At 41.2% G+C, this 218976-nt stretch overlaps 5 protein-coding genes and 1 long non-coding RNA gene across 32 annotated transcripts in view; 3 read left to right on the top strand and 3 right to left on the bottom strand.

Annotated features, from left to right (window-relative positions):
• The window catches only part of LOC122463048, a 15706-nt gene extending 15425 nt beyond the window's left edge, over positions 1 to 281 (bottom strand). Inside the window, exon 1 of the long non-coding RNA XR_006286024.1 lies at positions 1 to 281. This exon is cut by the window's left edge and continues 195 nt beyond it. This is a non-coding gene — a long non-coding RNA (uncharacterized LOC122463048).
• A 15723-nt stretch (positions 282 to 16004) lies between these two features.
• Positions 16005 to 46265, top strand: CHFR (checkpoint with forkhead and ring finger domains). 7 transcript variants are annotated; one of them, XM_043529762.1, is made up of 19 exons: positions 16005 to 16261; positions 16850 to 16994; positions 18849 to 18948; positions 26716 to 26825; positions 28793 to 28852; positions 29026 to 29238; positions 30608 to 30781; positions 31522 to 31678; positions 32887 to 33041; positions 33591 to 33753; positions 34676 to 34818; positions 35864 to 35983; positions 36469 to 36552; positions 37234 to 37304; positions 39127 to 39214; positions 39405 to 39512; positions 40786 to 40858; positions 41023 to 41078; positions 43552 to 46265. In XM_043529762.1, the coding sequence occupies exons 2-19, from the start codon at positions 16862 to 16864 to the stop codon at positions 43617 to 43619; spliced, it is 2076 nt and encodes a 691-aa protein (XP_043385697.1). In that variant the 5' UTR covers positions 16005 to 16261; positions 16850 to 16861; the 3' UTR covers positions 43620 to 46265. The 7 variants fall into 7 exon arrangements, with proteins under 7 accessions (XP_043385697.1, XP_037734440.1, XP_043385695.1 ...); XM_043529760.1 differs by having other exon boundaries at positions 16065 to 16261; positions 30560 to 30781; XM_043529763.1 differs by lacking the exon at positions 16005 to 16261 and adding an exon at positions 16263 to 16332.
• LOC102948031 lies at positions 45678 to 112638 on the bottom strand. 8 transcript variants are annotated; one of them, XM_043529754.1, is made up of 12 exons: positions 112399 to 112638; positions 111829 to 111964; positions 111171 to 111285; positions 110311 to 110562; positions 103048 to 103090; positions 100487 to 101583; positions 70903 to 71903; positions 60631 to 60682; positions 60431 to 60533; positions 58958 to 59121; positions 55088 to 55333; positions 45678 to 54378 (listed from the first exon to the last, which is right to left on the bottom strand). In XM_043529754.1, the coding sequence occupies exons 6-12, from the start codon at positions 100568 to 100570 to the stop codon at positions 53641 to 53643; spliced, it is 2388 nt and encodes a 795-aa protein (XP_043385689.1). In that variant the 5' UTR covers positions 100571 to 101583; positions 103048 to 103090; positions 110311 to 110562; positions 111171 to 111285; positions 111829 to 111964; positions 112399 to 112638; the 3' UTR covers positions 45678 to 53640. The 8 variants fall into 8 exon arrangements, with proteins under 8 accessions (XP_043385689.1, XP_043385690.1, XP_043385691.1 ...); XM_043529755.1 differs by lacking the exon at positions 110311 to 110562; XM_043529756.1 differs by lacking the exon at positions 100487 to 101583 and having other exon boundaries at positions 110311 to 111285.
• On the top strand, positions 112584 to 151239 carry GOLGA3 (golgin A3). Of its 5 annotated transcripts, none has more exons than XM_043529753.1 (25): positions 112716 to 112956; positions 115654 to 115736; positions 115851 to 116172; positions 119934 to 120089; positions 121340 to 121452; positions 123398 to 124092; positions 126496 to 126607; positions 127357 to 127663; positions 128451 to 128653; positions 129012 to 129149; positions 130424 to 130585; positions 131566 to 131934; positions 133460 to 133537; positions 134211 to 134474; positions 135216 to 135310; positions 136341 to 136557; positions 138324 to 138467; positions 139651 to 139848; positions 141122 to 141238; positions 141411 to 141550; positions 142878 to 143010; positions 143248 to 143370; positions 144238 to 144402; positions 145519 to 145682; positions 146705 to 151239. In XM_043529753.1, the coding sequence occupies exons 3-25, from the start codon at positions 116040 to 116042 to the stop codon at positions 146910 to 146912; spliced, it is 4434 nt and encodes a 1477-aa protein (XP_043385688.1). In that variant the 5' UTR covers positions 112716 to 112956; positions 115654 to 115736; positions 115851 to 116039; the 3' UTR covers positions 146913 to 151239. The 5 variants fall into 5 exon arrangements, with proteins under 5 accessions (XP_037734980.1, XP_037734978.1, XP_043385688.1 ...); XM_037879051.2 differs by having other exon boundaries at positions 112898 to 112956; positions 119934 to 120212; XM_037879052.2 differs by lacking the exon at positions 115654 to 115736 and having other exon boundaries at positions 112584 to 112956.
• A 4068-nt stretch (positions 151240 to 155307) lies between these two features.
• ANKLE2 (ankyrin repeat and LEM domain containing 2) lies at positions 155308 to 205537 on the top strand. Of its 7 annotated transcripts, XM_043529945.1 has the most exons (15): positions 155361 to 155779; positions 158630 to 159118; positions 163522 to 163716; positions 166389 to 166582; positions 171152 to 171340; positions 171667 to 171789; positions 172359 to 172425; positions 173094 to 173275; positions 176315 to 176421; positions 177541 to 177734; positions 179965 to 180748; positions 181851 to 181982; positions 199721 to 199780; positions 205128 to 205161; positions 205204 to 205537. In XM_043529945.1, exons 1-15 carry the CDS (start codon positions 155560 to 155562, stop codon positions 205225 to 205227), a joined length of 2994 nt encoding a protein of 997 aa, XP_043385880.1. In that variant the 5' UTR covers positions 155361 to 155559; the 3' UTR covers positions 205228 to 205537. The 7 variants fall into 7 exon arrangements, with proteins under 7 accessions (XP_037734689.1, XP_043385880.1, XP_043385882.1 ...); XM_043529947.1 differs by lacking the exon at positions 199721 to 199780; XM_037878761.2 differs by lacking the exons at positions 199721 to 199780; positions 205128 to 205161; positions 205204 to 205537 and adding an exon at positions 185168 to 188561 and having other exon boundaries at positions 155308 to 155459.
• PGAM5 (PGAM family member 5, mitochondrial serine/threonine protein phosphatase) lies at positions 189620 to 210181 on the bottom strand. Of its 4 annotated transcripts, none has more exons than XM_043529951.1 (7): positions 209880 to 210181; positions 200055 to 200144; positions 196156 to 196334; positions 194389 to 194514; positions 192854 to 192942; positions 192124 to 192257; positions 189620 to 190095 (listed from the first exon to the last, which is right to left on the bottom strand). In XM_043529951.1, exons 1-7 carry the CDS (start codon positions 210137 to 210139, stop codon positions 189945 to 189947), a joined length of 1029 nt encoding a protein of 342 aa, XP_043385886.1. In that variant the 5' UTR covers positions 210140 to 210181; the 3' UTR covers positions 189620 to 189944. The 4 variants fall into 4 exon arrangements, with proteins under 4 accessions (XP_043385886.1, XP_043385887.1, XP_043385888.1 ...); XM_043529952.1 differs by having other exon boundaries at positions 192124 to 192254; positions 209880 to 210179; XM_043529953.1 differs by lacking the exon at positions 200055 to 200144 and having other exon boundaries at positions 209880 to 210177.
• Between the last annotated feature and the right edge of the window lie 8795 nt (positions 210182 to 218976).

Below are 218976 nucleotides of genomic sequence, written 5' to 3'. Positions count from 1 at the left end.
TATTTTTCTCACACCATTCACGCTCTCTACCCCTACACACTTATGCAATTGTTCAGACTTTCTTTCCAATGTTTCCCCTAGGGTACGTACCTCCATTCCCTTGACCCATCCCCCATACATGCCCACTCAACCTCATTTGTTCCCTCCAGATATGCACTCAAAGGTGACCACTATGGAAAAGGAAGATTTCTTTTTTCCCTTTCTGGATTTTCAAAGGTTCTCAATACCTGATTCAGAGAAAATACTTGAATCCATATCTCCTATTCCATTTCCTTTTCTGAAGAAGAATTGATTTGGTCTCCACTCTGGGTACACTGAAATTGCATTCAGCTGGCTCTGCTTGATCTAGCTGCAGCCTCGGCAGAACCAGCTTAGTCCAATCAGCTATTTACCAGGGACTCAGTTGGTGGTAGGAAGCTGCTGCAGGGAGGGATGTGATATTGGGCAGTGTCTGCTCAGAAAGTAGAGAGAAAATGAAAACATGAATGTATATATATGCTAGGCTGGACCTTGATGTAAGCAGAGGAGAAAACTGCCTCAGGGAAAGGGTTTTTTATGCTTTTGCCACCCTAGGTTGTAGCATAGCTTGCCTGTAAAGGAGGATTCTCTTTATGGTTTCAGGGAGATGAAGGATTGCTGCATGAAAAGTACAGGAGAATGGCTTACACCATCTATAGTGTTTTGTTCCTGGCACAAAATTCTGTGTTTGTAGGGCCCTTGGCATGATTATTACTGAGATATGGGACAAAATGTGCTTTATGCTGCTGATATACAGGTCATGATGTTAGGTGCTAAATGAATGAGGGATGCGCAGTTCCCTAAAGTTTTGTTGGTGTTTCCTGAACTACTGTGTAAGTTGCTGTGAAACTGAGTTAGAATTTGTGCCTATCCAGCCCCTCTCTGAGAGCAATGTGGGCTGGGAAATGCAGTCCAGTTTAGCAGCCATTTTGATCGGTTCTGTGATGATGCATGAAGAGGAGGCATCTTGGGCTGTAGAACTAGTTTAGTCTAGCTGCTAGTACTCATGTTTGAAGCAGGAAGAAGTGCTAAATAACTGTGTGGATTGGAAAGCCTGCATCCCCCACTTAAAACCATGGTCTATATTATTAATCTACTCTGTATACTTTACAGAAATAAAGTCTGAACTTTTCCAACCAAGCGCACTTGCTGTCACCAGCTTTGCCAAGTAATGCTTGAGTAAGGTTATACAAAAGCCATTTTGCTTAAATGGGGAGAGAAGCCACTTATGTTTGTCCTGGTAGGAAGTATAAGTAACCTCAGCTGTACTAAAATAACAGAATATACATATACTTCATTTAAAAAAAACTGTTAAAGGGACATTAATGTTGCAAAGTCAGGGGTTCAGGTGAGGAACATCCGGAATTAAGGTTGCCCAGGCAACTTTGATTCAGCCCCCTTGTGTGCATACATTATGATAGTCTATCACATACTGTTTTTTTCCATGCCAGGGGCCTGTTATATGCTAATGCCCTAGCTCCCCCCTGAGCCTTGCATTTGAGTTGATGAGCACATATGTTCCAAATGAGCACCGAATGTGATGGGTCAGAAAGAGAGAGACAGACACATACATTAGGTCCTGTATGGTTTTGTAGGTAGTAATGGGCAGCCAGCACAGAGCACAGGTGTAATAAATTTTCCTGGCCTACTTAGGAAACAGGGAGATACATTCTGTATTTGCTGAGCAGGTTTCTAAATGCTAGTAGTTGGTCGCTTATAGCAAAGTGACAGGTTTCAGAGTAGCAGCCGTGTTAGTCTGTATTCGCAAAAAGAAAAGGAGTACTTGTGGCACCTTAGAGACTAACCAATTTATTTGAGCATAAGCTTTCGTGAGCTAAAGCTCACTTCATCGGATGCATTCAGTGGAAAATATTTAGCTCACAAAAGCTTATGCTCAAATAAATTGGCTAGTCTCCAAGGTGCCACAAGTACTCCTTTTCTTATAGCAAAGTGAATCTCAATGGATCTCTCTGTGTATCCTACTTTTACCATTTCTCTAGGTGTGAAAGAATATTCCTGTCATAAGTCCCTGCTAAATTGGAACATTGGCATATTCTACACTGACCGTCAGAGTTCCTGCTCTTCACATGCAGGCCTAAAATTTACCTGGCACCCTTGATCATTTTAAGAGCAGTTACTGTCAAGTATGAGGTTGTCTTTCCCCCCCACCCCAGCTGTGTCACTGACCATAACTGTAAACAAAGAAGGGTCGCTTAACATGATCTTGCCCTGTCTCATGTGACTTAAGAAAAGTAGATACAGTGATCTAAAGTACAAGAGGGAATGAGAATGTGAAAATCCAGATTAAGTTCTGGAGAAAAGATACTCTGCCTTTAAGTGAAAGTGACTTTTTATGTCTGTCTTTCTGCAGATACTATATTAGAGAGGCTGACATAAGATATCCCCAGAGGCCCAAATCCAATTTTAAATCAAACATAAAAGACTATCTTGTGAAGGCCAAGAATGAATTGGTTCTGCCAAAAGAAAAATTAGCACAGACACACAAGTTTATTTCCGGCCAATCTCTTAAAATAACTGCCTTTTTGTTTAATCATCCTGATCTGATTTTTAAGCTTAGTAAGGATTCAGAGCCTGAAATGACCAGTCTGTTCCAGGACCACATCTATCTGTAAACCTGTTGCACACAGTGACTCCTAGCCAGGATTACTTTAGTTAGCATTGAGATGGGTCATTCCTTGACCCCTTTAATTTGTATTCGCTGAGAATACTTTAACCATAGGCGCTGACTTCTGCTCCTGCCGGCGCGTGCTCAACCCCTCTCTTCCCCTGGCCCCACCCCGACTCCACCCCTGCCCCACCCCCATTCCAACCCCTTCCCCAAAGTCCCCGCCCCAAATCTGCCCCCTCCCTGCCCCTATTCTGACTCCTTCCCCAAATCCCCACCCCGGCCCCGCCTCTTTCCCACCTCCTCCCCTGAGTGCACCACGTCCCCGCTCCTCCCCCCTCCCTCGCTCCCAGCACACCGTGAAACAGCTCTTTGGTGGCATGAAATGCTGGGAGGTAGGCAGAGGAGCGGGGATGCGGCACGCTGAGGGGAGGAGGCAGAGGAGGAGGTGAGGCGGGACGGGGCAGGGAGGGAGGGGAGCTTGGCTGCTGGTAGGTCCAGAGCATCCACTAATTTTTCCCCTTGGGTCTCCAGTCCTGGAGCACCCACGGAGTCAGCACTTATGGCTTTAACCCTAATCCAAATACAAAAATGTATAGGCTAAACAATGATGTGTCTCCTGCGTTTCCTTCCATTCTCATCTTTCAGAAACTGCAGCAGTTTTGCTTCTTGGGTATCATGTTACTTCAACACACAAGGAGTTCTCACGCTATAGCTATTGACCACTGGAGAAAGGTCAAGGTTAAGTCTATTATTACACCTCAGCACATACTGCCATAATGGATGATAATGCCATGAGATGACCAACAAAGCTGTCTGTTAAACATATTGATATAATATCATAATCTTCAATGCTTCATACTTCTGGCCTCATCACATTTCAGATTACCTACATTCAACAGACATGTACAAGTAACACATGAAGATGTTGAGTTAGCCTCAGGCGCTTTACTATTACCTAAGCTGCTTTGGTAGCTATTAGTACCAAATTTGGAATTTGGTAGAATTCCAGCAAATTCATTGGCAGGATAAATCTCTGTAAGCTATTTAAAGTGATATAGTGATACATTTTCTGTGGCTTTATAATAATCTTACTCCAAGTCAGCGTCACCAATATCACCAATATATTTCCCGCAGACAAAGGCCAGTTTAAAAACCTCATTCCCTGATTCCTCCTATCTAAATCCTTTTTATTTTCTTAAAGATCCTCTGCTTCCTTTTTAGAGCCATGTAGATGCCCCATCTACTCCCTCCCTGTGTCACTTTACACTCCCACAACCCTGTGCTGTCACCATAATTCTTCTGGGCAAGGAAGAGTGATTGGGACTCCTTTAAAGCTCATCAACAGCTCTCTTTAATGTCAGAGGAAGTGTTGGTGAGAAATGTAGAGCAATCCTTCCCCCCACTATCAGCTGAGTTCCATGGCACTTCTAGCCCTAGTTGTTATTTATGCGAGTGACATTGGTAAGACTATGCTTCACAGATGCAGGACAACACTGAGAGTCACATACTCACCATAACTATGTAGCGTTTCTGACAGATTTCCTTGTGGTAAACACCATACAGAACCCAAATAAATAGGGCACTCAAGCTGTATCACAGCTTCTCCTCCTTCCACTGTCTCAGGAGCTCCCACTAACCTAATATTTTTAAACCATGAGACTGTCCTCAAAGTCAGTGCTTTGATTCCCCACCTCACCCTGTGATGCACTGTACCTCAAAATAGCATTCCAAATCCCCCATATTCACTACTGTTATATGATTCACATGTTTTGTACAAAGTATGCCTTGGAAAATTATAATCTGTTGAGCATCATTGTTCTGTCAAAATGTATGTATCATAATTGTACATGAAGCTGAGATTTTCTTTTATGTTTGTTACTGAAACATGTTGTGTGTCGTGAGTCTGGGAAACGCCCACAGAGCTCTTCAGTAGCAACAAAGGAGTGGCCAACATCCAGCCATCAAAAAAGCAAAGAGAATGTTAGGAATCATTAAGAAAGAGAGAGGTTATAAGACAGAAAATATCATATTGCCTCTATATAAATCCATGGTATGCCCACATCTTGAATGCTGCCTGCAGATGTGGTTGCCCCATCTCAAAAAAGATATATTGGAATTGGAAAAGGTTCAGAAAAGAGAAACAAAAATTATGAGGGGTATGGAATGGCTGCCATATGAGGAGAGATTAATAAGACTGGGACTTTTCAGCTTGGAAAAGAGATGACTAAGGGGAGATATGATTGAGGTCTATAAAATCATGACTGGTGTGGAGAAAGTAAATAAGGAAGTGTTTACTCTTTCTCGTAACACAAGAACTAGGGATCACCAAATGAAATTAATAGGCAGCAGGTTTAAAACAAACAAATGTAAGTATTTTTTCACACAATGCACAGTCAACCTGTGGAACTCCTTGCCAGAGGATGTTGTGAAGGCCAAGACTATAACAAGGTTCAAAAAAGAACTAGATAAGTTCATGGAGGATAGGTCCATCAATGACTATTAGCCAGGATGGTGTCTCTCGCCTCTGTTTGCCAGAAGCTGGGAATGGGCAATAGGGGATGGATCACTTGATGATTACCTGTTCTGTTCATTCCCTCTGGGGCACCTGGCATTGGCCACTGTCGGAAGACAGGATACTGGGCTAGATGAACTGTGGTCTGACCCAGTATGGCCGTTCTTATGGTGGTATTCCACTCCATTACCCACTCAGGCCCCTAGATCGGCGTCCATGACAATAATTTGTTAGATCACTATAGATTAACTCAAACACTAATGGAAGACGAACATCTTCATTGTATTTCCACTAGGCCAGCTGCTCCAGCCCATGCGTGCTCATGGATCTATACCTGCAACTTGGAAAAAGGCACTGCTTTTATTTAGTAGCACTAAATCAGTCCATCTTGCCCTGTTTCTCTAGCAGTCTCTTCTTCTTCTTCAATGCTTAGCCGTACAGTTGGCCGTAACGATCATTCACCATTTGGTCCGTTCCTGTGCGGCCATACGGGCTTGACAGCCCGGGAGTCCAACATCGGAAAGATTTGATGTATCCGTGTGATAGGGGGTCTGCCTCTGGGCCGCCTTCACCCCTCAGTTGGTAGAATTTTATCTCAGATGTTACAAGCCACCCGGAAAATGGTATTTGCTGGAACATCTTGTGGCATTCTCGCGATATGTCCGAAAAGCATAAGATGACATCTGTGGACAATGGCCCCAGTAGTATGTAGACTGGAGTGACCATAAACATCTGCATTACAAATGAAGTAATTCCACTTTATGCCCAGTATACGGCGTTGGCATTTTGTGTGGAAAGCCTCCAGCTTTGCCCAGTCTGAGCAGCGTGGTTCCATGTTTCACACAGTACGGACAGGATACAGTTAAAATAGATCCTGAATAGGTCTTTTCTTCCAGCCTTCTTACTCTGCCTCCAGTAAAAGGGAAACTCCCTCCTCTTTATGAAAGGCACACTACATTTTAATCACTCTATTAATAGCACAACACATTACAAAGTCTTGTAACACTTGCCACTGGCATCTGTGCTGGGATTGGTTCCTGAATGAAAAGACAGCTTCCCTTCTCACTCCTATGTGGGGGAAACAAAATCCTGGGAAGAAAAATTTAAGATCACTATCAGCTACGTTTGCCACCTCTGAGGTATAAAAAACTAGGACATCCGGAATGATCCTGAGACCACAAAACTGGACATCTGGCATCATGTATTGAGCACACTTCCAGATTTCCTGACTGCTACCTCAAAAAAGGGACAATACTGGGAAACCCTGGACAGGTGGAAACCCTATTCTCATCATTTGTACCACTGGAAGAGCTGTATAGGACCCCCATGTAGTGCATTGGCACAGCTCCTAAATTGGCCAGAGGGGTTACGGTTAGTGTTGCAAGGCTTCAATTGGTACGATCATATGCTTCTGCCTTTACAGTACTTCCAATTCTTGCCAGTCCAGACAGCAAGAGACAAGAGGCAATATTCTCAGCTGGCGAAAATTGGCGTGACTTCACTGACTTCAATGGAATTCCACCAATTCACATAAAATGAGCATCCTGTAGTGCAATTGTTAGATTGTGGCCATATCTCCTAAGTTACGGTGCAGGGTACTCTGACTCCACCTGGTCCAAGATTTTCTTAATTAAACCTCTGCAGGTCTCTCTTAATTCTGACAGTCTCTTCAGTTACCTTCACAGTTCACATTATGTTATGGTGAAGGTTAAGATTTTATCACCAGTATTTTTAGTAAACTCACGGACAAATTGTGGGTAGAAAACAAAAAATTAACAGAAGCCCATGATCTGTCTGACTTTTACTAAAAATATCCTGAGTGGGGGGGCTAACAGTTAGAGTACCCTGCCGCTCTTGCCCCGGGGGCTGCTCCGGCCCCAGCCACTGCTCCTGCAGTGGGGACTAACCAGCCGCCGCTCTGGGGGCTGACTGCTGGCCACTGCTCTATTCCCTCTGCTGCTCCTGAGGATAGGGGTGACAGCTGCTCCAGCTCTGCTGCTGCAAGAGGCTGAAGCTGAAGAAGTCATGGAGGTCCATTAAAGTCATGGAATCCATGATCTCTGTGACCTCAATGGCAGAATCAGATCCTTTGTTATGGTCTAATTATGTTGGTTTTCAGTGCTAATCTCTCTGAGTGAGATGAGCACTGTCGTTTGAACGTGAGAAAGATGAGATAAGTATATGTTGTTGTTTTTTTACTATAGGAGTCTGCTAGACGTTTTCCACTTAAATAATTTTCCAGCAGAGAGATATTACTTTCAAGTGCAAGAAGATAACTAACTACTCTTTCAGGAGTACTTTTAAATGGTGATGGATAAAGAATCCAGGCTGTTTGGACTGAGAAATTATGTTAATTTGTGTGCAGATAAAAGTAAGATATGAGCAATGTAATATATTATATATTTTCCCCAACAATCTTCTTAAATCTTTCTCCTGCTCCTTAATCTGCAAGCCGCTATAAACTGCATTTTATCATTTTTTAAATGGCTTGCCTTACTGAGCAGAAAGAGTTGCGAGATTTGGAGAAAAACATCATTCATTCATTGTTTGAAGCAGTATCTTATTCTAGTCAATAGGGCTCTTTTCCCTGGGGTAGATGAATCCCTTCACTGCACTGAAGTGACTTGTATAACCAGCATGCTTACTTTGGGCTGCATGTACTGTCAGTCCACACACACCTCTTAGACCTATGGGAAAATGTGGTATTATTGGCCGCCCTGAGTTTCTCTAGAAGAGCTATGAATCCAATGTATTTTTTCGTTTGTTTGTTTTTGCATTTAAACTGTTACCATTATTCATAAGCAAGAGTGAATTTAGGAGCCTATTTAGCCAATTTCACTACAATTTCAGCCTCTTCCCACAAACAAAGTCCTTTTCTCCGAAAATCCAGGATGAACTCTTGTCTTCTACACTGCCATCCTTAAGCTACTTTCCAAGTGAGGCAACACAACCTAACTTAACCCAGCAGGGGAAGTATCTAAAATTAGCAGTGGTACAAATTGGCACTCCTTTTGCAGCCTCAAAAGAGGAAAAGGACTGAATGGGCTGTAAATTATCCTCTGAATTCTAGTATCAATCCCTTTAACTCAGATTTGAGGGACGCGTTGGTGAGGAAGTAGGTTGACAGTATAATATGGACAGTGGCCATGCCTGTTATGTGGATAAATACGGAATTTTACACTCCAGTGCTATCAATTTGGCACCTTTCATAAGAACTATATTCAAAAACATTTAAAGAAAAGCAATTCCCTTCCCCCCCCCCCCCCGCAAGTGCTAACAGTTCTTAAACCAAATGATAAATCTCACAATTCTCAATGGAGGTGAAGGTTTGTAGAAATATTAATGTAATCTTTCTATGTGTCTTCAAATAATAAATGCTAGTTTTCCTCCTCCAGACAAAAGATATAAATCTAAGAATGTGACTAGAGAAGTTCTGGGGAATTTATGTAATGTCATTTCATATAAGGAAAATATGGTAAATCACATGTAAATCAAAAGAAGTATCTTTAAAGAGAGCTGGTGAAACTCAAATTTGTCCCAAGATGTAAGGATCAATCCACAACCCTTGTTCACATGATTAAAATTTACTTTGTGAGGAAGACAGCTAATGTGAGTTAGGAATGGCCTCTGGGGGGAAAACAAACAAACAAACCTAAGACCAATAGAAGTGTTTTCATTATTACTTTGTAGTCCCAATGGAAACTTTTTTTTTTTTAGACAAGCATTCTCACACAGTGTTTGCAACCCAAAGACTGCAGCATTGAGATCTTGAAAGTGACTCTAAAGAAAAGCAAAACTGACTTCACTTATTTTCATTTCCAAGTAGAAAGAAACATAAATAAAGGGCATAAACAATGAAAAAATTATAAACATTTTTTAAAAATCCAGTTTGAATATAACACAATAAAGTTGGTGATAGTAACTTCAGGAAGGAACTAATGTTTTTTTAAAAATGTTTTTAAAATTGGTAGCATCCCTCTAAGAAATTTTATTTATTTAGCGTGTGCACAGTCGTCTAGCCAAGCGATGGCATCTACAGTGGCGTGATGCAGTTCTTCTAGGCCACCGCTGAACCTAGTCAGCAGGCATTCATCAACAATGTGTGCCATCGTCTGTATTGCGCCACAGCTGCACAAAGGGCTGTCACGAAAGTCCCAGTGATACTGGTTAGCTGCACAGAGACCTTGCCTGGTCCAGAACCTGTTCAACACGGACCATTGACGACAGGGTAGGTCAAAACCAGGCAGGCAAATCGAGGGGTCGGCGACGGGGGACTGGTTGGGGATTATAACAGATACCCATTCCTCTCGCCAGAGGGTTTCCTCCCTAACATCCTGGCATGGCGGATGAGACCATAATGGGCAACGTGACGGCAAACGTGCAGCTGGTGGTTTTAAAAGGTCATTATGCAGCAGCAGGCTTGAAATGCCTGATTACACTTATAAAGGTTTGTCAAGTGGGTACTGCACACTTCAGTGATGTGTACAATCACTCTGACCTGTGAAGTGTGAGCAGTAATTGAATTATCTTTGGCTTATATATGATTGATATTTGGGCATAGACCTGTGTCTTGTCAGGTTTTAAAAATATATACATAAACTCTTATTTCTGTATTATGGTTACGAAATTGACTTTTAAGATTACATCATCCCCCAAACCCATAGAAAAGAATTACGGGAGGGGAAAATGTGCTGAAACATGGCAAGGCAGAAGTAGTTTGCCGCAACACGGAGAAGATAGGGGGATGGAAGAGTTTGGAGGTCGCACGGAGGGACTATGGGCAAATTCTGTGTGCGGCATGGCAGTTGCTCCACATTGTTGCCTCCCCTTTTTGCCCCAACAGCACAGTTCCTTCCCCAGACATGCCAACTCTCATGAATTTATCGCGAGAGATGCAATTTCTAAGTAAAATTAAGCCTCACTCATGATCTCAGGATAGAACTCTCAAAAGCCTCCAGGTGCTACTGCAATATAAATAATAAATATCTGATAATGTGCATTCGGGTGTGAGCTACTGCCTTCAAAGTCCTTTCCAGTTTGTCTGAGCTGTGTATTGATCAATAGCAAAAAGAGAAGGGGAAGAGAAAAGCAAAGAACTAATCTTCAGCTTCCTTGACTTCAGAATTTTATATGCACATGCAACCAACAAAAGATTTAGAGATTGAAATTCAATAATATCTTCACTTCCTGCCACAGGAAAGAGCAAGAGAGTGACACAAATTCCTCAAGAGTGAATAGTTCAATGGATGCGCTCTAGAAGGAGTTCTATCCATTCCACCATGACCAGAAGATGATGGCTAGATATGGGGAGTGTTATAGATATGGGGAGGGATAAGCAAGATATTTGGGGTTCCATAAGGAACTCCTCATGGTGTGTGTGAGTGTGTGGAAGTAGAGTCAACATACATGAAAAGCAATAATGGTAGTGTACTGTTCAAATGCACGTAGTGCTGAATCAGTACATCTCTAATTATTATTTATCTATCTGGCTAGGCAGTATAGCATTTAAAACCTAATTTGTTGTATAATTTAATTTGAATTGAATCTCCCATAAACACGTGACTCACTAAGCTAGCTGTACATTTCACTTGCCATCTTTCTGCATAGGTGCTGTAGGAACTGAACCAACCACTTGCTCTGTGCTATCACCATGGTGCAGTAATTCCTTGGTGTGATAGTAGGGGATCTCCCTGCAGGAACATTTGGAAAATGTGTTTTCTCAAAGTCACAATACAAAGAAACAAGTTTCTCCCTCTACTAATGCTATTGTTTACAAAAAGATTTGGGTATAGTGCTTCCCTCAGGTAGTTAACATGTACCGCATATGCTGGCATTTTCTTCTGTTACTCCAAGATAACAAGTGTTAAAGGCATCAGCCCACAGTAAGGACTAAGTCCAAAGTAAGCCTGAAGTTTATAAGCAAATTCTGTCTGAGTGATGCAAGCTGACTTTCATGACTCAAGGCTCAGAAATACTAAGGCTACATGGTAAATGTGTGTCAATAAAGACATTGTACTCTAAATGCTGATTATGGTCTTGGTCCTGAAAACCCTTATTTATGCACCTGAATAACTTTGCCCATGTGTGTAGTCCCTCTGAAATTCTCTTTCATCCTTATAGCCAGCGGGAGGGGGAAGGTGCCAGTGAGAATTTTGCGTGCGTGTGGTGTATTAGGGCTCAATCCTTCAATGCGTTGTGCCAGGAGTGATGCTGCTGTGGATACTATGTACACTTTGATAGAGGCTGAGCACCTCACAGGTTCAGGCCCTCAAACATGATAGACTGAAAGCCCTCCTTTCACACCCAAAAGTCCCAGGAGCTTTCTAAGAACCCAAGTCTGTAAACACGTGAGCAAGGGTGCTCAGATGGGAGGGAGGTTTCCAAAACTGAGTCCTGTACAACGACTTCAAAAGAGCCCAGTATGTGCCTGACCAGGAATACAGTCTGGCTTGTAAATCTGGGGCCCAGTCCTGCAATGTTTATTCACCTGAGGATCCCTGTTGAAATCAAAGTATGACTCTTGTGGGTACAGCTATCTAGCTGTCTTAGCGTTGCCAACTTTCATGAGTCTCACAATAATTGCTCTTAAAGTGCCAACTTGTGTGAATTGTGTGAATACTAGATCCAGTTGGAAGAATTCTGACTAAACATGTTTGCCAGTTTATCAAAACAGAAACCTTCTGCGGGGATTGTTCTATTTTGATGAAGTTCTGACAGAACCCAGGCAAGATTCAAAACCTGTGCGGTCATCAGGGCCGGATTAAGGTTATGAGGGGCCCAAGGCTAATGGGAGGGAAGGGACTAAGTATGAATTACATATTGCAAAAAAATTATGAAGTCATCAAACATTTATCTACATACATACTTACATATTTATTTATGTAAAATTAACAAGTTTATTCTGTTCTCACTACACTCAATTCTTTAAACAGATACTTCTGAGTAAGAGGTAGCAGGAGGGATGCGACGCTGTCCTTCTCTTAGGCCTCCTTCCTCCGAGGTATGTGCTCATCTGTATGAGGATGAACACTGCAACATTCCCCATCCTGCTCACCTCTTTCCACCTGGTGCTTCTACCATCGGCTCTCCATATGGCACAGTGCAAAGCCAAGCCCTGCAGGTGTTTCCCCCAAGCTATGGATGCTACACCACATACCCTATCTCACTCTGACTGCAGTCTGGGAGGCAGCCAGCTTTTATTATAAAAAGAAAAGGAGGACTTGTGGCACCTTAGAGACTAACAAATTTATTTGAGCATAAGCTTTCGTGAGCTACAGCTCCGATGAAGTGAGCTGTAGCTCATGAAAGCTTATGCTCAAATAAATTTGTTAGTTTCTAAGGTGCCATAAGTCCTCCTTTTCTTTTTGCGGATACAGACTACCACGGCTGCTACTCTGAAACCAGCTATTATTATGTAAAAGAAAACCACTCAGGTGTAAAATCCACTGAAGTAGAGGAAGTAGTAGTGGGAAAATTACATTGGAGGGCCTTGTATTTTAGGCTGTCTTGCTCTGAAAGCTGCCTCCCAGTGTTGCACTGTCTGAGGATAATGAATTACTGTTTTCACATTGAACCAACATATTATTTGTAGGATGATACCCAGTTTGTGTAGTTAATCTCCAGTGATTCACCACATGAGGCCATTCTGTCACCAAGTTCTTCCACAATTAGAATCATAAAATAGAATGGAAGGGACTTTGAGAGGTCATCTAGTCTGGTCCCCTGCACTCATGGCAGGACCAAGTATTATCTATTCTAGAATGTGTAATAAGCAGCTCTGACATGAAGTTTTTAAAGCATGAGTTCTGCGTGCACCAGCTGCCTATGGTTTGCATTTGTTTGTTTTAAGCTTTCTGTAAGAAAGAGGTAACAGCTAGAAGTGACACAGATCTTTAGATGGTTCCCCAGACATAATATTTAGCACTTCTGTACTATGTTAGCTCTTCAAAATCACTGTACAAATATTAAACAAACTTAATCTAAAGGCTTTCAGCTTTTGAATGGCTAGCACTTGACAAAACAGAGCTATTCCCTGTTGTGTTCTCTGCCCCCTGAACAAAAAGACTTCATTGAAAATCAGCATCTTAAAAGAACCATTAAGGATTCAAAAGAACAGTCCAACCAAGGCTGCTGTAGTGACATCCGTGTTACATCAGATCTAGTGTTTGTTTAAGGCTGGTGTAGAATGAAGGGAGAGCTTTCTGTTTTGTTTGCATGTGTAAATCAAGCAGACCTTGCTTTTTTTTTTTCTTCTTAAAGTGCTCGGAGTTTAGGGAAGGAAAGTGAATGAGCTTCTGCTATAGCAGGTGTGAAAAAGCAGAAGGGACCAAAATCTATTCTTGTGCAAAAATCTGTTCTCCCTGAAGTCAATAAGACTACACAGGTGTAACTCTCAGCAGGAGTTGGCCTGTGTTCTCATTCCCTTCTCAAATCACACACATTCCATGTTTACCCAACATTTTCCACTTGGGAAAGAAGTTAGTTTGAGTTGCGGCAGAAAAATGAGGACTAACTGCAGGTTTATTTAGCTTTACGTTTTTGGAATGAAACTCAAAAGAAATTAAATGTGAGGTGCTTTTATGATGGATTGAACTGCTAGAGAACCAGCAAACAGACAGAACCTCCATTTAGCTTATTCAGCCAGTCTTTCTATCATAACCTGCTAAGAAGTGGATTTAAAATCCTTGAGGGAGAGGGGAGGGAGAAACATACACTGTGTGCTGAGCTTCCTCCACTGCTTTTGCAACCCCTTAAAAGTACAAAGATGTGTTGACCTGTGGAACTAGGCTGGGCATAAGGAAAGAACTTGGTTGCCTGTGCATCCCAGTACAGAAAAATTCATCACAGAAAAAAATTGGATTTCTTTGATTTTTAGAACAGTTCAATATAGTGCATCATAAATCTGAAGCCCCTCTATGGAAGGTACTGTAAAAGATAAAATACTGGTATCCAGAATGGAATGTTTTGTTTTGTTTTCCCTACAAATGTGTGAGAATTCATTACTTATACATGAAAGGGGCAAGAGTTCTGACTGGAGCTGGATAGAATGTGTGCAGGTTCTGTGCAAGCTTCCCCCTCTACCGCTCTGGTACTGCCTCTTCCTCCCTCCCTACCATCCCGTTGCCCTGCCCCGGCACTCACCAGTTGTCCAGAAACAGGACCTAGCACACATAGAAGATGATGGTGACGGGCACTAGGTCCCAGGAGGCAGCGTCCTGGAGCTGCCTGCCAGCCTCAGCCCAGGAGAGGGACAGAGGGAGCTTCTTCCCTCCCTGACAGCTAAGCAGAGCTCCAGAGAAATCAGGGGTGGAGGGTACTGGGGGCGGGGACACAATGCCCGCTCAAACTACAGCCACAGCTGGCACAGGTTCCCATGGTAACCAGATTTTTAGTGTCCGGTCACCAGTGTTAACCGGATACGTGGCAGCGTGTTCCTGCAGCGCGGGGAGACACAGACAGGAGGGAGCGGAAGCAGCTGGCTGCCAGCTGGGCTCCTTCCAAGCCACAGGGGCCTGCTTGCCTTTCCTGCTGGCAGGAGCGCTCCGGCAGGGCTGCGTAAACAAGCTCACTCCCCCTCACCCAGCCCCAGCCATGCCCCCTGCCTGACCAGCAGGGCCTAAAAATAGGAGGGCCTAAGGCTAGAGCCTTATTAGCCTATGGGTTAATCCGGCCCTGGTGGTCACCCATCTCACTTGTCAGGGAGGCTGCCCCCAACCAGGAACCACAGGGTTTCCGGGGTCCTCTATAGCAGCCTGCCAGGTGGGCTGCCCCGGAGTCATGGCTCCATTCCCTTTCATGAGGAATGTTGAAATTCTTTGTTTTTCATCCAAATCTGAATGAAACCAAACTTCAAAATATCAAAATCCTCCCTGAAATACAACTACCCAGGTCTAGTAGTACATGAGATACTCAGCTTTCTTTTCTTTTTTAAAAAGCAAGTTCCCACCCTCATTAGGGTTGCCAGTTTTGGTTGGATGTATTCTGAAGGTTTCATCACGTAACATAATCTTTAATTAAAGATTAATCTTTAATTTCTGGAGACTGCAGGACAATCCTGGAGGGTTGGAAATCCTCTCCCTCCCCCTCTCCCACACGTTTGCAGGTAAAACCATGAAAAGATGACCCAAATGCACCCTAAAGGCTCATACCAAAAGGCACACAAAGAACCCCAAATGTATTATTATATTTAAAAAATATTTTAAAGCCGGGGGGGAATTTGGGTTACTTCCAGCCCTCCAGAATTTTCCTTAAGTCTCCAGGAATTAAAGATCAATCTTTAATTATAGATTATGTCATGTGGTGAAACCTCCAGGAATACGTCCAACCAAAATTGGCAACTGTAGCAGGGAGGAAGGAGAAATACATGCTTTTCTAACATTTGGAGCTTTCTAAGTCCCACCCCATGCTTGTATTTAAGAGTCTCTAATTAAGTGTCTCTCAAGTATTTAAAACTGGAAAGACTGGGCACGAAATCAATATTTAGTTTTTCCCTTTCAGTGCAGAATTATATCTGGAGCAATTCACTGGGAAGACCATGGTACTGGTTCATTCTGTGTCAGCTAAACTCTGTGGATTTTGTTATAATCAAATTAACTATAGCTTAATTACTCGATATTTAACAGAAATGAAGGTATCACAGAGGTCAATGTCTGTTATTATAAACATTATTACTCTTTGAGGGTAATTGTTATAGGACATTCATTTTGCCCATGACAAAGATGGCCGCCAGCGGGCTCTGTGATGAATATATTACCACAAAAGGGAACAGTGCCCACATCCAAAATGTCCGACGCACCCTCGCCACTGGTGCCCACCTCCAAGATGGCCGCCGCCGTCCTTCCTCCGCCTCAATAGTCGGTTGGCTTCCCCAATCCAAGATGGCTGCCTAGCGCGGAGGAAAGCGGCGCTCTAGCGCGGCCAGCTCTGTGATGGGAGCGGAAGCCTTTTCTTCCCTTGCCTCCCCGCCCTCTGGGTTCTCTATGGTGACCCTGCTCTGGTCTCCAATAGGAGGCGTGGGGGAGCTCGGGGCCCCGCCCAGAGTCTGATCAGCTGATGGCTGGCAATGTCTGTTGACAGCAGCAGCCTCCGCGGCAGGACTGGGTGTAAGAGGCTGGCGGTGGGGGAGGGGATCGCTGTGAACCCCCTCAAGTCCCCTGGGGCTGGGGGCACGGCGGTGAGCGGGAGGGACGTTGGGGGAGGGAGGACGGGGCCCTGCCAGCAGCCCCAGCCCGGCTCCTGTGTGTCTCACCCTCAGGGCTGTGAGAGGCCTTGGAGGGCCAGGCTCCGAGGGGGGCCCCGCTTGCCCTAGAGAGGAAGGGAGCGGGGAGTAGAGTGGAGGGACTTCAGCCCACATACCAGAGCAATGCAGGAGAGCTGGGGCTGGTGTGTGGGCAGGTGTCTGAGGGGCTGCTGCTGCGGGGGAGCGGGGTCTGGAAATAAAGAGATGAGAGGGGAAGTGATGGCTTGGGACAGCGAACAGACAAGAAGGGGAAGAAGGATAGGCGGGGAGAGAAGGCTGGGGAAAGAGAGAGAGAATCATAGCTGTGAAAGCTGCGAGAGGAAGAACAGATGGGAAGGGAAGTAGGAGGGGTATGTTTGTGAGAACTGGGGAGAGAAACCCTACTGTTTCCAAATGAAACTTTTCCTCTGTGTGTCTTGTGATTTATTTATTTATTTATTTATTTGATCAGATGTGAATCCAAATGGAGCATTCTGAAGGAGGAGACCAAAACCAGCAGCAGCAGCCTTGGGGGAAGCTGATCCGGTTAGGTGCTGATGAAGCAGAGCCCCATGTCTTACTGCTGAAAAGAGAATGGACAATTGGGCGGAAGAAAGGTAAGATGGCGTGTGATTTGCTAGAGGTTGGACTAGGTGATCATAGTGGTCCCTGCTGGCCTTAAAAATATATGAAGATGGACTCTGAGACATGACAGGTATGTTGGTATCTGGTGTGAGGATAAGGTGGAGGTAGGTTAGAAGAGGCCCACCTCAATGCTTGCCACAAAATCCCTTGTTCCCTATTCTGTCATTTCCATGAGAGAAAAGTTGTGCTCTCTCCCTGTCTTTGGCTTTCTTTTTTAACGGGGTTCTTGGTGATATCACAAACACCCAATCCCGTGAATTTGTCTTGTTGATTTCCCTGATTGTTTCTGTGCAAATAAAAAAGCACTACATTTCAAACCAAGTTTTGTCATGTCATACCCATTTTGTCACTACTCTCTCCTTTAGCTCTTGTGATTTAAAAAAAAAAAAAAAAAAGTGGGGTGGGGCGTGGAGGGTCTGCACTGCTACATTTTCACACTTCAACACACACCTACAATCCAAAAAAGCCTTAATTCTTCTGGCTGCATGATGGTTGCTAACATTAAAATCATTTCTGTGAGAGCTGATTTGAAATGCAAGTGTTTCTGGGTTTAAAAGTGATGACTATTTGACTTAATTTTAAGGCAATTCCATGTTTAAGGCAAATTATCCACTTAACCTTGCACTGTGCCAACTGGCACTAACTTTAGTTGCCTGTCCATCAACTCAGTGCATATCATGTTGTAGCACCCAGCATCAATGAAAGTATATTGTAGTTTATAGACTCTATATGGTCAGTCAAAATGGAATTCATGGAACATATTATAGGGAAAATCTAAATATCTTTTGTCTGTTAAATTCAGTACCATACATTTGTTGCCCTTTTTGATGACTGTATTGCTAAATATGGCTAATAACCAACAAGATGTCCACACTAGGAAATCTTCTAATTGAATTTCCGTGGGCTTACATGGCAGATAAAGATTGACTTTTGCCTGCTGAATTGCTCTCATAATCATTTCACAGTTAGATTACTAAAGTGTTCAGTTAGAAAAATACATAACCAAAATTTGCTATCTACTCCTCAGCAAAATATTGTTGGCACCATTATCCTATTAGAAAAATATGTGGGATTCTGAAAAAATTCATTTAGTCCATGCTGTTCCTCTCTTCTTCCTGGCCCTTACACTATATTCCAAGAGCCACAAAGAGTAGATGGGGTACACCGGTGTGAAAGTGCTATACTACTTCTGAGTGAAACTACGGCATTCTAATCGCTTTCAGCAAGAATCACAAGGTCATGAAGTTGTGCGACACAAGTTGTACTCAGAAGCTGTTAATTGTCCCATGGACATCAGGTGTGGAAAAACAGTGGTAAACTATTATCAGGGGGTGTGGTGGGTGACTTATTTATTTCTAGATCTACTACACCCAGATGTCTCTCTGCCCTGTCTAGGGAGGATTGAATGTGCTGGGAAGTAATCCAGGGCCAGACTATGAATGGGAGAATATGAATCATGTTCCTTAGTTATGGCCTCTCTTACAAGGGAAGTGTTGTTGCAAGATGGAACGGTGTCTTATCTGTGGAGCCTTGAATATGGCTGGGAAGGAGGGATTAAGGTAGTGTCAAAATGGTGAAGGTTCCCATCACCCCTCAAATCATTACTAACCTTCCCCTTAATACTCCTGGCTAATGGCAGTGAACTGCGCTGGATTTTAAATTTTCTTTGTCTTTAATAATTTAAAGATGGTGCTAACACATATAAGAAAATCTTATTTTTAAAAAGAGTTTTAAGTGGACTGATCAGTCTCTGTGATGGGATCTGCCTATGTAAATACTCATGGGATATTTATAAACATATTGATCATAAACATTTTCTTTTTAAGGTTGTGACTTGTCCTTTCCTGGCAACAAACTGGTGTCTGGAGATCACTGTAAGATTACAGTGGATGAAGAATCTGGACAAGTATCATTGGAAGATACCAGGTTAGCCCTGCTTTAAACTTTTATTACTGGTTGCTAGAGTAAAATTCTGTTTAGTGCTCATGAAAGGAGCTAGCTGTACATATCAGAGAGTAGTTGGTAAGTCTCTTATTTTTAGGTGTTAGTTTTTTCCAGCAATCCCTAAAACTCCTCCGCCCCCCCCCCCCCCCAATGGAATGCCTAGCTTACTGGATGAAAAACAAACTGATGGTGGGGAGGGCCTGGTAGTTTTGTATACTGTGTGTCTTATTATGTGATTGCAATTATAGCATTGTGAAAAAAATTATCAGTGACTTTAGGAGTTTTTAAAAACTGTTCATGGTGAATTAGTATATGGCATACTCATTCCTTATATTATCTCTCTTCCCTACCTCCATCGCCAGCTTCTCGGGGGGGAAATACATTTGTACTGACAACCTCAAAAACGTGCAATGGATATGAATAGAGATTCGTATTTGTTATTCCTTTTGGTGTTTAAAATATCTCTGAAGGTAGCTAGTATTTCATAGGAACTTTGGGGCTTGAAGGGTTGTCTGGATTTTGGCTTTATTTATAGTTTGAGCTCCCTTTTGGATCTATGGTAATGAGCACCGTATAAATACTTATGCCTATTGTATTATATTTTGAAATTATTTTGTCACCTCAAGCACTTCAGGTGGAGAGGAGAGAGAGAGTGGGGCCTAATAGGTAACATTATAAATCATTAAACTTAATTAAATAATTGAAATTGCTCAATACAACATTGTAGCTGTTGATGTTGCCATTAGTCATTTGTTATCAGAAGTTTTTTTTTTTTTTTTTTTTTTAGTTCTTTCCTCTAATCAGTATTTCAGGGAGTTATTATTTAGTGATATAATGCTTACATGAATCTTTCCACAATTAGGGCCTTTATGTGCTTAATTTAGGGCTTGTCTACACTTACATTTTATAGAGGTCTAACTTGCTGGCTCTGGGGTGTGAAAAATCATCCCCCTGAGCGCAGCAAGTCTGAGCGCTTTAAAGCACTAGAGTAGGCTGGCTCCGAGCGCTGGGAGCCGCTCGTCCCCTCGTGGAGGTGGATTACCAGGAGCCTCACAGCGCTTGCGTGTGACCACACTTGCACTTCAAAGCGCTGATGCGGGAGTGTTCCCACGACAGTGCTTTCAAGTTTCCAGTGTAGCCATGCCCTTAGCTCACCATGAGTAGTTAATAGAACTACACCATAGTGCATAAAGTTCAGCACATAAGTTTTTGCGGGATCAGGGCCAACAAACTTGCTCTTCTGGGAGAGATTATTTCCTGCTGGGTTACAAGAATGCTGGTGAGAGCTTATGCAGTGTTGTTCTAGCCATGTCGGTCTCAGGATATTAGAGACGCAAAATGGATGGGGCAGTATCTTTAACTGGACCAACTTCTGTTGGTGAGAAAGACAAGTTTTGAGATACACAGAGCTCTTCAGATTTGGGAAAGGTACTCTCAGCATCACAGTTAAATGCAAGGTGGAACAGATTGTTTAGCATAAATAATTAGCACATACTGTAAGGGACTGTTCAAGGTAGAATGGCCCATTGACACCTCTATAGTCATAGAACAAAAAGAGGGGGTTAGTGCTTTACAGCTTGTTGTAATGAGCCATAAATCCAGTTTCTCTGTTCAGTCCATGATTTTTAGTGTCTAGCAGAGTCATACATTTAAGCTCCCAGGCTTGTCTTTTGAAAGTGTTGTTGTGCAGGTTTCCTTTGAGGAGGAGGACTGATAGGTCAGATAGAGAGTGATCGCTTTGTGAAAAGTGTTCACCCACAGGTGATAGGATGTTTTTGACTTGTTTCATTTTCTAATCACTACTGTAGAATGAAGTGATTTACTGGTTTCACCCACATAGTTATTGGGACATTGTTCAAGTTAGCTGGGATGTATAATTTTTCTTGCCTGTTGCAGGATGTATGGGGTCTAGTCAACAGTTTCCTTTGGCAAAATTTAACTAAGGCCTTGTCTACACTGCCGCTTTACAGTGCTGAAACTTTCTCGCTCAGGGGTGTGCCCCTGAGCGCTGCAAGTTTCAGCACTGTGAAGTGGCAGTGTAGACAGTGCACCAGCACTGGGAGCCACATTCCCACCTCTGGTAGCTACTCCCCTCGTGGGGGTGGTTTTTTTTTTACAGCTACAGTTTTTTGCCGCTACTACACAGCCATGTTAAAGCGCTGCCATGCTAGTGAAGACATGCCCTTACTTATCCACTCCCTCCTCATTCTCTTGATCAGAGTTGGTAGATATGATGTTGCAAGTGGGATTCTTTCCGGGGCCAGAAACTTACTTCTGACATTGACTTAGGCCACGTATTTTTTTCTTTTTATAAGGCAGGAAATACTTTTATCTTTGCGTGTAGGGAAAAGTCTTGAACTAGCAGAAGCTGCAGAGTAGAGAGCACGAAGTATCATGAGCAACTGTAATCTGTCTGCCTAATAAAGGGCTTAGGGACTTCATCCAGCAGTTCAGCTGTCCCACACTTGACAAGGTTGAAAACACAAAGAATAGACCCTGACAGTTCCGAATGAATGAATGAACAGACCTGACCGTGTGGGAGCTACAGTCAAATTTAATAACGGGGGAATGGAATTCTCAAATAGGAATTTGAAGTGGGTCACCCCACCCCAACCACATTTATCTTTGCCTTCTAAGGCTATGTCTACACTATGGACCTTATAACTGCACCATTGGAAGGTCTCCTGTGTAGCTGCTCTATGCGGACAGGCGAGAGCTCTCCCACCGGCATAATTAAGTCACCCCCAAGAAGTGGTGGTAGCTGTGTCAGCAGGGGAGTGTCTCCCACTGACACAGTGCTGCCCACAGAGGTGCTTTGTAGGTGAAACTTATGTTGTTCAAGGGGTCGTTTTTTCACACCCCTGACTGACAAAAGTTTTGCTGACAAAAGTGCTAATGTAGACAAAGCCTAAGTCTTCTCTTCCTACCCTTCTTCTGCCATAATATATTCCCTCTGACCCCTCAACTCACGTGTCAGATCCCACACACACACACACAGCTTGTTCTCCAGACACTCATGGAGTAGGAGAGCTCAGGTCGCTAGCTAACAAAAAGGGGCAGCCAGTAGAAGAGAGTAGCTAACTACTGAGCTAAATAAGACTTTGCTGTCAACGTTGCAAGAGTGTAGTTTGTGGAAGGGTGGAGCTAGATGCACTGTTAGCCCCACTGAAAGGCTACAACCCAAAGTAATGCCTCTCTTCCACAACTGAGAACATGGCATGTTATATTTTCACATACCTGACAAAAAGGAAGAAGGCCTTTTATATATTCTGTCTGTGCATGGGTGAGAGTTGACTTAAAGCACTGTAACCACACATGGAATAGGAAGACAGTCCTGACTGCCTTACTACTTGCAGAAGATTAAGCTTCTCCTCTCTCAGAATTTGTCTGAGACCTCTGATATTCAAGGCCTGCTGTCAATATCAGCTGAGCTATACAGAGTCAAACTGGCCGTAAGAAGTTGTATATCTAAGCTTTTTCCACCCAGAAAGTGCCTTGGCTAGTCTACACTGGCAATACTAAAGTGCTGCCACGGCAGTGCTTCAGCATGGCTTGTGTGGTCGTGGCACAGCGCTGGAAGAGAGCTCTCTCAGCGCTCTAAAAAACCCACCTCCACAAGGGGCGTGGCTCCCAGCGCTGGTGCACTGTCTACACTAGCGCTTTACAGCACTGAAACTTGCAGCGTTCGGCAGGGGGGAAGGGTTCACACCCCTGAGCGAGAAAGTTGCAGCACTGTAAATTGCTGGTGTAGACAAGCCCTTAGCATTTACTAGAAGAAACAATACTGTATTAGATTACTTAATCAGTTTCATTCACGGAACAGTTGGCTTGTCCCAGGGAAAAGTAATTAATTCTTTCTTAAAAACAAAAATTCAAATGCAACTCATGAGATTGAGGTAGACTTTTGAAGGGCCTTTCCCTGTCCTCCATTGGGCAGTTTTTGTGTGTGTGCCTGCATTAAATAAGCAAACTACACTCTTAACTTTTGGATTGGCCCTTCCAGAGCCAAGAGGCACGTTGACAGAATCGTATGGGATAAGCTGCACCGCTATACCCTACCCAAATGGGAATTGGGTCAGGATACAGAGATTTATATTTCTAGTCTTAAGAAAAGTGTTGTGGGATCTTTTATGACCTGGATTTATGTTTCATCTGATAGCTGAGTTTCCTTCTCCTCTCACTCCAAAACAATACAGCTGGTTGGCATTGGCTTAGTACTGAATCACAAGGAATGTCTGTTGGACTTGGGACACATTAGACTTTCTTCTTCACTTGCAGTGCAACGATTTGTAGTGCCTGATAAATACATAAATTTAGCCATTTTTTATGTTTGTATGTAAAAAATCCATTTTGTGATAGCCAGACACTCCACAAAGTGTTAGACTTCTCTGGTTAGAGCCCTGAAACTGGATATGATGCACAAAATAATGTGACAATTTCCTGTATTATTGGCTAAGATCTAATTTTAAACACATTCAGTTTTCTTTAGTGTTTAGCAAAAACTTGGGTGCTTATCTTTGAGTGATGTGATTTCCCTCCCCACCCCCCTTTCTATTAAACAAGTGAATCTCTGGGCAGCTGGAGGAGGAGAAACTTTGACCAAAGATTGCTCATCTGCTGCCCTGCTGATTTCCTCATTTGGCTTTGTTAAGGATGATGATATGGGTCGTGGTTCCCCAAATGACTGGTGTAGTCAGAGCTTTGTTCAAGTCAATGGGAGTCTGCAGGAGCACAGAGATTCACCTGCATGGAAATGTGTGTGGGATTCAAGCTTTGGTGTTGATTTGGCAGCAGTTTTGGCATGTTTTTTCCTCCCAGTAGCAAACTTCACTGTCTGATATCCAAGAGTGCACATCTTTCTAATAAGCATTTAGCTAAAACACCTTAAAGTCCCTTATGCCCATTTTGGGATTTGGCAGAACTGCTTAATAATTATGTTAATGGTACTTATAAAACCCTTTGTATTGAAATTTTTTAAAGTTCATATATTTGCCCTCATTATGGCAATAAATCTTGGGGCCAGAAACCATCTGAAGATCACTAAGAGATATTCTTTATTTTATCAGATTGAGCTGTTTTTTTTCCCTCCACCTGATATTTATGTACACTTCAAAACAAGACTTGAGACTTTGTGCCTGTGGTTTTTGCATCATCGTGTACATAGACCACTGCTTAAACACTCAGATATGACTCTTATTTCATTAGAGTAGTGGTTGTGTCTTTCTGTTGAAACCTGTCCAGATGGGTAATGTTGCAAGCAGAGTTGTTCCCTTTGATACTTTGCATGAGTAGCCAGTCTGATATAACTGTAATCCAAATTAGTGCAATTGTTTCATTGTATAAAATAATCCCTGAAAATTATTCTGCATTACTTAAAGGAGACTTATAAAGGTTTCTTTAAAAATTGGTCATTTTCCCCCCCCTTTTTTGTTGTTGCTGTTTTACTATTATGAAGAAGGCCCAAATGATTTGGGTTTTTTGTATTTGTTTGTTTTTCTGGAGTTTTGCTGGCAGACCTCCAGCAGGTCTCAGTGGTCACTGTGAGCAATAATACTTGATTGAAGGAGATTGAAGAAGTTTTAGTCAGTTCTTTTAATCTTTAACAATGGTTTCCTTGATTCAAAATATTTCTTTGTCATTTAACATAGGTAAATAATAACAAATCAAAAATGTTCTTTTTCACAGTTTGACTAAAATTCCCTTCCCCTCCTAATTGCTCAACTTTCATTCTCTTGACTTTGGTGATGCACTTTGCTGTTTCTCCGGTCATCATAGAGTCTTCCAGCCTCAGCAGGAGCTGTATTTCTAATGTAAAAAGACAAGGAGAAAATATTTATTTAAATTTTCTACTCTCTTTTTTTAAAAAAAAATTTTTAATGAAGGAGCAAAGAAGGAAATAAGTCAAACGTTTTTCCTCCCCTCTGCAGGGGACCTTCAAAACAGCATTTCTTGCAGTTTGCGCTGTGTTGGTTGACTTATCCATGTACAATATAAAAGTACGTCTGATGAGGGGGAAGCAATATATTTCTTGACTGAGAAATCACTTAGTGCCACCTCAAAAGTGATTTCTCCTAGCAGTGCTTCTGACTTCCTATCGTTAATCTTTCTGGATATTTAACAATCTCTTTACTTTCTCTTCTTGTGTAAATAGCTGACTGAAGGCCTTTCTTCTGAGCTGTTTTTGTTTAAAAGGATAAATAATGAGAAGAGAAGGATGGGATTTGTTTCTAGATAATTTTCCACCATGAAATAGAAACTAACTATGGTACGTTCGGGAAAATCTGGGCTGTGGTCTGGGTGAGTAACTAAGTTCATCCACAAGATGGCAGTAAAAATTTACAGTACCGAGGGTTGGCATAGACAACAACAAAAAAGCCCCAATGTTCTGTGGGCATCTTTATACATATAGTATTAGTTGCTGAGTTCTTGGATGGCAGAAATCTGAACTCCTTTAGTTCTATGAGGCTTTTAAAAAATGCCAATATTGCAACAGACCTGAAATTACTAATTTCAGTGTAATTTGACTTGATTTTAAAACACTTATAGCAACTGTATGAAGTGGTACATCCCAAAAAGAATGAGTGAAGATAGACATAATTAGATATTTAATCAGTAGCTGGTGGTACTGTGCACTGATGTGTTTCCAAATTTAAGTCTTCAGATAATTTTTTTTGAAGGGTGTTTCCACTTCAAAATGATTCCATCTAGCTTGGCTTTTAACTCCATTTAAGTGCATGTACATGTTCTTTCCCCCTATTAACTTTCTTAGGGTTGCCAGGTGTCCAGTTTCCACCAGAACACCCGGTCAAAAAGGGACCTTCCCCTGCCTGGTGAAAATGAGTGAGTGAGGGTGGGGGAGAGCGAGCGACGGAGGGAGGGGGGATGGAGTGAGCGGAGTAGGGCCTCAGATAAGGGGCAGGGCAAGGGTGTTTGGTTTTGTGCGACTGGAAAGTTGGCAACCCAAAATAGTTGAGGTAAACATCATTGGAAAAATAGATACTTCCTTCTTTTCTTCTTTCTGTCAGTAATCCACAGGTGGTAGCTCAAGAGTGTGATGTTGAAAACTTATAGACCTTAAAAAATAAAATAAAAAATAATTCCAGCAATTCATTTTCTAACTCAAATAAGAATAAAATAACTGACTAGAGTCACTAATAACCAGAATCATTTCCAATCTTCAACCTTTGGCATTTTAAACGTTCAACATCTGAGAGGAGGAGGAGGAAGGAAAGAAAGGCCAGCATGCGGTCCCTGGTTGTACAGAAAATGGGTTCTTCCACCCCATAAACAGTTTAAAAGAGAGTCCTTTCTATCAATGTTAATCCCAACACTACAATTTAGCACTTTCAGATAGGTGGCTGAGATGTTCTACTACTTCTGTCCCTTTCTGTCTTCCGTTTATCTTAGCTGTAACTCATTCCGTAGGGAGCAATTCTCTAATTATTTTGAGCCATTCTCCAAATGTAAGGGATCGTTGTCTCTGTCTGTCTATTAGCCACATGTTTCCTTCCCAGGAGCCGCAAACTAGTAATGAAGTCCTCAGCAACTCTGCAGAACAGCCCCACAGGGCAGATTTTTCCCGTTCAGTTATCTGGCTTCTCTTAATCTTGGCTACATTTTTTTTTTTTTTTTTTTTTGAGTACCAGCAATTTTCTCTAATATCTCTCCCCCCACCTTCTTCCTATCCCAGTCAACCCCCATGATAATTATGAAAGCATTTGAGCTAAATAACTGTCTTTCTCTTTGCAGCACTAATGGAACAGTAATTAATAAACTGAAAGTGGTTAAGAAGCAGACATGCCCTTTGCAGACTGGGGATGTGATCTACGTTGTTTACAGGAAGAATGAGCCAGAAAACAGTAAGAGGATATCTTTTTTTTTTTAATGGCATTGGCTAGTCATAAGGGATACAAGGGAATATCAGATGGTGAGAATAGAGCTACTCAGTGAATGATAGAGCAAGTAACTTTTTAATATTAAAACCACATTTTTTCATGATGTTGGGGGCCTTCTCTAGTTATCAGCATCATCATCTTCTATTATTTGTATTATGGTAGAGCCTATAGCCCGCGTTTGAAATTGCGACCTCATTTTGCTAGATACTCTATAAACACATAGTAGAAAATAGCCCGTGCCCTACAAAACTTAGTCTAATTAGACAAGATAGATGAAGGCTTGGAGGAGAAATTGAGGCATAGAGAGGTGGAGAGACAAGCCAAAGGTCATGCAGTATGTCATTGGCAAAGCCAGAAATAGAATCTGGGTCTCCTGGATCCAACCCAGTGCCATGAAATTGGTTATAAAGTATTTAGCATTTGTTACTTTAGTAGAAAACGTTCAGTTTTCAGAGGCTTCCTTTATAATAGATGAAAGGTATAGGTATTTTAAATACTAAATTCTAGCTACTGTGTCCAAAACAGGAATGTAAATCCCTGAAATGAAATTTTATAGTGGGCAGATTGGGAGTGTAACAAGTTATTACACTGTCATATGCTCAGGAATTATTATGAAGTGATAGCTGCTACTGTGATGGGTGTGGTATTAAAACCCCAGATAAAACTTAAGCCCCAGATGAATTTGGTGCCTTAGACTTGTCTAAAGTGTAAGAAAGTATAGATGTCTTAGAATTTATGTTTGCAACTATGCCACGACAGGAAAATTTATAAGCTGTTTGTCCACAGTTTATTTTAGATGCATATAACTGTTGGAACCTGAATTCCCTTTTGTAACCTCACCATCAGTTTTTAGACTCTGGATTTATCAATTTGTGATGTCGGTTTTACAGGAAAGCAGTGACACATGCGCACACACTCTAAATCTATATCTCTATATCCACTATTTCTTTTGTTGATCCTCTTTTGGGGATTTCACTGTAGTAGTCAATACTAGTTGAGGAATTCATTTACCCCGTTGTTCCAAGATAGATTCAAATGTTCTGAGGTATTAATTTTCTTTTAGTTAAAATGTATTTGAACAGGGCTGCTTAGTGCCTTAGTACCTATCATTCAGTTAAAGTTCTGAGTCCTGATTTTTTTCATCCCCTGTGCCTTGAAGGACTGAGAGTGAGCTTAGCTTTGGCATGTATAGTTGTCTTATTTAAGCAATTCTGAAGCAGACTAAAAAGAATCCTGCATAGTTCCTTTGCTAGTAAGATTGATCACAGTGCAGATTTAGAGGGTGTTGGAAGGACCTAAATGGTTGAGGATAAAAAGCAAGGGGACACAATGATGATCTCTGGGGTTCTGTTAGGAAGCTGGAGGGTTCCCATAGGCTGGAGAAGAAAAGAATTTGCTCTGATTTGCTTTGTAAGTAGGTTTTGGGTTAGTCGGTGAATAGCATTTGGGTAGTGGCATAAAATGTTATATGGAATTTGATTGTTAACTTTAAACTTTTTACAATAAAATCTAAGGAAAATTATATAAAAAATTGAACTTACGAATAGTTAGAGCTCACCTCTCAGCCTTCTGGAGAGAACATCCAGTACAGTTGTATTAGTAAGAGTAGTCACAGCTTATCTTGACACACAGCAGAATTTATAGTTAGGAAGTGTTTAAGCCTCAATTTCTATGGTTGGCACAAGCTAAATTTCAGACAAAGCCATTCAGCTTGGTCTGAGAAGAATAGATCTAACTGTTCTGTTCCTAATTACCTCCTAAGTAGCAGCATTAACATTGGCTATAACAGCAATCTCTTGTTGGCCCTCTCCATTTTAGGAAACATATGAGAAGCAGCCACCTGTGGGTAGGAGTTGGTGAGAGTAAGAGGGAGAGAAATAAAAACACTTTTAAAATTATAATAAAATTTCTGCCATTTTCTCTCCTTTCAGATGTTGCTTATCTCTATGAATCCTTCAATGCAAAACAAGATGTAACTCAAGAACCAGTAGGTAAGTAAAACTATTAGTTCAAGACTAAAAGGGAGATGAGTGGTTGTGACTAATTGTAGCCGTTTTAAGAGAGCTTGATTCCTTCAAATCTTGTTAATTGACTCTGTTGAAGCCATGACCTTTTGAGGTTGCCTATCAGAGAGATGTTCTTTCCACTTCCTTTCCTGTTACAGAAGCTAATGTAGAAAATACGTGCCATCTGACCAAAGATACCTCACATATAGGAAGAAGTGATGATGGAACCCAAATTACCTCATCACTGCCAGCCACTCAATCTTGCTATGAGGAACCACAGCCATCTACTTCTACATCTAACCTCTTTAATGCTTCTTCTACCTCTCTTATCGAGCGGGCATCTGCTGAGCAGGATAATCCTTCAACATCTGGTAAGGTGTTGTGTGCAGTGTTTGTAAGGTTGGCGCCTCAGAAATTATGACTCTTCTGTTGAATCCTAAGAAACTAATCTCTTCCTGTAGAGGATAGAATGATAATGATCAAAATCCCTGCAAAAGTTCAAGTCAAAGCACCTGATCGGTAGTTAATTTAATAACTTGTTCCATAAGAAAATCATAGGCTTAGTCCTAGTGGCTCGAAGAGGCAATTGAGAATTGTGTGAATTCAAGGACACAGAAGATGCATTTCAATCATTAAGTGTTTTAATTTTGCAGCACTCACCATCTTGGAACTTAGGTGCAGCTGTTGGGGATTTTTGCCCTCATCAAGCTGGAGTGTAAACTTACTGAAACTATACAGATCACATCACAAAGCTAACTACAACTGAATATTTGCACGCATGCATTCGCTCACTGAGGAACCATTCTAATCCTCACTGTTGCTGCTGCCATTCACCAGTCCACTTTTTCCCATTCAGAGATTTTTAAGGTTAGAAGCGACCACATTGATCATTTAATCTGACAAATAGAACAAAAGACAATTATTTAGAAGATGTTCCCAGAAGTGATCCCCAGTTCATCTACCCACCTGCCACCCAGTTTAACCAAGTGAAAATCCACTCTCATGCTGTCTTTCCAATTTACCAAATTACATGATCACTGCAGGCTGCCTCCTGACCTTCAGTTTATCCTCAATCTTCTGTGCACCTATACTGCAGTCTGTCTCATGACCTCACTCCATCCCCAAATTGCTAAACGCTTCAAATACTGCAGCATCCGATCGCAAGTCTGGCTCTGCCTGCTCATATTGGCTCCTTCCAAAGTATTGCTCAAAATGTGCCTTAGCCTTGATATACTCTGCGTATTATTTGTGCTCCCCACAGATTCTTCAACCACTTCTGTGGTAGGCTGCATATGTAGAAAGAGGTGTGGGGGCTGAGGGTGTGTGTGTGTGTGCATGTGAGAGAGAGAGAATAAAATCACTCCAAGATTGAATTTTTATTACTAAGTACTGGCCTGGAGCATATTTTTATGAATGAATTATAAGCACTTCTATTTAGATGCGGAGCATTTACAGATTCTGTACCAGTTTCTTTAGATCCTCCAAATAATCCGGTATATTGCGAAAACTAGGACAGATGATATACATATAATCGTGCAAACGATGCCGGCACATTTTTTGTTTGACATAGCCTTTTCTCATTGAGATGATGATTGAATTGGGATGGGCATGTGTCATGGAAAATATCATAGTGTTTCTCCAGTGTTCCCTCTTTGTACATATCTGTTAATAATCTGTGCTTTCATTTTACAGGATCACAGTCCTCTATTTTCATTCCTGTGCCTGCTTTCCCCACTCTAGAACCTAGGTGTCCTGGAGCATCACATGAAGAACAAGGACAGCTGTATGCAAATAGTGAAACTTCCACTATCACTTCAAGTATCATTGATAAAGAGAGAAATGAAAGTTCTACATCAGAGCCTCAAAGGGAAGAGGAGGAGGACTTGGAGCCTGCAAAGAAGAAAATAAAAGGAGGCTAGTATATTACCGTATTATGTGACCTACGATGTAGCCTTCTATTTTAATCTTTTGTTAAAATGATTTGAAAGAAGACTGACACTCTGCAGTGTAATCAGAAGCTTCCAGTTACGTACATGGCTGGTTTGTTAATTTTTCACAGAATTCCGTTTGGGTTAAGTGAAGCACAGGGATCTGAAATGGCTTACCAGGGCTCTGTAGGCAGTTCAGTGGTTCAGTCTAGATTAGAATCCAAGACTCTAACTATATCTTATGAAAGTTTAAGACTATTATTATTTTTTTTCTCTGCTGAAGTGAAATGAGTCCAAAATGCACTCCTATAACCTAGAAGAGCTTTAAAGGATATGTTTAAATGGTGTGTATATAAAACCTTATTCAGAACACTATGGTTTTTAAAAACACATGCCCTCAGGCTTCTATTACATCAGGGCAAATATGTTTACTTTGAACAAAGTATGATTTAAAGGGATCAAATATTGTTGATTTTAGACCTGCTCCAGGCCTCCTGCTATTCTGTTGCTGGCTCAGTGAAAGTAATGGCTGTGACTGTAATACTGTGCAGAGATCAGTCTGCAAAGCAAGGACATCAGCTTTGTGACAACACTAGTGATGGAAGCAGATATGAATCATAATGCTTAGCTTTTTGGCTTAATTGAGTAACATTAAATAGGAAGGCTCTGACACCCATGGTCCAATTTCATGTATTGTTAAAACACTGAGACATGTCTTCTCTGCAGATGAGAATGCTAGTCCATCTCTTCAGATGACAGCTCCAAGTCAATGTATAATTAAAGCTGGATTTGAAGGCGCAAAAACAACAAATGTAAAACCAGACAAAATGGAAGAAACACTCACTTGCATTATCTGCCAGGAATTGCTGCATGACTGTGTCAGGTACCTATAGTTTAAAAAGAACCTTCTGTAATTAAATGGGACTAAATACAGAGAACACAATAACTACTGTTTGGGGTCGTGGGGGTTTGTTTGTCTTTTGTAAAATACTAGTTTCTCTTGAGAGTTGGTAAGATTTTCTATTTTTATGCAGTGTATATACCAGGGTTTCAACATGTACGCTTCCCCCACCATACAGTATTGAACAACTAGCTAGCTGCTTTAGACTGGGACTTTCAAAGAAGCTTAAATGGTAGAGTGTTCACCATCCTAAAAAGCTTTGGGCAGAGACCACAGTCAGAGGCATGATACAGGATTTAATGGACCGTTGAGTCAATCTGGTATAGCAAATCTCATGATGAATTCTAGTTCACTTGGCCAGTGGCCGGTTAAACAAGGCTTTAACTCTTCTTTAATCAACATTACCATTTTCTGATGGGAAAACTCTACTATCCAGCTTTCTCCCACTAGACTGAAGTGAAGTGGAGTTTATCAGGTATCTTAGCCAGAAAAGCAGATCAGATTGAACATGAGATGCCAGTTGAAGTGTATGATTTTAATGGATTTTTTCCCATCTCGATATGGGAAAGGTGAGCATCTTTGCATCAAGCATGTATTTGGAAAAGGCTCAAAATTATAGGGGACTTGTTTTAAAAGTAATTGAACAATTATTAAAGTTAATTTAAAAAATGAAGAAGTGTCCTTCAGTAATCAAAGGTGCTAGATTAATAGCACAGCAGTCTGGGAAGCGTGGATGAAGAGAGCCGAGTGATTCCAGCTCCAGTCTATATTAAATCCTTGGTCTCTGACAAGACTTACAATAATACGACGCTAATTGTGAATGTGGGTTATTTTATATTGTAGACAAGCTTTCTACAATCTACTAAATCCTGAGATTATCCACTAATTTCCAATAGACTGCTAAACATCTGTCAGCTGATTGGTAACAGAAATGTGGTCACCAATTCAAATCTCCTGTGTAGTACTGGCCCCTTGTGAAACAGATCTTCACTGTAGAAAAACTAGTGGAAAAACAGACTTCCATACAAATCGTTATGTAAAGTTCTTTATGGTATTTCTTGATTATCTAAACAGATATCAAAGGACCATGCTTTTAAAATACTTTTGTATTTAAAGCTTATGTAAAAGGCCTGTTTTGAATCTTGGGATTTCTCATTGTCCCTGTGATGTAAACATGTTTGTGTTTCCAGCTTACAGCCCTGCATGCACACCTTCTGTGCTGCCTGTTACTCAGGGTGGATGGAACGGTCTTCTCTCTGTCCAACTTGCCGTTGTCCAGTTGAACGTATCTGTAAGAACCATATACTGAATAACTTGGTTGAAGCCTATTTAATCCAGCATCCAGGCAAGTTGGAAGTGTATTTAATATACTTACGTATACAGCATGTTTCAGATATTAAGTGTGAAATAGGTATATAAACAGAGAAAAAGATCTTTATCCATAAAACCTTCTTTGCCTATCTTACTATTTTGCCTGTTGCTCTCATGTTGCCATAAGAGAAAAAGAAAGCAGTTTATTACAGGAACCTTTTTATAATACTAGACCTAAAGGCACTTAACAAACGTTAAGGGTGCTGTGAACTTTAAGCACCCACTCCTGCAAATTTCATCCTAACTGACTTACCCAAGGTCATACACTGCCATTGGCAGAGCTGGAACTAGAATTATGAATTACGGGCTTCAGTCTTACGCTTGTGAGTTTATAAAATGTCAGATACACGAACATTCTAGGTTGTATTACATAGCTACAACTACTGTAGTCACATGTTCATAAATACTGTGTACATTGTTTAAAAACTTGCAAGGTGATGGAGATGATTTTGCCCTGGAGTAGTCGATTTGATGATTTACAGCTATTTTTTTCTTCAGGTTCATATTTGTGTTTCTTTTGCAGATAAGTGTCGTAATGAAGAGGATGTACGTAGTATGGATGCTAGAAACAAAATCACTCAAGACATGCTGCAGCCTAAGGTGCGAAGGTCATTTTCCGATGAAGAAGGAAGTTCTGAGGATCTGCTGGAACTGTCGGATGTAGATAGTGAATCCTCAGATATCAGGTATGTGCATTGGCTTAGCTTTGATTGGGTCTGAGCGCTGGCAGTCTCAAACCGGCTAGAGCACTGTGTTAGCTGCAGCCATTTGCAAAACTGGGGTTTAATCTTTATTGCATCCCACATTTTGAAGCCCTGGCAGTATGTTTTCATGAACATTGTCAGGGTTCAGTTTTGATTTATTTTTGTTTTCAAGTTTGTTTTGGAACCTCTATAATAATCTCAAAAATGATAAAGTGCTTATTTATAGAGGCAGCAGGGAGCTGATCCAGGTCTTGGCACAAGCTAAAGCAGCCCAAGATCACCAGAGTAGAGCTCCAGCCATGCTACCTTCTGCCCCTGGCATTCCCTCTCCACCAGAGGTCCAGTAGTGGGTGATGTTGAGCAGCGAGTGCTTTACTGAAGGATTCCCAGATACAAGGAGGATTCCCAGCTGGTTGGCTAAGCCAAGTTTCTGGTGCCAAAGGGGATGGAGTGGAACAGAATGGTGGATCTGGCCCTAAATCACCACATACTGTTGTAACTTTTTGTCCTCCTTTTCCTCCTTCCTACGCCTTCTTGGATTGGAAGCCAAGGCAAGCATTGTGTCATTTGTAGGTCTTGGAAAGCATCCAGCACACTTGTGGGCTCAGTGTAAATTACAACAATCTAGGGCTACTTGTACTCACTTCTGGAACTAAAAAACTTTAAATGCTTCTGAAATAATTGTGGCCTTTTTATTTTACCCTTTCTAATTTGAAAGGAACTAGGAGTGCAATACTTAGCTTCGCTGCTCTATGTTGCTGAACGTGTAAGCATCCCTATCCAGATTTTATCTACTGGGTTTAGGCTAACACTTTATAAAAACAGAAACAAATAGCTAGTTGAATCCACTCTGGAAACTATAGATGTATAAAATCCAGTAACCTGATTGTGTCTGTCCTTTCAGTCAGCCTTATATAGTGTGCAGACAGTGCCCAGGATATCGGCGACACTCCATTCAGCCACTTCCTTGCCCAGGCCAAGAGGGGGAAGCAGGAGGATTGCAAGCACTGGGAGATGCACCATCGACTTCTGCCGACTTTCCTACAAGTCAGTGTGATGAAAAGCTTGTTGTTAACGTGGTACTGGGACACTAAGAAATACATGTCACTTATGAGGAAAGGACACTTTCTTGGGGAGTTGTGAAAGTTGGCATCTTTCTTAGAGTCTTGAGACATGAAGATGATTTTCCTAGGTTACTGGGGGATAAGTCAAGCCTTTCCTGTTTATTTAACAAATACTATGTGCTCTGTCTTTTAAATAGCTATCCGTTATAGCTGAGTGGAACATTTTCTGTCACCCTTGTGGGAGTATAGAATAATCTGTGTCTTTGTGAATTTCAGCAAAGGGCAAACCACTACTACAAAAGCAGATTTACAACACTCCATATTGGAGTTATCAGTGCTGTGGGTTCAAAAGCTTACAGGATTTGTAGCGCATACAGGGTGAGTGTAGATGACTCTAGTCAGAGTAATAAGTAATCCACTAACTACTAGGGTTTATCTGGATTTCCCAGGGAGGGGAATAAATTGTAGAACATCAACTGATTAGGGTCATCTGAAATTGTTCTCCATTCTTCATGGGTTGACCGTCTTGATTTTGCTGCTGGTGGATAAAATTGAAGGTTTCATCAAAAGCAAAGTGGTATCAAAAGGTCATCAAGCTTTTTCTCCTGTTGTTTCAAAGCTGATTGAAAAAATCATTCATTGGTTTTGATTTGTCAACTGTAGAGTCTGCATGTATATGTGTAATGAGAGAGGTATGTAGTCAAATGTACAAGCAGAAAACTAAAGAGAACTTACAGCTGTGTTGCCCAAAATACACTGTTTAGGAGCAATTGGTTCTTTTACTACTTAAGCTATTTCCCTGTATTGAATAAAAGTTTTTTGTCGTTTAATAGTGTAAAAGGGTATATTGTTTAGAAGACTTAATGCCAATTTCCCTATTTTTCCATATAGCCTTCTAAAAACTTTAGTGATATTGCTTAAGTGTCAAGTTTCTCAGCTCTTCGGATGCTGATGTGTGTGTCTAACACTCATTGGTACTGTGGTCCCATATTATATAATTCTTTGGGGTTTTATTTATTTCAATCTAGCTGTCCAGGAGTATGTCTGTCCTTCTCAAGGAAGTCATGTAATATGCACGTGCTGTTTTCAACCAATGCCAGACCGAAGAGCAGAGCATGAACAGAATCCCAATATTGCCCCTCAGCAATGTGAGTAAACTTTATTGTCCTAAAAACAAATTTAATTCTTATTGTTAATCCTAGGTCTTGAAAGACATTCTGACTATTCAGATCATGTGCTGTTACAGTAAGAAAGGGTCTTCCTGCTTCTGTGGGGTTTAATTAAGCGGGGGGGAGGGGAGGTTGTTTTCTCCTATATCTGTACTATAAGCACAATTAATGCAAATGGTTTTGAAATATATTAGCATTTTTCAACTACAGTGTGGATGGAAAGACTTATATCTTCGTTGTCATAGTGATGCAGCAAAATGCATTAGCTGACTGATTTTTTTTTTTCTTTTTGTATTGTAACATTTCTCATATAGCCACCATTTATGTCATGTTAGTTGTACAGCGGAGCAGTGTTTTGTGTAAAACCCTGTGAGCTTTGGGTTATTGTGCTGCTTTGTAGGACCAATATACCTGGACAGTGGTGATTGCCTTGGGTTGATCGTAGCTTTTCTTTGTGTTCACAGGCACAGTTTGTCTACAGCCGTTCTGTCATTTGTATTGGGGCTGCACTCGGATGGCATGTTTTGGCTGCTTGGCACCATTCTGTGGTATGGCAGGAGAATCACTGTATCAGCTATAGCCACTTTGCATACAATGGTGTCTCGGTTACTTGGATTTTACCAAGCTTAATTTTTTAATGTCAGTCTAACGTTGTAGTTCAGATTAGGTTTTAGCTCAATCACAGTCATGGCACAGAAAAAGAGAGGGGATCTACGTTATGTTCCACATACATGTAACTCTTTAAATGTATAATCCTTAGCTTTGACATGCTTTAACGCTTTGACATCATATCAGATCAAGCTAGCAAATTACTTTTGTGACTATAAATAGCACCTTGGGTATTAAAGAGAATTTTGCAACATTTCAGACTAAGGAGAAAAACATACAAATCTGTATAAGAACAGTGAGAGCCAGATCTTAAAATGTTAGAGAAGACCCTTACCCACTTCAAAAACGTTTAGACTATACCGTTAAAATGTGTCACAATTAATGGGTTATTGTATTGTTAATAGATGCTGAGCAACAGTGGCTCCTGTGGACTGTAATGAGTAGTGGGGTGCTTAGTACCTAATCTTGGATCAGTTCCTAAAGTTGGGATGTTACATGATATGCTTCAATATGTGTTTGCATAAACTCATATACTGTGTTCATAAACATCCATCTTTGTTAGAGAAGAAAAACTTATTTAGAAATTGCAAAACAAAGATAATTTCTCCTCTTCTTAACAGAAATAAATCTTGGGGACAAGTGTTTAGATGGAATCCTAAACAACAACCATTATGAGTCGGATATTCTAAAGGTATGTTTAAAAATCACTATATGTTGGATATGAGCATGAGAACATGTAACATTGAGATTGTGACATACCAGGTGTTTAAAGCAAGAAATCCAGAAGGAGATACTCTTCTCCTTTATCCATCCCATTGTGTGTAGGTCCGGCAGCAATTGAGTGATGTTTGTTCATTCACTGTCTGGAGATGCAGGTAGTGTCTAGGCACAACTAACATTCTTTAACTGAAATTCCATGAGTTATGTTTTGTTTTACATTTAATCACTCAATCCTCACCCCCAAACTCAACATCACTTTAACACCATTTGCCTAATCCATTAACTCTTACTCAGACAAATATTATTTTCAAAGACAAAGTGAATTTAGAAGACTGAATAAAGACATCAGGAATGTGTTCAGCCTTTCATGTTGGTACATCTCTTTGAGAAGAGTGCAGGAGAAGACACAATGGACAGTAACTGCTCTGAGCTGTTAATGAGTCAGGTTTCTGCTGTATATAATAATACCTTACTCTGATGTCGTGTGATAGTATTCCCATTTTACAGATGGGGAAACTAAGATGAAGTGGCTTTCCCAAAGTCACCCAGCAGGCCAATGGCATGAAATAACATATACGCTTAGATTGTGTATAAATACATAGTGTTCACGCAGTGGAGTGTAATTAATATCTAGTGTGTGTTTATGTATACATACCTGTACACACACAGACACACATAGGAATTGTATATTGTAGTCTGTCAAGCCTAAAGTGCACTCCATTCCTGGATGATGAATTGTAATGGATTTTGGCTCAGGGTGTCACTGTGTTATCTGCTCTGCACCAGCACTAAACTTATGTTACTAAACATCCTTTCTGCAAGAGGGGTGGGGGTGGGGAGAAGGGTGTTCACTAGCAATGTTGCATGTGGTGATCTTTACAATAGGGCTGTGTCCTGGCTGGTAGTTTTAGGTGTGCCACCAGTGGGTCTCTGAAAGGCAAACTGAATAGTCCTTCAGCTTTCAGCAGAGGTGACCAAGTATAAAACTTACCTCACTGAGCAAATGGCCAGCCGGAAGTATTGTATTTATTTCTGGGTCATCTTTTGGCCATTTCAGTTTCAGTGCCAGAGGAAGTGTAGAGATTTGAACTAGAATTCCCTCCAAGCTATCCTGAGCCCTCCAAGAAATCACGTTAAAATTAAATGACTGAAAGACACATTCTGGAATTCAGCTGCATCTAGCAAACAGGTGTTACAGCTTTATACATATCAATGATGACTTGCTAAGAAAACCAGTTCCTAAGGTCTATTAAGAGGTGTAATGTCCAAAAGATTAATAATGGGAAAAAATCTACAAAGAAAATTAGGCGTATTACAATTTTTTCCTCCACTTGAGTTAATTTTAACTTAAAGTATATGCCAAATATTATGTACCTGACCATGATCCATGTTGTCTTTAGCTAAGGACACTGGGTAAAATCCTGGCCCCATTGAAATCAATGAAAGTTTTGCTTTTGAGTCTAATGAACCAGGACCTCACCTTGCTCAACTAGGCTTCAATCCTGTGAAGTCTTACACACACACTTACCTGCAGTGGGACTACTTGAATGCTTAAAGCTAAATACCTGTGTTAGTCTTTGTGGGAGAAGGGTCACGGTGAACATAGAGTACTGACTTTAAGTATCGGTGATCTGACAATGGTAATATTGGTAGTCAGGTTAAAGAAATATCAATAATTTGGATTAAAATATAGAATGAAATGCATTTTGAAAACCTATTTAGACTTACATTTTTGTTACATTGATATCTCTTAGCCAGTTCTAAATATACATTTTTTAAATTCCTTATTGCAGGATTACCTGGCATCCAGGGGTTTTACATGGAAAAACATGTTAAATGAAAGTCTCTTAGCTCTTCAAAGAGAAGTTTTTATGCTGTCAGGTAAGTCTCTTCATTCTTATGTTTATTTTGAGTGGCATGCATTTCAATAAGTAATAGTGGATTGCGCTAAACACATCCTGCTTTCCTAAGATGTCTATGTACATGCTCAGAGTGGTCACTGCATTTTTTTGAGACATTAGATTAAATGAGATTTAAATTAATGCTGTGTACAAACTGGCTTGTTCTCCAGATTACAGAATTACTGGGAACACAGTGCTTTGTTATTGTTGTGGCCTCCGCAGCTTCCGAGAGCTCGCCTACCAGTATAGGCAGAATATTCCTGCTGCTGAATTGCCAGGTGAGGAATGGGGAAAAATTAATTTGGTCCCATGACTGTGAAGGCCTGTGAACGCCGAGTCAAACCTCTTTCAGTTAAATGGATCCTCCCATGCAGGTCCTTACACCTAGGTGTAGTCCCGTTGCGGGCAGTTGGTGGTTCCCTTTGCAGGAGTGAGGTCTTGGGTTGGTTGCCTTACTCATGAGTTGTTGTAAAGTTTGTGTGTTACCAGTTCAAAGAGCGGCTAGTGCCAAAATCTTCATAGGGGATTCTTTGCCTCCAATATGGCTTGTTGTTGTTTTTTTTAAATTTTAAATTTTTGAGGACAAAAGTGCATACTAAAACACTTCAGAAGTAAAGCATAATATATAAGAACAACTAGCTGTTGACTATAATTTAGCTATCATAAATTCTTTGCACATTTAAATGCAAATCAGGTGCTGATATTTTTTGAATGATATCAATTATATTGGCTGATGTCATTTATTGGTTACAAGAATTCATCCCAATATGCATTGTAAAACTGTTGAGCAGTATAGAGCTTCGTTATAAGATAGTAGGGGCAATTGTATCTCCTTCAATTCCAATGTGTCCACAGCCCGTTGGGGGCAGATGAGCCCTTCTGTTAATCTACTTTTAACTCAGTTATGCGCTGCAACTCTTTTTTTTCCAAACAGTCCTTGTTGTTAGCAACAGCTTCTCCACTCAATTACCTGCTAAGCATGCTGCTGCGAGTTTCAGCACAGCATGGGGCAGACAGGCCAGCCTAGTGTGTGTAATTTTTATAAGTAACATTTTATATGCCTAGGGAGGCACGTTTGACTGCTCAGCTTTACATTCATTATAGCTGTGGCAAAACTACAGAAGCAAAAATAATCGCTACATATTTTTCTCATGTTCTGTTTTGAAGTATATCTAAACTGTAACTGGTGCATGATGTCTTATGTACTTAAGGCCCGATCCTGTTTCCACTGAAGTCAGTGGCAAAACTCCAAGTGGCTTCAAAGGTGCAGGATCAAGTCATTATGCAGAGGGCTGGTCCATGTTTGCCCCCCAGTACATGATGGGTTTTTCTGTGCTTCAATATGTATTTTGTAAAAATGACAGGAAACTGGTATAACTTAAAGCAGTTTCTTGCAAAAGGAGGTCTTTTCTGTCCCCAGCAACACCTAAGCAAAGCCATTTACAGCAGTGGATCCTAATGTATTTCAGCTACATTGATTTTTGTCATCTGCTACATCTTTATTCATTACTTTATGCAATAAATGTGATATTATGGTGGTTTATTTTATAGTGACTGTCACATCACGTCCTGATTGCTACTGGGGGCGCAATTGCCGGACTCAGGTTAAAGCACACCATGCTATGTGAGTTGGTTTTTTGGGGGTTTTTTAAAGCTTGAACTTAAAACTATCAAAAATTCAGACTTAATGGAGTAGTTCTCAAGTAGTGGGTCCTGTCTAGAACTCTGAGAAACTATTTTTTGCAGCACAAACCAAAACTGCATGATTTTGTCTGGTTTCTGTTCCAGAATTGAAATTTATGCCAGGTTCAAGGACTGTGGAACATCTGTTGGTCCAGTTTCAAGTGAGCCTGCTCTGATTTATGGTTCCGGGTAGAAACCACATGATATGTAGAGATTTTGTACAAACCTGAAACTCGAAGTTAGAGCCCCATCCATGTAGAAACAAAGGAAACGGGTCACACAAGCACCTGTGAACTGAAATAGCCAAGTTTGGCACAGTTTTGATCCTGACTTCCCAAGCCCAGACATCACTTCCCACGGAATCAGACTTTCTAAGTTCTTTGTGCCTGGGTTCTCCTCAGATGCACTGCATAAACCCTGTTCTGGTCCCTATTTTCAAGTGCCATGGGATTCCAAGGATACTGGGATGCATCTGAGGACAAGATTACTCTTGTTGAAAGTGGTTATCTGACAGCTCCCTGTTGGAAACAGGTTGAGAACCTGTAGCCTTAGGAGTCTGACGTGGCCTGCCATTCCTTGTCGCCAGAGTGGCTCCAAGAGTTTCATTCCCTGGACTAGTTCAACTTGGGCTCCTGGTGAAAATGAAGAATTAAGCTCGAAGAGAGGAGGGGGATCCTTCACTTTTCAAGTGTGTAACAATTCTAGGGAATATAGACTCCAAATCCACGTGTGAAAGACAGACCTTATGCAAGTCACCCACTGGCAGCTGCATAAGACTGCATGTCTGATATCTTTAAAAAGGGTTTGATTCCTTTAAACACTAGTCAGCTGGGTGAGAATTTCTTGATCATATCTTCTTTTGTTAGAAAAAGAGACTCCAGTCAGTTAGTTAGCGGAGGACAGTCTCAGGCCTCTCAAGAGACATGGTCATGCAAAAGAACTAACTAGAAGTGAGAAATGCCTATCTGTAGAATCAAAAAGATCTTTTTTCCCCACAAAGGGCCGGATTCAGACTTAGCATAAACCTGTGTAGCTCCACTATATTCAGAGGAGTTGCTCTCATGCCAAGCCTAAATTTGGCCAAAAGTTAAAGGACTTAACAGCGTGCTTAGCTCAGAATTGATTGATTCCATTAAGCAGGGTAAGAGGAGGCAGAAATACCGTTCCTCACTTGACCAATAATGATCCATGTTCTCAGCTCCTAAAAAGGAGCTGTCACTTTCCCTCTACTGAGAGATGGCTTTAATGAGCGGAAGGTCCTGCTCTATCTATCTAATTCTCTGAGAAGACTATGCAGTTATCATAATTTTCCTTTAATTCAGACTATTGTGGTCTGAAAATCATCCATCTGTGCAGCTTATACAGCCAGATCATTAGACATTAAAAATGTTCATCCACCAATCTCTTCCAAGGGTGAAGTTTGTGGAGTATATTCTGCAAAATCTAATTTTCTTTCTCTTTCTCATAGATTTAGTTTAGGTGCTTTGATATATTTCTGCAAGAGTTATCTGTAGTACTGGGCTGCATTATTGTTGCTAGGGGGCATTTTGTTGTTTGATGCACTTGGGAGCTGATTCACTGTCCAAACAACTGCCAAACTTTCCTATTCAGATTGCAGTTGGGTTTTTTGTATCCCTCTGGAATAGGAATTGAAGGAAGCTTTAGTAATGATTCAGTGCTCTTTCTTCAAGCATTAGCTGTACAACTTTGGACAAGCTTCTTCTAGTTCCAGAAACCCATGAAACAAAACAGTCCTGACACACCACTGTTGCATCATCCATCGCCTTCTGCATGAGGCAGAGCTGTTCTGCTAACTGGTGTAGGTTTGAGACCAGATTCTTATTAAATAAGAGGGCTGAGAGCCTCAGGCCTACTACTCCATCTCCTGCAAACATCTACATGCTCAACTCTCAACTTGTGCCTTAAATACATGTTGGGGCACTGAACCCATTAGGGAGAACCCAAGAACAGACAAGTGCTTGACAGTAAGAAAGTAGTACATTTATAGAATCCTGTATTACCTGTCTAATCCAGGATGATCAGTATGCCACTTCCATGGAACCCAAATCACTTGGGAGGATGCATCCTTCTTCCCTAAAGTGAGAGAGTTTTCCACTCTCCTTTATTTCCAGAAATAGATTCCAAACTCATCTTGGATCTCAGAAATCAAAGAATGTTTATGTTGAAATTTATTTATTAGCCAGATTAACATGTCCTGAAGGTTGTCTAACAACTTCAGTTCCCAGTGACTCTCATAATGCTGACTGCTGAAAATTACCAGTGTCTGTCAGGTCAAGATTAATTCTGCTTATGTGTCCTGTCTTAATTGACTCCTGGATTTAAAGTATGCAGTGGTAGAGAGGAATGCAGTTAACAGGTTTTCAGTGTGCGTAATGTAATTAACAGTTGTTGGGTAGAAAAAATACTGAGAATTCTATTATGAAAAACTTCATGGAGGATAGGCTTCAGCCTAAAATAACAGGCCGCAATGTCTTCAGGTTCTGATAGCATTAACATGTATATGTGCTGCTTTAAACTTTTGTTTGACTTTAAAATATCCTAAAGCAGGTTTGACTCTTTCATGGTGTTGTATTTCTGAGAGCAATTTTAAACTTTTTTTTGTTTTTGTTTCAGGAAATTCAATCACATTTGTGAACAAACACGTTTCAAGAACTGAACTTTCTGAAATTGAAGCTGTCTGAATATTTGTAGTCTGTAGAAAGGGGATGAAAGCCTGAAATACTGATCATATAGGAAATGTTATCAGGAGATTTTCATTATTCCCTCACAGCAGGGAGTCAATAACTTTTTCATCAGGTACTCTGGTGTGACGTTTTTAATTTGTAGAGTTTAACAGTTATATATGAGTAAGTGAGAACCTCTTGAAAGAAAATCTGACAAGCATTGCATTCCATCCTCATTATTACAGTGTTACTATTTCACTATACTCAAATCAAGTAATAGCAGCCATACATTGGAGGACCTAAGAATAATCAGTGAGGAGTGTATTTGCACTAAATGTGTCTGAAAATAAGAGAAACCTTTATTAAAATGGAAATGCTCTGTACCAGTAACTTAATATCAAAGGAGGAAACTCAACACATGTTCAGACTTGTCCACTTCTGTCTTGTCACTAGCATTGCAGTTGGGATGGAAATCTATTAAAGTTCACGTTCACAAAACAAGAAGGTGATCTGGTATATGTTCATCAGAATGGTTTTTTTTGTTAATTTTTCCCCCTGTTCGTTAAACAAACAACAGCTTCAGCTTACAGCCTCAAATCAGAACAGTGCTTTGCAGGAATGCTATACAGGAAAGCATTTTTTTTTGTTTTAGTTTAGTAGTATTGATGTTTTTTTACCATTAGAATTAAATATCACAAACATTTTCACAAATATTTACAAATCGGACTCAAATTTGTGATAGTAATTGCTTATGAACAAGCGTCTGCTTTTAATAACTGTTTAGCAATTTTCTATCAAACTAAACCATTATTGACATAGAGCAGACAGTAAGACAAGTTGGTGCAATTTTTTTAATGTATTTTTTGGTGTGATATTGTACGTTAGCTAGGCATGTGTAGTTTTATCTTGCAGCTGTGCTCTAGCATGTGCACATTGGTAAAAGCGTAGAAAGGCTGCCACTTCAACAGAATATAAAATGTTCCTATGAAAAGGTCCACTGCAGATGAACTTTAGCAATATGGAGAAATTCTTTTGATGTGGGGAAGATTTTAAGGGGGACGCTGGTATCTCTAACATGTTGAGTATGTAGACTTAATTTTTCACTCCTCTATTTTTTCCTTAATTATGTTCAGAACATTTCCTGAGATCATAAAAATGTGATGTAGCCATAAATATTTCCTAGTCGTCTGGCAACTAATGTTCATGTGCTTGATTTGGACCAGCTTTTCATAAGTATCATACCCAGGAGAGCAAAATAGAATGGGAAGAAAGCGTACAAAGTTACCTCTGTATATATCGTGTTTTAGGTATGCCTTATTTTGCAAGCAAGGTTTACACTCTATGCTATGTGTTATCGTGCAGCACGGGGTGGTGTAGCACATTGTATCTGTTAGTTAATTAAAAAAATACAATACTGCACATGTTAATATAAATGCTAATTAAAAATAATGGATTTCTGTTCATATTTTTATTTTAAAAGTAGCTGCAGCAGTGATGGATCTGTTGGTAATATCCATAATGCTGTTAAAAGTACACTTGGGTGTGGACTTCTCTTCCTAATCTCTGGGCATTTCCTCCTGTGACTAGGGTTGAAATCAGATCTGGAATAATACTTGAAACTTGTTAACAAAACTTTGTTTCTACCTTTTACTATTACTAACAACGTTCTATTGCATCTGTATTCATATTTTATGTTTAGAAAGTTGATTTTTTTAATGGTTATTATATCTTCTCAGGACAGCCATTCCCAGCTGTTTGGTCTCAATTTCAACTCTGGCTGTGCATGTAAGCAAATTGCATGTATTTGTGGAAAGAGAGCCTTTGCACATTACATGTAGAAATGTGCTTTGCATTCTCACTCACTACTTTCCATGCCCCACATTGGCTTTTAGCATAGACTTGTCACTATGCTAATGTTCAAGTCCCTAATGTGCTGAATTTTTTGTGGATTAAGAATAACATCTACCACCCTATGTACAACTTCTCTTGCACCTGCACAAGCTGTTGGGACGTATTATGTGACATCTTAAAAATCTGCAACAATCTCAAATACTTGACATCCAAACTACCTGTATAGTAGAGGTTCCTTATATACCTTTTATGTACCCCTCTCTTCCCCCCCTCCAATAGAGAATAAATATGGCTTTCTATGCATAGGGGGTTGAAGTAGTGCAATGGAATGAGAAGTTTTTTGTGATTATATTGTACTTGGAAGAGCTGAGAGATTAACTTGCAAATGGGGAGGGTGAATAAATCCTGATCTTTATATGCTCTTAAGTAACTAAGAGCATCTGTCATGGGTATTACATACTCTTTAGTCCTTTTAAAATGTATGGTTGCCAGGTGATATTTAGATAATGTGATAACTGTATAAACTATACTTGGTGTAATTGTTTAAATACTGTAAAGGTGCACCATATTTTTAACCTATCTAAAGCACACCCCCACCCTCTTCATAAGAGACATTTGGGAGCTGAGCATAGAACCTTGTAGAATAGATGTTGTGAAAACAAGGGTGATTATGATAGGGTTTAATGTAGTGGTGAATAAGATACAGTCTCCCTCTATGAGAAGGTTCTTTTATAAAGAAGGTGGAGTGCAGTTCTTCCAATTCTTTTTGTGATTTCCTGGACTAAAAAGTTATTAAAAAAATTACCCATTTAAGCTGTCTGTGTCCATTTCATCTGTGCTGTTTAATCTCTCCTCACCACAAACTGTGCATAGATGATGTTGTACACATCACCTTCTAATGCGCAGTCATATTGCTCATCACTTGAAAGTTACTGAGTTTTTACAACAAGATACCAGACTGGAACTCATGATAACTGAGTATAAGGTATTACCTGGAGGGAGTCCTTGTCTGTGGCATGTGAGAGATCTGGCTTAGCCTCCCTTATATACCTGTCAAGATAAATTTGCAAAGGATCTCCAATCTCTCTGCAGGATTTATAACAAATGAGCTGTACTTCAAGCCAGCTCCATTGTACTTGGAAGTAACCACACAGACATAACTTTTGTTTTAAATAAGAAAAATTCAATACAAGGGACAGGAGCAAAGAGTTTTTCTTCCTTTTGTAGAACTGGATTTTCTTCTAACTTCATGCAAGAGTATCTAGATACTGTGATCACTGTCATTCTAAAACTGCTGACAGTACTAGAATAAGATTTAACAGCAGGCTATAGAAAATGTCTTTTTAACACTGCAATATTCAATCTAGATAGTCTAGTTTATATGTACACATGAAAAGATTCTGAATGGCTACTACAGATGGAGAACTTAAGGCTGCTGTAGGAAGTTGCATACTTGGAAAAACTTTTATTCACACCAGACTTCATTTGACTATTTGGTGAAAATAGTAAAGCCAGCCAAACTTGTTATAGTTTCAAGTTTTTATGAGTTAGGATCTTAGCATTTCTGAATTCTTAACAGTTCTCACACTAAGATGGAAATTGAAATCCTTTAATATTGTAGCTAATCCTTACTGCTGTTTTTTAAGCCAGCTGTCATTTGTTCTTCAAACTAAATTGAAAAAACATTAAAACCCACACTTTAAGCAATATAAAGTGAAAGTATAATCTTGCTCTGTGACCTGTAAGAACAAGAGACCTGTTGTCATTCAGACCTGTAACTGCTTTGGATGTTCTACCAGCATTGGCAGGTTTAAGTACTCTGTACTCTATTTTAGCATAGACTGTCTTGTCTCTAACTCAATTCAAAAGGAAGCAGTCAATCTTTGGTCTTGCCAGGGTTAAGTCCTGTCACTTGAACAGCTGTAGGATCATGCAAGCAGCTGTGCTTTACCCTGCGTATCCATTGTGGAGGGAGTACCTTATGAAGTGGTGTGAAAGAAAAGAGCAACATTTAATGTAGGTTTTACGGTGTTCACATCTGTCTACGAAGCACTTACAGTCATTGTTACTCTTGATCATCCTCACTGTGGGTTGGACTTCAGTCAGTGAGTGGGTAGTTTCCATTTCAGTTCTGAGCCATCTAGGCCTCAGTAATTTACACCTAAGGTGAGATCCTGCTCCCCTTAAAGTCAATGAGGTTGGTCTTTGGCTATGAATAATAAATAGTGAGGTGGCTATACTAGTAAAAAAACACACTCTGTTAGGGCAGTAGTTTTTAACTTTTAAATGGGGGCTTTAGTTTAGATGGCTTAAACTAGTGCTTTTGGATTTTTTTTTCCTTTTTGAAGTGGGAATTGGGGGAGTTCGCTCTGTGAGAAGAGGATCACCACCAAACTGCAATCAAGCCTTTTATTTATGCGTCCTGACAAAACTTTTCTGGAAAGATGTCTTATTTCATGCTGTCTGTCCTGTTGGGGAAAAAAATGCAGCACAGGGACTGTTTGTTTATTCCCCTGCTTTCAGTATCATTGCATTTTAGCAGTTCAAAGAGAATGTGCCTGGGTGATTTTCCCGCCTTTTCCCCCTGAGTTATTTTCCCACCTTTTTTGCCTGACAGCCTTTCTGTATCAAGTTTGGGAACAGAGACCCCAATTACAATGTCTGGGACCAGCTTCTGAAGAAAACTAATTACGTTATTTCCTTTGGCAATGCCTAATGTGCAAAGATTGTTTCTAAATCTATATTTCAGATCATTTTGCTTTTTTTTATTGTTGGCTGTTCTTTCAATGAGGTAATTTCATCCCTAAGCTCATTAGTTGCTATAGCATTTTTTGTAATTCATTTTCTAAGAGTGCCATATGAGATTTAACATCATACATTTCCAGAAAGGCCATGAATGTTTTTTTGAAATTGCCAGTTAGCTATTCCTTTCAATGCTGATGTTACAACTGCTTGGATGGCTTAAGTGACTCCATTAGCTTGGGTCTTGTCACCTTTCTTTCCCCTTTAATTGTTTACATTTTATCCAGATGATACATTCTGTCTTTTTGACAAACTGTGTGTTTATTAGAATTTATTAGAGTATTTCAAATGTTTTGATAAGTGAGATCAGGCCAGACAACTATCTTGCTGCAAGCTGTTTTTCTACCTCAGGGCGGGGAAAAGCAAATATAAGCAACAAAATTAACATTGATTGACTGGATTTTATAAAATGACTGAAAGGAAAGTAGATTTCTGCTCACAAACTGACTGCATCTTCCTGCCGAAGCAGCTCCCCGTATTAAATATTTGACGTACTAACTGTAGTAGATATAAATATTAAATGCTTGTTTAAAACACAAATCTAAATCTTCAAGTTTAGTACAACGGTAACTGCATATTTGACCCTGCTAGGTGTTTAATTCCCTTAAACTTCTTGCCATTTTAGCTACCTATGAGTAGTTGATTGCTTCTGAAGAAAACTAGTGCCCTGCAACCTGGTTCTGCTGTATGGTGGTAGGGTCACTTCAAAGCTGCTACCTTGCTCTTACTACCAATGAGCAAAACCGGGCCCATGCCTTCTTTTGAAATCCTGTTACTATCAATTAGCTAACGTTGTGGGTGAGGGGGAAAGGTGGAAGGAATAGCTCAATCAGAGTATGAGCTACCATCTTATTGTGTTTCTGATACGTACGCTATAGCTATAACACAGCCCAAAGATATTTCTAATCAAATATAAAGTGGAATATAGAGAGGCTTTCATTTCAAGTTTTACACACTACACCAGAATCCCCAAGTTATGAACATCAGTGTTATGAACTGACCAGTCAACAACACACCTCATTAGGAACTGGAAGTACACAATCAGACAGCAGCAGAGACCCCCCCCCCCCAAAAAAAAAAAAAAAAAAAAAAGGAAATACAGTACTGTGTTAAATGAAAACTAAAAAAAAAAAAAAGGGGGGGGGGTGAATTGACAAGGTAAGGAAAGTTTCGGTGCTTGTTTCATTAAAATTAAGGTGGTTAAAAGCAGCATTTTTCTTCTGCATAGTAAAGTTTCAGAGCTGTATTAAGTCAATGTTCGGCTGTAAACTTTTGAAAGCACAACCATGATGTTTTGTTCAGAGTTACGAACATTTCAGAGTTATGAACAACCTCCATTCCTGCGGTGTTCGTAAGGGAGGTTCTACTGTACTTTTCTAGGTTTTCGATTCATAATCTGATGCTTTTTTCCACGTAATTGTTAAATTACTTCCCTCTTCCTGTTAGCAGTTTTTAATCTACTGTACCTAAGAAGAGTTCTATATAAATAAGAACATTAATTAGCACTGCAAACTGATTAACTTGTTTTAAAAGTAAAATGGGTGACGGGACAGGTTTAAATACCCACGATAGTTGAGTGCATTTTTGAACTCTGGCCTTTTTTTTTAAATATAGGACTTTAATGCACTTTTAAAAAAATTTCTTACAAAAGCATTACTAATTTTCTCTTTTTTCTGTCTTGCCTAGCTGCGCTGTATGCTGTTAGTTTGCCCAGCTGAGTGAGAGTTTGGATGCTTCTGGTGGTTTGTGTCTGGTCTGATATGCTTTCAGATACCGTGCTGATGGGTGTAGCATAAGAATATGAATAGAGCAGGCAGCTTTGCAAAGCAGACATGTATGCTTTTGGAATAGGCTAGCTGTAGCTATGTCAGAGGTAATCTACCATAATGGTCTGGAAGCCAGTTTTTGGGGCAGGCACACTTGTTTTAGCCCGCCTCTGCCACTTCCTTGTCCTTACTGTGCCTCAGTTTCCTCATTTACAAAGTGGAGTAACATCTATCTAAGTGAGGTGTCGAAGATTAATTTTTTTTAGAGTTGGTAAGAGGAAGGGCCAAGTTATGTATATCGTACTCAAACTCTTCAGTGTGTGTACCATGGAGACTTTTTTTCTTTTACTAATCCTAGTTCATGAGTACAGTGGAGGGAACACTATACAACTTTCCTCCACCAGCAGCCTTCATACTTTTCTAGTTAAGTGCTACCTACCCCTGTGATATTCAAACAGGTTTTTCAACAGAAACGTGGGATTATTGCCTGGGGGAAATCCTACTGTCCAATAACAGTGGGTTGGTTTTTAGTAGGAAAGCAAAGATGCAGCCATTCTTTTGAAACCAAGTTTAATATAAGAATCTGCATATTGTGGAATTTTCCTATTCTAGCTTTTTTTCTATATCTTACTTTTAATAGGGTGTCTGGCACTTCCAAAGTTTGCAGCAGCAGCTACAGCTTGTCTGAAAATAAGTACATATTCAAACTTGTATCACAATCTTCAAGAAAGGGAAAGTGCAGTGTGTGTATATACTATCCATGCTGGAGACCTGCCCTGCATCCCACCCAAGGCTGTTTCCCAGGTGGTTAGTGGCTGTGTAGGTATTATGGAGGTAGCACATGCTGTGAATGAACATGAGGGGTATATTTTATACAGCAAGATGCAAGTGTGACACTTTCCCTCCTTCGCTAGCTGTGGTGAAAGGCTTCAGAGAAGGCAGACAGTCTACGCTTTGGCTACGAGGATAACTAGGACAGGAAGTCAATGTGGAGAATATGGGCAATAACCTCATCTTAAGTAATGTAACTGGATAAACAAGATGTAAGAATATAAATCCTCTTGCTTCAGGGCATTAACTCAGGGGGTGTGGGGAAAAGCTTCTGTGATGAACACATTATGCAAGAATGATTCATCATATTTCTTGCTGATTTCTCTACAGGCTCTGGTCCTGTTGGAGACAAGGTACTAGCATAGATGTTCATGGATTCCAAGGCCAGAAGGGACCATTGTGATTATCTAGTCTGACTTCCTGTATCACATAGGCCATAGAACTTCCCCAAAATAATTCCTAGATCATTATTTTTAGTAAAAACATCCAGTCTTCCTTTAAAAATTGCCAGAGATGGAAAATCCACCATGACTCTTGATAAATTGTTGCAATGGTTAATCACCCTCACTGTACAAATTATGCTGTATTTCCAGTCTGAATTTATTTAGGTCCCACTTCTAGCCATATTCCCTCTGTCTGAGGCAGTATAGTAGTTACCAATTACTCGGTGGAGCACAAGTCATTCAATTCAGTCTTACAACACAAAAAGCAAGCAATAGTGCCAAGGCAATTTATTCAACTAAAGAAATTCATACATTAATAAACGCTCATTGGAAAAAAAAAACACCCTTCATTCTCCCTCTCCCCACCCAAGCAATTACCGAAGGTAACTGGTCACTTGAGCGTTTTCCAAAAGTAATTTTTTTAATACTTTGATATTTATTTTGCAAGTTGAAGTCTAAAAACAACAAAGCATAATGACTCTGCATTACAATGCAAGTGTTACATGTGAAACTCAATATGTAGGGACAGAGTTAATTAAAATATATAGAGCACTGCAGATTTCTCTAAATATATTAGCTCTTCCCTTTAGTTCTTGTAACATTAATAAAAAAACAAAGCTGAAGCCAGAATTTTGTACTTTAAAATTCAGCTTGATGCAGGCTGGCAGTAATAAGAATTAACAGAAATCTGTGTGTGTAGTTCTGTTTTTCAAAAAATAAGTTACTATGGGATACTCTGTCTCCCTCCTCAACCACTACCAGATGCAATGCTTCTATTTCTACACATAAAACATGCTAGGCAAAACTAAGACCATGTGTTGTGCATCTCAGACATTAATAGGTGGTGGATGGAAGCTGGGATAGCAGATGAAATCTTAAATAAATCAGGGCCAAACTGGGGTTAAATATTTCAAGAGGCAGGCTTAGATGTCTGGGCATAGAAATATTAAGATCACTCATTTAACTCCTGGTGTAGTGGACACAGGGTAGATTGCATGAAGATTTTTCCCACCTTGGGCATCTGTTCATCACATATTTGGAGCCCTTTATCCATTTTTAGAACAGCTTAAACCAGCTACAGTCACATAGCTCCATGTGACACAATCCTTTCAATTAGGAAAGTGAAATGCTTTTAGTTGCGGGTTAAGTATGCATACATTTCTTGCTAAGACAGGAAAATATCAGTGGGAGGCAATTAAAATACAGATTGGGTTATTAAAGGCAATGGAATTACCAGACTTCCCTTTGGTTCAGTTTTCCATTTCATGCGCTGGATTTGTAATCAGGGTGACATAGCTACTAAGGAGTTCATTTCAAAAGCAGGCTATGAAGTCTGCCCCACCTAGTTTGCTTGTTGTTTTGTTTTAAGGCTTGCCTGCTAAAGGAAATAATTCTGCAGTCAGTAGCTGGTTGATACAGTATTAAAACAATAGCAGTTGCAAGCATCAGGATGCTGAAGACTTTATTGCTAGTGAATAGTATTTTTTGTATATGCCCTCCTATTGCCATGAGGGGTGCTCCCTTAATTGTTCAGACCTAGACAGTGCTAACCAAGAGTGTAGAAAGTTTGACAGGGTTAATATTGGAAATTAGTATTAATTATTTTGATAGCATCAGACTGAGTGCGCTCTCATATTGTGCCTTAACACTCTAAAGTATTAGACTAAGGTCTACTCGTGCCCTTTAATGCTAAGGAAACAGAAGATACTGATATGAACAAGACTTTGTACTAAAGTGGAGAGGTTACCAACTACTTAAAACATTTTACAGGGTTTTTTTTTAATACATAAACATGCAAGTCCAAATTCTACTCTTGGATAGCTGGAGGCAACTTCAGCTGACATCAGTAGGGATTATGCAAATGTACCTGAGAGCAGAATTTGGTTCATAACATGTAGCAAAGAACAAAGTGACACCACAGTGACCCTGAGGACTGGTCTACATTCCACACCATGTGCCGTAAAGTAATCAATCATTTGTTTTCCTGTAGCGTACCAGAACACAGTTACTCAGTATTAGACACCTTTGTAGGGGAGTCACTTTATCAGTCTCTTCCCTAAGCCACAATTAAAATTCTCTGTGGAAGAATGGAACAGAAAACGAGACCATGTCGTGCACATTATTAGGCCCAACTGAGCATGGGAAAAGATAACTTTGTTTTGCGCTTTGCTAGGTTACCTTTTCCCATAACTCCAATCTGCTGATGGGAAGGAAAAAAAGTTGCGTCTGTCCGCGCTTGCTACCCTCCATAGGCAAAGCAGCTTCTTCTCCAGCAGAAGAGTGAACAGCTCGGGTCCTTATTGCATCTGTTCTCACAGACAGATTCCTTCAGTCACTCTGGAAGCCTCATTGAACCGATGTTTGACAGAGGGTTTGAGCAGTTAAGGAATCAAAATTCTGTGGTGACTCAATTGTATTGGTGTCTGCACTAGGCAAGCTGCACTGGCCCCTGGAAGAGCTATAGGTCTTCATGTGATTGCTATATAAATTGGGAGACTTTTCCCAAATGGGGAGATCCAATGTGAAATTGGCAGGCCTGGCAGAGCTGTCTCCCTGAACAGTCAAGACCACTGGTTGTTTATCGGGCACAGCCTTCACTGAAGCATATACAACATTTTGCTCAGACAGCGTATCTCTACACTGACTAAAGTGCTCTGCAAGGACCAGAGGCTGCTGGTCATCCCCTTCTTCAGAAATAACAAAAGCTGGTTTGGATTTGTCCATTTCTATTGAGAGCTCCTTGGTTTTCGAACAGTTGATTAAGTTGCTTTTGAGGCCAGTGGGACCATGGCTTTGGTTATCAAGTGGAGGTGTCACCCCCATGTGTCTTGGGGGATCCAAGAGCCTCACCTCTTTGCAATCAGGGGAGCTGGTTAAAAACCCGAAATAAGGGTTCCCAAACCTGGATTTCTTCAAGCTAGAGGAGCTCAGTTTCCCCTGCCTTTGCGCAGATTGGGTTAGCGGGTACGATGTGGTGCTGGTGGACGAGTCAGAATAAACAATATCTGAGATTCCCTCTATCTCAGTGGCTGAAATTACTTTTCTGGTTGTTACACTCTGGTTTCTTGTGGATGAAGAAAGACCCTACCAAAATAATAATAAAGTTAATAAACATACTTCGAAATGCAGCAGTCTAGAAAACCTTTAACCTTAGGGAATTAAGAGTTGAAATTCCATGGTGCACTTGTCATGACCAAGAGGCTACATGCTTCCTTCCCTTTCCGAAAAGCAGTACTTTGTGCATGGGAGGATACGGAAGCATCATGTTAACTTTATAACAAGCACTCTTGGTTTGACATCTGCAGAGTCAATCAGAGAGACAGCTAGTCGTCATGGGTCTATGGATTCTTTGCAGTACAATACTAATATATCAATTAAAAGAAACTTGAGTCATTCTGCATAATTTTTATGGATATATCTTAAGATGATCCATTCTGAAGAAATAATTTGTAAGTTTAACGGAAAATAATCCTTTATCTAGAGGCTTAGCCCCAGGAGTTGCAGCTTCTCAGTGCTGCAGGACCAAGCCCCAGATGAAGTATATTATGGTAATGTGAACTAACAGTCTCCATCTCTCTTGCATGCGTGCACACATGCATTAAAGGCCTTGGACCTTTTCACCTGACATGCTCAACACATGCACAAGGGAAAGGCAGAAGAGCGGGAAGAGGAGTTCACATCAAAAAGTAGGTGAGTCTTTATATTGCACAAAGTGCCCCTTTGGAAGTTGTCTTTAATGTTGTTAGGAGCACAATGTCTGAATCCCACACCTTCCCTCCTTGTGGATACTTACGCTGCTGTCTACCAGTTTAGTGAAGGGGCTGTTAGTGGTCCAGCTATACCATTTTTTCTGTAAGTGAGGTAACGGAGTGAGTAAGTCATGAAATGTGCGGGCACTCCATGTCCGTTGCCTTGGATGATGGTTCTCTGCCTGCGTGTTCCCTTTATCCACAGTACCTGCTCCTGGAGCCACATGATCAGAAGTCAGCCAGTCTGATACACAAGCTGGACTTGTAACACTTCTCTTTAGGTTTTTGTCCTGAAAAACAGAGAAATCTTTCAACATCTTCAGCCAAAGGTCTCAAAAGTACTTTACATGCAAAGGCCCCAATGGCACTTAGAAACACTGAGCTATCTGTGAAAGTGACTCTGGCTCTTTAAACACATCTTTTCTTGGGACAAGATAGGTCAGTGGGGCAACTTGTACAGCACCTGCCTAAAGCATGCCAGAACAGAAAGCATTAAACCCACCAGGTTCACCATTGCCTTGCCCTGCCCACATAAGAACATTTTTACCTTGATTAGCCAGTTTCAAAATATCTCCCACTCCGCTAGAAAACCCTTTGATGGCAGAGAGACTCCCACAGTCCTCTCAAGCAAATGCATTAGGGCTTGTTTACATTTCTCCATGGGGATATTTACCAAACAGTCACCTTCTCAGAATTCTCCTTAGAACTTTTAAGGACTGATTATTTCTATAACAATTAAATTTGATTATTTAAACCCAATCCAGTGTGGAGACTAATTTTGTTGATTTTTTTTAAGCTTGATTTGGTAGTTGCATTGCTTTATTTTCATTTTAATATAAGTAATATCAGCTTAGCTTTGGCACTGTGTTTTACTGATGTCATTCTTAAGAGTTTTAATAAGATTTATTTAAAAAAAAATATGGAGTTGAATTTCTTTCAATAAGCAGTGTGAGTCCAGAACCTTTGAGGACCTGGTGGATATCAACCAGTCAACCTAAAGGCCTGACCAGCTGCCCTCAGTCAGTCTTTGGTTCTCACAGGTCTCTTGATCTAAAACCATGAACCTTAATGACCTGAGCTAACAGTCTTAAATTTTTTAGACAAAGGCTTCTGTAGTCTTCCCCAGAGTTTGGCGCTGGTCTCTGAGATATCCCCACCCTGACACATTTTAGGAAGGTAGCAAGCCAGTCCCTGGTATCAAAAAGGTTGAGAAACACTGGTCTAGCCAATAGAGGGGGACAGATCCACATTGTAAGAGCTACTCAGTTTATACGCAGAATTAAACAGATAAGATCAATAGAGAGTACAATGCATGAGAAGGGGAAAGATGGTGGAGTGAAGGCAATAAACACAGGGCTAAAAGTGATTATATAAATAAAGCAGTCACATGGTTTCCATTCCCTATAGCAGTTGTCCTATATTTTCCCTTGGAACACATGTACAGGATTCATTTCTTCCACTCTTGCCAGTTCTCTCCCTCAGGGCCTGCAGAGTAGTTCCTCTACCCTCCACATGTACTGAGACGCTGCAGAGAAGTTTGTTTACTTACCCAGCACATTGCCTGGATGTACCCTTGACTCCCAACAGCAGATTAGCTTCTGGGGGGGGCAGGGGGATGTTTAAACCCAGCCTGTGATCTCCCCCCCCCCCCCCCCCCCAGCAAAACTCAGGCTCACACTTGGTGGGAGGCTTGGGAGCCGCTGGCCAACTACTATTTCTCAGTAAAAGGATTTAGATAATCTTTGTGTAAAGCTTCTTATGATTCACTTTGTCTAGACAAGCATTTCGGTTGAGGTGAGTGAGTTTGGAATCCTTGTCTACTGTAAAGGCTCAAGCCTTCACACCTCCATAAACATTAGGATAATATCAGAGTAAGAGCCAAAAAAGCAGCTGCATGCTGGTGGATAACAACATGCACCATTTGCCTAGGCTGTCCTACAGAAGCTAGCACATACAAACCATATTATAGAGGGGAAGATAGAGTAGGAGCCCACCTATTCAGAGCTATATAAATGAGGATTAGAGGACATTTTTCAGGACCGCCTTCTTTCTGCAGATGCAATTTGTGCCCCCAACAATGTGCATCGGGTACAGTTCAATCGTGAGTGCAAACCTGAGTAGCTGCACTTCTACCTTGTAGAATGAGGGTGCGAATCAGCTTGTTTGAAGTGCCGCTGTTTAGATGTGGGCCTGCTGCAAGCCATTTTGTAGGTACATTTTGCTTCCAAAACAGGGAGGATAGGTCTCAACCATGCTGAAAATCTAGCATTTAGAAGGATTTCTTAGCCTCTTCCTATCCAGGCCTACCACTGTTATCAGGCAACAAGTATGGATCCATAAACCCCTAATCCAGATTCTTTAGCTACCTAGCTAAGAACATGCTGTGGGAAGCACTACTGAGCAGTAACATAAGATCGCTCCTTCTAAGCCTTTTGTCCAAGATCAAGTGTACTCTGGTTTCTCTTCAGATCAAAAAAATCTTTCATCTTTTACTTTCACATTTTAAGTATCTTCTAGCAGGTGGGGGCTGGAGAGGAGAGGAAATAATAGCCTGATTTTGAAAGGCGAGCATCCACCGCTCAATGATTTCTATGGCATTTGTGAATGCTCAGTGTTTTTTTTAAATGGGAGGAAAGAGAATATGGATTTTCCATCTATCCACAACAAACTGAGGTTTCATCTCATCAGCACCCGATAGAGTTCTCACCAATAGAGTCATACTTGCCGAGAAAGCACAAATCTTGCCAATTTCCACTCTATCTTTCTATCCACCTCTGTGAAATTGTGCCACAGATGATGATGTAGGTGGAAAGGAGATGTTAGAGAATGTAAGACTTTTAAAACTATGCACAACTTTTAAAAAATTTGACTTCTACCTATACAAACTATTTCTTCTCTTTTACACCTTAAATATTTTAAGATTTAATGCAGCTCCGGAATGGTAGATTAGAGCGGTGTTTCTCAACGACTGCTCTGTGGACCCTGAGATCTTCCCTGAGATCTTCCTGACACAGTTTAGGGAAGCAGGAAGCTGGTCCCTGATATTAAAAAGGTTAAGAAACACTGGATTAGAGCATTAAAACATTTTTAATGGGTTTTAGCGAATAAATCCCTGCCGACGATACAGAAGGCTAATTTAAGAAAAATAGCAGTGGCCCGTAGTCATGTAAGTTTTCACTTTTCTACAGGCTGGCTGTTTTTCATTAATGGCTGTAATTCTGTAGAGATCCATGTACATTATTAATACTCTAGGAAAATCCTAATCGATACTGTGTCCTAGCGGACTACACTGGCCTCCAGCCAAGGCCAGGGATGCAGGTACCCCATACTTTGTACTCAGGGATAAAGTCACATGAGCTACATGACGGACTGGTGTGCTTCTGCACTATGTCATGCTTCTACACTTACATATCAAGTGTTGACCCCAGAACGATTTCAGAAACATATATTCATCACCACCCTGGGTGCTCAAGGGAAATGCAAGCAAAAGGATTTTTGAACCCTATGTGTTTCCAGAGAAACATCAGTAAGAGCTGCAAGGGAGTATGCTAAAATAACACACACACACCCCCCAAAAAAGTAGGGAAGCCATGTTACAGTATTTAAATTTTAAAAATAAAATGAAAAAATAAACGTTTGTAAAGAGCCCTGACACATAAAGCACCCAATTTATTGGCAAACATTTATTAAGCTTCCCAACCTAGGAGCTACGGTAACACAAATCAGCCACAACAACAACAGTGCTGCAAGTTAGGTAAATAATATTACTGACGGATTGAGGAACTGTGAGGTTATATGACTTGCCCACAGCAAGTTAGTGGCAGAGCCAGGACTGGAACCTTGGAGTTTTGACTCTCAGTTCCTTCCTCCAACCACTAGAAATCTTTTCCTGTGGTACTCCCACGTGTGTCTACCTGTATTCTGTATGTGGTAAAACTCAACCCGCTGGCACCAGGGCCGGTTGAAATAATAAATACTTCATCGCTCCCCGTTTCAGTGGTCACGGCTGACACAGGAGAGGGCATGTCTGGGTCAGTAGGCTGAGAAGAGTGTTCTGCGCTGCCTCCAGAGGAAGTGACTAAGGCAAGGAAAGACATAGAAAGATTTTTTAAGTGACTGTCTCCTTTTGTTTAGGCTGGGCAAATAGCCCACCTTCCTCTTCCCAGTCTAACCCAGCCTAAAAAATCAGCCCTTGGCTTCCACCCAGATCTGAAAAAAATTCAATCATTCAACCACTTGCCTTGTCCTAATCGGCTGAAATTTGGCTAGGAAACCAGAAGGACTTAAAACCAAAGCCCTTTAGAGATCCTCTCAGTGACCTTTCCCAACAAAGGGAGATTGGAAACTGTTAGCAAGATTGTCAGCACAGAGTTGGGATTTTGAGCTGGGATCTCACAAGAACTTCTGTGACACACAGGTGGCTTTGTGCCAGCTGGCAAAGGGTTTACTGGTCTGTAACAGCAGCTCCTAACAGGCCTGACAAACTCAGCTCAGCATAAGTAGTTAACACATATTTCAAGGTCCCATTTCAAGGGACCGTTAGTGGGCTATTTCATGTTGCATGGTCCCTTGAAATATGTGTTAACTACTTATGCTAAACAATCTATCCCACTTTGTATTTACCTGTGACGCTTGGAGTAGGTTTCCCAGACCTGAAGAAGAGCTCTTGTAAGCTTGAAAGCTTGTCTCTCTCACCAACAGAAGTTGGTCCCATAAACAATATTATCTCAGCCACTTTGTCTCTCTGGAGGGAAACATTGATGGACAATCTCCACCAACATTAGACCCAGTACTTCTGTATTGGCTTTTACCAGCCATGAAGGACCTATGAGTTATAGTCAAAGCATCCCAGAACCCACTACTGTCACTCACTGGGGTTCTGTAGATGGCTCGCTCTGGATCAGAGCAATTTTATCCACAACGTTAACATGAAAAAACTTTGGAACTGTGACTGCTCCAGGGAATCTGAGTGTTCCAAACCCAGTACTTAGACAGCCATGCTCTCCACATGACACAAAGGGGAGGGTGGTGGGGGAAAAAACCACAACTCTTGAAGATTTCACAGGTGTTTTTAAGCCAGTAATATGAGAGAATGAACCAAGGCCACGTTTGCCCTGCTAACCAAGTGTATGCATTGTGCCATGGATATGACAGTTTCTGTTGACAGAGTTCAGAAATAACACTTCTGAGTATTCCTTGCCAGGGAATTACTCTACCAGCAAGAGGGAGGGCAAAAGGGGGTAATTCCACACCAAACGCTTTCTAATATGTGACAGCTCACACTGCATCTCCACACACACAGCTGAAGAGGAAGATTCAGAGAGAGAGACTGACTTGACTTAATGGGCAAGGAGCTATGGGTTGAAACAACATACTCTCCAGCTTACCTGCTTGGTCCCGGCTGACAGTGTGATTGTTGTTTTCATTCTCTCGAGTTGGCACCACAAGTTGGAGCTCATTGATATCTATGGCGGAGTTCTGGATCCCATTCTACAACTCAGAACACGCCCCAGTAAACATCTACAGACAGACAGCGTAACAGCTAATGTGCAAGAGAAACAAAATCACCAAAAGAATTAGCACTAACCTCCTGGTCACTGTGTGCATTGGAAGGGTTCCTTTTGAGGCACATTTTCTGCCTGAGGAAAAGACAGCAACAATCCCATGAATTAGCTAAGGGTCCATAGGAGAAAAGTTCTCATCCATGTTCATTTTAATAGGAGAAAACACAACAGAACAATTATGCACTAGCACATCTATCCATGGCACTTTACAACTTTCTTTGTATCAATGACTGTGTGCTAAGAAGCAATTGTTATCCCCATCTTATCAGGGAGTCCGCTAAGGCAGAAGACTTACTTTTTTAAGAATCTGCAAGGTATCTGCAGCAGAAACAGGAGTTTATTCCAGATATCCCAGGTCTCAACACCTATCTTCCCTAGAAGGGTGGAACTTTGATTTCTCTAAGTAGAGCATACTGCAAAATATGTAGTCCCCCCTGGGTCTCAAACTCTGATACAGTTCATTGGCTTCACCATACCAGACATTTTATTATATAGAACAAAGCATTCTGAGATATTCTCAGCCAAGAAGAGGCAAATGTTATTTATTTTTATGAAAATTGTATTAAGAAAAACAACAGCAGCTCATTCCCAAGTAAGAGAACTTGTCAAAGACTGAAGGAAACCAAAAGAAGATTCCTTAACAAGCTCTTATCCAAGATTTCTTCTTCTAAAACTGACATTATAGAACAGCCAGCATCACTACAGTTGTGGTGAACTAGAACTTGAAGATGCCTCTGAAAGAATCAAAACACTCCCCACTGCTCAGAACTCCCCAGGTACTAACAGAGATCAAAGTGCTCTGACCTAAGATAATTATTTAGGTGTATAACAGCACGGCACTAGGCACTTTACAGACATGTAAGAACACTAAGGTCCTGCCCTGAAGGCTACAATCTAAAAGCAGACATACAGCATTTCCCCCCACATATAGTTTATTACATTTAATAAAGATTTTCAGTCATTCATTAGCTAATGTTTCCTTTTGGGGATGCTGCAGTGGGACAAGGGTTTACCGGCAATTTGGAAGAGATAAGGGTCTTGGAGCAAGAAAGGTCGGAGACATTGGCATTGCTGACCTGGTCAGTAAAATAGTTCCAGGTACATGTAACTACATGCAAGGAGGACCTGAAGGAGTAGTTAGAAGCATGGCTTAAGTAGTGCTCAAAGGACAAGTGAAAAATACAAGAACAAGGTTGTGCTGTACCTCCAAGTCAGGGTCATGGAGTTTAATTTACAGAAGACATCTTGAAACAAGGGTGCAAACAACTGAAATTAAACATCCTTATAAAAGGAGAAGAACATTTAACTCTTTTCTACAGTTTCTAAGTTTGATGCCAGAGAAGACAGTCTGATTCTCATCAGAATCATCTCAGGCCTACAGGGCTACTAGAGGCCTCCTTCCATGCTATCTGCTCTGTTCAAGTCTCTGCTTGTCTATCCACTGTCCCAGAACCCCTGGAGTACCACTAGTACCGTTCCCACCGAGACTAAAGGGGAAGCAGTGTGTGTCCAGAAAGTTGGCAGCCAAGGATGCAATCCAGAAGAGCCCCCCCCCACCACCACCAAGATACCCACTTCATACCATTATATCACATGTCACATGCCACGTATCTTACTTCGGTTTCTCAGATGAACTCATGGAAGGCGGGGGACATTCTTCCCCAACACCTCACCTTTAAAACGTCCTACAAGGGGAAAAAAAGTGCTCGGACTGGTATGGGTGTCCGTTGTCACGGCAGCATCACATGTTCCCATGTGGCTGTACAGTCCGATCTGTGAGGACCAGATCAAAGTGCTATCACAGGAATATGCAGGTTTCCACTGAAGATTTCACATGAAGCTTGGCTCTTTTTTCAATCAATCAATCAATCAATCAATCAATCAATTTTTCATGGCTGTCTTCTTCAGAGTGTTTATTGACACTTGCTTTCTATTAGATCTGTCCCTGGCTATGTCTTCAAAGTTATCAGTATTTATGCTGCATGAGGTGAAATTCTGCTTAAAGATATCTGAAGTGTTTTCATTGACATCCTCCTGCCTCCTCCATTCTTTCAGAGTTTCAATTCATCACAGAAAACTTTTTTGGGAATCTATCATAACCCATTCTGATAATATGACCTGTTCATCTAGGCTGAGCTTTCATGATCATTGCCTCAATGCTGGTCGTTTTTGCTCTTTTCAAGTACGTTAATTATTGAGACTTTGTCTCACCAGTGGACCTTCAGGATCGAGCCGAGATAGCACATGTGAAAATTTTTCAAGTTTTTTAATATGTCTGTGGTAAACAGTCCATGTTTCACACCCATTTTAAATAGGCTGCTGTCACCGCTGCGTTATATATCATCAGTTTTGTTGACTGTTTGAGGGTGCGTTGGTTGAGTAGCCTATTGAAAAAGGTGTTTCAAAAGCCTGTTTGCCTTTCATATTTATCTGATATTTATTGATCCAGAGAACTGTCACTTTGTATTGTCAAGGTTTATAAATTGGTTGACAATCTTTAGTTCTATACCATCGATGGTGATGTTTGGCTCGGTAGTAATTGTTGATGGAGCTGGGTAGAAGAGGACTTTAGTTTTTTCAAGGCTCATGGTAAGTCTAAACTATTTAGTTGCCACTGAGAACCTGCCAAAGATAAGCTATAGGTCACTTTCACTATGACTAAGTAGAGCACAGTCATCCTCAGAAAGGACTTCACATAGGAGTTCTTCAAGAACTTCGGTCTTTGCAGTAAGCCTTTAGAGACTAAAGAGTTTTCCCATCAGTTCTGTACATTATGTAGATGCCCTTTTGAAGCTTGTCCATTGTATAATTCAGAACAGCTACACAGAAGAGAACAAAAGGGGACAGTGCCAGCACACAGTCTTGTTTCACCCCATTAGATATGGGAAATGGTTTAGAATGGCACCATCTGAGATTACTTGACCAGTCATTTCTTCATGGAATTGATGTATGATATTAATAAATTTGATGGGGCAGCCAAACTTTTCTAAAATTTTCCAGAGGCCACTTCTGCTCACAGTGTCAAATCCTTTTTTTAGATCAATGAAGATAGCATGCAGATCCGTGTTTTGTTCCATAATTTTTTTCTGAATCTGTCTCACAATGAAAATCACATCTGTGTTGCTCTGACCTGATCTAAATCCACATTGGGTCTCTGGTAGAAACTTCTCCAACACTGTTTTGACTACCCAATTGAGCAAAATATGAGCCAGGACTCATAGCTAGGAAATACTCTGGTAGTTACCACTGTCACAGTTGTTGCATTTATTTTGATTTTTTATTTATGACTGCATCTTTACAATCCTGTGGAATTTCCTTGGCTTCCCAGTTATCCTTATTGATTTCACATAGATAGTTGACAGTTTGGGGGCCTGCAAGTTTAAAGATTTCAGCTGGTATATTCTCTTTGCCAGGTGATTTACCTGACTTAATTTGTCTGATAGCTTATTGCACTTCCTCAGTGGTAGGTAGTTGTGCAATTTCTTCACCTATGGAGTGATGGCTCAGTTCCTTTAGCACTTGTAGCTTGATAATAGAGGGATGGTTGAGTAGCTAGGTAAAGTGCTACACCCATCTTTCAGAGATACCTCTTTTGTCCTTGATTAAGGTAAGATCCATTTGAACTTGTTAGTGGAGCTGTTCCCGGTTTTGATTATTCAAATTTGATTGTTAGTATCAGCATAACACAGTACTTCTTCTGCCTTCTTTTCCAATCATTTATCGTGTAGGACACAAAACCATCCTTAAGCCATCTCTTTCAAATACTTGAATTTATCTTCCTTTGATGTTGATTCTTTGTCATTTTGCCAAGACAGAAACCCAGCATTCTTTTCCTTGAGGATCTTTTTGATTTCATTGTCATTTTCATCAAACCAATCCTGGGGCCAACTTTCATTTGTACCTAGAGTTTCTTCTGGGGCTTGAAGAATGGCTAATTTGAATATATTCCGTATGTCTAGTGCAATCTTGCGTGATGATGTAATGCTATCCATTTTTTCCTCTAAGTTTTCCCTCAGCTTTTCTTGGAGAAATGCCTTTGCTGTGTTCTCCGCTTTGCTATGTTTCATTTTGGTGTAATCTATTCAGCATTATTTCACTGAGGGGCAACAGCATGTAAATTAAAAATGGCTCTGATCATCCTGTGGTCAGTCCAACTGTTTGCCCCTTGCATGGCTCTGGTGATCTTAATGTCCTTTTGCTGTATAGTAACACAGTCAATCAGGTGCCAGTGCTTTCATCTTGCATGCATCAAAGAAGTTTTGTATTTGTTAGCATATCTGAAGGTTGGGTTGGTGACAACGAGCTCATGAGTAGCACACTTGCAGAGTAGGAGGAGACCATTGTTCATTTTTCTGACTCCATTGGTCTTTATTACATCACTCCAAGGTTCACTATCTTTTCCAACTCTGGCATTAAAGCCTCCCAGAAGAATGAACTTGTCTTCACTAGGTATAGATTGGAATATCTCTCTCTAGACACGCTGGAGACTGGGGTGAAGGAAGAGTGTGAAGAAACATTCACCTTCAAAATTCAAAACTTGGGACACCCTTCTATAACCATGAACTTGGGCCAGTGTGATGGGGTGTTTACTCCACACCATGTGATGAAAGGGTTAATGTGTGACAGAGAGGCCAATCAACCCACGGGTCATTCCTGGAGGGTGGGGTGGATGAGGCCCAATTAAAGATGAGTACCAGCTGGATAAGGAGATGGGTGATTTGTATAAAGAAAGGAAGCCTGGAGCACACAGGGACTTTAGGGAGACAGAGAGTGAGAGCTCTACAGTCCCTTTCTAGCTGCTGGCAAGCAAAGGAAGCACCTAGAGAGAAGCAGATGTACTGTAAACCTAGGGAAGAGATGAGAGAAAGGGTCTGAAGGAAGGCCAAGGTAGGAAGAAGTCCAGGAAGACAGTGAGAAGTCTAAGAGAGCAGATTTTACCTGCTGATCACAGGATCCCTGGACTAGAACTTAGAGTAGGGGGAAAGCCTGGGTTTCCCTACTGACCACTGAGAAAGGTAATGTGGAAACCCCCTGACACAAGGGGAGACAGACTGTAGAATTTGGAGCCAGGCCACCAGGGAAAAAGCCCTGAGTGGTGTTGGTCTGCACTAGAGTGGCAGACAACCTTACAGAACCTGGGGAAGGGGTGATGACCCTGCTGAGGCATGAGCTCAGATAAGGGTGGAGAATTTAGTTTATTGGACTCTTTATTTACCCTAGACAGGGTAGGACTAAACGTTACCTGGGTGGAGGGCCAAGTCATGAGAAAAGGCAGACGACTGTCGGACCACTGCAACTATTGGCAGGAGTCACTCAACAGGAGAGAGATGCTGCGCCAAACCCAGCCCCAAGGAGATGCTCTAGCAGTGAGTCCACCCCTTTACAACCATGAACAACCCAGTCTGGTTAGGGTTATCAGGATTACATTACTTGGAGTGTTTTTGACTAAACTAAACCCACAGATCCTTATACCCCCCTTGGGCCTGGGTATCCAGTGAGATTACGACTCCCATGATGCGTTGCAGCAGCTCAGTATACAGGGAGACCATGGTGTATCATGGGAGATTTAGTCTGGCCAGGCAGTCCCATCCACAGAGGAGAACGGGCGCCTCATGCCCCCATACTTCAACTCATGTGAGGCACCACAATGACCTTTCTGAATCAAAGTTTTTAGCTGAAAAATTGGGGAGGGTTGTTGTTTTTTCTGAAAAATTGAAATTTTCTGTAGAAACTTTTGAAAAAGGCAAATTTTTTCCAGCCCAGCGAGACTTTGCTGAAGTAGCAACAGCTCCATTTAAATGGAAAGAACCAATGTGTAGAGCTATGGGCTAAACAAAGATGGAGGGCATTGAGGCATGCAGGCAAGGAGGGAGGGGCTTCTTGGATTCTGTATAGTAGGCAGCGCAGAGCTGCAGCAATTAGCAGATAACCATTCTGGTTTTAGCACACTTTCAGAGGTCAGTCAGATTCCCCAGAAATGTATTACAGCAGTAAGAATTGCCACCTGGCAACCAGTTGGTCAGTCCTGCTCTATATCCTGCCCAGTCACTATTATTTGGGTCTTGTGTTGGATGAAACATTGCTTCATCATTTCTGCCCACCACGTGGAAATACAGGGAGGATATTAACTTTTAAATTAATGTATATGGGGTGTGTGTGTTTGGAAATAAGAGGCTTCCCTTCACGTGAAATGGTTGTAAACTGAGGGGTTGTCATAAGAATCCGTTCCTTGGCAGGGTGCACAGATGTGAAATGTCTCCTCCCCCATGAGTTGCAACCATCGAGCAAAAGTCTGATGGCACTGGGCATGATTAAAATTAAATAAGGTGAACATGTCTCTTGTTCTTGGGGCTTGGGAAAGAAAATAAAACCCCCTGCTACTCAAGCCAGGCCTCATGGCCAAAAGTAATTAGAATTATTGGCCATCTAACAACTGATGCTTTCATTCCCTCCCCAAACACTAAACAAAAGCAACAGTGTAGCAGAAACTTGGAGTCTCCCCAGAAAGCTTCACTCTGGCTCAACGGAATAAACCTGGGCAGGCATTGCTGATGACTCCATTTATTAGATGGTGCTGGGTGCCAAGCCTGTCCTGTGCCGTTTCTATCACTGGCGAGGCAGAGCCTGCTACTTCTAGCAGAGCAACAGTGGCAACTTAAAAAAAAAAAAAAAAAGGGGTGGGGTGGTGGAAGCATAACACAGCTAAGCTTCAACTTGCTCAGATACCAGAGGAGCAGGTGGAGTGGAGAGAAAGGGAGGTGGCAGACAAGTTTAGTAAACTGTCTGAAGGTTATTATTAGTATCTTCTGTTGAGGTTTCCTCTGCAACAGCACATTCCAGTCAGAGCAAGTGTTATTCCTCAGAGAACTGGACCTGTTGCTGAATGTACTGCCTCATTCGAGAATCTTCCTTCCTCCTAGAGTACTCTCTGACTAACGGGATGTTCTCAGGGGACAGGATATGCCATCATGGGCTCCACTGGACAATCCTGCCGTTTCAGCAAGTACCCCCTTTGTCCTTAATTTTGAACTTCTTATGCTCTATGTAATGTATAGGTGCTGGAACAAGGGGTTCTGGCTTGTAGTGGTCTTCATCATATGCAGGGTTTACAGTTGAGTTCAGTGGCTCTCAGCACCCCCACTATACAAATTGTTCCAGCACCCTTGATGTGATGCTGTGGCCAGCTTCATTATAGAAGATAGGCCTGAACTGAAATCCCAGATCAAAGCCCTATAATCTGTACTTCAAAGCAGGCACTTCTCCCTGTAATGGGCCCAGGTAGGACTCTGAATTTCAAACCTGCCTTTGTAATGGATCCAGATCTGACCTTTCCCCAGACTTTACAGTGTGGGCAATCTCCTTCCTTATTCTACCATCCTCGATCTGGAGCCAGTTCCCCTCTCATAGATTTGACTAATTAACGTTACCTGCAAGGAGGACAAGAGGGGGCTAATGCATCTCTGAATTCAAATCCTTATTTAGGCCACACAAAATTAGAAGTGAGTTTGGTGGGCTCATTCTGAGGCAAATTTTTGATGTGCTTAATGGATATCACACAATTTTACTCCTAGTCTGCATAAACCAACACAGTTGAGTAGCGTTGGCAAGCTCTTATCAAAAGAGGTCCCAGACTAATAGCCTGGAGGTGCATAAACAGAACAGCAAGAAAAAAACCTAACATAGCATCTGCCAATACTATATAAACTGGCTTACTCAGCACAGTGGGGCCCTCACTTTCGCAAGCATCATGTTTCACTCATGCATACAAGTTTGGCACGAAATCAACATATGCCCAAAATAACCTATCCCTGGAAAGACAGGGAGGCTTGCACATGAAAGCGGGATAGGAAATGGCCTTTAAAAAAAAACAAACCCACAATACAAACATGCAGCCTACTGAAAGCAGGTAATTTTTCCTGAAACCACACCAATGCTAAGATCCAGGAGTCAAGCTACCAGGGACAATCATTTCCTGCAACCCTAGTTCATGTGTTAACACCCAACTAGTTCCCCATTTTAAAAACATCCTGGTTGTAAAAGCCAATTAAAACAAATCCTGCCTCTTATCAGCAAAACAATATCTGTAGCAACTGAACCTTTTAAAAGTAAGGTTGCATTTCAAAATGGGCTCGGTGCTTTTAAGTGGGCTAAAGCCAAATTCATGGTTTGCAACACCCCCATTTGTGTTGGGTATCACTTTGTGCCATGAGAAGTTCCACTGAAATTCCTGGGAGTATTTGAGAAGTAACATCCTACTCAACATGAGAGAGTATTAGAATCTGGACCAATATGAGCAGGATTAGGCCATAACTGCTACTATAGTAGAGGAAGCATTTACAAAAAAAAATTGGCAAGACCTTAAAAATAAAAAATATTTAGAATCTAGCACATAACTGGTTTTTACATAGATTGCCACATCAGTCAGTGCTCAGGATGGACTTGGGCTTCGGCTTCAGCTCTGGATGCTAGGGCTCAGGCTTCAGCTTCCACCCCAGTAAGTCTAATGCCACCCCATTAAAACGCAGTCACAACCCACTTTGGGGTCCCAACCCACAGTTTGAGAAATGCTGATATAGAGTTATACAAGAGAATCCCTATTTTACTCATTAATTGGAGATTGAGGAGTTTATAAAAATCATAGTTCATAAAACAACATCTCAAAATTATAGTAGGTTCAGAGCCTAAGTTGCAGTATGCTGCCCTTTTTTGCATTTTTTCTTACCCTTCAAACCACTGCAAAGCAATTATCAATGCACTGGAAGCATCAGAATGTGAAGACAAATCGACTTGCTCGTCATCAATATTACCTTTGTTGTGGCTTTTCCCACCCCCCAATCAGGGGAAAATGATTTGTATAAGGTCATTTATAAAATTGGTGTTCGTAAAGTTGAGGTTCTATTGTAGTTTCTTGTACTTGTTACAGTCCTTGCTGTCCCATCCAGAGAGTAGTCATGCAAATAGAACTCTGAAATTTACTGAGGTTCATTCTGACTTTGGTGCCCCTTAAGATAGTCACCATTCCTAAACACTCAGCTGCTCAGGGTGCAACATTAATCTAAACATAAAAAAGAGATAATGGAACAGGGAAATTAAAAACATCCACTGATAAAGATGTCCTAGGTATGCTTTAGTTCTCAGCCAGCTCTAGAATTTAGAACTGTTGGTTAAAGCAGGGAACTGGAAGCTGGAAATCCTGAATTTATCCCCAGTGTGGCTACTGACTCACCTAGGCAAGTTGTTTAGGGACAGATTGTGACTACTCATCTTTGAGTAGTTCCTTATGTTACAAATAGTTTCGGTGCCAATGGACTTACCCTTGGTGTAAAGTCTTAATCAAGATGACTAAGTGACACAATCTGGTTCTTAATGTCTGTTCCCCAATTTCGCTACCTGTAAAATGTGTATATTGAGACCTACTTGCCTCATAGGAAGTGTTAGAATTAAATGTTTGAATAGCATTTTCAGACTCTTGGATGCAAAGTGACAGAGGAGGGGAAAATGATTTAATATAAGTAACGGCATCTTAATTCCAAGAAGTAACTTTATCATGATTAGTGCCTCTGTAAAGCATTAGTGATGGTTATCACTAAAATATAGAAACACTAAGCAAGAAACAGATAAACAATAGGCATGCTGAGGGTACTTGGATTGGACATTCTTGGGGGAAGGGACTGGCATTTTGTTGTGTGTCTGTACAGGTGCCTAGCACAATGGAGTCCTGGTCCCTGACTGGGGCTCAAAAGGAGGCATTACCGCTGTACAGATGAATACTCAAGAAAGCCTCCATCCCCCTGGCTTTTCTTTGAGAAAAAGATAATGGAAAGCATGTGAAGAGGGAACAAACGGACAAAACTGCAGGTTAAAATGGCAGTTGGTATTGGGCTCATATGAGCAAGTATCAGCAAGACCAAGTGGGAAGTTTAGGTTAAATTTCTGATTCTGGTCTTTTCCTGCCCAATATTGATAAACTCACATGCTATCTGCTCAGGTATCAAAACAGACACTGCAAGACAGCTGCCAAAAGAATCCAAAGCCAAGACCATCAGTTTTTTGAGATATACCATACTACCAAATAGTAATAGTAAATTATATGTAGTATTAACAAATACATCAGAGTGGAATTTAGCCAGATTTTATTCTGGTAGACAATTTATCTAATCAGGTTTGGTTCTGAATTAAATAAAGTAACAAAAAAACCCCACCCCTCACTGTCCTTTTCACCATTTCACCATTCCTTTTCAGTTATTTCATGGCAGGCTCAGTTTCAGGAGCTTAGATCATTAAAAATATCTTACCTGCAAGTTATGCAGAGGGTAGACAGAAGAACAAGTGCAAAGAAGACAATTCCAGTTATTATTGCCAGCATCATTGTGTTTTCCTTTCCATCCTGCTTCATCACATCCATGACCTTAGGTTCTGTGATGTTCCTGTATTCAAAGAGCATCGCAAAGCCCCGCCCACGATCTGTGGTAGTGATCAGCTCCATAATAACCTCCACCATCTCCAGAAATGAACTGAAAACCATGGTCTTGTTTAAAGGCAAGTTTGTCCCACAGAAGCGAGAGGAAAATGTGATGAGGTCAGAAACATACAAGACATCATGGGGACACACATCCGCTGAAGACTGCTGGGTGGTGGAGCTTTCTCTTGGTAAGGCTGTTGTGGAGAGAGTCTGACTCTCTCCAATGACCTCATCTGTCCTTCTAGCAGTGAGGTGGGCAAGCAGGACTTTCCCTTTCAAATCTCTGTTCATCTCTAGGCCACTGATGTTTTGCCGCAGCATAGTGGTATTGCCAGCCACATTGAATGGCAGTCCATCTGACCGAGCCTTAGCTATTTCTTTGGGTTCTTCCATCAGTCTGAACTGTTTTTCTTCAGATGTTTGTTTGTATTCTTCTTTTTTGGAGGTAGTTACTGGGAATCCATCGTAGCGGTTAGCAAGACCCTTTAACTGAGCTCCTGGGCTGCTATGTTTCTGGGTTGCCTTTGACATCCCAGCCAGAACAGAGGATTTTGTTGCAGCGAGAGTGATGGGAAGATCAGAGTTTTCTTCAGTAGGAAACATCTCCTTATTTTTTCCTTTAGAAGAAGAAAAAAAGCCATCCCAAGGGTCTGGAGTTTCATTTGAGCTCTCAAATACATCAAAGTCAAGAATTTCCAGGATAAGATGGGTTCTAACAGGAATGAAAAACTGCCAAACACAGTGTGTCCCTGGGTAGTAGTTATTTGGAAAACCTGGTGATAAAATAAGACCTCTTTCCATGGATTCCAATACTGCACCACAGGAATAATATACCTGGGGGGAAAACAGACAGACAAATAAAAAGCAAATTAAAATTAAAAATCACCTTTTTAAAAATGGATGTATGTTAGTGCTGTAAACTAAGGAGATAGTACTCAGAGGTCTAGGTCTGTTACATCTACTATTTTAAAAGTATCCATCTTCAGTTGATTGGCATAGAACATTCCTTAGGAAATGAAAATTCATAAAGCTTTTAAAAAGCCAATCTTCTACATTCGCCATTTGGAGCATTAATATTTAACACATATGATCACTTTTTGGAAGTGTATGTTGCAGGCCCAGTCTCCCTTTCTTTAAGAGACACAAGTCTCAGATGGCAAAAGCTTTCATAGCATCAGAGTTTGCGACTGAGAGAAGGTGAAGAGACTTCTCTCTCACAGAACTTTCCTGCAAGATTCCTCCATAGACACGGGGAAAATAAATCTCACCTCTGCCTTGGGCAATATTCTTTAAAGGAAGAAAGTCCATAAATAATTAGGTCACCAGCCCCTGTCTAGGAGCCATGTGTTCACCGGTGTTAGTTGGATTTTTTTAAATTTAAAATGATTAGTCATCTTGGTCTGTTATCTGTTAAAACACAAAAGGAGCTTGGCAGAACAACAGACAAGTCTGTATATAGCCATGAGGTCAAAACAGTTCAGATTTTTATTCTCTTTTTCCCTCCCTTGGTTCATTGAAATTTAAAAAGAATTGCTTTGAAACTCAAAAATTATTAAATGTCCTCAAACAGTGGCCAGATTTGCTCTCATTTGCAGATTTCTAGGACATGAATAAGTGATTTTCTGCAGATGCTTTCCATTTTTTTGGCACAGGGGAGTAGGGGTGGCAGGTGGCATGAGATTAGATAGAGACTGTTTTATGCTGGAATTAAAATACTGCATGGCCAGATTTAAATATCAGTCAAAATCTGTTATTATCCTAGGTCTAATGAAATAAGCAACAGGCCATTTTTGTGTTTTAGGGGCATGAGTTAGGTTAAAGCATCAAGTCCCAAGTAATTAGTTTATCTATGGAAATTAAATTATTCACAATTCCATGTTATCAGGAGACTATAATTCACTGTCAAACACTGTGTTTCATACTCAAATGGTAAAGAAACTACAATTCCTGCATACACATGCAGGCCTTGTCTTCACTTGGGGGGGTGCATTCTTAACTTAAGTTAGCTAACTTGAGGTAAAATCCTACTGAAGACAGGGCAGTTCACATGCAGGTTAACAGGTAGAGTTAGAAACTATGGGAGAGCCTAGTAGAGTTAAAGCCTATGCTCTGATAGTCTCTTAATAAGTGGTGTGCAACCTGTGGCCCGCGGGCTGCATGCGGCCCACCAGGGTAATCTGATTGTGGGCCACGAGACATTTTGCTGATGTTGACCGTCCACAGGCACGGCCCCCCACAGCTCACAGTGGATGTGGTTCACCATTCCCGGCCAATGGGAACTGTGGGAAGTGGCGGCCAGCATGTCAAAATGTCTTGCGGCCCGTAATCAGATTACCCTGATGGGCTGCAGGTTGCCCACCACTGCTCTAATTTGACCTGCTAACCTGTTTGAGAGCTACAAACTGCCTTGTCTTCATGATGAGTTTAACTCAAATTAGCTAATTCAAATTAAGAACACACCTTTTTCCCTAGTGATGACAAGGCAACAGAGTGTATAGTATGATTTCCTTGGTTGGGGAATGGAAGAGGGCTTCTATGTTCTACATTAGAAGGCCTGGTCTTCTGTTTGAACTTTTATTACTGTAAAATTATTTACATGGGAAAGGTCATGTGTTGATTTGGGAAAAAAATTAATTCTTCTTACATCCCAATCACTGGATTGTTCTACAAGTGTCACCTGAGTTGGACATTCTTTAGTAGAGCCCCGACATGAATTTATCTTTTATTTAAATTTATATGAAACTTGTATGAAAATTGCTAGAGGCAAATAGAGTTTATCTTGGATGTGATGGGGCTTAAGTCTATTCGAGCTCACAGTGACTGGAAGTTGCTGTGTGTCTATGTGAAGTGAGCTAATGGTCTCCGTCCAGGTTCTGCTGAATAACTTGGTCATCACTAGAACCGCCACTACCAGATGACCTGGTTCACAGGTGTCTTCTGATCCCAAAAACGTGGCAGCGGGAGCCTTACACACTGTTACTTATGCTATAACAGTTCAACAGATCCAGGACTTTCAGTCCAATACAGTCCATCCAACACTTTTGACAAGTTCATCCTTTTTTCTGTCCTTAGTTTTGGCTTGCAGGTGCCATTCTGGGTGGATTATGTATCTCCTTAGTAAAAACCCCCATCAGTAAAATCTCAGATTCAAAAGCAGATGTCCAAATAGATTTCTTTTGATTCCCAGAACCACCAGATGATTGCCAGTTGGCTCCAATATCTAGCTGGAAGACTGCTGAATGCCAGCAGGTAAAATGCTTCTCTCAGAGAGAGCAAGGGTAGGTGAATTGTATACTGAAAATTGCAAAATTAGGCTAGAACAGTCACCTCAATGGTGCAATCATTTATTTATTACAGCTTGGGAGTTTGGATTCAAAACTTTATCCCAGAAGAAGGACAACCAGAGAAAGAATATACAAGACAGAGCTGAGGAAAAAAAGATTCCTGAAGAAGAAACAGGACTGATGAATTTATAATCCACAACTGAATGATTGACAAACCATTCAGTGAATTTGAGTCATCTGTTACAGAGGCTGAATATCATCTTTTAAGATGTTCACCACACTTACCAATTTATAGAGTCATAGACTTGCAGAAACATGCATTTAGGCAGATAATTTGTTTGACACATTTTATTTTTAATCTTTCCAAATTATAGGAATTTTTTTAAAGTGGTAAAATATGCCAGCATCACCCAGATAAATCATGGGGAAGGCTAATCTTTTGCATCTCATAAGATTTTAACAGCTGGTCAGAGATTGGGCAGGCGGCTCTCACATCAGTCTTCTGAGTTCTCATGAAGAATCTTATACAGAAGGAGTGCTATTGCAACGAAGAGCCATCAAAAGATACCTTAACACAATGAGAATGGAAAGGTCGCAATTGGGAGTGCTTATCCCCACCAGTACATGGAACTGAATGACCTACTCAGACAGATGAAGGTTCCAAGGGATGAGGTGAGGAGAAGAGGAAGGGCATCAGGGGTCAGTGAATGGTTTTATGGTTTCTAGGCTACAGTTACTGGAGATCCTGTAAATAGAGAGAGAATTGAAAGGAGGACAGGGAAAAGGAGAATGGGAAGATACCTCATACCTTAATAGAGGTGTAGAGCACCACTGATCACAATCACAAAGGAGGCTACCAGAGTGTCATGAGTTGTTCACTGCTTGTAAATGCTCCCAGTCTGGCTAGGACTCTCATGGTTTTTAAAACTCCATTGAATGGCCAATTCCCAGTTCACAGTGGTCAGGTATTACCCTGCTTACCTCCCAAACTCAGACAGCTATCCCACACAGGTGATGAAAGTATAAATGTGGGCTGGAGAGGCCAATTAACCCACCTGGGTGCACCTGGAGGGTCTGCCAGGCCTAATTAATGATGAAACCTAGCTGGGCAGGAGCTTTGTGGTGCTATAAGCAGAGGAAGCTTAGTGAAGAAGGGGCCTGCAGGGAGAAACTCTGCAGCCACTTTCCTGGTAGTAGCAAGTGAAGAGCCATGTAGGGAACAAAGAAGTCCCCTGAAGGGTGAAGAAAAACCCCAAGAAAAGGCTTGGTAGGAAGGTAGCAGCAAGGAGTCTGGTGGAGTGAACCCGATGCTCTTTCCTGGAGTCCCTGGACTAGAACTCAATGTAGAGGGCAGGCCTCAGTTCTCCTACCTGCCACCCAGAGAAGGCAGTGTGAAACCCCTGACATAAGGGGGTAAAGACTTTTGACAGCCCTGAAGGAGTGTACGGAACACTGGGCCTATAACTGAGGGCAGCAGACCAGATGGAGGGATCTGATGTTTCTGTTGGGCTTTCTGTTCCTAGAATCATAGAATATCAGAGTTGGAAGGGACCTCAGGAGGTCATCTAGTCCAACCACCTGCTCAAAGCAGGACCGATCCCCAATTAAATCATCCCAGACAGGGCTTTGTCAAGCCTGACCTTAAAAACTTCTAAGGAAGGAGATTCCACCACCTCCCTAGGTAACGCATTCCAGTGCTTCACCACCCTCCTAGTGAAAAAGTTTTCCTAATATCCAACCTAAATCTCCCCCACTGCAACTTGAGACCATTACTCCTTGTTCTGTCATCTGCTACCACTGAGAACAGTCTAGAGCCATCCTCTTTGGAACCCCCTTTCAGATAGTTGAAAGCAGCTATCAAATCCCCCCTCATTCTTCTCTTCCACAGACTAAACATCCCCAGTTCCCTCAGCCTCTCCTCATAAGTCATGTGTTCCACAGTCCCCTAATCATTCTTGTTGCCCTCCGCTGGACTCTCTCCAATTTTTCCACATCCTTCTTATAGTATGGGGCCCAAAACTGGACACAGTACTCCATATGAGGCCTCACCAGTGTCGAATAGAGGGGAACGATCACGTCCCTCGATCTGCTGGCAATGCCCCTACTTATACATCCCAAAATGCCATTGGCCTTCTTGGCAACAAGGGCACACTGTTGACTCATATCCAACTTCTCGTCCGCTGTAACCCCTAGGTCCTTTTCTGCATGACTTGCCCTTGGTGAATCCATGCTGACTGTTCCTGATCACTTTCCTCTCCTCTAAGTGCTTCAGAATTGATTCCTTGAGGACCTGCTCCATGATTTTTCCAGGGACTGAGGTGAGGCTGACTGGCCTGTAGTTTCCAGGATCCTCCTTCTTCCCTTTTTTAAAGATGGGCACTACATTAGCCTTTTTCCAGTCGTCTGGGACTTCCCCCCCGATCGCCATGAGTTTTCAAAGATAATGGCCAATGGCTCTGCAATCACATCTGCCAACTCCTTTAGCACTCTCGGATGCAACACATCCGGCCTCATGGACTTGTGCGCGTCCAGCTTTTCTAAATAGTCCCGAACCACTTCTTTCTCCACAGACGGCTGGTCACCTCCTCCCCATGCTGTGCTGCCCAGTGCAGTAGTCTGGGAGCTGACCTTGTTCGTGAAGACAGAGGCAAAAAAAGCATTGAATACATTAGCTTTTTCCACATCCTCTGTCACTAGGTTGCCTCCCTCATTCAGTAAGGGGCCCACACTTTCCTTGACTTTCTTCTTGTTGCTAACATACCTGAAGAAACCCTTCTTGTTACTCTTAACATCTCTTGCTAGCTGCAACTCCAGGTGTGATTTGGCCTTCCTGATTTCACTCCTGCAGGCCTGAGCAATATTTTTATACTCATCCCTGGTCATTTGTCCAATCTTCCACTTCTTGTAAGCTTCTTTTTTGTATTTAAGATCAGCAAGGATTTCACTGTTAAGCCAAGCTGGTCACCTGCCATATTTACTATTCTTTCTACACATCGGGATGGTTTGTCCCTGTAACCTCAATAAGGATTCTTTAAAATACAGCCAGCTCTCCTGGGCTCCTTTCCCCCTCATGTTATTCTCCCAGGGGATCTTGCCCATCAGTTCCCTGAGGGAGTCAAAGTCTGCTTTTCTGAAGTCCAGGGTCCGTATTCTACTGCTTTCCTTTCTTCCTTGTGTCAGGATCCTGAACTTGACCATCTCATGGTCACTGCCTCCCAGGTTCCCATCCACTTTTGCTTCCCCTACTAATTCTTCCTGGTTTGTGAGTAGCAGGTCAAGAAGAGCTCTGCCCGTAGTTGGTTCCTCCAGTACTTGCACCAGGAAATTGTCCCCTACATTTTCCAAAAACTTCCTGGATTGTCTGTGCACCGCTGTATTGCTCTCCCAGCAGATATCAGGGTGATTGAAGTCTCCCATGAGAACCAGGGCGTGCAATCTAGTAACTTCTGTGAGTTGCCGGAAGAAAGCCTCGTCCACCTCATCCCCCTGGTCCAATGGTCTATAGTAGACTCCTACCACGACATCACCCTTGTTGCTCACACTTTTAAACTTAATCCAGAGACTCTCAGGTTTTTCTGCAGTTTCATACTTGAGCTCTGAGCAGTCATACTGCTCTCTTACATACAGTGCAACTCCCCCACCTTTTCTGCCCTGCCTGTCCTTCCTGAACAGCTTATATCCATCCATGACAGTACTCCAGTCATGTGAGTTATCCCACCAAGTCTCTCTTATTCCAATCACATCATAATTCCTTGACTTTGCCAGGACTTCCAGTTCTCCCTGCTTGTTTCCTAGGCTTCGTGCATTTGTGTATAGGCACTTGAGATAACCCGCTGATCGCCCCTCTTTCTCAGTATGAGGAAGGAGCCCTCCCCTCTCACGCACTCCTGCTCGTGCTTCCTCCCGGTATCCCACTTCCCCACTTACCTCAGGGCTTTGGTCTCCTTCCCCCAGTGAACCTAGTTTAAAGCCCTCCTCACTAGGTTAGTCAGCCTGCTTGCGAAGATGCTCTTCCCTCTCTTCGTTAGGTGGAGCCCGTCTTTGCCTAGCACTCCTCCTTCTTGGAACACCATTCCTTGGTCAAAGAATCCAAAGCCTTCTCTCCAACACCACCTGCGTAGCGATTCGTTGACTTCACGATTCGACGGTCTCTACCCAGGCCTTTTCCTTCCACAGGGAGGATGGACGAGAACACCACTTGCGCCTCAAACTCCTTTATCCTTCTTCTCAGAGCCACGTAGTCTGCAGTGATCCGCTCAAGGTCATTCTTGGCAGTATCATTGGTGCCCACGTGGAGAAGCAGGAAGGGATAGCGATCCGAGGGCTTGATGAGTCTCGGCAGTCTCTCCGTCACATCGCGAATCTTAGCTCCTGGCAAGCAGCAGACTTCTCGGTTTTCCCGGTCGGGCGGCAGATAGATGACTCAGTCCTCCTGAGGAGAGAGTCCCCGACCACCACCACCCGGCTCCTTCTCTTGGGAGCAGTGGTCGTGGAACCCCCAACCCTAGGACAGTGCATCTCATGCCTTCCAGTCGGCGGAGTCTCCTTCTGCTCCCTTCCCTCAGACGTATCATCTGGTCTACTCTCCGCATTAGTACCTGTGGAGAGAACATGAAAACGGTTACTTACCTGTATCTGCGTTGCTGGTACATGGACGTTCCCCTTTTTTCTTCTGGAGGTCACATGATGCCAAATTTCTTCACCATCCTCCTGTCCCCGACGTGCAGCCTGCTCTGAATCTTCAGAACCTTGTGCCCGTAGAAGCATATCCTGACATCTGTCCAGGAAATCTTCAGTTTCTCTTATGCAACGCAGGGTCGATACCTGTTGCTCCAGACCTTGAACCTTCTCTTCCAATATGGAGACCTCTGGAAGGTGTGGCATTGAACATGTCCCGGGCAAAGGGCTGAGTCATGAGAAAAGAGACATAGCGTTGCAGGACTGGAACGGCTGTTGGTAGAGTGCTAGAAAAGGAGAACCTACTAGGCCATACCCAGCTGTGAGGAGGCAATCCAGGGGTGAGTGTGGTCTTCTACAAATGGTAGTATCAGGACTCAAAAAGGAGTTTTGATCCATGTTTCTTGGGTAGAAGTATGGTGGTTGCGATGGCAGTGTCCTAAGACTCCATGACGATGTATTTCCCTATTTCACTTTATAGAGACCCCTTGGAAGCAGAAATCTCTTCCCTTACTTAAAAAAACAAAACAAAAAAAATCCACCTTTCTCTATCATACATGTACAAAGTCTTATTCTGGGTTGCTCAAGAGTGGCTGACTGACTTTTGGCCCAAGAGGAATGAGGAGGTTGAGGCCTTTGTTTTTGAGTTGTAGACACAGGTGTAAGGATTCAGATGGACTCCACAACTGGATACAGTTTTGTGTAATATAAGATAGACCAAATCTAACACCCTGCTGTCTTGAATAAGCCACTCTAATAACACTGTCTGGACTAGAGGAATCCTCCCAATTGGCTGTCGTGCATTCTGAAGATGTAGGATTGCTCCACGCTGTTAATGCTATCACAGAACAAGAGCCTAATACAAGGTATACTGGTCATACCTCAGTGCTTAAGTGGCATTGGAAAAGGAGATAAAATGTTAAAGAAACAGAGAACTAAATTAATGTACAATAGCTGCCCGTCTGCCAAACTGCCACAAATTTCAGAGACATGGGGGGGGGGGGGTTCCCATTGCAGGAGAAAAATGAGAGATACAGAGTGTGGGTGTCTTCTCCATGTAATTTGATTTAGTTACACCAGTCCTGGAACAGAGGTGGTCACAAATGACAAGCAATCTCTTTCAGAAATGTGAGTCTGAATATCAGTGTCAGATTCCCAGGGTGCAACTCTGCCACAAGAATGGCCTCTACTTAAAGGGACTTAGGTAGAGAGCAAACTCAGCTATTTTTCCACAACTCCCACAAACAGTCAATGTTTCTTCAAAGACTGAAAGCTGTGTTCATGCTAATAAATAACTCGTAAAACTATGTGCAGCAGTGCCACCTAGTGACTCCCACCAGAACAGTGTTTTCAGGGGTGCCGCAAGTAACTGAATGGGCTAACTAGACACCACCACTGCTCTCCACTTGAATGACAGCTGCAAATGTCATCTACCTACACTTGCATCACACCAGCAAGAAAACTACTGTCAGTCAGTGAAGCATATTATAGTAGAATTTCTGCCCCTTAAGATCAATTTGTATAACACTCAGGCTTTGATAGTTCTAGTAAAATAAGTTACTAGAGAGAGAGATGCATGCATCAGAAATGTACACAAGCCAAATTTCCATTTTGCCGAGACAGAATGAATTCCGCTAGGCATTTTTCATGCGGAAGCCAGGTCATTCTAATTATTAATATTGTCTCTAACTGACACACCCACAAGCCGTAACTTTTTTACCTGCACTCAAATGGCTCTTCAACGCTGCTGTGAAATTTTTTCCTAACTTTGGAATTTATTTTTTTTACCCCAAAACCAAGTCACTTCCAATCCAGTTCCTAAAATCAAAATTGCACCAGTGATCAGTGAGAATAAGAAACAAAAATTTCATGCAGCAGTGGGAAATGGCTTTTGGAAAGTAAGATTTGACTAAGCTGAATGATCTCTAGAAGAATTAAATTACTATAAACAAAACTCTACTGCGATTTCTATAACTACACCACTCATAGGCCAAATCCTGCAGTTCTCATTCAGGCAGAGGCCCAGAATGAGCAGTTGACATCAATATCGTTGTGTATAGTAACTATGGTTCTGACAGAACTGTCCAGAAGCCCTTTCTGGGCCAGTATACTGCAGCAGACAGTATGAACACTTTCCATTTTCACAAGTTCTGAATGATCACGAAGCAGACAAGTGTCAGAGTGAAGCAAAGGACCACGTGGTTTGTGCCTGGTCACTCATCCCTAACTCGTGAAGACAAAGTGTAGTTCATATGCTCTGTAGCAGATAGTTCAATCTGAGGTTATTAAAGCCTACATTTCCAGGCGCCTGGGACTCTAGCTGAACCACACTCCCGTTGATATTAATGGAAATCACGTAACTAAAACCCTTTGAAGGGGCCTGGGATTAGTGCCATCACCAACCTCACATTCTCTCCTTCCATGAGACGTCCACGGGACCATGCAAACCTGCAAGAAATACTTGCAAAAATCTGCAAATGGGCCAGCGGCCTCCACTTAGCTAAAGAGAATGGACCCTTTAAGATGTCCTCAGCAGGCACTGGGTGACAACCTTTGGCTGACAAGCACGGTCATCCAAAAGGAGGCAGGGTGAAGGAGTTTGGGAACATGAGAGCTCTGCCCGCCCACAAGAGAGAGAGCTTCTGGCATGAGGTAGTGCAGTGGACACAGGGAATAGCAAGAGGCCGCAGTAGCATGTAACTAGTAAGAGAGAGGGATGTGCAAATAAGCGCATTTGTTGAAGGTGTAAGTTCCAAAGGGAAATCCAGCTGACGAGGGGGAGACATAAAAGAAGGTAAGCTATTAGCTCATTTCTAGCAAGAACCATGTTTGAGCACAATTCAAAAGAAAGGTGCCAACATGTTTTCCTTATCTACGTTAGACACAGGGAACTGCAGTCTGCAGCAGTCTAGCTGCACAGTCGTCCCAGCATTGCAGGCAGTATCCAAAAAAATTTATTTTAAAGGGGGGGCAGGGAGGAAGAGACAAGAGAGTCCCCTCATCCTGTCATCTTGAGGTTTGTGTAACTCCTCACATTCAGAATCTCAGATTCACCAGCTTGGGACCAATCCAATATAGTTTGTTTTCTTTTATATTTACTCACCCAGGAAATATCAGCTCCCTTGGAAAAGCACCAAGAATCAGAATGAAATTCCCCATAGAGAAAACAGGACACACAATCTACTACAGTTTTAAACAAACACACATGGGGGAATCCAAGCTGTTGATAATGATAATCTAGTCTTTGCCCTGCAACCAAAAACCTGGAAGTCCCAAAAAACTACTTTTTCCTCTCGGCCATACAAGTGCTACCATGTACATTCTAGCTTTATAGCAAAGGTCTCACCTTTCTGTTTGTTCCCAGTTCCAGACTGAGCAACCAGACTGAAATGTCACGCTCGGTTCTGGCCCTGAACAGGCTAACTAAATGAAACCCTTTCTCAAACCTCCACCCATCTAAATTCCATATTGGGGGGTGGAGGGGAGGATATAACGTTAACACTGAACACTCCCTCTAACTTTTCATAATGGTGTGTTATTATCTCCCCTTCAAGGCAATGATTTTCATTGCTTTGCTTTGAACAGCGTACAAAGAAGACTTAACATGAAGGGCAGGAAGGGGCAAAGGTAAAATACACATGCACAGACTGAGGGTACACAATATTCTTAAGGCCCAACTCAGAAATTCACCTATTACCTTGTGCTGTCCTATCCTTTTCTGGAGGAGGCATCACTTCTTTGAAATTTTGGTAATTTTTCCACAGTGAGGGCAGGGAATATTGCATGGTGGGGGGGGGGTGTTTGTTTGTTTTTAAAAGTGCCTCTTCCAGGAACAGCAGCCTGATCCTATCTCAATACGCTACCATTTGAGAGATCTATAGAAGCCTTTCTCATACTGCAGCTAGCTCAAGAAGTGCCATAGGAGGGTGCAATTAGGATCTACTGCTGTCAAAAAAACCTATCTTGGGGGCCAAGGTTTTCATGCTTGGATGCCTAACTTTAGGGACCTGACTTGAGGTATGGGCACCTCCAGCTCCCATAGAAGTCACTAGAAGCTTCAGATGCTCAGCAAACTGTCTTAAACAACCCCCCCCCCCACCCCAATTTTCTTCAAATGTCCAATTTTAAAATCACAAGTTTGAAAGTGTTCGCAGGACATAAGACTACCTCACCAGCTCTCTCTCCTTTCATTCTCCCTCAGGGACCTCTTTACAAACCTCAGTTCTACCAGTAAATTCTGGGATGACTCAAACTGTGCAGAACAAGGTGCAGTGTCTTGATTAGAGATCTCTGGAACTCACCGAGCTGTTAGAGCAAAACCAACCAACTGGAATAAAATGAGGTGTGGCCTGAACCTTCAGACAACACTGGAAACACACACAGAACTTGGACATTTACAAAAAAAAAATTTTTTTCTTCGTTGTTTGTAGAGGTCTTTCTTGCTGACCTGGCATTAGCAGCAACACTCCCAAAAGTATAGTGTGATTTCCAGCTGAAACCCAATGTCCTTTTCTCATAGGGATTTCTAGGCTGAAGAAGTCTGAGCTTTAGGATGCTTCTCAGAATAGAATCTTCCAAGGGTCGCCCATTGACTAAGAGCTCTATACGACATTCATTTCACTAACTGACTGATCCAGAGACCATGGAGATCAGTGGGAGCCTTTCGAACTAGGGCATGAAGTCAATGGAAGGATTCATATCTAGTGCTTTGCCAAAAAAAAAAAAAGAAAAATTTAAAAAGCGTGTGTATTTGTTTTCAGCAGTTTCAGCTCATCATTCACATGTCTATTTTTCACATATCTCCATTCTAATCTCTGAAGCTGTTTTGATGTTGGTGACTCAGTTCTTTGAGACATTGCATGACGAGCTGAAGACTGCAGTGGAACTTTCATTGTCGGCTCTTGACGCTGTCTCCCCCAAATCCCAGACTGTGTCAGCATTAGCAGAAGATCCTACCGTATTACATAATAGGATGACAACTTTTGCACTCCCCTTCCAGGGCAGGGTTAGGCATTAAGTGAAAGAGTACAGTGCTAAAACTATTTAGTGGGAGGAAAGCATCTTACAGTTTTACAGATGGAAATACAGGGCACATAAGGCCCCAGATTGTGCCACACCGAGACCAAAACACAAAGTCTCTAGCATGTCTTGCCTTATCCTCCCACCAGCTTGGTCTTCTATGTCTGTCTTTAAACCCCAATCTAGTGGCCTGTATCTACACCAAGAAGTTAGTGTAGAAAGACAGCTGGAGAGTCTCAGAACATGTCTATACTAGAAAATTAGGTTGGCATAACTACGTTGCTTAGAGGTGTGAAAAATCCACACTCTTGCATGACATAGTTAAGCCAACCTAAGTACCTGCGTATACCGTGCTAGGTCGATGGAAGGATTCTTTCTCAGTGTTGCTAGGAGAATTGAGGGTAGCTGGACTATGCAAGTGAAGATCTATTCAGCAGCACTTGTCATAGAGGAAGTAGAGAGCTTTTTCCCCTCTGGAGCATCGAGCTATAGGCCTTACATTTATTATTTTTAAAAAGGTGACTGCTCACAGGTCTAGGGCATTTGATGTTAGATGTATTACAGGCAAAGGTAATACAGACTTGGATCCTAAAAAAGTAGTGAACCATGTTGTTATCGCTGTGTATGACACTACAGTGCCCTCAGTGCTTTACAGATAGGCAAGAAGATAGCAAGGGCCCTGTCCCTAACAGCTTATAATATCACATTGCATTCAAACTCTGTGTCACATGTGGGAGGTGTCAGACAGTCCACTTCTGAGACAGGGAAGTGTTAAATGTAGAAACCTTTATAGGTTGCATAAGACAGTGGTTCTCAACCAAGGGTTCGGGGCCTCCTGGGGGGCCACAAGCAGGTTTCAGGGGAGTCCACTAAGCAGGGCCAGTGTTACACTGAAGCCCGGGGCAGAAAGCCAAAGTGCCACTGTGCAAGGCTCAAGCCTGGGGCCCTGAGCCCTGCCACTTGGGTCTGAAGCCAAAGCCTGAGCAACTTAGTTTTGTGGGGCACCCTGTGGTGTGGGGCCCAGGCAGTTATCCTGCTTGCTACCCTCTAAGGCTGGCCCTGGCTTTTGTATGCAGAAAGACGGTTGGTGTGGCACTGGTGGGCTGTGGAGTTTTTATAGCATGGGGGAGGGGGGGGGGGGGGGGGCTCAGAAAGAAAAAGGTTGCGACTCCCTGGGATAAGAGACAGATTAATAGACATGTACATGCCTATCCACAGATATTTGTCAGGATATGCAAATATCTGGCTATAAATAAAGAATGAATTGCTACTCTGGTAGAGGCAGGGAAAGAGGTCTCATTTCTGTTCAGATTCTCAGCTAGGATTCAGCTGCACTGGCCTTCGAAAAATTCTTGTCAGTTACAAACCACAGCACTCCACACTTTATTTGATCAGGGACATACACACTATTCGTCTTCCTGCTACACGAGTAAATTCACCCACACTGGTTCTTACAGGATTCTATCTTGGGTTTCTGAAGCAGGGCACTACAGACTTTAGTCCTGTCTACAGATTGCAGTTAAAGCCATTTCCAGCTCCCAGTCAGCTGCGTCTCTTGTGGACATGTGTTCTCAGCAATTGGTAACATTTTCTAGAGTATATACAACCCTTTGGGATTTGAGGAAAAATCAAGATTGCATTTTTGAACAGATGCTTTTGTTATTTCGGTAGGGAACAGCCGGTCCACTACATGAAAGTGATTATGGGATGTGACATTTCCACTCTGCAAATCCCATTTCTAGGAAAGAGTCCAAGCCTCTTCATAATCCTTTCTGGCACACACCTGACAGCTTTACAGGACCCTGTTTTTTTGTGTAGCATCAAACTTTCTACTATATTTTCTCCAGTTTACAGGAGAATGAAAAATGCAGGTAGGACTCCTAAGTAAGGGAAGACTATAAAAGCCTGTTGCTGCCAAAGTCAAGGAGGGCAATAAGATTATTAGAGTAAAGGGAGGGAGGGACTAAAGTCTAGTGGGTAGAGCAAAGAACTAGATGTCTGTACTCCTGGGGTCTAGTCTAAAACCTGCTACTAATTTGCTGTGTAAGTTTACGCAGGCACTTAACCTCTCTGTGCCTCAATCCTTCCATCTGTAAAATAGGGATACTATTTACTCACCTCACAGGGAGACTGTGAAGCTGAATTCATAATTCTGGAGGGCTTTGGAGACACTTACATTTCACTGCATAAGCCTTCATGTACTGTCTCTCAGCCAGGGGAGACATCCACAAACAAAGGCCCTTCTGATACCAGGCTGCATTTTGGACTCTTTGTTTCACAACATACAATAATAAACCTTCTTGCTGGAAGGTTGTAACATGACACTACTTTATTGCCTAGAATGCAAAATACACAAAAACCCCAAAACAGGAGTTCAGTTCTCTGCTGGGAGCCCAGGGAGGAAGGACTGTGTCTCTGGAGGGCTGAGAGAACGGCCAGCATGGTGGACAGAGCAGTGCTGCTAGCAGGGACTGGGGGAGCGAGAGACAGCTCCTGGATGGCTGCTGGGGTTTGCAGGTGGTGGCTCTGAGGCAAGGGCAAAGAGGATGCTGGGGCCACGAGGAAGTGGCGAGACAATTTGCTGCAGTAGCCACTAAGGGAAATGGCTGAACAGCAGCCTGCAGGTTCCCCGGAATGGGGAAGCACAGTGTGTGGCATGGCCGGAGGGCTGTGTAACTGAAGAGGAGGTTATGGTCCTTGGAAAGACGTGGGTCCTAGAGCAGGAGTGAATGCAGCAAGGCATGACCTGAAGAGGGTGCACTAACACACAAAGTGAATTCCCAAGACAGCCAGCAGGAGGCACCAGAGTGGTGAGTGAGCCCGGTTACAGCAGGTCTGCACAACTGGCTGTAGATGTGGAAGCAGTCACATGTTCTACATCAGCCAGCTGGACTGTTAGGCAGGCCACCCCCAAGTGTGCATCAATCAAAGCAGCCGCAGAAGAGGCAGGATAAGGTCAGCAGTCTCAGTACAGAGGCCCTTGGTGTCCCCCCCACCACCTGGCCAGCTTCACGGATGCAGACTAACATATTGTGATACCTGGTCTCAAGCAGATTGCATAATTGTACCATGAAGTCACTGTCCCTCCTCTCCCCCATATTCTATTTTCCCAGACGGGGGGCCTGCAGTGGGAGGAAGAAATTACACAATAAACACGGGCACTCTGACTACCATCAGGCAGAACAACAAGGCTCTCCAGCTTCTACAGAGAACAACAGAACTGGTTCTCATTTATCTGTAAGCATTTTCCAGATTACAAACAAATGCTTGTTCCCAAACGCACAAACAGAGGCTATTGGCGAACAGTTACCCACTGAACACTACAGCTGTCCATGATATAATCAGCAGCTCTTTAGCAGCAACATAATCAGCATCTGTACAACATTTCAAGTCACAATATGTATTTGTGTACAGTGCAAGTACAGATACACCAAACCAAAATCCCAGAACTGAACATCTATGTTATTTGGAGAAGCTCAGGTGAGGAACCAAAACTTCAGAATCTCTAGCATAATTTAGAGGAGGGCCTTGACTGTAAATTACTATATAAACATGATCTTTGGGCAAAATTTTCAGGAATAGTCACAGATTTTGGCTGCCAAATTTGAGATACCTTGGGCCTGACTTTTAGAGAGGATGAGCACCTGTAGGTATTATTTATTTTAGTAGGACATGTAGATTCTCATTGCTTTGAATATAAGACCCAAGGTATCACAATGGCGTCCCAAAAATGGAGGCACCCTGAATCTTTCATAAAAGCAACCTGAGCAGTAATAGCAAAAAATGCAACAATATTTTACTTCTTCGCGGTTGTCATATATAGAGAGACCTTTTCATATGCATCTAACAAAACTTCTATTCTTCACCAAGACAGCTCAACAATATAGTAGCTTTCACTTTACTATACAGCCTTTACCCTCTAGCTAAGAGAAAGAGCAGAAAGGAGAAGACCCAGCAGATAAAGGGAGATTAACTGACCTAATTTTACTGCTATAACTCCACATGAACACTCCTGTTCCAGCATAAGAATGCCTTTTCCGGGTTTAGCTTAAACCCCTTCCAAAAATGACAAAAGCTAAACCCGGAAAAGGCATTCTTATTCCAGAATAAGAGGGTCCTCACAAGGAGTTATAGCAGTATAATTATACCATTATAGTTATGCTGGCAGATTTCCCTGTGTAGACAAATCTGAAGCACCCTGGAGGGGGGAACAGTAGACCTATTGGTGAGACCATGCCTGGAATACTGGTCAGTTCTGGAACCCTTTGTTATAGGGGAGAAGCTGACAAATTGGAAATAGTTCTGAGAAGAGCAACAAAAATCGAGATGGATGGGAGATTAAAAAAGAGCTAAATATGTATAGTTTCCCTAAGCAAAAGGACTAGAGGATGGGGAAACATTCTACCTTTTTTTTCCCCTTTGTTTCATAGAATATCAGGGTTGGAAAGGACCTCAGGAGATCATCTAGTCCAACCCCCTGCCTCAAAGCAGGACCAATCCCCAATTTTTGCCCCGAGTCCTAAATGGCCCCCTCAAGGATTGAACTCACAACCCTGGCTTTAGCAGGCCAATGCTCAAACCACTGAGCCATCCCTCCCCCCTGACAGGCACTAACGTTTTCCCTCTGTGTTTGGAAAGAGCCTAGCTCATTATGGGCACTACTGCAATCTATATAAATACCTGGTGGTACAACAGGTAGTAATTGGATGAAGTTAAGAGACAAAGTTTAGCCTGGCTATTTGCAGAATATTCCTGCAGTGAGAACTGTTAGGTTGTTGAATAGTCTCCCAAGGGAAATGTGGAAGCCCCAGTACTGGAAACATTTATAAACTAGAGAAAATGCTAGTACAAGTGTACAATATAGATAAGAGTTCTGCACTGGCAGAGAAGTGGACTAGATCTGTGGTTCTCAACTTTTCCCACCATACTGCAACCCCATGTTACAATTTGAAGATTCAGAATCCACTCCTCTCCCTAAATCTATCCAGGAAGAAAAAGGATGTTGAAAACCCTTGGTTCAGTGGGTCTTTACCACCTCTGGATTAACGTATTACATTAGAAGCAGAATTTCCAAATCCATTCTTAGAGGGTGGGGGGGGACAGGACTTTTAACTAGCAAACAAGATCTAAAAGCAGAAATCTGTCTCTCATTAATAGCTCACGCAAACTAGTGTTACCCTATGGTATAAACTTCCAGGGTCATACAATAAGTTCAATGCAGATGCAAGTAGTCTTTGCTCATTGTTTTTTCCTCTCATCTTTACACAAACATTTGACAGCTATAAAGAAGCATACAATATACGTAAGATAACAGACACCATGGGGTGGTGGAGTTCATGTAGTTCACAAAAACAACGGGGCCTTCTCAGACTTTTTCTAAGTCCCAAAATTCATGGCTGATCCTTGGGAAAACAAGTTCTTGTGTGACTGTAAATGCAATAGATTCAAACCCTATTAGGTCTGTGAATTGCTGAAGTGTGTATTGCTTTCTTTAGAGAGGTTCTGTGGTTTGGACGCAAAATGCCATATCAAATAAGATCCTACCTCCATACAAAGCTGCCATCCTGTTTTTCCCCGCTTATTGAAGCAAATGCAATGCAAAGTGCCCTCATGCAAAAAAAAAATAAAAAATTAATGCCTTAGAAAGAGAAACTTTGTGTAATGAAGAGTTCAAGATACCACGATCATTTGCTTCAGGGCTTTAATAGGTCAATATAGGTCCTTTTTCTACTAGACTGAGCTCCAATTAACAAAACTTGCACAACACACCATAGAGAAATGTAATAGTAAACGATATGGTTGGTGGAAATTGGTGGGGGTGGAGAAGAAACTCTCAGAAGGTCAGTCTGGTTTTCATTTTCTAGAAATTGAACAGGCCAAAGCAGCTCAAATTAAAAAGTAAGGGAACATGGTCAGAATGTGTTTGAACCTCTCAGCAACAAAGAAAAATGTACACCAACCAAAACCTATAGAGTTTCAGTAAAATAATATTGTTTGAAGTCCAGTATAGGTCAATAGGACAAGCTTTGTATGTCCATGAAGATACATTTGGATAGGGTGTTTTTGTTTGTTTGATTGATTGATTTTAAAAAGTAGTCTTTTGTTATGAAAGTCTTTTGTTGAAAGAAAATTCAAATGACTAATCCCCATACAGCTTTATTGTCCAAAATTTAAAATAAAAAAAAATTGTCAAAGCAGAAACAGACTACCTGGGTAAGTCTCTTTCAAGCCTTTACTACATAGAGTTAGCGGGTGTTTTGATGACTATTTCATGGCCAAAAAAGGTTTTGAGCTTTAAAAAAAAATCCACAACTATACACACACATAAAAGTGCCTTGCAAATCAACAAAGGCTGGTTTGAGCTTGGATTTCTTTTTCAACCACATGAAGCAATTGTTCCTCATCACGGCACTTTGGATGCTTCACATGTTGGGTGTTTATGTTGTAAAACCATATGGAGAAGAAAACATTCCACATGTGAAAGCTCATCTGCAAACATTCCCTCTCGCCACTTGCACCACAGAATCATTACTGTGCCTCCTCAGATACTCTTCTTGTCACTCAAGGAAACAAGTTCAAGGTAAGGAATTAGGGATTAGGGGGCCCTTACATGAGAGGACATTTATGATGATCCTTTAATCCTTAAAAACACAATTTTGGAAAATAATGTTTTGTTTACAACTACATTTTAAAATTCACTAGGTATCCAAAAATCTGTTATAGTTCAGATGTTGGGTGTATAAATGGCAGCTCTTTCCCCCACTTCACTGTGCCCAGGCTAATCTCTTCTTGTGTGTGCTGTAAAGGGAAATTTACAAGACTCCTGCTCTGCCAGGACTTCAGAGAGCAGGATGCTTGTAAATTTCACTTTACAGCCTACACAAAAGGACAGACTATTGGGGGGGAGGGGGGGTTGTGAGAGAGGTGGAAAATGGGGAAGCCTTAGGGGCACTGCAGCCAGAGAAAAAACTGAGCATTGAATTTGTTATTATAGGGTCCCAACCAGAGAGCAGTTTATTTTTCCTAATAAATCTGCTCCGCAGACGCCCTTTCTTCTCTCCCTTTCAAGTTATCAGGAAACTTGGAATAAGTTACTGTTACTTTTAGAAACAAGTCAAAATGTTCAGCCTACCAGGCTTGACATGGTCAAGGCCAGCCTTAAAAACAAACAGCTACATGGGGCCCTGAAACTCAAACAGGCAGGTCTTAACTCCGTTTGAAAACACAACTCCCAGTCAGTCAGACACCCCCCTCCCCACCACACATACACACAGACCTATGCTGTTGGCAGCAGACCAGAGGACAAGCAACTCATGGCTTGATCCTCAGTTCCAGCAGCTTGAGGTCCCACATATTATGCAAACCCTGAAAATTATCCCTTTAAAAGGGCCTGAACCTATCACTCTGGGCTGAAGAATGTTCGGTAACTGAGGCAGCTCAGAGCCCTGCTAAGTAGAACATGTACTGGCAATTAATCCAGGAGGGCTCCTGCCCATCAGGTAAATTGAAGATAAGTAAGGGACTGGTGATCAGTCCACTTTAGAAAGACTCCCTTAACTCTGCAATAGCTCTGAATGGAGACCTGTGTTCCCGTTTGGTCTGATGTTGCAATCTGGCAGCTAATAAAAAAGAATGAGAAGAAAATTGGATGAAAATGCAGATAGAGTAACAGGTTATAGCTAATTCATCAATTGCTTGCATCTAATTAACTTGCCTTTGTTTGGATCTTTGATTCCCACCCACGCCTTATACTTAAGAAGTACTGGTGATCCACATGCTCCCCAGAACTATGGGTTTCTCTTAGTTTAATTAAATATTTGTAAAGCTCTTTGAAATCCTAAAATAAAGGTGCTGTAAAAGCAAAGTATTAATGACCATTCTGCCATTAAAGGTCTCCATCTAATACTGAGTACAGATGCAGGCCTGAGTGCCCCACTTCTCCAGTGTCCAACTACTACCTACAGTCAGCAGCACCTACAGCCTGATCCCAACTCACTGAAATCCAGGAGAAGACTGTAATTGACTTCAGTGGGCTTTGGATCAGGCTCCTAGAGAGAAAAGAAGCACACAAAGGGAACGTGGCTTTTTCTTCTCACACTACTTCTTCTTCTTCTTCTTCTTAACATATGCGCAATGTGCCTCAGGTGCCACATGACCAGGATTCATCACCAAATTTGGACCGCTGGTTAGATCATTAGCTTCCCCGGCTTGGGCCGGGTACTGACAGGGAGTTCAACGTGAATGTTGATCCATGCACACCCCCCACCCCCCGCACACACACACCACTTGGATCACTTCTCACTATGTTTCATAGGGAATGGAATGAGTAGGGATGCACCTTATTGCAGAATGGAATACTGGACAATTTACTACTACAAGCTGTAACAGGGATTAAGGTGTTCTCAAATGGAGTCTAAGTGATTTCAAGCAATGAAGGTACTAGTAAATAATTTGCCAGGATAACTTTTGTATAACTAGTCTACACATAACTCAAGATGCTATAGACCCACCAGTAATATTCAAGGACTTGTCCAAGCAGAAAATAATTTTGTTCTGTTAGCACCTTTCATACTCGAGGCACATCCTAACCCCTTCCTCCCATCTAATTAAGACTCAAGTGCTAATTATAGGTAGCAATATCAGTAAATTTGACATTTAATGTTTAGTGTGCATTGTCCTAAGGGGCCAATGCAGAGCCATGTACTACTGCAGTATTTTAGCTTTGAAAAAAAAATCCTACAGGGCTTTAAAAATTCACAAATTAAACCATAGTAGCAGAGCAATCATGTAGGCAAATGAGGTATGCTCAACACGGAAAAGGACATAGGAGGGGGGATCTGATAACAGTCTTCAGATATGTTGGATATTATAAAAAGGATGGTGATCAACTAGTCTTCATGGCCACTGAAAGTAGAACAAGAAGTAATTGACTTAATCTGTAGCAAGGGAGATTTAGATTAGATATTAGAAAGTTTTTCCTAACTATAAGGATAATTAAGTACCAGAATAGGTCACCAACGGAGGTTGTGGAATCCCGGTCACTGGAGACTTTTCAGAATAGGTTTGCTAAACACCTTTCAGGGATGGTTGAGGTACTTCGTCCTGCCTCAGCATGGGAGGGGTGGGATGGACTCGAGGATTTCTCGAGATCCCCACTGGCCTTACATTCTGTGATTCTAGGAGGTGCTATGCTTGTTCCATTTAGGCCAGTGTTTGGTATCCACCTTCTGGTAGTATTTGGCACCCAATATTTTAAAGGCAAAACAAAAACCTTAATGCCCTCATGTCTGACATATGAAAGAAGAAAAAACCCTCACAAACTACTATTATTTCTTGGTTACCACAGGAAAGGTGAAAGTGTCCCCTTCTCTTTTTGAATAGTGCTATGGGATCATTTGCTTCATGCAAATGGACAACTACCAGAGAGTCAGAAGGGACTTTCGGTACAGTTTTCATCCCAAGGACAGTTTGTATCTCCAGTGGTGCAGGACCCCATTCACTTCTATAATGTAAGTGATTCCATATAATTTCATGATTCCTCCACCGCTCCCTTAGCCTCTTGATCTACGTCAGGATCTTGGTGGGGAAAAAAAAATCATGGTCCAACTCTAAAGAGAGTCCCATGTGATATGCAAGACTTGAAGCCAACCTTGTAAAGCTTTCCAATTTTCAGCCTCTTCAATGCTTAAGTAATTAGAGTCATCAGGACTAAAACTTCTTTGGATCACATTGCTGATCAGTGTGATGTTAAAGAGAAGGAACTAGACTCAAAATATTCTCTCACACATAGAATTGCCTGGAACTAAGCATACAAACTCCAGGATCTTATTTCTCCAGAACCTCCACATGAACTTTATCCTCTAAGAGAAAATCTCTCTACATTATTCTAATTGAAATACCAGTCAGACCAGTGGCAAGATGCAGACTAACATGCATGAAAAATAAGAGTTCAATGACCTAAATCAATTATGGTTTAAGGGCACTGATTTGGACTCAGTAGGAAATATTTTAGACAGGAAAAAAGAACTAAATGGGATCATTCATTGAACTGACCTGGAAATGAAGCAGAAATGTTGTAAATAAGAAGTTCGTTGCAAACCAGTTTTATATATCAGTTGGAGTGGGTTAAAAAAAGCAGAGATTTATTATATAACAAATGAAATAACGCTCCAGATTTGCGGTGTACTGAAGTGAGCAGTAAAGTAAAAATTCCACTGCCACTACAAAACAAGTGTTACAAATTCCATTGCTGAAGATGGACCGTATAGAAAAATTGACTTCCAAATATAAACAAGTCGTTTATAGGGACTCTGAAACCATGCATTTTGATTAATCAAGACAACCCATGTTCTTTGTGTATATGCAAAAATAAGTGATTTAATTTACAAGGATCTGAGAGGAAAATTTAAAAAGCAACTGCAGGAGATCAGAATTAAATACTGTAGCTAGAATATTTTATTAAACTAATTATATGTACACACTAAGATTGGGGTAATCAAGTTTTGGGCTTCAGGATGTTAGGGAATTCCCCCTGTGGATTTGGGAAGCATTCACCACTCACCCCACATATAGCAGGACAATACTCTAGACTTTTATGTTAGCTACCAAGATAGGCTGGGTATCCCAACACTCCATGCAGCAAATACGAGCCAGTGCAATGGTAGCAGATATGAGTGTATTGTAAACAAAAAGGAAAGCTACTGCAGTAAAAATATTACCTGTTTTATTTAAACTTTATAATATTCTATTCCTACTGCATAGTTGCACAGATAATGGAGAGATTAATGTCCCTTAAGCTCATTGCTAGTGAAATCTTTAGCTTCTTTGAAGATGTCTTGTCTCAGCTGGCAACCAGTCTTTTATGTATTTGTAAAGTTCTGTGTACTCACGCAGTTACCAATAAAGTAATGATTATATGAAACTGAAAAGCCAGTTAAAGTGTCACTAAAATAACTCAGCATACACCTAGAGAGACAAGGTGGGTGAGGTAATATCTTTTATTGGACCAACTTCTGTCAGTGAGAGAGCTTACAGACCTCTTCACAGGTCTGGGAAATGTACTCAGTGTCACAGCTAAATACAAGGTGGAACAGCATACACCTGGCTGTCTGGCTGAAAACCAGATTAGTAGTAGTAGCCCTATTCTTTATCACTTCCACTATCTAATTGTTAGCTGTTATTTTAGCAAGAGGGATTCTTTTGAGTACAGGACACATCTGGAGATACCTGAATGAGCTACCTATTTTACCTACTGCAATGGTTGAATTGCAATAGACTTTAACTATTGTGCATTCTTTTAAGTGTCTAAGGTTTTATATACTCTACTGTCTAAGGTGAATATTTTGCTGCTCCAGTTGCATAATTTACTAATTCAGATGCATGCTTGGTTGATCTGGCAGGATGCTGTCGTTCAGTAGTTGAGATTCCGGATACATTGCCAACTGTCCAGCACGCTTTGTTGATCAGCTGCAGACTTTAATAGCTGAAATTTCATACACTTTACTAATCAGGCCACATTCTTTTCTAATTGAGGTGCATATTTTTGTAGTTTAACTTTTTAATACTTGACTGGTCTTGGGAAGCATTCTGCTCCCACTGAAGACTATGGCAAAATTCCCACTGGTTTCAATGGGGTGGGATCAAGTCCCTAACTAGAGAATCTGGGATAGCAGAAGACCCCTTTCACTTTTTTTTTTTAAATTAAACACCCTTTTTCAATGCAGCAAGTGGATAGCAGTATATCATAGGAGGGTTTATGTTTGGATAAATATAGATCTTCTCTTTTAGGATTTTATTAATGGAACTGTAGTTCACACAGAATAGGAATTTTGACTGCCTGGCTATTTGTTTGACTTCAAAGTTATATTTTCTCCAGGATAAACAATCCATTGATCTTCAGATCTTGTTCCACTTGCTGTAGACAAACAGGAACAACAATCTCCATCACGTCTTCAGTATCTCCTTCATTTGATTTTTAGCTTTTTTTTTTTTCTTGTTAATGTAGTGCTTGGTTCACATTCCTGGAGACAGAATTCTATTTATCCACAAACCAGATACAGGCTTCAAACAATCCAAGTTTCTCCACGTGGACTTGCCAGTGTGCCTCAACTCTGACCTGGACAGACCACCTCCAAGGGTGAAAGAGCAGTTCAGTCTCTCTGGCCCACACGATCTTTGATCTCTGTATCGAAACCAACATGGGGACCCCAGTCAGTGTCAATTTTGGTCATAATTTTTAATGACGTGAACTAGATGCCACCTAATAACAATTCATTTATTGCAGGACATAATACAGTTTCCAGACAGCAAGAGTTTTTGTCTCTGCTAACTTGAATTGGATTTGAGCCATCAGCCTAGAGGAAAACTACAAATCCAACTCTTTAAGAATCCGAATCCAACCAAAAAGGATAAAAAACAATGACACTTCCAGGCTGAGGACCATAACACAATCCTTGATAATACCAAGCAATTTCCGCTGTCTCACATACACACATGGTGCAAGACAGTTTTCAAAGACCTGTGCTGAGATTCCATTACAGGATGCCGGCTGAGGTTAGTGAGACTTGAATAGATGCATAGATATCATTCTGAAGAAAGAAAAGGAGTACTTGTGGCACCTTAGAGACTAACCAATTTATTTGAGCATAAGAAGATTATCCTGTACTGTCATGCAAACTTACAGACCATATGCAATCAAAAAGGGTAAGTTGACGTCACAAGATGTAAAGTCTGTACGGGAAGCTGCAACTGGATTCAGTGTGCTACCATTAAAAAGGCATCTTTAAAAATCAGTACATAGCTAGATTAAACACCTTAAAGGAAATCAAACTGCGAGATTTCAAAGTGTGTGAACAATGAAAGTTGATCAGCAAAGCTGTTTTGCATCTACCAAAATATACAGCTTGTGCAAACATTCTTCCATGCCCCACCCACATGCAGAAGCCTGTAACTCAGCTAATACTAATTCCATCTAACTATATGGAAGAAATTATAATGCCAAACTAGTTCAGAAGTATGTAAAAAAATCAGGCAACTAGTGAATTATGCAGCTCAATAAGAGAAGCATGCAGTTGGACCAGAGAAGTGTGCATCCACATTAACAAAACAGATAATAAGCTATGTATCTTATTTAGTAAATGATGCAATTCCATATAAAGAGAATTCAATTATTTTTTACAGAAAGATAACTACCATACATTAATTATCTTGCTATAAAATCCTATTAGAGAGTGTAGAGACAAAGCATCTGTGCTTTTTACAACAAGGTAGTTAGGTGAGTCAGTGCTGTACCCTCCCACCCATGGTAAACCAGGCAAGGTCAATCCTGTGGTCAAATTACAGTGCCTTATCTCTATTGGGATTTTACAGCAGGATAGCTAACATGTGTGAGTTATCCTAAATTTAAAAAGCAGAATTTTTTAAAGTAGTGAAGACAGAGCTTTACATGCCACTTTTCTTATAACAAGGTGGTTGGGACAGAGAACAAAGATTCCATACCTCCCAGTTATCTTAGAGCCATTAACACTTGTTCCAAAAGGATCTAATCCAGCTTCTACTGAAGTCAATGGCAAAAGTCTTGTTGACTTCAGTGAGACCAGGATTACCTATTATTTCATCAAAATGGTTAGTGACCATTTCTTGTTCAAGTGACTGTGCATTGCACAAGGATATGTACATATTCAAGCTCCCTCAAGGAACCATAAAGCTGATGCTTTTCTGTCCCGACCTATTTAATATGTCCCATCTTATACCTGTGTCCCTTTACGGGAGGCACCACACATGGCCATTTACATTGTTTAAACCCTGTTTGTATTCTGGATTACATGCACACAATTAGGGAAGTAATAATAGATAGCAAAGCAAGTGATTATACCAGGCTACCCACATGTCTCAAGTGCTTTATAAATCACTTTATAAATCAAAGGGTAGGTTAATTCTACTGATTAGGTTCTGTTAGTTCTATTGTAAACTTTATTTCATGTTATTGCTTTTATGTTCGGGGCAAATTTTTTTGTGTGCAATCCAGAGTCTGAATTAGCCAAATTATTTTTTCTGGCCCATTTTATACACAATATATTATCATAAACTGGGTTTCAGAGTAACAGCCGTGTTAGTCTGTATTCGCAAAAAGAAAAGGAGTACTTGTGGCACCTTAGAGACTAACCAATTTATTTGAGCATAAGCTTTCGTGAGCTACAGCTCACTTCATCGGATGCATACTGTGGAAACTGCAGAAGACATTATATTCAGAGACCATGAAACAATACCTCCTCCCACCCCACTCTCCTGCTGGTAATAGCTTATCTAAAGTGATCACTCTCCTTACAATGTGTATGATAATCAAGTTGGGCCATTTCCAGCACAAATCCAGGATTTGGCCCAACTTGATTATCATACACATTGTAAGGAGAGTGATCACTTTAGATAAGCTATTACCAGCAGGAGAGTGGGGTGGGAGGAGGTATTGTTTCATGGTCTCTGTGTATATAACGTCTTCTGCAGTTTCCACAGTATGCATCCGATGAAGTGAGCTGTAGCTCACGAAAGCTTATGCTCAACTAAATTGGTTAGTCTCTAAGGTGCCACAAGTACTCCTTTTCTTTTTATCATAAACTAGTAATCCTTCTCTTCAAGTCATCTCCAAAGTATAGATAAGGAGCAACTGTATGCAATATCTGAATCCTCAGCCTTAAGGCTTGTGTACCTGGGAGATTTTTCTAGTTATACTATTATTCTAGTTATAATGAAACTACTATAATTTCTGCATGTGGACACACTTATTCCAAAATACAAATGGCTTTTTGCAGTTCACCTTAAACCCTTCCAAAATGACAAACTAAACCGGAAAGAGGCACTCTTATTTTAGAATAACTCCTCATGTGGAATTATACATGTGTAACTACAGCAGTTTAAATTCATACCCTACCTTATGCAAACAAACCCTTACTGTTTCCTGCACACTGCTCAGCCTGCTAAGGCACAAATATGGCTTAGAAATACAAAAATGAGTACAAGATACGTTACAATAAGGGATTACATTTCCTTCGTATACATTGTGCTCTCTACAATCTCAAATTTCATCACTTGGCATTTCTGAGGTCAATAATTCAGACATGAAAGCAAGATATTACAAGCTAGATGTGGGCCAAATTTGGATATAAAACAATGAACTGCTGAGAAAGATAGTATTCACAGCAGAGAATACGCAGTTTGAAAAGCAAGCCACATAATATGTAAAATCTTTGGGACAAGGGCTTTTGCTTTTTATTTTTCTGTACAGCACCACACATGTTTTGGGCACTACGTAACACAAGCGAGCAGAGACATCGAAATATTTTAAAAATTAACCAGAAAAAGAGGTCCAGTAGTGTAGTACAGTGGTTGAAACAAGCCTTTGGGCTCAATGCTGAGCCCTGCTATGACCCCTTTGTCCTGCACTGGCAAGCCCTGCTTGGCAGATTGGCTCCTACCGTAGTTTCGAGGTGATCTAGCCCCCTGCTGCTCTCAGCTTCAGAAAGCCACATCTGACTCTCCCGTGTGGTACCCCCACCTCAGCAGCATGAGCTCCTGGAGTCAGAACACCAGCGTTCTAGCTCTGGCTCTGTCACACTCGTGTGACCAGGGATAATGTACAGCCTCTCTACCTCAGGTCCCCCATCTGTACAATGGGGATAACACCACCTGATGCCATTCCAAAGGATTAGGGTGAGTAGTGCAGCTCTTGGGAAAATATGCAGCAGTATTTTATATATAGTCTGATCAGTAGCTTGAGAGCTTGTAGGCGGCATGACTTTTGTCTCCCAGGCCCTCTCAAGACACAGCCAAGAGCCAGGAGCTCTCGGTCAGTTTCACAACTAATTAATTGGCTCCAGCAGTTCACTGTCATCTTACCAGTCCCTCCCACTGAGCACTAATCGGGCTTTCCAGCGACTGCACTGGCTGCAAGGCGTGAAAAGCCTGTTAGATCTGAGACGTGGTCAAGCACTTGCAACTTAATTAAAAAAAAAAAAGTCAACGTGTCCCGGCGGAACTTTTCGCACATCTCAGCGCAGTTTAGTACAGAGGCGAGGCAGGGAGATGCGGGGGAGGGGGAAGAGGCTGGTGTTATTAGATGAGAAAGGGAATAGGTTAAATATCGCCCGGGGGTGACAAAGCCTTGACAAAGCGGCAGCAGCTCTCTCTCCCTCTCGCACATGGGCACCATTTGCACATCAAAGCATTTCCCTCCCCGCCAGAGCCATCACCAAGCCCTTCACAAACAACACCAGCCAGACGTGCCCGGGCACCTTCCCCTTCCAGCCAAACCAGCCCCTGCTCCAACCCCAGCCCCGCTCCCTCCCCAGCGACGGTAGAGCCGCGGGTCTACCCCGCAACGCCTGGGGGAGCGGGGAGCAGGGCAGACTCCAGGGCAGAGGGGGGAGGACCAGCCCCGTTTACCTTGCCGTTGGCAGCCCGTAAGCAGAACGCCACTGCTGTCAGGAAGAGCCACCCCGAGCTGGACAGGGCGAAAGTTTTGTCCATGGTGGCTGGATCCTGATGCTCTGTTCGCTCTTGCTGCGTGCTGTGCGTTGGCTGCAGGGAGCGGAGGCTGGAGCAGCTGTTCCTAATACCTACCCCCCCCCTCCAGCCTGGACCTCCCCCCTTTTCCTCTCTGCCTCTGTCCCACTCCTAAACGCCCTCCCTCCTCCTGCGCTGTATTTCTCCCCCTCCTCTAGGGAGTCACCTGTATGGGGCAAGAGAGAGAGGTCTTGCATTTTCCTCCCCACACATTGCCCTGTGCCCCCCAAAGGAGCAGGATGGAAACGAAGCGGGATTTCAGCCTGGGAGAAACCGAGCGTGATTTTGTTCAGCTCTGGGAGAGACTCACAGGGGGCTACTAGGGTTGAAAGCAGGGAGGAGGGTGTCGTGTGTGAGAGAGAGAAAGAAAGGGAAAGAGCTGCACAGATGTTCCCCTGTCCCCCCACTTCTTGGTACACACGCGGTTCTTTGGGGGTAATTTAACTGATTGACAGTTCGGGGGTGGGGGAGCTAGGGTAATCAGATAGCAAGAGTGAAAATTGCAGACAGGGTAGGGGGGAATAGGCGCCTATATAAGAGAAAGCCCCTACAATCGGGACTGTCCCTATAAAATCAGGATATCTGGTCACCCTAGGGAGAGCTCTAACAAATTCTGGCTTTGTCAACAGAACACACTTAAGAGTAGCTACAGCCACCCCAGCCAAACCAAATCCTGGTGCAGTGAGTGCCCGTTAGGGGTGGGGGTGCCTATGGATCCTGGGGCTTGGCAGGGAAAGGTATTTTTCTGGTAGATCATTGTTGCTGTTGGGCAGAGACTCCCCTGGCCCAACAAGTGCTGCCCAATTTCTTTATATGGGAATAATCTACTAACAAGGTGGTTGTGTAGATCTGAGATTGCTGATGCTCTGCTCTTTCCCCACTCTCTGAAGTGGAATAAGATAGCAAGCTCTTTGAGGAATAGGAGAATCAAGCAAGCACTGACTTTTCCATCACACACCACCACACCCCTATGTTTTCTGAAAAAAAAAAAGAGAATGTAAAATAGTCTTCCACCAAACACATAGCAGCAGTAGTAACATTGCAGTAGGATCAAGGGATCCTGATGATAGACCAGAATCCCATTTTGCTAGGTGCTACACAAAATAAAAAGTCAGTCCCTGCCTCTAGGAACTTACAATCTAGTATAAAACAAGAGGCAACAGGCAGATACAACAGAACAGATATGTGGAGCACAAGGAAACAATAAGACAAAACTGCATGAAAAGCAGTGTTACCACACACCAGCTGCATAACCATTGTCAAATTTGTTGTAGGCATCACAGCAGAGGAGAGTTTTAAAACACATAGTGGTTTTATGTAATTATTTTCTGTTTTCCACTGTATAGTCTCCCTGCTCCCATAATGCAGCCAGGGTACAGAAGAGCCACTAATCTAGCTAGCACAAGTAGCAGTAGCAGTGTAGACGTGGTGGCGTAGACATGGACTTCAGCACTGGCTAGCAACCAGAGTACATACCTAAGGTTCCTGGCAGGCTTGTACTCTGGTTGCTTGGCCATGCTGAAGCCCATGCCCTCTACACTGCTATTATTACCTGTGATATCTAGATTAAAGTTAGCATATGTAAACCTAACCATGCTATAATCACACCTTCATTTACAGTGTAGACATCCCCCTAGAGCCAAAGATTCTGCACCCCCACAGGGGAGAGTTCTAAAGGATTCTGACAGCTAGAGTTAATGGTAATTATCTCTAGAAAGAGTTAAAACAAATTTCCTTAGAAATTAAACTCTTTGGTGAAGGAGTAAGGTTCCTTAGAAGAATTTGTAGGTTGTTGGTGGTGGTGGTGGGGTTTTTTTGTTTTTGTTTTTGTTTTTTGGTATTGTTGAATTTCCTTCTTATAAGAAACATCATGTGGAGGCTTCAGAGACCCAGGCACTAAATAGCTGGTTTCTGGGGAAAAGTTTCCACCCCTAGGAACATTATTCCATAATTGTCCAATAGGAGGTTTCTTGAACTTTCACCTGAAAGCTCGAGTATTGGTCAATATTGGAGACAGGACATTGGATTAAATGGATCATTGGTCTCATCTGGTATGGCAATTCCTATGTTGCTGGAAGAACAAGAATAAATATGTTCCTCAGGCTACAGTGGACTCAATGGAGCAATGAACAGACAATAAAATTAATAGGGCTCTGCATGAGTGCAAGGGTCTATGCACATGGTAGGACTGGAACCAAAGAAAATTCATTTATCTTTACCATGAAAGTAAAATGTATTAATATAAAATGTACCCCCATGACATTATATTTCTTTCTCTGCATAGACACCCAAATCCTTGACTGTGTAAATAAAAAAGGTAATTTCTTAAAAATATTTTTTATAGTGAGAACATCCTTTTAGCGGGACTTGAATTAGGCACAGGACTGGTGTCAGTAGATACGGGTTCTAATGTTAGCTCTGACTCTGACTTGCTGTGTTACCTGGGACAAGTTACTTAACATCTCTGTGCTTCCGATGTGCCATCTGTAAAAAATAAATAATAGTACTTAGCACTGACATGTTCCTGAGAGCTGTACAGACACCACCTAATTAACCTTCATAGAATCACAGAATATCAGGGTTGGAAGGGACCTCAGGAGGTCATCTAGTCCAACCCCCTGCTCAAAGCAGGACCAATCCCCAACTAAATAATCCCAGACAGGGCTTTGTCAAGCCTGACCTTAAAAACCTCAAAGGAGGGAGATTCCACCACCTCCCTAGGTAATGCATTCCAGGGCTTCACCACCCTCCTAGTGAAAATTTTTTTCCTAATATCCAACCTAAACCTCCCCCACTGCAACTTGAGACCATTACTCCTCGTTCTGTCATCTGCTACCACTGAGAACAGTCTAAATACATCCTCTTTGGAACCCCCTTTCAGGTAGTTGAAAGCAGCTATCAAATCCCCCCTCATTCTTCTCTTCCAGCTAAACAATCCCAGTTCCCTCAGCCTCTCCTCATAAGTCATGTGTTCCAGTCCCCTAATCATTTTTGTTGCCTTCTGCTGGAAGCTTTCCAATTTTTCCACATCCTTCTTGTAGTGTGGGGCCCAAAACTGGACACAGTACTCCACTACTACACTACTACTCTCTGAGATGTAGATATATTATTCCCCCACCCTATTTTGCAGATGAGGGGAATTTGGGAAGAACAATAACATGAGCTGCCCAAGGCCATGGAGAATGTCAGTGGCAGAGCCATAATTATGAATCAGAACTCTGACTGTTTAATCTGTGCTCATTCTTCTACTAGATTGTGTTGCCTCCCTGAGGAGGAGTGGGGATTTGCATTTGTTGGTACCCAGATATCCTGGTGATGGGCACATTAAAAACATCTTGATAGATAAATTGGTTTGCCTGCCTGCCTTAAGATTGGCAATTGCAAGACTTCTATGTACAGAGAATTATTATTTCACTATTTTATTTTTAGAAAGATTCTGTGAAACTGATATTTTGGTTCCTGAGCTAAGATGTTGTCAGTCATTTGTTCCAGATCCATGTTGGTTTATGTTTGAATTTTAGATCTTCCTCCTTCTGTGTAATGTTCCCATGAGTTACCTGTCAGTTACAATGTATGGTATTACTATATAGGATCTATTCTTGATAAATACACTTCCTGTCAATTGGCAGTCTTGCAGCATATTTTTACAACAGAGCTCTCCTGCTCAAAGCATAGTCTGTTGTTTATAGCATAGGATTGAGATGCATTGCTTTTCTAACACTCACAGTTAAGTCTCAGATATCAACATAAATAATGTTAAGCTTTCAAAAATCCCTCAAACAAGGAATATATTATTTTCCACATGAGGCTTAGTGTGACAGAAGTAAATAAAGAGATTCTATCTGGTGCTTGCTTATGCTTAGGTGCAGTTGCTGAGTATGTAAGTCAAGGGCTAGCAAAAAGGGGTATAAAGGGAGAACATGCCCAAGTCTAGCTCTTTTTTAAGGATCTTACTTCCTTGTTAGTTGGATTCCTTTCCCAGGGTTATCTGAGTGCAGGCACCCATAATCCTTTCAAGGCAAATAGGCTGCCATGTGGACTGTGCTGTAGTTTCAGACAGTAGACCTCAAACATATACCACACACACAAACGTGTTGCTTTCTCATTTCTTGCTTAAGCTGTATTCAGACCCAGCTACCCCATCCATTCCCTTCAGTATTTTTTTGCTCTTCCCACCATCCCTCTGCAGCACTTTGTATTGTAACTTCCTAATTACTAAATACTCAGAATTACAAATCTGAAGTTACACAAATCTGTTTTTAAGTAGTTTCACCTATGACTGGTGAATCTCTGAAGATTTTCTTTTTATGTTCAAGTTTATAAACTCCCCCTCCACAACTGAGTCAATTTTTTTTTCTAGCCAAAGAGAACCCTTGGCATGCCCAATGTCCACATTTCAACACCTTCCTTAGCACTCTTACTGTAAGTTATCCCATGTGAGTAAAGTCAGTCGGCCTCCAGATGTGCAGTGGGACCCCAGAGTGCCTTCCATGCAGAATAGTTTATAAGATTAAGTCCTACCATTCTTCTCCTATCTACTGTAGCCCACTGAACCTAGTAACAAAAGAACTCTGCTGTCTGCACTGGCTCCCCATTAACTACTGAGTCTTAATGGAGGCTTCCATGTTCATTGTGAAACCCCTTCACAGGACTGGCCTGAATTACTTAAGGAACCACCTTTCCTAGGAGGATCATGAGCTCCCATGGCAGCGATGTTTGCCTGGAACAATAGCACTGTCAGCCGCATGACACACACACGTGGCCAAACATTCTCAACAAGTGGCCCACAACTGTGAAATTCACCTTTAAAAGAGATTCGAATGATCCTGAAAAGTAGACTAGTACTCACAGAACTAAATGTAAAAACTCTTTATTGTGAGAAGGCTAGGCCAAATAATGGTTTTAAAAAACGATTCCTATGGCCTGGGGAATGGAGAAAGAACTTTGCGAGTATACGTCTTTAGATATGTGAGCACTCATAAGAACAGCCATAATGACTGATGATTGATCATTGATGATGATTGATTGATGATGAAGTTAATGAATTGGTTTTTATTTTCCACATTTAGTACAAAATAAATGTTTCCCCCTTACTGAGATGTGATGGGGAACTGGATGCCTGAGGCTGAATACAATGTGCCAGGCTGGTTAGTTACTTAACCATTTGTGCTTTGTGTGTGGTCAGGGCAGGGTTTTTTTTAAAATAAATAATGAGGGGAAAGGTTCTTGGAGACTGAATAGAACCAAATAAGAGGAATGTGTAAGGGGAAAATAAATCTAATAAGCTCAGGGGACTGAAGCATGCACATAGTGTTGTTGGTGGTTAGAGAACAAGATCTCTGTTAAGGAAATAATTAGGAAAACAAATCCACTTCTGTAACTGGACAATACACACAATGTCTATTGGCCTGTACACAGAGAGAGAGCCACCTACTGGCTCTGAGATGTATGTAGTTTTTCCATTGCATTTGATTTAGCTTTTTTGACGAGGAGATGGGCAGAAAATGAAATATTTATGATTTTCTGCCATGTGAGAATCATGACTCCTGCCAAATACAAACTGTTTATCATCCAGGGCCTATCACTTGCAAGATCTCACATTCCCTTCTTTACTACTGCAATTTTGAGCATACATACAAAACAAAGTTTTGGTGCAAATATCTTCAAACAGATTGTATCTTAAAATGCTTTACATGGTTTAAAAAATATATTTACAGATCTAGACTGCAATCCTGCAAAGACTAACATGTGTGAATAGTCCTACTGAGCTGAATGGGACTGCTCATCTCCCTAGTTCTTTGCAGGGTCAGTCCCTTAAATAATGGGGGAGGCGGGAGCAAATAGTAGTAAGTAAAGAAGAAAGGTTTTCAACTGAGATTCTGCAGTGAGTTACAACCCACCCGACCCCTCAACATTTAAGTCAATAAACGTCACATAAAAGTTATCAGTTTACTCTGCACAAAGAAGAGATATTTATTCACTAGTTTTTGCTGATACAGACTAACACGGCTACCACTCTGAAACTTATTCACTTTGGATGCACTTTACTAGTTCTATTCAGTTAAACATGAGGGTTTTTTTAAGGCTAGAAGGTTTCTTTCCAAAATAAATTAATATAAGGTGCCACAAGTACTCCTCGTTGTTTAAGCTTTACAAAGTAAACCATATTAACACTTGGAATAGGTTCTGGGAAGAGACTGCCCTCCACTGGCATTCTGGTGATATTTCTATGGTTCAGAAGACTATTGTAAAGCTATAGTGCATGTCCTACAAAGGGCCATACATCATAGAATCATAGAATATCAAGGTTGGAAGGGACCTCAAGAGTATGTTATGGATTCAGAGTTTCCTCCATATGTTGTTCCAAATTTTGGTACTGTAATTTATTTTGCTGCAGAGGGTAAGACCACTGAATGGCAGCTGGAGAAACAATTTCCTTGGAAACAATTTCCTACCCTTATATCTTACAATAGAAATACTTCAAAGTTCTGTGAATAGGTCAATACTTTTTACTAAGGATAGATATTATTTGGAGTGTCCTGCTCCGCTAGCTTTATATGCACATTCCTCATTTTTGTAATCTGTAGCCTCTCTAAATGGGTTACTGTCCCACATCCCTATTATGTTCAAAGGATTAACCTAGGAATAATTTCATATATTACTATTGTAAATTTACAGGAATTTGACCTGTGCACTATGTTTTGTCCAATAACTGGGTTTAAATTTTATTTGCCCCATATTAATGATTGAGACACATCATTAATGAAATAAGTAGTTAGACTGTACTAACATTTTAACTTGCTAAGGTATTTCAAGAATTTTCTTCCTCTCCTGTTCCTGGTGAGTTGTATTTGTATATATATTATATTGTTACCTCATGTCTCATAAAGTATTTTTCTATAAAAGGCAGCCCCAAACACTTACATACAAATTTATGCGGGATTGGGAAACTATAGCTTCCCTCCCCACTACAAAGTTGACCAGAAATTCCCTTTAAAGTGATTTATTGTGATTCTATGGACCAAGGATCACTACCATATCAGAGGGCAGAAAAACAGAACTAGAGTGCCTGAATTTGTTTTAGAAGATATGAAGAAGAAACCTTCAGACCAATACCTGCTCAAAGAACAAAAATGATCCACAAATATGCTGCAAATCAAATGGTTATGTAAAAGGATAATCTGACTTTTAACAAATGCATCTAATCTGCAACAATCTCTAGCACCATATAGATACATGTAATCTGAAGGTAGGTGTGATGCTTCCCAAGGGTACCCAGGGCTCTGAGGCATCGCGCTACCACTGCCCTTTGCATGAGGAAGCCTTGGTTGTGCCTGTTGGGGGTCAGCTCCCCAACTCCACCACCACAGGCAACATAAGCTCTTCCCTGTTGGTCTCACAGGCCCACTACACACGTTAGCTATAGGCACACTCCAACCCTCAAGCCCATCAAGTGTCTCACTGGAGTGTCCCACTCCTGTTCCACTGGACACTTGCAGTATTTACAGATTTGCTGCTGTCAAAGAAACATTACACCCCTGCTTACCAGCTCCCCCTCAGATCACTGCTCCACTTAACACACAGCACTTAGATATGTTTATAGTGAAATCAAGTATAAGTTTATTGAACAAAGCACAGAGTTTCAAGTAATAGCAAGTAGAAGTATTGGAAACAAATTATTACATATAAAACAAAATTATAACATGCATCCTACAGCCTAGACTTCATTAGCATGATACTTTCATGCCTTGCAGAATATCCAAAATCCTTGCAGTGTGTAACAGCCAGGCTGTCTGAGTGTCTCCTTTCATAAGACAAACACCCTTTTAGCTTGCCTCCTTAGTGAAGGACCTAGTGTGTTCCTTTGCCCCCCATGATATACAACTTCCATTATTTGTCTTCTTCATAAACAGAACACCACCCTGCTGTTTTGTTTCTTCCTGGAGATTTTCTTTCTGGCAGATTTTGCAATCTCTTGAATGGCACCTGGCGCTGTCTGCAGATAGGTCTCCATTGTGAGGCAGACAATGCACAATACACACTTGACCAGACAGAGATATAAGTCTCTGTTACCTCCTCCCTGAAAAGAACATATCCGAGGTATGTCACCTCCTGGTGATCTGCATTAATTCCAAGACCGTAGGAACGTAATTTTTAGTAGAGACACATCACTCCCTAAATATTGTTTTTACATACATTTCACAATAATTATGATGACCAGTGGGCTACGGTCTCTCAGTAGAGCCTTCACATGCCACCCTTTGGTGGCCTATTATGCATATATCTGACCCAGGGGATCCCTGTAAAACCCTATGAACCCCCTGTGCTCTCTGCAGTTGGCACTAACAGCTTCCTGAGTCACAGTAGGAATCTAGGCCTTTGATTCCCATTGTTCATTCACTTGGTCACAGATATATATACAAAGGGTCCCACTGACTTTCCAAAGTCTTACCTAACACATTGAGCATTGAGGGTGCCCAGCATCCTCCAGGCCACTCTTGGCACCTTGCAGTATGAGGCTCAGACTCTGAGTTGTCAGATTAAAGAATATATTTGCGATTCTGAACAGACAGAACGAACCACTGGGATAGTTAACTACCTGATAAGAGTGCTCTGAAGATTAATCCATTTGTGATTAAAATACTGTGAATGTTACATATACAAAACAATTGGATCCTGGGGAGTGCTGGAGGAAGATGCAGCTGTGTACCATTGGTATTTTAATGAGGGAGCAGGTGTTTCTCCCATTATTGGGGCTCCTAAGAGGAGCTATTTCAAGTACCCAAAAACCACTGCATTACTTGTATGGTAGCATCATACCAATTACCTGGTAACTGCCTAAATATTATAAGAGTGAGCTATTGCACGCAGTCTATGTTCTTTAGTTGTGCAACTCCTGCAGAATCTCAGTTTTCCACCTGTCATCCTCATAGGCTCTGCAGCATCACTGTCTATCTGAGGACAGCTGAATGCAATCCTTAGAGTAGCCTGTCAATATCACATTAAACTTTGCCCATTCAGGTTTATTTGAAAATTATTTGAAATGCTCCCTCTTTCAGGAACTAAATAGCTCGTCTCTAGAAGATGCCAGCCCCTGTCAGCACTGGGAGCTCAGGCCTTGAATTTGATGTCACAGAGAGCCACTCTGCAGTAGCACGGAGAGATGAACAAAGTGGCCCAACAGGTCTTTTCCACTTCTGATTTTGAGGAATTGCTGCACTTTGACTCCTGTTTTGTACTAGCCCTGGACTTCCCCTAGCTTTTTAAACAGCTAACTGGTCAAAGTGTGTTGGTACAACCTATATTACTAATCTTTTTCCATACGAAAAATTCTCTTCCTGTTTTAATAGACTGTTAAGTTCATTGCAGCTACATGCTACTGTGTTCTGTTTAATTGTGACAATATGTGTTGTCTCCAAGCAAATGGCTATTTTTGTGGCCGGGGTTCTCAGTGCCACATGACAGACCAAAACGTAAAATCTGAACTAGTCAGAGCATTACTCAAGCAATTAACCGTCTCAGAGAAGATGGCTCAAAGCCAATAGGCAGACACTGGCAAATACTGAAACTGGAATGCTACCTTAGTGATTACCTCAAGGTCTTAATTTTTGTTACTTTGAGTTCTCTGGAGGAAGGCAACAATTCTTTTTACATTCTTACAAAAATAGTTAAATCAAAGAACTAGATGTTTGAGTTTTTCTCACCATAGGTTCCTTGACATCTTTTGTGGACAGACATCCATCAGAGATCACTCCCAAAGAATTTGAAACAAATTTCCACACATTCAGGTTCTCAAAGACTCTTCTCAAATTCATCGAGAATTTATTTGTTAATCCAGGGTCAAGTTTGCGGAGCATTTCCTTATTCAAGCATGTAAGCACTACTTTAATGGTTTACAAAGTGTTTGTTAAATGTTTGCACACAGACAGGCTGCAGTTCCTACTTGGTGGACACACCTAACAAAAGGAATTAGATTACAGGGTTTATAAACATCTGGGCCAGAGCATTGAGAATTGTAGTTCTGCATATTTTATATAAAATTGGCCCATCATGTGTTTACTAGAGATCTACAGAATAAAGTCATCTACTGGTAAGAAAGCAGAAGACCAATTAATCTGAAATGGAACAATTTCTATATACAGTGTATTAGGTCTTTTCCATTTTACCATACATCTACTCTAGAAAAAGTTACGAGAATTGGAAGAAGCTGCTATTCCTTGGACTAAGTTTATTTAGGTACTTTTATGGTCCCCTATCAATACAGTATTGTATTTGTGACCTTGTTCACAATAGAGGATATCCCTGAATCCCTTTCCTGAACTAGTCTGAAGACAACTACTCTTCCCTCCTTCACATCCTTCCTCAGGACCCAGTTTACTGTGTTGCTTAGAAGAGACCATCCAGCCACTGTAGCTAGGTGTGTGTCAGTCAGTAATACCTCATTTAGGATTTTTTTTTTTAATGATTTGGAACCCAGAAGTGTGCAATTTCTTAACTATCCAACCATATGATCGTCTTTTTCTACTCTCATCCTCCCTTCCCTTCTTTCCTTTGTTAAACTCACTTTTTGTATCTTGTTCATATCAGACAGTAAGTTCTTCAGGACGGGGATTGTCCATTATTACGCATGTATATAGCTCCCAGCCTAATGTGGACCCAAGTGGAAACTGTAGGCACTGCTGCAATACAAAAACAGGAAGGATGAATGCAATTTTATATGTAATTTGAAGTCAACAGATCTCTTTTTACTAGAAGTAATGGGATGAAATTAAGAAAGAAAATGTAGGCCAACTACCCAGGAAGGCTTTGTGACAGAGATTGACATTAGGCTGAGGAACAACTTCTTAGAAATGTAATGGAAGCCCCAGTGCCTGACATCAGAGGGGTAGCCGTGTTAGTCTGGATCTGTAAAAGTGGCAAAGAGTCCTGTGTCACTTTATAGACTAACGGACAAGACTCTGGAAAGTGTACTATGGAGAACAATCCTGCATTAACAGGGAGACGTGCTTGATAAGAGGGTAGATTTTTTCACCATCAGTCTTCCATGATAATCAGTGTCAGCAGTTGATAACCCTGATAACAGGGTTCAAAAAAGAACCAGATAAATTCATGGAGGATAGGTCCATCAATGGCTATTAGCCAGGATGGGCATGGATGATGTCCCTAGCCTGTTTGTCAGAAGCTGGGTATGGGTGACAGGGGATGGATCACTTGATGATTACCTGTTCTGTTCATTCCTTCTGAAGCACCTGGCATTGGCCACAGTCAGAAGACAGGATACTGAGATAGATGGACCTTTGGTCTGACCCAGGATGGCCGTTCTTATTCTCTTATGTAAGCCAGCATTCAAAAGAAATCCTACATAAACAAAGAAAATGACTGCAATGAGGGCTAGAGCCCAAATCTACCTTGTCTAGGGGTGATTGATTGGCAGGCAGAGTGAAAGGTGATGTGTGCCCTAGGAGGTTGCCCAAATTCATGTAAATTAGTTGCCACCCTTAGGCATTTGCGGATGAGGCTGTGCTATTACACACACACTTACAAAGGCAGGGATAAGGAGGACTTGTGGCACCTTAGAGACTAACAAATTTATTTGAGCATAAGCTTTCGTGAGCTCCAGCTCCAGCTCACTTCATGGGATGCAGGGATATGACTGCCCGGCTTGTATGACTTCTAATCCAGAGGATTTCCACTACTATGACCACTGAAGTGGTGGGGAGAGACTAAGGGATGGAGGGAGCAAGTACATCCCCCTCGTTTTACATGTCCTGTGCAAGGGGCTTTCCACTCACATGACTCGGGGGAAGCCCTGATTCCCGGCATGAGAGAATAAACTCGCGTCACCATTAACCACAGAGAGCCTACGGCCCCATGATAACGCTGCACGGGAGGAGCAGGCGGGAAAAGACGGAGCTGTCGCAGCGCGAGGCCCTCCATCGTGATATATCGTGACACAGGCAGGGAGGGCGGGGTAATACCAAACCAGCCCGGTGCCAGCGGCACCAAGGCAAACAACAAGGTGGGGACCGCCCTCCCACTTCCGATCCCGGAAGGTCGCCGGCAAAGCCCGTCCCCGCAGCTGGGAAACAGCGGCCCCCTCAGCCGTTCCGCCCGGCCCCGCTGACCCCCGCTGCCCGAGCCGCGGACGCCCCCAGTCGGGGGAAGGAGGGTCGGGGTGTGCGAGGGAGACAGACCCGGCGGCGATCGGCGCCACTCCGGGCCCCCGCGGCCTGCCCTCCCGGCGGGGAAGGAGAAACGCGCTGCACCGCTCCCCCTCCCCCGGCTGAGGCGGTGGCGGCGCCACGTCTCGGGCTGGCAGCTGGAGGACGGAGCCCGTCGGGAGCTGTCAGGTCTGTGGGGAGGGGACGGGGCCTGCTGAGGGTCCCGTGAGCGGAGCGCTGGGCCCCGAGTCCCCACAGGGAAGGGCTGGGGGGCAAGAGCTGGCGGAAGGGCCGGGGGTCCTGGGTGGGCCGGCGCCGGGGAGTCTGGCTTGGGCTGGGCTGGGGCTCTGGGCTGGACGGGCCGGGTCTGGGCTGTGGCCTGGACGGGGCGGGGGGGGGGGGGGTCTGAGCTCTGGCTTGGGCTGGGCTGGGTGGGGGGTTTGTGGGCTGGGCAGGCCGGGATCTCGCTCAGCGTCCTTGGGGCTGCAGGCCAGCACTTTGTGTGTCCCAGGTAGGCGAATTAAACCCCTTGCCGTTGGTGCGGGGCGAATCAGTCCTCGTGGACACCTGCCTGCCTGCCCTGTGTGGAGGTTAAACCTTTTTCCCCGCACCAGCGCCAAGGCCAAGTGGTGGGTGGCTCGGTGGTGCTGAGCGTCTCTAGTTTCTTTGGGGTTGTGGTGGATGCAAGGTGCAATGTCAGTGCGGAATATTATTGTGCCATCTCTCTTTTCCTAACATCCAGCCTCCTGTCTGGGAGTCAGATAGAAGACTTCTGTCATCCTAGGTGTCCCTAGCTTATGCTTCTTGTAGCTTGTTTTTCTCTGCCTCCGATAACCATAGGCATAAGTTTTAAGTTTCTCAGGGTGTCCGGCTGTGTTGTGCTTTTACTAAAATGGGCTCTTTTGGAGTTTTGGGTTTAGTGAACGCCTGCGCTCTTAGTGTTGGCTATACACTCCCCTCCAACCCTGCTCCTTTCTGTGTAAGGTGTCTGATGGGAGCCTGTAATGGATATGTTATAAAGAGATAATTTATAATGGACTTTAATAGCAATTAGAAGTCAAAATGTGATGACTTTATATGATTAGGAACAAGGAAGAGCCTTAGGAAGGGGGAGTACTGTATAGACACAGCCCTTTGTACAAACTTTGTTGTTATATTTTGCTACGTTTTAAAAGTCTCTCTGTGCAGCGTGAATGTTTATGTAGAGGGCAGACACGGGTATTTGTTATTGCTAGGAATGTGTGACAAATCATCTAAAGTAGTCAGACTGGATTGTGTAAGGTGTAACTATGGTGATCATAAACACTCTTTACCCTATTGCTACAGTCAGGATCCCCTTATGACTTGTTCTATGTACAGTATCTGTTGTGATGTCAGCACTGGTAGCAGCTATTACTCAAGTTTAAGTTAGAGTTATATGTAACTTTAAAAAGTCAGAGGTTATTTGTAATGTATGCATATTTCTCTTTTGTGGAGGGAAATTCCATCCTAAAATGCCTACCCCAGTCCAGACACCTGTTGTGAAAATAGGCGTGGATTAGCTGCTGGCTCTGTAGGGTCATTGCCTCTTTGTTATCCATGTGATATAGACAAGGCTCTTTGGTATTGGGATAGCACTAAGTCCAGTCCTGTGCATGTTAAATTTCTATTGATTTCAGTGAGAGTTTTACCTTCATGACTGCAGGATCTGGTCTTAAATGTGGTTGTATTTTTCCCTTTACACCATTGCTCTTATCACCAAGAGATCAAGTGGTGTGGCACCTCAGATGTACTCTCTGGAGATGGAGAGGGAATAGAAGGTTAAATTGCTCAAATTATTTGATTGTGTGTGGAAGTGTAATTTACACTTTTGACAGTTTTTACACTGTTAGCTAAAATTCTGCTCTTTAGTCAAATGCTTTTTAGTGTCTTGTTTTTTGTAATCTTCTACACTTTATATTTAATTAGCCTATTGGTAATTTAAATGAATGCAATATTATCTTTATAATTTAACAAATTATCAGTTTATGTCTTGACCCATATTTAAACATTTGGCTGTTTGACATATCGTTGGCAGAATGCAGTGTTTTTTGTTAGGAAATCCTCTGTAGCCTTGCCCTAAGAGAAGGCCAGCCTTGGCTGGCAGCTAACTTTCATTTTGACTGTCAACACAAGCTGTAATTAGTAGGTCATGTTCCTGCAAAGTTATATGTGTTGTTTGCTGTGCAGGAACCTGAGCTACAACTGAATAAACAATAGTGTCATGATTTAAATAAAAAGTTAAATTCAAGCCACTATTTGCATTCATACAGGTAAAATAACAGACTTCAACTGGAATAACTCCCCAGAATGAAAAATACAGCACAGGAGTCCAGATTATTAATGAGTAGGGTGACCATATGTCCCATTTTGGCTGGGATGGTTCCCTTTTTAAGCCTTGTCCCGGACATCCTGACTTTTTTGGCAAAACTGGGCAGGTTTGCTCTTGCCAACTGATCATCATGCCCAGTTTTGCCAAAAAATGGTGCACGACCACCAAAGGGTGTGTGCAGAGGAACGTTCATGGGGCTTGAGCAAGCAGTCAGCCCTGGGTGGAGGGGCCTGGGCCAGCCCTGCATTGGATGGGGGCGGGAGGCGGGTTTGAGAGAGCCCCAGTGCGATGACCCATTTTCCTTTGGGGAAATATGGTCAGGAATGAGTGACCACTGTTGGAGTAGGACAATTGCATACTTCTAGTTTATTGGAGCTGATACCAGGTTTAAAATATATATTTACATTAAAAAGGACTTTAGGATAATGATCTTAAATCAATTGTCTGGGTGCAGAACCAATTTCTGTAGGCTTGCACAGGTCTTTGTACTGTAAAAGTTGAAAAATATGTTATTAAATAATGTATTCATTGTCCAGGAAAGTGGATTATTGTCTGCACTATCATTTCATACCTGATCTGTACATTGAAGTAAATGGATTGAGTGGGTGAAGAGCAATTTGTAAGTGCTACTTACTGTCTATCTGGTATCTTCAAAGTTGTGAATATGTTTTTTAAATAAATGTATTTGTTTCCAGTGAATGTAGCATCTTGGTAACTGCTTTTTTTACTCCAGGATATTTTATGACCTCCTGGAATTTCTGAGTTGCCTACTGTAAACCAACGAAAGAAAAGCCCACTATTGTGCCCCTGTATGACATCTCGAATAGCACTGCTGCTGATGGAGACAGTCCGGACTTGGTAGTTCACTTGGAGGCAAATTATTCAGAAGAATTAATTTCCTTGGATCTGGGTCATTCTTACCATGGACTCGTCATCTGTTCAGCAAGATGCCCTGTTGGAGAACAGAGCTAGCAATGGGGCTTCTCACAGTTCAGAAGAACGGCTGAATTATAAGGCCAAATCAGATATGCCAACCGAAGGAGCTGAAATTAACAGTAAGTTGTTTCATAAGAATTGAATCTCTTTCTGATTATAAGGCCTCTCTTTCACTCATGATTTTTTCATACAAGACATTGACCATTATTTTGTTGGAATCAGTAGTGTATTTTGCTGTATAATACTACAGAATGTCTTGTGAATACTACAACCCATCTGTCTTAGAAATTCAGAAGAATTCCAACTTTTTAATTTAAAAACTGCTTCTAAATTTTGTTTTTAAAGCCATTAATTAAAACCAATTAATTATGATAGGGACTGCTCAATCTGTGTTATATTTCTCTTCTGCTGACATTAAAAGTGGTAGGATCCTTAAGAGCTTGTCTACACCTGGAGTTATTATGGAATAGCTATTCCGGCATAACTCCATGTGTGAATACTCTCTTATTCTAGAAAAAGAGTGCTTTTTTCCGGTTTTAGCATAATCCACAAACTGTTCCACTTTACGAAATAATGAAGTAGAAAACTTTGCACTTGTTCACAAGAAGTTTAATAATGTGCTTACCTAAATAGGCCTCCTTAGCATAAAGATTTATTGTTGAACATAAGAACGGCCATACTGGGTCAGACCAATGGTCCATCTAGCCTAGTATCCCGTCTTCTGACAATGGCCAGTGCCAGGGCCTTCAGAGGGAATGAACAGAACAGGCAAACATCGAGTGATCCGTCTCCTGTTGTCCACTGCCAGCTTCTGGCAATCAATGGCTAGGAACACCCAGAGCATGGGGTTGCATTCCTGATCATCTTTGCTAACAGTCATTAGTGAACCTAATATGCATATGTGGAACTGATTTAGTGTTGGTTGGAAATGGTTGAGTAATTAATGTATGTTACAGTTTCCACCTATACAGTTCTGGTTGTTTTTGTTTTTTGTTTTTGTTTTTTTGGTCATACAGCTACAACAAGGGAAGCCCAGAGCCTTTATTTGCATTTGTCAGACAGCCTTGTATCTGATTGCCAGGGTATAATCATAAGATGAATCATTCATCTTGCATGAAGTTAAAATTTAACTGTTTCCTGTCCTTATCTCTGTCAAGCATCTTCCTAACAATCATAGCTTGTAAGTAGCATGCTTTTCTCTTGTTTTTAATCTATTTAATTATACTTTCCGGTGCTTTCAGCAGATTGCAGACATATATCAAAATTACTGTCACCTTAAGAACATTAGCAATAGCATATAGTGTCCTGTGTATTCTGTGGCTATAGAATTTGTCATAAAATCGTTCCCATGCTGAGAATTGTGCTCCAGAATCTTTTTTTTTTAATGTATTTTTAACACTTTTTTTTTTTATGGTTGAGGATAACCTTTAAATCATGAAACAGATGTAAACTGATGCAGTGTTGTCTGCAGATTGAGAAAGACAGGCTGAAACAGTCGCTCAAAGATTTGAACTGCCCAGTCATTTCTGAGGCGTTGTGGCTGAAGCCTATAAATGACATTAGAAATAGCCAGCTAACATGCCAAATTGCCTCCCATGTCCCAACATAGCTTTCAAAATGGCTCTTTCCTCTTGACAACTTCTGATGCAGTTATGCATTCCCAATAGAAAAATCTGAGACATATCAAAAACTGAAACAGCACCAGTATAATTTTTTTAATATAAAAACCAATAACATGGGCTGCTGTAGTGTTTTTGTGGTGTTTATTTTAATATTTAGTTCAATGCAAACCTCCATTGATTATATTTAAATGAAAATGTCTGAAGAATTTCAAAGTATGATGTTGTGAAGGCCAAGACTATAAAAGGGTTCAAAAAAGAACTAGATAAATTTCTGGAGGATAGGTCCATCAATGGCTGTTAGCCATGATAGGCGGGGATGGTGTCCCTAGCCTGTTTGCCAGAAGCTGGGAATGGGCGACAGGGGATGGATCACTTGATGATTACTTGTTCTGTTCATTCCCTCTGGGGCACCTGGCATTGGTCACTATCAGAAGACAGGATACTGAGCTAGATGGACCTTTGGTCTGACCCAGTATGGCTGTTCTTATGTAAGTATGTTGCATCAGAATATTGGCAGGTCAGCACTAGACATTTTTGTTCAGGTGTGGTGGGGGTTTTTTTGTGGGGGGTGTTGTTACATTTCTATACTGGGGAAAAAAATATGTAGATAATTATATCAGCAAAAAATGCTTTTGCAAGTACAGTTTGATTTGTTTGAGGAACTGCTATCAGCTATTTTGGCAAAAAGCACTCTTTTGTAGGTATGTATCTACACTGGGGTTGCTAGTATAACTATACTGGAAAACCTTTTCTAGGACAGACTAGGCCCTAGAGATTCCAGGGATGTTGTCATGGAATTTGGTTCTATCTTACCACAAACTGCATGGGCCCATGACCTTAGTTAACACGAAACGCAGTGAAGCCCTTTGCAACAAGATATCTTCTTGGTAAGCAGTGGTTCGTTATAATTGGAAATACAAGTATCACGCTGCAGTAAATCTCAAACAAATCGGCAATTCTCTATAAATGGAGTTTCACTATATCCTAATTTACTCCAAGTGGATTATAGTGTGTGCTTCATTTTTTTAGTTAATCTTTGTATCTTGAATCAGTATATTCATTTGTTTACTGTCTTTTCATTTTAAAACTCTTCTAAAGTGTAATTTGACCATACTAAATGAGAAGACCAGTTTTTATGTATCAAAACAAAAGCAGTGCCCTACTTGAATCCCCCCCGCCCCCCCCCCAATGTATCTTATTTAACTTCAGAGAGGTGCTTTAAAGGTTACCACATCTGAGTATTATTATTGTTCCTGATTTTTGTGTAACTTCCCTTCTTCCTTATCTGGTGCTTGAAATGATCCTATTTTATGCCAAAAGTATTTCATAGCTAAGCAGTAACTTTCGTATCCAAGTGGAAAAAGAACCACTTTCTTTAATCGTTGTGATCTATTTGCTTATATCTAGTTTCTGTACATTATCAATAACAGCCCTCCTTTCTGAAAAGATGAGTGTGTGTCAGAAGTAAGCAGCAGAAAAAATTCTATTTTAGCACAAGTTTTTTTCAGCTCTGTTTGTTCACATAAACGTTTTTGAATAAACTTTACCAGCCGGGTGGCTATTTCAGCTTCCTTTTGGATAGATTTTTTTTTCTCGAGTGATCTAGAAACATGTATCTTAAAATTAATCATGAAGTTCTGCCACAACCATGTCTTAAATGTACATCTTTGCTCCATCAAGCAGAGAAGCAAGATGGAGGTCTTTAAAATATAAATTTGTATATTATATATATAAGTGTTATGCTTGAATTGAGGATGTATTTTTTTCCTCATGTAAAATGCATATAGACACCGCCAAACAGGGATGAGGTCCAGATTTAGGTTAGTTCTTTTTGCGTTATATATGAAATCTAATAAAAATTAATTGGGGGACTTCTGTTTTGTATTTTCTTGCTTCATTATTTTGGTTCATGTTATCTATTGTGCTGTATACATATGATGCATCTGAGAACTGGGATGATACTTGCCTAACAAGGTTGTTGGGAAGGGGCTTAGTTAATGCTTTTGATGCCCTTTGAGATCCTCTGATGTAGGGCATAATAGGAGTGCAAAGTATATTTGCTTGTTCTGAATGGAGAAATAAACTTCCTCCATCTAATTTTTCTTTGAAGTAGAAATCATAGCAATTTGTAGACATTCTTACAGTCCAAAAACCAATCCTATTAATTTGTTGGATGTGGTTTTGGAAGCGTGTGCAGGGTTGAATGGGAGGACTTATAGCTGCCAGTGTGAATTAATGCAATGTAACTTTCTTTTCAGCAACCAGTATTAATGCCAACAAAGTGCCAAATGAAGGAGAAAGTCTGGAGATAAACAGCAAACGGGACACTTACCAGAATGGACCAGAGGCACTCTATCCTGACCTCCCTTTGTCTTTTGAATCAACCAGCAGTCCACATGGTCAAGACTCTCCAGGTGTGGCTGGTTTCCATGACAACCTAAGGAAGTCTCAGGGAACTAGTGCTGAGGGAGTAGTTCTTAGAAAAGAAGCTTTGCAGTCACTCAAACTAAGTCTTCCCATGCAAGAAACTGAATTGTGTAAGCATCTGTTTACTGTAGAGCCCCTGCTTCTCTTGCTGCCTGAAGCTTTTTTTCTCTGAGCGTGTCTGCAGAATCACTTAAGCTTGGACTAAAATTCATTTTTGCAATAAACCACTCTCTGCTCCCAGTAAAGCATGTGCCTTAACATTTAACAAGTTTGGTTGTTCTATTGACCTGCACATTATAGTGGATAGGAAGCTAAATTGCCCTAGTCTGTCCCACTTCGGGAGTAATGGAATGACACTGAGAAAATGACAATTTTAGGTTAAATAATAGCAGAAGTTTCTTACAGTGGGATGTCTTAGGCCTTGTCTACACTACAAGGGAAATTCGATCTAAGCTACACAATTTGAGTTACATGAATAGTGTAACTCAAATCGACGTAGCTTAGCTCTACTTACCGCAGGATCCACGCTACGTGATATGGACAGGAGATGCTCTCCTGTCGACTTCCCCTACTGTTCTCGATCTGGTGGAGTACAGGAGTCGATGGGAGAGTGATCTGCAGTCGATTTAGTAGGTCTTCACTAGAGCTGCTAAATCGACCACCGATGCATCGGCCGCCGCTCAATGATCCCCCCGGTAAGTGTAGACAAGCCCATAGACTAGAATAGTCTCTCAAGGGAAGTAAGAGGAACTGCATCACATATTTAATACTAAACTGGACAAAATTCAAGAAGATGTACTGTAGGGAACAATCTTACGCTAGCCTCTGAGGGATGGGACTAGAAACTGAATAGATTTTTGCCTATTTCTGTCATTCTGTCAGAATTCGGGTTCTAAAGCAGGTGGGATTTAGATGGTAAAAGTATTCTTGCTCTTACTGTGGAAGGTTTTGTCTCGGATCACTTGAAAGAATTGTGGCATTTGTAAATATAAAATGATTTAATTGAGCACTGTAATCTCAGTGCTTACACAAGGACACTTAGGAAGATGGGGGAGTATTCCTGAGCTGCATGCTAAAGGGCTGTCCTTGAGAATGATGCATGCTCTGCTTAAGCATGAATGTTGTGTACATGTTGCTGATGGGAGAAGGGGTTGATGTAGGGATATTTTCCACCCTTTTTGTGTTGTTTGCCTTTTGAAGTTTTCTGTGTGACTTTAGAGGTAACTTTTGTACATAGGTTCATCTGCATCTTCGCTCCCATTGGAGAAAGAGGAACAAATCAGACTTCAGGCAAGAAGGCGACTGGAAGAGCAGCTCAAACAGTACAGAGTAAAAAGGCACCAAGAAAGAGTAAGCACCTTGTAGCAGATCCTCTGTTTCTAGGTGATCTCTGTGTAGGTGGAAAGCTAGGAAAATGAACCCATACCTGCCCTAAACTGTCTGTTTCTTGGCTGTACACATTCAATAACGTCTAGCCAGGAAAATGTATTTTTCTAATTCTCTTCTGTATGTGCCAAATTTTGCCTTCAGTTGCATCATGGTAATCCATGAAGGCTGCAGGGTACCACTAGTGTAATTGAAGGAAGAATTTGGTCCTATATATTTTTCCTGAGGTTGGAATGATTATTTGTTTTATATATTATGGTATCCTATTTACCGTAGTCCACAACTTTGAGTGTCTTCCCTCACTTGCTAGGAATTTCACAAAGAAATTGCTCCTTCTAGGTTTTTTGATGATAAATTGGAAAATTTAGCGTGAAGAACAATAATATACGGTTGGATTAGTAGAAATGTTAAAAAAAACAACAAATTTTACAATCCCTTGTTAAGAAAAGCATAGATCTGAGTAAACTGCCACTGCTCTCTTCAAAAGTGTACAATGCGAGATTTCCATTTAGGCACCATCTGCAATAACTGTACACTTTTCATTGTACCACTATATATACTTACTTTATTATTTGTTTATAGTGCAGTAGAGCCCATAGCCCCCACTGAGGACTAGGGCTCCGTTCTGCTAGATACTGTTAGTAAATTTTACTCCGTACTAACAGACAGGAAGACATGGCTCCTACTCAAAGAGCTTACAATCTCAAATACAAAAATAGATGAAGCCTGGGGGAAAGGTGCACAATATCCAAGCAAAGGCCATGATTCCATGATGACAGGTGCAGTCTAAATCTGAACATAATTTACCATGTAAGTAGTCCCATTAAACTCAAATGAGACTCCTAACATGCATAAAGTTACTAATAGTTGTGTTTGCAGGACTGGGGGCAGCAAGATCAAGAGAATGATTGGCATGTTTTATTTCCTTGATTTACAAAAAAGAGTGTAGGGGTATAGTGTGGGGGGAATGGGAGGAGCAGGTGGGAGAAGGAGGTAATCCAGGAGACAGAGAAGTGGAGAAGGAAGAAGATGGATGGAGAGGAGTACGCAGGGAAGATTAAACCCTTTGGAGATAAATCCTGAGTAAAGGATTCTATAGTTCATATTTGGGTAATACTAAATTGACCTTGTGCTCATAATACTTTTGGTTATTTCTAAACTGAGTCTCTTTGCTCTTATGCATTTATCTCATAATGTGACATTTTAAACTAGTATTTTTGAGCATTTAATTGTATATTTATGTAATCAATATAATTGCATTTGATTTATCTAGTGTCAACATAGAATTGCATGCTGTAATTAGAATGTGCAAATCTGATATATTATTGTGTGTGTGTATATATATATTATTGTAAAGAGATAGTATTTTAAAGTTTAAAGCTTTGCAGTTTCACTTTTTAGGAGATACTAAATATAATTAATCCCCATTAATTGACTTTCCATAATATTGTTTTTAAATGCGCGCACACATCTAAATCATAGATGTTCTGAAAAGTATCTGAAAAATCCATATTCTTTTCTTTGTCTTCTCATAATACAAAAAAAAAAAAATTGAAAAAATTTGGAAAGTTTTAAATATAATTATTTAGAGGCTGAAGCCTTTATAAAGTTGTTAAAGTACTCTTTTTGCAATATCTTCTGATTAGTTTTCACAGTTTACCTAGATTACCTTCATTGTGTCTGGATTGAGACTCAATCAGTTAGCTCTCCTCCATATCCAAATCTCAGCCAGGACTGGGTTAACTAGCTATTAAGAGAAGCTTGTTCGTGAAGTGCTACATAAGTCCAAGTGCTGTTATAAAAGAAAAATGAACCTTTTACAGCTTTCTAAATACAATGATAAGAAAAAATTGATGCGAGTTTAAGTGTAGTCTTCTAGAATTTATTGTTCGCTTCTGATTTCTTTTAGTCCAGCTACACTACAACCAAAAACCGGCCCTCTAGTACACTAGATCCGGAGCTGATGTTAAATCCAGAAATCTTGCCAAGGGCCAGCACTGTAGCTATGACAAAAGAGTACTCCTTTTTGCGGACCAGTGTCCCAAGGGGGCCAAAACTGGGCAGCCTGGGACTTCCAGCCCCTTCAAAAGAGAGAAGAAGCTCCAAATCTTCCAAGTCAAGTAAGATCCGGTCCTTGGCTGATTACAGAACTGAAAATTCAGATCCTGGAAATGCTACTAGGAATTTTGTGACTGCCGATGCATCTGGTGGGTCTCTAAAGGAGAATAGAAGTGGTCTGACTTCTGTAGTATCTGAGATCTGTCTCCGCTCTGAAACAGATGACCGACTGGAGAATTCCTCCATAGCAGGAGACAGTGTTTCAGAGATTGACGGAAGCGATTTAGGAATAAGGCTGGATGGAAATGAGAGTGACAGCTCTACCTACAGCAGTGTGTCAGGAAGGGGGACGTATAGCATTTTATTCAATGCAGAAGGCAAGCAGGGCATTTCATGTACAGTAAATGGCCAGGAGATCCCTCCAGATGGAGTGGGGCAATTTCCTTCCATCAGGGAAGTATTGCAGGCTGCAGCAGCAGAGCATCATGCCCAGGAGCAGGAAGTGAATGGGGAAGTGCGGAGTCGGAGAGACAGTATTTCTAGCAGGTAAGACATTACGTTGCACAATACACACATTGCACTTCTTTGGCATATGTAACCTGATGCTTTAATTCCCAGCTACAACATTTTGGGTATAACTAAAGTTCAGTTCAGTATGATCAGATGTGTGATAACTAATGAGTCCTAATAGAAACCACTGCGCTGAATACATTTTTATTATAGATATTTTTAGTTTATAGGAACTGTCCCTGATCAAGTGATTAAAACAAGGGCACTGTAGACATGTGTATGCTTTGTCATCACGATTCTTAAAATATAGTAGAATTTGATTGTGGTGTCCACTGCTTGTATTATCCACTCAGCCCTATACATCAAAAATGGCTTTCCAAAACTCATTTCCAATTTGTGCTGGTGTGTTTACCTATCCTGTGCACTAATCACTGGCCGTTTGGTTTACAATATCTGATTGATTGAAGGGATTTCTTTGTTTTCATAGAGAGGTAATAATTTTGCACCTTTCTGAGGACCACTTGGCTGAGACTAATAGTGTTACAGTTTGTGGGAGTGCCAATTAGAGCCAAATATAACCAGACTGGGAAATTTGGTTTTTCACAATAGTGATCATTCAGATAGAGTTGTCAAAATGGGTGTAGGTGCATGGCGAGGAGAGGGATTATTCAGGCATTACCCGCTGAACAGTGAATGAGCAGAATATTTAAGGTATGCATTTTTAATGGCCTAGGGAACAAATTTACCTAAACTGTAATATTTCAGATATTTGTAACTTCCTGTCATGATTCCAGTCAGGTTTTTAAAAGTTCCTTACTTTCTTTTAAACTTGTAGAAAGGGACCCTTTTGGTATACCCATATGTAACTTAAAAATACAGTAATACCGTATAAGTTTACCCACTACCAGTGACTACGGTTATGTCTACACTAGCATTTTTGGGGGTAAAACTTTTGTCAGTCAGGGGTGTGAAAAAACACCCCTGACTGACAAAAGTTACACTGACAGAAATGCTGGTGTCGACAGCTCCATCATCAGCATAGAGTGGCTACACGGGGAACACTTGCAGCAGTTCAGCTGTGCTGCTGTAAATTCTCTAGTGTAGACATAGCCTTTAGGCAATTTAAACTCAGATTGTCTTCCCCCTAACAATTCCTTCCTCTACTCTTTTCGGGTGCCTAGCGCTTTGCTCTGTGCCCTGAAGGTAGTTAGATTTGGGCTTATTTTGGCCAGGAGGTGGTGGTTGGTGGGAGCAAATTTTAAAACAGTAGCGCCTTCATAGAGAATGCCCTGTTAGCAGCCCCCCTCTTTCCATCTAAAGCTTTCTTTGGTCTCAGACTAGTTATGTATTACGTGCCACAGAATTTCATTGGACTGCACTGATTTTTTAAAAAAATGAAATGATATATGATACTGTCTTAAGAAACACTAATGTGTTCTCTTTGGTCTGTTTATAGAGTAGTTATCTGTGCAGAGAAGTGTGTGGTTCTTTTGTTTATTTGTTTGCTTTCAGTCCTCTGTATTTGCAAGATGCCAGGATACTTGCCCTAGATACTCATATCCTCTTCAGACCTTTAGAAGGGGTTTAACTGTTAGATCCTCAGAAGTTTGTGTCTCTGACATCCTAACTATGGCTTAATATCTGTCCCTTGCAGGAGATAAAGGTTAGACTAGCAAGCAGAAAACTACTCAAACTCACAATACTATTGTTGTCTAAAGATGCAGTTACCAAAACAACTTGTACAAATTTAGAAAATACAATTATTTGTCTTATCTTTGGAAGAATTACAAACCTCTCAAAATTCTTAGAGCAAAATCAGTTGTCCTTAGATAATCACAATCTATGCCTAATCCTGACAGAAGAGAAAGCAGAAGTTCTTGCTCATTTTCTCTGAACTTCATGGATTTGCTGAGTAAACTATACTGGGGAAGGGGAATAGGGTATACTCCATGCTGAATAGCTTTTTTTTTTTTTTTTTTTTTTTTTTTGCTTTAGCTGTGACAACTATCCATTTATTTTCATGTTAAAATAGTTTTGTGTGGTTGGTGCATGTGAAAGGTGCTTGATCACAAGACACTTTTCCCTTGAGATGTCTGTAAATCTCTTGGTAAAGGGATGTTTAGTTTCTGAGGATAATAAAGTCAGCCCATTAACTTTCTTTTCTGGAGAACAAACATTCGTTCCATGATATGTTCAGTTTTGGGGAATTCAGATAGCTCCCAATCCAGTGTTTTGTCTGTCAGATGGCAAGTGAAATTTGTTTTGTTTTTTGTGGTGAGTCTTTCACAAAGCTAAAAAGACTGCCCAAAACTGTAGCTCATTTAGAACTGAGTTATTTAGTGGAGTTTGAACATCTTGTAATTTCAGCTTCACCTCTTTATAAATGGGTGATTTATAAAAAATCCTAACTCTTTAAATGCCTGTGGTTTCTTTCTCCAGTGTGTCTGTGGAAAGCTCTGTCACAGGAACTCATGATGAAATGTTGCAAGTCCTAAAAGAGAAGATGAGACTTGAAGGACAGCTCGAAGCACTGTCATTAGAAGCTAATCAGGTAGAAAATTAATCTGAATTTCTGTATTTAATCAACTACAGTCATACACTAATTCAAATTTTAAAGTAGCTCCCACATTGTGTTTGCAGAGAGGTGGTTTTCATAAATGTTACATAGGATAGATAAAAAGGCTGTTTATTTAAAATAAAGCTTTTAAAATCTGAAATAATAATAATAATAAAAAAAAACCATACTGAAGTGGTCCACAAAAGAGAGAATTGAGAAAAAGGAGTGTAAAGAAGTAGTAGTAAACGTTGAGCCAGTGGTGGGCTCAACATATAAAGTGGGTGGCAGTTTCAGACTTCTTTCTCATTCCATTTCTCTTTTAAAAAAAAAAAAAAAAAAAAAAAGTTAAGGACAAGTGAGTGTGAAACAGTAGGGGACATCAGAGCAGAGGAATGATCACTTGCAAGCATAAGATGGGTATTTAAAGCAAGACTGAGACTGTCAGTGTCTAGCAAGCTATCTTAAGTACCAAATACCTGTGTCCGTCTTTTTTTTAAGGATGCTGTCTATTTTGTTTGCACTTTTGTCTACATTTTTCCTGCATATTTGAGACATTTATTAAATACAGTGTGATTTTTTTTTTCTTATTTTACATAGAAATGTTATCCAGCAGAGCAAAATATATTTTTGGAGCGGCTGACTCTTTTAGACAGAATATTGATATCTCTACCTCTCTTGCTAATGCACTATACTTATTTATTAGTTTCTCCTAAAATTATTTTGTATTGTTTGGACTTGTTCAGGCACTTAAAGAGAAGACTGAGCTGCAAGCCCAAATTGCAGCTTTGAACATGAGGCTTCAGGATCAGATGGAGCACAGTCAGAGCAGCCAACAGAAGCAGGATTCGTTGAGCTCAGAAGTGGCTACCTTAAAGCAATCTTGCTGGGATCTGGAACGAGCTATGGCTGACCTGCAGAACACCTTGGAAGCCAAGAATGCTAGCTTGGCTTCCTCAAATAATGACCTGCAACTGGCAGAGGAACAGTACCAAAGACTCATGGGAAAAGTTGAAGATATGCAAAAAAATGTTCTCAGCAGGGATAACACAGGTGAGCTAATGTAAACTTGAATCTTGAAAATGTATCTTTTTTTTCTGTTCCACAAGCAGTTTCATTAAATCTTACTTCTTGTGTGCACTATCAATTACTGATGTAACTACCTTGCAAACAAGAAAGTGATTAATTTGTTGTGTATCATGACGCTGCCTACAGGGTCTTACTAGATAGCGTTTCCATCTTAAGACAAGGAAGAAACTGATTTCCAGTTAGGCATGTTCGGCATTAAAATCGAGGGAATAGGGAGAAGTTATTAACTTGTATCTCATTGATATCAGATCCTTAGAGATTTGCATGATTATTTATTTTATTATTACTATTTCTTGTTTTGCGTTACAGGAGTTCCCAGAATGTGCTAGGCACTGACCAGATGCAAAGGAAGGCACAGTCAGAGTCTGCAGTCTAAAAACTGTTTGACAATTCATTAACAAGTTTTTTTTCAAAAAGAGAAATATATTTTGGTTAGCATCAAGTATCCTTTCCATTTCCCAGACCTATGCATATTCCCAAATGTTTTACTTATTTCCACCCTTCTTTATGCTTCTAAGGAACTTCGAACATGCAAAGAAGTGACCTCAAAAGCTGTTTTCTCCTAATGACCCTAATTCTGTGGGTCCTGAAATTTCTTCTGGTTTGTGGGAATGGATGTTCTTTGTTATTTAGGCACACTTCCAATAAAAAGATGACTGTGGACATATGTTTAAAGTTCATTGCTACACTTAAAACCATCAAAAATTGGACATTGGAATAGCATAGTTTAAATTTTTTTTGCCTTTTTTAGTACACGGTCTGCGACAGCAAATGGCTTCCTTACAGAACCAGCTTCAGCAGGTGCAGTTAGAACGGACCACGTTGACCAATAAGCTAAAAGCGTCTCAAGCAGAGATCGCTTCGCTGCAAAATGTGCGGCAGTGGTACCAGCAGCAATTGGCAGTGGCACAGGAGGCACGTGTTAGACTACAGAGCGAGATGGCCAATATACAGGTAAGTGTGTGAACTTTCCACACCCTCACTGCTTGCTTTCTGACCTGAGCTTTAGCCAGTGGATAAATTCTTTTCAGACTTTTAAGGAGGGCCCAGGCTCGTTTCTGTATTTATGTAAGGTGCATGATTAGCTCTGTCCCTTTTACCTGTCATCCTTAGGTGTTACTTCCTGTCTAACACTGAGGCATAAACTTAACCAATGCACTTTCTGAACAGCTTATTAAGCTTTCTCATGGATGTAGATCTGTAAAGCCATTAGGTGACAGCTAAGGCCCAGGTAGACTGAGTCCTCTTCTCTGGAGCATTTTCATTGTCCATCCATGTTTTGAGTATTTGTATTGACTTTTCCTTCCTGCAGGCTGGGCAAATGACCCAAGCAGGTGTGTTGGAGCATCTCAAACTAGAGAACGTGTCATTGTCCCATCAGCTAACAGAGACCCAGCACAGATCCATCAAAGAAAAGGAACGTATTGCAACACAGCTGCAAAATATTGAGGTAAGGTTGTAGGTGGCCTGTCTGAATTGTGTTCTGTTGTTCAAGTTTTATATTCCAGTTTAGTGATCACCATATTTTCAGATTCAGGAAGAAGGTATGTACACTGGTAGAAATGACTTCACTATGAGTACGTTCAATTGGTGTATATCTTACATGATCAAAGAGCCTTTTCAAATTTACATCCCCAGAAGGCAAGTGTTGCTTCTCCAAATTTTAAAACCACATGAAGAATCTTGCTAGTTAAAAAGGAAACTGTCAGCCTCTGTAGGTCACAAACTTACCTACCATAAAGAGACCCTGTTGACAGGCCTAAATGTAGCCCCCTTTGATTAAAGTAAAATGGAGCATTACAGACTGGGACCTGGAGTCTGAGGCCATAATTTTACAGTTGAGATTAGCCCAGCCATGAGATACATTGGAAAACTTAATGAGCCACACTTTGGCCACCCTGTTGTAAACAATATACATGCGAGGGATGTGGCTCTGGATTATTTGCAGCAGATAAATTCTACTGAGACTTGAATCCTCATTCTTGCACTCTGATATTACTAAATATTGGGAAACCCAGTTAATATTGTGGCTGATCTAAAACACCTTACTCATTTTAGTGTTGGTTAATAGGTCAAGAATTTCATCCAAAAAAAAGGCTGGTGGCAAAGATTTGTATTTGTTATTGCAGATTAATAATTATTGTTATTTTAAATAGAGGGGTGGGGAACTTAACCGAAATTGGTCATATCCTTAAAGGGCTCTCTGTGAAAATCTCTCATGCCCCAGGCTTATCCTTCCTGTCCTCTAGCAGAAAAGATTAATAAAATTTTCAAAAATTCCTAGGTAATTTACACTCCTAAATCCTGTTTTCAGAAATGACTTCGGAACCTAACTCCGAATCTCATTGAGATTCAATGGGACTTAAATCACTGAAGTTCTTTTGAAAATTTTACGCTGGGACTGCAGAAATGTTTGGTCTTCCCTTCTGTAGTAGCTTATCAATTTTTAAAAAAATTAAAAGCACTTAGCCAGAATTCAGTCTCTTATGAATGAGCAAGATGCACACTAGTCATTTCAATGGGTGTGTCCTAGAAGCCCAGTAATCTTCAAATACTGAGTGGATAACTTCACTGAGGGCCAGGAGTGTAATACAAAGAACTGAATAATGTTTTCCTATTTTGTTCTCCAATATTTTTTCTGACTTTTTTTTTTAATCCATTTCATCTGATATTTTTACCATTTTCCTAATTCCTTTGTAAATACTTCCTGTTTTTTCTGTGCAGGCTGACATGTTAGATCAAGAAGCTGCATTTGTACAGATCCAGGAGGCTAAAACCTTGGTGGAAGAGGACCTGCAGAGAAGGCTGGAGGAGTTTGAGGATGAGCGAGAAGAACTGCAGAAAATGGCTGATTCTGCAGCAGCACTGGAACAAGAACTGGAACAGGTAGACTTGATTACTGGATAGTGTCCCAAGGACTTCCTGGAGAACACTCAAGCTGAAAGACTAATACATGGATTTTCAGTTAAAATGTTTAAAGTGCTGAAAGATTACTCTAAAAATGGCATGTAAAGATAAGCATGTTGTGTGTGTCATTGAATTGCAGCTCAAACTTGCTCAGTTACTTGTAAAAAGAGTCCACTTCTACCCACCAGTCCTTCAAATTCTACCTGGGATCAGAAAGTTAAACCATTATATTTCTTTCTTGTGCATCCTTAACAATAATAAAGATTTGGCAATTCGGAGCAGAGTTAGCGATTCTTTTGATGTGTGAACTAGAATAGAATCGAGCTTCCTCTCTCGGTGATTGTAGTTCTGCAGTGCCAAAAGAATGAAATAATACTAAAAGTTAGATGTGCTAGTGAATTCTGCAGATAATGATTCTGCATATACACAGGGAGTGCATCTCTGTTGTTAGAAGTTGTCCTTTTAGATAGTTATTTTCCTGAGTGCAGCATCACTTTACACCAGTGTTTCGTAAAGGATTTCATTTGATGATGATGTGCAGGGGAATGGAATGAGGGTCCGGTGCGTGATAGAGCTCAATGTTATGACCAAAAAGGATGTCTAAGGGTAATGGTATTTTAAGCAGAAGCCAATGTGTTTATATGCACACTGGACACTTAATTTAAAATAGAAATTAAAAAGGTCATAAAGTAAAACATGTAGTCTTCTAGGATTGTCAGCCTGATCAATGTATGCTTTGTAGTTGCACAGAATGGCCTCAATATAATCAACACTGTGAATAGAGAGAATCAATGAAACATAAGATTGCCTTCAGCTCTCTTTACAGTTATTTTCTATTAGTCCCTCAGAGATACTAGGTTATTTTTTTTTAAAAGAACATTCCTAAATAAAAGTGGATTTTGTAGTTTAAAATTCATCTGAGATGGATTAAATCTTTTAAAAACTATTTGTTTCTTCAGGTGAAATTGACTCTGCATCAGCGAGATCTGCATCTTGAATCTTTACAGCAGGAGCATCTAACGCTCATGAAGCAGCTCACCATAACCCAAGAAACATTGCACACCAAAGAACAGTCCCTAAATGACCTACAGACTCAATATGATGAGCTGGTGGCCAGGTTAGAGGAATTCCAAGGTGATATTATTTCCAAGGATGACACGATCCAATATTTGCAGAATGAAAAGATTGTCCTAGAGGTAGCTCTGCAGGCAGCAAAAGCGAGCAAAGAAGAACTCGACGAAGGAGCAAAATGCTTAGGTGAAAGTACTGAGGCGGCATCAGAAATCTTGGCGCAATTGAGACAAGAAATAGCTATAAAGTCAAGCCAGGTAACGAATTTCTAAAATTATTCTGTTGCAAGTAACAGATGTAAGTGTTGACACAGGCTTGTGATAGAGCCAAATATATGACTGGAGCATTGCAGACCAAATGGTGTTTAGTATCACGTGCACATGAACTTTAAGATCTAGAGAATGAAAATAAATCTAGCTGTTTTATGACTGTTCCCCAATAGTGAATATTGCTCATTTATTCTGTTTATATCAGTGGAATGTTCCTCATTATTATTTTATATCTGTGTCTGTGCTTCTGGATTCATAAAGTTTGTGATGTGCAACTGAATTATTCTTGCATCTTCAGGATTTAATAAACAATATTTGTTCTTTGCCAAGAAACACAGATTCATGTCTGATATCAATTTTCAAAATTAATAGATTTATATTATAGCTTTTTGTATAAAGTACACTTTTTGGAAATAGTACTTTTAGTGCACTGTGTTCATGAGGCAATCTCAGCAAAGAAAATGTTCTTATGCATACAGTAAGGTTAGATTCTCTGTGGGCACTCCTTTTGGAAGAATGAATAGCTGCTTCCTAACTTAAAGCATACCAGATCTCATTTTTGTCCATTACTATATGCTGACAGTGGTTCCCAGACTTTTTTTTCATGTACCAGTTTACCAGATAGGTTTGCTGTCTACTAATGTTCTGTTGTGTGCGTTCTAATCCACAATGGAGCTTCAACTAAACAAAACTCGATTCTCACAAGTAAGTTTGGACCTACAGTTTGTGTAGAGCATCCCAAACTTGAGAGCAAGGTAGAGCATCTACTTTTCTACTGGAGGCTTGCACTGGGACATGTTCAGCAAAGAACTAGATAAGTTCATGGAGGATAGGTCCATCAATGGCTATTAGCCAGCATGGACAGGGATGGTGTCCCTAGCCTCTGTTTGCCAGAAGCTGGGAATGGACAGCAGGGGATGAATCACTTGATGATTACCTGTTCAGTTCATTCCCTCTGAAGCACCTGGCACTGGGCACTTTCGGAAGACAGGATACTGGGCTAGATGGACCTTTGGTCTGACCCAGTATGGCCGTTCTTATGGGACCCAGCAAAGATTTCACATTGAAGGTAGGGAGGAGGATTCTAGAGTATTGGTCACAGAAGTCCAAAGTACCTCTGCTGGTACATGCAGTATGAAAACATTTTTGTAGCTCTATAAATTATGAAGCACCTGCTATCTATTTTGATTTAACTTGAGCATGTAAACTTGAATCTGTGTCATCTAGATACACTATATAGAGCCTGATGTATCCTAAAACATGCATGCCCAGATAATGGGAGATGCTGCATCCTTGATGGTGGCTTGGGAAGATTAACATTCTGAATCTGTCTCAACTATTTAGGTATAAAACAATTTAAAATTATTTGCATTACGATAGTGTCTGATGCTACAGTCAGGATCAGGGCCCTGGTTTGTCTAAGCACTATGCATATACATAACAAAAAGACAGTTCCTTCCCCAGAGAATTTATAATCCAAGTAAGGCAACATGTCTGCATTTTTCTCTAATAGGTGGAAAATCTGCAACAAGAAAGTGCCAGCCTGAAGAAACAGACCCAAAAAGTAAAGGAGCAGTACCTACAACAAAAGGTGGGTATACATAGCCATTTCAATATTGTATTAAAAACGAGCAAAGATTGTGTGTTGCAGGGAAGGCATGTACTAATAGGTAAATGGCATCTTACTTCCTAATAACAGTGGTATTATTTAACTTGCAGGCCATTATAGCAAATAGAAGGAATGTTGTGACACAATTTATTATATTATATATATATGTGAGGTATATTTCTGTAGGTTATACATTGATTTTTTTTTTTTAAACTGTAATTGACATAGAAGCAGACACTTAGGCCAAATCATGTTCCCATTAAAGTCTGGGAAGTTTTCCACATGGACTTCATTTGGCCTACAATATGTTAAGATTTCTTTAGTTAATTTGTACTAGGTGACGACTTTTCCAACAATATGCATTTTTATTCAAAAAAATTGGGTAACTTTTCAAGTATCTTAAATTTAATGCAACTGTATGAAATTCTGTTGGCATGGGGAATTTTAATTTAAAAGAAATAATTTGTTTTCCTCCAAATCTTGTTTGGAATGATATAGAATATGATTCTAATTTTAAACTAAAGATGTACCAGGACTTCAGATGTCCCCTATAGTGGCACCGTTGAGTGGTACCATTTGCTTGCCTATTAGTCCAACAACTGTTTTAGAAATTGTGCCCTGGTGGATATCTCTCTGATTCTGATATGTGCACTAGGTAATGGTGGAAGCTTATCGAAGAGATGCAAGTTCAAAGGACCAGCTGATTAGTGAACTGAAATCTACAAAGAAGAGGCTGGACTCAGAAGTGAAAGAATTAAAACGGGAGCTACTGAAAATTCATGGCGAAAAGCAATCCATTGATGTTGAACGTTCAAGACTTCAGAAGGAAGTATCCCAGGTTCACCAGCAGATGGTGGAGTTAGAAAGCCACCTCCAGTCAGTGCAAAAAGAACGGGATGACATGGAGATACAGCTACAGGTGAGGAGGAAATCTAGTGCAGTTATCTCAAGGATAACACACATTTGAGCTGCAGCTAATCCTATTAATTATTGAGGTGTTGCAGGTAGCAGTAATCTTTTAAACTAAGGTTATCAAATACGTATTGAAGGCAGTTGTATGTTACTTACTTTTGATGGTTAAATGAATGATGATGTATTGCTATGTATTGGTACTATATAAACCCATATTGAAGTCAGTGGAGTTATACTGATTTTATACCAGTAATAGAGTGAAGAATTAGGCTGCAGGTGTGGTATAGGAGTGCTGTGGAGGCAACATTCTTAGCTCCCAAAGTTGTCAAGAAGTGCAAGTGTCTTATTTTGCTCAACAACAATCCTTCACCTTAAGGACTTGTATTAGCATATGCCAAGGGGACTACTGCCCAGTCTGTAGATGTCAGGATGGTGACTCGAATTAAAATAGAATTAAAAAGGGATGGGGACGGAGACTGTTTTGTACATGGAAGGAAACATCCTTCCCCTCTCACCCCCAATCCTTGTATACAGAAAAGGAAATAGTTTTGAAAATTACCACATTACTTTGTTGTTGATTCATTAAACTAAACCTTACCATAAACTGGTTGCCAAATATATACAAAAGTAGTCCTGTTTTTACCATTCTGATACACTCTGTGTGTGTATATATAGCAAACTGGAATGAGGATTTCTTTTGTGCTTACCGTATTTTCTCCTTCCTCCCTCATCTTTTTTCCCCCTCAAGTCTTTGCAGATTGATAAAGAACAAATGACATCTCTTGCTGAGACGAATGAGGTACTAAAACTACAGGTAGAACAAATGCAAGAGGAAGCCAAAAAGTAAGTCAGCTTTTTACATAGCCAGAATAACAGTAGCACTCGCTATTCTTATTGTGCTTTTTGTCTTCAGTGTGCTGTACAAAAATTACTGTTTAGTTTTTTTCTCTACCCTGTAGGACAGCTGTATTTCCATTTTACAGCTGGATAAACTACTTAACTTCTGTGCCTCAGTGTAGCCTGGGCACAGAAGTTGTTGGTAGGACAGGAACTCATGAGTTTCAGGTTCACAGACCACTCCTCTGACCATTCCTCTTTATAATCCAAGCTTTGTGGAGTATGGCATGAGGCCAAAGGCACCTGAAATTGTACCAATAGCAAACTATTGCTCACCAAAAGTGGCTTTTTGCGATTGGTATATATCAAAACAGTTACTACACAGATGGCAACATTAATAAATCTTATTTTTTAACAATGCCACCTTTCATAAACACTAAATTGAACACCACAAATATTAAGTGTTACTGTGGCTGTAGATGTGATGGGAATGGGATGGAAGAAGACATGTAAATGGATGTTGGGAAGGAGAAGGGGAGCAGTAATATAGGCTCCACCACTGTAAAAGTACAGTGCAGACCTACACAAAAGTGAGTTTGACATACAAAGGGAGGCTGTCATGCTAGAAGGTAAACTCAGGAGTAGTTTTCCATTTCATTTATACGCGTCTCCAGCAATGCTGCCCAAGTCATGCACTCTCTTGTTGCTGATGCACAAGAACTGTGACGTCGACAAGGACTAACTATCAAATCAGAAAATGGCTTTCTGCAATTAATATACTAATTTTATAGAGAAAACAACTTGGTATTGTCCCCTTAATATTTGAAAAACATGGTTTATGTGCTAAGCAAAAGCTTTAGTGGTTCTTTTATCAGTATATTTGATTTTGTGTAACTTTGGGAATAAATAGCTTCTTTGGGAATCAGTGTCCTGTTATGGTTGTTTGCTATGACCTCTCAATAGAGTTTTGTAAATCTAAAAGTTTAATTGTTCAGTACAGTTTTCAGGCCGTTCTCTTTGTGCTTTCTCATTCTAGGGCCATCACCGAACAGAAACAAAAAATGAAGCGTCTGGGGTCAGATCTGACCAGTGCACAGAAAGAGATGAAGGCAAAACACAAAGCCTATGAGAATGCAGTTGGCATTCTTAGCCGCCGGCTGCAGGAAGCCCTCACTGCAAAGGAATCTTCTGAAGTGGAACTGAGCAAACTAAAAGCACAAATTGCTGATGGAGGAAATAACCAAGCTTCCCATGTAGGATGATGTCCTGTAACTTTGTTAGTAGAGAGATAGGATTATCTTGCATTACTACTAAATACTTAAAGACATGGCCTTACCTATAGGTTCATTTATCATATAGAGAAAAATTTTGGTAATGAGATGATCATCTTTGGGCAGGATTGTATTTTACAGGGTTTTACCTTCTACTGAAAAGACTGCAAGTTTTTCTGTGTATCTGTATTACTTTATACTAACAACAAAGCTTCGTTCCCGTAGCCAGCTGTGAAATCTCCTTTCAGGACTTAAAAAGTTAATAACTATGGTGCCTTTCAAACTAAAATAAACTAGAAGCTTGCCCTTTAACATGCACTTAAATCTGCAGTAAAGATTCTATATGCTACGTATCAGTCACCGGGGAATTCACTTAATGTGTGCCTTGATTTATTATTTTAAAGAAAACCACTTCTGCAGTAAAGACAGGTTTCAGAGTAACAGCCGTGTTAGTCTGTATTCGTAAAAAGAAAAGGAGTACTTGTGGCACCTTAGAGACTAACCAGTTTATTTGAGCATGAGCTTTCGTGAGCTACAGCTCACTTCATCGGATGCATATGCATCGGATCATATGCATCCGATGAAGTGAGCTGTAGCTCACGAAAGCTCATGCTCAAATAAACTGGTTAGTCTCTAAGGTGCCACAAGTACTCCTTTTCTTTCTGCAGTAAAGTATTACTTAAATATTGTGAAGATACTGCCAGTTTCCAGACCTATAGACCATGTACCAGTGTCTCAAACTGTGAGAGAATTTCCTTATCAAAAATACGGAAAATGTTTTGGCAATCTCCAAATATATGAGTAAAATAAATAGCCAACCCCCAGTTATAGCTTCACTTCAGAAGGAGTGTCAGCCTTAGCCCTGAATTCCTGTTAATGTTCCTGTTTAAGCACAGGTTTTCAGTATTTTCTTTTTATACTGAAATATAATGAAGCCTTTTTTACTTATTAACTAATAGTTTCTCCTTTGCCTGCACCACTCTGTCCTCCTTCAAATCCCTCCTTAAATCCAACTATTTCCACATAGCTTTCAGATGCTAAAGCTCTTTTTTTGATGTTGTGTGAAGAATTCTGTTCTCTTATTGTATATATTATGTCTGTTGGTGAAAGAATGCAAGCTTCTCAGGGCAGAGATGTGACTTTTTTATATGATTTCATACGCTGAATATTTTTGGTAAAAAAGTGACGCATCAAAGAGTGAGGGTCGGCTTATAAACAGGTCTACACCAAAATTTGATGATTTTTAAACTCTATGAAATCATTGAATTGAGTATCTAATACATGGTCGTTTTGTTTACCTGGAGCGTCTGCAGACATGGAGCCCCTCAATTCCCTGTGGCCGCGGTTCGCCGTTCCCAGCCAGCGGCTTACCCTAAGGGGCCGGGAGCCAAAGTTTTCCGACCCCTGAAATATAGGGTTGGTTTATGAAAGGGTCATACAGTTTTTACTATTTTTCCTATCCATCTTGGGGGATCGGCTTATAAACGAACGGGCTAATGAACGAGTATATATGGTATATTGCATCTATGATGCAATATAAATATATTCATTAAAAGAGTAATTTCCTTTTTAGCAAAATAATGTGTTAAATGTAGTAAGTTGTTTTTTCTGACCCGAAATATTGTCCAGTAAACATAATAAGCACTTTAAATGTATACCTATTGGAGGAATAGACTTGTTTAAAAAGAACAATTGCTTCTGCAAAACAAGTGTTTTACTAACTAGGCTTCTGATGTCTTTGTCTTTAGGAAAGGATTCACGCTCTGGAGACAGAGCTGCAGGCTGTTAGCCACAGTAAGATGATGTTGGAGAAAGAGCTGCATGAAGTAATTTCACTCACCAGCCAGGAGCTTGAGGAGTACCGGGAAAAAGTGATAGAACTTGAGGATGAGGTAATTGCCTGCGCTTTCCTTGCAGACAGGGAGGTTCAGTGTACAACCCAGGGGGCAAAAGACGATTTGGGACTGAACTGTTCAAATCAAATGGAAGTATGTTATAATCTTACAAAGGGAAGATTGTGTCTGCCACAGCTAATTTTGCTGCAAGCTGCCAACTCCTCATGGCTTTATTGGGCCCTTATCATTAATGCTATTATTTAGTCACGGATATTTTTAGTAAAAGTCATGGGCAGGTCACAGACAATAAACAAAAATTCACGGCCCATGACCTGTCCTTGACTTTTATATTATAAATACCCCTAACTAAATCTTGGGTGGGGAGAGGGGTGCTGCTGGGGGGGCACCCCAGAGGCCATTGCTGGGGGAGCACCCGGGGAGGGTGGGGGGAGCGCTGCTGATGGGGGTTGGGGCCAGCGGCAGCAGCTGCTCCGGCCGCCCCAGAGACCACTGCTCAGGCAGTTCACAGGGCCAGCCACACTGGCCGCTGCTCAGGCGTTCCTGGGGCCAGCTGCCCGACCAGCAGCCAGTGCAGCTGGCCCCAGGGCCACTCCAGCCGCAATCGGTGTGGCTGATTGCAGGGCTGCCCCCAGCGACTGGCTGCAGAGCCACTCCAGCAGCGGCTGGTGTGGCTGTCCCCAGGGCCACCTGAGCAACTAGCCGCGGAGCCAGCTGCTTGGGCAGCCCTAGGGTCAGCCACGCTGGCTGCTACGGAGGTCGCGGAACCGCCACCTCCATGACAAACATGGACCCCCTACTTATAATACAGGAAAAAAAGCATTGGGGTGAAAGAAAAGAAGCTCCTACATAAAAGAGACCAACTAAGCCTGGTCAAGAGATGCTGAGTACCCAGGACTCCCATTAATTCACTGTTGAAACTCTAAGGTGGCACTAGAAATATGCAGGATTGACTTCTCTACCATCAGTAGCACATCCCTTCTTTTCATCTCCTATGGACAGTACTTATGCCCTCTACTTCTAGCCAGCATTTTAATCTCACAAAGAAAATCAGAATAAGAACCTGGTTGAACTAAATTTTAGAAGCATCCATTGTGAAAGTTGGAGAATTTTTCTAACATCATATGCACAAAGCAATCATCATGTTTGATGAGTCTACCTCACAACTTCTTATGACAATAATATTGTGATTTTATTTATTTATTTACTTTTTTGGTTGCAGCTTCAGGAATCTAGAGGTTTCAGGAGGAAGATAAAACGTTTAGAAGAAATAAACAAGAAGTTGGCCCTCGAACTGGAACATGAACGAGGGAAGCTCACTGGTCTTGGTCAGTCTAACACTGCTTTGCGGGAGCACAACAACATCCTAGAAACAGCACTAGCAAAGAGAGAGGCAGACCTGGTACAGCTGAATCTCCAGGTATTCAGAGCATTTGACATTTTGATGTGACATTTTTAGAAGAGAAGGCTAATATTCTTCTGATTGCAGAAGGTACAGGGACTTGATTATGTCTGTAGATTTTAATTCAAAACACGTGTTTAAAGAAATGATGTGCTTTCTCCAGGTCCAGGTCTCATGTAGCTTACATTAGAATAATAATATAGGTATGGGACACATGTCATAAAAAAAATTTCCGCTGGGTTAAATTATGAACTTTCTCAATGAAAACATTAACAAAAATTTCCAAGAGTGAAAGTGACAAATTTAATACAGCTCTTGTTAACATGTATCTTGTATCACATAAAGATCTGATATCACTGTTGATGCTCTTACTTATTTTAATATTTATGTCAATATAGCACCTTCCCCCCCCATCTCCAATCTACATTCACCATTACTGAAATATAGCCATTTGAGGGGTGAGATGGCAGTGTGCAGTGAGAGTGAATAGCAGTAATGGGAGGGGAAGTTTTTGCCAAGGATTCTCAGGCAAACTCTTGCTCTTTCACAGGTGCCATGGGATCTTTAAAATGTGCAGAAAAGCAGAAAAGACCCACAAGCCTAATAAATTTCATGTTACCTTCCTTTGGAAGGTTTTATGGCATTTTTTGTTTCTGAAAAGCAGGTCCTGTTTGCACCCTACTGTATTGAATTCTGAAAGTTAAATAACTCTGCATTTGTAATTCACCACCACCTCCAACGGGGGAGTTGGGGCAGAGGGAGAGAGGAAGATAGTCTTCCTCCATCTCTGTTGGAACTTTGAGAATTCTCATGTTTTCCTCATTTCCCCAGTGCCCTTGAGACTCTATCATGACAACAGTTCTTCCACCCGAGGGAGTCCACTTAAAAGCATCATTAGACTCTCAAGGCCATGCAAGTTGTGCAAGGAGTGGCACTGATCACCTCACTAGATAAGGCATGTTTTTACAGTGCACCCAGCTCAACGTGCAGGTAGGGGGATGAAGTTGACCCAAGGTGTGTGAATGAATGATTAAAATTATACCTAAAACCAGGGATGGTATTTTATTCAAAGCCAGCCTTTTATAAACCCTAAACCTTCATTTTCTAAAAAACAGTTGACACTTCATGTCTGACACAAAACTACATGCAAATGAACAACAGCTCTCTGGTCAGACTAGGCACTACTGCCTTTTTTCCCCCTTCTTCCCCCACCCCTGTGCCCCAGAACTTCTGCACATTGTGCACAGACCCTGTGTTGTGCCATTGAACCTCTGGTTTTGTGATACCATAGGTTCAAGCAGTCCTAAAGCGTAAAGAGGAGGAGGATCAGCAAATGAAACAACTTATTCAAGCCTTACAGACTGCCTTAGAAAGAGAAAAGTCAAAAGTTAATAACCTGAAAGAGCAGGTAAGGGCTCAGATTCTGCTTTTTTACTTCATAAGTGATTTAAATACAAAATATTGAATAAGTAGTAAATTCTGTTTTATGTGTGCGTGTCTCACCCATGTATCATCTCTACCTTTTAATAATCCTATAATACTGGTCAGATGAAGAAAAGCTGTCTATTTTGCATCTGTAGGTTGCGGCAGCCAAAGTAGATGCGGCACATAACCGTCGTCATTATAGAGCTGCTGTTCTTGAGCTGAGTGAAATTAAGAAAGAGCTCCAAGCCAAAGAACTGCTTGTCCAAGCCCTTCAGGCTGAAGCAGACAAACTACAGTAAGTATACAATAACATATCCTAAACACTAAGTTTCTTAGAACAAGGTGAATAAAATGGTTGCAATCTATTAAGAAATCTAAGAACAACTTATGTATTTGAATTTTTGGTTTTGGTCCTCAGGTCTGTGTGGAATTAGTCCTGTCTGAGTCTTATCACTTGCCACAAGTGTGCACTGCTTGCAAAAACACTTCTATTTTCTGTCTCATGATTCTTGTACTGTATCTGGGATACACTTTCTTCAGACCATCTCACCTGCACTTCTTACAGTTTTGATACTGAATGATAGATGAACCCTGCCTCATATACTTGATGAGGTTAACACTCTTCTCAATATCTTGACTCTGTTGCACTTCCCTTTTCCATATCCCTGAGACCTTAATTGCAGGATGACCTCGATAAGCAAATAAAGCTTCAGCTGACTATCTACTTTTATGGTATATACCAATTTGTTTTGTTATGTGGAAATTTGAACTGGCTGCCTGCTGCTGAACGTACTGGTTATTCCATCATGTTCCAGTGTCTTCAGAATGCAGGATGTGAAAATTTGAAGTACAAGACCTCAGTGAAGCTGCTTACAGGATTTTGAGCTTTTTGGAATGATGCTTTTTTTTTTTTTTAAATGTCAAATAATTTCCTTAAGGCTTTGTCTAAACAAACGTTGTACTTCTTTAACTATACCAGTATGGTTCCATCCACTGTGGATGGAATAGTTTATTCCAATATGAGAAGGGTAATAAGCTATGCCAGTATAAGCACTTTTATACAGGTATAACTGTGACCACATTAAGAATTGTACCCGTATAACTATTTTGGTAAGAAATCACACCCCAGCTGAAATAGGTATACCAGTACAAAAACTGTGGGTAGACCAGGCCTTATTCCTTCCTCCCTCCACCATAGAATTAACTTGTCATCTCACAGCCTCAGTCCTGCAGATAACACTGACATCAATGCCAGAATGGATCAGTATGGGAACTGCTTCTTTTAAAATATCCTACTAACAGCTTTTCCTTCATATGAAATATTATCAGCCATCAAGACATATGTCAAGAAGTATGTAGCTATATATCAATATATCTATCTTACTGAAATTCTGTCTTTTGGCTAAAATCCAGGGGTGAGCATATAGACAAAACTTGTCAAAGAAATAGTTCACCAGACTTTGCTGCTAATTTTATAAATCCTAGACTATTTTGTGCCTCAAGCTGATGATCTATATCACGTACTGTTAAATATTTCATCTTATTAGCCATATCTGTTATATTATAAAGAGATAAAAATACAGATAATGGCAATTTGAGGTTTTCTGCCACTTCCATTCTAGGGTTGAGGATGGGAAACATTCTCAAGAAGTATCACAGTTCCAGCAAGAGTTGGCAGAAGCCCGGTCTCAACTCCAGCTTCTACAAAAACAGCTGGATGAACAACTTAGCAAACAGCCTGTAGAAAACCAAGAGGTAAAAGCTTCTAGTTAATTCCTTACTCCCATACTGAATACGTCTTATTCAGGAGCATGAAACAGAAGGTTTAATTCACATCTCACCTGAACAATTTTTGTATGATTTTCTTTTAATCAGCCGTCTAAAAAGTGGGAGATGTTTACAGCAAATAAGTAACAATTAAAATACTCATCAAATTTATGATTGATTGCTCCTGTAATGAATTTTAAGGTTTTTTTTTTCCTCTCTCTGTAGGTTGAAGACCTCAAATGGGAGGTGGCGCAGAAGGAGAGAGAAATCCAAACGCTGAAGCAGCAGTTGGACATGACTGAGCAACGTAGTCAAAAGGAGTTAGAAGGAATACAGCTAGTATTACAGGTACTTGAACTGGCCTGTATGACTCTGATAGACAGGTGTTTTCATTGAAGAGTAAATCTACAATTGGGGAGGAGATAGAGGGACACTGTAAGGTTAAAAAGCAAAGTACTGTACCAGTGTTACATATAAAACTGTAGATGATTAAAACTGAGAGACTTATTGAGATTTATTAGTTTCCATTTCATTATTGTGTTTGCTTTTTGTACTGAAACAAGCTTGGACAAGCAGCATAGGCTAGTCATGTGTTTCTAATTAGCTTCACTTTCTGGTTCTTCTGCATGAACACAATGCTGCTGTGCCCAGTTGGCAAATAATAGCAATGGAGTGAGATGGAGGGGTGGTAGTTACTATTGAAATTAAAGAAATGATGGAAACATTTCTTTTGGGTCTTGTCAAAACTTACTTTTTACAAAATCTAAATCTAAACTTCACTTGACAGTGCCCCTTCAAGAAACCTTGCACTGGTGAATTATCAAACAAATGACTTGATAGGAATAGGTACTGTAGGACTTGTAGATAATGGTTTAAATGAAGCCAGTATCTATCACTGCAAGAAGGAGCAAGAATATGTTGTTTAAATAGGTTGTCCTACAATACTCTTTCAAAAGGTAATACATTGAATTAAATGTTTCTGGCTTATATTAGTGGCATATCCTACACTGGCATCTGACTTGAGAATTTAGCAAGTAGCTGAAATATTTAAACTAGTAGAATATATAAAACTGCGAGAGTCATTCAGCTTGCAGTTTAATGGTTTTTAGCAGTTAAAATATGAACACTGTACTAATAAGCTGGAATTTTCCACTTTAGACGGTTTCCCTCACACTGTTTTTAAGCTTCTTTAATGGTTAATTTTTCATTCTTTAGAATATCAAGACCGAGTTGGAAATGGTGCGGGAAGATCTGTCAATGACTCAGAAGGACAAGTTCATGCTTCAGGCTAAAGTGACTGAATTGAAGAACAGCATGAAGACACTGCTGCAGCAGAACCAGCAGCTGAAGACTGACCTGAAGCATGGCAAGATGAAGAAGGTATTTAAGTAGGAAAAATACTTTATTTTAAAATTAATTGGGAACAAAGTTTTCTGTAGCATAACTTCATGAGAACCCTGATATAATCATAATGTCAGAATTACACGTGGGGATCTGTGGTTTTCTTATTTTATAAACAGTAATTCCTGGGGGATTTGCTGGTTTGTAAACAGGGAGTTCACTTCTCTTTCAACAGAATATCTTTCTTTCTGTGTATTGAAGCATCATGTTGCATTCACATGTTGATTCAGTGCAACAAACCAAAAAAGGAGAGAGAGAAATAATAAACAGTGGGCAAATCTTCACTCCTTTAGATAAGCCCTTAAAAGGGCACATGCTTATGCAGTCTGTCTAAGTCCTTTCTGGTCTCTTTCACTCATATTTTCAACAGTTAATGGCTTCTTCACTAGTTCTCATATTTAGTACTTATAAAGAAAAGTACTCTAGCAGTGAGTCTCTCTTTTTTTCTTCTGCTGACTACTTAGTAAGAGAATCTTTCATGGACCAACTCCCCTTTCCATCTCCCAGTACTTGATTATCAAAATATTTCACCTTGAGAACAGCAGGAAGGGTTCTGCAGATCACTGGTGATCCACTGATTACAGTTTGAGAATCAGTGCCCTTCAGTGTAACCCAAAATGTCCAAAAGGATTTCCTTGACCTATGCCAGTATTTTGTCTGAACTGGCCTCTTGAGTAACATTCTCCCCAACCCCCCCGTATAGTTAAACTTACCACAGAGGACCAGGGCAATTAATTGAATGCAATACTGTCTCCGTTGTCTATTCATCGGTCCCTTAATAGTATGAGATCTTGACTAGAGACTGTCCCTCTTATCTAGTATATAGAACTGAAGAACCTTTGACTCCACCTCACCTACCTGTCTAGAATATATTTGTTTACTCACAAGTATGACTGACAAACTAGATTGATTCAATCTGTTATGTAGCTGAGTCTACTCTGCGAGTAATCTTCTATTATCCTCTGAACTCTGACCATTATGCAAGTATGTGGATATGGAGCAGGATTTAATACTGTTCCTATGTGGTAAGAGTGATGTCAAGGAACGTGTTTTATTCCGTTTCTGTTTGGGTTTTTTTGTTTTTCCTTTAAACAGAAGAAGGAACTGAAGGGAGAGACTAATTCTTCAAATCCTGTGACTCCAGTGAAGATTCCTGACTGTCCAGTACCTGCCGCACTGCTAGAAGAGCTCTTGAAACCACCAACAGCTGTGAGCAAGGAGCCTTTGAAAAACCTGAACAGCTGTCTCCGCCAACTAAAGTATGACACTTTTTTTTTTTTAAACCACATGTTATCTAATATTAAACATATTTTTAAAAGTCTGTATCTGGAAGGTGACCCTTGTGTTAGTTTTCTCTTTGATGTGCTGCCTGGATTCCTGTCTGCTATAGAATGTTCGTTAAACATTTTCATTTTTGTAGCAGTTTTCATATCTCACCCTACAAAACTCCCAAGTGAGCTGTATTGCTAAGAGAGCTACACTCCCTCCCTATCCGAAGCAGATTCTGGGACGGCAGGTTGATTGAGTGTGCTAAGGTTTTTGTCTGTTCCTTATTCTGTATTGCTTTCTTCCCCTTCTTCTTCCACTTTATAGCATTATTTGTTCTCTAGCATATCAGTATGTTAGTAAAATCTACATCCAAGTTGCTGTCATTTAGCTGCTTGGGAGGGTTAAATGCTTCCACTGAGGCTACAGTTCTGCTTCATGCCTGACCAGGGGGATGTATGGAAAAGAGCACACTGCAATGTTGCCCTCTCCCTTTGGACTAAGTGTATCCTCTCCATGTTGCTCCCAGCCCAGGGATTAAGAATCCTGAGTTTCTTGGAGACTTAGGCTATGTTTACACTTCAAACACTGCAGCTGCACTGCTGTAGTGCTTCAGTGTCACTTCAGCAACAGGAGGGATGTTCTCCCATCACTGTAGTTAATCTACCTCCCTGAGAGGCAGTAGCTAGGTTGATGGGAAAATTCTTCTGTTGACGTAGCGTTGTCTACACCAGGGGTTAGGCTGGCTTAACTTCATGTCTCTCGGGGATGTGAAAAATCCACATCCCTGATACATTAGTTATGCCATTGTAAGTTTTCGGTGTAGACCGGCTCTCAGTTCTTCCATATATAAGTGCATTGTATTTCCATTATGCTTCAGGTAATTTTGGGTAGATATCAAGCCTCAGAAATGATTTAAATGAATTAGTCAGTGTTTAATCACGCCTTTTTTTTCCCTGTGAGACTAACTTTCAACTGATGATACTTCCGCTTTCTCTCGCACCATTTTCAAAAGGCAAGAAATGGACAGCCTTCAGCGTCAGATGGAGGAACACACCATAACAGTACATGAATCGATGTCTTCATGGACTCAGATTGAAGGGCAATTAATGGACCTTACTTCTACCTGTCCTGCAACAGCATCAGGCGAGCAGGAAATTCCTGCTGTGGACATAAAAGAACAGAATCACAATGCTGGTGACAAAGAAGCATTGAAACAATGACCGTTGTTTTTCATCACAACTGCTTTAAGTGTGTACAAGAATCTATCATTATTTATTTGTTTCAGTGGATTTCTTTGTTAAAGGCAAAAGCAGAGCAAATGAATGGTTTCAAGGAATCAGCAAAACATTCACTGCGGACCATGCTGTATTAAGGTTTCATATGAAACCATCCCTCACCTCACTGAAGTAGGTAAATCCATGTTGGGGACAGATGATAAATTTGGCCCATTTATGCGCCTAGGCAGAAATTCAGAGGAAGGATTAAAAAAAATCTGAATTATTATTAGAGATAGGCCAAGAAGGCAGTGTTAGATTCTGGATCTGGATTTGTTTAATTTAGTTAAGGAATCACTGTAATCTTGCAACATCAGATTATCTCAAATTTTCCACCATTTTGGGCTGCATCCAAATCGTATCTAAAAAAGTAAGACTTTTTCCAGTTCCAACCATAGGCACTGGGTCAGGCTTGGGAATCTGAATCCAAAACCTCCACCCTCTTGAGTTCAGGCTGTAGGTGTCTGGATTTCAGATTTTGGTTCAAGCCTGTCTCTAGTTATGACAAGCACGATTGCCCTGTATTAAAAGAAATCGACTATAAAAGTTGGTCAGTGCAGACCAGTAACTTTCTTTGGCAATGTTTGCCCAGGACATTTTCTGGAGTGCCTGATTTCCCTCTTGCATTCTCAGGCCAGTAGGGAGCTTTGTTTCACTGCACAAATGCTTTTTTTGCACCTTTTTAGTTAATTTCTGAAGTAGACATCCCTGGTACAGGGTATGTATATAAATAGTAATCATCTGACCTGGAGTGTCTGTTTTAATATGCTTATACAGTAAATTAAGATTGACATGGGTGTTTTTGTTACTGCCATTGTTTTAATGTTTGACATTTAAGTTTGCTGTTGGAAAACATTGTACATAGTCCTTAGGGAAACTAGCCCAAAAAAACAGAGATTTTAGAAATGTAACTATTTTATTTGTATCTTTTTAAAGACAAAATGATATGCCTATAAAATTATTTTTATTTGCATTAGCTTTAACTTTGTTTTCCTTTTCTCATCCTGCTCCCAAATAGGTGCACATTGTTTATGAATGGGAGCATTGGCACTACTGCAGCCTTCCTTGCAGAGGCACCCTGCTCAGTCTAATGCAAGATGGCTGAAGCAATGGCCTTAGATTCATTTCTCCTTTGATCACATCCCTGTCCTGTTGACAGTGCAGGGATAGGTCATCCCTTCCTCATTCCTCTAGAAGTAACACGGATGCTTTGTTTTGCCTACTCTACAGTCTGAATCACACTTTGCCACATGACAAACTTACATCTAGAGGAATCAGTGGATGCTCACATACATACATACATGTACTTTTTGTTTTTGTTGAAAGATATAGAAAATAGGGACAGTTACATGCTCTGTAGTTTGTATTTTTTGACCAATCAATACCAGTAGATTAACTTACTGAAAAAACTGATGAGGTTCTCGTGAGATAAGGATTGTTTGTTACTTAGATTTTGCATTTACTGAGACACATTATCATTGTTATCTCTGTTCTGCAGATGGTCAAAATCCATCTTTTTCTAGAAAGGCAGTTATCTCTTTTCTTTGAGAGGGCTGCTTTTTTGCAATATCTTTATTTTAAAAAATGCTAAAACAAACAAATTTACCTTCTATCTAAAAATGTAGTTCTCTAAATCTCTTTTACTCAAGCTCTAATCCTGCTGAACAGTTTGTACTGTCTAAACTGACTGTGAAACTCCAGTATTGGATTATACCTTTTTTTTTTTGGCTAAAATTAAAATATGAAGGACTGATATTAAAGTTAAAAGTCAAGGATTTCAGGTTTGAGAGGGAAGGAATGGTTTAATGTGGCCTTAGTTGCCAATCATGCAGGGTTACTGAACTGTTTTAAAAAAAAGCCAAAAGCTTTACTTATTTCGCCCAGATGTGCTAATGTTTATATACTACTTAAGTCTTATTTTACAGAGTAAATGGTACGGAGTAATTTTGCTGCTGTTCATGTCCTTTAAGCTGCCTGTATATTGTGCTCTAAGAGGAAAAAATAAAAATACTGTCTTGTTAATTGATCAAGTTAAAACTACATAATGACTAATATATTCAGTGCAAAAAAATGTATCAAATGTTCAGGTTTTTAAGTAAAATACCATTTGTGCAGGTTTAATATTACTGTTCTGTGTGACAAAATGCATTATCTACAGGTTAAGAATCCATTATGTTTTAATTTGTAAGTTTGGCATCATTTGTACAGCCAAAGCATTTATCTGAGATTTGTATTGTACTAGTTATCGTAATGCACCCTTTTTTAGGGCAGTGCTGCATCTTTCTTAGGACTGCTAAAAGACAACAGAGCAAAGTAGCCTTAAGTGTATAGTTTTCCTCTTAAGAAAAGAGATAATTATGTTAAGTTGTGAGATACATTAGCAGGGCCATCCCTATGGAGGTGCGGGACCTGGGGCAGAAGTGACAAATCTGTCTCTTCCGGGACTGACTGCGCCGGCCAATCACGCCGGCCTGTGGGGCCCCTCAAAGCGCAGGGCCCGGAGCAGTCACCCCGATTCACCGTACCCAAGGGATGGCTCTGTACATTTGTTATGTGAAAATTGAATTCTCCTTTACTCCACCCACCTGTCTCTGAGGGTACTCAGTTTCCTTTTTTAGACTCGTAAGATATCACACTTCTTGTTCCTTTAATTTATATTCACCACCCTTTACAAAACAAAAACAAAACCCATCCTCTGGACCTAAAAGGGGTGGATGACACTTGAGGGTGCTAAATCCTATGAAGTGCTGAGGACATCCTTCTCCTAATGAAGTCAGCAGGAGTTGAGGGAAGTCAGCATGTCCTAGGAGATGCTCAGCACATTACAGATTCAAGCCTTCACTTTAGAGCCCTTCAATCTTATTCCTTAATTCAGAGAGGTAGTGATTGTGTTTTTTAAAAGGTTCTTCCTTCCACCCTGGGGTTCAGCATAATGTCTCCACAGCATTCCCAGATCTCTTGTTTCTCAGGCCAGTAAAACTAGGAGTGGGAATAAAAACCCTGGTCCCCCCTGCATGTATAAGAGCACTGACAAATAATTAAGAAGAAAATTGGTGCCTCATTAACATTGGTGTGCTTTTAGAAATTAAAGGAATAATCTCAAAGGGATCTATTTTTGCTGTGGTTTTGCACTGCAATGGAACGTAATTTCTATGTATGTTTCCTCACTCCTAGTAGTTGCTACTTCCCCAGCCAAGTTTTAATGATGAAAGAGAAATAAATGTTGCTGTATTGTGAAAAATTTACGAAGTGATAAGGTGGTAAAGTCTGCTGCATTATTTTTCAAAACCATGTATTATTTTTGTTTTTTTGAAAAAACTTTCCCAGTTGTCTGTTTTAAACCTATGTTGGAAGGAAGCTTCTAGAGTTAGTCTCTGGTGTTGTATTTTGCATGAAGTTTAATTCCATTGTCTTCCAGGTTACTTGGAAATTTCTGTGTACCACATTAGGTGGTCAGCTCAGTCCTTCCTCTTGTGAAAAGAGTTTGATCCCATACTCTTCACTCAGGCAATACCCCTATTGAAATCTGTGGGTGTTTCATGTGTGTAAGGAGTATAGTATAGTGCCCAGAATGGAAATTCTATCTAGGGCATATATATATTCATGTATTGCATATTTCTCCTCATAGACTTGAGATTCAGTGTTGTGAGTGTTTAACAGCAATTAAGCTATCCCAGAGGGCATTGATGGTGATTAATCTGGTCAATATAAATTTGATTAAAAGATGGCAAATTCACTATTGGTTTAATAGATGCACAAACTGGTGATGTATGTTTATCTTAATTTTGGAAGTGAGGTGTGAATTCTTGCATGTCATACCCCCAGTGACCAGAAGCCTTTTTTATGGGTGCAGTGTTTTCATTATGAAAGCAGAGACAGCCCAGAGTAACCATTAATGCTAGCCAGGTAGGATATGATGACGTTTAATTCCCAATAAAACATGTATCAATCCAGTCATGTGGGACCTTCTCACTTAGGAGCAGCCTTGTCCCTGTTACAGATGCAGAGATTTCTTGGGGAGGGAAACATTCTAAATATTGTAAAAGAAATGCTGTCATGTTTTATACGTGATTTTCAGTCATCTGTCTAATTCAATTGTATTTATAAAAACATTGTCATTTCACAAAGTTTCTGAGTGGATAACCCAGGGGAGGGAGGAGTTATACTATGTACAACTAATGATTATGACCTTACAAAGCATGTAATTAAAAAAATTAAGATGTGCATAGGAAATCTTTAAAAGTTTTTTGTGCAATAAACTATTTTTGGTAAAGGGTTTCATGTTTTTACTTTGATCGTGAAATTAGTACACATTTTTCAGTAAACTTCTTTATATATAAAATTCTAAAGATGCTGTACAGAAACTTTTTAAAAAGATCTGTTTTTTTAAAAGAATATTTTATTGTATATTACTTTACAATCAATAGTTTAAATGTTTTAAGATTCATTGTAATTATGTTTCCATTATATTTAATTTATTGAGCGTGTGCTGAACATGTCAGGAATGATGAAAGATAAGTGGGGTGCATCTACATTTGAAATCAAATGTACAAAACTAAACAGTGGGGAAATGTCATCATGATTTTAATTTAAATTCAGAAATTTGAAAGCAAAAGAAACTAATAAATGACTGTACCTTGCTTTCAGCATTAATCAGTATAAGTTAAAGGGACATTGTCAACCTCTGAAGGCTTCTCATTTGAAGTTGTACACGCTGGCTGGTTTATTGTACAGTCATACCTGTACAATCCCTATAAACTCTCAAGGTAGATATGCTGTACGTGCCTTGTCCATACAGGTCCTATCATTAACTGACTGTGTCCTGAAATTGTCCTACAATAATGTTTTTAATATGATTACAGGTCTTACAGCTGTGCTGGCCAGCGTGAATGAAGCTTAACATCACTTTTTTTTAAATGGTGTACTATTCACAGTGGACAGCAGTTACATTTACTAAAATAATTTTGAATGGCTCTCAAAGAACACTTTGATTCATGATCTGTCCACATTGCAGACAAAACCATACATTTATTTAAAAACTTTGTTACAAGATTTTTTCCTAGCACATCACTTCTGTAACACAGACAGGACCAAACAGTCGGTGTAGATTAGAGTAGACAATTTGTAGTACAAAAATAATTGATAGTCAAAAAATCAGCTTTCATGATGAAACATTGCCCTAGAAAACGAAAACTTATTTTCTACATTTCTCTGCCAGGTGCTTAAAATTTTTAATTAGATGTATGTTAAAATTAGCTGGTGGGAAAGGGAATCTAAATTTAATTAATCTGTCTTCGCCCCTCTCACCCCTTTTCTGTTTTTTCCCCTCTGGCTCACTTTCCCACGACTCTGCCAATGATGCTCATTCCAAGGCACTCTGACACCTCAGAGAGGCATCTGGTCCAAGCTATCTGTATTTCAGATTTATATATGTGAGACCAAGCTAGAGAGCAATGTCATGAAGTGGGTTAAAATTCAGCCTTGCCTCCAGCAGAAAAACCTTGGTTCGGTGATTGGTTCTTAGAGGGTTACTGCCCTCTGAAGTGGGTGGAGACTTTTAAAATGGTAGTTTTATTTTAGCGAAAGGATAGCTGAAAAAACACAAATTTACTTTCTATCTAAGAAGAGCAAACTAAAAACAACTGTAGAACTATAAACTCAATCAGAGCCAGACACCACTGAGTGGTCAGGAGACAACCAGACTCCAGGGAAGCTTATCAATTCATCTGGTAGCCCATTACCTGCAAAGGGGACTCCACCAACTAGCAGGTCAAGTAAACTCTGAGACATAAGCCAAAAGTAACCCCATGTCCCTAGGAGTCCACCATTACCAATACATTGTCCACAGCAAGCTCCAACCTTTTTTTTTTTTTCAAGTTCCTCCTACTGCCTTGCTGCTTTTATGATACTTAATAAAACAACAAGCTGTATGTTAGACCCTTTTCTGAGTTTCATGCAGTATCCAGTCTTGTGCCTGTCTTAAAGAGTAAGCTATTTTGGGCATAATTTGTTTACATTTTCTGTTTTATTTAGCTCAAGTACGTTGTTGGCACGGAAACAATCACTGAAGCAGAGTAGGGCTTCTAAAACTAGTGGAAGAGCAGTGGGCAGCTGAGAAAGCTACCTATGCCCCAGGGGACACACAGGGCAGTATTTTCTGAAACAAGACCTGGTCTGGTTCTAAATATAACATGCATCTTGAGAACTACAGAAGGGCTGGGGGTCAGATTCTGAATATACTATAAATGTAGTAAGTGGATAAAGGAATACTTTTTCATAAAAGTAATAATTTTGCTGAAATACAGGGCTTCTTCACCCATCTGCTCATTTTTAAATGGCTGAGTCACAATTAGTGCTGTTTCTTTTGACTATTTTTAAAAATAAAGTTAAATTGTTTATCTGCATAACTTTTTTGTGGTGTTACTCAGGGATGCTGGAACAAATGTTATAATGGGGGTGCTGAGAGCCATTGAACCAAACTGTAAACCCTGTCTATAATGGAAACCACTTCAAGCCAGGGGGTGCCGCATCAGCCCTAGTCCAACACCTATGGTGTTACGGATTCCCAAGTTCTTTGGGATCTAGCTGCTAATCTAGCAGAGACTCATGGCAGCCTTAGCTGAACATTATCAAGGGCTGGACTACGCCACTTCCACAAGGACCAAATTTTGTTAACTGAGTGACAAATCTTCAGAATGACAGTACAAAATAAAACTGGAAAAAATCTTTCTAAAGATTTTAACAGAAAGTTCTTAAAATAATGAAAGTATCAGTGTTAGAATAAAGTGTGATACAGCCATGCTAGTTTCAGAGTGGTAGCCATGTTAGTCTGTATCAGCAAAAAAAAACAAACGAGGAGTACTTGTGGCACCTTAGAGACTAACAAATTTATTTGGGCATAAGCTTTTGTGGGCTAAAATCCACTTCATTGGATGCATGCAGTGGAAATATATATACAGAGACCATGAAAAAATGGGTGTTGCCATACCAACGGTAACGAGACTAATCGATTAAGGTGGGCTATTATCAGCAGGGAAAAACTTGTAGTGATAATCAGGATGGCCCATTGCAAACAATTGATAAGAAGGTGTGAGTAACAGTAGGGGAAAAATTAGCATGGGGATCCGATGAAGTGGGCTGTAGCTCACGAAAGCTTATGCTCAGATAAATTGGTTAGTCTCTAAGGTGCCACAAGTACTCCTTTTCTTCATGGGGAAATAGTTTTTACTTTGTGTAATGACCCATCCACTCCCAGTCTTTATTCAAGCCTAATTTAACGGTGTCCAGTTACAAAACAGATTCCAGGAGGGCAGCTCCAGGCATCACTGTATCCTACACAATCCAGGAAACACTTGTCCAAATCAACTCACATTTGGCAGGAAAACCCCCTATTTTGTCCCCTACAACTCAACCTACTATGTTTTGAGGCTGACAGGGCTGGGGGGAGGCCAGGGGGCAGAATTTAGGCAAGGGAAAGGGTGAGTCTAATACACACATAGTATGTCCACATCTTGAATATTGTGTGCAGTTCTGGACACCCCATCTCAAAAAAGACATAATTGGAAAAGAGCAACAAAATATTAGGGATATGGAACACCTTCCTCAGAGATTAAAAGGACAGGGACTGCTCATCTTAGAAAAGCGATGACTAAGGCAGAATATGATAGAGGGCTATAAAATCATGAATTATGTAGAGAAAGTGAATAAGGAGGTGTTATTTACCCCCTTCACATAACACAAGAACCAGGGGTTTCACTCCATGCATCTAAAGAAGTGGGGTTTCTTTTTTACCCACGAAAGCTTACACCCAAATAAATCTGTTCATCTTTAAGGTGCCACCGGACTCCTTGTTGTTTTAGGCAGCCGGTATAGAACAAACAGAAGGAAGTACTTCGCACAACCCGCCGTCAGCCCGTGGGGCTTGTTCGTGTGAAGGCCAAGAGGATTCCGGGGTTCAGAAAGGAACTAGGTCCACCCATGGCTGTTAGCCAAGCCGGGCAGGGCTACAGCTCCATGCTCTGGGTGTCGCCACGCCTCTGACTGCCAGACGCTGGGCCTGGACGACAGGGGATGGACGGCTTGAGAAACTGCCCGGTCCCGTCCCTTCTCTCTGAAGCACCTGGCGGACAGGCGCAGCCCGCGCGAGCCCCGGCATGTTTTTTTCCCATCCGGCGGCGGGGCCGTGCAGTTGTTAAGTTCCCGTCAGGCAGTAGCCTGGACAGCTTATTATTGTGCGCTCTGCTTTCCCATCAAGCACTTGGGCAGGACTCAGGAGGTGTAGGCGGGAGGGGGAGCTGATTTCCTGTCAGGCAGCTCCGTGAAGGGGGGGGAAAAGATCTGTTTTTTTTCCTCAGGCACTGGAGAACACAGACCTAATCTGGCGGGTGGGGTCCTTGTAAGGCCCCCTGGGGTGCGGCGCACGCGGGCGCGATAGCGGTGCCCGCGCGGGGCGGGGAGGGGGAGGAGGAGACGGAAGCCGGGAGGCTGCCTGAGGTACCGTCCCTAAAGGGCGTTTGTTAAGGGAGTGCCCGGGATCTGGCGTGAGGCGGGTGGGCTGAGCTTGGCCTGGGCCTGGGCTTGAGACGGAACGGGGATGGAGCGGTGGGCCGGGTCGGTCTGGGGTTCCCTGTGGGGGGCCGGCGGGGGCCGCTGGCCGGGCTGGGAGCTGTTGGTCGCCTGCGCGGTGATCGGCGTGGTAGGCTGGCTGCTCCGCTTGCTGAACAGGAGGCCGGGCGGCCGGAGGGCGCCGGGGCCGCTCCCCTCGCCACCCGCGCTGCCCGGGGGGAGCCGGCGCTGCAGTGGGAGCCGCCCAGGTGAGAGACTGTGGGGAAGCCGGGAGGGGGAGCGTTGCCTCCAGGCCTGCTGGATGAACGGCCGGGCTCTGACGGGGCAGCAGCCTGGGGTAACCGCCTCCATGGCCCCCGCAGATCTCGGGGCCTCCAGGCGCTTCTCCCCGGTTCTTCACGGGCCCTTTCTTACTCGGGCAGCCGGACTCTGCGGCCTGCCCACCGAGTGCCTCCCTCACCCCTTGTCGGACCTGACTCCCCTGAGAGCGTCGCGGCGTCTGTGTGTGCAGCTGCTGCTCTGCTTCTCTTCTCGCCGAGCCTGCCACACCCTTGCTCTTTGTTGTGGGGCTCGCCTGCCCCACACCTCCCTCCAGACGCCTCTGGCTAGACTTGCCTGCAGGCAGCATTGCTGCTTGTGCCTCCAACTCCCCACCACGTGTTATCTGCGCCACCCCCAGGGATCACTCTCTTTCCAACGTGTCCCTTCCCTGTTTTTCCTTTCCCGTCTCCCGCTCGCACGTTGTCTTTGCCCAGTGTTTTCTCAACATCGTGTCACTAACCTCACCCTAGTAATCATCCGTCCTTTTTCCGTCTAGGCTCCCTCTTCCCCACATCTTATCGCAGACACATTTTCCAGTATATTTTTTACCACACGCGTGAGTGTGAGACTCTTAGGTGCCATAGTAATAGGCACTTTAGAAATACCCGAAACACAGAGTCCCGACATACACACTATTCTTCTGTTGCACACACATCTTGGCTACTTCTTCACCTGATTTGTAGCTAAAGACAGGGCTGTGTTTTAGGATTGTGCAGGTTTTAAGGCGGGAGGAATTAAATGATATGATCTCATTGAAATACTTGTCTCACAATGTTTCTTAACATAATGGAGAGTCTTTCCGAAATTAATTCATATGTATAGCTGTTGCAGAAAACTGAAAGTTTTGGCAAACTGGGTGGGTGAAAAATGGATTTGAAGACTAAGGGCAGGTCTACATATACAGTGGTGCAGCTGTGCCTAAGCAGCTGCAGCATGTCTGGTGAAGATGCTCTATGACAACATGAGCTGCTGTCCTGTTGGCATAATAAAACCACCACCATGAGTTGCAGAAGCTATGTTGGCAGGAAAAGCTCTCCCGCCAACATAGCGCTGTCCACACTGGCACTTATGTTGGTGTAATTTATTCACACCCCTGAGTGACAGAAGTTCTGACTTGTAGAGATAACTGCAGTGTAGACATAACTTTAATCATTGCTTGAAAACACAGTGCTTAAAACAATTTTAAAGAGTAGTAAAAGCTGCAAAAATGAAAACCTTTTTTGATTTAAAAAAAAAACGGAAGTGGGGATTGTGTCTTGATGCAGTGGTATGCAAATACAACCTTTCAGATCTCCAGTTTTATTCCTACCTTCTGTCAAATAGGGACTTCGCTTTTGATAGTAAATATGACATAAATATGACCCATACCAGTTGGATCTATTTATAATAATGTCTCAGCTTCCTCCCCAAAATAATTACTTTATTTAAATGTGTTTAATGATATGGTCACCTGAGGTGAAGTATATTTCAGTTTAGTTTACTGTATATACCTGTTCATAAGCTGAATATTTTTGGTAAAAAAGTGATGCATCAAAGAGCGGGGGTCGGCTTATAAACCAAAATTTGATGACTTTAAACTCTATGAAATCATTGAATTGAATATCTAATACATTGTTGTTTTGTTTACTTGGAGCGTCTGCAGGCATGGAGCCCCTCAGTTCTGTGTGGCCACGCGCCACTTCCCGCAGCTCCCATTGGCTGGGAATGGCAAACTACAGCCACTGGGAGCTGAGCGGGCTCAGTGCCTCTAAACGCTCCAGGTAAACAAAACGTCCCGACCCGCCAGCGGCTTACCCCAGTGGGCTGGGAGCCAGAGTTTGCCAACCCCTGAAATATAGGGTTGGCTTATGAAAGGCCCACTTTTTACTATTTTTACCTATCCATCTTGGGGTGTTGGCTTATAAACAAAGGGGCTAATGATTGAGTATATATGGTAATTGTTTTATGATTTGTGCTCTCCTTGCTTTCTCACCCCAAGGTGCTAATAAGATAGATATGTGGCAAAGTAAAGGGATAGTTTAGTAGGGGAGTTGCTGTTTAAGGAAAAAATTCAGAGATCAAACAGCATGACAGTGCAACTGAATCTTAGTTTTCCCTCAGAAACACTCTTCCAGACTCTATAGTAGGAAAAAGCTGAAGTCTTTATGGTATCTTGTAGTATGCTGTGAGGTTATTTTTAAAGCATGTGTACCATTTAGCTCCTACAAACTGTAATCACACATTTTAAGTTTAGTTATGGTCTTCAGAGTCAAGTCCCATGTATGGGTTTTTATGGTAAGAAATGTAATAGTTTACACTGAGATCATATTTGCTTGCAGCCTCTGCCACTTGACTGAATGTGGAAGCTGAGAGCATGGGTATTAGAGGCAGAGAAGCATGCAGGATAACAGGCAGTGTGTAACAGTGGAGGCTATTCCTGTGGTAAGAGAATTCCTGTGCTACCCCCATAACTTTTAGGTAGACGGGTTGGAGGCAAAATGAAGTGTCATTGATGGAGAGGGAAATCTGGCAAAGTGACCAGTCACACTTCCAGTTGTTTGCCCTGAGAACAGGGAGAGGAGAAGAGCCATTTTAGTTTCTAAAAATTGTTTTTTCCGTGTGTTGACTGGAAAAATACTATACTATCTTTTTGCAACCTACATAGTTCTCTCCTTCATGAGCAGATAACTAAAATAACTTATGTCACGCTTTCCCTTGCATTTAATAGAATATTTCAATAGTCAGAAAAAAGCGGAGTGTTTGTAGCTACATTTGATGTCACTTTGCATTTTTTCCAGGTGAAATAACAATGGATACTATATTGTCTCGACTGAAGCAGCTAACGCCAGATGATCTTAGAGAAGAAATTGTGAAAGCTGGACTGAAGTGTGGACCCATTACCTCAACCACCAGGTTTATTTTTGAAAAAAAATTGGCTCAGTTTTTGTTGGAACAACAAGGAGGGTTGGAGATTAATGCATCCACTCTTTCAGAGAAATCTTCTGAAAACATTGCATTTCATAGTAGCCAGTCAGAAATACAAAGAGCTTGGAAATCTACTGCAGTGAACCACAAGAGTCATGTAAATGTCTCTGAAGAGGGAGACTTTGGGTACAATATGGGCCTGAATCCCCCAGAAGAGGAAGTTGTAATGCACAAGACCTGTTCTGCATCAGTCTGTGGAGGAGTAGATGTTGATTCACAAATAAATGCTCAGACACCATCTAGAGATCCTCCTCTATACTATGGCGTATGTCCAGTTTATGATGACATACTGGCAAGAAATGGTAATTACATTTATAATTTCATGTTTGACTATTTTTGAAGGTCAGAGATCGCATGTGCCTTTTACATTACATATTACAAAAGAAAGTAACATTTTCCAGCTGGTGTATTCCTTTTTTAGGTATATAGTGTTATTACTCCTGAGGGGAATTCAGCATCAAAAATTAAAAATTCTGCGCACAGTATTTTAGAATTCTGCATATTTTATTTGTCAAATAATGCAATATAATCACACCAGTTTCAATTATTTTGGTAATTTATTTAAACTACAATACATTGGATGGGAGTGGGGAGCACTGGAGGAAATCTCTAAATCCCCTTTGTCTAATAGTAATGTAGCTAGTTTTGACCCTTTATTTCTAGTTATTAGTCAACAAATGTATGGAGACATGCTCAGTATTAAATCATAGGCAACTAAAGCGCAAGTCAGGGCTGGGGAGTCAAATTCAGAATTTATATTGGCTACTGATCATCTTCAGAAAGGTTAGGTAGTAAACAGTTCATGGAGCGCGTTTTGATGTCTAAATTTTTGCCCTGAAAAATTTTCCTCAGTTCGAATCACTAAAGCACCAAAGCATTTATAAGACCATACTGTCATTTACAATAAGGATCTAAAAGAAAACGAGTACTTGTGGCACCTTAAAGACTAACCCATTTATTTGAGCATAAGCTTTCATGAGCTACAGCTCACTTCATCAGATGCATGCTTATGGTCAAATAAATTGGTTAGTCTCTAAGGTGCCACAAGTACTCCTTTTCTTTTTGCGAATACAGACTAACACGGCTGTTACTCTGAAATAAGGATCTATTACACCACTCTGGCAATGCAAAGGAGCCTTAAAACTTTTTACTCCTGGGAGTAAAATTCCCCCAGGAGTAAACTTTTACACCTGTTTTATGCTTCTGGGGGAATTCACCAAGAATGGGAACAATTCACTAACAACAATGGGAACAACTAAGCAGGCAGGCTGCTACATTATGCTGTGCCTGAGGGGACAGAGCCTGCCTCATGCCTACCTCCAAACACCCTGAAGTCCTGCCCCTCCATGCTGGGCATCCAGCAATAGTGAGCCAGAGGGACAGTCTCTCTTGTTTGCTCACATGCCTGCAGGGGCTGGGGTGGGGTGGTGAATGACATCTCTCCATGCATGCCCAGCCGTTCTCCCCCCACCCCACTGATTTATGTCTCTGCTGGCTGTTGTGGAGGGGTGGAGTGACTGCTCTTGCAAATTCCCTTTGCTTCCCCTCAGAAGTCATATTTCTGTAGGGAAACAAAGAAATCTGTGGAGGACGTGAGTTTTGCACCCATGAGTATCTCAGAATTCCCCCAGGAGTAAACTGTTGTATCATCATGAACTGAGATAGCGAAGAGGACACTTGGGCCAGTGGAGCCATAATGTGACCTATATTGCCTTTTTGTTTTATCTGTTGTCAACGTTCATGGCATTCTTTGTTTAATTTGGATATTTGTACTTGTTTAAAACAATCACAGCAAATCAGTAACCTGGCAGTTTGGTGTGGGCTCAGCATGAATTTAGATAAACAAGAAGCTTACAGTTGTAAATGATTATTAGAACACTGTTTTTAAATTATGAAAATTTTTCTTAGTAGCACTTTACAAAAAACTAGAATTACAGTGATGATAATCCTGCCCCCCTGGAAGGGACTTGTCACCCTATCATGCATGCTTGAAAATACTGGGGTGGCAAATTCCATTTGTTTTTACCATCCCTTTGACAAGTCGTCCAGTTACTCTTGTGTAGGGCATGGGTTTTCAAACAATGGGAGAGGAGTGTCACAAGCTTATCGGGGGCATGAGGACCTGATGTGAAACAGAACACTCTTGCATCTTTGCTACTTTCTGAGAAGCTGGAACCGGTGGAGGCAGTGCCTCTCCGCAGGCAGAAGCAGTGGTGGCAGCTGCTGCTCAAGGCAAGGCCCCAGGAAGAGGGGTTGGAGAATGAGCCTACCCCCATAGTGACTGTTACTGCCCACTCCCACCCTCCAACCTCACACCCTGCCTGTATGTGCTGCAGCCAGTGGGCTGGTAGCAGCAGGCAGTAATGCAGCAAGTGGGGGCTGGGCAGCAGCAGCAGTGTGGAGGAAGTGAGTGGAGTCAGCCGATGCAGCCTGTTAGGGATCTCGGCCTGGCACTGAGGGGAGAGGGGCTGTCTGGGGCTATAAGAGGAGGAAGTTGGCTGGAGAATAGGGGGACAGGTCAGGCTTGGGAGGAGAGGAAAGGGGCACACACAAGGGACATGAATTTCTGAAGGGGGATGCAACAAAAAAAATTTGGGACCCTCTGGTCTAGGGCACTGATTCTCAAATTATGGCCCATGGAGCCCTTCCTCGAAATGAAACACTGAGAATTGAGTGGTATTTAATTAGGTTATTAAATAGGGAGGTTGGTCTCTGAGAAAATGTTACAAAGTCCTTTTACAGAATGAAAAGGTTTGAATACTGCTGATCTGGAATAATGTGGTTAATTTGAGATTAGAGCAAATCTTGTTTCCCTGTAATGACCAACCATTGTTGCTATAGTAGTGACCTGGTGAAAGTTTTCATTCTTTTTGTTTTCTTCCCTCCCCAGACAAAATGCATCCGAGAGATTAAGCATTTTGTTTCAATGCAAGTGGCAATACCCATTTGAGGGAATGGGTATAAAAATTTGTTATGAAAGATTTAATGTACATTCTGAGACTTTCTGAAGATATATAGTTTATCTTCAGCTCCTAGTAGTGTAGGAGTTTAAGTAATTGAGAATGTACTAAATAATTTATATAACATTGTACATTTATATGGTACTTTACAACATTGATTAACACATTATTTTGCCCCAATGAACATATTGTAAGTTATTTTGTAGCTTCTTCTGGTCTGTGAAACAAGAATTGTCCCAAGGTTTTCATATATTGTTTTAAATTTTCAGTGTTAAGAATTTATAAACAGGGCCCTGTGTAAATCATGATTGATTGATTTTTTTTTGTTTGTTTGCCATTTACAGTTGTGAATTTTCTAAAGTATTGAATTTCACGGAATTAGTATGGAATTAATTTTAAAGTAAATTTATTCAATTTCAAGGATGGAATTAATTTTACAGATAATGTTAGTAAATTTTGATGTTGTCCTTTTTTAAATAATCATGGACTGGGGACATTTTAATTATTTACACTGGACCCTACTTATAAATTCTTGTCTATTTTTAATTTGATTGGGATCTGTGTATGAGTTCATAATATTTTTTTAATGGCAGTTTGCCATTATTTTGGAGTTTTTACACTGTTTGCTTGTTTGAAGGTTTTGTCTAGAAGTGTTGGGGAAAAATCAGTAAGCATCACTTCCAGTGTATAGAATCACGGTTATAAGTCATTCCACTTGTTCTACCATAACAGCTGGCATTCATGAGCATCCCTACTAGATGTCACTCAGGTGAAAGAAAAATAAGGAGAGAAATGATCTTCTCTCACTTTTTACACCACCTATTCAAGAGGAACAAAAAAAAGCAATCAGAAAAAGAAGCAGTCAACACTTCATTCAAAAAATGTAGGTTTTGAACTGATGGCATCAGTAGTTTTTATTACCAAGTTCTATGTATTCCTTCACATCTCATAGCCATGTGATATCCTAAGGCCTAGATCATATAATTCTTTCTTTTTACTCATTTGATGCAACCTAAAATAAGATATTACCAAATTTCTCAGTTCTAGGATGTCAAGAAAACAATTCAGAATAATATCTTCTGATAGAAGATATGGGCTCTTACACTTTGAAGCAGTGGTAATTTATTCCTCCTCAAGAATGTCCTGCTCTTTATGATAAATCCAGTGTACAACAGAACAGAATACTACTTAATAAAAAGCTTTGGACATGGTGGAAGGTTCTGTGTTGGGAAGTCTTCAAATTATGACAGTCACTTTTATAGTAGATCTTCCTATACAAAAAAATATTGAAAAGAATTGATGACTATTAATATGTTAGCTTTCGGTCTTGATTTGAGATATTTATATCTCACTTGGTGAAGATGGTAAGTCATCTTTTTAAAGAGAGAGTGATGCTCTTGTGCTATTAATACCATTGCGTCTCTCCCTCTAGCAAAAGTTCCTGAAAATATTGCAGTGACACCACACATTATGTTCCATTCAATCTGGCACTGGTTGGAAGTGATGAAATTCTACCTATCTAGTTTTAGAGGTAAAATTTATAAAGGTCACTTGCAACATTAGCAGGTATGTTCTTTATTACAGACTGCATCTAGCATACCATGTTTGGTAGGTAAACACAATGTGGGAACAAAGCTTGAAGGCCAGTTTGAGAACTTTGTAATCTGATTTCCATGATTAAATTTGACCTTGAAGTGTGGTGTTATGGAGAGAACTTAATTTTGGTTGTACTGTTTCTATTTCAGAGAAAGTGCATGTTTATGATGATAAAAAGGAAGCTCTGCAGGCTGTTAAGATGATTAAGGGCTCCCGATTTAAAGCTTTCTCCAACAGAGAAGATGCTGAGAAATTTGCAAAAGGAATATGTGATTACTTCCCATCTCCAAGCAAGTCGTCCTTATCTTCATCTCCAGTGAAAATAGGACCATTATTCAACAGAGGTGAGTAAAAGCATACGTCTGTGTAGACTAAACGTATGCATCATAGTATCATAACTTTTTAGGAGATGGGGGGAGAGTTTTGAAATCCATAGAACTTGTGAATCAATCTGATAGCAGATGAGCCCTTCACAAACATAGAGTGCAGTGTAAAGGTTTTGAATTTCTTGGAATCTTACATTAAAATTTGTTTCCAAGCTTTTCTTTAAGGTAAAGGAGATCTTAACCCAGAATTGTGGATCTTAATTTAGTCTAAATGGAACTGCTGTCATTGTGTATAGAGAAATGACAGCCCACGTTTAATCTGTCCATTAACATGAGAAAAAGCTAGAAATATGCAACAGAAATCCTATCTCTATTCCTTCTATTTGAGTCTGAGCTTTACCTCAGTTAAAACACTACTCTGTCAGCCTGAGAAAGGAGAATTCTGAAGTCTCCTGCGTAGTGATAGGTAACTGTTTCCTAGAAATTCAAGAGACGAAGAATTATGTTCAGAAACAAAATAAAGTATATTTTTGGTACATTGGCAACTGTACCATTACTAAAAAGAAAAGGAGTACTTGTGGCACCTTAGAGACTAACAAATTTATTAGAGCTTAAGCTTTCGTGAGCTACAGCTCACTTCATTGGATGCATTACTGTATCCTAAAGAATGAGCATAGAATCGGGTTGGAGTTGTGGACTCTATTGAAAGTTGGCTGCTTCTTGATTTAAGACTAAGAGAAAAGGATATTTTTATTATTTGTATTGTTGTAGTGTCTCCGAGCCCTAGTCACTGACCAGGACTCCTTGTACTAGGTGCTGTACAAATGCAAAAGATCTTGGCTAGATTTCCTTCCATTGTCTTCAGTTGTTTTCAGTCCAATTACCATAAAATAAATTGGTCTTATTCAGAGTTGAGTTCAGTCATGCCAAGAACCACATGGATTATGAAGCAAACTTATTGTGCATTGTTTTACTAAAGCTAACATAAAATATATTTTACACAGCCCATATACATGTTGCCTGTTGCTGTACGGACAGCTGTGGTAGGATTTTATTTTTTTTATTTTTTTTTCAACCAATATTCGTTTTAATCATTTACATTTTTTAATTGGGAAGATATTTTAAAAATCACAGTAATTGTACTGAGTTAAAAAGATTCCTAACAGCTTCTGAAATAAAATAATTAAATTTGATCTTATTCTTGTCAGCAAGTTAAGGAAGTATGGGCTGGATGAATGCACTATAAGGTGGGTAGAAAGTTGGCTAGATTGTCGGGCTCAACGGGTAGTGATCAATGGCTCCATGTCTAGTTGGCAGCCGGTGTCAAGTGGAGTGCCCCAGGGGTCGGTCCTGGGGCCGGTTTTGTTCAATATCTTCATAAATGATCTGGAGGATGGTGTGGATTGCACTCTCAGCAAATTTGCAGATGATACTAAACTGGGAGGAGTGGTAGATATGCTGGAGGGCAGAGATAGGATACAGAGGGACCTAGACAAATTGGAGGATTGGGCCAAAAGAAACCTGATGCGGTTCAATAAGGATAAGTGCAGGGTCCTGCACTTGGGACGGAAGAACCCAATGCACAGCTACAGACTAGGGACCGAATGGCTAGGCAGCAGTTCTGCGGAAAAGGACCTAGGGGTGACAGTGGACGAGAAGCTGGATATGAGTCAGCAGTGTGCCCTTGTTGCCAAGAAGGCCAATGGCATTTTGGGCTGTATAAGTAGGGGCATAGCGAGCAGATCGAGGGACGTGATCGTTCCCCTCTATCCGACATTGGTGAGGCCTCATCTGGAGTACTGTGTCCAGTTTTGGGCCCCACACTACAAGAAGGACGTGGATAAATTGGAGAGAGTCCAGCGAAGGGCAACAAAAATGATTAGGGGTCTGGAACACATGAGTTATGAGGAGAGGCTGAGGGAACTGGGATTGTTTAGTCTGCGGAAGAGAAGAATGAGGGGGGATTTGATAGCTGCTTTCAACTACCTGAGAGGTGGTTCCAGAGAGGATGGTTCTAGACTATTCTCAGTGGTAGAAGAGGACAGGACAAGGAGTAATGGTCTCAAGTTGCAGTGGGGGAGGTTTAGGTTGGATATTAGGAAAAACTTTTTCACTAAGAGGGTGGTGAAACACTGGAATGCGTTACCTAGGGAGGTGGTAGAATCTCCTTCCTTAGAAGTTTTTAAGGTCAGGCTTGACAAAGCCTTGGCTGGGATGATTTGATTGGGGATTGGTCCTGCTTTGAGCAGGGGGTTGGACTAGATGACCTCCTGAGGTCCCTTCCAACCCTGATATTCTATGATTCTATGATCATATTTCACAGTATTCTTAATTGATAGAATTGACAGCAAAAGAGCAAATCGCTTACAAGTTCAACATATATTTTTAACTTTCTTTGTACATTTTGAGTTTTGCAAAATATTTTTTTCTTTTTGGATGGAAACAGAGCGGCAATGATCAGTTTCACCAATTAAAATCAAAGCCTTGAAAATCTAAGTGTATACTGTGTTATAGCAAAAGGAAATTATAGTTGTTTCCCCATTACAAATTGCTAGTATTTAATGAGCAAACATTTGTGGTCTTACTCTAAAAATTTGAAATTAAAAGCATATTTCAGTGGCAGAGGATATGAAAATAACATTTTGGAGAAAATGCATCAAGAATAATATAAAACTTTTTTGTTTTGTTAGATGGCTTATGCTCCCCTGAGACAGAAACGGTTAATAAAGAAAGAGCCAACAGTTATAAAAGTCCCCGTACTCAGGACCTTACTGCCAAACTTCGGAAAGCTGTAGAGAAAGGAGATGAAGCAACGTTTTCAGAACTTATCTGGAGTAACCCACGCTATCTGATTGGATCTGGAGACAACCCAACAATTGTACAAGTAAGAATGTTTTCCAAAGTAGAATTGGAAAAATTCCTCCTTTTCCCTCCTCCCAGCCTCAAAACCAAATATTTTTCATAGAAACAGTTAACAAAGAGCCAGACTCTTGTGTCCCTGCCCTTGTGTCCAACTGAGACCAGGACTCAACCATCCAGTTCTGTGGTCAGTGAAGCTGGGTAGCTGCAACTGGCTGTTTCTGCTGCACTGCATCTAGTCTAATTTGATGCTTCATTTAGCTCATTCTAATTTGACATTTATCTGTTTTTGTTAACAATATGGAGTTTTTCAACCTTATTGGTTTTTGTAGTCTGTGATGCTTTTTTCTTTTTCTGTTTTTCTTTGTCAGACTAGTCAGTGGCCATCACCTCATAGTTTCAAGAATGTTTAGCTCCCATTGTCTTGGCATCTTTGCTCCAGTTCCAGTACTGGTCAGTTTCATTGTTGTACGCTCTCAATTTAAAACTCTGTGCTCTTTCTCCTTTTGGAGCTTGTATCAGCTCTTGATTTTAGTCTGTCAAATGATGCAGTGGGCTTTGCATCAACAGCTTTTCTTCCTCCATTTTTAGAATGTGGAAGCATCCAGGGTTTCAAGAAATCTTGAATGCTGTCAGATACACTCTCTCTGATCTCTGCCTTGTAAAAAAGACACTAAGGGCAGGAAGGAGGCAACCTTAACAGAGAGCTAGATGTGGGAGGACATGGAAAATTACAGTAGGGTCATCACAGCAACAAGAGTGAAATCAGTGAGCGAACCTGCTCAACATCTTATATGTCTAAACATAAATGCGAGGAGTATGGGGAATAAACAGGAAGAACTGGAAGTATTCCTACATAAGCTAAATTATCACTTAGTTGGCATTGCAGATACTTAGGATAAGTCTCATGACTGGAATATTGATATGGAGGGATATAGTTTTTTTTCAGGAAGGACAGGCGGGGTGGGGAAGGAGGAACTGTTGTGCGAAACGTCAAGAATATGTACATTTGTTCTGAGGTTCAGGAGGAGGTGAGAGGCAGATCAGTTGAAAGTCACTAGGTCAGGGCTCTCACAGGAGGCTAAACTTGATGGCCTCTCAAGTTCCCTTTCAGCCCTACATTTCTATTATTCTGTAACTGGAGTGGCTGTTAGATTTTTTTCAAGTATGTCACCATGAGCAGTCTTATCCTATAGAAAGCTCTTGAAGATCCTGCTGGCTGAATCCTGATACTTCCATAAATCAGGATGAATTTGTAGGCTATTGCTAAGGTTAGGTTAAGATTTTGTCATGGTTATTTTCAATAAAGTCACAGACGGGTTGCGGGCAATAAACAATAATTCACAGGAGCTGTGACCAGTCTGTGACTTACTAAAAATAACAGGGGAGCTAGGGCTGGGAGAGGTGGAAGGAGGAATGATAACTGGAACCTCATGGGGAGGAAAATGACAGCCCCAGCTATACCACCACGGGTGGGTTCACAGCCCCTTCTCCAACCTCTGCTGCTGCCATGGGAGGAGGTGGGTGGCGCCCAACTCTGGCTGCAGTTGTGGAGGATGAAGGGGGACAGCTGAGTCACGGAGATCTGTTAGTCATGGAATCCATGACCTCTGTGACTAAATCGTATCCTTAGCTGTTGCCTTGAATGACCTAGTGAAGAGTCATAGCTGGGCTTCAAGGTTTGGGGGAGTTTTTGGCATCACTCCAATGGAATAGGGCTTAAGTTGTCCCTGAACAAACTATAGGCACCCAACTAGACATGATGAATCACCGTCACCAAAACAGGTTAAGGTGGTGTCACTTTTGGTGTTTTAATGTGCTCCTGAGGTTGGTGTTGACTTCCTTGCTACTCTGGACTTGCCGGTCTGGTTGACGTTGACTCAAGTGAGTCATTGCCTCTGCTGAAGAAATAAGTTTGATCCACATCAAGAGGAACCTATTTGATACCTACTGTGCAGCATTTTCTGCCCTAGATGCTGAAAGCAATCAGAGAAGGCATCCCATTAGCCCAGTTCTGTTGTGGCTGGTGTGTTCATTTCCCAGAGCAGAAGGAAATATTGATAGGCCTGCTGTCTTTGTTTAACCAGATTGCTTCTCTCATGAGTTTTTTCCATCCACTTTAGTACAATGAAGTAGTGTTGCAGTGTTGACCATGGGAGTTCAAAGCAAATGAACATCAGGGTCTCTGCCCAGGATGACAGAGGGCAAATGAGTTAAAACATTGAACACCAGTACTATTGACAGTCTGTGCCTTAGGCCTTTGTGCAGCTGATATCAGTGTAGGCTTTGGCAGCCTTGTGCGTCTATCCCCAGTATTGATGCAAAAGTTGATGATGCCTGCTGTAGGGCACTGAATGACGTGCTATTTGGACACAAGATACAGAGAAGTTGTCTGAAGCTATGTACATCTACGCTAGAGAGAGAGAGAGCTAGTGGAACACAATGACACTATGAAATGAACCCCAAGGTAGGGAGAGAAAGTAAAGTAAACTGAATCTGAAAACAATTAGCTGTTAATATAAAGAACCAGCAGTAGTGAAGGTGTGCACAGATCCAAAGTTCTACACCAACACTAAAAATACCTTTGGAAGCTCTTTCAATGTAAGGATTAAACTAAGGGGTTAGGTATTGCAGTACTTAATACGTTTTTACTTTTGTTTTCAGATCAGAACTGTGTGTTTAAAATCCCTGCTTGGTATCTTAATAAGTAACCAAACTCTTAAGCCATTATCTGTAAGAGCGTTTGTAGGTATGGCTTTCCTTAAAGAATGTTTGATTCAATTACCAGAATACATAAAATGAGACCTATACTTTTCCTAATATAAAAAGTGGACTTAGGATTTTAAAATATTCTTTATTTTTGCTAAGAAGTCCTCGTAGTTCATAGTACTAGTTAAATTTTAATGTACATGGACAGAAAGCTAGGAGCAGAGTTGAATTCAAGCCCGTAGTAGTATGAACACTTAAAGATATTGCCGAGAGAGTAGTTCTGTTAGAACGGGATCGAATGTAAGTTGAAAGCAAACAGAAACCTGAGAATTCTCTAACTTTCCCTAAGTATTCTGTTCCCTACTTTTTCCCTTCATGCATTAACCTGCAGGATTTTTAAAATGTTGGACGGTTGCTTAACTATTTCCTGAAATAAGAAGTTTGCAGTTTTTGTTTCTTGCCTATTTTGTTTTACAACTACTCCAAAGGGGCTGGAGTGCAGAGGTTGAATACAGTGTCTGAGAGTTGGGGTAGCTTTATATCATTCAATTATGATGAACTCTTATCAACCATGTACAGTAGTATTAAGGAAGGCTGGAATTACTTGAAACCCATTAAGTGGAATAACTGTTTGTAACATAGGGCAAATGCTGGATCATTAAGAAGTCCTTGTGGCGTCTTGACGAAGCACTACTTATCTGTTTTCCTCTCTGAAAAAAATTGCCAAAATGCTACTCTGGACCCACAATCTTTAGAACTGAGGAGATTTATCAGTAGGCTGACACTTTATCAGAGTGAATTTTATATGCAGTATACAATAAAATCTGTAGTATGTATAGCAAACTGAACTTTAAATTTATGGCTTTAATTTTCTCTTGTTGAAGTGATTATGAAGCTCAGTATGTCAGGTGATACTTTGGTGCTCCTTTTGAAGGTATACTGGCCCCTTTCTCTACTTAAATCTGTCCTAAGCATTTAGTGGGTTTAAGGCCAGAGTACTGTCAGCTGTAAGGATAACTTGGATAACTTTAAAATCTTACCAAAATTGTGCAATATGTCATCTTAAAAATGTTTTGATACTAATTTTTAAACTACAGTAAAAGCTTTTAGAACAGTCATGCTGGAAGAACGGGGGCTGCCGGTAAATTAAAAATGCCGGTTAACTCAGAGGGAGGGGTTTGGAGTGCGGGGTAGGGGCGTGGGAGAGGCTGTGGGGCACAGACTCTGGGAGGGAGTTTGGGTCCAGGAGGGGGCTTGGGCCAGGGGGTTGGGGTGTGGGAGGGGGCTCGGGGTGCCAGGTGGGGGGGGGCACTCTCGTCTAGCCATTCCCCATCCCTGCTGCTCCTGGCGGAGGCACAGCCAGGCAGCTCTGTCTGCAAGTGCCACCCACCACAGCTCCCATTGGCCATGGTTTCCCGGCCAATGAGCTGGGAGCCACGGAGTCAGCACTCAGGGAGCGGGGATGGAGACAGCATGCCTGCAGAGCCGCCTGGCCATTCCTCTACCAGCAACAGCAGAGACAGGGAGTTGCCTGAGCTGAGTACCCCTGCATCTGGCACCCCGCAGCCCCTCCCACGCCCCAGCCCCCCCCACGCCCCAGCCCCCTGCCAACCCTGCATCAACGGCACTATAAACCAGACTTTCAGTGCAGATCAGAAATGCTGGTTTATAGAGTTTGCCGGTTGGTGAAGTGCCGGATAAAAGAGCTTTTACTGTTTGTTTTGTTTTTTGTTACTGGAAAATATGTCCTTAAAGCAAAAAATCTAAAAATAAGACTGAATGATACCCCCATAGTTAGTTTTTGCTGTCAGATGAGTTAAGTTTAGCAAGGGAAGCAAGCTGTTTAGATTTCAAATGGTTCTTAATGTTTGTGTTTTATTTGCAGGAAGGGTGTAGGTACAATGTCATGCATGTTGCTGCCAAGGAGAATCAAGCTGGCATCAGCCAGTTGTTATTAGACACTTTGGAAAATCCTGAATTTATGCGGCTCATGTATCCAGACGATGACGAAGTAATGTTGCAGGAGCGCATTAGATATATAGTTGACCTTTACCTTAATACACCGGATAAAATGGTGAGAATTAAATGTCTTCTAGGGCGCTCATTTGTTATGAAAGGAAGAGCATGAGTGTCATGGAGCATTGTCACTTCTAGTAGCAGAAATTATCAGGTTGTGTCCTGATTTGTTTTTTAAAAATCTTTTTTTTTTTTTTTTTTTTGAAGAGCCCTGTAGATTAATCATGGTGATGGCTCTATTTTTAAGATGGAAAAAATAAAATAAAATAAATATACGGGTTTGGTCACATCATGTTTCCAAATACATACTAAGTCTGGGTAATGAATGAGAAGCTGGGAATGTTCAATGAAGGTATATGTATAATTTTTTTTCCTGTGTTGTAGGTATTTGATACTCCATTGCATTTTGCTTGCAAGTTTGGGAATCTGGATGTGGTTAATGTGCTTACCTCACACCCAGACATTGTAAAGAATCCAAAAAACAAGTATGGTCAAACTCCAGCAGAAGTAAGTTTTTCCATATTGTGTGCAGAACTGTGATAATTGCAGTTGGACGTCAATACAATTTTTGATTTTTAGGGTTCAAGCAGAGATCCCCTGACTAACGTCAATAGAGTCTTGCTTGAGAATGTCAGGTTATTAGGGTTAGAATATACCATCTCTAGTGCTGGAATAAATTTGTAGTATTGATAGCATCTGGTGGAAGGTTCTAGTTTGTGGCTCCCTAGAATTTCCTACCTCCAAGTTGTATTACATTTAATGTCCTGACCCAACCTGTGGACTTTAGATTTGAATGTGAAAGCTGTAAGTTTTGATTTGGTGCACAGTGCTCCACATTGATGGAGGCGAATCATACGGTTCTTACTGGAATGTTGACAGAAAACTTATTGATAGGAAAGTCTGAAATGTGTTTCCGGTTTTAAAAAAAAAAGCAGTTTGCGGGTGGGTGGGTTGGTGGGTGGGTGGTATGTCTGAAGGACCAGGGGACCCTTTTGTAAGCAAAAAGGACATGGGCGTGGGAATTACAAGATAATGTTGAGGGCTTTGCTAACTAAGAGTAACATTTCTTCTAACAGGTAATCTGTGAAAGAAACAAAAATAAATCGGTGGAACTGAAAGAGAAAATAAGAGAATATTTGAAAGGTTTGTATTCAGAGCTTTAATATATAATCTTCGTTGTGTATACAACGTCCAAAAATGTTAATTTGGTTGTCATTCCGTCTTATACTTTCATATTTATGTTTAGTAGTGTTCCTGTTGACCAGTTGCCTTGGTTTTGATATAAAGGGCTCTTACAATGAGAGAAGCTGGATGACCTGTTGATCAGTATTTAGAGATTATAGAATAGACAGTAATCCTCACACCCTTGTGAGGTAGGTACTATCCTCATTTTACTGATGAAGAATTTGAGACAGAGCTTTTAGGCTACTCAATTACAAAAGGCTGCACAGGGAATCATCATAAAGTGAGGGATTCATCTTGTTTCCTAGTGGTTGTCCTTAAATGCCAGATCTGTGGGTGTAAGTTTTCGCAGCATGCAGGTTTTGAAAGTGCTAAAGATCCTCGGGAAGCAGATATGTCAGTACAGCAATTCCTTTTTTTGTGAGAAAGGGACCTAAAATAAAATCTTCAGCATTGAATTGGTATTAGAAGCAGTGAGTTTTAATTAAAAGATGAAGACTTTTTTGCTAGTGAAATTAAGTCAAATTTCTAGTCATGCAGATGTGCTGACGTTTTAAATAATTCCAGACAGAGGCAGCAAATTACTCTAACACTGTGTTCTTAAAAAAATCATATCATTTTATTTTTAGGTCGATATTATGTGCCACTATTGCGAGCGGAAGACAATTCCTCATCTCCAGTGATTGGTGCACCTTGGTCACCTGATCAGTCAGATGATAACCCCCTTACAGCTTTACCTAAACACAGTGGAAGCCCCAAAGATCCAGTCTTGTCAGTGAGAGCTTTTGCAGGCCCAATGACCCCCTCCAAGGTAAGGATATCATCAGTGACGAGCTGCCAAAATCTTAACAACCGGTTCCCTATAAAAAGATCTGATTTAAGGGATGTGCCCCAGTATGTATTTTTTTTGTACCAACAGAGTTACCATATGTCTGTATTTTCCATATGTCTAAATTTACCATATGTCTAAATTTTAAAAATTCCTCCCAGACAGCGATTTAAGAACCAAAAAGCCTGACCTGTCCGGGAAAATACGGATGTATGTTAACCCTGCCTAAAGTTCTTTTTTAAAAAGATGGGCCTGAACTAGAAATGAGCTCCATTTCACATGTGTGGGTCCCCGCCACTCCCTGGGGATGTGCTAGAGTGACCAGATGTCCCAATTTTATAGGGACAGTCCCAATTTTGGGGTCTTTTTCTTATATAGGCTCCTGTTACCCCTCACCCCCTGTCCTGATTTTTCACACTTGCTGTCTGGTCACCCTAGGGTGTGCACATGTGTGGGTCCCAGCTGCTCCCTGCCCACCTCATTGAAGTAGGTGTGCAGGGTTACTGCCCTGGGAACTGCAGGGCACCAGTGGACGTGGGGCCAGCTGCAGACAGGGGCATGGGGCAGGGCTAGCTGGAGGCAGGGGGTGCGGGGTTGGCTGGAGGCAAGGGGGTGTGGGACTGGCTGGAGACAGGGCAGCGGCTGACTGGAGGTCTAGGCTGGCTGCGGGCAGGCCAGGGGGCGGAGGCAGGGGCTGGCTGCGGGCAGGCCAGGGGGCGGAGGCAGGGGCTGGCTGCGGGCAGGCCAGGGGGCGGAGGCAGGGGCTGGTTGCGGGCAGGCCGGGGGGCGGAGGCAGGGGCTGGTTGCGGGCAGGCCGGGGGGCGGAGGCAGGGGCTGGTTGCGGGCAGGCCGGGGGGCGGAGGCAGGGGCTGGCTGCGGGCAGGCCGGGGGGCGGAGGCAGGGGCTGGCTGCGGGCAGGGTGGTGAGTACTTACGGGGAGAGCAGCAGGATGCAGCCCAGGCTCAGCAGAGCAGCCGGGGACCCAGGGGCAGGGGAGCAGCAGCAACAGGGCTCGTGCCCAGGGCCAGGCAGCAGCCCACATGGCTCCCGCAGCACAGCGCCCTCGGCGGCCGGAGGAGGAATTACATCACTTCCCGGCCAGAGCCCATCTAAGCCTCAGCGCCCCCTGCAGGGAAGGGGGTTAACAACCGATTCTAAAACTGCTTCAAAATTTAACAACTGGTTCACGCAAACCAGCTCCATCTCACCACTGGATATAATGAAGATGTCATAAAACCAGATGCTTTCCTAATTCTCTTGTGGCTTTCAAAATATAGTAATTTGAGCCCAAGCTGATGGCTCTTTCATTGGCATAGCTTGTAGTTTTGGAGACCCCACTGAGGGTTCAGCATCATTGCTTTCCATGTTTTTTCTGGGGGGGGGGGGGCAGAGGGAATTTTTACCATGCAGAGAAGGGGTGGTGGTATGTTTGTATGTTTTTTGGAACCCTCTTAACAGATTATTTTGGAGCTTTGGTATCTGAGGAGGCTGAGTCTATCAGGAAGTGGGGAAAGGTGGTAAAAATAAAGGAATAGTTGAAAACTCTTGTTTTCCTACTGGGACCTAGTTAAATATTCTAAGACGAAGATGACTCTTGATGTATCTTCTGGATCTGTACAGACCTTGCAGATAAGTGCCCTGGTTTCCCCTGCCTGAAACTAAAACTGATTTTAGAGGTAACTGTTAATCACTTATGAAAACATATAGCTAGAAATGGCAAAAGATCTAGCATATTCTAACTAAAACCTGATATTAAATGTTTGACTCAGTTTATCACCACTTAATCTTGCTAGAGTAGACTAGTAAAATGTTTATCCAATTGAAAAAATAATAAATCCTAATGGAATTATAGGAAAACATAATCATTATGATGGCAGGTAAATATTAAGGTATATTTAATACAAAAATCGTTGTCTACAATTCAGACATTTCATCAGTTTATTATCTGTACGTATTAGTCTGACACCTTTAGAAATACTAATTAACATGTGTAACCCTTCTGGCAGGTGGTGTCACCAGCAAGATGTACCACTGGTATGCATCAGCTGTCTGCTTTCCATCTGTTGATGAGGAAGTGACTGAACTCAAACTAGTGTCTTACACATGGTTGAGAGCTTTTTCCTTTGACACTTTATGACCTCTTGATGTGTCAGGCTTATTGAGAATGTGTTGTTTTCCCCCTAAATAGCCTTTCTTGGTTACATTTTTACTTACTCATTTAAATTCAAAACTTATACTCTTTGAAAACTTGTGGAGTTGTGACATAAATGACAAATAATGCATTATTTTAGGCACAGGCATATACCCTTAACAGTCTAAATGTAGCACTCAGCTATTAATGTTGGCTGGTTCACGTGTAATGAGATAAAAATGTAGGTGAGTTTAGAGAATTAACATTTTAGAAACTAAAATTGTATGTCTTCTGTTCTCTGGTGTGCACCAATCAATAGATTTCCTTCTGTGCTATTTCCTGGAAAATAAATCCAATAATTAATGTAAATAGCTTAGGTGTGCAAGGCCTTAGAGAAAACACACTATCTTTTAAAAAAAAATCCTCCAAGGAGGATATACACCACCTTATAGCTACAAAAGAGATTTCCATTTGACAATTACGGATAATCTAGAAAAGTCAGTCAAACCCAATATGTGACTTGCTGTAGTACAGAAGTTAGTAATAGAAGCTTTAAATTGTGGTAACTTTTCTCATAGTTATGCCTAATATCACTTTCCAGATTGGTGCTTATGAGACCAATTGTGTACAGCAATAAACAAGTCTGTTGGGGTGAAATTTTGTGTCTAAAATGAAAGACATAAGTTATAAATGGTTAAATGGTATAGTTGAGCAATGTGTATAGCTAAACTTGAATTGTATATATGCAACTGAAGAACAGCTAAATTCATCATTGAACAACCTAATGTGTGTCTGAAGCAAAAAAGCTTCTAGGTAGAGAGAGGCTTTAGCTGCAGTGTACTTAAAGGTGCATGTACTTTTATTGTCTACATTCTGAATTTGTTTTGAAGGCAGAAGAATTTCGCAAGCTTTGGAAAACTCCACCTAGAGAGAGAGCAGGCTTCTTTCACAATGTCAGGAAATCCGATCCAGAAAGAGGAGTTGAAAGAGTTGGAAGGTACTAAGAAAATCTCAGCATGAAAGAAATGTGTTAGCAATAAGCCAGAAAATCATTTAAAAAAAACTCCATCACTAAAGGCACATTAATGGTTAACATAAGAACAAGCTGCATAAAGCAAAAATTCTTCTACAAACATTTTACAATGTATATTTTGTTTGGGTCCTTATTGTATTTTTATGTAAATAAAAAATGCTTTCACTCAAAAAATGACACCCATAGACCTTAAATTCAGAAGGGACCATCATGATCATCTAGTTCTGCACATTGTAGGCCACTATTTAACTACAGTACTTCGGAAGGGGAGAAGAAATACATTTTTTAACTGTTACCCGCATTATGTCCAGACCTCTTTTCTCAAACCCCACCCACTCTTTTGCCTAATTTCTCAGAATATTTCAGATTATGAAGAAAGCCAACAATTGGGACTTTGTCCTTTTGAAAATCAGATTGTCAGCTAATTGAGTAATAGATTTGAGCATTGCCTACATTTTCTGGAACCTGGGAGATTGTTAAAGTTTGGTGAAATGGAAAAAGATGTTAAGGTATACCCATATCCTTTCTCCAGCCACACAATACGAAAAGTGTCCACCTTTGTAAAAGGTGTATGTGGGTATGCATGGATCCTCACCACAAAAGATAGATTTTCTGTGTTGTGGTAGCACGCAAATGTAAAAACTTTTAAAGCATCTAAGCTTGTTTAAAACAAGGAGTGGTGTCTATCTTTTCTTTAAAATTACCGTTTTTCTGAAAAATGAAAAATGCTGATTGAGTTGATTGACTTCAACTAAGAAGTGCCTATGCCAGTAATTGATTCATTTCTCCACCTGATGCCTAGACGCAGTCATCTTAAAAAATCACAATCTGAGGCATTTTTTACGATTAATAAGTAAAACTTTAGGATTACTATAAAGGAAAGAAATTAGAGATAACACCTGATGTGTTATGGAGAAGGATACATATTATTGCTGATGCAGAACTTGGTTGTTACAGAATTCTTACATGTGTTTCACAATTTCAGAGGCTTAGAAATAGCTGATAAAATATGTTCTTTAAATTTATTGTCATACTAATATATTATGTCTTCACAAATTATTCGTTTTATCTTATTTATTGCAGGGAGTTAGCTCATGAGCTGGGGTTCCCGTGGGTTGAATACTGGGAATTTCTGGGCTGTTTTGTTGATCTGTCTTCCCAGGAGGGGTTGCGAAAATTAGAAGAATACCTGAGTCAACGGGAAATGAGCGAAAAGGCTCAGCAAGAAACAGGAGAAAATGAAACCTGCAACAGATATAAAACTCCACATTCTTCTGGTAAGAAAAGAGCAAACATTATTGTAAACAAAATGATTTACTTTAAGAAAAAACTGTGAGCAGGGCTTGGGGTTCACATTTAATTAATTTTTTTTTTTTTTTTTGGATTGCAGATATTAATCTGTTACTCAAATATTCTACTTTCAGTGTAAAAACGTTAATTTAGAGAAGTGTGGGAGGTTACCAGATCATATATCATTAAACACTCTCCATCTTGCATGCTGTTGTTCACTAGATTACAGATTCTGGATTGAAATCTTGGCCTCTTTAAAGTCAATGGCAAAACTCTCACTGAATTCAGTGGACCAGGATTTCACTTAGAATGTTTGGGAATTCCTTTGTAAAGTACAGTCAACATTCTAAAACAGAAATAATTCTATCCAGTTGTGGGCAGAGGAGACACACTAACAAAGGCCTAAATCCAAACTTTTTGCATCAATTTAATGGGCTGCAGGTCATAACTCAGAATTTCTGTTTCACAGGAAATGCTGATGCTTCAGGATTTGTTTTTGTCCCTTATTGGAACAAAACTAAACATTTTTTTAAAATTTCCCACAAAATGGAAATTCGCAGGTGGGGGAGGAAATCATTCTAAAAATTTTTTGTTTTGGAAAATTTTGGGTTTTTTCCTTTTTACATTTTCATTATGTCATTATTAAAGTGTAGTATGACATCATGTCATTATGACAGTCATAATATTCTATTTTTAAATATTAAGGGCAGCTGTTTCAATCTATATGAAGTAACATCTTTTCTTATTGTCTGGATCAGTGTCTCCTGTTCGTTGCAGTGTAACTGACATTTTGTCAGTGTTTTATTAAAACACATTATGCTATGACTTTGACCTATCATGAAGTAATGTAAACAATATAAATATAATATAAAAGTGAAAATAATTCTGAAACAAAATAAAATGAAATGTTTTTTATATTTTTCCAGAAAATTTATTCTTGCAGGAATTTTCTTTGAAATCGATACAATTTCACAATACATTTTGGTTTTGTCGAAGTGACATTTTCTGATGGATATCTGTTCTGACACAGATTTTTTTGACCAGCTGTAAGCACAGGTCCCTTTTCAAAGTGGTTCCCCATTAGGGAAGTATTTTTCCTGTAACCAAGGTTATACAAGTCTCACTGCACCAATTGTTCCCAGTTTCTCTTTTAATTAGTTTGAGTGGATGCACACACAACCCAGCCCTACAGAATTTCTCCTCTTACTAGTTGGCTGTTGGTGGGTTTAATTATTTCTATCCAAATAAATTTGTATGTGAAGTGATCCTATGCTAAGTCTTCAGAGGAGCATGAATATGGCAACTGGTCCCCCAGTGTGCTTGGTGAGGTGGACCTGGAAACAAAGAGCTGCTTTTGCCACTTTTTTCCTTTTAACATCTAAAGTCCTGTATTCGCAAACCAACAGACTTGATGCTAAAGCAGATACTTTGGTAAAATTCCTAGCTTAACCATCGACCAAGTCAGTTGCAGTAAAGTAAAGGGTTTGTCCAATGTTAAATTTCTTTCTCAGACACGCTCCTAATGTTCTTAACATAGAAAAAGTGAATGCTTTTTTGTCTCCAACAGTAAAAGGTGGATGTACTCTACCAAACTCCTGTGTACCTTTTAGTAATCTCTAATTGCAATATTGTAGTAGAAATAGGATCTGCAATAGTTTGTGTGCTCACCTAGGTCCATGTTGCAGAAATACATTCTGTAAAGTGTATATCATTGCCTGTTGAAAGAGGACTGTATATATTTAGGTACCTATTCTCAAGATAACTTAATTCAGCTTCTTTTGTGGGTTTGTCTTTGTGCCAATGTAACTTCAGTGGAACCTTTGGTGTGTAGGAGGACATGGCAAACTTAATAGTTAGCTTACATCTATATCTTTTTGCCATCATATTCTGCCTTCTGATTTTATCTTGAAACTCGGTCTGTTTCTGTGAATCGGGCACTTTAAGTGAGAAGCACAGGAAACATCTCTCTCAGATGAATAGGATAAAAAAGGATAATTGCAAACAAGATGTGTATATTTTTTGATGATAGGATTACGTAGGTTAACTAATACCATTACTTAACATCAGATTATAAAAGGGTCTCCATAAATGGATACATACATGCGATAATGGAATTACCTTAAACCATAAAGACCATAGAGCTGTTCCTAGTTTTATCTGATAGGACTTCAGTTGTCAAGCCTCTTATTTATATCTTTTCATTAAAATTGTTTGCAGGCAAAAGTAAAAAGTGCTGCAATTCCATTTCTGTTGGAGCATTTTTAGATGAAGATGATGACGACATGAGCTTGGAAGAAATTAAAAACAGACAGAATGCAGCACGGAATAACAGCCCACCTGTTGTGTCTAAGGAATCTAGTATAGATGCTATTGGAGATTCGGAGTGTGACATACTGTCGATGGAGCACAAAGTAAACATTATAGAAACATCGGACCTCTCCATGCAGTATGAGAAGGGCGTTTCTTCCAGCAAAAATGGATTTTGCAGCCCTGTAACTAATGAGAAGATAACTAGTGACAGAAAACATTCACGTGGTGGAGAGGAGTGCCTTATATCCCCAGTCTCCAATTTAATGGCAGAATTTGAAAGACTGTCTTTCCAAGATGAAGCAGTGGCAGGGGAATGTTTGGTGGTGAAATCAAACAAAATCATTGCAAAAACTGAGAATGAGAGAATTTTGGCTGAAGGAATGAACCAGGTCAGAATATCCAAGGACCAGCTGGGTAAAACCTGCTCAGCACTTTCTATGGCAAGCTGTTCAGAGCCAGCTACTACTGAAAAGCCTGGAGATACAAAATTAAGGACAGAAAACAAAATACCATCAGAAGCTGAGAGACTGTCATTGGACCCTGGTATCTGGGACAAAGAGACGCAGCAGCTTGGCAGTCTTGCAGTGCAATCTGAGTGTGCTGCTTATTTGTGTCAAGAGCCTTCTCCTCAGAGATTTCTTTTGAAGACTCCACCAACAAATGAAAATACAAACAAGTTATTCCTCTTTGGGTATGAATTGGATTGATGTTTAATATGATTTTGTTTTACTTTTTTGTCCTTTGATCCATACATGCAAAACTAGTTCCACACGCTCTTAACCTTGCTGTAAGAAATTCTTCAAAAAAAGTTTCAAACACCAGTTATAATCACTTGAAAAAAGACCTCCTTAAAATGCTTTGCAGTTCCTACAGTAAAGATGCAGTCCTTTCACGCTCTCGAAAGATTGTGTGTAAAAGAATTTGAGTATGAAGAAAAGAGCGCTGCGGTTTTGTTCCAGTACTAAGGTTTCAAACAGACTCCTCAGCCTGTGAGCTAGCTCCTGTTCATCAGGCAGGCTTGTTCTTTGTTATGAACCTTTCAATTAGGGATGTAAAATGTTAACTGGTTAACCAATCAGTCTTACTGGTAATGTATTCAGTTAAAGATTAAATGCCTAATGTGCACATTAAAAACGTTGCAGCAATTCCATTTCATAGCGTATGTGGAACTAGGTTCCGCATTGTTTCGGGACCACTGCCATGGAACTGATGTCATAGGCGCGGAACTAAAGAGTATGGGGGGTGCTGCAGCACCCTGTGTTTTACATGGGGTCCCAGCTGCTGGCCCTGCGCCTGGGGCCCTGGCTGCCAGCAGCGGAGCCATGAATATGGGGTAGTAGCGGAGCTCCGCGTAAAATATAGGGGTGCTGCAGCACCCCCAGTTCCCGCACCTATGTTGTGAACTCGTTAACGGTTACGCATTTAACCGATACTATTTTAATAGTTTAAACGCTCTTTACATCCCTAATTTCAATTAGATAAAGTTCTAAATAGCTTTCACATTCTCAACATATATGAAACTGAATTTAAGGACACTTTCCAAGCTTTCCTCTGATCTGACTACTAATACTGTTTTGCAGTGAAGCATATTGAATGTCCCTACGGATGGGCATTATTTTTTATATCAAAGCATGCTTGAAAACAATCCATTTGAATGTGAAGAGCAACTAATCCAGTTGGCATGCATGTACCTATTAAAAACATTTCAAAATATCTACACTGGGGTGTGGGGACATTATCTTGTCTAAAAAGTTTAACAGCTCTGTTTTCATCTAGTACCATTTATATTCTAGGGAACAACCATCAAAGCTGGATAGTGATGTCTTAGCTGCTGTAGAAGGAGTAGAGATTGACCCACAGAAATACCCCATTACTTACAAATGGAAGAATGCTGTAAAGTCCTACTCTTCTTCTGACAGGCAAAGGTATTTATGTAAATTCAACAGAATAAGTTGAAGAGGAACAGTTTTTTAGTGTGTCTGTGGCAGGACATCTTTCGTAGCTAGAATTTAAAGCCCTAGCCTATACAAAGTATAAATAAAAAGTATTCAATTCTATAGCATCTAATGTATTTTAAATTAAGACTTGGTCTTATACCCATTGCTGGTACAGCTCTGCTTACTGGTGCTACAATGTTAAAGGTTAGATAGCAAAGCCAAGTTGCTTCATCATATCTCAGAAAGTTATCTAGGTAAAACATGTAGATCTCAAGAGTGTCGGAATTAATTCTGCTGAACTAGCCAGTCTCACGATGCTGAATGCTCTGTTATTACTCAACACATAATGACTGCCATATTTGCCTATACAGTCACTGCAATACCTGTTTCTAACTCATAATCATTGGTGCAATATAATACAGTAATAGAACTGCTTTGGAATACCTAGATTATGCAAGATGCCATATCAAATGAATTTTTAATTTTAGATTATACAATCTAGATGTCTTCAGACATTTTGTTACCCTGCCATAGTAGATGCAGGTTTTGATACCTGCAGGGGTGTGTGTTTAGATTATGTGTATGGAAATATTCTCAATGGTCTTCTTGGAAAAATAGCACTTATGTTCTGCTAGCCCAGCAATATGAACAGTCAGCACTTCTTAACATGACTACATATGTGGCATGAAGTTACAAATTTTATTATGAAATGTAGTTGATGTTTCTAAGTCATATGAGGATTTTTCACGAGGGACGAAAATGATGGTGGTGGTGGTGGTTTGTTATATTACAGTAGTTCTTAGAGGCCCCAGCCAAGATTTGGCCCTGTTGTGATAGGTGCTGTGCAAACAGATAGTGGAGCAGAGTCCCATGTCCCAAAGATCCTACAGCTTAAGTAGACAAGACAAACTAAGTGTGGGAGGTAAAATGACTTGACCAAAGCCATGCAACAGGTCAGTGGCAGAGCCACAGAAAGTCCAATACCCTTTCTGCCATACTGACTCCTGTCTTTTTCTCTCTTCTTTCCTTTTGTATTGGTATAGCCATCCTTATATTCATTTGAATGTGACTGCTTAAAATGTTCCTATGTAACATGGAAGTTTTTTCACTGAAATATTCTTTACATTTTAAAATTCTCTCTCAAAATGCATTATGTAAAAAAAATCCACTTGTTCTTGGTAACAGTCTTAGTAATAATTTGACTTGCTACATTGGAACCCAATGTAAAAGCATGAATACTTCCTGGAAGACTCAAGGGTAGGAGTGGGAACACGCAACAGCCAGGCAGCTTATGATGGCGCAACTTGGAGTTAATGGGTAGTGTTGTCTGGTGGGAAACTTTGGGAGAAGAGCTGAAGCAGCAGATTTAGCGAGGAGTGCAAAAGGATAAGATGAGGAGCGGGAGAGAAGTTGCCTGCTGGCTGCAGGTGTTTGGGAGGAAGAAAGATGAGAGGGTGGCAGAAGCTGAGAGGGGCTGTTCCCCAGCCCATTTTTCTAAGATCAAAAGGTCTTAGAAGTCCAAGTGGTGCATTGAAATAAAGGAGTGGCTTTTTTTCCTTAAATTATGAAGATCTGTCTTTGATTAAAGTAGTGTGGAAACAGATTTTTGTTCTTTCCTGCTGGGTTGCCATACTGCCTGTGAGCAGTGGACGCTTTTCAAACACAGCCACCCTCTTGCAGCAAAAGACTCAGAAATGGCATTGTAAAAATAAACTGTGTTTACAAATAAACTTCACACTTCAGTCAAGCTGAAGAAGTCCTCCCTGCTTTTTAGTAAACTTTCAGGTTTTGAAACTTTCTGGGTTGAAGAATCCTTTCTTCAAAGAAGCTGATGTATTATGTAGGGGCTTTTATTCTTATTGTACACACTCAATTTTACAGGAGCATTGAGAAATTGTTTTAAAATCCTAAATCAATAATATAGTAAGTGTTTAGACTTACTACAATATATTTACAGTTTAAAGCATCTTATTAAGGCAAGGAGCTATCTGCTCTTGTGTACATTACTAACACATGGTTGGTGCTTAATGTAAGTAATAAAATATTTGGAAATTAGTGTCTTTCCATTTACTTGGCAAGAGGGAACTTTGGTCTTGCCATTTCCATTTCAAGTGTTGCTAGTGCCAACAACACCTCAATCAGAGACAGGGAGTACAGAATAATCCCCTGCTTAAGTATTCTTAGTGTCAGATTTTGGCAGGAAAAATGGAACCTGGCAGTACAGGTCTGGATAGGTACGAAGAAATGGATATTCAAACATTTAGAAATAAATTATCTATGCGTGCAACTGAATCTAAATATGTATTATTGATTTGGAGTCTTTCAAAGCTTTACAGTATGTTTAACTCTTTCATTACTCTTTTTAAGGCTGACAATGTTATCTTCAAAATCTATTTCTGCTTTGGTAGAAAAATATACTGTCATGAGATTATTGTTCTGTATGATAGAATAGTAATTAATTGGTAAAACCAAAGTGAGTAATCCTGGCTCATTCAAAAATAAATAATATTAGAGATAATTTTATGGTTTTTAACCAAGTAAACATTTAGTCCATAAAAAATGTATTTATTATTTCTATTGCATCTGGACACATTGCATTAAAAAAAAATACAAAATACCAAGTCTCTCCTATGGGCAAACCTACAAAATCACTGGCACAAGCCTTCTTTAACCAAATACCTTGTCCATAGTCTTTTAAGTGTTGATGTGCTGAAGTGTCATTTTGAGCTTTACAAAACAAAGATAACCTGCCATTTCTTTGATGTTTCATGGTAGGCTGGCCATCTATGCTTATGAGTTCTTAAATCTTATCACATGATCAGCCATAGAAACAAGATAATAAGCAGGTCCTGGCAATCTGGTTGGTCTGCTCAGTACCTTTCCTAATATATATCGGTGTTGAATTGCAGTTGGCCAAATGTGCACAATGTATTTTTTATAATTAGCCATTTTGGAGAAAGAGACATTTGCTGGTTTCAATGACATATCCATGTGTGACCTAATATGCTGCACCCTTGTTTTTCTTTCCCTCTTGTCTGTCTCTCTTGATCTGTTCAGTGTTTTCTGATGCATCTCCAGCAAGCTCACAGGTGCTAGTGAGAGCCTATTTCTCACCCCATTAAGATTGTCTGTCTGAAATATTAACCATATGGTGATTCTTTATTTTCCTGTAGTTGGCCAAGTCCAGCACTGAAAGGAAGGTTCAAGTCCCAGTCTCTTGCAGCAGGCCCACCAAATGGTTCAACGTACTCAAGAAGAAACAGTCCAGTGATGGGCAGCCCAGGGAAATATGGCAATGTTGCTTCATTTTTTCCAGATCTTGGGAGTCCTGGGCGGTACAGTCCAGTTTATGCCAACAATATCCTGTTGTTAAAACTGCATCACTTGTCAGAACCTTCTGCCCATTAGAACATAACTCATCTTCCTGGGACTTTAATTATATTTTCATTTTAAGAGTGGAGGGAAAAACTGTAGCATTGCTAAAGTGACATGAGGAAGTGTCCTTGGCTATTTATTTATCCTCATTTGAGGACAAATATACATTTTAAAAATTGAGTATGTCTTGACTTCATGTACCGGATAGATTACTGGTGATTTGCAAGAAGTTAGTGAAGTTAACTCTTGTCCAGTAGTTACAAAACTAACAGTAGGGCAGTGACCTGAACCTTTCATGTAGTCATTTCTGCTAGAAATGGTGGTGGTTGCTGTAGGCCAAATGTGATAGTCAAAATGAACCCACTGATGCATTTTTTTTCACTTGGATAATTTTGAAGCATCTTATCAATAAACAGAATTCTAGGTTAGAGAGAAGTCATGCGAGGAGTCAAATGCATTCATATTCCATTTACAACAGGAGAAAAAAAAAGTTTAACCTGGGCGATTACCTCTTCCCTGTTCCAGTAAGAATTTGACTCCCCACTGCTCAATACGGAAAAGTTTGCTTATGGCCAGCTATTCAGTCTAAACAGTAAGAAATCTCTAAAATAAAGAGCAGCCAGAGAAACTTTCATGGGTCACTTCTCATTCTGAGGATGATAATAAAAACACATCAGAGTTTTAGGAAAAGGGCACTATAGAAATTAGTGACCTGTGTTTGTGTTAATTTGAAAATAAAAGCTCAGCTTTCTCCCACCAAAGCTTTTGCTGTTTGCAGACTTCACTAGTAATTACACAAAAGCATATCAGCAATAATTAAAGTAAGTTTACCAGTGATGTATGTTAATGGTCTAGTTTAATGTGATATATTATGGAGATAAACAGAAACCCATGAAGTGGTTCTTTATTTCCTAACTGTTAGTAGGAATGAATAAGGACTGAGACATTGTTTTTATTGAAATACAAATTCTTACTGTCTGTAGTCTAGATATAGTAACTACCTTTTTTTAAGCTACAATTAAAAATAATTTAATTCCTCAGTATTCTTTAAGGATGAACCCTTTGGATAGTGCTATATGGATATTGGAAATGTTTCTAAACTTGAAACGGAACACTCAGAATGTAGATTTTGATAGTTGTGGTTTTGCTTAAGAAAAGGCTTTCAAGTAGTGTAGTTCCCTATAACATATCGTTTCTACCACACAATTAAAAATAATCTTTATGCTAGACATCTGATCAGAAAATTCAAAGGTACCATGGGCATATGAGTAAAAAGGATAGATTATATTGGTTGATAATACCCCCCATTGCAAAGAAAAAATAGCCCCTCAAGGAGCTTTTGTAACATGCATATGTATCTAAAGGAACCCTAATAGTAGATGGGATGGCATAGTATATTGTTATCCAACTGTGGGACCTTCATTACATCACAGAGGTTGGATTAAATTATACAAGACATGGCTGTTTTGGTAGCTATTGCACACCAGAGTAAAATGACTGTTTCATACACAAACTGTACACTGTTCTGAATATACTCGTTGTTTGGTACGAACTTCAAAACTGCACTTAATGCTTTTGCAAGCTTAATGGTGCCTTTTATAGCATTTTTGTTCGTGGTTTTAAAAGTGGCATCCACTTACATGGGAATTTAAAATGTTTCCCCTCTAAGACTCTGAATGGAAAAGTATTCTAAAGGTTCTTTCTGTAGCTTACTGTTTTGGTGAAATAGCTCTGGAGTTACAGATGTATGTTTTGGAACTGTGTTTATAGGTGGCTTAAATGGAAATTGTTGTTTGATTCCCCTGAGCTGAATGTTAGAAATGAGCCACTACCTTCTAACTGACCCATCATTCAAATATTATCCACCCAAGTTGCTTTATTGTGGGACTCTCCTCCAAAAAACCTACTATATTAGTAGTAACTTTTCCAGTGGCTATTCATTTTTGTTGCTGTAGAGGTCTGTATCAAGCATACATTTCATTTGCTTTAACTTCTAAATTATTAAAAAATCAATTTCCCTAAACTTTCTGGACTGTGTGTAGTAATTATCCAGTCTATCCAGGTAATTGCTTAAATATTATATACACAGACAGGTGATGTATGTATATAAAAGCTGAAAACACTTCACAAATTAGTTGTACTCATCTTGAAATACAAACCTTAACACTGATTACTGCATATATTTTTTTCCAGTACTTCCAACATCTGTGCCTGTCTGAGGCAGCTATGGGCCTCCAGATGATGGAAATTCCCACTTACATCTATGATACAAGTTCTACATTCCTGTTTAGAAATAGCTTAAGAAAAACTTTGGTAAAACACAATCAGGGAATTGAGAAACTGATTCTTTATAACTAGTTCCTGTCCTTTTCTTTTATACGCTTTTTTGTATTAAAATGCAAATTTCTAGCACAAAAACTTCTACCAGTTTAATTCTTGTTTGGGGAGGGAGAGAGCATTTTTTAGTGACAAATGCCTTAGAATTTGCATTTTAGTCCATGTGTTTGTACTCTGTTTTAAGTACATTTATAATACATCATTTATTTAAAAATATAGCAATTTGTTCATTCACAATCTTGGAAGATCTTCTAGAAGAGTCTGAAGACACTAAATCTAGATTGGGACTGTTTGTTTAGTTTTTAATAGTTGATCTCTGATTACGCAAAGGGTCTTTTATATGTCAAGTAAGACTTTAAAATGCTGAGGTTTAGCTTCCATTCTAAGTAAACAGGTAGTTAAAGTGTCATAGGTGGATGGGAATATAGATCTGTGTTGTGAAACTAAATGCAGCGTTTTGTTTCTATAATGAAATTTAATTGGTGCCTCAATTTGGGACATGAAACCAAAGGTTTGGAAAATATTTCACAACTTGAAAGATGTTTGTTTTTTGTCTCTTGCTCACTGCATTTTGGCATTCAAAAGAAATGCTCATGTTTGGGGGAGAGAAATTTATGCTCCATGTTGCTCAGATCAGAGAGGGGTATTTTAATGGTACAAAATCTGTACTCTCTAAATAGGGCTATTGCCAGCTTAATTTTGTTTTATGCCTTAGTGCTAATACAAATGCTGATTTCTGTACATGTGCAAAAGATGTGTTGTATGTGTTCTTGCCTTCCACCCTGCACGTATTTATGGTTCTTTCAATACTGTATGTAATGTGCTGGAATAAAGTGCACAAAATATTCAGCATTAGACACTCTGCTACTGATTGTCTGGTGGGGGATTTTCAAGATGCCCATCTATCCTGTATGTATTGGTTTCAGGCATAGAGTTGCTTTTGAACAATTATAAGGGTATGAGTTTAGTGTGTGAGATCATGAGCTAATGATAGTGGTGTAGTTTTTTTGAAATGTCATGCTTCAGTTCATCACCAATACACTTCCCTTCTTAGGGCTTGCAGTGTGTGTTCCAAAATGTGGTGATTGCTATACTGAAAGGTACACAAAGAGACCACTTAAATTTTTATTCAAATATTTTAAAAAGTTGATAGACAAAATTATTCCAATTTCTTGCAGTGATTGCTGAAGACAAAGTTTTATGTTCTTTAGTAGCTTAGTTTAGTGAAACAGGCTCTCTGTCTCTAGCAGTTGGATCAAACAGCCTGGAAGGAGTTCAGGGTTTTAACTGCTCATGTTGCTAGGCACTATTTCTCATGATTAAAACTTCATGTGTGTTCTGACAAGGGAAAAGTTTTTCTAGTTATTAACATGATTAGAGGTAACTTCCTACCCACTTACTTATTTGCTCTTTCACCTCTTAACTCATATAGCACCAGAGTTTTTGCCCAAACTTACTACTCATGGTTGGAGTGTCAAAAGGTACATAGGCATTAACAGCATCAAGTAGGGAGTTAGCCCAGGGAGGCAGACTTGTTTGTTGGTTCTTACCTGCATAAGCTAAGCACTTGCACAGCCCTCTACTACCTGACCAGCTTGATACTGCCACCAGGACAGGGTAGTATGGCTTATGGGGAAAAGTCTGTCTTAACATTTACTTTCCTTCTGGAGTAAGAGGGGTAGGAAATTTCTGGCTTCTAGCTACTTCTGCCACTGTGTGAGGCAAGGAGTATTTTTCAGAATAGGGGAATGAACATCCAAAGTCACACTCCAACCTAACACCACAGCTCTATACTTCTCTCCTCATTTCAGTATGCCTTGTGTCTGCTAAACACCTACATGTACATAACTTCAACAGGGGAAAGCATGAATAGTCATACCCCTCTATAGTAAAGGAATCAGTTCACCAAAAGCTCAACAAGGAAGAGTCTTTACAGGCAAGTGGTGCTCTCAAATGGTTGAGCACAAATATCCTTTCACCAGTCTTTTCCCACTCCACATCTCAGAGCCGGGAGGTGTCGCTCTTCATTTTATGAAGTGATACAAGTCCATAGAAGTCATCTTTTTGGGACTGAAAAGCAGACATGAGTATGCAAAGGAGGCAGAGGGGATTAAAGTACAATTTTAAAAACACCATCATACCCTGATATTACAAATAGAAATTTAGTGGTACAGTAGTTGGATGTACTAGTGCAGAGAGACTAGAAGCAGCTCCCATATGGCCATCACCTGCACAGACTCAGGTGCGTGTGATTTTATCTGGAGGCATGAATCCTGTGTCTCCAAGTGTTCTAAGTGCCACTCTTCCACTAGGACGGATCACCAAGTGGGTTATACTGCCATTATTAAGGGACATCCGAAGCCAGCCTTCTGGGGGGAACTGTAATGCTCTATTAAAAAAGAAAGCAATTAGTTTATGGTTTACTCCACAAGCATATGTGAAGATTAGCATGCATCTGACAGAACTATTGTCTATCATTTCTTCTATCTAGAATAGAACCACCCCTGTGAAGCTGTCAGCCTCTAGCATTTATAGTAGTGCTAAATATATATATAAAAAAAAGTATTTTTAATTTATAAGGGAGGTCTCACTCAGAGGTTTGCTGGGTGAAAGGGGTCTACAATACAAAAAAGTTTGCTGTACACCAAGCAGCTCACATGCAGAATCTCTGCCTATTGTGCGGTCAAAGTTAACATGAATGGCTGTGTTAATCAGTGGCCACTCCAGCAGGCTTTTTATAAGAGTGCAACAGATAGGATTAGTTCAAATGGACATGGAAAGCTTAAAAAAACCTGTTGCCAGGAGAGCTTTCAGTAACCTAATAAAACAAGATGACAGCTGCCCTAGATTCAAGACGAAGGAGCCAGTGTAGAAGTTTTCAGCTTTGGTATTGTGGTTAGGAAGGAAACGACAAACTATATCATGCACTTGATGTAGAGGCTCCTGTTTAGCAGTCCTTTCCCAGCTCTAATAGGATAGTTTACTCCCACAATTACTAACTGAACTTGGCACATTAAATTATAGCACAACACCTGGAGGCAGTATTAGAATACTATGCCAGAGTAAGACTATAGCTTTGACTGCTGCAGCTCAAACCATTAGTGGTCACAAACATCAACACCAATTAAAAAGTATTATTTTATACTGTGGCTTCCCAAAGAGTGCAAAAATGTTTTGCTGCGGAAGTCAAACTAATTTTAAACTAGACGTAGAGAGGTGGGGAAAGCAGGGAGGGAATGGAGTGAAGGGGAGCCACAGCATAATTTAAGCGGAGTCCTCAGCTGCAGAGAGTTGGTGGTTAGGGAAGGTTATGACCTGGAGGTTCACAGTGAGAAGGACATGAGATGGGGTGAGCAAGTCCACTGAGAACTTTAGGAAACCAGGCAGGAGAGTGAACTGGAGTCATAGGTGCATAGGAAGTCAGTGAAGATGACAGGATATAATCCTCTTTGTGCAGAAAAGTAATCTGGCTCTAACCTCAGCTTTCTTCAACAAGGGGAAATAGCACTGTTTACCTTGCCAATAAGGACTAGAGTTTTTAAAGCACCAAAGAGGGCACACTAATATAGCTCACAGAGAAACACAGATCTATGGTTTTAACAGAGTATCTGCTTACTAGAATAGAATAGCATGAATGCTTTGTTGCTAGTGAATGGCAACTGTCCTGCTCACAAGGCAAATAATTTGTTAGGCCAGAGCCTGTAGAGAAGAATGGTAGCTGGGTACAGAGTGCTGGGTGAAGACCTAACACTATCCCTCCCCAGTTCCTGAGCCACCTTGATGCCCTAGCGGTAAGGGTTTTTTCCCCCCATTGACATTAAATGCTTTTGGGAAATAAATTTATTTAGCTGCTGGAATCCTGAACTGCTGACACAAGGGTGCTAGTTCTGTTTTAAGGCAATATGAACCACTGGGTATGCATGTAATCAAGTTTGAGTCCAACTAAAAGCCACCTCAAAATACCTGCATACCACCAAGGCCTGCATAAAGTTAAACTTTCTATTACTCTACAAACATTTTGTATTTGTCCAAGTTTCTCTTGACAGCAGTCCACACCTGAGTTGTGCCAAAAACTAGAATAGCCTAGGACAGTGTTAATGATCTGATGTTAATATAAAACCTAGAAAATTAGTCCCAATTCTCAGTAATCTGTACTAGTCTCTCATTAATTCAGCGTGGATGTTCAAAATTATTTTAAAATCCCTTTTTCATATCTGTAGATTAATCTTCTGATCATATGTTGTAAGCACAGCTGCTCAGAGAACCAGGCACTCATCCCCTCCAGTCACTTCAAACCTGTTAACTGATTTCCTAGCTGCAATGGACTAGAGACAGTGCAATGCACTAACCCAATTTAAAAAGGTTAAAGGTTTGACATTTAAACATGCAGGTGGGTATTTGGTCCCTCATAAATTACCTGCAAACTATGTAGCGGATCACATTGGCATGGCAAACAAAAATCTCATAGCTGTCCTCTTCCTGTTTTGCATCAGCCCTATGAATATAGTTTCGGAAAGCAGCCTCAATACGAGCCCCATCTTCATAATACTGCTGATGACAAGAGAGTTTGTAAGTAGACACTGAAACAGATCAAACCAGCCCATGAAGCTACATGCACCTTCAAAAGGGGTGCTGCTTTTGGCTATGGCTACACTACAGCTCAAGCTGACATAAATTATGTCTCTCCTGGGTGTGAATTAGCCACCCTCCTGACCGACATAATTTATGGCAACATAAGCACTGGTGTGGACAGCACTATGTCAGCAGTAGAGCTTCTCCCACCAACATAACTACCGTCACTCACAGGAGCTGGAGTAATTAAGCTAACAGGAAAGCGCTTTTTCCCCATCAGCTCAGTGCAGCGACAATAGAGACCTTTCCAGCGCCGCTGTAAGCTCTCTAGTGTAGCCATAGCCTTAGACAGTTATAATTCCAGCCTCAAACCTGGCCAGGCGGTGAACAGAACACTGCCAGGTTACTATGGGGAATTTAAAGTTATGACCAAATATTTTAAAATATAGAACGGGTAAAAGGTATGGAGTGATCCGAGGCCTAGGACATACAGCCTGCAAACAATACAATACAATGTACAGTTAATTAAAGACTGGACTACGCAGATTATTTATATATAAAAAATATAAACTTACCACAGCTTCTGGTTTCCAGTGAGATACTGGAGGGACTGGTTCTATAGGAGCTCCCTCTCTTAGCAGGTCAGTACTAATTTTTTTGACCCCTGGAAATGAAGTACACATTCAGAAAGTGAAGTAAAAGCCACTTTATAAGCCAGTTCACAAACACACCAACCACATAATTTCAGTCAGTAAGAAAGTCCTTTTACATTTACTGCAAGTTGCACATTTTTTCATAGTCTTTATATGCAAAGAAACTTTCAAGTTACAGCCAAAAAATTAAGTCCAAACATTACAGTCTTCTTGACTTCCCATCAGGGATTGCAAGTGAGGCTCTCCAAACTTAACATGCTTAGTTACCTATGGAGCCAAGTTCATCCCTGAAGCCAATGAATTTGATCCAGGAACACCTTGAACACTAATGCATTTTGAAGAGCTGCATTTATTATGTTGTGAATCTGAAACCTCGTATATATGGCGGTTTAGTCTGCTAGAAAATTATTATTTTAGTATAATCTTTGATCATTTGTCTACCAACTGAGACATGAATTCTTGCAGCCCTCAGACAATTAAGGTTCAGGTCAACAAAGATTTGCCTACATGTGGAAAACCACCCATCTTAATGCATACAGTTAAAAAGTGTACCTCCCTGTAATATAACCTCCCTTAGGCTGAAGGGAAGTCTTTGTTCTGCTTAGAGCATGCTTTTCATTTTATTAGACCTACATCCATAGACTGCTAATAAAATTAGTTCAAAGTCCATTCCTCTTCCCTTCTCCCTCTTTTGAATGAGCCATGCCTATCAGTCAGTATTCCAAGATGGACTTACTTTTAAAACCAATAAGGTATGTCAGGTTGTCTGTGATCACCGTGGGGTTTTTTTGTTCACACATTTCAACGTGAGGCATTAGAATTGATCTGGGCTCTTTTGCCATCAACCTAACCCAAGAATCCTTACCACCATCTGACAGGCAGGAGTGAAACCACACCTCAGAACAGCTGCTATCTTTATCCATCACCCTTTCAGTATGCTGCCTCCTCCTCCTCCTCCTCCTTTAATTTAAAGTGACAAGCACTGCACATAGCAGCATCCAGTACACACTTTCCATACAAGAGTGGCTAACCCAGTCACAACACTGTCCTGTATTAATTCCAACAGATCTTGTAGAAATGATCATTAGCATTCTCTCCCTTTCAGCAGAGTTGCACTTCTAGGCGCAGGTCTGTGGCAGTCAGTAAGCATTCTTGGTTACAAGCTAACTATTCCAGCCTCTCCTCCTAAACATTCTGAAAGTACAAAGAGCAAACTGCCAACGTCTCCTACACAGTAATACATTCAGGTATCGACTACTCAGAGGGGTCAGCTCAGTCTTTAAATTGCAGCTTCATTTCTACTTCATCTTTATGACTATTTCATTTTTAAATTAAAAAGTTAATTTACAAAGTGTACAGTGGTCTAGGATATGGCTACTCTTCAACTGAACACTACATGTCAAAAGGTGCAAAAGAAGCAATCATAAGACAGCATTATGCTATCAAACCCCACTTACCTGGAAGATGCTTGCTGATGATGTCGGTTGTTTCCATTGCTCTGGTCATAGAGGAGTGGATAATTGTATCAAATTTCAACCCCAAACTTGCCAGCCTGCGCCCAGTCAGCTCTGCCTGCTCACGACCTTAAGAGTGAGATTAGCTATATAATAAATTGTGATATTTTGCTCTTTATATTTAACAAATATTAGCTCATCATCCTTCTATGCCAGCCCTGGTGGTAAGTAATGCATCCTTCCTTCCAGCAGTCAATGCTTTTAGCAGCATCACCACCAAGAGACCAGGCTTGCTAGCTGCCAAGCTCCAATTCACGTTACACAGGCTGGAAGGGATTTCTGTTGGTTAGGCCAGATCGTTCTTTTAGTTTCTGATTCTCCACTTCAATGGGAAGCACTGAAGAGAGGACCTCACCCATTAGTCATGGTCCTTGCTTTTTAAATCCCACAAGGTGAACCACTTCCTCACTGGGCCCACGCAAATAGCTGTTACTGTAGCTAGGTCTTCAATTTGCTAGTCACTTTCTACCACCCCTACATTCTAGGAATGCAGAAGAAGGAGAATTGTGTGCATGTCTGGTAGTCCTGCTTGAAACAAAGGCTGCAGATATGTTAGCTTGGAAGGAAACATGCATTATCCACTAATTGAGCTTCCTCAGATGTTACTTGTAAGATGAGAATAAGTTTTTACCTACTATCCCAGGGTATTTAAAATCTTAAATAAGCATAGATGGATAGAAGGGTAGATGGTTGAAGGAGACATATGACCAGACAATTGCAGAGCCAAGAATATAAGCCAGGAATCTGCTATTCTAACCACTGTTATTGTCTCATCAGATGTGTATTTAATATATTCACACCTTTAATCAAATTTGCTCTTGAGCATGCAAATTAAAACTCACAAAGCATCCATATTAACATCTGGCACCATGTTTTCAACACCTGAAGCAGCATCACATACAGAAAATTCTTGCCCTTTCAGGGAAAAAGGGTATAAAAACACCAAGGATGTTTACCACTCTTTTTTTTAATTAAACAGAATTCTAGTCAGTGCTACTTACAGTTTTTGATATCCAGACATATGCATTAGCCAAGTACAGATTAATTTAGGTATCAGTATACAAACAGAGTATTATTCTCATCTCAACAAATGGGGGTTTATTAATGTAATTCCCAGCAGCCTCATTAGAGATAAGGATGAAGCAAGGAGCATATATAATGATTCTCTAACTATGAGCACTCCAACTGAAAAGACACACTCAAGAAAGCCAGAGAAAAAAAATCTAGTTAACAGCTACATGAAACGCCATTTAGTTATTTTCATCACCATAGTCAAAAGGTGTGGCCTGCATAATAAAATCCCATATAGAAACCCTTTTCCAAGACTTTATAATCCAGAATAGTCATCCTGGGTCTTGAATTTAACTCAAAATTTCAGCCAAGGGAAATTTAAAAAAAAATCTGCTGTGAAAGTTTAGCTCAAAGTCTCAAAGGAATCCAGTATGAAGCTTTGAAGCATGATTACTGCACAGGTGGCGGCATGTTTGATATATGCCTAAACATGCATTTTATTTATAGGAATGGGGGGTGGGGCGGAGAGTCAAACTTATTTTGGCCCATATATGTTCAAAGGATCCAACATCCTAAGTAGGAAGTTGGCAATAGGATCCAGAGCAGAACTGGTTGCTTTAACTTGTGAGATTAGTGACAGACAAAGAACCTCTTTCTCTGTGAAGCTGCACAATCAAGTAGGGTCCTAGTCGCACATACCCAGTTGTGTCAGAGTTCTGTCTTTATCAATCCGGCCATCCAAGTTGTACTGAGAATGGCGGATAAGGAATATGTGTCTGGTAGCTTTTGTTTTGCAGTGATCTAGGCGGGAAGCAAGCTCTTCTTCCCCAGTCTCTTCATTTTTCTTTTTCCGGTTGATAAGAGCCAGTGGTTCACGTCTAAAAATATTAAAACAAGTCATTTTTATATGTGGCAGACGAAAATGTTACAAACAGGGACTCCTGCCTCAATTGATTTCAGAATTTGGAGGATCTAAAGATTTTTTCCCCCAATTATGTTAGCAAAAGTTTTTATCAAACATTTAACTCTTCTCTTAAATACCCCAAAAACCCATATACAACACATTCGAGTTTTACACCCTATCTAGCTGAAGCCAAGCTAGCACCACCCACTTACCTGAGACTCATGCTACCTATTAGTCAGAATATAGTATGGTTGTAATTTAGTTCTCAGGGGGAAAAAAATCCCTATAAACACTAGTAAGGGATTCAGGCATACTTTGACAGACTATTACTCCTGAGGGCATTCTGCACCAAAAAATTAAAAATTCTGCATACAATATTTTAAAATTCTGCAAGTTTTATTTGTCAGTAAATAAATGCAGAGGCTCCAGCATGAGTGTGGGGAGCACAGGCCACTGGCTGTACGAAGGTGGGAGATCACCCTGCAGTTCCCCCACCCCAGGGACATGGATTCAGTAGTAAGGCTGCACCCGACCCTGACACAGCACAAGGCCTGGGCCTGCCCCAGAAACACCTTGGGGCCCTGCCCCTCTGCGCCAGGCGCACCAGGTGTGGGGCAGACAGGCTCAACCAGGCAGGATCCAAGTGGGGAGGAGCTCAGTGTGCAGGGATCCAGGTGTGGGGTGAGAGGATTCTGTGTGGGACAATCTAGGTGTGGGGGACCTGGATGCACAGAAGCTTGTTGGGGGGGGTTCCAGGTGCAGAGGCAAGGGGCTTCCAGATGAAGGCAGTTGGGGCTCAAGGGAGGGGTGTGGGGGTCTGGGTGCAGCTAGTTGGTGGTCACTGGCATGGGGGCCTGGATGTGAGGGCTCACAGTGCAAGGGGTGGGGCATCAGGGTGGGGGTTTGAGTGCAGGGAGCACAGTAGGGAGTGGTCTGCGTGCAGGGATGGGAGTCTGGAGGTAGGGGTTGAGGTTCAGTGTGGTGGGGTTTAGGTATGGAGGGCTAGGGGGGTTCTGGATGTACCAGGTGAGGCTTGGCAGGGGTGTCTGGGTGTGGGAGGTCCAAATGCACAGGGGTTGGGAGGCTGGGGGAGCAGCTCCCTGTATAGTGACCCCTCCCCCATAGCTGAGGAGTGATGGAGGCAGGAAGCAGTGGAGGATGCTGAGCTTCCTGCAACTGGGGGAGGTTTCTAGGGGTGGGTCTGACACAGCCCCAGCCACTTCTTGCAAAGGAAGAGGAAGTCCCTTCCTCTCCTGCCTCCAGCCTGGCTGAGACTAGCAGCTGATCCCGGCTCAGGGTAGGAGCCGCTGGCTGCGGTGTCCCCAACCCCGCAGTGATTTACCTCTCCGCCCGGGTGCCTGAAATGATGTACCTGCACAGCTAGGGAGTGGTGTGTGACTGCTCTTTCAGTTTCCCTTTGCTTCCCTGTCACAAAGTCATTTTTCTGTGGGGAAGCAAAGAAATCTGTGGGGGATGTGAATTCTGCGCAGTGGTGCAGAATTCCCCCAGGAGTACTTTATGGCCTATATTAAAGTACATCCAAGTTACATTCTGTTAGTTTGGAGGAGAGGAGCACAAGCGAGAGCATCTTTGAAATATCTGATTATTAATTTTACTCTTGCCTATTGAGTAGTTACCCTTGGGTTTCCACTGGAGTGTGAATGTCAAGTTAGATGGTATTTTATGCGTAGAGAAAAAGAAATCTGAATGGAATATTCAGCAAAATCTTAATTTTACCTGTCCAATCTTGCAACACCCTATTCCCTACTTGATTTTGAAAATCATTAGAGTGGGAGATCTGATTCAAACTGTTGTATTGTCCATCTATTTAGTGAACTAAAATTATGAACAGTAGGTATGGCGGAGCAACACATTCAGAAACAGGACTCACAGATTGAATCAGTTAACTAGGAAAACTCAGACAATGCTAGTTCCAGACAGCATAACGTCAATTTTTGCCTTATATTTGATTAACACAGAACAGATCTACATTTCTAGAAGGAAAGAAAAAACCCTTCTTGTTCATTTAGCTTCTAGCCAGTGAAACAGGATTGCCAAGAATATGCTGGTACATATCAGGTACCTGTATCAGGAAAACAAAATCATAACCTGTCTTTGTATAGACATTTAATTCTTTGTTCTTGTTTGCTAGAAGCACTGGTTAAGCACGTGTCAACAACTGATTCTCTACACCAGCTAAAAATATTTCATAGAATATCAGGGTTGGAAGGGACCTCAGGAGGTCATCTAGTCCAACCCCCTGCTCAAAGCAGGACCAATCCCCAATCAAATCATCCCAGCCAAAGCTTTGTCAAGCCTGACCTTAAAAACATCCAAGGAAGGAGATTCTACCACCTCCCTAGGTAACGCATTCCAGTGCTTCACCACCCTCTTAATGAAAAAGTTTTTCCTAATATCCAACCTAAACCTCCCCCCTATTTCTTGCATCCTACTCTATTTTTACCTTTTCTTTGATACGCTACTGTACTAGATTAAGACATAATTAGACATATGGCTCAATTAGTGTTCGGAGTACTATTCAGGTATACAGAAAATTCACAGTTGAGCGTACACTAACCCACTTCTTAGTAGTGCAACACATTGGATGTCACTGCAGTATTTACATATGAAAGAACCACCACTGATTGAATCCCCCTGCCTAAACCAGGTACAAAGGTGCAGGTAGAGCCTGCAGTGGGACTGGGATCTTGCAGGACCTATTGCCATAATAGCGAGAGCAAGTAAAATGTACTTTGATGCATGCAGGATTGGATGGTCAAAAAAACCCAAACCAAACAGAGTGCAGTAATTTGCAGAAAAACAATCTTTTTTTAAAAAAAATAAAGGTTTTAAATATTTCTATCACTTGCTCAAATTTGTTTTGAGGTCTATTGTAACAGGAGTTAAAGTATTTTTTACATGATTTAAGCAAGTTTTTAAAATTCTTTTAGTGGTAAAAATTGTGTCTGAATTCTATTTATATATAGACTATATTAACGGACCTTTTTGGGGGGTTGGGGGGATTATTAGCATGGGGAAATCTCTCTCTCTTGTGGGATTTACAGGTGGGAGCAGGATAAAAATGCAAGAAACAATGCGGGAGCAGGCGGGAGTAAAACTGGGTATTGCGGGACGGGACAGGAGAGGGATTTAAAAAATAGTCCCGCGTGGGGTTCTAGGGGCAGGCAAAGAATAGTTCTCATGAACCCTTGTATTACAGCATTATAGGAAAATCTTTAGAGAACAGATATAGTCTCAACCGTGAATTTTCTTACTCTCCTAGTTTTAGGTCCTCTGTATCTTGACTGCATTCTGGAAAGAATATTTACAGAAATATGCTAACATGGTTTCACATTTCAGCGTTGGCAGAATCATTAAGCTACTGCTTGAAGTCCAATATTCCCGTGGATCTGTAAAGATGTAAAAGTGGCAAATAAACTTGGGCATTTCTATCACCTGTATGCTATAACTGCATTAGCATTGTGTGTGCTAAGCTATGCACTATAATAGTATCTGTTTAGCCAATCCATGTTCATTAGTTTAATATTATTCACATCATGAGCAGCATGTCTACCTGTTATAGATATCAGCTACCCAGGAAAGCCATTCCTGCACAAGTACTAGAAGAGTTATCACCTCTGAATCTTGTTAATTTATAGGAGGGAGGGGCTGTTTGTGCAAATTTAACACTCATTGAAGATGACAGAAAGATGTGCGGAGATGTAGACAGCCAGCTTCCCTCAAAACCTTACCAAAGTGCTTCAGTCTTGAACCTGGAAACCACCTTTAAGGGTGAAAGGGAAGTTCAGTCATCCTGGTCCATTCAGTCCTTTGCTTCTCTGCAGAGACTGTCAACAAACCTATTGTCCAAACAGCCTCAACACTGCAGTGGTGGCTTTTACTGATGTGAACTAGACCAAAACAAAATTCAGATATAGGGAGGCAGGAGGAACAGGCTGAAAGATACTCCATTTTAGAATTACTTCATAGAATCATAGAATATCAGGGTTGGAAGGGACCTCAGGGGTCATCTAGTCCAACCCCCTGCTCAAAGCAGGACCAATCACCAACTAAATCATCCCAGACAGGGCTTTGTCAAGCCTGACCTTAAAAACCTCAAAGGAAGGAGATTCCACCACCTCCCAAGGTAACCCATTCCAGTGCTTTAACACCCTCCCAGTGAAAAAGTTTTTCCTAATATCCAACCTAAACCTCCCCCACTGCAACTTGAGACCATTACTCCTTGTTCTGTCATCTGCTACCACTGAGAACAGTCTAGAGCCATCCTCTTTGGAACCCCCTTTCAGGTAGTTGAAAGCAGCTATCAAATCCCCCCTCATTCTTCTCTTCTGCAGATTAAACAATCCCAGTTCCCTCAGCCTCTCCTCATAAGTCATGTGTTCCAGTCCCCTAATCATTTTTGTTGCCCTCCGCTGGACGCTTTCCAATTTTTCCACATCCTTCTTGTAGTGTGGGGCCCAAAACTGGACACAGTATTCCAGATGAGGCCTCACCAATGTCGAATAGAGGGGAACGATCACACACCTCGATCTGCTGGCAATGCCCCTACTTACACAGCCCAAAATGCCATTGGCCTTCTTGGCAACAAGGGCACACTGTTGACTCATATCCAGCTTCTCATCCACTGTAAGCCCTAGATCCTTTTTGCAGAACTGCTGCCTAGCCATTCGGTCTCTAGTCTGTAGCGGTGAATGGGATTTTTCTGTCCTAAGTGCAGGACTCTGCACTTGTCCTTGTTGAACCTCATCAGATTTGTTTTGGCCCAATCCTCTAATTTGTCTAGGGCCCTCTGTATCCTATCCCTACCCTCCAGCGTATCTACCTCTCCTCCCAGTTTAGTGACATCTGCAAACTTGCTGAGGGTGCAATCCACGCCATCCTCCAGATCATTAATGAAGATATTGACTAAAACCAGCCCCAGGACCGACCCTTGGGGCACTCCGCTTGATACCGCCTGCCAACTAGACATGGAGCCGTTGATCACTACCCGTTGAGCCTGACGATCTAGCCAGCTTTCTATCCACCTTATAGTCCATTCGTCCAGCCCATACTACTTTAACTTGCTGGCAAGAATACTGTGGGAGACCGTGTCAAAAGCTTTGCTAAAGTCAAGGAATAACACGTCCACTGCTTTCCCCTCATCCACAGAGCCAGTTATCTCGTCATAAAAGGCAATTAGATTAGTCAGGCATGACTTGCCCTTGGTGAATCCATGCTGACTCTTCCTGATCACTTTCCTCTCCTCTAAGTGCTTCAGCTATCGTCAATTTGCTTGTTTCCAGCAGAAAACAATATGAGCTTAGAAGACAGCTTTGTGCTTTCAGTTTACTAGGTCAGCCCCAGGCCCTTCCAACAGCACTTATTTTTAACTTAGTTTTAGTGCATCTATTTATCCTCTATTTAGATCCCGCTCCCCTATCACACAGCTACTTTAAGCCTCCTCTTTCATTCTCTCACACTGCACAAAGTAACCCTCCTGCAGCTCACACAGATTAGCCCCATTGCTATCCTGCTGCCAATACCAACATTGCACTCTACCACCATAAACCCTGCCCAAATCTTCCACAAATTAGCCCTCATGGTTCTGTTTCTCCACCAGACATACAGTAATCATCTCCATCTCATACAAATCATTTTACTACTACTCCCTGTCTCGACACACACAAAGTAATCCTCCTCCTCCTGATCCCACAGCACACAGAACAATCAATTTCTTCAGTGCATTACATATTTTGCTTCTCCAGTTAACACACATCTGTGTATTTGTTTTATGCATTTTTATAAGGAATAGTACTTGGACTCTGGCTGAATAAAATTAGTCTGGTCACAGAGAGTTGCTGCTTAACTGAACTGTGATTTTTGTGGTCAACAGCCCCCATGAGTAGCTTTAATAACATTTGATCAATATTTTGATTTGATAAACACACTACTCTACTAAATAAAGAATGAGCCTCATATGTTTTTAAAAGTTGAGAGATTTCTGAAGTTGTTTCCTTTCCTCCAACGGTAAGACATTAGAAAAAACATGCCCCATAAGGAAGATTCATGTCTATAATATATTTTACAGGACTACTTTTGTTCTACTAGTGAACTGTCTTATAAAAGATGCATGGGTAAGACAAGTCTGCAAGGATGGCTGTCAAAATTCAGATTTAGAAAGCTGATCCTACCAAGTGTGGTGAAAAATACACAAATGAAAAACCCAGGGCAATTTTGATATATTACTACAAAGCAATTTATGCCTCAGGGAGCAACAGAAATATCAGTAATTTTAAGAACAAATCCTAACTAGATAGTCTAGCTCAACACTACTTCCGTACTAAACCAATCTTTAGGTTTTGATGCATAGAAAACTTTTAAAACTACTCATGAATAGGTCGGAATATGAACAAGAGGCTGCTCGGCAGCTCTCCAACACCACTTTCTACAAGCCATTACCCTCTGATCCCACTGAGAGTTACCAAAAGCATCTACAGCATTTGCTCAAGAAACTTCCTGAAAAAGCACAAGATCAAATCCGCACAGACACACCCCTGGAACCCCGACCTGGGATATTCTATCTACTACCCAAGATCCATAAACCTGGAAATCCTGGGCGCCCCATCATCTCAGGCATTGGCACCCTGACAGCAGGATTGTCCGGCTATGTAGACTCACTCCTCAGGCCCTACGCTACCAGCACTCCCAGCTACCTTCGAGACACCACTGACTTCCTGAGGAAACTACAATCCATTGGTGATCTTCCTGATAACACCATCCTGGCCACTATGGATGTAGAAGCCCTCTACACCAACATTCCACACAAAGATGGACTACAAGCCATCAAGAACACTATCCCCGATAATGTCACGGCTAACCTGGTGGCTGAACTTTGTGACTTTGTCCTTACCCATAACTATTTTACATTTGGGGACAATGTATACCTTCAGATCAGCGGCACTGCTATGGGTACCCGCATGGCCCCACAGTATGCCAACATTTTTATGGCTGATTTAGAACAACGCTTCCTCAGCTCTCGTCCCCTAACGCCCCTACTTTACTTGCGCTATATTGATGACATCTTCATCATCTGGACCCATGGAAAAGAAGCCCTTGAGGAATTCCACCATGATTTCAACAATTTCCATCCCACCATCAACCTCAGCCTGGTCCAGTCCACACAAGAGATCCACTTCCTGGACACTACAGTGCTAATAAACGATGGTCACATCAACACCACCCTATACCGGAAACCTACTGACCGCTATTCCTACCTACATGCCTCCAGCTTTCACCCTGACCACACCACACGATCCATCGTCTACAGCCAAGCTCTGCGATACAACCGCATTTGCTCCAACCCCTCAGACAGAGACAAACACCTACAAGATCTCTATCAAGCATTCTTACAACTACAATACCCACCTGCGGAAGTGAAGAAACAGATTGATAGAGCCAGAAGAGTTCCCAGAAGTCACCTACTACAGGACAGGCCTAACAAAGAAAATAACAGAACGCCACTAGCCGTCACCTTCAGCCCCCAACTAAAACCCCTCCAACGCATTATTAAGGATCTACAACCTATCCTGAAGGATGACCCAACACTCTCACAAATCTTGGGAGAAAGGCCAGTCCTTGCCTACAGACAGCCCCCCAACCTGAAGCGAATACTCACCAACAACCACATACCACACAACAGAACCACTAACCCAGGAACCTATCCTTGCAACAAAGCCCGTTGCCAACTGTGCCCACATATCTATTCAGGGGACACCATCACAGGGCCTAACAACATAAGCCACACTATCAGAGGCTTGTTCACCTGCACATCCACCAATGTGATATATGCCATCATGTGCCAGCAATGCCCCTCTGCCATGTACATTGGTCAAACTGGACAGTCTCTACGTAAAAGAATAAATGGACACAAATCAGATGTCAAGAATTATAACATTCATAAACCAGTCGGAGAACACTTCAATCTCTCTGGTCACGCAATCACAGACATGAGGGTCGCTATCTTAAAGCAAAAAAACTTCAAATCCAGACTCCAGCGAGAAACTGCTGAATTGGAATTCATTTGCAAATTGGATACTATTAATTTGGGCTTGAATAGAGACTGGGAGTGGCTAAGTCATTATGCAAGGTAGCCTATCTCCCCTTGTTTTTTTCCTACAAACCCCCCCCAAGATGTTCTGGTTAAACTTGGATTATTGCTGTGCACATTGTAAGATGAGCTATTGCCAGCAGGAGAGTGAGTTTGTGTGTGTGGTTTTTGGAGGGGGGTGTGTTGGGGCGGGGGGGTGAGAAAACCTGGATTAGTGCTGGAAATGACCCACCTTGATTATCATGCGCATTATAAAGAGAGGTTTCAAAGAGGGATGGGCTATTACCAGCAGGAGAGTGAGTTTGTATGTGTGTGGGGGGAAGGGTGAGAAAACCTGGATTTGTGCTGGAAATGGCTCTACTTGATGATCACTTTAGATAAGCTGTTACCAGCAGGAGAGTGGGGTGGGAGGAAGTTTTGTTTCATGGTCTCTGTGTGTATATAATGTCTTCTGCAGTTTCCACGATATGCTATGCATCTGATGAAGTGAGCTGTAGCTCACGAAAGCGCATGCTCAAATAAACTGGTTAGTCTCTAAGGTGCCACAAGTACTCCTTTTCTTTTTACGAATACAGACTAACACGGCTGTTACTCTGAATCCTAGAAGTTTGCAGCTTGAGTGGGTTCCTTTATGAACTTACTTTTTTTTTTTTCCTTCAGAGACTTAAAGACCAACAAATTTAAATCTGCAACAGGGCCATTCTCTTCTAAAAGTCTTCTAAATTTGACTGGACAGGGGTTTTCTAGCAGGTGTAAGTAACAGTGCTCAGACTTCCAATTCCAGCCTGATTAAGTGACACATGCTCCTGTTTCAAAGACAGTTGTCCTTTCACCCCTTCACCTCCCCAGATCTAGAGATCATTGAGACCAATTATCTATTCTGACTGCTCTTGCATGTTGCATCTTTAAAGGGGAGAATTCCTGATGATTTACTTATTAATACGTTATTCTTAAGAGACTCAAAGAAAAATTTCCAGTACTCACTAAGACGACTTCAAGTCACACACTGCCTTTAAGAAGTTGAATCAAAGCTACTGGAAACAACTTGAAGCATGACAATTCTGAAATAAGATTTTTCCTTAGATTTTTTCCACACAGATTTCTAATTCTCATTTTCCATTAAATAGAAGCTCTCTAGGGTAACATAACAAAAGTAACATTCTATATGGAGTAGAGATAAGGCAGTCTTATTTTAATTAGACACTTTAGTTCTTAGAGAACCAGATTTAAACCAAAGTAATAGTCCATGCTTAGTGTGATAGAGTGTTTTCAACTTTCATGTAAAAGCTTATTGGAGTTAATCTGCATTAGTTCTTACATAGTCTGCAGTTTCTAGCTTCAAAAACTAAACTCCAAAAAAGTGGCAATTATGTTTCTCTATTCCCCACAGTAGACCTCCTAATTCATGCATGTGATAATGAGCAATCAAATTTGCAAAAGTAAACTTTTCCAAGAAGCACTGATCAATTGTGTGCTATGTGCGTATATATTTAGCAACCTTAACTATAGGTTATGGCCAGCTCTAGCTGTAATTAATTTCAGGAATACACTTTTTGGACAGCCATAGTAAAAGGTTGCACTATCAGTTAGAGTCACAGAGATTGACATCTAGCCTGACCTGTATATCACAGGCCACCACCACCCAGCACTAAACTCAACAATTGAAGCTAGACCAAGGTACTCCAGCCAACAGGAAACTAGACTATTATGTGCCACAAGCATAGATAGGCAGCACCAAGGTGCACCAGTTCCTAAAGCCCACTCAATGATAGGGAAATGATTGAGATACTTCCAGATAATCCTGGCAAGTAACCTGACCCACACACTGCAGAGGAAGCCAAAAAAAACCCCAACAACTAAGATCACTGCCAACCTGACCTGGAGGAAATTCCTTTCTGACCTCACATAGTTAAACTCTGAGCACATGAGAAAAAAAAACAGTCAGCCAAGCACCTGAGAGAGAAAATGCTCATTGACACCTGAGAGCTCTGGCCTTCTCCATCCAGTGTCCCATCTCTGGCCGTGGCTATCCCTGATCCTTCAGAGGAAGGATATTAAAAAAAACAGAAGATTTTTAGACTGGAGATGGAAAAAAATCCCTTCATGACCCCTGCACGTGGCCATTTGAACCTTGAAGCATGAGCTTTTAGGAACATAAAACAAACCACAAATGAGAAGCAGGGTTGCTGAGCCCAGCCTCCTACCATCACAAGCTAATGAAAACGTCCTATCACATGGCTATGTTAGAGAACTTTTAGTATATCAAACAATGAAAAGATAGTATAAAGAGCAGCTCAAGTGAATTTGTGACATAGAACTTGGCTAGTCACCCATCACACCACTAAATGGTGTCTGCCCTGCTAGATGTATCATCTACACTGCAAAAAATAATCCAGATCTCTCATCTATTGAAAACTACATGTTTTTGTGGCAATCTACAAGTCATTCCCCCACTGTAGCAACAGAGAGATCAACTGAAAACCCAACTATTTTCATATCACTTAGAGGACTCAAGTGAGATCAGAAACCCGCTTGTGCTAAGTACAGTACATAAAAATTGTGAGCTCTTTGAAGCAGGAAATGACTCACCTTTTTCGTTATTAAAAGTGGCAAAAGGGTGGGAGTAAAGAAGTGTCACACTCACTTTACAGATGGGCAACTAAAACAGACAATAAGTCACTTGCTCAAGGTCACCCAGGATGTTTGTGATAGATTTAGGAACTGAACCTGAATCTCCTGAGCTCAGCATCTTAACTTACAGAGAGGAAGGATAGACTTGTGGTTATTACAACCTCTGCAAGTGCTTGTCCATTTAGAAATAGATTTTAAGTCCCACAATTACCCAATCTTCTAGTTGTTGTCTAAAATGGCTTGCTTTTAGAGCATAGTTTACTATTGTACTCTAATTTTGGCTACTATTCACAAGGGCTAGAGTCAAGTTAGCAATCCGAGTAACCATCTGTAGCTGCTCTGTGGTCTGTGTCAAGTGATTTGGTATGGTGTCAACTGAAGTCACCACAATAAACAAATGGCCTCATCACAAAAAGTTCACAACTGGCCCTTGTGATGCAAGGCTGAATACAGCAGCCAAGAATGGATTGGGAATAAATTGATCTACCCTCCCCACTGCAAGTAGGCCTCCATGTCAGAGAGATGGCATACTAGTGGGCATATTAAGTTTGATTTCAGTCTGCTACAGTTGTTACATAGTTAAGTACATTGCTAGTGAAAGGAGCAAGGTTGACTGAAGTACTAGAAATAAACTTCAGTTGCACACAGAAGTAAATATGGGTAATTAATCATGTGGATTCATCAGCACATGAATTCTACAAATAGTCAGATATGCCATTTGGCCACATACCTACACACACACACCCCAAGAATAACTAAAAATAACTATTTAAAAATGCATCATTGCTTTGAGATTTTTAAATTACATCTATCTAGCACAATCTTTAGGCATATTAGATTGGATAATGCCTCATGTTTTGATTCGAACACATTATATAATCAAAACAGTGTGCTAGGATTTTAGTTTGGATTTTGTTTTATTAAACTGGAGTCTGGCATACAAATCTCTCTGGGGATAATTCCACCAGACAGGAGCTCAATGAGCTAAAGCTTGATACTTACATTTGCCCACTTCAACTGCAAAGTATTTATTATAATGAACAATACAGATGATTAGTCATTAGCTGAATATAGTCAGTACCCTAGAGAGGGCAGGCAAATTAAGTTTATTAGAATTAAAGAAAAAAAAAATCTAAATCTGATTTGCAGTTGCAGAGATTAACCAAACAGTATGTTTGATATCTGCATAGTCAGAAGTTTACTATCCACAAAAGCACTCTGATAGATTCAGACCTATATAAACTAAGCCTTTTTTTGACACAAGATAATTTTTTACACAAAATGGTTAATTTAATAAAAACTGAATAATCCGAACAGGCTAATTACTGCAATTTCTGATACTGCATACACCTGGACTTCAGTCTCCCTATTCCAAAGAATTAGTAGGATACATTTACTGAGCCAAAAAGGAGAAATGACTTGTGTATGTCTATAGCATAGAGAGGACTATGAATTCCATAAATTAAAAATGAAGAAGGTATTCCTACAGAATATTTAGGCCCTATAAAGACACAAATTACTTAACATCATTAACCTCAGTATTTTAGTTTTATTTAAGTTTCGAATAATTCTACCTTCCTACAGTTCCTCTTGAAATTTCAATTACCTGAATTCACTTCCTGTTTTAAATTGTTGCATAGTTCAGTGCTGCTAAGAGCTATTAGTTGCCGCATTCCACCACAGAGGAAGTTATACCTCAATGGCAGCTGAGCAGACCCCTCTATATAGTTTGTGGAGTACTTTGAGATCAAAGAGTCTAGGTATTAGTTATTAATTTCTCCTCCCACTCTGTTATGAAGTTGGTTATATATCATGTTCTCTTAAAACGCCCCCCAGTAGACCTATATTTATGTCCATCCCGCAGGGGCCTGCAATAATTTCACTTTCATTATTGTAATGAACTTATATCAGGAAGGGGAATCATCAAATGCATCCAGTGAAGTGAGCTGTAGCTCACCAAAGCTTATGCTCAAATAAATTTGTTAGTCTCTAAGGTGCCATGAGTCCTCCTTTTCTTTTTGCGGATACAGACTAACACGGCTGCTACTCTGAAACCTATCAAATAGAGAGCGTAGACAGCAGTAGTTGAAAGATTTATCATTCGTAATTATGCCTTTTGTGTGCTATTTTTCTATGTGTAAGTCATTTAAGTGTGGCGGTGGTAGTGGAGAGGTAATGTGCTGTTTATTTGCACCCCAATACACCAGGGGTGGCTGCATTTCCAGGGTACTTACGTAATTTAACGATGAAGCAATTTAGAAAGGCAGGCCCGCTCCCACAGCAGCTTTTATCCAGCATCCCAAAACACTTTACAAACAGGGGCAAATCCTCCTCTTTTCAGACTGGGAAACTAAAGGACCGAGACATTAAGTGACTTGCCCGCAGCCCATCAGCGGCTGGACCAGGACTGGAACTCAGGAGAGTCCTGACTCCCTAATCATCTTCTCTCCTCATTAACAAAACCACAAGCGGCAGGGCGCGCGCCTCCCCCACGAGGGCCCATTTGGGGCCAGGTAGCCCCCTCCTGCAGGAAAAGCCTTTCCCCCCGACAGGGAGCGGGAGGGACCCTGGGTTCCCCCACGTGCATCCCCCCCACAAGGAAGAAGCAAAGCGCCCCCAGTGGGGAGGACTGAGGGACCCCTCCGCCCGCCGGCAGCCCGTGTGGCCCCGGTGTCGGGGAACCCGGGGCGCAGCCTTGAGGCCGCTCGCTGGGTCCCAGCGGGGGGACCCGCTGCCCAGCCCCCTGGGCCCCGGCCCCCCCGAGACGCGGCTCGCTCCTACCTGTCCCAGTTGCTGTCCCAGTAGCCGCCCGCGCCGGCGGCTCGCTCCGCCCAGCCCGGCGCTGCGGGGCAGGAGGCGGCGGCGGGGGGCAGGAGCAGCAGCCCGGGGGCGGGGGCGGCAGCGGCAGCTCCCGCCGACCGGGTCTCCGCGTCCCCCCCGGCGCCCCGGGCCGGCTGCTTGCCCACACCCACGGCCGAGAAGAGCACGGAGCCGCCGGCCAGCCCGCAGGCGGCCAGCGCCAGCGCCCGGCGGAATGACATGGCCACGCCAGAGCCGGGGAGCCTGAGCGGGAGCGGAGGCGAGCCGGCACTTCCCGCCCCCCTCACAGCTCCGCCCTGGACGGGGCGCGGCGCGGGACAAGCTTCCTCCGCGCAGCGCACTGCCCGCTGGCCTGGGAGGATGAATGGCAGGGCAGGGAAAGGAGGGGGAGAAGGGGGGATTGTAAAGGGGGGAGAAGAATGAGGGAGAGGAGGAGGGGAAAAGGGGAGGGTAAGGTGAGAGGGGGGAGAGGAAGGGGGGAGAGGATGAGAGGCAGAAGCAGAAAGAAGAAGAGGGGGGAGAATAAGTGGGGAGAATAAGGGGGGAGAAGGAGGGAGAGAAAGGGTGAGGGTGAGGGGGGGAGGAGGAGGAGGGTAAGGGGGGAGAAGAGGGAAGGGGAGGTCTAGAGGAAGGGGAAAGATTGAAGAAAGTATGGAAAGAGAGATGGGGAGGGTGTCCCCCAGACCATGTTATTAATTATGAGTTTGTACTGGAATATCACCCAAGAGCCCAGTCATAGTTCAGGACCACACTGTGCTGGGCGCTGTGCAAACACAGGAGGAGAAGACCGCCTTTGTCCTATATAGCTCTGTGCTTCCCTTCCCACATGGCTGGCTGCAAGTTCCGAGCTGGTCCCTGGCCCCAGCCCTCTCCTGTGCTGACCCCCTCCCTGACATGAAGGACAGTTGTGGCTTCTCTCAGACCCTTAAGCAATATGAACTGTATTTACATGCACAGCAGCAGCATATCCCACCCCCAGCATGCTGCACAAGCCAGTAGGAACAGTGACCAGAGTATCATGAAACAGTGGCAATTAAGGAAAATAAACCAAATAGATTGTAATGGGTACTTGACTTGCATTGAGTCAGTAGGCTTGCTGACGGGATTAGGCCCTCAATTGTGTTTCATTGTTATTTGTCCCCAGACATTAAAAACATAGGCGTTCATCCTGCACAGGTAGTTCCCTATGCCCATATGGAGCACCACTGAAGCCAATAAGACTCCACCTTGGTGCAGGGGGTTACCCACACTGAGATCATTGCAGAAAAAAAGCCCCAATGTGAGTGTCTCTGGGCTAAATTCAGTCCCAGTGTAAAAGCAGGCACCAATCAGTTGATCTCAATAGAACTGAGCTAGCTTACACTGTAGTGGAGTGGATTTGTTGCTTAAGAGCTACAAAGGAAGTGGGTTTAAATAAACCATGTGACTCAGATACATTTTAAAAAAAAATTGTAGAGTTGGAGATAAATTGTCTTGCACATATAACTGGCCAGTACCTACCTCCCTTAGTTTCCTGACAAACTGTTCAGCTATCAAGCCCACATTTCTCGGTTGCTTATTAACAGTGCACTCCTTTCCAAAACAAATTGTGCTCCACAATTATTTAATAAATATTAACTGAGCCCTAGTACAAGTTCTTTTCCTTGATCAGGATCCTTGTTTAGTTCTCTCAGTATTACAGTGTGCTCAGGCATAGGACAGCCAAACACGGAAATTAACCACACACGTGTTGATATTGATGCAATCCTTTGTCCTATATCACAATACTGCATACCCAGAATTCAGGTAAATTCTTTTCCTATCACTGTACCTCAGAACACACATCTTGGGAATGGCAGAAACACCCAAGTAGGACTGTTGCACTGGAAGTTATGCAATAACAATTTAAGGGTATTTGCATAAGGTTACATCTAAATACTTTGTTAAAGTGCACAGCTGTTTAAACCTAGGTGCATTTTAAACTTTGAAACCATAGAACACGGAGGCTGATAGTGCATTTGATAACCCACACAGAAGATGCCCTAGATATGGGATGTGCATACGTAAACAGGTCTCTACATTGATTTCTTAGAAGAATTAAATTCTGTGTTGTATAATGTATTTTTATATAGGGGGCCTATTGGTGGTTTCTTGGAGCAGGGAAGCAGAAGGCCTTAAGTGTCCTCCATAAGAATGACACTTATAATAGTCACTCCCTTTGATCACTAAACTTCTACCAATACCCCTGCTAAAAACCAAACCAAACCCACAACAAAACCTAACCCAACCAGTGTTTTTACCTGCAAAACTGGGAAGTTCCAAAACTCCATGAAGTCCATTAGAGGCTTCACTATTGCTATTAATTTTACATAGAAAGCACTTAGATACACCGGTGATAGGAGGCAGGATAAAACCCTGACTTAGGGGCTAGCTTCCTCATGTACAGGATCTCAGACAGACATACACTCAGGGAGCTAGCTGCTCCTGCTGGCTTGCTGCTGTGGCTATATTCCACTTTTAGTGCACTAGCTTGATGAGAGCTAGCTTGAGTCTGTCTCCTTATGTTGGGAATCACACCCCCAGCTGGAAGTGTAGACAGACAGTAAACTCTTCACAACAGCAGACCTCCTAAATAGTAGCTCTCAGTGACTACTTCTCTGGAGCTGCTTTCCTCCTGCCCCTGTCATATCATCTCTAGCCCTCCCCCCGCCACACACACACACACCTTGCTACTATATCAGGAAGCCAGTGCTGGTTTCATTAAAACTAAAACACAACATAAAAATTAACTGCTATATTTATGCATATTATTTCATTCTCTTAAGAGGAGCAAACCAAGTTGAGGTTTAACTTTTCAAAGTCCTTTATGGCTGGTAATTTCTGTGGGACAAGAACACACAAGTGACAAGCATTCAAAAAGGTTCTGAGTCTTAAAATTTGCCATTCAGGCTTTTGCTTCTTCTCAGAAAATTGAAGCCATACAATCTCCCGCTATGAAGCATTGAGGACTGCTGTGTAAATGAGAGCAATATAGTCTCCCCATCTACCCCATTCCCATAACCCAGTTGCATGACCAGAAGTTACTAAAAACATATCACTACCATATCCAAACAATTGCTTGAGTAATGGTTTAATGTTTGTGTGTGAATTTATTTTCAAACTATAAAACACAAGTCTAGAGATAAGATAAGCAGAACAGAACATTTAGTGCTAAGCTGGCTCCCAAGTCCCATATTTATCCAATGAGATGACCTAGGAACCGGCTTCAGCACTGATTTACACCCAGTGAACTCAGTGGTTTGCAAAAGGCTGAAAGGAATTCTGTTAAATGTGAGCCTCAGGTTCCTGTATTATTTTGAAGATAAAATGTGTTATTAAGATGGAGAGACTTTGTACATTTGATTGTGCATTCTGATCATTCCTAGTTTCTCTGTTTAAGATGCACTCTGCCCCTCTTAAATTCCTCATGCTAAAGCAATGCTATTCGTAGTGTTCTACCAACATTTCAGCAGGGAGACCAGTTTCTGATTTCAGTCTCAGTGCACCTCCATGGAGTTACTCTGGATTTACATCAGTGTAACTAGAAAAGGAGGACTTGTGGCACCTTAGAGACTAACAAATTTATTTGAACATAAGCTTTCGTGAGCTACAGCGAAGCTTTTGCTCAAATAAATTTGTTAGTCTCTAAGGTGCCACAAGTACTCCTGTTCTTTTTGCGGATACAGACTAACATGACTGCTACTCTAAGATCAGTGTAACTGAAAGCAAAGTCTGCCACATTCACATTTATCCCAAACAAACTTGGTATCGTCATATTTTTATCACTGTGAGTGATTTACATCAGAAACACTGAATGATTAAGCCAAGACTATAGAAAAGATTACTTCTGCTAAAGAAGTTAAACCTTTTCCACCTAAGTGTTTTTCCCCTGAAAACCACTTTATGATTCTCTGTCCTGCACTTACACTGTGGCAGCTGAGAGGTATGTTTGGATGCCTTATCCTGCCTCCTCCTTGGACATTTTACAGATCAACAGTGGCTCCCAGGGGTGAGACAAGTGTATCACAGACACATACAAACGTTTGCTACTGACTAGGACTTTTTTTGTCTTTCTCTCTCTTTCCTGAATGATAATCTTTCAGAACCATTTTAGTTCTTAGTTTCTTCTTGAACAGCTTTAAAACTAAACTTAGATTTTGTTTCAGTTTATCATGGAACTATGAACCCAAATCATACTGAGGAACTGTGTGTGTATTCCTTCTTATAAGTTACCTTCAAGCAATGAAGGCAAATGTATTTATCCTCAAATCTTCATCCTATGCCCTACAAGTATACCCTTCCCTTTCATCAGATATCAGTCCAACCCTCTCCCCTAAAAGATCGACTCCCTCCCAGCTTCCTGAAAGTACCCTGAAGCATTCTGCCCTCCCACGCACCCTGTCTTCCCTCCATGCTAGTTTCCTCTCTCCCTGAGACAGCTATTTTCACCTCCCAGTTGTCTTCCAGCCTGTGTCCAGCTAGTTCCCTCCCAGCTCCCAGCCATCCTGAGTCCCAGCTGCCACCTCTCCAGTTGATCACTCAGGAAGATGGGGAGCCTCTAGGCAAGGCACCCATCAGTACTCCACAATCCCAGGAAGACATGATCAGGGCCAGGCCTGCAGTCAGCAGCAGCAGCAGGAGCTGCGGACTAGGCCTTCGGGACAGGGGCAGTGCGCAGAGCCTCCCTACCCACCCGTGCGTATAGGGGTGCAGGACCTGGTGACCGCTTCTGGGAGCCGTGCAGAGCTAGCCTGCCTTAGCCCCAGGTCTGCGCTGTGCCGCCGACCGGACTTTTAACTGCCCAGCCGGCAGTGCCAACCAGAGCTGCCAGGGTCCCTTTTTGACCAGGCATTCCGGTCGAAAACCGGATGCCTGGCAACCCTATCTGGTTGCCATAAGATCCATAGAGGCAACAGCACAAGTTACAGCAGCCCTAGGGGTCAGACTCAGGATCAGGAAGCATGATCCACTTCTCCTGGTACTTGTGTGGAATCTGCTGGACCACTATAGGACTGAGTAAGGTTCTGGGTCTTCTACCATTCACTTAAATGGGAGCAGAAGCAGGAGCAGGTCCCTGGTCCGTAGTTTGTAAGTGGAATGTGTGAACCTTCAGAGAAAAATAAAAAAAAAAGCAATTATAGTAATAAAAAACACATCTGAAAGGATAAAAATGTGTTTATGAAAGCACTTCCAGCTTCGGCAGGCAGATTTAATCACCATCCATCATCCCCGCGTATAACAATACAGCTGACTATTTAGCACGTTAAAAAAAAAAAGAGGAAACAGTGTCTGTGTCATTTGATCCAAATGTGTTCAAACATATACTGTGGGCTTGTTCCTGGCCTTCTTAAAGGAAATATCGATGTCATTCTGAGCTGCTTCAGATCCAGCACAAGCTAAACATTACATTAGTTTTAACTACTGGGTTATGAAATAGGGCTTGTAGAAAGTCATTAAATTTAAAAAAAAAGCCAAGAAAAACACTGCATTTAAGCAACACTCCACTTGTGACTCAGCCTGTCCAAAGAAAGGAATTTTGGAGCTGAGCCTCGCTCTCTCTCTGACCTTATATGACATCATCATTTAAAGGGAAGCATAAGATATTTGAGCTCAGTGAATATTGTACACAATTTTCCATGAATATTTATTTGCTTGCTTCAGCCATGCTTGTACCTCATTTGTTTTCGCTTTCCATGACCACCAGAGAGAGAATGTTTTACTTGGGGAAAGCAAATTGCAAAGTTTCATGGGGGAACTATCTGTGGAAAGTGAATTTCAAATATGCATGTGGGAGTACTTGTGCCATCCTATCCAAGGTGGAAATGATACAGTGTGATTTATCTGACCAATAACTACTAATTGGAAAGAGCAATTATGGAATACTCAAGGCAAGCTGTTAAAACTCAATCTGTAGAATGAAAATGTTTTGAAAACAAACTGGCATATAAAATACATATATCTGGAAATCATGATCCGCTTGCAGGTGTACACTGAGCAGAAAGATGGTAAATGTAATGGCTGCATTATGGTACTATAGTTGCAAGAAAAGGTACAAAAACTGCTAGAAAGAGTAGTGGGGGAAGCAGAGAAGTGAGGTCTAAAGATCTCACTTGAAAAGACAAAGACAATGGTGACATCTAAGTCTGTTGAAAAGGTGAAGCTATTCCTATCCAAATCTGAGAAGGCACTGGGGTGTGCGGAGCACTTCAAAGACCTGGCTAGCAAGACTACAAGGGGAGCACAACAACACTTAGAGATTTGACCTAGAATTGGACTCGTCACTGCTGCTCTAGTGACACTAATTTTGAGAAGCGAAAGTATTACCACTGTAACCCCCACTTGGAGTTTGCCACCTCCTGGAATTGGTCTGAGCCTCTAGAGGGGTCCTACCCTCTGGACTACAACAATGACAGCTACCAGCACTCTCTGACACCATTTCCCAGCATGCGTGGGAAAAGAATGGACTCAAAACTCCTGCTGATGCTGACAGGGGGCTTCTGCATGGGGTGATATGGACAAGTAGTTTTCTGGGCCAATGATGAGTCAGGGCTCCTCAGTTCTCTGAGTGAGAGAGGACAACCTGACTCTGACTGAGGGGTTTTAGCTTTAGTTTTGAGCTTTGAGTTTGGGAGCTGAGAAAGAAGCAGAACAGCTCAGGGAATCTCTGATTAACTCCCACTCCCCACAAAGGGAGTCTTTGAACTGCTGCATGATCAGTGCCTGGGTCAGGCAGTTCCAGCCCTGCCAAGACCAGTGTCCAGAGTGGCAGAGATATGACCCAACACTGTCTACCGAGAGCCAGCCAAGACCTCTGCATGACTTCAAACCAGAAAGCCAGGAACCTGCCCCACCTGGGGCAAAGACATAGGAAGGGGACTCTTTTTATTTAAGTTGGCCTCTGTTCACAACATTGCAGTTCTCCTCTCTGAACTCATCCTCAGTGTGCCTGGGCAATGCCAAGGTGATCCAGGTGCTTGAGATAAATTGTGAATGGTGGGAGGTGGGTAATTTGTTGATTTATTAGTGCTTAGTACTTGTGAGTTAACCTTCTCCTTTTCTTTCCCCAGAACCTAATTTCCTATCCCCAATAAAGCCCTCCTTTATTATACTGTTATGTCTGGAGTTGTAATTTCTTTGCTGGGGTTTGTGCTGAATATTGTTTCTTGTGTATTGGGTTCTATACTCCTTGTCAGTAGTGGTAGAATTATTCATTTTCCCCTAGGGACACATCCCTTGTGCCTCAGGCACAGTGAGGAGTCACCTTGGATGGAGGCACCAGGTGTCTAGAACCTAGGACCCAAACCATGAAAGAAGAGGGAAGAAGCCACAACAAGTAGCCAGCAGCAGGGAAGAAGCTTGAGCCACACTCATGAGAGAGGCTCTAATTATAAAGTGTAAAATTAGATTGCTGCAGTCTTTTGTCTTCAGCATCTTGCTATGTGACTATGAGACAGGAAACAGGACATTAAGAGGCTTTCTGCATTTGAATTGAAATGCTACGCCTGAATTTACAGTATAACTGGAGCAAGACTTGATATCATCAAGATGATCAGATGAAGAAAACTTGAGTTTGCGGGAGATATGGGTTAAATGAGTAGAGGAAAATTGACAAAGCAAGTTCTGTAGGGACTGGTGCCTGGGGGCACCTGCAGCAAGTGTGGCTTAGTGATGAGGCTGACTGGATGGGATGTGGTAAGACTTGCTTCTAGTGGCTGTGTGAAGACCATGAAATGTAGAGGAAGATTGCTGGCCAATGACTCTTGTGTGTTGTGTTTACCTTTCATTATGATGTGACTCTATTGTGCTTTGCACTATGAGAGAATGTGTATGTATGTTCTATTCCATGAGATCCATTCTCGCAGCTCTTTAAGCTGTGATGAGAAAGGTAATGTAGCAACTGTGAGTCAAGATTCCTACTGACCATCATTAGGCAACACCTTAATTTGAAGCAGAGGGCTGAGCTGCAAAGTGTCCTCTTGTGCCTCCCTTGCGCATATGAACTGCCCTGTGCCTCAGCCAGCCAACCCAAGAGCCTACTGCATTGACCAGGACTACCCAATGAGAACACTCCTCTTAGAGGTACTGCCCTATTGGATGATTGTTGCAGGCTCCACCCTGCAATTCCACACTGGCTGTGTGCCCTTTCAATACTCACATACCTTACTGGAGTTTGAGATGCATGAATGCAAAGGTGCTATATAAGTATAAAGTTGTATTCTTACTTATAACAAAGGAGCATCACCATCGCACAGTGGACAGGGAGATTCTATTTCTTTGCTTTAAGGATTCAACCATTTCCTTGCTTTAAAATCCCAGGCTCCATGTCACAGCCACTGTCCTTCCAGTTGAGGAGGACTGGAAGGAACTCTCTTTAGCAACAGCCTTAATCAACTAAAGCAATTGCTAACAATTGATGTGAGGCACTCCAAGCTCCGAGCCTGTCACCTCTACCGCATACCCAGACCCCATTAGCCCAGAGAATAAGAGATCTCCCCAGACTGGCCTGTATTTATTGACACCAAGATTGCAGAGATAAGTGGTATCACTGTAGACTGGGCATGACCAAGAGAATTGTGTGTCTTTTGCATATGGTAGCCATGAAGCTATTTCTTCTAGCAGCTGCGTGTAAATACAGTCTACTGAATAGGACAGGAATGGAACCCTACAGAACTCCTCGAGGGAGGACTCTGGTTGCAGAAGTCCAGATGACCCCAGCATCCTGTGATTGACCCTCTTGCTGCAGACAGGTTCAAGAGTATGAGGCTGAATGTTTGCCCTTCATGCATGGAATGCAAGAGACTCCTCCCATCAGGAAAGTTATTCACGTGCATAAACGTTTGCAGGACTGAAACCATAAAACTTTTAGTGAAATCATCATGGAAGGTTGCTCCTGCCATAAGCTATTTTTCAACATATTGGATTTCTGTCATTTCAAATTAAAATGTTTCTGTCATAAACATACAGCTAAGGGTAGCATAAAGTCCTTCCACTGGGAGGGAATGGGCAAGGACATTTCTACCTATGTCTGGTCTTGTGAGGT

Source organism: Chelonia mydas, chromosome 15, assembly GCF_015237465.2.
Source record: "Chelonia mydas isolate rCheMyd1 chromosome 15, rCheMyd1.pri.v2, whole genome shotgun sequence".
Classification (NCBI taxonomy): Eukaryota; Metazoa; Chordata; order Testudines; family Cheloniidae; genus Chelonia; species Chelonia mydas.
The sequence above is the reverse complement of the archived record's forward strand: the minus strand, read 5'-3'. Positions and strand labels throughout refer to the sequence as shown.

Bases quoted from the DNA above. Each gene is read 5' to 3' on its own strand.
- PGAM5 (XM_043529951.1), bottom strand. From the start codon at position 210,139: ATGTCATTCCGCCGGGCGCTGGCGCTGGCCGCCTGCGGGCTGGCCGGC. The intron at 196,335-200,054 runs ATGAGTGTTAAA...TAATATTTTTAG, and splicing joins ACATCTTTCTGTCATCTTCA to ACGTGAACCACTGGCTCTTA. The intron at 192,258-192,853 runs GTAAGTTTATAT...TCTTGTCATCAG, and splicing joins ACTGGAAACCAGAAGCTGTG to CAGTATTATGAAGATGGGGC.
- ANKLE2 (XM_007054957.4), top strand. From the start codon at position 155,560: ATGGAGCGGTGGGCCGGGTCGGTCTGGGGTTCCCTGTGGGGGGCCGGC. The intron at 166,583-171,151 runs GTAAGAATGTTT...TTTTATTTGCAG, and splicing joins ACAACCCAACAATTGTACAA to GAAGGGTGTAGGTACAATGT. The intron at 177,735-179,964 runs GTAAGAAAAGAG...AATTGTTTGCAG, and splicing joins TAAAACTCCACATTCTTCTG to GCAAAAGTAAAAAGTGCTGC.
- GOLGA3 (XM_037879050.2), top strand. From the start codon at position 116,040: ATGGACTCGTCATCTGTTCAGCAAGATGCCCTGTTGGAGAACAGAGCT. The intron at 128,654-129,011 runs GTAAGTGTGTGA...TCCTTCCTGCAG, and splicing joins GCGAGATGGCCAATATACAG to GCTGGGCAAATGACCCAAGC. The intron at 129,150-130,423 runs GTAAGGTTGTAG...TTTTCTGTGCAG, and splicing joins CACAGCTGCAAAATATTGAG to GCTGACATGTTAGATCAAGA.
- CHFR (XM_043529760.1), top strand. From the start codon at position 16,862: ATGGAGCATTCTGAAGGAGGAGACCAAAACCAGCAGCAGCAGCCTTGG. The intron at 33,754-34,675 runs GTATGTGCATTG...CTGTCCTTTCAG, and splicing joins AGTGAATCCTCAGATATCAG to TCAGCCTTATATAGTGTGCA. The intron at 39,215-39,404 runs GTAAGTCTCTTC...CTTGTTCTCCAG, and splicing joins AGAAGTTTTTATGCTGTCAG to ATTACAGAATTACTGGGAAC.
- LOC102948031 (XM_043529754.1), bottom strand. From the start codon at position 100,570: ATGGACAAAACTTTCGCCCTGTCCAGCTCGGGGTGGCTCTTCCTGACA. The intron at 60,534-60,630 runs GTTAGTGCTAAT...TCTGAGTTGTAG, and splicing joins ATGCACACAGTGACCAGGAG to AATGGGATCCAGAACTCCGC. The intron at 55,334-58,957 runs GTAGACACACGT...TCTGTTTTTCAG, and splicing joins TTACCACATACAGAATACAG to GACAAAAACCTAAAGAGAAG.